The sequence below is a fragment of the Larus michahellis genome, chromosome 3 (assembly GCF_964199755.1).
Source record: "Larus michahellis chromosome 3, bLarMic1.1, whole genome shotgun sequence".
Lineage (NCBI taxonomy): Eukaryota > Metazoa > Chordata > Aves > Charadriiformes > Laridae > Larus > Larus michahellis.
The window spans coordinates 30,403,696-30,644,485 of NC_133898.1; the positions used below are offsets into that span (position 1 = coordinate 30,403,696).

A 240,790-nucleotide genomic window follows, 5' to 3' on the forward strand; every position below is an offset into this window, starting at 1 on the left:
GCTTCCTTTTGTGCCAGTCTAAGGGAAAACTTCCACATCATTAACAGCAATGAGCATTTATTTTGCTAAAGTTCTACTTCAGTATCAATTTTAAGGATGTCCATCATAAAAAATGGGCCAGTTGCTTATTAAATAGTCCAGACACTGCTGCCTGTATATTTTGCTTCTCCTCCTCCCTACCTTAGATTTTTGATGCCTAATTCATCAGTAACAGACTACAAGTTGTGTTGAAAGAGTCTACATTTGCCTTTTGTATCTCACATAGAGCTTTCTGTGATCTTACGGCAGATGTCTGTTGCAAGGCTGCCCACTTTTAACTCGCTCAGAGAAAGGTAAACTCTGAGGTTTAGCTATTTCAACCTCAGGAAAAGCTGGAGGTTCACCACATTTATTAAAACTACCAAGTCGTACTTGGCGCAATTTACAGTGCACCATTTTGCACCGGAGCTGTGGCAGCTGCTGACTCCTCCACAACTTCCTTTGCCTTTTGAAACGCACCTCTGAACAAACAACTTCAAGATGTTTGTCTTTGCCCCGGCTTTGCTTTTGCCTGGCAACCACATTTCTGCCTGGCATCAGCTGTAACTTCAAGTCTGTTCCTTTCTTTTGCTAGCGAGAGGCACGACAGAGAGTTCTAGTAACCTTCATCCTAAACTCTTCCCTACGCTCTGCAATTCTGCGCTATTCATACACAAACTCCCACACCCATACAAGCTGCTGGTTTGCGTTCTGTTTTCTAGGAACTGTGAAGTTTCCAGAATAAACATGGTACGGTTTAAGAAAAGTCCCAACAACATAAAGATGAACAAAAAACCTAAGGACAGAGGTAACTATAATTCCTTTCGCTCACGACCAACTGTAAGACAAATTAAAGTGCTTTACTATGATGTGCAATGTTTAGTGATTGTTTTATTAATGCAGAAATACCTGCTTAACTTCATACCCATTCTGATTTAAAGTGCAACAATTAATTCTGATAGTTCTTGTACATCCATATTTTGCAAGTGTGGTTCCTAGAAGACATGTAGTTCAGATTATGCCTTGCATTTGTAAAATCTGTCATTTTTTAGTACCGTTTTCCTTTATTAACTAAAATAAACTGTACAAAAAGCTGTAGAGTTACATTAGCTTTGAACAATGTAGGATACATGTTCTCTGCCAAACTTTACTGTGCAAACATTTTACATTTTTTTTAAAGTGACAAAATTAAGCCAACCTTGAAGTCAGAGTTCATTACTACATTACAAAACAGGAGACTAGATATGGCAAAAGAAATTTCCCACTGAAATCAACACCATTGTATAATTTTATTTCTAATTCTTAAAAAAATATAAATGAATTTAGAAGAGAATCACAGTATAAGGGCCCTAACATATTAGACCATTACAAGGTACATAAAAATAGAAGACACAGATTTCTTTGAAACTTTAATCCTTTGATTAAGCAGCAAGCATATCACTCTCCAGGCAAACACTGCTTAAAACAAACCCTACCCCCCAAAACAGGACGTGCAAACTGTATGCACATATTCTGCAAAGCACACAATAAAGACATTTTGCTATGTACATACTTATTTAGTACTACAAATGCTAGGAGTTCCCTACTGTGTGCTACAGTGTATGTAAATTAAGAAATACTACCTATCTCTGACCCTCCCTCCCTCCCCCTTTCAAATACAGCACCTTTGCCCAGTTATAGAATATTTAAACAAGATTAAACGGAATTACAATGTACTGAACAGTTTTATAGCAGTTGGTGGCGGCCAACTGTACTGCAACACCCAACATTCTGCATACTGAAGTCTATCGACAAGAGACAAGACAAAAATTAGCAAAGGTACAATACACACACCTCGGAGACCCAATGATAAAAGAAAAAAAAAAGAAAAAAGAAAAGAAATCCTGAAGATGTATCTTATCACCGTTAACAATTAAACTGCGATATTTAAGACGTCAAAATGTACCAGATCAGTTTTGTATCGGTTTTGAAGTGTGGAGAGCAGCCAGATTTGTGTGTAGCTGGTGAGGGGACACTTATGACTCCCAGAACACAAGTTTCAGTGACCACGACTTCCTCGGTGCTTGTTTTACAATGCTGCTTTTCTTAGACGAGAGGTCATCTGATGCTCACGTAGTGGCTAAGCCTCTGCTCTGATGCAAAATAAAATTTGTAAGAAGGACCTTTTGTACGAGACCTCAGCGCACCAGCGAAAGCTGTTCGGCAAGAAAAATCTCTCGAGTTTGGTCTGAAAATATTTTTAAGTGAAGGTCAACACCTTAACTGTAGTTCAGGCCACAACTACCAAACTTTAATACTTATTTTACAAATGAAATAGGATCTGACGCTGTAAGAACTTCCCTCGCACAAAAAAAAAAGACCCTAGCCAGCTGCTAAACCGATCGTTAGACCATCTAATTTATCTGTCAAAAAGCCTAGGGAGAGCACATTCCATTTTCAAGTGAAGTCTCATTTTAGTGAAGGGCAAATCTAGTTAATAACACAATGGATTTAAAAGGATTTTCAAAGACCATTTCAGCTATAAGCAAAAATAATTTTCTAAATAGTATGGCAGTCAACATGAATGTTATCACATAGTCAAGAATGCAATATTTTTCAATAGCTTGATTCAATCACACAGTTTCAAACACTGCTACTCAAATTTGCAGCCTGGTTTACTTCAGGGGTAGAGGCATCTACATTTAAAAAAAAAAACAAACCAAAACACCACCGAAAAACCCACACCCACCCCTAGAACACCGCTGGGCATAAATCAAGAATGCAGTGGAAGAAAACCTTTCTATCTATCTCCTAAAATTTGGAAGCAATAATTAATACCCAAGTGCAGATTTTACTTAGTCAATAAAACAAAACAAACAAAAAAACCCCCACAATAGCCTCAACTCCGCTAATCAACTCCGCCAGAAATTGCAGAAATCAGAGATAATCATTAAACAGTAAGACTGGGCTGGCAGCAGGTAACTCTACAGCCACAATATGTTACTACCACCATCAGCCTCTCTACTTCCCTTGTGAATTCTTAGGCAAGATATCAATGATCTAACACATACACGAACTCCAGACAGCCATTCTCAGAGGAATGAAATTCTATTGTACTTAAATTGGAAGAATTAGTGGAGTAACAAATTAGAATTAATGGTTCTCACTACATGGTTTCTCTCCTGTCATCCCCCTGGGTGGTGGAAGTTGCTGCCTGCCTCTCCACCCCAGCCCACAACAGAGATTGCAGCAGGAAACTGGACTCCTGTTCTCAGGTAACTTCTGTGAGTAGAACACGCGTGAGATTTAGTAAGTTTGGTACAACAGCTCACTGAGTCTTCAGAATACTCTTTCAGAGGAGTATTTAATAAGACAGTACCTTTTTAAACAAGAAAAAGTGTTCTGGGAAAAACATGAAGAGAAGAAACACCTACATTTTACAAGTGCATGAAATGCTTCTACTGTTATCTAAACAGGGCCAAAAATTCTGAACCTAAGGCCATTATTTTTTTGCACTAAAAAATAAAAAAAAAATAAAAATTCACACACACAAAAAAACTCAACACTACATTTAAATCTTCTACAATATTATCTATTCCTAGATTTGCCAGACTACTTTCCTGTAGTTAGATGCTTGACTACAAAGAACAGTAATAAAATAAATAGAGTAAAAATCAGTTAAACAAAATCTTGGTGTGTTGAACATTTATTCATTTAAGAAGTTAGCTTCCTTCAACAGTTATTCATATAGAGGAGGGCTGTATTGTAGGCATTGTTCTGCTGTACAAGTCTTCGACATAAAAATATTTTTATACAGGTGGTCATTCACGTGGTTCCGTTTCTAGTTATTAGCTTGCTCCTCTGTAAAACTGGTCTGATACCTGTGAAGGCTCGCTCTTTTCTCCCCTTCATTATTTGGAAAAAAAAAAAAAAAAGTACATCGATTCTATTTTTCAAATGTAGGAGTTAGCATAATTCCGCTTTACTTCTTCAGTGCAGAGTGGACTGAGATTCTGTCTGAATTCCAATAAGCGAGGGTGGCTGCTGGCCGCTAACCGTGGTTAACACTGGCCTTGGGTTTAGACGAGGAGGCATGGAATTAGCTGGGCGGATGAGCGGTGGGGGAGGCTGATTTAGAGTTGGCCTTGGCTGAATAAATCGCGCCTGCTGTTGAAGTGGTGGAGGCTGACGATGGAGAGCAGGAGCAGCAGGAAGCGCCGGACGAAGTAACGGGGGCGGCTGATTTAAAGTTGCCATGGGAGCAGTAGGTGCTGGAGCAGATGCCTGTGCTGGAGGTGAAGGGCCTAAACACTGAGTGGCCGGAGTGCTTTGTGCCTGCACAAAGGACAAAGACAAGACCGCGTGAACAGCCACCCCAGCCAGAACGCCATGCAGTTGGGCTGCCACTGTCCACTACACAGGAAACAGCATTTAAAAAACAAAACCAAAAAACCAAGAAGTTACTGAAAAGAAATCACCAACCAAAACATTATGGACAGCAGAACTAAAAAAATATTTACGAAGCAAGAGTCTTCTTCTAGAACAAGAACTGTATTTTAACAATAAAACGCTATGAAAGGTGCAGTCACTATGAAAGGTGCAGTCCTGCTCCCAGCTGGTTAACGACATTGGCTGAAGTTCTATGCAAGCTCATCATCATTCTTTAGAATGCGGTTTGCCACTCCACACCAGTTAACCTTACATTATATCACTAAATAAAATGCTGTTCCTCAACCCATGCTTACTTATTTCTGGTACACAAAACACACCTCATCTTCTTCATCAGTGCTCTTTCCTGATGGCACATTAGAAGTATTTTTTGTGTCCTCCCCTAAAGCAGAAGCATCACCATTAGAAGCCAGGGTTCCTTGTTCCGCTTCCCATTCCTGCAATACCTCCTCTAAGTTAAACCGACGCCTGTAGTTTACAAAGAAGTTCTTCACTTGGCCAACAGTCTTGTTGCCAATTACATCTGCAATAGCTTGAAAATCTTTACCATATTTTCGGACACCTGGAAGGCAAAGTAAATAACATAGCTGTGAAGAATCAGTCAGACACAGCTACGTGTGATGTATTTATAGAGAGAACCTATGGGACCTGCAAACCAAGGACTCACTAATTAGGAGGTCTTCTCAATTAGGAGAAGGCCTTGATTTCCATTAAAACAAAATATTTTTTAATTGCACAGCTATCAACATACAAATCAAGAACTTTATTAAAAGGTCATTACCTGCTCTTCTTAAAGATCCTGGCTTACTCACCAAGCCTCCCAACCTAAAACCACAGAGATATGGCCTCTGACAAATAAAGTAAAGCCTTCAGTGTGCTTGTAGTAAGGGCAGAAGCCCGAGACAAGTTCAAGACAGGAGAGGGAGGGTGACCGAGCATACGTGTATAGATGTAAACAGGGTATAACACTAGAAATGTCAAGTGACAAACAGCTTCTACAGGTTCCCTCCGTGCCAGCTGCACGCAGATGTTTCTTTGCCCACAACCTGTGCACAGCAGGAGTGGTGGAGGGCAGCAGCTACTGGACCAAACCCAGGGCAGAATAGGGGGGCACGGTTCCATAAATCACAATACACTGCACATTCCTCCACTTGTGCCATGCTCTACTGAGGCTACAAAGAGCAACTGGCAAGCATTCACCTGACAAAGTCTTTTTAAAGCTTTCATTCACCATTTACGCTGGGTAGAACCACCTGGGGTTTTGGGACAACCACCTTGGGGAATGTATGTAAATATAAGCTATTGGTGTCTCTTTACAAGACAGCCCAGCAGAAACCTCCAGGATCAAATCATCCAGCAAGCAGCAGCATGACAGAAGATCTTTGCATCATCCATTTTCGTACTGACATCAGTAGGTCACACATGTTTACAAGCACCTCACAAGTAAATCCTTCACAAGAAAATCCCAACATGTACTTTTTAAAGTTCTAAAACTACATTTGCATATAAACACAAAAAACCCCTTGACTACAACATTCTATAGTGTTTAACCTAAAATTGGAATTATAACCTAAAGTTTATTGATCTTCTCTTGGTTGTATTTAGGGTACGTGTCTAATTCCTCCTCTCTCCTGCTTAAGAAAATAAATCCTCAAACTCTCCAGCATCCTAGAACACAGCTTTTAGCTCCACAAAGTAGGTTTTTAATCAAGTGTCCACAAGTCTGGAGACTAAGAGAAATAAAACAGAGTTTTATTCTAGACTGAGTAAACAGAAGACTTTTTTTTTTTTTTTTTCCTGTTCTCAGCTATGCATGAGTGAATTACAATTTGACTACTTCTGTGAAGCTCCTGATAACTAAACTCATTCGGAACATATTACAGTGCTTAGAGGACAGGCTGTCTCATTACAGGAAAATAAATTTATGCCTGATTTAATGCCTCACTTCAGAAAGTGAAGCAAAGGATTCAAAAAGTGAGAGTTGTTTCAAATCTGAAAGCTATGTTCCTTTTCAACTTAATTGTGAAGAGTATGACCTTCAGCTTGTTCTGCTCTTTTCTACTTTCTTCATTAATAGGCACTTCTGATGTGGTAATGTACACTGACTGCAATTTAAGAGAAAAGTTCAGCTCCGGGATAGTAACAATTTCTGTATCCGAAGCTGATGTTTCAACTGTCAAGGGCCCAGCTACATTATTTAAGATCTTTTCTGGGGCACACAAAAGAATCCAACCATCCTGACTGCAAGAACCTTGGAAAGAAAACAAAGGGACCTATCAGCGCATGTGGGAGGGCACGTATCTAGGCAAAGCAAAGACAGGGATTTGGCTCTGTGCTTCATCAGTCATACAAGGTATCAGCTATACTCCTTAAAAGCCTTGTGTGCCCACAGAGTGCTCCCTCCAGTGTCTTAATAATTCTTTGATCACCCTACCATTACCACCCTTACTAATTTATAAGGATCATTACATGTCCACTGCGACATATCTAACACCCTGTACTATTAATCAAGTGAACAAAGTGCCCAGCAGAACAAAGCACATTTTTGTTTGAAACCTAATTCAGACTTTTAGCGATTTCAGCCTTTTCTGTTACTATGCTGTCCATACTTCTTCCTTCCCCTTAATCTACAAAACAGCTGAGCCTGTTGGCTAACTTCAACTAAAGTTGTCAAAAATAAGGTCTTAAAGCCTATTTCTAAGCAAACAGCTTGAAAACAGTGTATCTTGCATTCACTGAGAGCCCACTTATAAGAAATATCTAAAGAACGTAAGATTTCCTCATTTTAGCTACACCCAGCACTATGCATTTTGGATTCTTTTCAGAATGTTATTTAGTACTGCTCTAGCATCACCACAATGACTTCTACACAATGATGTAGTAAAATCCTTTTAAGCTGCATCAGAGACAGAGGAAGTTCAATACATGTTTATGAAAGTTTTATGCATAAGGTGCTGGCATCTCTGTAAGAGTAGATGCCAACCCATCATCCCTTTCAAATCGGTGCACACTACTTACACATCCTCATACAAATTCTGTGCTAAACACCACACAAATTATTTCTAAAGTGTTTAAACTGTTATTCAATAAGAATACTCTTATTAGGTTGCTGAAAGTGAAGCTCAAAAAAAGATGACGGCATAGCCTCACTTCACACGTATGAACGCCTTTCTCCTGGCTCATTTGATAGTAGCCCCGAGCATGGGAATCCTTCAATCTCTCCCAAACTTTGCCCAGCTGCAGAGCTGCACTTGAACATGTGCATGCTCACTATTACGATGTTTCATCTTGAATCTCTAACTCGGAGAAACTCATAAATCCAAGTTTGATGCCGTCTATGCTGCTTAGTGTTGTGCAACACAGCGAACACTGAGAAACACACAATACACTAGCTTGGGTCCAAAGCAATATAACCAAAAAGGACCACAAGAAGGCAGAAACAGTTAATAGCAACCTCTGGGTTACGAGCGCTGCAGTTTCACTCTGATGGGATTACAGTGCTCCTGGCAACTACCTAACACAGAACAGAGTTAGATCCCGGTTGTCCCAACTGTTTTCCACTGCAACGCTATGAAAGTCATGCACTGCTTTTCAATTCAAATTTGGTTGTTTTGAACAAGTCTTAAAACATTTCTGCAACTGCAATTTTCATACGGCTGACATCTTAGCTTGAAAAGATGATTGTGGTCATACATTTCTACACATAAATAAAGAACACTCCAAGTGACGAACTGTCGCATTACATTCAATAACTACTCAAAAGTTGAACCGTAACCTCATAAATTATACTGCAAAAGATCGGCTCAGAGATCATGAGTCTGAGTACACAACCCCATTGCAGGCAGCCATCCCGCTTTTAAGATTACACGCTGAGCTCTATTTTAAGGTGGGTTTTTTCATTACCTCCTCTTTAGTTACTGCCAATCTCTTGAGATCAGCCCACAAATCACAAGTTTTTTCATGTTTCAAAATCGTATCACTGAAGATTATTTTTATGATTTCCATGGTTGGATTTAACGTCTAAATTCAAGTGAACAAATCATAGAAGTGACACCTACCTGCTGAATGCTTATGATTTCTGTAAAATTATTAAAAGCACATCCCAAAATCTACCAGCACATTTGATGAAATAAATCTACTTTAAATGTACAAACTAAATGCTCAAGTCAACTTCCAAGTTCAAGCCTAACACGCATTATGGTAGCTTTCAGTACAGCTACCATAGCTACTTTCTTCTAAAAACAGAGAAAAGACAGCGTGGCTCCTTCATGCATAAGCTCAAGCAATTATTTTGAAGCAAGAGATCAGGGTCCTTAGCCTGAGGGACAGGAGATTAATACGTACAGCACTCTCATTGCAGGAGGGAGACTCTACTACTGGGCAGTAGGTAAGGGACAGGTAATAATATTTTGTTTCTGGTGTTAAGGTTCTCTCTCACCTCCATTTTATCCAGTGGCATAAGGAAGGGGATGGGAAAGAAACAATACATATAAGAAGCACATGTAAATTCAATTAAAACAGGTTTCTTCCAGGAGGCCTGATTTCTCACCCCACCCTTAAGTATCGGGGCTGACTACCTTTATAAAACACAAAGCATTTCCTAGAGAAGAGACCAGAAGACTAGAACTCCTCTCCAGGGAGTCATCACCAACCCTCATTCTCTTCTGCCCATGCTCCAGTTTTATTATTTACCTTGTCATTCACATAGTGCCATAGCTTAACAAAAGCTAAATGCATTCTTATTGCTTCCCAAACTGATGCTTAGTGAGAGCTCTGATAACTAAACTATGAAAAAACAAGACAGTTTGAACCCTTTCGTGCTAAGGCAGGCACGATGAACCTGGATTTTCTCCATTTCTCCAGCAAGCACTCTACTTACTAGACTATCTATATTAAAAAGACAGGCGTCTCCTTCGGTTGCATTGGGAACAAAATAAAAAAAGTGAGCTCGTTAGCAATACTGAAAGGATGAATTTAGGACAGAAAACGGTTTGGAGACGCAAATCCCAGTCTGAGGCATGTAAGTTAAGAGGCGTGACTTCAGACACACCATGCTCTTCAGTATTTCTACTCACACTTCAAAATAAACCTAACTTTAGGTTCAGTCATCTGGCTAATAACTACTAGGTATGGCGCACCTGACACACTGATCCAAGTGAAGGTTTTATACTAAAATTCAGCCTTTTATTTTAAAGGTGAAGAATACAGGGAAATAAAGCGGGTGTGTATAACTGAGCTGATCATATTATCTTAAAAAAGATGATCCATAGAAGTAAGTCAATATATAGCGTCTTCAAGACAGTGTTAGGCTCTCCAGATACTTCCCTTGCATGTTACTTGACTAGGCAGTGGACATTAAAGCAAGACAAGAGTCAGTTTTCCTTTATATAAATGAAACAATTTCAAATTTGCTGTATTAATGGCCCACTAGGTAACGTTGTTTTTTCTCCAGTACGACTGTTAGTCAAGTATCCAGATTCAGACTGTTAAAAGGCCTCCACTGGGTAGATATCTGCTCTTTTATTTCCTCATGAACAGAGAAAAGTAACTGTAAAACAGTTTTACTTTTACTTTAGAGAAATTCATGGAAGGTGACTTAGAAGATGATTGAAGGGACTTTTTGGTACTACTACAGTTGTTAAACCCGGCTTAACTTTTCTATTCAAGATTTAATATGGGTAACTGAAAGACCAGTGTCATGTTGCTTGAATGAATGCCCTAAAAATTCTCACTATTTTGCTGCCTTCCCAGTGACTTTCTTGTTTGACCAGATAAAGCTTAGCTTTTCGTTAGAGGGAAATACAAACATAAGCCTGAGTATCTCTTCAAATCCTTTGCATCAGATTTCAAGTCGCTACTACTATTAACATACCTTGTACTGCAAGAAGCTGCTCTTCTGTGGTCCAACGGGCATTGATTTTCTGATTAGACTATTAAAATCAGAAAAATGGCACAAAGATTGTTAAAATGTTTCAACAGCTGCAAAATATCTGAGCATCAGAATGTGTTTTACTCACACTACATTTTGTAACATTGGTAGAAATCTCTTGCTTGTAAGCCATAAATTTATAGTTTAAGATTGCCTTTATGAAGAGGAAGTAACATAGCATTTAAAGATTTGAGCTTAGAACTACACCAACAGTTTTTTCTCTATTTTATTGCGGTTCTTAGTACCAGCTACATCGTATCTTATGCACAAGCTCATGATCTTTACGCAGACAGAATTTGAATTTATAGTTACATTTATCTATACTATTAGGACTTGCTGTCTGGAGTGTTTTGCATTCATGTTATGTTTCATATCCAAGCCTTTAAAACAAGCAAAAAAGAGAACTTCAGGAGTAATAAATCATTCACTTCAGATGCCCAAATGTATATATCGTCACGTTTTCACAGAGAACATAGAATTTCCTGCTAGCATTCTACATTATCTACTTTTGTTCAGAAAAAAGACCATATATCAGGGCTCAATTTCAGCTCCCTATTGTCATGAACAGACATAACCGTTCACTTTTTTTATGCTTCTTTGTTCAGTCAGTTGCCATAAAGAAGCCTACCACTAATTTCTTGTAAAGAAGCCAGACTCACCCCTGCATGTAATTCAATGGATCCTGTTTAAGCTGCTGCTGAAATGCAAACACTATGCTGCAGCAAAACATATTTCTGGGGCTTCCCACTAATGTAAATGCAAGGCCACAAGTTCTAATATTTATTCCGATTTACCTCAGGAGGTTTGAATTCTTCAATCCCGCCTTCCATTTTCTGTTTAAGTGCACTGTTTACTTGCTTAGCATTTTGAACCTTGGTCAAAAACAACAAAGTTAATCAGCTCCACAAAGAAAGTTGGTCACTTTACACATATATCTTCACTAGGATTGCCACAAGAGTACCTCCTAAGTTAGAAAGAGAAATATTATGGTTTAAGGCTTCACTATTTTTAACTGTTTTTTTTCTTTTTAATTAAAAAAAAATACAGCACATTTTACTATGGAGAGAAAAATATTTAAGCCAGTCTTTCAAAAGAACAGTTTGTCTGCAGGAATATTAAAAATAGGACATAACGAGCAAGTTTTGATAACGATGCATATATTCTTAAAGAAGAATGCAGAATATTCTAGACACAAAACTTGGTTCTTAGAAATCTAAGTGAGATGTACTGTATACGTTAACTTCTTCTCTTCCAAAAAGCACTTTAAAAAAAAAAAAAGGTTTATGAGATGTTTCCAGTTAGTTCCTTCTGACAGACTGCTTTTTATTGACCTTAGATTATCATTATTTCCTTTAAGGTTGATTCTTGAACTGATTTAAAATATTTAAATAAAATATCTTAGTCTATAAAAAGCAGAGAGCTTCCAAAGTGTACATATACATATCTATTAACCATTTAAACCTGACAGCGATGCACATAAGGTAACATAGGTAAGAAAATAGTTTTGCATACTATGGTGCACAGCTATTACAAGTGTTCTTAAGTATGGACACAAAAGCAGACAACTCAGTGGGAGATTCCAAAGGCTGCATCTCAGAGATCACTGCAAGAAAAAAAGAGAAACACAACCTCAAGGCTGTAACTCACCTACACTTAGGCTAAAGAGTAAAACCCACCTATGCTATTTAGCCCCAGAGTCCTGCTGTGACAGAAAGAAGCATATTTCTCCTGTAAAAGAATACAAGGGAGCAAAAACCCCATGAAACCCTTCATTCACTCCATGATTTTGTAACATGGCAGCTTTTAGCGGTCTATAAGGAGGCAAAAATTCCAGGAGATAAGCCTTGACTTTGTAGCCCCATGGCTCCTAGAAAGCAAGCATGCACATACTGCTGTACCCTTAGAAGCTGAATAGATCCTGTGTTTCAAATTTAAGTGCCAAAAGTTAACTTCTTCATGCAAAGGACGCAGGCAATTGTCCTCTTAAAGGTGAAGGCTACAAATCTTTTCTAAATTTAATAAGAAGTAGAAAGCTCATCAATTCAAACAGAGAAATAACTGGGCCCATGATTTCCCCCCCCACCTATGCTTTCATGGTATGTGGGGAAGGACATCCAGAAGAAAAGCTACAATTTTAAGCATAACAAATGTAACTTCCTCTGCTTCATTGGTCTTATTCTCACTTGTCACAGAAATACTTTCAACAAAGTTAAAAAAAAAAAAAAAAATCAAACGTGACTGGTTTTATCCTGCCCCCAAACCTGTAACATTGTTTTCATGCCATACTCCCCTCCTCCCCCCCACTTTTTTTATTTAAAGAAAGTAATCTTATTTCATGTTATCCACAAGAGCAGATGAACATAAGAAAACAAAACAAAAGAGGAGCTAGTCAGCTAGTGTCCAGCATTTCTGGTGATAACTGTGGAACAAAATTAGGAAGACTCACATTAAAGAAGTTTCAGAATCTTCACAGATAATCTTCAAAATCATTACAATCAGAACAATCTGAGATGAAAACAAAACAAGACCAATAACCCATGGTACCTGTCGCTTCAATGAGATTAGTTCCATATCCAGCTGTCTAAGAATTGTGTTGGCTGCATTGGGACTACAGGAAACAGCTATCACATCTTCCTGGGTCAGGTACATGCCTTTTGGTGGACGGCATTTGGAACGCTGAGAATGGTGGCGATGCTGCAAGCTCTGATACTCTCTTCTACCCAGACCTATTTTGCTGGTCTGAACAGGCTGATCATTACTGCCCTTTAATTTACAAGAAATAAATCATTAAAGAATAACAGTATCTTGTATACAACTTTATTCAAGAATAAAGTATCACATAGCATTGTAACGTCGTATTTATGACAAAAAACCCTAAGCTAACATCCTCCTTTGCATGTAGTATCCAAACTAAGTCCTGCAGATGAGCTGATGGAGCGTACCAGCCATTTCCTGGATAAGCCTGCATTAGTCTTAGAAAGGTCAGTTTTTGAAACTTCTTTTAACATGGCTGAAAATACAATAAACACTACAGAAATCCCAGTCTGAATATTGTGAAAAAGGGCAAAAAATCAAGAACTACTTATGTAGGCAGAAGGTAAAGAATATATATATTACATGTTTAAACCAAGTAATCAGTGAATTTATATATTTATTTCTGGTCAGGTGTGAAGAGTTCAGGTGAAAATCAATGGAGAAGAATGAGATAAAGTCAACTAAAACGGATAAGAAAGCAGTATGACACTTCTCCCTGCCGAAAGCGCTCTATGGAAAGCAACAGCGCTATTTGCTTTGGGAGAGGATTTGAGATTTGGAAGAGACAGGACGGATGTGCTTATGCAGTCATTATAAAAATCCATGTAATTTAGCGAACTGAAGCATTTGTTGTTTGCTTTTTTTGAAGTGGAAAGGGATAGCAAAGAGGAGATTAAGTCTCTGTAACTGCTGTTTTGATATGTTTGGGCACCTAAACATTTCAGCTTTGTCTTCAATGGACATTGCTGGCAGCTAGTCTGCATGTATGTGACTCCCATAGAGCGAGTAGGTTCCCTATAGACCAAGAGTAGAGAAGCAAAAATTACTTTCCCTGCAAGGATTTTCCAGTTCAAAGCAATGCTTAGTACCAGAACAGAGATGGGATTCAGGCTTTTTGCTATTTCAAGCAGCTCCCTACTGCTCCTCCCTGCTGGCATCCATGCAGGTTAAGAGGAGGTGGACATCTGATGACAGTGAAGAGAAAACAATTGCAGCAGCCATTATTCTTATGTTCTGTAGCATTAGTACAGATCAGCAAGCAGCATTTTGCTCTTCTGCCACATCCTCCTCCCAGTTAATGTAACATCTTAATCCAGTCCACAAACTTCATAGAGGCCATCTTAAAAGCACTTAAGATATCTGCCCTTCCTTGGAAAGTCGATATAGAGCCTCACATCTTTGACATCTAAAATTCCTACAGTTAAGTTTACTTCTGGCCTATTTATACCATTTGGTTTTTGGTTCTGCATTGCTCTTTCAGTATGAAATGGCAGTTCCTGTCTGTTCAATCTGGATTTAAAGTGAAAATATTCTCTCAAGCTTTTGTCTTGCCAAGCTAGAATGTTTGGTTTGTTTTAGTTTTCTCTGGTAACAGAAAGTTTCCGTTGCTCTGGATGTTCAAGTAGCCTACTCAGTTTATATTTTCTTCTGAAGTGAAAGTATGCAAATCCTACCAGAAATATTAGTCGACAAAATTATCTTATGTAGATACAAATAGCTCATCAGAAAACGCAAACCTGTTTGTCCTGTTCCTAGAAGTCTATGAACACGCTACTTTCATTCTGGACTGCATGTAGTGATTCAAACAATAACCACGTAAATTGAACAAAATAGCTCTTATTTAGAAGTGGCCTAGGCAGCAACTCAAATCAACAAATTGCAAGAACATTGTTACAACAGCAGAATAAAGTAAAAAAGTTCATTATTAGACCTTGTGCCATTACAAGTTCTAAAAAACATATCCTGGCATGTTAAAAAAATTAAAATCCCATACTCTTTTACAGAAAGGGGTAATTGTAATTGTCCTTTCCCCTCTGCCCCCCTTCCTGAGACAGTTAGGTAAACCGATACATTGAAGGTCACTGCAAAGCTGAGAATGGAATCTAAACCTATCAGTCTCTTACTCAACATCAGTTTTGGTAGAACTGCGAAGTTTTATTAATAATCCTAGATACCACTTCACAGGAATGTTGAGGTTTTGCAGTACCTCTCCTCATATTCTCAAGAAGCATGAACTGTCTCATTTTAGGAAAATCAAAAACGTATTACGTTGATCAAGCAAATAATCAAACATTTACAAACTTAACTGTGTTTTTCTAGTCTTGTTCATAAATAACCTAACGTTTACCAGAAATACCCCCCAAAAAAACCCAAACTTGAACATACTCCAAACACAGCACTTATCTGTAAATCTAACAGTAAGTGCTCATTAGAGGAGACAAAAATGTTTTTTGCTACACTTATTAGTAGAAAGCATCTCAATAAAGCCACATATTAGTTGAAATGCATAACCTCACTGTGGCTTTGAAAGAACCAAAAAGTTATTCTTGGAAAATTGTCATTTAATTTTAAAATGCAAAGAAAACATTTAGAGTCCAATAATTCACAACCAGTAAAACTATAAACATATTAACAAGACAGAGTCAGGAGGAATGTTATTTTATCAGGTAGCGATAGCATACATCACTTGTAAAACTTGAAGATATCTCAGAAGACAGTGAAGATAATGAAAGACGCATTTATGTCCACAGAATGGCAAAAATATATGACAAAATTTTGTTTTGATCAGAAGTTGTCAAGATCTTGATCACCTAAAACCCCTGTGATTTCAGCAGGCTGCAAGCTAAACCCCCTTACTACAAGTCATATTCTTCACAGTAACACATTCACAGAAAACAAACAAACCGACATTCACCATTAATCTATCTGTTACCTCCTTTTTGGCTTCTTTTTTTGGATCATAATCACTATCATTTCCATCCATTGGATGAGCTTCTTCTACATCATCATCACTGTGGACAGATTATAAGAAGTTGGTCATTTTATCTATTTTTGTTTAACGCCAAATATAAATATGTATCAGGGTAAAACAGAATTTTCTACTCTGAAGTATCTTCTCTAAGTATATGGCATCTCAAAGTTATTCATAGTTTTCAAACGCAAGCTGTTAGAAACACATTTCCTTTATTAAATTCTAATAATTATTATGATAAACAAGCAATCCTAAACAGTAGTTTCAAAATTACTTTAAGCAGTGTTGATACTGCTGCCAAAAAATTCGGTGTCACCTTTCTTCAATTCAACTACTTGTGCCAACGTGAACACTTACATGGTCAACTATACCAAGGCTAGAAATCACCTTTCATTTGTCACATTAGTTTTAATAGATCAATTTTCAAACCACTGCATGAGGTGCATGAATAAACCTTTGCTGAAGTCTGCAGGGAACAAAAGGCGGCAATATAAGATGGGAAAACACAGGACTGCTCGTTCATCAACGTGCTCAAGATCTAGCAATTTGGGGGGGTTGGGGAGCAAAATGAAATCTGCTGAATTAAGTCAAAGAGAAAAGGTTGAAAAGATAACAGTTTAGTTGAGTCCAATCCAGTCATTCACACAATATAATTTCTGAATACGTTAATGTAAAAACACCCCCAAAATTTCTGGTTATTACAACCCCCCCTCCCAAAATTCTGTATTAGAAGCAAACTGATTTTCTTCTGTAATTTTTCAGCTATAGGGACACTAAGGAAGCACATGAATTTTAGATTTCAGGAGTTCTTTTCAATAACATAATTTAATGGACTCTTGCTTGTTTTCCATAGATGCAAAATCATACTTTCCAATATAAATATGATTATGTTACTTATACATTCAACATCTAAATCACTTTTTAAAAGTGCAAGTTAATATTCAAGTATACCAAGTGTAATATAATTTTAATTTCATAGTAACTAGGGGAACCGTCATTCCCTTCTATACAAGACAATTTTAAACTATTTTGAGCTCTAATTCTCTCTGACTGATAGTTGTTCTAAGTCTCCTAAAAAAAGAATTTTATATAAGCTTTGTTATAAAACAGTACTTGGACATTCTAATTGCTACAGCTCTTTATTGTGGTTGATCTTTCAGGTTTAGTTCTATTCTAGTTCAAAAAAACCCAAACCAAAAAAAAACCCTAACCAACAAACCACCCAGAAAACCCCCACACCCACAAAAACACTCTCCTCCCCACACAATAATACAGGGTTAGACTTCTCAAATAAAGCATTACTTCTAAACCACATTCCCAGACTTAATTTTTTTTTTAAACACCTTGATTTTACAGTTATTCATTAAAGCACTCAAGTGTGTTATTACAACTCAGACCAACTGGAGCGATATAGCTCTTAAAGCACAGGTACCAAACCCCTTGCTAAAAGCAGAGACATCACCACAGATCCTCAAGCCTAAACACATGCTTCACGTTGAAACAATAGCTGGAAATTACTCTGACATCTCTACCTAGAAAGACTTCAGTCTCTGGTTAGCTACTTAAGAATATAAAACTTACCTGTCACCTTGATTATTTCTATTAGCTAGTTTCCGAGCCTGCCGATCCATCAAACTTGTCCTAGAGCGAGTTTTTTTCCAAGAATAGTAATATTTTACAAGGCTTGCAATAGTCTTGTCTGGAAGCTAGAAGAATTCATTAACGTATTAATACTTTTTAAAATTAAAATTCCACCCAAGATTATTTACAATACTCCACCCAAGCTCTACTTACAACCACCTTTACACAAATATTTTAAATGCATGGATAAGATGGAAAGGAGTGATGTATTTTATATACATTTTTAAAAAGGGGGGAGGAGACGGAAAGGCTTTTTTTATTAGAGTGAAAAAGCTATAGGCCAAGAGACACAATGAAATTAACTTACAACTTATATTCAAGGTTGTTCCTGAAGCTTTTACACAGAAATCAACATGTAATTTTAGCCCAACAGGAGCCTTTGTTCTTTGCGCATCTGAACTGTTTAATGCTTCTGATTAAAATATTACTTTACCATTTGCTGGATCCTGTGAAAGCTCTTTCCATGGAAGCTAAAAGCTTGTTCAAATAGGACTTTATCTTCAACTGTCCACTCATCAGGGAAAGGAGTGAAGTTAGGGAGATCCGCAAGGGACTTCTCAATATTATGTTTATGCCAGAACAACATGCCGAGAGCCTTTGAAAAGAAATAGTCCCTTTTTGGATTTAGTCAACTTTCTAACATGTTGAGACAGGTTAAATAAAAATAGGCAATTTAATCACTTAAAATAAAATTTGACTATCCAAACTCCTCAAAATGTATTTACAATTTTATTGGCTATATACTTTAGGTTACAAAATTCTCTTTGGAGATGATATGAAGAGTCGGCACATCTGTACTTTATTAAAGGTATGAAAGCTAGACAATTTAAGGTTGGCATGGCAGCAGTAATTCTGAAGTAGCAGGAACTAGGCTGACAGACTCAAATTGACCCACTTTCTTCCTTTACAAGCATGTATCACATACACAGTTCCTTACAGGTCTTCACGCCTTTATTACCAGACCACTCAAAAAAGAAAACAAAAATACTTTTCAGCAGTCAGAGGATCATACAAAATGCAAGTCTGAAAGTTCAAAGTGAGAGTGGAATCCACCAATAATGCACAGACACTTTCATGTCATGCGCACCTAATATGGAATGGAAATTCAAATATACTTTCTTACACAATTTCATGTCTTGATATTCTTAAAGAATTTTATGCCGATTAGACTTTCTGCCAAAGAATCAATGACAGATTTGATGCCAAGCCTGTCATGGGAATTGGGAAATGCAATCCACTCAAGTTTCAACCATACAGTGCAGACATGATCACTAGTTGTTCATCAGCTCTCCAAAACCCTGATTTCACATTTTCTAATAAGCTGGACACAGCAAAACTCTTTTCCTGTTAAAATGGCAAGTGAAAAGCACCTCTTGCAAAGATAGTTTCTATTCCACTGTGAACAGTCTACAAATATTTTGTACCCGAAGTTTTGAAAATCAGTTGTTTTTTAAAGACTTATTTTGAGATTCCTCAGTTCCCTCTCTCCCCTAACAAACGCCAAGCCATAATCAAACATCACCAAACTGCAGACATTCTGGACATCGGAACATTGGCAGCCTCTTTTTTGCAAAGCAGTTGACTAGCAAGTCTTTGCTATTATGACCTTCCATCCTCTAAAACGTCATTGTACAACTTGTTTCCACTTGTATACCAAATTTTTTTTTGTAATAGGTAATCTCACTTTTACATAAATTGGTTAATTTATGAAAAAAATTGCAACAGAACTAAGTGCAGACCAGCAAAGTTTTATCCTGTACTTTTTACGGGATGGTGAGTAAAGGTTATTCAAAAAAAAGTGAACTTGTTTGTTACTCTCAAACCTAGAATTTGATTCTGTTTTTCCTGCCTCTGAAAACAAACACACTCACTTAAAGTTGGTTTGCCTATTTTTTTTTAAACATGCATGAAACCTTTCCAGTGCTGTCCCTATTGCAATTAATAGTTCAAAACTGCACCGTATCTGAATTCTAATATTAAACATTAAATTGGTAAGCTGCTTTCCTAAGAAATTCTTTAGCTAAATATACACACACAACTGCATGACATGCCCAGTGTATCAAGAAACATACCAAACCTTTCAAAAGTGCACATTACAAGCTGAGCATGTCATGAAAACAAAGAGCTCAATCTTTTGCAGAGAATCCAGACCACAACTGTATGCGGATCCATTTAACTGCAGTGTTTGCTGCCGTGCCTGAAGAGAAACAGCGTTAATTAATGGTAACCAAGGGGGAAAAAAAAATAAGAGTTGTGTTATACTTTTATATATATATAAAAAAAAATCCTTTAAATGAGCACTCTCGTTTCACAGCACTTACCTGTTCCACATTGTATCCATGTTTTTCCTTTGCTATTGCTATATATTCATCCACTGTAACAAAGCAATGTCACAATTATTCTTCAGTACTTTTAGTTCTGCTACAAGGTGACAAAGATTTAGCCATCTAACGTAGGAAAACAGTCTTCCCATGCTTTAATACACTGCATAGGCCCAAGTCCCCCAAAACGCTAAATATATTCATAGCTTTATTAATAACCACTAAGCCCACTGTCTTTCATGCAACATTTCATTTTATAAACTTTTTACACAAGCTAATTCTCAGTGAAAAAGATGTTTTCCTTCAGATTTTTACTACAACAAAGCCACAGAGGGTCATAATTTTATTTATTTAAATCAGAGACTAGCTGGTCAGTCAAAGGCTGTGTTTTCTTGGCACACGCTCCTAAGAACACAGACACACTGTGGGGGTTGACCAGACCCCTGGCTTAGTTTTAAATTGAACTTATTCTACTGTTCATATTCCCAAACACATTAAATATTAATGTAAAGAGATCCTAGATCCATGATTATGCATGTCCTTGGTATTAATATAGTTTTCACTGACCAACATCAATTTTAACCACGGTATGAAGTCAGTTTTCAATAGAGAATATGAAAATTCAATAATTTGGTCATCAAATTTGCCTATAACATATTTTTTTAAATCATATTTGACCATACTAGAGCGAGCTTTGAGTTGAACAATTTCCATCACTTTGCAATTAAGTTCTGCTGGTTTTGATATTCAATGGGTACTTTTTTTTTTAAAGAAACAAACTCTTCCCATTCACCTTCTACAGTCACAATTAAGTGGCAATTAAGTGTAGTTGAAAGGAAGCAAGATTGAAAAACAGAAATAATTATATCCTCATTATTCAAATGGACCAGAGATGTCCTTGCCATGAACTGCTGCAGCAAAGAGTTAATTGTACTTTAAAGGAATGAAGAAAGTGTTTAATAGTTGTAGTTGTAGAAGAATTTATTTCTAACTGCTGTGCAGTACTAGAAGGTATGCCCCCTCAAACGTAGAGGGACAAAAACCTCTAACTACTGGTAATAACTAGGAACAGGCCTAAGGACCAGGTTCTCATGACTGCAACCTCAAAGTTTGCTCACTTATATTACACACGGGAAATTGTAGCATAGAAGGCAGATGGGAAATTCTAGCATAGAAGGCAGGTTTAAACTAGGTTAAATAGATAATTGATCACATTTAGTCAGATGACTCCTGTATTTCAGGTCACTTTTGAAGGGAGAAAATGCTTAGTTTTTTCCTGATAAGACAGCAATAATAATTTCCTCTCGAACTGGGCCTCAACACATCTTTTCTGAGTATATCCACTGCAACTCCTGCTCCTAGAAATTTACAGCAGCAAGTTCCTCATGTTTAGATGTTCATTTATCAATAACTGAAGGTTTCACAGACACTGATGACGATACAACACAGGCAATGTGATTTGAAACAAAGACTTAACTATAAAATAAGAGAAGGTGATCTTTCCTTTCCCAGGAGTTCTCTAAATAAAGAAATAAAAGAGAAGCTTTCTGTTTAATTTACTAATTTGCAATTTCACTTTGTGTAAAATAAAAAGCAAACAGGTACACCAGAAACAATTATTTAGGTATACTTAAGCATCCAAATTCCTGAGCGGGGAAGGACTTACACTTGGCATCTGGAATATTATGATATGGAGACCATACAAGCATCCCTCCATTATCTTTATCAGTATATTTTGTGGCACCTGTAAGAAAACAAGTAAATCTCAGTATTTATAAATATGATCTAGAAAAAAAACTACTCAGGGGACAATAAGTAAAATATTAAGAAGTCCATCCCAGCTACTAAGGGGAGGGGAAAAAAAAAAAAAAAAAATCATTAGTTCCACATTATTTCCTTAAGACATTGAATGGCTAAATTTGAACACTACTCTTATGAGGTTCAGTCGTAACTGGGTATTAGACAGGATGCTGGTTACCACAACTGGAGCATTAAAGCACATTGCTAAAGTTGGCATGGATGCAAAATTTAGAGGTACTTGTGTTGGAAAAGTCTTCTGGAACGTATGATTGCCTGTTAGTACTCTAACATTTATCTCTATCAAAGGAGTATCAGGACCTACTGTGTGAAGTCAGGATTCCTTAAAACAAAAAAAAAAAAAAAAAAAAAAAAAAAAAAAAAAAGAGATGGGGGTAAATACAGTCACCATCCCTGATCCTTTCAACAAGAAACTACACTAACAACCATGCCAGAAACAATTATGTTCATAGCCATGTAATTTTGATATTCCTAGCCAAGCGAATTGTGTAGCTGTAGAAAGTAATCATGCGTAAAAGTAATATTTTTTTGTTTGGTTGGTTTTGCAAGGGGTTGGGGTTTGTGTTGTGGTTTTTTTGTTTGTGCTTCACCTCTACCTCAATGTACCAAGGGAAGCAGTCCAAGTTAGTTAACCTATCAGGAAGGTTGAGCAATTTTTGCAATATTGATGCAACCTTGTACAAAGCACCAAATCACAGAGTCTCTGATTTTTAAAAACACGCCGTAAAAGAAAAGAAAACTCTCCAATACTGGAAAAGCATTAACTAATAGTTACTTTTCATGACTATTTTACAAATGTACACTAGTACATAAAGCCTCTTATTTGTTTACAACAGTTTATTTTGCTAAGACATTGCTCAACAACTGAAGCATTTACACTTGTGTCAGTATGAATTCCTTGAACAATCAGCCTCAGAGGAACTTTCCTTGCGTCCTTCTTGGAGAAGGACAGGTATTTTTTTTTATTCAGTGAAACAAACAGCTTTCCACACCATTTTAAGCTTCCACACTTTGTTTAGGTTCTACACCTTTTTGAAGGAAACATAACAAATCAATGCTTTGGAAAAAGAGAACAACTCAGTGCTTTCTAATTATGTACTATGTTTTGTTGCTCTTCCCTCTTCAGTTTGGCAGTATATTGTATTTGCTATCATCTTTGCAATCTTTAGATCCATTATGACCGTGAACTTGAAAACCAGTTAATTTGAAAAACTAAAAGAACTTGTCAGAACTCGTGCATCTTCCAAAATGAGATGTGCAAGACAGATAGTCTAAATGCACCCTAAACTCTGTAACAAGTTAAAAATGTACACACATTCATAAAGCACCAGTTTCAAGGCATACGCAGTACTAAACTCTGAAAGGGTTTTGGTATACAAGAACAGATTCCGTAATATAACATTATCCCTTAGAACAAAAAAAGCATGCCATTTTTAGTCATTAGGAATTTCATGTATTTCATGAAGAGTAATGCAAACACGTTACAGGCACAATATTTTTCTTGTCCACTCAGTTTTTAATCACCAGTAAGTGACTGCCACCCTGTGCTCCATTCTAACTAAGAGTGAGGAGGAAACAAGACCACCAGAGAATGCACCAGAATTTCAGGTTGTGAGCAAGAAAAGCCTAAACTTAACATGAGCATACCCTCAGTTTTTTCTTCCAAAAAAATACCAGACACCTGCAGACAAGTGAGTATGACAGACATTATCAGGTATTGAGTATTCAAGTACTAAAGTGAAAGAAAAACTTAGTTTCAGAGTCCTGTCATTTGCGTCTGCAGGAGATCATGTATATGGTGACACTGCCCTACAGAGGTGCCACCCTCCCATGACTAACAAGCATCTCCCACCAGAATACCCCTTTTCGAAGCAGTGCTGTTTCTCCAGCAGGAATCAGGCAACTCTTTCCTTTCAGGTGGCATCTTCACACTGCCAAAGGGAAAGCAAAGACGACAAAGGAAGGATGGGATGCATACAGGTAGGACTGTGCTCGAAGGAAGGCATCCTGTCCTCAACACAGGGTGTCCACAGCTACAGTACAGGGACCCCTCCATCTCCATATGCCTTTATGAGAACTGCTTCTTGTCCTTTGTGCCCCAAGTATTCAACCAAGCAGCAGTCCCCCCTACAAAGGCTGTGTTGTATCTCAAGGGCAACATGATCTTTACCTGCAAGATCCATTCTTATTACGGATAGTGGTTGGAAGTACCAGGCAACAAGTTAACCAAAGCCCGTTAGAAGAGCAGAGTTGTAAGTCAGCGAGGAAGAGAAAGACCATGAGATACACCTCAAATACAAGTGTCTCTGCCCAAACCCCAGGTGCAAGCCACCTAGGAAGACGTTTCGGTACTTCAGCTCCTGTGCTCCTCTGCCAATATCACTTAGAAAATGGGGCTGTCTGAAGACAACCAACAAGCACTCTCCACTGCTTCCAGAACAGAGAATCTGTAGCAGCAAACTGACACTTTCTAAATTCCAGCTTAGCATGAGAAGTTAGGTACACACAGACGGTGCTGCATCGATACACAACTCTAAATACTGAGAATAAAACTGAAGCATACAAGACTTAGTAAGGGCATCATGGGGCAGCACAGCAATTTAAAAATATATTGTTTTCCAGCATTCAAAGTACCATCATCCACTTAAGCCTAAGCTTTGAGAGCAGGAACAGAAACACAGAAACTAACAGGAGGAAGAACTAAATTCCTAAAACAAAGAAATCTTAAAAATAAGTAAATAAGCAAATAAATAAAATTAATATCAGAGAATGTGAGGACAGATGGCATGGAATAAATTCTTCTTGATGGTCTCCTATCCCTGAGAAGGGGGTAAATGGGAAATAAGTATTTCTCCATTAAGCAAGCAAAATTCATACTAAAGCCTTAGAGAAGTCCAAATCTGAGTAGAATAAAACTTCTCCAGCAGTCACCTCATGGGTGGATGATACAACAGAGTGGTGCATCCCCAGTGATAACATTCTCCACTATGCTTTCCACAAGAATGCAAACAGCCCACAACATAACGATACCAGCTTTGTCACATCCTGCCACGTCTATAGGTGGGTCAGAAAGTACAAGCAGGAACAATTTCACCTCAAGAATATAAAGTACTGTAGGAAAACCAGCAGGAGGAGACAAAAATCTGGAGTGCAGGAGATGGTTTATTAACTCAGTAAACTAGGTAAGGAGATAAGGGATTTTTATTTTATTAAAACCATTTTTTTTCAGCAAGAAAAATGTATCTCATTGCAGCAGGATCTAGTAACAATTAAAAATGCTATTTCTGTTACAGCTTTATCTGAAGGCTTGCTTGTAAAAAGGAGATGGTAGGGGAAGGGGTAAGAAAGAGCCTGTTTAAATTAACCTCTAATTGTTGCTTCCAGCAACAATCCGCTTCTTCCAAGAGACAGTGAAAAACAGTTGATTCACTTTTTCTTTAAGCAATTTCTTATTTTATACATGAACTCAGCTTAAAAAAAAAGTTTACCATTGTCACAACTTTAATCATGAATGTTTTCTTCCTCAATGTATTCAGGTAGAGCATTTCTTGCAAATATTTTTAAACACAGGCTAAGTGAGGCCAAAGGCCTGGTATTTATTCTACTTATTTTAGTATTCTTTCTGTGTTTACCAGAGGGCTGACTTTGTATCTTAGACTTCTATCCAGTTTAATCCATCGATTTCCTTCTCTTACCTATTTATTTTAAGGGTGTTAAAAAAAAACAACACTCAAAGTTACTGTAAATAAACACACATTCTAATGTAACTGTAAAACCCTCAAAAAAAGGCATTAAAACAATTCCAAGAAGAAACAGCATTAAAGTTAGTATACTAGAGATAGTGCCTATGTCCATATATGCAAACCTAGAATGGAGTGTATCCATTTGATACAACACATAAACCATCTAAGTGTAGCTATGATACGAGCACAACTTTTTGTCCAGCATTACTTCCATCTCTAAGAAATGATGCCTCAAGAGTCATCAGAAATAAAACAGATGAAAGCATGAGATCTTGCTGAGATCTCCTCAGGTAACCAATCTGCAAATGTGGTATGTACTGTGTTTTTACACTGTATGGACTTTTGTTTTTTTTTAATTTTGTAAGACTTAGGCGTACCAAAAGAAGTTACTATCTTCTTGGCCTAGTAACCAAAATAGACACTGAGAAGAACAATACTGTACATTATGCCTTTTACACAAGACTTATCGAAGGAAGATTTCCATCATTAAGGAAACTGATAAAGTAAAGGAGTATATAGTAATCCCAGTTATTGGGTAAAGGAGCATCAGTTGAATTCCACCCCCAAGAACATTTAGGAGCTTGAAAAAGCCTGGTTATAAGAAAGCATAAAATTAGTTCTGTGGTTACAAATGCAATGATACTATTGCATATATAGTTTACAAAATTGAAACCACAGAACCTCAGCTGTCCTACAAGGGGTGAAGAGTTCTTTTAATTAAAAGAAAAAACAAACACTATGTTGTTTTTCTAATTTAAGTGGCCTGTAGGAAAAACAAGCCCAGGCTGCAGGTTAGAAACCATCATTTTTATTTACATTTATTTTTATGTAGGCAATGTAAAAATAACGGCTGTAAACGGTTAGTTCTATTAACAAAGAGACCTGGACTACGTGCTCCTTCCTAGGGGAAAGGCATTCCCTTATGCCAGGATCATGCATCCATTTAATCCCACCCTCCCCCTTTCTTTCCCCCGGCCTTTTCTTTGGCCTGTGGGGACTTGCGCCCATCAAGAGGGGCTCGCTCCAGCTTTAGGAGGCACTATGTGAGCAGCTCTGGCCCAATCCTCTTCCGGTAGGAAATCATCTGACACCAATGGACGCCTGTTTGGAGAACAGGAAAGTAGATAGGCTTCATCTGACCACTACAGCAAAACTGATAAACGCTCCCACGGCCTCACTGCTCAGGGTTAGTAACGCAAGATACCATTCTAGCCATTAACTTGCTAAAACCCAGTACCAGGCTATGCGAGCGTACCCAGTATTCCTCGGGGCGGGGCTGCGGGGGGGTGTGGGGGGGAGTTGAGGAAGGCGGAGGAGAGCAGCTCAGGCTGCAATAGCGGGGTTAGCGAGGCTACAACCGCGCACAAAACCAGGGGCAGGAGTTTTTCCCACCGAGCGCATCTTCTTCCAGCCAGCGCCTGCAGCCAGGTCTGCCCGCCTTCCGGCTGGGCGCGTTCGCCGCCCGACAACATCCATCACCCCTCGTCAAATATTTTTAAAATCACCTTGTTAATATATTATATGCGTTATAGTGTAAGGAGGCTTGGATAAAAAAAAAAAAAAAAAAAAAGGTGTGTGTGTGTGTGGGAAGCATCCAACCTTTTTCCAGCTTCACCGCCTCCCGCCGGATACACATAATAATAATGATAGGGCTGATAATGAAGTGAAAATTTCCCACCGCGATGTCCCCCCCCCCAACCCGGGCGCACGGAGAGCAGCCGCTGCCCCCGCCGGCACCGGATCGCCAACACAAAGGCTCAAAAGCAGAATAAATACCAGACCCCCCCCGCCACCGCCGGGGGAGCGCCGAGCCGAGCCCACCCCGGCGCCGACCCCATCCCTCCCTCCCTCCCTCCCTGCCGCCCGCCGCGTGAACGGCGGCGGCAAGATGTCAGGTCTTACAAGCCGAAAAGCGATTTACCGGGCTCGAAGTCAGGAATGCGTGCCTGGTATTCCGCTCCGACCCTCATTCCTACATCTGCAACGTAGAGGGGGAGGGAAAAGGAGGGAAGGGGGGGGGGGTTGGGGGGAGGGAGAGAAATTAACGGCTTGGGTGTCCCCGAACGGCCGGGCGCCCTCCCAGGCTACCGCCGTGTGGCGGGCGGGCGGGCTGGCGGACGCGCCGCCCGGGAGCCCCCACCGCCGCCGCCGTGCGGAATAAGCCACCTCCCCCCCCCCCCCAACGCCTTCCCCGCCACCCCGCCCGCTGCCGCGGATTAAGCCCCCGACGACCGCCGGGGAGAAGGGGGGTGGGGGGGCGCGGGGGGGAGTTTATTTCAGCGGAACAATGGGGACGGCGGCGGCTCCCGGGAGACACTCCCCATCGTTAAGCACGGAGGGGCCGCACGGCAGCCGCGGGGCCGCGCAGCGCGCTCCCGCGAACCCCCCCCCCCCCCCCCTCCCCCCCCGCCGATCCTTCCCTCCCTCCTCCTCCTCCTCCTCCTCACACGCGGCGCGGCGCGGCCGGGCCCGCCGCAGTACGGACGCGGCGGCGGCGGAGGAGTAACGGCGGCGGCCGCCCCGGCACCGGCGCGGGGAAAGGGGAGGCGGCTGGGCTCGGCTGGCCGCTCCTCCCGCCGCCGCCACCGCTGCCACCCTCCCCCCCCCGCTGGCGGGGCGGCCCGGGGCCGGCCCCAGGCTCGCACCGTGCTCGTCGCCACTGTCACCGCCGCCGCTCTCCGGCTCCGAGTAGTGCCCGTTGGAGGGGCTGCTGCTCTTAGTGCCGTTGGGGGCTGCCCGGCTCTTGCCCCCCAAGAGCTCCGCTCCCTTCTCCATCATGCCCGGCATGTCAGGGCTCGGGAGGGGGGAGCGGGCGAGAGCGGCGGCAGCGCGGGCTGCCGAGGGGGGGAAGTTAATACGGAGCCGCCATGTTGCCCCCTCCCCGCCCCCCCCTCGGGCCGCCGCGGCGCCGGCACCTCCTCCTCCCCCCTCACACCGCCCCCCCGCCTCCCCCAGCGCCGCGCAGCCACCGGGAATCCCTCCGCGCCGGCCCGACCGGATCTAGCCGAGGGGGCGGGGATAACCGGGCAGAGCCCAGGCAGCGCGATTCCTCCGCCGCGCCGCTATCGGGGACTCGCCGCCGCGCCGCGGGGCTCCCCCGGCGGGGAGAGGGGACTATTTCCCCCGGTGGCGCAGGGATCCCGGCGGGGAGGGGTGGCTCGGTCCGCGGTGAGGGGTGGGAGGTGCCCGGCCGCAGCGAAGGGGCTGCGCGGGAGAGGTGGGGGCGCGGGCTGGGGCCTGGCGGCGGGGCAGCGCCCGGGTGAGGCGGGGACGGCGGAGCGGGACCTGAGGGGGGAGTGGCGCCTGAGGGGGGATCGAGGCCGGAGGGCGGTCACCTTAGGGCCGGGCCGGGCCGGGCCGGGCCGGGCCGGGGCGGGGCCCCGGTTGTGGAAGGCGATGGCGGCTGCTGCCGGCGCGGTGAGCAGGCGAGCGGGCGGTCGGGCGGGCGAGCGAGCAGGGCTGCAGTCGGGGCTGCCCTCCGAGCCGCGGCTTGTGGGGAAACGCTTCAGATCAGGGGTCAAGTCAGGCTGAGGGGACTGAGGGCGCAGGGAAGCCGGTAGCAGAAAACGGGCGGCGTCGCAGGTGGTTCCAGGTGCTGTGGGGGCGTGTGTGAAACGGTGCTGGTTTTTCTTCCTAAACGCGCAAAATTATTTATTTTTATTTATTTATTTCGCGTAAATCCAGTGTGTTACCCAGTGCTCAGGTGTCACCACCCAGTTCATATCAAAATATGTAGGTTTTGAGAGGGAAAAATCTGATGAGATTGGCTCCAGATAGAGGCTGGATTGCAGATCAGGTGATAGTCCTGTTACTTAGTCTGGGGATGTGTTATTCAGGTTTTGTTTCTGCACAAATACATTTAATGTTATTGTGACTATACTTTAAGTATGTCTTAAAGCTGTTTTTAATGATGCAGTGATAACGTGGTGGTCTGTTTGCCTGATGTATGGAAAAAAAAGAAGTATAAATTTAGCTGTTAAATTACCATTGCTAGATATTGTAGTCAAGTCTCGTGTTCCAGCTATGACTGACACAATCCATTACACTTTGTCACATCTCAGCCATTCTTCCCGAACTTTGCCCTGGCAGTTGCCTGCCCCAAGTTGATTTAGGAGTGCTAGCTAGAATGGTACAGTTGCTTTCTTATGGTGAGGTTAAGGAAAGATGACTGCTTGTGTCCCTACTTGTGACTACTAAGTGTCCCTAGTGGTTCACAGTAGGATTGTAATGTGATGTAGTTTACTATGACTGCAGGATGCTGCTCTTTGATACTTGCCTTGAAATCAGCCCAATATGGTCAAATTATATGCTTTTGAAAAACCTCTGATTTACCTGTGCTTCCTAGAATATGGCAGAAGAACATTGTCAAGATCCTTTCTGCTCTGGGAATATTGTGGTCTTTGAAGAACGATTTTCGTGACAGCTTTTGGCAGCTGACCATCAAAAATGGTAAAGAACAAGCTCCGAGTCCTGTATGCTTGCTGTTCTCTCTCCAAGAGTTGGAAAAGAAGACTAGTAAGGCGAAGGTAGAAGAAAAAGGTGGTTGAGTACCTGCAAGTGCCTCAGCAACTGAGGGGAAAAAAGTGTAATGCGATCTCACATTTTAATGTACACAATAGAATTCACGTAAGAGAAAGCACTCACAAAAAACAGAACAACAGGAAGATCTTCAACCAGTGTTTGCAATTTTTAGACACAAAATCAATAAGAAAGCTTGCAGGAAACTGGGCTTTGTTATTTTAGTTCTCCTAAAACTGAGTATTAGAGGCTTTATTTTCTAAAGATGTGAGGCTTGGGCATATGCACAGCATTATGACTGCATATGTCTATCAGTTCTTTTAACTGATAAAGCCACTGAAAATTTTAATGACCTATCACAGCTTTTAGGAATGCTAAGTTGTTACAAGTGTTGTGAAGTTTCTTCCTGAAAGGAATAAAGATTTCTTGTCAGTATGGTTGGGAGGAGAATTGTCTGAAGAGGTTGCCTCTTTTTATTTTTGTTATTTGTGTGGCTACTGTTAAAACTCCCATTTCAGAGGTTACATTAAAAAAAATAGGTTCACTAAGTCAAGCATTTAAATATTACCAAATGCATGTAGTGAGTTTTTTCGCTGTGCAATCTTAAAGTTGGCTTGCCTTGGAATATGTCTTCTTTTGTATGGAAGTCGTCTTCCTCCCCCCCCCAGTACTTCTGTCGCATTCAGTATCTGGGTGCTCATGGATTAGATGTATGCTAAAGTAGACTGTTTGTCAAATTGGTCCTGCATTTGTTATAGAAACTACACATAAGGAATTAGCTTAGACTAGTATTACCATATATATCCTTATTCTCAATTTTTCTTTCTAAACATAAGCCATAGGGGACAGCAACGTAACCAGTGCATTTGGAAGGTATGACTCGGGCCAGTCTAAAGATTCCTTTTATGAGCCTGCCAGTTTTTTGTTCTTGGAGGTTATGCATTTCTTCTTAAAAATTACTTCCCAAAGTCATAGTCTCAGGGGGAAAGGTTGTGTTTGGGCAGGAGGGGAGGGATTGCTGGAGTGCAAAGTGGGTATCAACAGAGAGGAAAGGAATTAAGGAATGGAGAGGTTGCAAACAAGGAAGGTGAAGCAGTTGCTTCTTGCTTTTAACAGAGTTGTTAAAAGGCTTTAGTACAAATAGAAGCTCAAAGGGAAAGAGTTTTCACTATCCATGAATTAAATGAGCTTCAGATCCACATGGCTTCTGAGGTTGCTCCATGCAGATTTGAGGCCTCTTGCACTCATCTTTCTTAGAGCAGGTTCTTGGAACTCATTGCTTAAAATCAGGCTCTTAGACTGTGGACTCCTGTGATTGTGTCATTATTATGACCCTGCAGTGAAAGATAATGGTAGCATTAACTGTTGGGTGGTGAGGTATGGGAAAGCAAAGGCTGTTTATTCAGAACAAAATAATTTCGTAAAACACTAGATGGTTTCATATGCCCATATTACTATAGAATCGTTCAGGTTGGAAAAGACCCTTAGTATCATAAAGTCCAACCATTAACCTAGCGCTGCCAAGTCCACCACTAAACCATGTCCCAAAGCGCCACATCTACATGTCTTTTAAGTACCTCCAGGGATCATGACACAACCACTTCCCTGGGTGTCCTGTTCCAATGCTTGACAGCCCTTTCAGAGAATAAATTTTTCCTAATTTCCAATCTAAACCTCTCCTGGTGCAACTTGAGGCCATGTCCTCTTGTCCTATCACCTGTTACTTGTAAGAAGAGACTGACCCCCACCTTGCTACAGCTTCCTTTCAGATAGTTGTAGAGAGCAGTGATGTCTCCCCTCAGCCTCCTTTTCTCCCGGCAAAACAACCACAGCTCCCTCAGCCACTCCTCATAAGACTTGCCTTCCAGACCCTTCACCAGCTTTGTTGCTCTTCTTTGGATGCGCATCAGCCCCTCAATGTCTTCCTTATATGTTATATCCGTCTCACCTATGAAATTTCTAGCTCATAAAAGTGCTGCAGATCACATGCTTGGCCTTTTTATCTTGCAGTGAAAGTTTTGTTTGTTTGTTGGATTTCTTTGGAAAGAGCATTTTGACAGTTTCCAGGCTTGTGAATGTCACTTTATACCATTTAAAATCTGTCTTTTTAGAAAAAGGTTGGATTAATTTGTGTTGCTTCTTCAGAAAAATTATGAATGTATAATGTGTGTTGTGTGAAACACACAGAAAATGTGATGACCGTGAACCCCTTTGGCAATATCTAGCCTGGAAACTTGTGCTTTAATGTGAAGATTTATAATTTCCTTTGGTATGAATGTTTCATAAAGAAAAGTATGCTCTTTGTCTTCATAAACACATTAAGAAAAGCATGCCTGGAATCAAGGTAATTTCAAATAAATTACACTGGTTGGAGTCTGTTCACTCCCCTGCCAGAAAATATATAGGTGTCATCTGTCAAGTACTGTGTTTCTTTTACATTAAACACAACTTGGCCTGCTGGGTGGTAAGTGGGAGCCTTAGAGTGGACAGGGTGAGATTTATTAGTTCTTTCAGACTGATGGTGGTTGCTCTGTTCCATTCAATGTTTTCGAATTTTCCAAAGCCTCCGTGTTTTAGTGGAACCAATGGAAGATAAGAGAAGCCATGGGTTTTCCACAGCTCTGGAAAGTCAGGCCATCAGTCTCTGGGCACTTACTAGTATTTCTGAATTCTAGTATTAATGTTTTCTTAAGGTAGAAATCAGTAAAAATTTGTTCTATTAACTGGTCAGTGAAATGCAACAATAAAACACTCGCTAACAGACTTGCTGCCGTTAGTATTCCTCAACTGAGATTTGAGATTTTTTTCTTTGTTTGCTTTATTTTTGCAGTGCTGACTTCCAGTTGTAAGCTTCAAGAGTTGTCTGCTGTCCAAAACAGAATGGAATTCTTTTGCAATTTAGTTAGCACTACATAGACTGTATAAAGACAGCCAGTAACTTATTATTGGGAAATGGAGAAAATCATGTTGCAGTTCCTTTGAGAATTCTAAGGACTTCAGCAGTTGTAAATGCTTTTCTGTTGTTGTTTCACCTCCCACCAGCTGATCAAATCATGCTCTTCCGAAACCTTTGCCAAAATTGGAGACTTAGGCTGTTTTGTACGGTGTTGGCGGTTGATACGTTGAATGAAGCTGGGAATGTTAGGACTTGTCACTCTGTTAAAAATAGTATTTTGAAATGGTTTCTTGCACTGTAGGAAGGCTTATCCAAGAACTAGCGTAACGGGTTACTCCTAACATCCATCTTGTTCAGTACTTTGATCCTGACAGTTACGAACAGCGAAGTCTATGGAGCAACTCATTTTGGGGCAGATGCCGTAATCTCCATTCTCTCTTGGCAAGAAGCCTATTCTTGGTCTTCTAAAGATTTGTTGAAACTCTGAAGTGTAAAGCTTGGTATCTTTTGAAAAAAAAAAAAAAAGAAGTTTTTATTCCTCTAGATGTGTTAGGAAAATACCTGTTCCACCTTCATGTATTTGTAGATTCTTGTTTCAGTGACTTTCTATAGCAGTGAGTTTCACTGACAATGTATGGTGATTTTTTTTTTTCTTTTAAGCAAAAAATTAAGATTTTTTGAATATCCTCTTTTTCTTGACAGGAGGGACAAGCATTCCTGATCAGCCCTTTCAGTCTCATTATTTAATTTCTCTACATTTAACCTGAATATCTGGTAAGCTGTACCATTTGCAGAAAGTAAAGAGGGTTCTGTGTCCAGTTGATAATTATGACACACTGTGGGAAAAGCCTGAGTTTAGCTGGCTTAACCTTATGTTACGTAGGCAACTTGGGACAACAGGTCATTTCAGAAAGTCAGTTTACAGACATCATGTAACTGCTTATGTTTTTCCATACCCACTTCAAAGTAAATTTTGGTAACAGCTGGCAGTATGTCTTTGAATTAGAACGCTGGCATTCAGTATTGTTGGTGAAGAATCTCAGTCTGTGTATCAATAGTTCATATACATGGCTGAAATGGTGGCATCTCTTTTCAAATAATTTGGGTTTAGGGCCAGTTGTTTCCCACAGGAAAAAAAAAAGCATTATAATTGTATTGGTAAGTTAGTGTGCTTTTATTTTCTCCTGTCTTACTTCTGTGTATAGTTACCTAAATTACTTTTCATAGGACTGTTCAGTGGAAAGCAGATCTCACCTGATACTTAAAGCTGTTGGACTCATGTAAGAAACATAACTTCTCCTGCATGGCATTTGGATTTTTTTTGTGTGTGTGTTTTTGTTTTTTTTTTTTAAATGTAAAGCAAAACAACTGCTTTGATTTCACGTACTTAGTGAAATGTGTGCTAAACTTGTGCTTTATTCTTTCTTGTCAGGGTGTCCATTGCTGTTGTACCTGAAGAGGTGACCATTTGCTGTGAGTTAATGATGTTTATGCTCCCTCCTATTTTTTTCTCCTCCTTTTGCTTCTGCGAAGTAACATTATGAAAGGAACATACTGTGCAAGATTTTCTTGCGGTTAATAATACCAAACCCTCACTTCCCTTGAGACGAATGTCCTTTAACACATACCAGAATAAAACCAAAAATTGTTCTGGTACGTTACTATGTTGTGTGCCTAATCCTGAAAAGAGATAACCTTGCCCCAGACAGCTTACTGTTTAATGAGGATTCAGTCAGTGTGCATAACCAACATGAGGAAAACCAAGGGAGAGTAAGGGAAACATCAGTAATATGTTAATGTGAACAAACCAGGTAAAATTACTATAACCCTGTATTGCCCATCCATTTAAGCCACAGTGTCATTGTAGGAGTAATCTTGAGGGATTTGAAGAACCAAAGGTAGTAGCGTTAAGAACCTCATTTGAGGAAGATGATGTATCTTTGCATGTGAAAAAAATGTATGAAGAGTGGTGTAGGAGCCAGTAGTGGCCGCTTATTTTGCTGTATGTCTTGGGCCTTGCACTGTAATAACTTTTTATGCTACAGCATCCTGGAATTTCCTGCTAAATTTTGTTCTCCATAGCTTGTCATACCTGGCTTCTTGTGGTTTAAGGGCAGCAGAGGTGTAAAGTGGAAAATAACACTGACTGTGTATGACAAAAAGAAGGTTCCTGAGGTATTACAAGAGCTTGTGTTTTTGTTTTCCATCTCATGGTTTCTATAGAAAAGTATATACTGTTTCTTAGAAATCCCTGTGTTATGGAACTCTGCTGGATGTTGAAGGTCAGTGTGGCTGGACTGTGTAGATACCAGAACATTATTGCTATTCAAGTATCATATCTTTTCCTACTGTAACTATTGTTTGGTTGATGTAATAATCCACGGTTCAAGTATGCAGTTTAGGAAGGATCAGCAAGAGGTTCCATTTTGAGAATATCTGTAAGATGGAGTTGCAAGCAATAAAAATATAATTGTTAATTTTTCTGAAATACGTGTGATTTATTTTCCCGTATGGAAATTGTTATTATAATACCATTTCCCTGGCTTTTTCTAGGAGTACAAATGGTTCTCTTAAGTCTGTTCTGTTAAAAAAACCCAACTCAACAACGAACAAATCAATATGGCTATGTCTGGCTCTTCAGGTTGTAGTATATAACGCTTTCAGGAATGGTGAACCTGTCTTTTCTTGTTTTAGGCAGATAAAGCTACATAAATATAAAACTGAAATCCACAATCTTGCATTTGAGGGTATGGATGAATGCATAAAAGGTCAGTCTACACTAAGAAGATTCTCCTTGGGAAGATTCAGCAGTTCACAGTATTTCTGCCAGAGTGTTTGCTAAATCAAGAGGAAAAAGCAAAACTCCTGCTTGTATAACTTTAGGGGGAAAATGCTGGATACCACTAGGACCTTGCTATCGTTGGTTTCCATGATAGATTTTTAGAAAAATACCCACTTCAAGTTCACTCTCAACCAACTCTCTTATGCTGGAGGTGAGGTTTTTACTTGCTCATATATAGTTCACTGTGTTTCATCTGAATTACACCCCTTTTAATGAAGGTGGCTGTTATCCTTGGTTTAAGTGTCTACCTAATTAGAGCTTGAAATACGTTATGATCTGGGAGCCTGTTAGGAGGTCTGTTTGTGTCAGACATCTAGTGTTCTGAAAAACCAAAGAGATGATCCAGGTTTCAGAGTTGCACTCCGAGCCCGCTCCTAGAGCTCCACTCCCTCCTGATACTGCAGAACTGCCAAAGGCATCTTTGGTAGATGACGCTTCTGCTGGTGTTTCATGCATGGCGTTCACTTTCAACAAGCGTGTGTCCCTGCCCAACCACTCATTCCCTAACTTCACCTTCCTTTGTGCCATACACTGTATTTTGGTTAGGTAGCTGGAGATAGGCTTGGGTATTATGGCGCGTCTTTTTTAAAGAATGTCCTGATATTTCACTGTACTGCATGACTTTACACAGAAGCTTTCATGTCAATTAACTGGTAGCAGTTTTTGCTTCACAATAATCAATGGAAGCACAAAAAGGAATCCTCTTCTATTTGTTTAAACACTTTGAATTTCATAGACCATCTATGTTAATGACTGAACATCTGTAAAATGTGAGCTCCTTATGAACGTTGTAACTGGCAGTGCCTGAGCTGAATATATTGTAACAAAATTAACCAAAATTAAAAAAGGCATAAAAACCCCACAGCAGGTATCCAAGTGTCACTAGGACTAGATATGAGACCAGTGCTGATGAAGGCCATGGAAAAAATGCTATTAAGGTAAGATCAAACTTAGAAAATTAGGATTTTTTTTTTCTCAGTGCAACTGCAGAAGATAATGGTAAGAGATTAGTTAGAATGAGAAAATTGGTAATCACTATATTAACATTTTAAATTTTAAAAAATATCAATACTAAGCTAGTTATAAAGTGGTTGGTGTTTTTTCTTTTTTTTTCCTTTTTCTTTCTTTCTTTCCAGATCTGTTCTGCTGAGTTGTTTGGCTACTTCTGTGTATCCCTCCAACTGGCAAAGAATGCAACAAAGTTCTGTCCGCAGAGAAAGCAAATACTGCAAGTAATCCAGCCTGTTGACAGGAAGATCAGTAAGTGGGAAATACATGATGAAATGTTAGGCTTAGTAAAGTAAAAGCTTTGAAATGAAGTGAGAAGAGTTTTGCTTTTTTTTTTTTCCTTCCCTGTTGTAGGGTGCTTTTTTTTTTTTTTGGAGGAGGGTGTGTTTTCTGTCTGTTGGCAAACCTTCTGAAATCGAAATCATACAAGCAGCAGATATGGTCAGTGAAGCTGTGAGGTAAGAAATCAACCTTATAAAATGCATAACTTCAACACAGGAATTCAGAGCACGGGTAAGGCAAAAGCTGTGAAATACAAGCCCTGTGTAAGAAACTTACTCACTGTGTTGAGTATAGTTTTATACTGTGTAACTTTTGAAGTGTGTTTCTTGGAGAGGCTGCTGTAAAAGAGGTGCTAGTGGCATCTTCACCACTGCCAGCCTTACAGGTAGGTTGCTTCTGTCCGGAGAACAAGCAGTGACGTCTTTAAGATTGTTCTGCTTTTAAATTAAACTAGAGAGTTTAGGCTATACATTGTATTTTGTGGAATCTGACTCCATATTATTTAGGATTTCTTCTTCGTATTGTTACATTTTTGGAAACTGCTGTACAGTAGAATCCAAAGTTTGTTCAGGAAGCTAATCACATAGTTTAGATCAAGGGCAGTGGCTAAAAGCGGATGTTTTAGGGACAAAGTAGGAAAAAAAAGAGATGGAAGACCAACTAGCTAGCGCAAGCACATTCCTAACTAGGAGTTATTTTTCTGAATCTGCGCCTAAACCAACTAGGTTTTGTTCTTTGTACATCATATTATGAAAATGTAGGATTAAAAGTGGCTTTTTTATATTGTTAAATCAGTGACTACTGGACCACAGTTGAGAGATAAAAATGTGGTCAGTAACTTAACAGTAATACAGGTTGCAGTGCTCCTTGCTGCTTATCAAAAAACTGTCACCCAGAACTATGGATTCCTAGGCTTGTTGTGGACAGGGCATGGAAATAAAAATATTTATTAAAATTACTTAGTGGGGTCTCCTGCATTCTGGTAGAATTCAAGCAAGCTGCACCCAAGTTGCTTCCTTTTGCCTTGTTTTGTATTGACACAGATACAGGAGAAACAAAGCCAACTGAAGTACACAATAAAAATGTTAACAAAAAAATTACCAGACCCAGAACCAAAGAAACTGTGGTTAATTTCTTTTCCTCCTTTGGTTAATAACACTTCAGTGGGTCGCTGCCTCTGCTGTGAGACCGGGAGAGATCATGGGCAGGACAGGGTTGAGTAGAGACACCTGCAGTGAGGAGAATGATGATAGCAGCTGATGACCTAGTCAGGGTCTGTGGGGATTTTTTTTGTGTTGAATTGTGGTTTTGTTGCTTTGTTTTTCTAAATCTGGAAGGACAGCATGTCCATCTCCATTTATTTCAACAGGAGGTGGCATGCTGTCCAAATGGGGAAATTTTTTTCTCTGCCCTTTGGGGCTGTTCTAAGAAGGAACAGTTCTTCCCTGCTAGCCCACACTCCAAATGTTAGATGTATAAATAAAAGACTGGCTGTGTACTCTCTCATCAGTTTTATTTTGAGATTTTTTTTTTCCCATTCAAAATGCAGGATTTTTGGCTTATTTTTCCATCTTTGTTATCATAGAATCATAGAGTTGGAAGGCACCTCTGGAGATCATCTAGTCCAACCCCCCTGCCAGAGCAGGGTCACCTAGAGCAGGTTGCACAGGAACGCGTCCAGGCGGGTTTTGAATGTCTCCAGAGACGGAAACTCCCCCACCCCTCTGGGCAGCCTGTTCCAGTGCTCTGCCACCCTCAAAGTAATGAAGTTCCTCCTCATGTTCAGGTGGAACTTCCTATGCTCAAGTTTGTGCCCATTACCTCTTGTCCTGTACCCATTGTTACCCATAAAAAGTCTGGAGGAAATTCCGTAATTACAAAACTGGAAAAGTGTCCATATTAATTTTTTGACAAATTTGTTATGGCTGTTTGGGAATACAAAAATTTCTCAATTCTTAGGTCTACAGTCAGCTGTGCAACCGGATATTTCTTTGAGTTAAAAGTTTCGTTTAACTTTAGGCTGCAGAAATAATGGAATGTTTAGGAACCTCAGGCCGAACTTTGCCCGTGTCTGGAGCATTTTGGTTAAAATGAGTTGTAGTAATAAATTGAACAGTTTCAGTAAGATGCACAGATGTTTTCCAAATTCTTTCCTTTTGATAGACATGCATGTACTTGTTAATCTATGGACTTGCCTTAGTTCTAAGGTCTAACTTTTGTTTCTCATTGCTTTTTCCATAAGACAACAAATAGTGTTAATCACAAGCAAGTATTCATGTATGTGTACTTAGCCTGCAAGCTTTTGGGGGTAAGAACCTGTAGACTAAGAACTGCTTTATTGATTTAAATGTAAAAAAAAAATAAATAAAATCATCATTGTTTTTTCCATCATAGTTTGAATTTCTTTTTTGTTTAGCGTCTGTATGGCAGAGTAACTTGTGCATTATCTTCTTTAATTTGTTATCCTATAAATGAATGTATTTTATTTTGGCAGTTTAGCAAAAACCATATGTTAGTATACAAATGGAACTCACTTTAAAGATTGCATGTTCTTTTTATTTTCAGGGTTGGTGGTAGTTTGTTATAACTTTGTGGTGTTATTAACTCTGTTTTTTGACAGTTTACTTTTTCAACAAAGAACAAAAGGCAGTGTGAAAACCAGGGTAGAAATCCATAAGGCCTTGAAGAACAACAGTGCTTTTCACTAGGAATTAATTACATTTTGAGCATACGAGGCTTCCCTAACTACTGTGTTTCTTTACCGATGTCATGCTGTGAAGGTGAAATGACGAGTCCCGAAGAACGGAGTCTAACAGCAAAAGTCTTGTGCAGCTTTGGAAGAACTGGGTTTGTTCAGACTGAAAGGCAGCGAGAGCAGACAGAGGGGCGTTACAGCAACCCTTTTGCAAGTTTTCAAACGCACAAAGGGTTGGTGGTTTTTCTGCCCACAGAAGAAAGGGTTTTTACTACCTTTAAAGACCAGATGACTTAGCAGTATTTTAGGAAGAGCTTTCTTATGAGATTTGTTAGATGTTGGAGCAGATTACCCAGAGACACTGTATGGCTGACTAAGGGGATGTTTTTAAAGGAAATTACAGTAATATCTCTCAGGAGTGAACCTTGTGACAAGATGAAAGAAATGAGCTCTGTCCTGCTCCAACACTTTTATTTCACGGATGCCATGGGGTTTAGTGACGTTCCCACAAATTAGTGCCTGGAACTAATGTTTTTATTGATGATAGAGTTTTCAACATGTTTATGTGTATCAACATGGGAAGTTATGGTCATGTTAGTAAATGGGTTGGCATAAATACAGGCTGCTGCCAAAAAGGGAGGTGTCTCAGCTGCCTTTCCTCATTCACTGCCAGGGCTGGGTTTCTTTTCAGGCTGGTTTTCAATTCAAGTGGGGTGACAAATACGCACAGCTCAGATGAAGGCAAATCTGTCCTTTTTTGCAGCAGCAGCTGCTGCTCAAAGTGACTGTGAAACAGTAGCTTAAGGCTCTGCAGCCAAGGGACGGTCGCTTACTGGGGTGCTCCCACAAGTCCTGACCGAGGGCCTTTTCCAGGAAAAAAAAACAGGCTGAAAGAGCAGCATAACAAAATACAGCCAAATGTCTTCTGTAGCAAACTATGACCTTTATATTAGCCTTAAGTGGAAGTGTTGGATATTAAGTTCTGTCCACTAGGCTTTAGCAGTCAAGCAAATGAAGCAATTCCACTTTTCAACTTTCCCAAAAAAATGATAGCTGGAGAGATGTATCTGTCTGTCATCTAATAATGAAGTCAGACAGTGTTTGTGTGCTGCTTCAAGTGGGGCTTTGCTTCCAGCTTTGTATACTTTGCAAAATTTACCAGTAATGGCAAGAAAATGAGTATATAATTTAAAATAATCACAGTGAAACATTAACACTTCTGCAGCAGTGGTGAAAAACTTGTATCACCAGTTGGAATCATATTTTGCAGTGGGGAGAAAGTCTAAAGGAGAAATCTTCTGTTTGCTATAACATTTTATTCATTTGCAGTGTTACAAGGTAGATGTAAACCCTAACCTAGCTAAAATAGTATTTTTGACGTGGAACTTAAAAGATAAAGCGTGATGCTCTGAAATGAGAGCTGGTTAATTGGAGACTGGATCACACAATGCAACACAAAGTGCAGCCAGCCCATGCTTCATTGGAGTTCCAGTAAAAATACGGCCTTTCTTTCTTACTCTGTGTCCTCTTGTTCCCACTTCTATGTACTTGCTGATTCCATTTAAAATCTTTATTTTCTTTAAAGGCCTTAAAGTTTCTGCAGTGTCTGCCAGCTGCCAGATGTCTCCAAGTTGTAGATATTCCTGCAGAGCCCGGCAGAAGCTAAGGCAGCCTGCACTTCCCTAGGCCTCTGGCACGGTGGCGTAGAGGAATAACGGAACAGTCTTCCAGATCCTAGTTTTTCAAAACCTCACTCTTGGTTGTTAGCAGTTGTATAAATGCAGTGTCAAAGGTTAACAGTTACAATTTTTCTGGGGAAATTGCCAGAGAGTTTAAGATCTCTTCAGGTCTGGTCTGTGCTGCTGAAGCTAGCAGGAGCTAAATAACCTGAGGTCTTCGTATGTGAAGTTGTTGGGGATAGATTTGGATGCGTAAAGATGCAAATAAATGCTTCCATGGGATTTTTTTTTCCAAATCCAACAACATTTCAGGGAGAATCGGTAGCCTTTTTGCAGCTTCAGGCGTTTGATTTTTCTCTCCTAACCTGTCTCTCTTTGGCAGCAAACCCAGGGCTGGCCCGTGTCGAGTTCGTGATGGGTTTAAAAGCGGCTTCCATGGCACAGCTAATTCCTGTGCCTGGCTGTGCTGCGGCCCTGGTGTGACCTGGGCGAGGGTTATCTGGGCAGTGCCAGAATTCCGTGGGAGCAGCGCTAATGCTTAAAAAGCTGGAGTGACGTTGACTGTCATCTTTGCCACGCTGTATTTGCTGACAGTGTGGGACATAGCTTTCCCCCCCCGACGTGTGATCATGCGGAAACATAGTCGTGTCTTGAATATGCCCTGAGATGCGGAGCCTGAAGGTGCTGCGCTTAACGAGGCGTTACAGCAAGTAAATGCCAACGCCAGCAAGAAAATCTGCCTTTTAAATTTCAAAGATCTGAGTATTTTCCATTTACTGATAGATTGGTGAGGGGGAAAGAACAAAGTCGTTTAATCCCCGACTGAAAACCCCTGGTAAATTAAATATTTCAAAGAGTGTGAGGCTTGTCAAAGGTTATATTTAAACTCTTTATCTCGGCGCTTACCCTGAGCTGTTCATCAGTTAGACCACATAATAATTACGAAGTAGCAACTCACCCCAGCGAACCGAGAGACGCGGGCCGGGGCCGGTAGTGCCGGGCGAGCCCCCGCAGCCGCCCGGGGGGTCGCTGAGCGCCAAGCCTCCGGTGCCCGGCGGCGTCGTCCCGCCCGGGGCGGGAGGCAGCGGCCCCTCCCGGCAGGCGGAGGTACCTCCGAGTTTGTGAGCGGTTTGAAAGCGCTCCGAGTTTCTGAGCCCCGTGGTGAGGCGGCCCGGGCAGATCCCTCTCAGGCTCGGCGGCTGTTGGGCCGCCGGTCCCTCACTCGCCCCCCTCCGCCCTCCCGCCACAGCGTTTTCCGCTGAGGCGCTACCCGCGAGCAGTGCCGGTGGCGGCTCGCCGCCCTGAGCTCCCGGAGCGGGCTCCGTTGCCCCTCCGCGGGCGCCCGTGGCCGGCCTCCCCTCAGCGAGCGCCGGGCCGCGTCGCGTCCAGACGATGGCGCTGCAGCACCGGCCTTGCGGCGGCGGCGGCGCGGGGCGGCGGCGGCCGGCAGGGGGCGGCGCGGGGCGGCCCGGCGGCGGTGGTGCGCGGGAGGCGGCGGGAGGGCTGATGCCGCACAGCCGTGCCGGTCCCGGCGGAGGTATGGGGCGGGCGGGGAGCGTCGCGGCAGAGCCCTGAGCGAAGCCTCCGCGTCCGCGCTGCCGCGAAAAGGCGACTATGGCCGGGGGAAGGCGAGGGCTGGTGGCGCCTCAGAACACGTTTTTGGAGAACATCGTGCGAAGGTCTAACGGTAAGGGGGGGGAACCGGGGAGGCGCCGCCGCCCGCGCCCCGGGGCTGAGGGCGAGCCCTCACCGGGGCGAAGCAGCCCTCCGCTTCCTCGGCGGGGGCAGCCCCGGGCGTTGGGCCCCCGCCGCTCCCGGGTGGCTCCGCCGGAGCGGCGCATCCAGGTGTCGGGGCCGAAGCCGGTGCCGCCGGTCGGCTGCGCCGCCCAAGTCCTGCCGGAGAGCCGCCGGCCCGGGCGGCGGGGCGGCCGGCTCCCGGCGGGGCTCCGGCTGCAGGTGCGCCGGCACGGCCGGGCGCCCGGGGAGAGCCGGGCTGTGCCCGGTGCGGGGCGGGATCCGCGCCCCGGGGGCAGCAACGGGGCCTGAGCCGGCGGGCACCGGGGGGGTTGAGAGGGAGTCGGGTCACCGGTGGGGTCCCGCCGTCGGCGGGGGCTGCGTGCCGCCGGGGGCACGGCGGCTCCGGTCGGGGAGGCGGTGCGGGGATTCAAGATGGTCTCTGGGAAGGGAAAAAGCCCGGTGGCGGGGGATCGGCGACGGCTGCGGGTCCGAGTGGAAAGGGAAGATTTGCCACAAGTGAGGAGAGAGTTTGCCATTTTGAGGGCTGAGGGTAGACAATTTTTTTTTAATTTTTTTTTTTTTCCCTAGTGCACTGTAAGCAGGTCTTTCTCTTGGAAAACTGTGGGGTGGAAAATGCCTCGAATTTCACAATTGCATGCAAATATGCATTAATGTTATCCAGATTCTTTCACTTAGGGACTTACCAAAAGCTGTTCCCTCAGTAAGTGTGCGGCCGTGCAAACGTTTATGTATTTGTTTAAACCTGGGCATGTGCATTTTTTTTTTAAAGCTATGAGCCTAAGTTCTGCCATTTTTAGTGCTTCCATTGACTTCAATGGGGTTACTTAAGGGATTAAGAACTTCTACTGTGATTGAGAATGTGCAGGATCAAGCTCCTTTTGAAGACAAGATGTGTTAATTAAAAATATAGTCAGTTTGTTCTGATAAGGCAATGATAATTAACCCTCTTGATAAGCAGATAAAAACTCAAAATATCCAAAAAATGATTTTTTTTTTCAATTAGGCACTATTATTGGAGAAATAGCCTTTGTTAAGACCATATTTTCACATAAAATCGTGAGGCTCTTTTTATAGGTTGTTTCTCTCTGCAAGTTTCCTATAGAAGGGAAGGGGTTGGAAGCTGCATTCCTGAAAAAATACTCGCCATTCTTACAGTGAATCTTGCCCTCTTTTTTTAAAAATGAAATGTTACATATCATCACACTCAGGCTGCTTCTCTAATCTTCCAACACTAGTTATCTAAGGCTTTTCTCAAAACTGCCTTGAGTTTGTAGATTATTTTCTTCATTAAAAAACAGTTTTCTCTTTTGACTTTCAGTGCCAAAACCTTGATGCAGTAAATCAGTTGAGGTTTGGAGATGGGGGGGAGTCATGCCGCAGAAGCTATGCTCTGTTTCTTCCTCTTTTCTCCCATTATTAAGAAGGTGTCATGACAGAGTGTGGTGCTAGACAGCACAGGTAGGATGACAGCACTCCATTTCCAAATGCTTGGCAAGTCCTGAGGGCTGTAATCAATACAAGTTTTTAGATTAAGCCTGGTAGGAAGTGATGCACAGTTCAGCCATGTTAGGAGAAGCTTAGAGAAGTGACTCAGGTTAGGAAGACCATTTCTTCTGTAACATGCCTTCTAGTTTTTGCTGGACACAGTCCAGCTTTGCTGTAAATGTGATGCCGTCACATACAAATGGCGTATGAATCAGTGCTAATGTGGGACCATCAGCCTTTTCTAACCTCCGTCTTGTTCAGGAGACAAGGATAGTCTCCTCGCTCTCCTTGTCTGGCAGGGCTGTGCTGGCAGCATGGAAACAAGCCAGTTCCTTGTTGCCTGTCTCTTCTTGGCCTGCCTACTTGGCCTTTGAGATGATTTGGGATGCCCACAGGATGAGTGCTTAAATGGGCCCATAAAGCTTGAGGTTTGGCTCCCCCTTCTTGGTTTCATTTGACTGGGTAGTAACGTGACCCGCAAGGAAACTAAGCCATTTGGGATTTGCCAAATAACATTGGGCTTGTTGTCAAACTGTATTTGCTGGCACATGCAAGCAAGTTAAGTAGCGCCAACAGATATTGAGTTGATACAGATATAGGAATTTTCCTAATTTGGCGAGGATTCCCTTTGAAAGGAGAGGAATTTGGTCATAGAACAGAAACAGATACTGAAAAGTGCTTCACTTAAAGGTACTTGTATGTGATGTGCATCCACAGTCACAGGTGCACTGAGGAAAACACATTCTTGATACGTGTTATGTTTTGGGGCAGGGGGTGTTAATTCAGTGAAAGAGGCTGTATGGTAATAACAAAGTAATTGACATGCAACCACTTTTGGAACCATTGCTCTAAGGACAGCACTAATTATACGAATTTTTTTACCAACTGCTTAAGAAGTAGTTCTTTGAACAGCCTTTCATATTAGATGTGGGTCTGGTAAGCTGATGAGCCTTCAATGGCTAAAAGTAATAGCAGTGTGTGTAGGCATGCAAGTTCAGGGGTTTTCCTTTAGGGTTAGTATTTTGCTTATGTTTATATCACAGCGAGACTCACCTCAAACTCCATTGGTCTGAACTGTCTCCTTGAGAGTTATTAGGAACAAGAGCTGCTTCTTAGGTTCTGAGACAGGTTCTCACGCACTAAATGCCAGCCAAAAGAGCTGTGCTAGGGTTAGAAGCTGCAGAGTATTTCCTTTCCATACATTGGAGTAAAGAAGGATTTGATAATTTCTCAGCCCATCCTGGGATGGGATGGCCTTATGGTAGCGCACACAGGAAAGAATCCACTGAGACCTGTCGACCTCATCTGGTCCTCTGTGATTTCTTCTCACAATAAGACCTTTTGGATGAAGTGTGAACTGAAGGCTCTTCTTTGAAATGAGGGACACTGTAATCCTGCTTGTCTTGTATTTAATGTTTAAAAGCTGTGTTTCTATATTAGCTATGTAGAGCTAGAAAAATAAATGTTGTATATAGTGCTCAGTTGACAAAAAATTGTTTGGAGCATTGAAATATTTAAAGACCAGAACACCCAATGGGACAGAAAATGAGCCCCTGCTGTAAAACAGTGCAGTATGTAAAGAATCACTAGCCCCTGATGGTTACTGCTAATGTGATATTAATGTTTTTCCTGGGTAATGTAATACATCTACAGTATACAAGCACTATAACAGCAACAGTTATAATCTTGGTTCATGGCCAGGGCACCCAATTCAAATGGTGCAGTATGTTCTAGAGAATACTGATTCTTTGTGATATTCTAATGCTTTATTGATAACTGGAGGCAAAAATACTTTTCAATTTATGTAAATGCCAGATAAATTCTGCAGTCCTTCCTTGGTCAAAATTCTCACAGAGGTACTTGATAATTGTGCGTGTGTAAGGATGGCAAACACAAGTCCTGCATTTACATGGCTATGGAATTTCAGTGGAAGTCACAGATGCTTTTCTGATTTATTGACAAGACAAGGAGGTTGGAAGAAGAGGAGATTAGAGGGCATAAGGCTTGTCTGAATTTAGTCTTGCTTTCACAAAGTCCTGTGGGAACACCCTAAGGAGACATCAGGTATGGAAGCAAACCTGCACCCTTTGATGGAGAATGCAGCGAGTTCCCTGTAGGGGGAAAGAAAAAGCACCTTCAGACACAAGTCCTGAGAATAACAGACGTTTCCATGATTTATGGCATTACTTCCATTGGAGACTATAAGGTCCCAGTACAATAAATATTCTGCAACCTGGGCACGCTAACCTTATGCCGTTGCCTGAGACCTAGGAGAGAAATTAACTTTATAATAAACAGCTCTGAAACTGAAAAACCTGGTTTTGTGCTCAGCCAGAGAGAAATGCAAAGGAAACTAAGAGAGAATGAAGAACCAAACCCAGTTTTATTTTCATAATTTTGCACTTGAATAAAATGTTCATTTGAATGACATGTTCGCACACAGTGGTTGCAGACAGTGCTGTGTCTGCTGCAACCTGGCCCTGCCTGCCTTCCTGTCAAAACCTAAAGCAGCGAGCAACATGGTATGGAGATGCAGACCTGGCTGCTGCTAATACAGTTTGGGTCCAGAAGCAGTACAGGCATCCTTCCGCAAAGGTAGGGTTTACTATCTTACGTGTTGTGGGTCTAATGACTTTCAGCCTGCTGAGCTGTGACGTTGGTAGGGAACACATACATGAACACAAGCTCTGCATCAATCCTCCGTATGCGATATGCCACGGGCAGTGAGGTCCTGGTCATCACCAGCATACCTCATACTAGTCCAAAATCAGTAAATTGCATCAGTCATCAACAACGTATTTTCATGCTGAGAACAGGACTGCTTTTGTTGAAATTAGCAAGCACACTTTTGGGGTGGAGTAAACTTTTATATTTCCTTTTGATAGAGTATGTTTGGTTTCCTGATGGTTCATAAAGTTCCATAATTTTCAATGAATCTTCAAGCACCACCGGGTGAAATTTGTTATTTGCAGACAATGAGCACAGAAACCTTGTCCTGCTGGTAAATTACATCCTAGTGTGATCTAGTGAGGTTCTATTGAATAGGGAAATGCATTTTAGTGACTGTTTTAGACATGGAAGTATTGAAAAGGACAAAGTTCATTGTGTACAGGGAAGAGCAACGTTGAGGTATTCCTTATGAAGTGCAATGTCTGGGTTAAGCTATCCTAGTTCTTAAAGTTCCCACATGGGCTGACTTGGAAGGCTGTAGCAGATACGCAGGAGGTTTTCTGCTCCGTGCTGCCAACTTAGTCTCATCCACCTTCCAGGCTTCAGTGGGTTAATCTCAGTATAAAAAACCTCGATGTAATGGAGTAGAGGGTTCTGGCCTGGACAATGCTTCTCTTCCCTTGTACGGAAGGCTCTTTGCCAGAGTCACGCCTTGCAAAAAGTGCATGGAAAACTGCTGGCTCAATAATAAGAAGGTGCTATATGTATAGAGTGCCTTTAGCTGAAGATCTTGTTTCCCTTGCCATTACTATGGCTTGCGCTGTGCATCCAGTGGTTGAACTTGAGTCTGTACACTTTACACTGCAAGACCCAATTTATTCAAGATTTCCTGTAAAATCACATTTGGCTGAGTAAAATCCAAGAGCGTAGGTCTGTCTGTTGGCACCGATTAGAACAAGACATTTAGCCATGAAAGCAGCAGGCCTTCAAAAACCACAAGGGGACAACTTGTCGGTTCCGTGTTAAGGATGTTTTCTTAAACTGAGAGTGAAACAAAGGAACAGAGTTTGTTTCTCCTCGCCTTCCTTGTTTTCGAAGTTAACAACTGTGGAGATGCTTTTATTTTCATCCAGGTTTTTCATACAATTGGTCAGTAGATCAAAATGTCTATTTGGTATTGACTTTTTTTTTTCTTCAGTATCACCTGTGTTGAGTATAAAATGGTTTTTTGCTGGCTTTTACTAGGCCGGAAGGTTCTAGTTTTGTGTGTGCATCTTTATGCATTTAGAAATGTATGACCCGATTTCCTTAAAATTACTTTTATAGATAGTAAGAAAAAAAATGTACAACACGGAGATGATAGATAATGTGTTTTAAAATTAATGTTCTGAAAGCTCAAGAAGTTCTCCTGTGATAATTCAACATATCAATCCATTTCTGCATTAAATCCTAGAACAAGATCATAAAACAAATCTTAATGAAACCCATTCATTGGAGAATTTGTTAATGCATTTTTGTAACTCATATAGCTAAAAGTGAGCAGGGAGTTAGGTCTTGTCAAATGCTTTTAAGGCTTTTGATGGCTGTGGCTATAATCAGTAAATCAAACGGCTTCTTTAAAATGATGGAAGGCCCATATAATTGATGCACCTAAAACATGTTTTTTTCTGGATTACTTTTAAGATCAGATGAGAGGTAAAAAAACCTCCCGATCAATTAAATTGTGACGTCTCACTGCTAAACAGTATTTTGGTCCTTTATTAAGAATGGTGCAATGTATGACTCTTACAACTGATGAACTTTCTAATTTCTGAAAATGATCTCATGCTAATGTCAAATTTGTCTAAATATCTTTTTGTCTATTTTTTTTTTAATTTCTTGGTATGGACAGCACTTCAGGGATAGGCAAAGAATGATGCTATGCATAAAATACGTATGACAGCTTCTGTGCACTTTCCATTTCAGCTGTTCTTGTTCCATTATTCTTCACTAATTCATTTTATTTTTAAAAAATATAGATAATTATGAATATTTTACAGCTACTAGTGTTGAAGGGCTGTATTCTTTTCAATTTAAACATTTCTCATGGTAGAGGCCTACTGTGAAATATTTGCTACAACAATGCAAAATAACAAATGTTGAGATGGAACCACTAGTTTTTATCTATACTGCTGGCTGAAATTAGCATTCATTTTCTGTAATGATTCAAAGTGAGTCACTTGAAGTTGTTGTTTTAGTTAGTGTCTCTTTGTTATTTGTGGTAAGTATGATGAAATACATTTTTTAATAATCTTTTCAGCCTGTACTTGCACTGTACTCTGGAGTACGCATGACAGTGTAAGTCATATTTGAATAAAGCATGAAATGCCTGCATTTAGTGGATTGTGTTCATGCTGTAGCAGCCAAGGAGCTTTTAAATACATTTTTGTTGCTGTAAAATAAATAGTTATATGAAACTTTTATAAAACATGTAAGCTCAAATAAACCTATCAATAGGGTTTTATAATACATTGTTGTGTATTAGAGTGAGGCTACAGCTTAAAATAATTTTGTCATGAGATTAAGGATGTACAATTTTGAGACCACTATATTATTATTCTATAGAGAGATCAAGTTGTTCAATGGGATATTTAAACATTGACACACTCCCACTCTAGGAATGAATACAAGGAGATACTGAGTGGATGTGTGTATCCATGTAACACCATTGACTTCTGCAGGAGAATGTGGGTGGAAGAGCAGAATTTTGTCCTATTACTTTTATTCTACTATGTGAATAGTCTTTGAGCAGCTCCGTACTTGTTTTGAATACAGTTAAAGCACTTCTGTTAAGATGAAAATTTGGTTGGTTCCTGTGTCTTTCCTCCCTGAAGTGTGAGCCTTGAATCCCATATATGCAAAGAAAGGATTGAATAGATGCTTGAAATTCAGTTTGACTTATTTGTACTGATTTAGGGCTGTATTTTGATCTCGGAAGTTACATTTGAACAATGTAACTAATCAGTGTGACTAAATGCTGCTGGTTTACTTTTGTCAAAGCTAAGACTAAACATGAGCAGAAATTAATACAAGCCTATCCTTTGCAAATGGTTAAAGCAAAAGCACAATACGAGCTGTGTGACTGTAGCAATTTTGACAGCCTACTTATAAACAATGTTCTATTTCCATGCGTTGTGTTCCTTACCAAAAATGAAACCATCTCTTTTTTCCCCATATCCAAATGATGCTACTTGTGATGCAAAGTCATAAGTTTGTAAATACCAGAATTGTTTAGAAACTCATCTATCCCTTGTACTTAAGCTCTATGGTACAGTCTTTAATCATACAGCAGTTGCATTTTTGCCAACTGCACATTTCTATGCTGCATTATACCCAGCTAACGGCACAGTAGCGAAGGAGGCTGTATCCCTCACCCCTATCCCCAGTGACTATGGGTAGCATAAGAGACCTGTTTACTGAGCAGTTCTTAGTTCTGCTGTAACAGTGGTGTGTGCTTTGTAATGATAGAGGTCTAGGTTTCCTGCACTGAAGATCCATGGGAAGAGTTTGAGTCATGGTAAAAAAAGACATGCTGGTCTCCATAACCAGGGTTATGTCCTCACCCAACACGATGAAGGCTGTGGTCTGGAATGAGGAGCCCAATTTCTGTTCTATAGGGGGCTGATGGAAGACTTAGCGAGTTTAGTGAGGAGCAGGTATTCCCACCACAGTGAGCCTGATTCTCCTTTTGCTTATAGGGGAATAAATTAGGAGCAAATCTTCTGAGTTTTATATTTGTATGATGACTGTGGGAAAAGATATTAACATGTTTAAATGACGTTTGTGCATAGTGCCAACCTGAGCACACTTGTGGGGGGCTTTGACAGATCTGCATACAGATTTGAAAGTGCAGGCTCTGTTGTTACCACGGTTTGCGCTACAACACACTGAACAGAGGTTTCCTCTTGGTTGCCTCTGTGTGCCTCCTCTGTGCAGGCGGCGATGTGGGAACGTGTCTGGCAGCGTTCTGGGAATATGTCTGGCTGCTGGTGTCTGACCTTCTGACAGCGCCTTCCTAAAGGGAAAGGCAAAACTGGTGTGCTGGCATCTGGAAAGAGGTGGGGGGCTCAGCTAGGCAAGATCCACCTTACAGGAGAGGCTGGGATGCTATGGGTACGAATGTGCAGCAGTGCAGGGGAATGGTAGGGAGGAGGCATTTTGGTAGCCCGCTCCATGCTCTTTGCAAAGGAGATGACTTCTCCTTAGGCAGCTCATCCTGACCAGCTACGTGTCTGTGAGGTGCTTGTTGTTCTCAGGCATTTCAGAGGCTTGAGCAACAAGATTTAGTAGATACAGTAGCTTCAGTGAAGGTGGGTGTTCTAGAGACATGCTGTCGCTGTTGTTAAAGCGTTGCTGTTATTTGGAAAAACATTTTCTGATTCTTCTGTGATGATGTATTTTGTGAGTGGAGGAAAGCACTGGTTTCAGTGGTTAAGCAAGTCTGGTCTTACGTTTTGGAAGGAGTTAAATTGTTTTTCTTGTTGCTTTAAAGCTGCTGTGACTAGTTTAAAGTGATAATCCAAAACGGGTCTGACATTTGAGTGTGTAAAGGCTGACGTGTGGATATACTGCAGTGAACAGAACTGACTTGTGGAAAATGCAGGCTAGAAAGTATGAAGTGGGGCACTTCCCAAAGTAAGCAGTGCTGCAGACTCTCATCATGGAAGTCTGCACTACTCATGCAAGTAATTTTGCTGCCTTTGAGATGCTGAAGTTCTTTCTTGCATTTCTGCAGCATGAGCTGCTCTGTGCTGCGCTTTACATATTTCTGTGCCTCTCAACCATCTGGCTCAGACTGTGCCAAATGCAGCACAAGCCAGAACCTCAGGTCTTCTTTTATATGAGCCCGCCCTCTCCAGTTCCTAGCTCAATTCTTCTTGGAGCTGATAAAGGTGGGCCAGTGATGCTTACAGCTTCTCCTTGGGCCAGGCAATACCACTAACCCAATTGACATTTTGATAGAAATCGATTTCCTGGTGAGGGAGTCCTTTGAGTCCTTTCAAAGAGGTGCTGCAAGTCATTAAATAGTTTGAGTACTGCAGCTGTGACACATACATTTTACCCCAAGTCTTTGAAGAGAATTTAGCAGTGGATTTATTCATGGTCTTCCTCTGACCAACTCCTCTCCCAGCTTTGTTGACCCACTTGTGAGTCCCCAGGAGGCTTTGCCCTGCGATGCTCAAAGAGTTCACTAGAGCATCCCTCGTGCTTGTTGTGCAACAAAGCCACAGCTGTTTCCTGGCCTCTGGGACCCTGTGTCCCTATGGATGGAGAGGCAGTATTTGCCTCAGTGGATGTTATTTAATATTTTCTTATGCTAGGAACAATTGTTTAACAGATTATGAGCTGTCTCTGAGCAGCACATTGTCAGGGATGTCAATGCAATTGAATGTAAATGATAGCAATGAGAACAGCACTTCTACCTCCGGGTTATCTGTCAGAATAAACTATGCAGGGGAGTTATAAGTGGGAGTCCTTATTTTATGCTGTGTCTTGCTAGTGTTCGCACAGGCAAAACACTGTTGTCGGAGACACTCCTGGAGAAATGCAGGCACAGAACCACTCTTGTGTCATTGTTTTGTCTTCAAAGAGATCTGGGAAGAGGAGTGAGTAACTGGAAAGAAATTTTTATTTGTCTCTGAGACTCTTTCTTTGAGGATGCTGGGGCTCTCACTCTGTGGGCTGTTAGGCTACAGTGAGTTTCATAAAAAAAAAAAAAAGGTGGGTACAGGAAGTTTGGAAACCACCAATGCCGTTTGTCTCTCCCTTTGCAACAAAATCATGAACAAAGGAATTGATCATTCTGAGCCTGTTAGCCCCCCAAAGAAAGCTGTCAGAGTGCGGTGGGTTGGAAACCTCTTTCCTGGCCTAGCAGTTTGGATTGTGCTACCACTACAGCTTCTCTCGGCTGCCTGGCTGCTGTGCTCACAGGGGCCAACATTCTCTGCAGGCTTTCAGCTACATGGAGAGTTCCCAAGCACTGGCCCCTGCAGGGCATTTTTTGGGATCTAGGGATCACCCCAGGTCAAGGGTTAAACAATGTGGCAATAGAGCTGGAGGAGCAAGCCCAAAAATGAGTCAGGGTTGTGGCGTTGGCTCCGGAGAATGGGTCCAACTTCAGTATTTACTTCCTGTGTGTTTGTAAGCTGCGTAAAGCCTGGATCAAAGAAGGGTGAAGATGCAGAAGTGGCAACTAGGTGGAAGTGAGACATGCTTATAAAACAGTGGGATCATCAAAATCCCTGACTTGCTCTTTGAATTGATAGATGCCAAAGTTATTGCCTTTAAAGCTTTGTAGGTGTGTAAAGATCTCTCAGGTTGGTTGTAACTCACAACTAAACCCAACCAGGACTCCCCAATGAAGCATTCTACCTCCGCATCCCGGAGTGGCTCACCCAGTGTAGACTAACAGGATTGCCTAATAGGGATGCATAAAATACAACAAGTAAGTCACACTGACTTAAAAACTCACATGGTGAGGATGTTAGCATCTGTTCTTTTTGGTAGCTTGATAATTAGAACAATCATTCAGGAGTTGAAATCAAGGCTGAGCTTTCATCGCCCTTGGGTAGCCCCACGTCTCATAGGAGAACACCTAAACTGCTAGGCTGTCAGCGGGGAGGGAAATATTTGCATGTTCTCTAAGCATTCTTTGGAAACTGCCAGTCAAAAAAAAATCAGGCTTTGTTGGGCCAAAAGGTAAGCAAGTGGGAATGTCATTCTTTAGCGCCTGCAATAATGGCAAATAATCCTGGCTATTATCTTTGAGAATTGGTTTTATGTTAAGATACTAGTTATCGTAAGTAATGTAGGAAAGGGGGGAAAAAAAGCCCTTAAAATATCCCCCTTTTTTCATTGTTTTCTATAGTTTAACTTGAATCATAGAATAGTTAGAGTTGGAAGGGACCTTAAAGATCATCTATTTCTATTTGGGCAGGTTTCTATTTGTTGTGCTGATGTTTTTTGGTTCTCTCCCACCCACACTACGCATGGAGCTTCCATCTCCCAAGCCTTTGAGAGCTGGGCATCTAAGGGCTAGCAGTTTTGCCTTTTGGTGCTTAAATCCCCTTGTGGACTTAGTGATCTGTTTTTACCTGTAAAAGGGGGATAAGAGCACTGTTGTACCTTACAGAAGCATCGCAAGGCTAGATAAAAGTAGGATTACCACAGTAATGGTCATCAGAAAAGTGCCCTATATAGCTTTTAATTAAAAAAAGAGATTATTTATCCAAAGACAGTGTTGAGGTTTAAGCGTGAAAGGAAGGCCACTGCTTAAGTTAATAAAAGCTCTTCAAGGAGTTCTTGAGGAAATGGAGAGAAGAGGAGATGGTGAGAAGGAATGCATGCATGAAATAAAACCATTCAGATTAGGGCAGGACCTGGCCTAACACTTGTATTTGCATATTTTTTTGTCATTTTTTTGTACTTCCTGACGAAAATTTAAAAATATCCTAACACAGTGCAATGCAGTGTTTATAACAGACACTCAAAAGCACTTGCTTTAGCAATGAGAAATGACTTGGCTTACTTATTCATAGGAAAGGGTAAAAGACGTGTATTGTTTTTGGAACAAAGTGCTTCAACCAAGCAAAACCCATGGTATTTAAAAAAGACTGTGAGAAACAAAGCAGTTAAAGTGTCCTGAAGTTATACTACTGGCGTATTTCATTCTAAAGAGTGTGTAAAGATACACTTAATCATGCTCATGGGATTGGCCAATGGATTTAGATAGCTGCAGGAATGTTTTATTTAAACCCACTTGAAGTTTGCAACAGGACAAAAGATTTTGAAAGGGAAAGTTAAAATAAATAAAACTCTTTGCAATTAATAGGTAAAATGTCGTGTTTGTGTCTCTTGGTTGCAGGAAGTATTAATGACAGCTATGTATTGTTGAGCAGTTGGGCTTAGATCCTGCAAACTAGACAGCATAGGCTCCCTTAAAGGCTCTTCTTAAAGGCGGATGCCTCTTAATCTCATGTGGCTGCTCTGCCTGTCTTTCCAAAGTCAGGGGGTCTTTGCAGCTGTGAAAGGAGGCACCATCTCCTGCCTGCCAGTGCCCAAGCACCAGCAACTGCTGTCTGTCTTGGCACAGGTGTAGTTAGTTGACTGCACAAGAGCCAAAGCAGCAGAGAAAAGCAAGAGCTGGGCCCAGCATTGAGGATGGTCATAATTTGAATGAGATATCAATCATAAAAAAAAAAAAAAAAGTAGCACACACAGATCCAGTGAGAATGGAGGTGCGAATCTTGCTCAGTTTTTTTCGTACTGTTTGAAACTCCTTCTGGTTTGTACAGCAAACAAAAAGCTCTTTCTACTGGTGTAAGCACTAACCTTAGTTGTCTGGTGTCTAGTTTGGAGCACTGTGCCGTACACGTCACATAAGAAGTATTTGAGCTTGCGTGGCTGGCAGGGAAGGCTGTATTGAGAGGAGCCACTGTGTCTACATTCGGAAAGGAGAAATATTGCTCATGTGCTGTTTTGGCTGTGTGTAAGAAGCTTCACGTTCAGACTGAGTGTCATGGTGGATCAGTGCACGTGGCACAGAGGGAAACAGTTTGGTGAATCTGTTCTCAGTCAAAGGATGAATTTTACCTACTTAACTGTCATGTGTTTCGCTTGCATAAAACCATCCTCTTAAGCTTTGCATGAGTAATTAATATTTTTTAAAATAAGAATTTACTTAAAATTAAAACTGGAAATAATCCTTTGACTGCAGGAAGAATAATATCTGGGGAAAAACTGCAGGGACTGAAGCAATCAGGATTGGGTCCTGAAATGAGTCTTTTCTCTAATGTAACCGTAGCCTTGTGTAACGTCTAACTGATGTGCTCTTTCTAACAGATACTAATTTTGTCTTGGGTAATGCCCAGATAGTGGATTGGCCCATTGTCTACAGCAACGATGGATTTTGCAAGCTATCAGGATATCACAGAGCAGAAGTTATGCAAAAAAGCAGCACCTGCAGGTATTTGAGAGCAGATTTATTTTCTGTTAAATAGCTTGTAGTGTTGTGCTTGTTGCTTGAGGAGAAAAGTAATCTGTTTATTCCAGTTTTGTCTTTTATCTCCTGGGGCCGCATCTGTCAAATACACTTTCCAGGTGAAACCAAATCAAAGAAGGGCTATTTCTAAATAGGTCCTTTTCACACTGTAAACAAATGGCTTTGTGTCTTTGTCTAGTATCTGACTTGAATTTCTCATTTTATTTGTAGTTTTATGTATGGAGAGCTGACAGACAAAGATACAATTGACAAGGTCCGGCAAACATTTGAGAACTATGAGATGAACTCCTTTGAAATCTTGATGTACAAGAAGAACAGTAAGTAGTTGATTGGTTTATTTGCTAACATAGGTGTGTAAAGTTGTTTTAAATTATAGTGTAAGCTGCAAGTCGTTTGCCTGAGGGACTGTGCTTTATCTAGGGATAAATAAGCACCATACAAGGAAGAAATGAGAATATTAGGGATGAAAGTCACTCAAGGAGGCAGATGAAGCTCTCTAATTTGTTCTGACGTTTAGAGCAATTTGTATGTGATGCTTTAAGACAACAGTCAAGATTCCATCAACAATGATAATACACAAGCTGGATTTGTGCAAATGGTTTCCATTCAGAGAACCTACTTTTTCAATTTTTAAAAATTTGATATAGCAAAGCCAGTAGTTAGATGTTGTTTCGGAATAAAAAGAACCCATCTTTTGGTTTAGAAGCTGAACTACTTCTGACATTTTCAGATGAAACTGTCTTTTGTTTTGGACAAAAATTCCTTAATTGGGATATGATTTTTTTTCCCTAGGAATTTCAGTCTGTCTGTAACTGCATATGTCAGGAAATGAACTACTTGCCCAAAATGTGTTGGCCCATCTAGTGTGGACTATGTCATGGCACAGTTATTGTCATCTACTTAACGTCACCTGGAGTGTAAATACACTGAGGTCTTCAGCCTGGCCAAACGTTAAGCTGAAAGTCTGCATTCTGTAACTTATTTTGCCCTTAACAATTTTGCCTTCTAATCATGAAACTGGTAGTGTCTGTGTACAGGGGAGGGAACCTTGCAGAAGCATCCCGCAAGCAGCTCCTTCCCATCAGAGCTGTGATGATCCATTTGATCATTAGTGGACATGGGGGGCTTTAACCGCAAGATAGAACATAAACTGCTATGACTTAATTTTTGACAGTTAACCTCATTGCTACTTTGTTTCTTGTTAGAAAGACCAGTTTTCTGGGGAAAGGTTATCCAATCTATCTGTACATGTGAACCATTGGTATTTCTGTTGAAATGACCAGGTAGTACTAATGGAGGTTGGTGAGAGAACCACAAAAGCTAAAAGATAATGCTTATGTATGCTAGTGCTGATCTGTGGATGTGTGGAGCTGTTTGTTTTCTATCAGAATTAATCTGTTCTTCTAAGAAGTGGTAGTGCCAAAGTACATGGAATTGTTTTTTGTCATTTTTTAGAGAGGAACTTTAGAAATTTTTGCTTCATCTCTCTTCTAGTCTTCCTTCTCTTTTTAGCCTGTTCAAAGCATCATGACCTTTCACACGATGACATTAGTCAGGGCTCTTCTGGAGCACAGCTTTGCAGGTCCAACTCATTTGAAGAGCTATATGCGCTATCTGAATGGCCTTGCTTTGTGCTTCTTTCCTTCTAGTTTTATCTGCCTTCAGTGTTTACCTATTTCTTAAAGCTGATTTCTGTTCCTAGCTCAGTTAGTGGCCGTAGGGACATAACGCAGCTCACATCTATGCATCCGAAGCCAAGTAAATAAGCTGCAGTCATGGGATCTTGGAGGGTCTGGAATTCTCTCTTAGTTAACAGTGATTTGGCACCAAGAGGCTATGCAGCTACTCTTCTGTCATTGCTGCAGCATATGGCCTGTAGTAGAGCCTGGGGCCTCTCTGTCTTTTATGCAGATTTAAAGCAAGGTAACCGCGGAGTGAGAGATGTTTCCTGCCCTGCTGTGCACTTCCCTGAGGAGAGGCGGCCTAGAACAAAGTCCAGCTGTGCAGAGGCTGTGTTGCGCGACATGCCAAAAAGCAGAGGGTCGCAGGCATGGGAAAAAGGAAAGCATAGATCTTGCTTTTAAGTTTAACAAAACGCAGTGCTCTTATGTTTGTTAGATTCATAGCTTTAGAGGTACATTAACTACTGTTGCAGAGACTGACTAATAACGCTGGAGAGTTGTAACTGAAAAATACTGAAAAGGGGACATCCTGGAGCTTTTTTCTCAGAATCAGCCACATGGTAGAAGAACACTGTCTTGTTTACCAGTCATGTAGCACCCAGATTGCTAAGTGGTCTTGCCTTTGTGGTCACCTTACCTCTGCCTGCAACTGTGGCAGTTGCCTGCTTGGGCAATGGAAGTGATTAGTTTCAGCCTACTCTCAGTTTGAAGGTATTGGAAAAGACCCTGAATTTTGTTAGACATCTTTTTTCCTGCTCTTTATTTCCTTTTTTTGTCTCTCTAGTCTTCCCTTATTCTATTTTTCTTCTTCAAGTTAGCCAGTAAATTAGACAGGAAATAGATTTTTGTTGTTCTTTACCTGCCCACACCCTCCCTATAAACTGAGAGTCATAATAAATAGCTAGTTTTTCTTCCATTTTTATGTTGTTGAATAATTGGTACATTTTCCACAGCCTACGCATTTCATGTACTTCTAGCTGTTTTAACAATACAATCTCTCTCCTTTTGGGGGGAAAAAAGGAAAACAAAGGAGAAGTTTCAAGTTAACTTTGATGTTGCTAGTGCCGGCCAATCTTCATGTTGTATCTTCATGAGCAGCAGTCATCTCTCTCTCTCTCTCCATCTGGGTAACAATTATGTCCTGGTCTTACACTAGACGTGTCAACGATAGGTTGAGACATTTAATAATGCTACTAGAAGTGATAGGCTTTTTTTTTTTGACACTGCCCTCTCCATGGGGGTGACCCAGTGCTAGTATTTACTTGTTTGTCTGATAAGAATATCCCATCTAGATGTTGGTAGGTACAGTATATCTAGCAACTTCACTGCAATTCACAGTATCAACACTAGAAACAACATAGGCTGTAGTATTCAGAATAATGATACAATTTTCTGCCTGCATCATGTTTGCATTTATGGATACTGTCTCTACCCTGGCCTCCCCTTTCTCTGTCCAGGTTTCCCCCCCATCCAAAAGTGACTGTCCTCCCTCTTTTCAGACATTGAAGTTAAGATGAGAAAGAGATGTGACGGTTGCTTGGGCTAGGCCCTTGATTGCTTAGCAGATATGTGACGATCATTGTTATTCTCTGGAAGAACTGCTTCCTAGAAATGCAGAGCTCCTTCAGGATAATTGGAAGCAATTGGAGCAAGCAGGTGCGCAGCCACCAGATTTTTGTCATTGTGGTTCTGATGCCATCCTGTTGCATTCAGTGGAGATTTGCGGTCATACCTGGAAGGAGACAAATGAAAGCTTTCTTTAATCTGGACTGTAAAATGACAACAGACAGGTTGACAGTAATTTCATGTGAGAGCTTCAGTTCCATTGTTTGATTAGATGTGAGTGTTCAGTGATGCTGGATGTATTGTTTATTTTTATATGGGAAAATCAAAACATTGCTAAGTCTCACTGAAATTGGTGGAGTTATGTTAACTTACACCAAGGAAGGATACGGCCTAATATATTAGAAAATATTTTGTATCTAGTCCTAGTCATATCTTAGCTTATCTGAACTGATGCAGCTTAAACATCTAGCTTCTTATGAGACTTTGACAGCCATTTGTTAGGTTTTTACACTTTATGGTCTGCCTCATAAATTAAAATGGCTGAGTAAGTTAAACCTGGACTTGCATTGCCTGGTTTTCCATCTACAACATAGTCTGGGTTACAAGCAGTGCAAAAGCAGGCTTCTTCTAGATGCACTTGCTTCCATTGTTGCTGAAGTAAATTGTTGTAAGAATGTAAGTTTACTTGTTTCTGCCTGTCTCTGAAGAGGTGGTGTCCCGTTTGAAATCTAACCCCCTTTTCTATGCAGTACTTGATACGCTTCAGTGGAAGAATATCTGAAGTTGTCTAGACTCTTCAAAACTAAAAAGTGTGAAGAGTTACAAAGAGTCTTCAAGTGTCCCCTGTCTGAGCAAAGACATTCCCATTGCTCCCAGTGCTGCAGAGTGATAAGACACCTTTTTTATTATTATTTTTTATTTTCACAGAGGTTTTCTACAGGTGAGGCCAGTGGAATAGCAGCAGCCAAAGGGCTGGCTGTAGGTGATTACTTTGCACACTGCAAAGTGGTTTGGATAAGCGGCAGCTCTGCTCTGAGTGCCTATATTGTGGTGAGAGTGCCAGAGGCTGGACTTCACTTTCATTTTGTCCTGGGGTTCACTTCCCTGGTTTTCTGGGTGCTTGAATGTTTAACAAATTTAATACCGTGAATATTTGTGTGTGTATTTTTGTTTTGTTTTTTGGATAATTTTTTTAACACACACACACCATTTCCCACAGTGTATTAGAAGGCTTTTAGATGTCAAAGAATTGCAAATAAGCCCAAAATAGTGATTTGATAGATTCTGTTTGCACTTATCTTTGGTACCTGTGCTTTCTACAGAGGTTAAAAAGCAGACAAGCAACCCCATCCTAATTTATAGAGAGCAAAATTCACTTCAGGGTGGTAGACCTGTGATTGCCCACCACCAGGGAGAGTTTTTCATAACTGTTATTGGTTAAAACCATTTATATTTGTGTGTGCTGTGCCTCTGGTGTCTCCAGATGGAAACCTTTGCTAAACCAAATCATTGCATAGGACCAGAAGCAGGAAAGAATGAGGGTGTTGGAGTGAAGTGGCATGTATCATCCTGAGCCTCCTATTGAAATATAGCTCCATATTTGTCAAGCAGCATGCAAACCTGCATCTCCTCTTCTGCGAAATCCATCTGCATGAGTTGAGTTACCTTTAGCAAGGTGAAATCTAAGTATTTTGGATTCATAAAACTGATAATTCCCATTGATCTTGTCAATTTCAAATGTGTTGACAAGCAAGACCTGCTGTTATTTCCTCAAACATATACAGAACAATAAGACTTTCCAGCAGTAATCCTTAAACATTTTATCTGGGGTAAATGGAAAGAAGATAACAAGACTTCCCCGTGTCTTCACCTTCCTTATACTTACTTTCTGTTATTCAGAGAACTCAGAATCGGCTAAACCATATCAACACTGCTGCAGTACAAGTGTGAGTGCTGAACCTTTTTCCTACTGTGTTCAGTGTCATAGGATAGCCCCTGTGCTTAGCGATTCCACCTTTGGTGACTGAAATTGATTTTTCCTTATCTTAGCGTGTAAAGATCTGTCCTTTAGAAGCATTAGCTGCCAGAGCATAGCAGCACCAGATGTGGAAAGCATGAAGGTAACAGCTTTTAAAGTGCTGGAAATGTATTTTAAGGTCTATTAGTATTGGCACAGAGTGGTGAGCTACATACTGACTTGGTTTGTTCTCATTCAGTGCACACTCTCTGCTAGAAGGTAGAGTCTATAGGAAGCCTTTTGCTCTTTGTCTTACATGGTCAAATGTCAGAGGATCCTCTGTGGTCCCAGTTAAAATCTGTGTGGATATAGTGGCTTGCCTAACTCTTTTGGATCGCACCTCCTCAAATGGTTTGCTAATGTGATATTGGACAAACTATTCAGTTTTTGTGGGATAGAGACAAACAATCTCATGCTGAGTACCTGGGCATAAGGGAAACTGCAGAAGGGGTCACTGTAATGGTCAGCTGCGCTGTTTATATAACTGAAGTCCTGCTGTCCGCACCGCTGCATGTAGGAGTTGTTGGAGACACAGCACATGCGTCTATCCTTTTCATTTCCATACTGCTTGACTGTTTACCTTCAGGGCAATACCTGTCTGATGACCGTTTGACTGAAACATTATCAAGTAATGCAGAGGTTGTGCTGCGTTGAGGAAACTTGCCCCATTCAGTACGGGCACTGAAGACATCAGCTAAATTGTCAAAACTTGTTTTTTTTTCATTATATTTATAAACTAATTTTGTTTTACTTTGTGGAAAGAAAAATCGCTTATTGTAGTTTTATTTAAGCAATGTGCTTTCTGTAATCTTGAAAAACAGATGGTAAATTGACCTCTTTGATTAAATGGTTCAAGATATGGAGAAAGAGCACATTTAGACAGTGATTTTGATATTCATTGTAGCCTATTTTTGTTTGACAGGAGGGAAGACTGAAGGAGAGGTCATCAGTATGCTTAGGGGGAGAAGCCAAATAGACCTTTAACGACTCATTTGCTTTGATACTATGAGAGTGTCTGAAGGACCTCAACCAAAGTTAAATAGCATGTTAAATGCTGGTGTTCCAGCTCAGCAAGGGGCTGAACGTATCACTGTTGAAACACACAGGACTGGAAAAGAGGAGAGGGAAGAAACAGTAGTATTTGTGTTACAGATGGGAAATTATAAGGTGTGCAGACATTTACTATGTGTTAGTCTGAAGAAGACTTGGGACCTGAATTACAGCTCTTAAAATTACCTTGCCTTTAAGGCAACACTCTAAGTACTGTGCTCAGGCCAGTGAAAACTATTGAGAGCTGCATCTTTTAATTCTGGAATTACTACGTAACTTTGGTTCTGTGAGACGGGCCGGTCCTATGGTTACTGTCAGAACTTCAGTGTAGACTTTAATTTCTTCCCAGTTGTTCGCACTACTTCTCCACCAGCTTTGAAGTGACATTCTCTTTTCTAGCGGGATCGGTCCTTCGCCATTAGACAAACTCTGGATTCTTTCACTGTTGATTGCAAATCTAACAGAAGCCAACGTGGCTCACGAGTGTTTACTTCTTTGTTTGTGCATTGGCATCATTGAACTTGACAAGTGAGAGAGTTTGCCAGGACTGAACAAAAAATGTAAATGAAGTAGATGTATTGTTGGAAACACTGGTAAACAGTTTCTGCCTGTCTGTACGTCAATGCAGACTGGGCGCATATGATGAAGTTACTCTTGTTTTGCTATGAGAGCTCTGAAACATGCTGTAGTTTCACTCCCTGAATAACCCATAGGCTGAACCTGAAAATCATATTTTTAATTAAAATGGCCTTCTTTGTGCCTCTTGCCAGTCGTGGTCATCTGGCTGAGCAGGGACATTGGCTTTGACATCAAGTGTATGAGGGCTGCCTGTAGGAGGTTGAAATTCTAGTTTCCGACCTGATTTATAAGTGGTTTATGCTTTAAGCTTTCCTGTTTAATAGTTAAATAAACTGTTTAATGTTTAAAAAGTAAAATTCTTCTGATAATTAAACCAGTATGCAGGAAAAAAGCTGAGCACAGCCACATCTTGTCTGAGCCTTTCAGTGTGTTCCCACAGTTCATATCCCAGTTCTGCTATGAAAGAGTTCCTGGTTGCAGAGCGCTGTGGAGAGCCCGTGTCACCCAGCGCTGTGAGCACTTGCCTCATGATTGTATTTTTATATCCACCTGTCTCCTATTCACACAAGAGACTGACAAGATGGTGGGGAACACGCTGCAGGGAAAAAATACTGAATAGTGCTGGGGAGACAGATACACGGCCTGGCAGAATTTTCCATCTACTTATTTCTGCTGTTGCTGTGTTACTGTGTAAATCCCAAACTGGAAGATGATTTATGCAGACCATGTGTGCCACGTTGATTTTATATTCTGCCCTGGAATACACCCTGTTCGTGGTACTCTGACACTCCGGAGATCTTAAGGGTACCCAAATAATGGCAGTCATCAAAAACACCTACTTTTAGCTGTCAAGGATATCTGGCTCTTTCTCGTTGCCTGTGGGGCACATCACTAAGACCTGCACTTGGTTCTAGGTAGAACAGTGTTTTGTTTTCCTTTTTACTATAAATAATGCAGTGCAGGAGTGGAAGTCAAGGGAGTAAGAACCCTGCTGATATAAGCTCCGTGCCCTGCAGCAGCCTTCTACAGGTTATCGGGAAAAGTCTTTCCTCTTGCTCCATTCAGAACATCTTAGAAAAATCTTGCAGCAACGTATCATACTGTAATCGTAAAGAGAAGATGACGGCATGCATCTGGCAAATAGCCAGTATAAGAGGGTGAATTGCATACTTTTGGTTTGTTTCTGCGTACAGCGTCTTCAAAAGTGGGGTAATAAGTGTTTATAGCTGTGAGAGGCAGAGATGAAGTTGAGTGTGTAATTCAGCCTCAATGCTATGAAGGTTAATATTACGAGCAGCCCGTAGCAAAATGGCTGTAGCTTGAGGTAGCAAAACAATACAAAGTGGTTTTGGGCAGGGGAAAAGATCCCTAATGAAAAAGGCAAGTGCATGTAGATGGAGATCCTGCCTGATTAAAAAGTTGCAGTGTTAGTGAAGGGTGTTGAAGTGGGTAAAATAAAAAACAATTAGTCACCAAGGAGTCTGTGTAAAAGCTAGATACAGATTTGATCAGCCTCAGAATAGTTCACATGTGAAGATGGGAAAAAAAAAAGTAGGCAAGAAGAAATGGAGATAGGCAATTTTAGGAGCTCCTGAGAAAGGGTAAAGGGTGTTACTGTCTTGAAAATTGCTGTTGGCTGCTTTGTGGCAGTGTCTTCTAAGCTCATTAGCAAGTTAGTGATGATTTTACTGGCACAGTTACTTTGCTGAATCTTTTCTTGCATTTAGTGTTTTCGTTTACTAATACTTTATTGGAAGGGGTTGTTCAGGAATGCTAATTCTTTTAAAAAAATAAGAGATGTATACATATAGAGAGAGACCCCTGAATACTTTCTGCCATGCAGGCATGCTCCAGAAATGACCATCAGTGATTCCATCTGGATTTCTTTGCTTTCTGAGCAGAGGCCTCCATGCATCATATACCCTGCTGTTTATAGAGGTGGCTGTACATATGGCATGGAATCTCAGCCAGGGTTTGAAACTGCCTGTGCTATGCAGGCACAGTGGGAGCCTTAGGAATTGAACTTCATTTATGGAAGTTGTCCATGGGTCTTGGAGATGCCCTGGCTTTCTGTGGCCTGAAAAGATTGCTAAGCACAGAGGCTGGGAAACAGCCAGGTGAAGCACTGGTAGCAACAACCTCTGTTTTATTAACATAGATGGAAAAAAAGCTGCCTTTGCTTGCTTTGCTGAGCAGTACCTTGTGAACTACCTGAGGTTTCCCTGTGACAGTCAGGAAGCACAAGTGTCCCTAGTTAGAACTAACTATTGCATGATATATATCATGTAGTACTCATGTTAAAATATTGAGCAATTCAGGTGAGATCTTTAGCCTAGAGGGGAGTCCTGTGATTGAGAAAGAAAAGGAACACTCTTCTAAGATCACCCTTTCTAAAACAGGTGTGACAAAAATTACACCTGGTGCTATTTACTCTGGCTTTCCCAGATGGTCAAAATCCTGCTGATTTTTACATCTTATATTGGCCCCTGGTATGTAGACCCTTCTCTCTAAGCATAGCTCACAAGGGACACTCAAGAAATGTTGCTCACAAGAAGCAAGCCTGAATCCTTTCTTTGGCTTTTACGTATTATGCCCACAAAAGCAACAGTGAGTTTTTTCGTCATCGTTGATGGTGTAGGGACAGTCTGAAAACTCATGTACAAGCTCCCTGCAGGCCCAGGCCTGGTGACCCTGGAGTCTCCTGATTGCCTTGTACCTCACAGTTGGAGAAGGAGTCGTCTTTTTACGACCAAAGTTAAGATGGCAGACTGAAAAATGGTGCCTTCAAGGAGGCAGTGTTATGACATATAGGAGCCAACTGCTTTGTTCTGAGCCCTCCAAGTGGCTTATACTCAAATGTCACTAACATTGGTGTGGTGACTCCTGAGAAATGAGAGTGGTAGACACCATCTTGTTACATGGAACTTCATTGCTATCACTAGGGTCTTTTCAGCAGCCTCAGCAGAACTGCCAAAAATATAGAAAGGCAGGGCTGACTGACAGTTTTGCTCCTCAAGGTGATCTGTGTGGATAGATGTCAGGGAAAATTGACAGCAGCATCTGAAGGGTCATTATCTGGGATCATCATTTTCTGTGATGTGCAGGCTCTGAACTCTCAAGCAGTTTTAATTAGTAGCTTATCTACTGCAGTAATTAGAAGAGTACCATTCTGTGCAGTACAACTTATTCCTATCCACAGCCCATGGCCTGGTCCTGTTGGCTTGTTCTTTCCTGAATTCAGTGGAGTCTTGCTTCATGCTAGAGTGCTTGTGAGCAGGCTCAGGGCAAGGCAAGCTGAAGGCAGCTTGTAAAGGATTTCCCTTGCATGGGAGGATTTGCAGGCTAGACCAGAGCTCCCAGAGCCTGGCTCTTGAAGCCGGGCAAAGACTGATGTAGTTGTTGGGGCTGGATGATGCTGCCTGTTTGCAGAGAAGGATAAGGGCAGCCAAACTGGTCACGCTCTTGAGTTGAGAGTCTGTATTATGGTCACAGTCTAGGCACAGTTGGCCTGTTCTCAAGTCCTGCACAGAACCAGCAAGACTTTGTTGTGTGCACACTTTGCACGTACGTGGGGCTCTTCTTTCAGGAGATCACAAAGAACTTCAGAAGTTCAAATATTCACTTTGTAGATGAAGCCCAGAAATAGTGAGTGATTCCTGAAGATTAAAAAGCTAATCAGAGGCAGAGCAGAGAACTTAACACTCTTGTCAGCTGCTTTGTCATTTTTCCTAATGGGTGTTTGCAAAAAAAACAACATTAAAGTAACATTTACAGATAGCTGATTTTGAAGTGTAAACATCTAAACTAGCACGTTAACTGTTCTGCTTACCATTGACCAACTTTTTGATATGTTTGTTTCCAGGAACACCTGTCTGGTTCTTTGTGAAAATTGCTCCAATTCGAAATGAGCAGGACAAAGTGGTTTTATTTCTTTGCACTTTCAATGACATAACGGCTTTCAAGCAGCCCATTGAGGATGATTCATGTAAAGGTTTGTCTTTTTCACAATTATGTATTTATGCTGCTTCTGTTTGTTTGCCCTGGTCTTGAAAGAGCTGAAGTCCTTTAAATACCAAATCTAGAGAATTAGATGTTAAAATAAGCTGTAGCTATGCCACTGCAAACTGCATTTGTTGCTGGTTTCTTAAGCGAATTGGCTCTGGCCTGCACTGGAAAGGGTCATTGCTAATGAAATCCCCGAGTGTTTCAGCAAGCAGAGTTTACTTAGCAAACAGGCGCTGCTTTTCCTTTTAAATTCGTTATTAATCCACGCTCCAGCATAGCCTTCAAGTAGTCACAGTGTTGCTAAACAATCTCTTTGATGTCAGAGGGAACTGAAGGGTCTTGGGCCCTGTAGAAGTTGTGCATGACACTCTATGCAAAAACTGAGGAATTAACCCTGTCTGAGTCTAGGAAAGATATCAATAATTTTATTCTGCCTGGCTTCATGTTACTTACCAGTATTATGGGATTCTTTATATTAAAGTTCTGGACTAGTTTCCTTTAACATATGTGAAGAGATTCCCATCATCTTAAGTTGAATCAGGTTTAAGCTGTCCTGGTGAGTGAAGTAGCATTGCTGTGTTTGGCTGTTAACCCTTTGCTGAGTTACACCCTGGAAACCTGGAAGCAAACTCAGTTGTGACAGCAGCACAAACTTGCACTCAGGTTCAGATCCTGTCAGAAGCAGACCTTTTGTACCCATATGGAGAATTACAGAGACTTGCGTCCTCTGGGGTAAAAAAAGACGTAAGTTCTCCTGTTGTTTGCATTTTTGTAGTATTTAATAATATTTGTAGTATTAAATTAAACAGGAAACCTACTGTGAAGGTGAACTGATTTACATTTTTTCTCAAAATGTTATTCTTTAAAAATGTAGTTTCTCAAAGTGGAAACACCTGTTACCATGAAAAAGGAAGAAAAACCTTGAGAAACTTACCCTCTTCCAGGCTACGTGGGTTATTTTTTTTTCTCTTTTTAATGCTATTTGTTTGGTTCTTCATTGCTTTAATAAAACTAAAAAATGTATCTTGTCGGAAAGGTTGGGTCTACAATATCTTTTTCCCTGCCTAGTGGTCTTCACTGTATCCTGATGAGGACTGACAGCAAAGATAAATCAGCATGATGCAGTAAAGCTGGCTTTCATTTATTCGCTGGGAGTGAAGGCCCTTGCTTCATTTAGTCAGTTGATAAGTAGGACTTTCAGAAAAGGTAGCTCTGCCTTTTCTCTTTGCTTTCACACGAGAGCTTTAATGTGATAGTGATATGCACTCTTGTGAAAAGAGTTTGTCCTTCACTTTCAACATAAGGAAACGCTGTAACTTGTTCGAGAGAAGTATGTTCAAGGAAAAGAACGTTCTTCCCCCCCCCCGCCCCCGTTTTTTTTAAAATCTCCTTTGAATCTTGAAATCATGCTGTTCTTACAGTGATCATGGTAATTCTTAGCAGTTCCATATCTAAAGCAATATAAGCACTAAGCCTACATATAAGTGCACCAAGTTGCAGAGGAGTTAAGATGATAAGCAAAATTTCTTCATCCGGCCCATGGAAACTGGCTAAGTGACTACCAACAGTTGCAGACAGAGCAGAAGAACTGGGTGTATTATTTAAAGGCCACTGATTCACAACTCCATACTCCTTCCCCTTATGCTATGACTTTATAGTCATAGAAGAGTTCATGCACTAAATGAGTGCAGCAGTTTCATGCTGGTAAAGAGTTCTCTGTTGCTGTGTACACAAAACAAACATGATATAAATGAAACGGCACATTCTGTTCTAATCCTTAATTTATCCCCTACACCTGCATTTCTTCCATAAGTTAATTGCTATAGGCTAGCTTTGGAATTTTGTTGCATGCATCTCAGGAAGGGATATTGTATCAGTTGCTTGATGGCTAGATGAGCAATTTCTTGGAAAAGAAGAGCTGATTTGTCAAACAATTAAAGAATTTTACATACATGACCATGTCTTTAATATTAGATCTTATTGTGGAATTGTATGGTGTGAGGGGGAGGACAAAGGCAGGTACGATGTGTCAGAGAATTGTCTGCAGAGGGCTCTAGGATTCGTGGAGGGGAAAAACATTTTTGGAAGATCTAAAAAAGGTAAAATTGTGTTATCTTCTTAGAATCATTGCTTTTACAGACCTGAGCTTTGAAGAGGGCATATTCTTTCACTGTGTACAACACTACGTAGGAATCCTGTAGCATGCTTTTGAAGGATAGCAATTTTCATAGGAATGTTTCTCATACTGTAAAACCAAATGAAATCCTAATCTGAAAACCTAAAACTGTGAACTTAGAGATTTATGTTTAATTGAAAGAACTAAAAACTGATTGTTAAATCAATTATTTTTCCTTCTTTCACCTTCAACCAGTCTTTATCAACTAGGTTTCTTTTACTGTGTTTATATGTGAAATCAGTTTCCTGTGCGTATGACCACTTAATATGTAATAGGCTGCCTGGAAATGCAGATATTTTATTAACATATGTGCTATTTGTATAGTTGCAGACTGGCATAGCATAAAGTATTTGACTTTTTCCAAAACAATGCCCATATATCTACGTAAAGAAAATATCACATAGTACAAGAACATGGTCAATTTAAAGAGCAACTAATCTGTCAGGCTAAACCTGCTTAGTTGTGGTATATCTTAGTTTTCTATCACCTGCTGGCAATTCCAAGCATGATTGTTCGCTGCAAAAGATGTATTGACTCCTTGAGTGAAAAGTGTTGAGCTCTAATGACAGGTGTTTGACTTGTACACAAAAATGAATAGGCATCTTGTATCCGAAGGTGACTCAGAGAAACAGAAGGTCCCAGTATCATTTTTCATTCTTAGTGATTTTTTTCAATTATAATATCAGACATGGGAATAGATGAAACAAAAAAAAATAATTTCTAAAATAATGTAAAAAACCAGACTTCTAATTGTAGTCTCATTGTTATTTGATTCAGATAATTTACTTGATGTTTATGACTGCTATAGAAGTTAAGTAAATTTGCTTTTAAATGCAGCAGCTTTAAAAATAGTGCATTCTAAATAAAACAACTTAAAAATAGTGTGTCAGCGATCATGATGATATAATATTTTTAGACAGCCGCCTTCCACTCTTCCCCGTATGCTTGCCCCTTTTAAAAATCAGGAAAAAATAGGTTTACTAGAATAGAAGTAGGCAAAACCAAGCTATAGCATAGCTAAATTTGGCTTGTGAAGTGATAGGTCACCTTCTTAGCTGAATTTTAGAGTATATGCTATATTTAGAATTCATGCATTTTGTCTGTATGTGTCTTTTTTGGTTGAGATCTAACACACCATGTATGTGAATAGTGTATGAAGTGGAATGTATCACTTTATGAAAACAATAACTTGTGCAGACAAATAGGATCTGTGCAGGTTCTCCAAGTAGCTACTAAGAAGTTTGCCTGAACAGGTTTTGCGTGTGTGAATACAATGTGAACATATTCAGATGCATCTATGCTGCTTTATAAAAGTTTGGAAATTATGCTTTGGATTCTAATTTTTGCTTTTGATATTTTGTTTTTATACAAAAAGGTGATCAAATTTTTCAGGTGATCATCACTGAATCATATGGGAGAATGATTGTTAGCCTCCTAGCTATTGTAACCTCCTGTGCTTCGTAGCAATCATCAGTTATCTCCTCTGCAGAAGAAGCTTTATTTCATTTTGCAGCTAAGCCGTCCTTTGCATCACAATCAGGACTGCACAAAAAAATAATATTTTGATTGCCTCCTTCATCTTAATTCAGGGAAAACTCCAAGTGTTTCCTTTTTTCCTTGTCGTTTCTGTGGGGTTTTTTGTTGCTGTCTAATTTTTTGTTCTGTTTTTAAAGATGTATTTATATGAACAGAGCCAGTGTTTGAAATATTTTGATTAAGTTACACTCTACTTTCATCTAGATGAAATGTTTTCTTAAAAAGGGAAATAAATGAAAGGGAAGTGGTGAGTGTATTAAAAAACTTTGGTATGCTTTCCCAGTCCAGATGGAAAAATAAGACAGTTTTAGTCATGAAGTTTCAAAGGGAAGGAGCATTAAGACCGCAGAGAGGCAAATGGATGTAAGCAGGGATCTTTGATATACAAGAAAACAAAGGTGGATTGAGTGGCAGCAAGAACTGCTTGAATCTCGATTTACTCGCATTTGCGCAGTTCTGTCTGAACAATAGACCCGTGACCAAATGAGCTTATTCTCTAGAAGGCAACAGCTCCTTGTTCTAACACTAGGGATTGTGTAAGTCATGGATCGGCAACTTAATAACAAGGGTTCTGTAATTGCCACACTTACTAATGTCTGAATTTATGAATCATCATTATCAAATTGAGTGGTAGGAAACAAATAGCTACCTACAAATAAATAATGAATGTTGTTGTGGATTGAGTATCAACAGATCATGCTCACCTCAAAATACAGAAAATTGGTTTATTCAACTTAAGAGCATCATTAAACGGAGCTTCATCCCTTAAAGAAGAGAAGTCTCTATGAGTTAAATGTCATATCACAAAGATGTATTTCAATGCCACATTTCCCCATGAAACAAAGCTCAGGGGATGGCTTTTGCCTCTGTTATAGGCATCTTGTCTTCTTGGGTGTTTCCAGAAGCACCTGAAACTTTCCTAGAATCTGCTTTTTGCAATGAAATGGTGGAAAACTGAAAAAGCCTCATGGAATGCAGGACAGCTGAAATCAGTGCTGTTAATCTCAAAGGCTCTTCATCCTTTTGAAGCTGGAGATGTTTTAGTGCCATCTCATTGCTTTTGCATGACGTTTTCTGCAGAACTGGAAAAAGAGACCAAACAATGATAAAAATGGGTCAGAATTGAAGACAGAGGCACAGACAAGCACAACCATGGGGCTGGCATCCAGCTTTATGTTTTGTTCCTGAATTCCCAGCTGTCTGCTATGTAAGTTCTTGTCTGTTTGAGGAACGTATATGCCTATGTGAGAATCACCTAGGGTCATTAGATTTCAATTGAATTTATTTTTTTTCTATTTCAAGAGGAAAAAAAAAAAAAGGATGCAGGGATATACCAACTGCTTGTGTTGAAAGAGAATTTATAATCCATATCATCTGGCCCCCTATCCTAGTAGAACTAACATCAGTATATTCCTACACCATTCTGAAATCTAGCTTCTTGTCTTGGAAAGCTCCATCTTCTTCCTGTAATCATCTCCATGACCCTTAGAATTTAATGTTTATGTTCTCTCCTGTGGCTTAAGTCCATTATTTTATCTGTCTTCACTGGATAAATATCTGGCTTGCTCTAGGCTATGTCTGTCTTTAGGCTTCTGGAGGAAAAATTGCAATAAATTCAACAGGTACTGCTGCCTTTTCAAGCAGTACTGGATAAGTTATCATTCAATAGGATTAGAACCGGCATTCTCTCTCATTTTCATTTTCTTTTTCCTGTGCCACAATCTGCAGGTCCATTATCATTATACTTCAAAGTTCCCACATTTTTATCTTCCTTTCACACACACACACAAGGCAATACAAGGAGGAGAGCGTTCTGTCCTAGAGATGAGTTGTGTGCCTGGGGCATTTGCACAGTGATCCAATGCCTAGTTTTAGGCATTTCATCACACAATGGCATGTGTAACTCCAAGCTGAGCTCCCATGTGTTGTATCCAATGTATGGAGAAAGTTAGGGTATATACTCCCAGCCTGCCCTTTGCAGATCGGCACTGATTCAAAAAAGCCAAGCTAAAAAGCCCTGCCTCTTGACACAGTCTCTTACCTATACAGTTATATTGGTTTTAGATCAGAGTTTGGAGTATGTCCTAATAGATCTCATGGCCATGGGATCAGTTCATTCTGGTACCATTTATGCACCCAGAAATGAGATTTGCAACATGTAGGGCAGGGGACGTGCTTATAAGGGATGCTGAGGACAGAGGAATGGGTTAAGCTGTACCTTTCAAAAGAAGATGACTTTTGGGGAGGGGGTGAGGCACTCAAAGGTGCTCAGCATTCATAGCCACAAACCATGTCACAGAGATGTCTGGCAGTGCTTTTGTGCAAGAAAGCTCAGGCGAGATGCTTCCTTTTCCTCCTCTCTCTGTTTATGTCTGAATAGCCCAGTTCTTAGAAAACTCGATGACAGGAAGAAAATACACACTGAACTTTTGTCCTCAGGTTTTGAACCATATTTTGAGTCTTCCAGGAAAATGCCCTACCTGTTTTGAATTAGTAAAAGGGGCTGCCTGTATTAGCTGCCGTTAAAAACAATACGCGTCTGGTAAGGGAGGCAGGTTCCGAGTTCCCATGGGAAGCTCCAACTCTGTCGTTGTCGCCAGGGCTGCCGTTTGCAAACAAACCCCGTCGGCCTGCCGCCGGGGCGGCGCGGCCTTCGCTTCAGCACCATGGCCAGCACCCAGGGCGCTGCACCGCTCTCCCGGGGCTGGGAAACGGGGAGAGCGCTTACATCCTCCTGGAATATATCCCCCCTCCGGCCTCCTCCGTCGGGATTTACATCGCTGGAAATATACCGATGCTCGTATACATATACCTTCTCCCACGTTCTTGTAAAACAGGAAGAAAACGTAGTAGTGCTGGCATATAAGTTTGTGAAAGCAACGTTTTGGTTTGCTGTAGTTGTGTTGGTGTTACAAAGGCCAGTCTGATTTATATCAGCTGCAGATTAGCTATTATGAATGGTTTCTCCCACCTGATCCATTCTTTTAACCTCTACTGGCTTTACTGTGAAGGTAGTAAGGCCTTCAAGCCTCAGCCTATCAATAGTAGTTGTATTTCTTCACGTACAGTACAGAAAATACTCTTTATAAATGTATTTAAAAAAAAATAAACCACAAAACAATCCACCAAAACCCACCACCTTCCATGGAAATCTATTGTGAGAAATCAAGTGCTTTGGGCAGGTTTATAACCGATACAAACTGACCTCACTTGGGGTTCTGTCATGCTGATTTATTTCTCTCATAAATAGTCCTTTAGTATAGTAGCTAATCTTACATGGGTTTATCAGGAATGATCTGTCTTCCTGGATGGATATCATTCAATCTGTGTGTTGCTGAATACTGCCTGAAAGTATTGTCTAATTCTACTCAACTTGGCTATTAACTTAATAGTGACAGACTTGCTTTAAAATGTGCTTTAAGGCATAAGAAAATCTTCCATTTTATTCTTGATGTTGGAGAGATATGATGAATTTGGTTCTCCCCTTTAATAAATGTATTTGTTTGCATATTCTTAAAAGGAAAAATGCTAAACTCTCTTTTCAGGTCTGCCCTGTGAAATCTTGTTCAGTATTGGATCCATGTGATTTGTTTATTTTTTGTGCTCACCTTTCGAATTACCAAATATGTTCCTGCAAAATCCACCAAAGTAAGATGTTAGGCAAGGATATATTCAAAGTACTGAGCAGTATTTTAACCACCCATGTTCCTGTACTTGTCGTGGACCACTTGCAGGCTAAACTGGTCTTAAAAAATAGTCATGCTAATAGTAACGTTTCTTTTGGTGGTGAAGCCACAATGTGGAAGGAACTTTTTCCAGAACCAGGTTCTCATTAAGAGTTGAATCCGCCAAGCACTGAGCGTCCTCAGTTGGAGTAGGAGGAGAGACTGCTCAATGATTCCCAGGTGGTGCTAGGATTTTTCAAGACTGGGACTAAATGCACTGATACTTTCCTTTCAGGGTACCAAAAATAACCAGATTTATACTCTGCCTGACTTTCTGTTATGGCAAAGTACTGCTCATAAAGGTTACAGTTATAACTAGCTCTTGTGACTGTCATTCAAGGCCTTCTATTTTGAGAGGTATTTGAAATGACTGTAAAAAGTATTCTGAATTAAAATTCAGCATATGACTCCTCTGCCAGAAGCTGCTAAATGTTTTATTAGAGTTCAAGAAAATATATTTGTATATTTCTTCCTTTTGTTTAGAGAGGATAAAATTAATGATTTTGTTTTGCTTTGTCTGCTCTGCTTTTTATTATCTTATGTATGTTTCTTTGTATGTGCCAGAGCTATGCTTAATAAATCTGAGGCCAGATTCACTTCTGCTACAGGCAACTGTAATTTTTGTTGTGTGTGATTCTAGTTTTATATCTTGATTAGTCTGGAGTGTCTTCTGCTGTGTTGTGACATCCACATCTGGCCATTGGATTTAATAGAAGATTATTGTAAAGTGGACATTTATCCTTACAAAAGATGCAGTTCATGTAACAGCACTCTTGTAGAGCCACTGAATACAAAGTCACTGCAGTCATGGGTTTTATTACTTTACCACCCTAACACCTATTTTGTGACTTGCTTTTATCTGGTACTTGGTTAAATTATATTCCCTTGTTGTCAGTATTAAAGCAGATTGCTCTGGTTTAACTTTTTTTTTTAGTTATGGGAGGCTTTATGTGGTACACTTGCAGCTTTTTTTGGTAATGTGTATAATCTTGCATGTTTTTTCAAGGTTGGGGAAAGTTTGCTCGCTTGACCCGTGCCCTCACAAGCAGCCGAGGCGTGCTGCAGCAGCTTGCTCCGAGTGTGCAGAAAGGAGAGAATGTTCACAAGCATTCACGACTTGCTGAGGTAACGTTTTCTTTCCCTGAGAAACCGTAAAGAAATGTTTTTAGCCTTTGTGAGTGCGTTGTCTCTGCATGAGGAAAGAACTATCTGTCCCCCTTGCCCTGGGAATCTGAAGCCTGGTGGCAGGCATGGGACCTCAGAATATGGCACATGTGCTGTGAAATGTGTCCCATGACAATGGAATAGAAATAGGTGTCAAAAAACTTCAAGTAACCTAATTGCAGTGTTGTGTTCCATATCTCAGCGAAGTCTTTTGATGGCATTATTATTAAAGTAATACTTTCTTGCTTAGTTTCCATTCTGTTGAGGATCTCAGTGTTAGTAGGATCTCAGACTATTCACTTATGTAAAACTGAGATGAGAAAGGGTAGTAGAGAAGGAAATTCTGGAGAGTCCTTGATACAGTTGTTCTCTGCGTTCATTTATGTCTAGTTCGTTTTCCGTGGGATCCCAATCCTGTTTTACAAACTGGTTAAAACATATGGTTGAATTACTGGTTTTATGGACAAAACAGCTGTAAGATGCCACAAACAACACTGCAGATGGATTAGAAAAATAAAACTTTGTGATTTAGGTAGACCCTCCATGTTTTGAGAAAAGCTCCAGGTGGAGAAGGCTCCTTGAAGTATTTAGGGTTTTGGGCTTTCTCCACGAGGGGGAGAGACTGTCCCAGGTTTCCTGTAGCTGCCTCCTGTGCCAGCAGCAGGGTCTCTCTGGTGTAAAAACAGCTTAGGGGAAGTCTTGATATGGTGTTAATGACAGCATGGCCAATATAAGATAGCACTCCTGTATCACCTATTGCTATGAATGCCATGGCAGCAACTGTGACTCTTGTCATTAATTCTTAATCTTCCCGTGTAGCCGGAGGTGTATGCTATTGATGGGCTCCATGAGGTCTCCATATAGTCAGTACTCTGTTAATTTTGCCCTGTATGTGTCTTAGTTTCTATGCAAAACAAACAACTCCTGCCCAGACCTGTACTATTACTACATGTCATGATGAAATTCCTACGGACAGTTTACCTATTCAGTATTTAATACAGATGCACGCAAGAATGGAAAGCTGATTGCTGTTGTAAGTGCAGAAATAACATAGATCATACTAGCACAGGGGGAGGGACAGACGTTCACATGGACACTACACTGTAGAAATACCATGTGATTATCACACGTCCACCCTGACGTCACTTTAGTGTCCTGGAATTTGGAATAGCCTCCCTCCTAATCCTCAAGGCTTAGCATCAGATAATCCTTCCTTCTCTTTAGATGTCTACCCTTGAATTTTAGTTCATGCTAAAATGTAGGCAGTAGAATGTAAGGCAGAGGGTCTGAGGTTATTCTGTTTGGCTCTGTGAACCTCAGTCTGGACCTAAGTGACTATACGTTACTGAAACTTCTTGCAAGCTGATGTGCCCAACAAGTCTTTGCAAGTATTCTAACTGGCTCAGCTACTTGATTCATTACAAATAATAAAGGGCAAGTGTACAGTTTACATGTCTGAAATGAGTGTTTTTAATTGCAGACTGAATATTGCAGTCATTATTTTAAAAAGAACATTAGCCCCAACTGTGATGTTAGATACCTTGTTGTGTATCTGCCGTAATTCCACTTAAGTCAATAGAACCACACTAGAGAAAAGCAGAGTGCAGATAATCATACAGACACTCTTCTTCCTTCAAAGACACATGGGGTGCCAGGCTTCTTATTCTGGAAAGATCTCTCAATATTATTGAACATGGGATCTCTAACTGTTCCCTGTTGTATTTTCAAATTCTTTTTTTCTTCATCTCTGCAGTAGCCCATTTGAAATCTTAAGTTCAAATTAAAATTCATCCTTTTTCTTTTCCCACTCACTATAGTATTTCACTTCAGTCTTGTTTGCTTGAGAAGGCTCTTTGTTTATTGGGATTATTTGCGTTGCTCTTAGTTCTTTATCACATATTTTTTAATATCTGAGTCAGTTGTGTCCTAGAACCTGAGTGGGGCAAGGTGTTGTACAAACACAAAACAGGAGCCTGCCACAAAAGCTTACAACTTCTTTAATTGTTTATGAAATATTAGTTTAAGAAAGGTGTCAGTGACAAACTACTTTGCTTTATCCACAGGCCGTGGATAATACAAGCAATGTCTGCCAAGCCTCAGTCTCCAACTTTTGCCAGTATACGTAGATTTGTTTAGCCTGATTTCTCTATTACCAGTCATATGAAAACTGCTTAAATTAATTATGCAATGAATGCAAGAGTATTAGGTAACTCTGAGAGTACATTTTGCTATAAGAGTATAAAGTAATTGATATATTTCTGTGGCTTTATCACAAAAGAGCTGATTGTAGGAATCATTCTTCCTGTTCACTGCATAGTACGTATGTCCTCTGCACCTAAGGTGTTAGCTGATGTATCCTGTGTATTTACCAGGCAGTTCTGGGTAAACAAGATTGTGTCATAATTTAAAAAATGTGATAGTTATGAGAAATAAAAGCAGAAAAATTATAACGGTGCTTAGCAGCACTGCTTAATAATGGAACTTCTGGCATTTTTTTTTTAAAACCTTGTTTACCAGGGACTTATAACTGCCATTAAAATCTACTTCAAGTTGAGGCTTAGCACCTAGCCCTTGGCTTGGGAGCAATTTGTGTGGGTTCCTGTGAAAACAAAAGCAAGGGAGAGTGAGACAAAGCAAATATGTGTGGTTGAAAACACAAAAGGGAGAGGTTAAGCTGAAAATGAGTGATTGTTTGTGTGGGTTTTTTTCCCTCAGTCATGCAGTCTTAAAAATAAATAAATCATTGTAACCACTTGTTGATGCACTTTTATGACTCCTGACTAGTGATACATTCACTATTTTTTAACAAATCTAGGATGATTTTTTAAAATTTTGTTATGTTAAAAAAAAATGAATACAGCCTTGTGAAACCCATGATGAAATTTGTAATTTCTGCTCTTGAAATAATATTCTCCATCTTTAGAGAGCTATTAAAACATCATGCATCATTACCACAAATAATAAACACAGATAATACAACTGTAGTGGCTGATGAATCGTAAGTAATTGGAATAATACTTTCATTAATAACTTTCTGAAACAAATATTTCTTTTACTATGGTAGAACTGCAAAATAGAGAAAAATCTTCCAAACCCAAAAGGGCTCTTTCCTTCATTTAGAAAACGATAGTAATGAAATATTTGTTCAGTGCACATGGGTGGGAGCTCAGTGTTTTGGTTTATATAGTTTGTGTACATTTTCTTCGTGATTATTTTTATATTCATCTTTTGGGTGTGTTTTCTTCTCCAGGAGAAGTACCTTTACAAGCAATTTGAATCTAGTTAGTTCATGTGGGTGGGTAACCACACCTGACTGCTTCAGCAAATACTGTGTTTCCGGTGTGTGCTATGCTCCCCAGGGGCTAGAGTACAGCAAGAGCACCTTGGAATAGGGCAGAGGGTACTTCTCTTTGCGTCTACCTGGCTTTGCTACATAGTGCACAGAGCACGGGGTTTATAGCTCCCAATCTGTGTCTGGAAGGATGGTGAAGAAATAGGCTGTGTCTGGCCCTTGGTGTGAAAAGTGGCAAAAAGAGCTCTTCTAACTTCCAGTGCAGAAACCTGACAAAGCCTAGAGCTTTAGCACTAAGCCACGTGGACCTCTTTCCATTATTTCTGTACAGCACTGAGCTCTATTGTTGTACTTAATGCTAACAGCACATGCTTGTTCTCTGAGATGATTAAGTGTTGTTACAAGGAGTTTTCTCTTCCTTCAATGAAAAGAAGAATTTGGTGGCTTTGAATGCTCTTGGCTGGTAGTCCTGGAGGCTGCAAGATCTTTGCCAATCTGTAAAGCACGTGGCCTTTCCCAGGGAGAGGTAGCGTGAGCTGGGACAATGCCCTTCTTCCATCTCAAGCTGTGACATGACAGTTCATCTTTCTAGCAATGACAGCAAGACGTTGGAGTGGTTTTACAAGGTGCGCGTTAACGATGTAGTGAGAGGGAGCCAGGGCTAGAACTTGTTACCACCCAAACAAAAGACTGAAGACACCCCAGGCTTGCTGCGGGTGACTTTCTCCACCTTGCAAGTGATTGGTATCCCTATGTCATTCCTTGATGCCCATCTCCTGCCCTTCCTTTTGATTCACACTTACGCTGCTGGTGCACATTTTTCTGCTGGAGACCAGCTAAAGTCACGACTCCTAGTCATTTTAAATAGCCATTGGTAGAGCTTAACCAGAGACTCCAAGGTGGCAGTGGAAGTTCAAAAGGCTTATTAGTAAAGTCCATAGCCATTCAGATAGTTTAGAATACATTTACTTTCTAAATAAAAAGGGAAGGAGACATCAATCCTTTTATCTTCCTGTGATGTAGCCCTTTGGATCTCAGCTAAGGGAGAGTGCTCTGTACTTGGTGATGACATTTTAAAACGCTGAAGCAGCAAAGTAGTTTATTTTCTTAACAAGTTGAAACTAGCAGTCTGTTTTTCTCTGCTTTCAGTTCAGTTTTACATCCCTGCAGTTCCACTAGCTTTACTGTAATTTTTTTTGATTTACAGCAAAATAACGGACACCGTAATTTAGCCCTTTCTTTATTGCCAAACAGAGATTGTTCTTACCTTTGTTCCTATTATTCAGGTATATGGGAATACGTTATTACATTTTCGATTAACTTTAGTTTGGATGATGCAAAACTTCCATGAGTTCTTGGAGTACAAAGAGACCAGCGGTGGCCAAAATGGAGTCTCCTTCTCTGGAGATGCGTTTCTGTCCAGCCTGCTCTAGGTGAACCCGCTTTGGCAGAGGGGTTGGACTAGATGTTCTCCAGAGGTCCCTTCCAACCCCTACAATTCTATAATTCTTAGATTATACAATTCTTAGTCTAGAATTTATGTATATGTAATCAATCTGACAAGAGCTAGCTGGTTTTTTTTTCAGTGTTTCATGGTTGAGGCTCCTGTGCTGATTAGGACGGTTACCAAAAATGTTTGACTTTTTCATATAATATCAGAGGCTAAAAAAATAAGCTCTAGGAGACATGTGATTGCAAAAGAATCAATTATGTCTTCACCCTGCATTTAAGGGGTGATACAATCTCCCCACGCTAGTAAGATCTCAACATTACAACTGAAATCCAGTTAACTAAGTGAAAAATGTTACTACATGATAGAAATTGTTTGGTTTTGCTGATCACTTATTCCAGTGAGTGGGTATTGCAGAGGAGTCTCCTTGTCCAGTGAAGCATATTTCAGGCTTGGGATCTTATGTTAGAGCTCCTACTCATGCAGATCCTCATAAAAGCCAGTAGTAGCTCAGTGCTGTCCAACTGATTCAGGTACGGCTGCGATGTTCAAAAGGGAGGGCAGGACGTATTTGCAATATTGGTCTTGGGGTAGAGCTTTTGTCAAGAAAAGACATCCTAACATTTGTCGCTGGGACTGCAAAAAACCCCTAGAAGGGAACGCTGCTCTGAGTACACATACTAACTCAGTACACAACCTACGCCTCTTCCAGTCACTACCAGTGCTACTTCCAGCTCCTCTCACCAAAAGGCGACTTTTCAAAAAAATTTTTTTTTTTGTAGTATGGAGAACCCGTGTGAATGAGTGTCAGGAGTGGCAGAGTACTTAATACTGCAGTGGACATGTCTGAGTCCTAGTTTGGTCTGCAGGGGTTCTACTTAGAGGAAAATGTTCCTATTCCCTCTTTGCTGTCATTCTAGAAACTCAATGAAACAAAAATAGCAAGTCCTCTTATTTTTTTTCAACTGTTGACGCCTCTGTGGTAACGCGCAAGTTTCTCTGAGCAGGTCATGCCGGAGAACATACTGGGCTCAAAGTCAGCAGGCTTGCAACTCCCATTGTCATTTACACACGTGCGAGGGCCTGTGATCTGACAGTGCCTCACCCCTGTTGTGCACAAGAGTAAGTGATTATGTGAGGTTCAAAGCAGCACGGAACTTGATCTGAGGCTGGTTTGTCCAAGTAGGGCTCTTGTAGCTGATTGTTTTCTTTTGTCCCCTTTGGCTTAATCTGTTGGAAAAAAGCCCACCAGTTCACAAAAAAAGAATAATAAAAAGCACTCAGAAAAGCTTGCAGATGAAAATGCGTGTCTAAATAATTGACGTTAAAAAAGCTGAGATAAAGAGCATGAAAGGAAGGCATCTGCCCATTATAGCAATGTTTTCTGATCTTTTCCCTGAGAAGGTGGCCATTTAATTTCCTTCTCAGCTCCCTATTGCTCTGAACTCTGTGTAAATAAATCTGAAAAAGGAACCATGCTCCTAAATAGTTCTCCCAGGTTCTATGAGTTTGGCATTAGCAAACACTTCTCACTCAAGGAAACCTTCACCTTCCTTTCAGGTTTCACCTGTAACTCGTTCAGGGAAAATTTCATTTTAAAATTTAACTTATCTTTATCTGGAGACAGTTTCTTCATGTTGGTTTCACCCTTGTGTATATCAATAGGTGTAAACAAACACATTCTTGTTGATAGGTTTGTAAAAGAAACTTTAGTTCCCAAGAATTAAATACATGATCATACTCTTTTTGCACTCGTTTGCAGAACTGGAGAGATAGTAGACTTAAAATGGGCAGCATTAATTGAGATTGCAGTTATGTAAAACACTTGGAGCACGTACTCAGCCTGAGGTCCAGGGTTTAAAACACATGCTGACAGATCATCTTTTGCTGTAGCGCTTTTTAGGATTCAGACCTAACTGTATTGTAACTCAACTGTACACCATCAGATAGTGAAGGCACTGATCTTCTCTCAATGAAAAGTTGAAGTTCAAAATGAGTTTATTGAGGCTAATGATAGGCTTTGTTCCTGCACAGCCCAGAGAAGGGGAACAAAGGCCCGTGCATTCATGTTAGGCTGTAGTATAAGACTATTTCAGATTCAGTATAGTGAAGAATTAAATAGACAATGTTGAAAAACAGTGTGGTCCAGTGGGCCCAGTGTTGGACTGGAAGTCAGAAGCTGCAGTATTGTTCGTGGTTTTGCCATTGATTTCTATTTGCAACTGCCTTTCTGCCCATCATTTATCTGTCTTATCTATTTAGATGGCTGAAGGAGCTGTCTATTCTCTAAATGTCTTGGAGACCCAGCACATTAGGCTTAGTGTCAAAAATTAATTAATGGCATTAAAAGAAACAGCTGTTCTTAGGTTGATGCTGATTTGTGTAACAGAATACTTATCCTGACTTGCTTACCATTTGGTGGTGATAAGAGGAGTTAATGGACATGTATTTTTATCAACTGTTGAACTGAGCTTGAGAATCTACAATGTGAATAATAACGTTAAAAAATTAAGCACTTTTTCTTTTTCTCCTGAAATCTCTGTGACTACAGGTATTGCAGCTGGGCTCTGAAATCCTCCCGCAGTACAAACAAGAGGCACCAAAGACTCCGCCGCATATAATTTTGCATTATTGTGTTTTCAAGACTACCTGGGACTGGATCATCTTAATTTTAACCTTCTACACTGCTATCTTGGTCCCTTACAATGTCTCCTTTAAAACCAAACAGAACAATGTGGCATGGCTAGTAGTCGACAGCATCGTAGATGTCATTTTTTTGGTAGACATTGTGCTTAATTTCCATACCACCTTTGTGGGGCCAGCCGGAGAGGTGATCTCTGACCCAAAGCTGATTCGCATGAATTACTTGAAGACCTGGTTTGTGATCGATCTGCTCTCATGCTTGCCGTATGATGTCATCAATGCATTTGAGAACGTTGATGAGGTCAGTATACTAGTTCCACTTCCACCCATTAATTATTACTTAATGGCTGGGGGCAGGTGGTGGAGCGAAGAAAGAAGTGTATGCTTTTAGATATATTGAATTGGTGTACGTGTGTCTCTAGTAGCTGCGCTCAGTGCAGAAGTTGTTTGCTGATGAGTCCTAACCAGAAGCATCCATCTTTAACTGCACGGGGAGAGGCTGGGGTTTTGGTGTCAGAAATCCATGTTTATTTTCCTTCATTCTACATCTTCAGAGTTCAGGAGGCCAGGAGGAAGCAGACAGCAGAACCTCTGTACAGCACTGAGAAAAACTGCTTCATCTGACTTACCATGAATAGCTTGAACTGGTGGGTCAGGATAGTTTCTTGGGGCAGGGTTCTCTTGCTTTCACTGGTGACCGAACCGGGTATGTCTGCTAATTGCAATTCTTCACAGAAACAATTGGGAAGTGCGATACACTTTTCTCAGCTGCTTCTAATGGCAAAGAGGCAGGCAGTGACTCACTAAATATTCTTAGACCACCAGAAAGTACTGTGCTGGTATCTGGTGATCCATGCAGCATTGTTTGGCAACAGTTATTTCAAAGGTAGGTGAAGCAATTGAAGACGCTGTTTTGATGCTTGTTTGGTAATTCCATAATTAGAAGAAAAGATAGGGAGAAATCTGGAAATCTAGACCCTTTCTTAATTCTTGCTCATTTCTTTGGGAACGGGTCACAAGCCAGCAAAAGAACTAACATTCAGACACTTAAAACCACAATACTACCCTGTTTTAACTGCTTGTTCTCCTACCGGATCAGGCTGCCAAGAAAATATTCCTAAACTAAATATATTAAGGTTCCATGCCTAAATAGTTCAGAGAAGTAATGAATTGTTAATAAAATCTTAAAGAGGATTCCATCAGTCCACTTTCTAATTACATGTTATAAAATCCATACCATGAACTAATCATGTGTCTGTATTTATCTGTGACACATACTAAACCTGTAACATACATATGCATCTCATCAGTGCTTGGTATTTAATTTTTAGCCTGTAAAATTTAATTTTGTGAGTCCTTTTAAAATATGCCCATGTTATAAAGGACAACCTAGCTATTAAAAGAAAATTATGCCAAGTGAAACATCTGGGTAAAAACATAAAACCGCATTACTTTTGTAAAAATACACTACACAGATTTTTTAGCAGATTTAAAGTATTTTTCTCAATGACTGGAGGATAAGTAGTCAAAATATTGAATGTAGTTGAAAAAACATGATGTTATTTGATATTTAATTCCCTAGAGAGGTTTTCATTTTATATAAAGCTACAGACTGAAATAACACAAATGAGATTGAGCAAGAAAGCCTTGTGAGACCTGTCCTTAAATATTTGTTTGTCATAAAAAAGACACAGGCTGCAGAGTACTCTGCAGGGCTTTCACGTATTACTTTGCCATGGCCCTGATAAAGCAATGGAAGGAGTGGCCCTATGGTAGTTTCTGACATTTTGACTGAAAGAGTGTAAAAAAAAAAAAAAAAAAAAAAAAAAAAAAAAAAAAAAGGAAGGAAGCTTTTCTCACCTGCTGCACAGATAGTAGCAACCTGCTGATGATTTTGCTGGAGGAACATTTCATAACTGTAGACTGGTGATGTGACCTACAGAACATCCCCGAGGAAAATGTCTATACCAGTGGCTGTGACAGCCCTTAAGCTGAGCACAGGCTCTTTCAGACTCATGGTACCAATTCTGCAGAGAAATTCTTGTTGTGTGAGTTTGAATTTCTCCAGGTTCGCCGTCTCAGTGTTGGCTTGTAACAATGAGAAGCTGATTGGTACTTCAGTTTTCCTATGGCTCTTCAGCAGTCTCCTTAATCAGTATAACAGTGTTAGTCTTAGTTATTCTAGCTATCGTGCCCAAGGAAAAATCATTTTTCTTAGTGCTGTCCTTTCAAGAGGGTTCGTCTCTATTTCCCCTAGTGGGTTCTGACATTAGCTGGTATAAATCATTGTGGGGTCATTAGAGCAGAGTTTCCACTGGTGTAAATTGCTGTACTTCTATTAAGGGCTCATGGACTGGTTTACAGGACCTAAGGGGCTTTGCCAGCAATGCCAGCGGAATAACGTAGTGCACATCAGGTGGGGATTTAGGACAGTATATGCTGATCACTGTTTCATGAACTGCCTGTAGAGAGAAAGATAGCCTTTTATTAAAGAAGAGGAAAAAAAAAAAAAAGGCCACATTCAAGGAGTCCTGAAAGTAGAAAGGCTTTGCCTTATGTCTTCTTCTCTGTTGTACAGAGCATTCCCTAGTGGGTCAACTCCCTTTCTTTCGAACTTGCTGGTTTAAATTTTACCTGTCTCTTACCCTGGATTACACACCATATTACTTCGCAGTTGGATTAAGTCAGCTGCGAGGCTGTACTGCTGAAGGTGTAAGTAGCCAAACTGGATTGTTATCTGTGTGTCACTTTGATTTTGCTCCCTTGGAGCCATCAGACTGGAGTTGGCAGGTGTCCATGGCCACTGTGGGAATTTTTTTTTTTTTAGTCCTAATGTGAATACTCTTAAAAAAAATTACCAGAGATTAAATGATACCCAGTGTCAACAGTGGTGATAAAATGAGATGAAGAATATGAATTGCTAGTTTCCTGTTTTGGTCTTTTCCATATATGATTTTAAACAGGAGGAAATAGAATCCTGGATTTGCTTCAGTCGTTATAGTGAAGGGTGACTGGGGCAGGTGGAAGCTCACTTTTTTCTCTGCCCGCTGTCATCCTCTGTTAAAAGAAACATCACTGAAGACACTGAGGATGTCATGGAGGAACTAACTTGACAAGTCAATTTGTTTTTAAGAATGCTGTAATTACTGTGATGGAGACAATGAATGGACTTGCAGGGGATATGGGACCTGGAGCTGAAGAAGTAAAAAGCTGGGTATATAGGGTGTTGAGGCTCTTTTGGTTCTGCGTAATTTTGACACTGTCCCATCACTTAGCTCTTGATAAATTAATAGTGAAACTATTTTTGTCATCTTTAAAGCAATCCACCAATATAAGATTAATTATAGCACATGAAACTAGAGTTGATCAATACTTTTGACAAGCGGATACTAATTTTAAAAAATTTTGATATTGAATTTTTTTCTATTTTGAAGTAAAATTTTCTTTTGCAATTTACTTCATTATTCCATTGTAAGATATAATGGAAAATATCTTCTTGAAACAAAATTGAGTGTGACTTCTGCGTTTTTCAGGCAATTTCAAAATTCTTTGGGTTTGTTGCAGTTTGGAACATCAGTATATTTTCAATTCAAATTTTTTAATATAATTGAAATTCCAGATTCCTCTCTGCACTGTTGAGAATATTTTTGTCCACAAAAATACTTTGAATTCATTAACTATTAATTAATACAACTATTAATAACTACAATTAATACAAGAGGCACTTAAGTATGAATAGCCACATTCTACAGATGGAAGAGGAAAGAAAAAACATTAATGTCTTTGTTCAAGGCCATAGAATTAAATATGGGAATGTATGAAGCTTCTGATCTCAAGTGCTGTGCTCAAAGAGACAGTACAGTATCTCATATTCAGACATGAACAGAATTCAACAAATGAAGCAATGAGTAGCTGTAGAGAAATTTCCGCTGTTACTCAAATGAAAGAGAAGTTATAAATGTTTCTCGTGGCTTTTCTATGTGGGAATATATATATATATGAAATACTTTCTTGACCTACCATAGAACTTCAAGAAAAGAAAATATTCCACTGATTGATGAATCAACTTAATGTTAGCCTTAGACTTTCTACTGTTAAGACAATACATCATGCTGTAGTACAGTTTAAGTAAGAAAAGAAAATATTGCTCTAAAATTTACACAGCCCTTAAAACACGCGGTATTAGTCTGTTTTGAATTTGAATGATCACAATAACGTTTGTCAGTAATCCTTTACAGTAATTAGTATTATTCCTCACTTAAGAAAATACCACCTGCTTTGGGGAATAATGTTATCTTTTTGTATTTAGACGTCAATCAGTACATTTAATAAACAACAGGCTTAAAGAAAATTCCACAATTTTTGCCAAGAACACTGCAATTTAAGACTTTGAATTCCAAAGGCAAGTTGAAGCATATTTTTGCAGTGTCAGCTTAAGCAATTTTATACTGTGGTTTTCAGCCATAATACCATAAGATATAATTTATATTGGAAAAAATTTGACTTATTACATGTGACACTGTTGTTGTGAAATCTCATGGTAGGAGTGGAATCCAGTCATGTCACCACCATATAAATCTCTGAAATAGGGAGTTTGTAGTAGTAATTGCTATCTGTATTTGAATGGAACACTATGATCAATTGTTGGCTGATGCCAAATTGGGAACCATTTATCACTCTTATTAGTTGAGGTAGAAGAGAAATAAATGCATAGTAAAAGATCACCAGGAAAGATGTATTCAATATAAATGATCTAATGTTCACTTAAGTGGATGAATAAGAGAGAAGCTAGCATGTAGGCAACAAAGATACATAGCTTCGAAAGCACGAAATTTATGATGATAAAAAAGTCACAGAAAAAAACGCATTACAGAAGTAATAGAAGTAAATTAAGCTATTTAGTGCTAAGTGAGCATGGTGTAGCTGGAAAGTAAACAGTGAGTTGTGAGAGAGGAAAAAATGAATGTGTTGCTGGTCAGATTGTTGGCAACTCTCTGAGGCAGTACTTTTGCAATAGATTAATTTAAACCTTATTAGTGGAATAATCTCTCATGCTAATACAAATTAGCTATCTAGGAATTACTGAAGTAGCTACACTGAAAAGCATGCAACTTCCCTAGACTTGTTTACCATTTCCTTGCAATAAGGGGCAAGGGAATAAATTATCATATTTATAGTTTTGTGGAATAAACAAGGGTCCATAAAGAAAGAATTTGGGTTAGATGAATTTTGCAAACTGGAAAATATGATTTTAAAACTCTTTTAAACTGTAAACAGCTCTATAATATGAAATCTGTTTGAAATAGTGTGTAGTTCACCTCTGTTATTTGGATCTATCCAATTAGGCAACACTGCGTTTGGCGTGTGAGTCTATTGATAAATCTGGTAATAAATGAATATTTTTCTGTGGCTAATGATAATTAAAGTAGTCATAACCTACTTTCTATGTAATGCTTATAACAAAGCAGCTAAATATGACAGAGTATGATCCAGGCATAGAGGAAATATCAGCAAATTGTGGTTCTTGGATGTGATGAGAGTAGATGAGAAAGGATTAGTGAGACCCCCTGGACTCGGTGACTCCTTACTGGTGCTCCTGGGGAAGAATCAAACAGTTGGATTACTGTATGCAGGTGGGGCAGTGGAAAGCTGGAGCATGCGCCTTGGGTTGGGGGCCATGGTGGTGGTAGAGGTTTACTTGGGTGTCCCCTTGTGAGAGACCCCTGAGAAGTATGGCAAAGCCCAAGGGAGGTGTGTGCTATGGGCTGTAACCTGCCAGAGGTATTTTGAGCAAGGCTAGGGCGGTTCTTGGTAGCGTTGGTGGCTCCTAGGTGGTGTTGGGAGCTTCAGAAGGAGCTTGGGGGCCTTGACCTGTGTAAGAAGTGGAGTGCAAAAGAAAGGAAAGGTGGTCATGGAAGAGGAGGGCTGCTCATCTGTCTTTTGTAGTTGCCTCTGTACTGCAGCATGGCCCGAAGGGGATGTGCCAGGCAGGAATTACTCCTTAACTGGCAGGTAGGTGGAAGGAGTGTTTGGGGAAATGCAAATGGGGTAAAGCAGATTCTTCAGTAAGTCTTCAGTAAAGTAGACTGCCAAGATGTAAACCAGGGAGGCAAAGAAGCACTTATTGTTCGCAGTGTCTTGAGGATTTGGTTCAGGGTGTCTCTCTTTGTTGCCTAAGCTTTTTTTCTCCCCTCTCATTTTATGAATCAAATGTGAGTTTCTCTGACTTCTCTCCTTAAAAACCCAACCCCTGTGCTACTAATGAAACGCCTCTTTTATGCTCCCCTCTCAAGGAGCAGACTGCCTTTTCCCCTAAGCCCTCTGTTTTCCGAATTGTGTTGGTTCTCTATATAGGCGCTGCAGAGCTCTTCTGCCATTTTTAACCCAATTTAACCCATTTAGGGTTAAATTCTCTCCTCTGCTCCAAGCCTGCTTAAGGTGTGTAGTTAATTTAAGTTCTGCTTGCTTCCCTGGTCTCCCCCAGGTTTGTACACCTGGGTGGCTCAGAGACATCTATGCTGTCTGCTGATGGATAGACCCTCCCAAAAGAGAATACCAGAGAAGGATGTGCTGCTGTGTCCCTGCCCAACACCTGCTCCGTAGGTTCTGCTGTGGCTGTTAAGATGACAATTAGCTTCTCTTCTGCACTACTAATGTTCAGATTAGCCTTTTTGCTAAGTCACAGATAAGTAAGGGTGTTACTGGGTTTCAGGACTACTTCTTCATAGCTTTGAAAAGCATGACATGATTTATTGTACTGTTAAAGATTGAATAGTAGCCTACATAAGCTATTCAATCTGTATAAGGCTAAAAGAATTAAAACACTGAATTACATTTTCAGTGATAATGTATGGTGATAGCCTTTGTCCAAGAAGGAGAGCTAATTGAATACATTAGATTCTGAATTATTTCAAAAAGCTGCTGTTAGAGTGATGCTTACGCTGCATATAAAGGGAAGCATGTTTCAGAGACGGGGATCAGTTACTCTGTCTTTTCCCCCCGTTCAGCGTACTTGTATCGATCTGAGGCAGAAAAGTCAGATGAGACGGCAAAGGGTATTTATTTGAGTAGCTAAATGGTTGTTTTATAGTCTATTTCATATTAGGGATTGGATTAGAACTGGAAAGATGGAGTGGTATTAGATGCTAGTAACACTAAATCTTATTTGGGTGTTTTGCCTCTTCAAGATAAGTAAAAAGCTTCTGGAACTGACGGCTTCTTTGAATCAGAAGCATTGGGGAGGAGATTGCTGTCTGCCAGGGGTAAATTTTTTATTTGATAGTGTGGAAAGTTGGATTTCTTTAGGTTACTTATGTGTTACCTTTATCCTTGTTCTTCCTCTCAAAGTGGAAAAAAAAAAAGAGTTTGTTTCCTGGATTTGTTGATTTTCTGAGTGTTCATGTATTTGTGTAAGGCAAGCACGGACATAGTTTTATAAATGAAAAATCAGCTTTTTCCATCTCTCCTCACACCCCATGCTCTTATACATGAATTATTGTTGTTTCTCCCTCAATTCTAACCAAGCTTGCAGATGTCTGACTAAAATAAGCTTTGTGAGTCTAGAGATCTGCTTTCTCCAGTGCTGAAAACCACAGCAGTAACCAGAGGGTTGAGATATTGATTTTGACCTGTGTGCATAATGTTGTCTCATCTGTTGGCTGCTAAGTATGGCAATCTGTAGGAAAGGTCATGTTCTCAGACCTAATTAAGAAAATCAGAAGAGGCAAATAACAGAAATGAGAAGCCCTAATAATGACCTGACAAGGCTGCCATGTTACTGCAGATAGGCAGAGCCAGGCTGAGGCACGGCTGACTTCAGAATCAAATGTCAAGAAAGAAGGCGGTGCTTTCTGTGACTCTTGCCTTGCATATGGTAGTGATAAATTCAGCTCATTGCCTCCCTTTTTTTGATAAATAATTAATTTATTTATTTTTTCTCTGTTTGTTCTAATTCTTTTAATGGCTAGCTTTTAGTCTCCTGCATCTCCCTTTAATTGAGATGAAGCCAGAACTTCAGCAGTTACATGTGAGAAGAAAGTGCTGGAAAACTTAGAACAGATTTGTGTCAATACTGAATATTTCTCTTTTTTAAAATAGATAGTAGGTAGGAAGTAAATTGTGCTTCCTTTGAGCCTAGAAAAAAATCTTAATGCTTGAGTTAAGTGCATTTTATTTCTGTATATGTGGAAAGTAAATAATGGCCTAAAAAGTGAATGCTGTCATGCAGATTGAATCTATTACTAAAGTGGTAGTGCTACTGTGCTACTATAGCTGTAGGAGGTGGGATGAAAGTTGCATTTTAGTTTTTTTCTGAAGTTATTCATCCTACGTCTTGTTTGGGAGGGAAAATGAATTGTTTCTTACTTTTTTTTTTTTTGTAGTTAATTTTTATTGCTTTTCTTGAAACAATTTGTATTTTGTTTTTTTTTCTAGGTGAAATTTTATTATTCAATGACTTGAGTTGAATGTAATTTTGCTTGGCAAACGAACAGCAGCAATTGGTTTTTATTTGTACAGCGTCTAGCACTTTAGTGTCCACTGTTACTGTTCTTGGGGACAATAATGACACAAGTAATCAATAATTACTCTGCTACAGCCCCCAGGCTTTCAAAACACTTCACCAAGTACTTCATCACAGCATCTCTTCTCTACCTCTTCTTGTGGATACGAAAGTAATGGTACAAATCTTATGTTGCTCGATGAAAAGCTAGAGCCAAACCACGGATATCCTGGATCCTGTGTTTGGAGAGAAGTTTGCTTACACGGCTGAGATATCAGTGTGAGACAAACGGGTGCCCTGTCAGTAGATCACATCTTGCAGAAAACAAGGGGATATAAAAGAAAATCTGTGTGAATCTGCACAGTATCTAATGAGTAGGTCTAATTAATGACAAATTATACATGGAAATGTAGTTTTGACAGTAATTCATGCATAAACTTCCAAGGCATTCTCTTTGAATGTAAAAAGTGGATCCTGCTTTCCTCCAGGCCTGAGGCCGCTATGGTTTTTTTTGTTGTGTTTGAGGTGCAGTTACACTCGGCAAAGATTGCATAGGAGGAGAGGAAGGGGGAGTGGTTGAATTTATTACTCTAAGGGCTTTTGACATTCAGGTTTGCTTAATCAGCAAATACAGAGTTATTTCTTCTGTCTCGCAGTGCTTTGAGCTTGCCCCTTGGTTCGGAGGGGAGTCACTACAGATTCTTCCATTTTCATGCATCAGCCGTCACTGGCAACAAAAGTAAAACTGCCAGCATATTAAATATTTCTCAACAACAATATGAAGGTATCAACACTAGAATCTTCATTTCGTGTAATTCAGTTCAAACAATTTGAAATGTAAGTGTGAAATTCAGCATTTTCTGCCATATTTGAGTAAGTGTTGCATATTTAAGTAAATGCTGCACACAAGTTGTCTCTGGAACAAAGTATAGTAAAAATGTACTGTTTTTCTACCTTGGATGTATAAGAGTTTTCTTAGCTTCTGCATACCCCCAGGGGAAGGGATCTGTTGGGTAGAGCACTAATAGGTGGAACTGTGTCTGTGTAAATCAGGCCCAGGTGGGACTTTGTGGGTTATTACTTAGTCTTGTCCTTTCCCTGCCTGCCACACAGAAGGTCCTTATGGTCTTCCTTTCGAGGAGAGCATCTGGGGGTGCCTGTTTGGGATCTGCAGCACAATTGCTAGCTCTTCATGAACTGAGCTTCATCTATGTCCTTTGGGCAGAAGGAGCTCTGGGTGTCTCTTAATTTGCCTTTGAAAGGTTGTAGGAGAAGCAGAGCTGAGAGGGTGGGACAGGCATCAGGAATAAATTGAGTTCAGGCTCTTTTGCGTGACATCTTGGAGCCATCTGTATGATATAAGCATAAAAATAATCTGCACTGATAAGAGCATTAAAATGGACAGTAATCTAAAAGTGCAGTTCTATTTTGGAAAGTGGTAATCAAAAAACATCGATTTTGAATCCAGCAGATCTATTCCTGTGAGTATTAAAATATTACTCACTAAATTTAGTGACAAAAAGTACTGTTTTAAAGTATTGGAGAATGATCTGATTTTTTTCTACTGTATCATCTGTGAAACAGTCTATTAAGTTTAAATTGTTTATACCCATTTGAAATTCTATCGCTTAGAAATTTTTGAGAGTTATATGAATAATTATTTCCCTGGGCATTTCTTCCTCTTGATATTGATCCATTTAGAATAGACAAATCCTTGCCTCTGAGAAAACCAAATAGAAAATACTGTTAATGCTGAGATAAAAGTAAATGATTATTTTTTTTTTAGCTTTTCCTGAACTTTTAGAATCTTCTTGGCAACGCAGTCAGGTGAAATATCGTGACTAATTTGAATATTAAATTTTAACGCAACAAAATCAAGTATTTATTTTCTGTAAATAAGCAAGTTCTTTTTGTACAAAAAACCTAACTCTATCTATCTCTGGTCAGAATTTGGTAGTATCACTTTTACCCAATGATGCAGTTCTATCACATTTTGAATGCTTTAAAATTTTTTTGTGTGTGAATTTCACAAGGGAAATTAGGATAAGAGTACTCTGAAAGCAAAGTAGTTTGCCTTAAATGTTTTAAACCTAATTTCAAGTATTTTATTTTGTATTCCCATTTTTCATATCCAACTTCTTAAACTCCCCTTCTGTGATTTTTTTTTTTTGTCCTCAAGTATTTCTAATAATTGACTTTTTTTTTTTTAAACTAAGAATTAACCAAATTCCAAACTTTCAAGTTCTTCTTGAATCATTATTATTATTTTTGCCTTTGGTAGGACTCTGACTGACAAAAAGCATATTTATTTTTTTAAAAATACCAGCGGTGAGTCTTAATTTTAAGAACAAGTTTTGCACCACTATTTTTGAGCAAGACTAAAACTGATATTCAGAATGTTGGGATGGAAAATTTTTCTGCCCTTGCCTGAGACTTGTAAGCACTGAGTGATTAAAAACCTTGGCTTTGAGAATAAAGCTAAATACAGATCATTACTGGAGACTTCTCCAAATGTAAAACATTATTGTTTTCCTGTTAAAGTTTGTAAAGAGGAAAGGGAGAAATGGGCCTTGGTCCTGAGGAAAACGGCCAGAAGACTGTGTTGTAATGTCAGAATGCAGGTATTTAGAAAGTCGAGATTATACGTGCTTGTTGTCATTCTGTGGCTTGTGTATCCAGTTCTGAAATACGGTTATCATGTTATAGTTTTTTGTGTTTTCCCCTTTGCTCTTCCTCTCCATACCGAGTGTTCAGAAGTACCTTCTTTCCCTGCCCTGGCAGTGAAGGCCTTATGCCTTTTGTGTCCTATTCTCTGAACTGGCATCAAGGCTTTGCTCCATTGTTTACAAAACAAAGCTGGGTATGGAATGAATGGGAAATGGAAATTAACTTTTACTTTGTGAAGGAATTTTTGCATTAGTGACTTGAAAAGTTTGACATAGAAAATAATGAAAGATCACTTGGTCTTTTCTAGATTTCTGTAAATACCTCTAATTTAAAGGAAGGCTGCTTTTTTTTCTCTTTTTGTTCTTCCTTTTTCCTCCCTTCCCCTGGTTGTGTTATATCTTGTCCAAATACTTAATAGAAATTGATAGTGTGTTCCCAGGTAACAAATTACATCTGTCTCTGAAAATGAGTCAATGTAATCATGACAAATTCATGAAATAAAAAGGAAATACATTGCTGCAGTCCTGGGGAACATGAGTCAATATGCTTTATGTAATTATTTAATAAAACATCTCTTCTAGTGCATTGAACCAGCCTAAGATACAGAAGCAGTTGTATTTATGCAGGAATAAACAAACTTCCAGTAAAAGCTGGTGACCAGAAGTATGCAATTAGGCATTTCCAGAAATACTCATTAAACCAGTCTGCTTAAATTTTAATAAGACTTCTATGTAAAGAGGGAGTAGAAAAGACGGAGTAGAAAAATAAGAAAAGATTTTTATGAAAAGCTACTCAGATCTTCTAGTGCCCCAAATGGCTTTGAATTTTTTTTATTTAACTTCTTGTGCATGGAATTGCAAATCTGTCCAAAAGTTAACAATACAAAATCCTACATGCTAGCTTAATTCTGTTCTATGGGAGCCATATTGGTATCAGCACAGAAATGCTACATTGATAGCAAAGCTGTCATAAAAAGAATATGATGTGGGGATTAGACAGATATTTGAAGTAGTTAAGCTTTTGCAGTCCACGTGAGAAATGTCAGAGCACTGATTATCGGTACATGAATTCTTATATGAAAGTAAAGTCATAGGAAATGCACTGCTACACTGAAAAATTACAAATCACCAGGTACTTGCAGTATTTTTTGGCCTTCCTTATTTATCTTCCTGGTGTGTCTGAGCTAAATAATGCAAACTGTCTTGTATCTGAGACATGAGAGGACACATGTTGCCCAGGATCATAAGGAAGTCGGGAATAGCCATAAGATGTTCATGACTCCAGAGGCTGGAGTGAATTCAATAGGTGTCTGGTTATGTTCCTCTCAACATCAGATTTGTACAGTTTAATGGTCAGTGACTTTCACTTTTATTTTCAGTCAGCCTTAAGTAGCATCAGGATGTTCAGGGATGGTTTACGTGCACAACTGGACGTGCAATAAATAGCGTTTCACTTGAAGCCTTTACAAACATGTTTGTAGACCTATTCAAGTAATCTGAAAGGGGAGGTCAGAGAGCAACTCACAAAATGTTAGTGGATGAAGACAAGAGTGCGTATATCCATCCTTGAGTCATTAACCTTTTCATGTTTCACAATCTCTCTTTTCAAGTGTTATCTGATGACCGTCTATTTGTGATGGATCACATCGTGTCTTTGGAAACTGCAGTTATGAATATTGTTGCTTTAATATTAAATTCTCATGGTTGCTGTGCTTTATCCTTCTAGGGCATCAGTAGCCTCTTCAGTTCACTTAAAGTGGTCAGGCTACTTCGGCTGGGTCGTGTAGCTCGGAAGTTGGACCACTACATTGAATATGGAGCAGCAGTCTTGGTTCTGCTGGTGTGCGTGTTTGGGCTTGCAGCACACTGGCTGGCCTGCATCTGGTACAGCATAGGAGACTATGAAGTTATCGATGAGGATACAAACACGATCCGGACTGAGAGCTGGCTCTATCAGCTGGGGATGTCAATAGGAACACCTTACCGCTTTAACACATCAGGCTTTGGAAAATGGGAAGGCGGCCCAAGCAAAGATTCGGTCTACATATCCTCGTTGTATTTTACCATGACCAGCCTCACTAGTGTTGGATTTGGGAACATCGCTCCGACTACAGATGGGGAGAAGATCTTTGCTGTTGCTATGATGATGATTGGCTGTAAGTATTAGAGATTCTCTCCCTCACACACACAATGCCAAATAGCTGTGTGTCATGAATACTGATATCATAAGAACATCTGGAATTGTATCAAATATTATGCAGCTTAAAATATTTTTGGTGGCAATATAGTTTTATACACTTTCTTACTGGTTAGTTTTAAAATCACAAGTGGGAGTATTGCTGTGACTAGCAAAAATTTAGTCATTTTGGAAGCAATATTCCGTCAGTATCCTTTCAATATTCTTTTGTAAGTAAACTGTAAAATGTGTAAAGCCTGAAGTATTAAAAATTAATGCACCAGAGTAGGCACAGACAACCTTTGTGCCTCCATTTGGTATGTGGCAAAATCTTTGTGTCTGAGAGTTGTATATATTGGACAAGTGGGTTGGTGGGTGGAAGGAGGTCCAAGAGCATCTTGAAAGGGAGAGAGAACAGTAGCTCTCAAGAGGCCACAGAATCCACTGTGTGCTGAGCACACAGTCAAATCCTAAAGCAACTGGGATGATACTGGCCTTGGGCACCTGTAGCTCACATTTCTTTGTTGCAAGGGGTTCATATTGCCAAGCTGTCCAGTTTTTGGCCATGTTGTGTCACTTCAATGCAGGAACTGCATTCAAAGTACCTTGAGAGCTACTTGGAGTTAAGAACCATGTAATGGTAACCCTTAAACTAGGTCATGTTTTTCTAGAAAAGGCTGAAATTTGAACCAAAATAAGGAAAGAAAATTCTGCTTTGTACATGGAAGTGCATATCATATGGAGAAAGAGAGAAGCTTCTGTACGGTAATATTACATCTAGAGGAGAAAACAGTCAATCCTTGCTAAGCAGAAAATTAAAACCAAATATATAATGAAACTCAATTAGCAGCACAGTGACTGTTATGATAGAAACGTGAAGCTTTGATTCTGATGTGTCATTTTACAGTGACACTGAAATCATGTACTGAGATTATGTGTGCAGTGTTAAGCAGGCTGAAGGTTAGTGAGAAGAAGTATAAAGACAAGTGTTCTTGATCTCGTAGGGATTGGGATATTTTAGCTATAAAAATTGTTAATTTTGTTCTTCTAGCTTTTTCCACTGCTAAGAGTCCCATCATCCTAATAAAACATCCATGTAGCATAAGGGAAGTGTATCTAAAACTTGGAGACAATGACGCGGTTTCCTCATGAGACGATGTAGCAGTTTAGTACAAAACAGGCTTCCAAGCACAAAACAGGCTTCCAAACATATTTCATTCTGAAGTTGCCTGTTCAAATAGGAAATATCCTGACCTTTGGCTTATTGTTCATTGGGTTATGCTCATGATACTACCTAGACAAGAACAGCTAGTATTATTTAGTACTATGAATAGTGAATTAACGTAACCTTCATAAAATCCAGAATGTACATGGTGATACTTTGGAATTCTACCTGCTCCAAACCCTGCATACGAAAATGTGGTGGAAAGAAACTGAATTTATGCAAGATTAATGTTGATAGATGTCTGCTCTGAATTCTAAAATGAACTTTAATTTCAGCAAGTTGTAAAATATAGTGTTCTGGCAATTTTAAAATCTCACAAATGCAGTCACATTTGAGGGAAACAATTTTGTTTATATTTGGACTTCTAGAACGTTAAGTTTCTAACCCTGTAACTGTCTGTGTATCTGAGCAGCTTTATCCTGTGAACAACTACTTAGAAAAGAGGACTATTTGCAATAGGTGTTTGCTGGAATGGCCACTAAGTAATGCAGTCTTTGAGTTTACCTCTGATCTTTGTAGGGTCTTGATTGCTTTTAACGTGCTGAAGTTTTGAGCTGTGGTCGTTCCTCAGGATGGGAGGAACAAAACTGGTTTGTTTACTTTGCAGCTATTTAGAGCTTAATTGTTGACAGACGTTCTTCCACCATAAAATTTTATGTTCAAATAATACTATTTAGCCTGTAGAATTAAGCTCTCAAACATTGATCTGAATTTGAACTAGCGCTATTTTATAAGAATTTTGTCTTATCTGTTGGGTACATAGCAAATGTATGGGGGATAGCTGTGGGGAGGGAAAAGAAGTTTCCTGGCTAAAGCTTTTGTACATCACTCAGAAAAATTCATATTTGTCCCTGGCCAAGTAACATATTTGTTGTGAGCAGAGCTACTCACTTATATCACAGTTGGTGGCTACATGTTCCCGTTATGGTCCTCATTTTGCAGATGTCAGGTCACATAGATCTGCGCATAAAATGGATAGGGGCTGTGGTTGTCCAAAGCATCAGAAATAACCAATTTCAAATCAGTTCTGCTAACGTGTTACTGCCCACTAATAAAAGGAAAGGGTATATGATTTCTCATTTATACTTTGCCATTAACACTGCATTTATTTTAGCACCTATCTAGTGTATGCATTGTCAAAAGCTACTGCTATCTTTCAGTAGCACAGGGAATGCCTTTTTTTTTTTTCCCCATGAAGGATGCAGAGAGAGCCTAATTGTTTGACTATCTAAAGCTCCAATTGAAGATAGGTGGAATTTGCTGAGTCCAACCTCAAACATGTCGCTCCATTAACTTCTTCCCTGCTAGGGGGAACTATGTGAATTTGTCTTGGTTTTGAATTGGCTAGGTATAGTCTGGGCGAAAATACATACCTATATATTTAAATAGTCCAATGAAATAAGTGAAGTAATTTTACAACCTTTTCTGTATGAAATGGAAAAAATACTGTCACTTTTTCTTTGAGTATGTTATCGTTTTTGTTTAGATGAGTAAGAGAATATGTTAACAAGATTGGTTTTGAGATTCCAAAATGACATTGTAGTGTCATTAAAAAAAAAAGAAAAAAAAGAGCATTTAGGAACAAATATATAAGAGCCAGCATTAATATTTCAAAGTGATTCCAGAAAAATTTTACTTTAAATAGACTGGAAATTTTTAATAGGAGGGTGATTTTTATCCCCTCGGGCCAATTAACCTCCTGTGAATAAATAGTAAAACTTCCATTAGCCTGATGGGGACAGATTTAGATGAGCAGAAAGCAAATTATAATATTTCCTTCTCTTTGTGCATTTTATCCTCTGTTCTTTTTGCACAGCAATAAACGCTGTGTCGAAAAAAACTAGTGGCTTGTTAAACAATACTGTGGCCAGCTAAAACCATGGTCGCAATTTTATTAGCAAGATCACCTTTGAAATTTTGGGCCTTCTCTTTATTTGTAAAAGAAACTGAATTTTCTTGAAAATGGAGATGGTGGCCAACATGTGTGAAAATGGCTGTGACCCCCACCTTCCTTGCATGGGCTGTACGTGTAGCTGCCCTACAGAAAGTCAGGGTGCAGGTCCCACTCCAGCGCACGGTGAGCTCTTGCCTCCCACTGGTGGCTGACCGAGGAACTACAGCAATGTGCTGCTTGCTCGTTCCTGGGTCCAGCTTAGAGTCATCGGTCGCCCTGCCTTTGCGCCCTGCCTCTGAGTTTTGGTGTCAATGGTCTTGACTTCAGTTTGCTCCATGAGCTAGGCAGCCATGGGTTGGTAGGGGCACTCAAGGGCTGCTTCCATGGAGTGTGGATGTTGGCATCAAGTGGAGGGAAAGGAAGAATTTACTTTTGGAAGTGGGAACTCTTCCTACTCAGTGAACCTAAAAATAAACGTATATATATATATATGCATACCTACATAAAGACATAGCATATGTGTATACATACACAGAGAGAGAACGCGTGTATATTACGATGTGTGAAAGAAGCAAAGGAGAGTGTGTTTTTTTTCTTCATGTTTGATAGTCCAGAATTATTTTTAGTAGAATGGATTTGATTTTGAAAAGCTCTTGTATCTCTGAGGAAGGCTGGACACGGTGTGCGCTGCCCTGAAGAGCATTAGCAGGCGGTGCACAGTTTTGCAGGCTTTCTGGTCCTTGTTTCTAGCAAACTTAGGTTTTGGTTTCGTTTTGGTTTACTTGGCTGAGTATCTTGAATAATTTCCGGGGACGAAAGTTGTGAATAGCAGCAATACTTTTCTTTGGTCTTGGAGTGTTGTCTATTGAGCTTCTCTGGTTCAGGAGATGAGTTACTGGTAAACAAGTGATTTTAAGATGTGCTTTGCTGTCTTCTCCACTGGCAAACTGATTGAAAGGCCTGTGGTACAGTTAACACAGGACTATCGTGATATCCAAAGAGGATGTTTGTGTCAGAAATGCTCAGAATATTACACGTATTTGAAAGCGTAAGCAGCTTATAACTAATGTCCTTCCATGTGTGTTTAGTATGCTTATGCAGAGAGTGATGGAATTAATACTCTTGTAATTATGTTCTATCTTCCATAAGACAAAACTTGGTTTCCTCTGCTGCTCAGGCACTGATATGTTCCCTTCTGCTCACTGCTTACTTCTTCTGTAAAACTGATCCTGTGGCAGAAATACATGTGTATTACATTAACTCTTTGTAGACCCATTGACCACTAGTAATAGTACTTTGCTATAATGTCAGATAGCTGTTTAAAAAAATAGGTAAGACCACTTCCATTTTCCTTTTTATTCAGTCTTTCATTATGGTAAATAATAAATCCAGGTAACTCTTAATTAAAAATTTAGAGACACTTTAGTGAAGCTAACCTGGGCCAGTGGGAATTTTGGCTGAGTTGAGTGCAAATGTTGGCCTAGTAAAAAAGTTTAAGGTGTATGAACTTGTAGAAGGAAGGGCTGGCAAGTTATACTAGCAGTGCATAGACCCTGGGAAGGGATGACTGAGGTGAATCAGCTGCGTGTGGGTATGGAGCCTGTGGGGCCGGCTGGGTTGGTTGATTTTACACTTGGGGCAAAGTACAAGAGAGTATGGCTTGGTCTCACCAGCCCTGGCTTCTGCTTCGGAGCCACCTTCTGCAGTGAGGTGTTGTGCTCTCAAGTGCAATGTATGCATGCGCTGTCTTACTGACCTCGGTGTGGCTGCAGTTTGCAGGGAGAAAGTGATTTACAGTCGGTTCTTTTGACATGGGTAGGTGCAACCCCTAATTAGAGTTGTGAGGGACTGCAGCATACTCATCATGTACCCCTGGGGATGTACGGTCCATTGGTCAGCTCCACCAAAGGGGGATGTGGGCGGGTGAAAATGCTCTTGATTCTTGACCTCAAGTAATGCACATCTGTTTGGGAAGAACAAATTATTTTAAAATAGAGATGAAGTATCCAGTGGCTGCTCTTAAGGATTTCCGTTCTATGGAGGCTTGATGCTTCTGATAAGATAAGCAATTCATATTAGTATGTAGCTGTTTTTCCTGAACATGTGGTAAATTATAGTTTTGTAAAGCAAACTGTCTTCACATCTGTCAATGAACTGACCTGCATGGTTTTGTCTTTATTTATTGAGTGTATGTGTATATATAGGGAGAAGTATGAGTGGTACTACTGGAAGTAAAAGCAATTAACTCCTCGGCTTCATTTTAAAATGAATCAAAACATATTTGCTTATCCCTTTTCACAGATGGCCACTAAATTGCTAATTAATAGGGAATACGTCTACAGACAGATCTTCCAGAGAGGCTGACGTTACATAAAACCAGGTTTAAAACCACTGTCTGGGTCTGTGGAAAGACATATATTTTCCATTTTTAATACTTGGGGTGAAAAAAAAGCTATTTCAATTTTTAGTTTCTTCCCTGTGGAGACATATGCCTCGAAATAACAGTTCTCGTATATTTTGTTCAGTGAAGCTGTCAGGTTGGGTTGCATATTGCGTATTTTTCCTAAGCAATAGCAGAAACCCGAGGACTTTCATTTGCAGTTTTCCTATCTGGGCACTGTGTCAGCAATCCCCTTGCTCTGCAGGTGGAGTAGGGATGAACAGTTCTAAAAAACGCTTTGCATTTTTCACTTTTAACACACCATAATACTGATGGATGCTTGCCTATCTGGATTTTGAGCAACTGAGCAAAATCTATCATTTCGAGAGCTTTTTGTTAGTGTTCTCGGTTTCACTGAAAGATCCCAAGCTTTTGGTGCTTGTTCACGCTAAATTCTCCTCGTTAGGTAGGAACTTCCTGGAACTGCAGGGCTTGACTCATCCAAAGTATGAAGTTCACTGAGGAAAAGGCACATGTTTGAATGCTAAACTAAATCATAAATTCTCCTGTGAACATTATAATTAGACCAGATAGTGAGAGGGATCATGGAAAAAGAACAAAAGTAGGAGTTAAAAGGTCAGACTCGAGGACACGTATACTCACGTACTGTAATAAATTTTCAGCCACTGAGTTCACGAATCAAAACAGACCAGAGACCGAAAACACTCATCTTCATTGATCTTGTGCAACACCAGCATCATGCAGTCCTGCAGCACTTCACCTGTTGTCTCTGATTAAGGTAGACACAGATCCCAGGAGTGGGGAGTATCTGTCTCAGCTTTGTTCAGCTTTGTCTGTGAATAGCTTCTTTCTCATTAGACGTAAAACCAGGAATGAGGATAACATTAAGTAAATTTGAAAACATAATTAGGTAGTTTTATTTACAGCGCTCTTGCTGAAAGGAAAAGAAATCTGCCCTAGTAATGGGAACATCTCTCTGAACTATAAGAAATTCTTGATGGCTGGTATTGTGACACATGGGTCAGTGTTGCTCCTTCACAGCCCTGCAGAGGAGTAGAGTGCTTCAGTGACCCCCAGCTGGGTAGGAAGTGTTCAGAGGCTCTTATGAACAAGGATAGCCAGGAACTGATTAAAACTAGACTGTTGTTATCAAAATACGTGAACAAAATACAGATGCATTGCAGCATCCTGTTTGATGATGTTCCTGAGGCATGATTTTTCCCCTCATAATGCAGTTCATTGGTTGTTAGAGCAAATGGATGGGGCCACGCTGTGTGGGTACTTACCAAATAAGTACCTATTGTAAGAGAAGCATGTGTATCCCTAGTACCCCTTTAAGGGGATGGGATGGGGGGCAGGGGTATGTTGAAATTGGTTTTCCTGGAGGTTGGTGGCCTGAAACCGAGGGCCAGCCAAGTGCCGGCTAGGTTTGCTGAGGAGATCGTTCAGGGGCTGAGCTCAAAGGCCTATGCGACTTCAAACCCAAAGCAACTTTTTCTGTATTCGTGGTTATTGCAAATGTGATGTTTTGATTTGTGGACATGCTGGGATAGGAAAAAGAAACCTTGCCTTGCAAAAGTGGTCTCTTGGATACCTGCTCTTTTTCAGTAACCCTGCCAAGATGATAAAAATCTCTTAGATGCCACAGACTTCACCTTCTTGCTAGCCACTGAGGCTGCGGTTGGCGTGCTTTCCGTATGGCTGATAGTTTTGCATTGCTTTTCGTTCTCATCTGTCTTAGCCACCAGCAACACTACTCAAGCTAGTAATTCCTAATTTAAAGGCCTGGATATTTTTTTTTTTCTTTTTAATAAGCAGGAACAGTCGTTTGAGATCTGTTCCCTTTAGTGCTTTATTACTTGTTGTTTGAGGGTAGTCATGATATTTGAAGAGCTGGTGTGTTACTGCTGTAATTGTTAAGCAACTGTTTGAGATTTCTGAATGTTGTTTTGCTTGGATGCTTTCTCCATTTGAACGAACCACCAGAAGTGTCATGGGTATGTTTCTCAGCTACACCAAGTTTCAACAAAGACAAAAGGCCAGCAGAAAATCTGGATAGAGTTTCTCTGAAGGTTAGAAGGAAGGTTTATATATTAAGGCAGGATTATCTCTAATGGTGAGATATCACTGGTTACCTCTAAATGTGAGAATACTCCATTTTTTCTTGTTAAGATAAAGAATGAGTAAAACAGTACGATAATCAACCCAAAGCAGAAGCAAAAAATCTCCCCAAAAACTCAGACAAAAAAAAACCCCCAACCCCCAGAAAAACCTCTCCCAAAACCCCAAAGTCATTGTGATAGGAAAAAAAAAAATGGGTAGACAACATTGTTTCAGGCTTTTTGACTGTATAAACAAGTCAGACAGTTGAGTCCCTTTCAGTGAAGCGCATTGATATCTCTCATCAGTAAGCATGGGACTGCACCAGGTCATGGTGGCATTTTCAGACCCATCGATGAGCCAAAGTGTCTGGCCGGAACAGAGTTACGTCATTGATATTCGGTACAGACAGGGCGTGCTGGAGAGATGCGGTCAGTGCTGACAGACCTCGCAACACAGCAAGCTCCAAACTCTTGAGCTGTAGCTCTTAAGAGTTGCCTCCTCTTCGGATAAGGATGTCTGAGGCCTGCAGGTTTTTCTAAGGGTTGCTTCTATTGAAAGATAAAACACTGGTGTCAGAGCCAGCAAAAGGGCAGGCTTTAGGTGACAGGTATGTAAATAGCGAACTACAAAAATCATTGTCTGCAGGCTAAGACGGACTGGAAGGTTTTTTCACGTTCACAACGCCAGTGTTAATGCTGTAATAAGTCTGTCTGAGCTAACAACCGTGGCTACATGAGGAGTGCCCCATTCGTATGGGGTTAGTCGTCTCCTCGCCACAAGACACTTCAAAGCAATATCTATAGAAGAAATAAAATGTTTTTTGTGAGTATATTAATGTGGTAGTACTTTGTTTCCTGGCCTGCTTTGGGAAAACATAAACTGACTCTCTGTGACATGTTATTTCTTACTATGCAAAAGCGAGAAAGCAATATTCTTTTTCTTGTTATTTAAAGTGTATATGACCAGATTAGAGCTAGATGAAATTATTGCTATTAAATTTCCCGCAAAATGCAATTTGCAAATGGCAAGGGTAAATTGCCCACGTACTTTTGGTTGTGAGGGTAAAAAGGAGATAAACATTCCAGAGCTATATCACATATATATGCCTGATGAATCGCCCCGTGATGTGTCATCTTGCCTTAATGACTTTAAAAATTTCAGGCTGTACTTCAGCCTAATGGATGTAGGGAATGGCCCTACCTCAGAACACACTAGAACTTAATTGCTAGAACAGTGCCAGGAAATTTTATTCCAAATCACTGTCAGTATCATGCAAATCCAATCAGGGTAATTTTTGAAGTGAGATTTTTGTGAAAATTTTTAATTCTCAAGGTTCTCACAGTCTGTTGTCTCCTGCAGAGCTTAACCTTGCTCTCCAAGACACTGCACAACTTTTGAAAGGACTGTAAATGCAAATGGAGAAAAAACAGTTCTGTTTGACAGGAGAGAAGATGAAAGCTGTAAAGTGCTAATGGTTCGGTTTTCTTGGGCATGTGGGAGAGAGCTCACGCTACAATAATGTTTTAGGTAATCGCCTTTTTTCTCTTTGTTGCACAATGCTTCTAAATTTTTACCTTGAATTATTTAATAGTAATGAGGAGGATAAGGAAAATAAATAGGTATCCCAGCTGTGGGTGTGTCTCTCTTACTTGAAAAACAGTGAAACGCGCTAGCTCTTTCAAACTTTCATCAGCATGTGCAGCCAACGTCTTTTGAATTCTAAAGGAACATCATTAACTTAAGTTAATGTTTGAGAAGCAAGTGCCTGATGCATCCAGAACATGAACTGAAAGGACAGAGGAGCGTAAAAGGAAAAAGGAATATTTCGGGCAGGTGAATCAGGAGATAATATACAAGAGTTTTGTTCCCTATGAAAAAAACCTTCAGAATCTGCAAGAGACATTGTGTTTTGATATGCAGTAAAGCAATCTTAGGGTTCAGTTTATAATTTTATTCTTAAATTACTGAGGTGCACAAGTATAATCTAACAGAGCACGATTTGATTTGTTGGAATTTTATTCTGGATTCCCACCTGTAAAATTGCCTAAATACCTATAGTGCCCCAAAAGTGTGACAGATTTTTCTTTCTCTTTGCAGTCCTGGGAGGCCTTTCCCTTAGCAGCAACTTTATGTGAAGGATAGAAATTTTGGACAAGGATTTGGTTTTACATGAGAAACATCTGTATTTCAAAGTCCAATTCTGTCCAAGAAAAATCCAGCTAGATAGGCATGGGAAAATAGCACATCCACTCATGTGACACATTGTGCCATGTATCATCTAATATGTGGAATATGACAGAAGATCTGAAGCATCTTCTAAGCACCTTTCACTTCTGCATCAGCTTCAAGAAGGATGTAGTTATTTTACTGTCTCATTGCTACTGGACTCAGGCAGACCTGCTGTAGGTTACAAAATGTTGTGGTAGAAACAGCTTACCTAGCTGTAATACGTAAGTGGTTTGTGGGTCATGAGATGTCCCTAACCACTAAGATGAGCTATCTCATGACATCTTGAGAATGAATAAGGATTAATTGTGCTTGCTAGATCAGTGAGTTTCAATGCATTTGGATGTTTTTATATTTTACAGAAAGATTTGTCAGCTTATAAAAATGGTAAGCAATGGTCTAGAGGATATCGATGCTGCTGTGGATCGTATGTGGTTTATTTCTTGGAGCTGAGAGCTCCGAAATAGTCTAGATCTGAACTTGACTTACTGTCCAAAGACATATTGTATCATAAGCTGCAGCAGCCTGATGGAAGAAATTCTGATCCCCTGAGAAAATATGGAATATATGTGAAAATGTCAGTATCTTTTATCCACAGTACAGCAACTCTTGCTGCAACTGGTGTGAAAAATGTGGAAGGAGACAAGTAACTTATTAATAGGCCCTCTTGCCTGGAAGGAAAGTAGAAAACTTATTCTTCTAACCAAAGGGTTTTGACAGCCAGTGGGGTCTGAAATCCTAAATGCCTTATGGTAAAGAATGAAGTAGTTGAGGTATTAAAGCCTGCCTCTTCTTACTCACATCAACACAAATTGGGAATGCTTTTTTTTACTCCTCCTTTGAAATGAATCCAGCAACCGTACCAGGTGGCATGGAAGTAAATTCTTCTGGTCAGATAATAGGCAAACCTTGCCCTTCCCCTGCAAAAATGGGTTGCTTAATAGATGCAGGTGAGTGGGATGATTCATGGTCATGGTTCGGTAGTTCTTCAGCATTAGTGGAAAGGTCCTGAGGGATTTTCACTACAAAATAAGAGGGAGCTGGAGACTGGTAACATCCTCCAAGTGCTCAGAGGCCAAACTGAAGGAGAGAAAATTGGAAAATCGGACTTAAGATAAAGAATTAATTTCCATCTTTGAAATGGAAAATGGAACTTGAATGAAAACATAGAAAATAATGCCAGGGTTTTTGGATCATCCTGGTCCGCAAGGACCTTAAACAGTCTCAGAGCTTCTGGGCAGTTCATTAAATGAATTATGAAAACTGTAAGCTTCTTTATTATAGTTGTATCACTTACTGACAGTTTGTACTTTTAGTACAATTTTTGTAAAATAGAAAGTAGCACACTTGGTCCAGTCTTGAACTAACCCTAATTTAATCTTCCTTTTTCAAAATCTGTCACACCTTTCATACACGGACGGCAAATGAGTGGAATTCTACCTCCTAATGGTCAGGTCTACTTGGCACTTTGTGTGTGTGGCCCTGGACGGAGTGTGTCCTTTTGCATCAAACACACAGGTTTGGCAGTGATTTTGTGTTGTTGTGTTAGAAATAACACAGTTATCTACTGAGAATAGTTCACAGAAATGCACCTTAGATCTGATGTGGCCACTCATCTATTTCCAATTCTCTTTCCTGTAATGGACCGCTAGTTCCTTCCTCCTACTTTTCTCTCACTTCCCTGCATAAACCTTCATTTCTGGGCCTGTAACTGCTCTGAGGTTTGCCATCCCACACTAGCAGCTTCATCCTGGTTTTGTTTTCTGGTTTTTTTTTTTTTCCCCCACAGAAATAAGAAACAAGGAGCTAGAAAAGATACTCAGCTTGCCTTGTTCTGCCCCTTTGCTTTTAGAGAGGGAAGTTATTATAAGCTGTAATTCTTTGAACTTCTTATTCCTTAAACATTTGTTTGACTTTAATCTTCTCATTCAGTTTGGTGCATTTAAATGCAGAGGGAGAGGAAAGGAAGGTGATTTTCTGTATTGCAAATAGGCTTTGATTTCCTGATTCACTTTTAATCGCCTTTTGTTTTGAATATTTTTGATTCTACTTATTCTTTCCATATAAATGCCTTTCTTCACATGACTGGGAAAACTATAAAATCAGTTTTATCAGGAATTAAGTATGCCAAAACTAAAATTTCCAGGAACTGGCTTTCTCGCACTCCGTGCAAATAAGTTGACTGCAGGTTAATAGTGAAGTAACAGCAACAGAATGTGGGAGAGGAAAACGGACATTTTTCTGGAAGGGAGCCTTATTCCACATAAAGTTAGCAACCTCCTGTGAAAATCATAGAGGAATTACCAAGTAAGCAAATTACTTTGAGCAAACCACTGCATCACGTAGGTGCCACACTAACTGTGGGCAGCTAAAAGGAGAAGACCTAGCTACGTGCCACCTTTGGCTTATTATGCTATTCTGACCTGCTCGTGCAGAGAAAATGTCTAATGCTGCTTTGAACCTTCATGTGTATAATAAGCTCAAGTGACAGAAAGCTGTGTGAGAAGCTGTCTGAAAGAGGCATTGGGATCCAGTGGCTAGTGCCCTGTAGTGTGACACAGGGGAGCTGAGTCCCATACCCAGATGAGGTGTTAACCTGTGGTGTTACCTTCCGTAACTTATTTTCTCTTCTTTGTCCTTCTTATGCATTTAGACTTTGTGCAGAGAGGCAGGGAGGGACTCCTGCCTCTCAAAAGACCATCGGTCTTAACTAGAGCTTGAAGTTCTGCTAAAATGCAAATAGGTATTATTACAGATACCCACTACAATGGCATCTGTGTTGGTTTACCCACTAATCATGACCCATAAGTTCTCAACTGGCACCTGAATGATCCTCAGGCAGAGCTCCATGCATCCAGCTGTTCTCAAATAAAGGGCAAGTCCCCTTCCTTGCTCTCTCAGCCTGCCCTTCCTGAAGAGCCTGTATCCATACATTGCAGGGCTTCAGTTGTGTGAACCATCCTGCCATATCTCCATGATCCCAGTGAGGTCATTGCCCTGTAACTGCATATAGTCTTCTATCTCTGCCTGTTTTTCCGCCATGCTGCCTGCAGTGGCAGAGGTGTTTCTGAGAGGTACCTGAGCGTGCTGAGTCCCCAGTACAGGCTGAGAATGGCACTGCAATATGCTCTCTGACCATGACGGGAGCTTTCTGGAAAAAAAAAAAAACAAAACAACAGAAAAAGGGGAGAGGCATGTGGGTCAGATTTTTTTTTTCCTTGCTGGTATAAGAGAAGACAGCCCACTCCTTGTGAAAACTACAATAGACAAATGAATCAAAGCTTCTCCACTTGTGTTTAGAAGTATGGGAACAGCAGTACCTGCGAGGCAGAGATCTGTATGACACTGCCAAGCATCTCCTGGGGTATGACTTGAAGCTGCCAAGTGGATGGATGCTTCTGTTTTCCAGTGATGGCATCAGAAGGTTGTCCTTTCAGGGCAGTACAGATGACCATCTGCTTTTTGGGCTCCTGCTGGTCTCTTAGTAAATGCACTGACAGGCGTGAGATGGAAGAATGTAGCTACAGAGTTTCCCTTGCTTCTTTTGCTTTCATGCTGGGGTGTGTGTGGGTGGACAACAGGGTGAGCAGGCATTGAAAGAGAGAAATAGAAACTAAAGTTGAAACTAGGGTTTCTGATTTTTCCTTTTCAAACTCTTAAACTTCTTTTTTTTTGGCTGCTTACCAAAATAAACATAATCTTACCCAGTGCATGTTTAAGATGGTTGTTTCCTCATTCTAGTTACAGACCTGTAGTCCAACAGATGAGCAATATTTCTCTTCTTCGGTCCTTGCAGCTGAAAGAGCATGATTTGAAGCACGATGCTTTGAAGCAGACAGAGACTTAAAAAGGGAATTTGAGATATTTATTTATATGAGGAAGAGCGCATGCTGGGGCATGAGGTAAGAGTGGACAGTTGACTGTACTGATTTTATCAGATTTGATTATTGTACCGTACAAAGTGTATGAGATTCTGATCAAGATTATGCCAATATAAAAGATATCTCCCTTTATGAGGGTGTAGTTCGGATCCAGAGTGAAGTTCTCTTTTATTCATATGTAGCCTTCAATAATACGGAAGACTGGAGGGAAGGCTAGTGTTTTATGGGACCATTGTGTTGTATCGCTCAGTAGCCAGACAGAATAAAATGCTCTAAGTTATTACCAGTTTGGGTAGAAATGGAAAATATGAGGCAGCAGGCAACTATAGTAGAAATCAGTACACGGAGTACTGGTATGATTGCAAGGGTCCACAGTGGAGTGAAACGGGCAATTCAGTGGCCAGTGAAATACTGGAGCAGATAAGACATTCAGAAAAGCAGGGAAGATAAGAGAGCCTGAGGGCAACCACACTTCTCAAGCTGTTCCCCTTCAGTTGGGAAGGAGAGCAGTCTGCTATGAAGATTGTCTTATTCCATTGGGGGAGTAGCTGTGGTAGAATTGGTCAGGAACGGAAGTAACTTTCTAGCCTTGCACACTCTGCACAAACATGCATAAATCAGTGTTGATGACGTAAGTACTGTCCTCGTAGTAGCATTTTCCTTTCTACAGCTGTTCTGTAAGCCACATCATGGCTGTGATCGCTCTTCAGCAGAGATTTAATTTGAGATAGTATCAGAAGCGCAGAGTAGTGGGGAAGGAATCTGGGAAAGCATTTGGCTGTTTCCTGTAAGCTTTTGGTGTTGTGTACTGCCAGATACCCTATACAATATGCAAGCATAGTGTACTGACTGGGTAGGGCTTGAGAGGGGCTGGGGCAGGCCCAGGTTTTAAGGTAATATTGCAGATAAGTGAAGAGTTCAATTAGTCTTGTGTAAATGGGCAGTGAAAGAAGCTGCTTCCCAGAAGGCGGCAGTATGGGTGGAGAAAAAGAAAGAACTTGTATCCGAGGCTGCTGTTTGTGTGTGTGTGTGTGCTGCTAGCATTGCTTTCCTCCTTTAATTGCTGTCTCTAACCTTATACTGCCAGACAGTACTCTATCCATTTAAGAGGAAACTATCTGGTTCTGTACCATTTTCTAGGCAGCGATGCAAAAAATGGTTGATACACAGTAATGTTTGCCTGAGGCCGCATAGCCAAATTCCCCACTGCTTGCTAACTGGAAGGTTTTGTCCTTCAATAGCTACACAGTCGTATTTCTGTTTTAACAGCTTTGGAGGAGCTTGCCATCAGTTGCTGGTTGTCTAGTGGACCGATTGCATTCCTGTGAAGCAGGGATACTTTCCCAAATGACCTGCTATTTGAACAGGACAAACTCAAATACCAAAAGGAAGCGTACAGAGGGTGGAAGGAAGGACAGGTAGCCTGGGACGAATGCAGAGAAATTGTCTGAGAGGTCAGGGATCTGGCCAGGGACATCAAGGGCAACAAGAAAAGCTTCTGCAGGTAAGTCAGTGATAAAAGGAAGACTAGGGAAAATGTGGGCCCTCTCCATAAGGAAGTGGGAGACCTGGTCACCCGGGATATGGAGAAGGCTGAGGTACTCAATGGCTTTCTTGCCTCATTCTTCACCAGCAAGTGCTCTAGCCACACCCCCCAAGTCACAGAAGGCAAAGCAGGGACTAGGAGAACGAGGTACTGCCCACTGTAGGAGAAGACTAGGTTCGAGACCATCTAAGGAACCTGAAGGTGGACAAATCCATGGGACCTGATGAGGTCATCCATGGGTCCTAAGGGAGCTGGTGTATGAGGTTGCTAAGCTCTCATTATATTTGAGAAGTCATGGGAGCCCGGTGAAGTTCCCATTGACTGGAAAAGGGGAAACATAACCCCATTTTTAAAAAAGGAATAAAGGGAGTCCCTGGGAGCTACAGGCCAGTCAGTCTTACCTCTGTGCCTGGCAATATCATGAAGCAGGTCCTTCTGGAAACTATGCGAAGGGACATGGAAAATAATGACATGATTGGTGACAGCCAACATGGCTTCACTAAAGGCAAATCGTGCCTGAGAAATTTGGTGGCCTTCTATGACAGGGTTATAGATTTGGTAGATAAGGGAAGAGCAACTGATGTCATCTACCTGTACTTCTGGAAAGCATTTGACACTGTCCCGCATGGCATCCTCATCTCTAAATTGGAGAGACATGGATTTGACAGATGGACCACCAGGTGGATAAGAAATTGGCTGGATGGTTGCCCTCAGAGTTGCGGTCAATGGCTCAGTGTCCAAGTGGAGACCAGTGATGCATGGTGTTCCTCAGGGGTCAGTACTGGGACTGGTGCTGTTTAACATCTTTGTTGGTGACATGGACAGTGAGATTGAGTGCACCCTCAGCAAGTTTACCAACGACATCAAGCTGTGTGTCATGGTCGACACGCTGGAGGGAAGGGATGCCATCCGGAGGGACCTGGACAGGCTTGAGAGTTGGGCCCGTGCAAACCTCATGAAGTTCAACAAGGCCAAGTGCAAGATCCTGGACCTGGGCTGGGGCAATCCCAAGGACAAATATAGGTTGGGCAGAGAATGGATTGAGAACGGCCCTGAGGAGAAGGACTTGGGAGTGTTGGTTGATGAGAAGCTCAACGTCAGCCAGCAATGTGCGCTGGCAGCCCAGAATGCCAACCACATCCTGGGCTGCATCCAAAGAAGCATGGCCAGCAGGTCGAGGGAGGTGATTCTGCCCCTCTGCACTGCTCTGGTGAGACCCCACCTGGAGTACTGCGTTCAGCTCTGAAGCTCCCGACATAAGGGACATGGACCTGTTGGAGTGGGTCCAGAGGAGGACCACAAAGATGATCAGAGGGCTGGAGCACCTCTTCTATGAAGACAGGCTGAGAGCGCTGGGGTTGTTCAGCCTGGAGAAGAGAAGGCTCTGGGGAGACCTTACAGCAGCCTTCCAGTACCTAAAGGGACCCTACAGGAAAGATGGGGAGGGATTCTTTATGAGAGAGTGTAGCGATAGGATGAGGGGTAACAGTTCTAAACTGAAAGAGAGGAGATTTAGATAAGATATTAGGAAGAAATTCTTGACTGTGAGGGTGGTGAGACACTGGAACAGGTTGCCCAGAGAAGTTCTGGATGCCAAGCATTCAAGGCCAAGCTGGATGGGGCTTTGAGCATCCTGGTCTAGCGGGAGGTGTCCCTGCACATGGCAGGGGGGTTAGAACTAGATGATCTTTAAGGTCCCTTCCAACCCAAACCATTCCATGATTCTATTAAATGCCCATTAATTGCAGGTCATTTAAAATGCTACGGGATTGCTTACTTCTCACAGTTCATCGGGCTGTAGATTCATCTAAAGTGCAAAAAGAGCACTTGCTGTAATTATAGCTGAAAAACAGCCAGTTTCCTCCAGAGCCTCTGCTGAGCCACATCTAGGGTGGGTAGGGAAAACAAGATGCTCTTCTGTGCCCCAGTTCTCAACGATCAGGTCCTCTAGGAGAGAGAGGGCAGCATATAAATGTGCCAACTGGAGGAAATAATCAACACACAACCCACAAAACCCGTTTACCCTAAGGATCAGATTTTACTTTCACATTGTTTTCTCCTCCACTGTCTCCAGCGGTGCTGTTCCTGAAGTGTTCTGGGAGGAGTTTCAAAGGCTCTGGCCCCACAAGAGCTGCCAGTGTTTTGAGAGCTTTTGCAGTAAAGGAAGGCAAAACATCTTTCATTGAAGGGTTGGATTTCTTCTGAGGTTGACTCAGAATCTCTGCTTGTAAATGTACATTCTCTGCCTCATATAACATTATTGGGGCAGATTTTCAACTTATGTCACTTTTGGATGTTCAAGGAATTTCCTGTTGACAGAATTGAAAGCTGTTTCATGTGCTGTCACATCATTTTTCTGTTACCCTTGGCAAATTATTTTGACCAATATTTTCACGGGTGCCTGATAATTTGTGTTTTAGTTCTGATTTTCTCTATTTGGTATACGGCAAATGTGACTTTGTTGCTAAACCTCTGAAGCAAAATAGAGCTATGCGTACTTAGTACCTATAAAAAACAATGAACCTGGCCTTAAGAATTATAACTACGTATACTGCTGTCCCACTGGAAAACTCTGACCTTGGATGACAGGAGGTAAGACAGGCGTAAGAGTATATGATTTTTCAAGTTAATGATGTATGTACCCAGATGTCAATGGCACCTATGCAGGATGTTTAGTAGAGAAAATCTAAATAGGACTGTAACAGTTAAAATGCGAATGAAAGACGTTAATAGAGAAGTCTAGTAGCATAGGCTAATTCTGCCAGCTTAACCCTCCTAGTTTTTTGTGGAAAGAACTGCACATTCAATGCTGGTATTAATTTTTCTGGTCCTGTCAGGAAGGAGCTGCAACTTGCAGATATGCAGTTTCTCTAGTGAGAGAGATGACTGCACCTTCCCAGTATCAGCTGATAAGCTTAGCGCTGATGTCTGTGCAACAACAAAACCATACTGTGCTTCTGTATTCCTTGCGTGATCTCTATGCTGTTTCTGTGTTTTATCATTGTGTAGTGAATACACTGGGTATGCTGTAATTCAGACTGCGGACTTTAAAAATTACAATCAGACAAGTAAACAGAGCATAACAACTATGATCATCAATTCAAACAGCTTGATTGGACCAGTGTCTTCCCATTAGAAAGGGAAAAAAAACCCAACCCTGAAACAATGAGCTTTTTTACTGATGGCTTTGTGCCTTCGGCAGACTGATGATGTGTTTTATGTTGTTGCTTGTGTTGTGAGTCCTCCCTACCGTTCCTGATTTTACTGCTATTATCTGTCTGCTGCCATCATGATAGTATTAGAAACAGAATGTAGCGACATCTATAATTAGGGTTGTCTACACACTTTCTTTCCATTTTCCATTTGACTCATGTTCCTAACTTTCTAAATCTTTCAATTTCCAAGTTGAGATAATCAAGGTCAGCCGTTTCTGAGAGCAAGGGTGGTGTTTGTCCATTTAACAAAGCAAGAATTTGATCTTCAGATATATAAGAACAGCAGGGCTGGAAATTGAAATTTGGCAGCAAGAGAATACTCATAGAGGTGATTTCTTAGAAAAACCCTAAGCTTTTTTTCAAGAAAGTTACCAACAATGTAAGGACCTTTAATAGTGACCCATGGGAAAATGCTGATCTTGAAAGACACAAGATTATGCAATTACTGAGCAAGCCATATACATAGTTTAACTTCAGTGGAAGTGCTGAACAAACATGAAAATTCTATGTGTTGCCTTCACTGGATGAATCACAAGAGAATGAATCATGCAGAAGTGACAGGGAGATACCTGACTTCAGTGTGACTCAGGAGAAGATGGGCATGTTTACCTGCTGAAAGCCACTGCCCTGAGGACAAACTAAGACATATAGGCACCCTTTGTGCTGTTTTGTTTGCTGACATCCTTAAAAGCATCCTCCTTAGTGTCTTTTTTTGGGGAGTGATTTCCCTTCGGCTGCGTTCCTCCCTAACCCACTGCGAGACCAGAGAGTGCTGTGTGCGTTTCATTTCAGGCACTGTTTTTTAGATATGTGGGACTGGCAATTTGTGAGTTAATTGGTGATGTCTGCGTGCTGCAATTAACCTAATTATGGCTTTGGTTACATTAATTAAACTCTTGTCCTGGACAGCAGCTGTTTAATCATTTGCCCTCAAGCTCCCCCTCAGCTGGGGTCATTCTGAAACCTGCTGTTTTGGGTTGGTAGAGTTGAGGAGTGAGCGTGTTGGTACCAACAGTGCCCTGACTTTTTTCCCCTTAATCTTAAACTTTCTCTTATTGAAACCCTATTGTAAAACTTTAAATGTTATTGATCAACTTCTATACTGCTGTTTTTTTGGAAGCTCTTGAAAGTGTGACTCTTCTCCAGTGTGGTGGGAGAGCGCCTTTTGCACCAGCTGACATTGATTTACCTGTTGGTGCATATGTGCACTTTGTGTTATGCTTATGGATGCTGTGCTGGATGCACAGACCCTGAGAGAAAAACTAAGTTTTGCTTTGCTGCTGTAGCAATTCTTTTTTTCAGTATAATTAGCTGTTTTGAATCACAGCTTGTTTTTGGGAGCGCTGTTGACTTGTAAAGGGGGCAGGATTTGGGAGCTGAGCCACAATGAACCTCCATAGTTAGCTCTGGCAGAACCAGCAGTGGCATAACGTGATAGGAAAGTGAAGGTACTGGTTTTGGGCTTTATGAGATATTCCCATCTTTGTATAGCCATTTTGAAATGAGCAGTGTATTTTTGGTATTTCTACTGTTTAGAAAGTCTGCAGAGGTCTGGTGCAACTCAGTAAGGGTGTGGATTTTCAGCAGAAAGCACTTCTAAAATCTATTTCAAGGTAGAAAAGAAATGTAGCATCTTTGACTTCTTGGAAGTAGATAATGTCAGAGACTCACTGATTAAATCTTGCACTCTTCAGTTGTGGTTGCTTCTCCTTTGTCCTCTGCATGGAGATATTGCAGTGGTTGTTAATTCTCACTGCAGAAGAGTCAATGTAGTGGTTCAGTGTTTGTCAGCTGAAGGGTGCCTGGCTCATGCTCTTCTTGGAGAAAAGAGAAGGAAGGGAGAGGAGGACTTGGTCAGTGAAGAAACTCCTTTCCTTCCCAACTCGTCGTGTTGTCTAGCTGTTTTTCTGTTGAAAGCTCTAGCCTCTGGACTGGCTTTTTAGACCAGATAACAGCAATTCAAGCACAGTGCAAATGTTGGGCTGTTGAATGGGAGGGTGGTGATAGACTGTATCATTTAATGACATGGTGGTTTGTGTTAGTTCTTGAGCTGAGTAGCCTTCATCAGGAGCACTTTGGCAGTACCTTAGAGGGATAAGGAGGTGTGGACATGGGGAGATGGTACTAGTTTTAGAAATTAGATGTGTTGCACATAAAGGCAATACAAAAGGTTTGTGCCTAGAAGCTGAATGTCAGAGATGGTAGCTAGGTTCAGCTCAGACGAGCACCTGTAATCCAACCACACTTGTTTTCCCTCACAGTAATTCATTGAACATCCGGCTGGGAAGGCTGGGTCAGATTGTGGCTTTCATGAAAGGAAGGAGAAATGTAGGTCTTCTGTATGGACTACATTATCTGCCAGAAAGCAATGAAGAAGTGGTTACTTAGCACAAAAAGACTGTAACTGTAGCGGAGTGAGTCCTGTGGCAACATGGATGATGCTACACCTTTTTCAGAATACCTCAGATCTTTTAAATTTGAGCGCTTAACGTATGCCTAGGACTGGTTTGTCCACAGCCTTGTAGCAATTGTAATAATTCATATGCCTATAAAAGTTTCCATGCTGATTTTGTTAGCATGTTTTCATCCAGTCTGTGCAGAACAGTGTAAGTGACTGTAAATGAAGTGAAAAAGGAAAGTGGGTAATTCCATGGAAATGTGTATTATATGGAAACGTAGACTTCGCTGACGCTGCACCACTAGCTTAGCGTTTAACGGTCAGGGAGTTAGTAGAAAGAACTAGTGCAGGAGCTGTGTTGTCTTGATGGTGTATTATTGGAATTGGTGATACACAAAAAAAAAAGGAGAAATTTAGTTTGCGTGTGTGTAAAACAAATATTTTTACTTGCTGATCACTTCACATTTCCCCTATTTTGGGGTTCTGGTCTTTTGGGGCACTCATTCGGCTTGTTTCAGCTGAGGGTGCTCTGCAGCTTGAAATACCAAGCCTCAGGTTAGAAAGATTGCTTTTCAGAACTGAGAAGCATTTTAAATTGATGGCACTTTTACAGTGAATACCTTTCCAGAAGACTGAACAGCAGCAAGCCTACAGAAGCCAATTCCTTTATACATTGCCTTATCCCTTGTGATTGCTGTGACGATTAAATAACTTCAGAGTAGAAAAAGTTTGAATGGCATTTGCCTTGAGCATTCTTGTGCAGTGCTTTTTTAATGAGCTCTGCACACTTCCAGCTTGCAACTTCTGGTATTTAAAGCTTTCTCTGTGCTTTCACTTTTATTTTAATGTTGATGAAGTGTGGGTTTTTTAAAAAGACTTTTATTAGCAGTTATTCTTTTTGTGTGGAGTATGAAACCACGGATTAAGGCAAGCAAAGGTTTTATATTCATTGCAACTTAATTCTGTTGTAACTTAAGTCTAGCTGGAAGTATGAGTCTGTCAGGCAGTACAAGGGTAGTATAATACAGGAAGGAAAAAACCCTGACAATGAACACTCAAACATTCCAAAGTATTTTTTCATACGCTTCAGAAAATATTTATAAATGTTCATGAAACTGCTGTGACAACACATTCCCACTATCACAGTGCTGTTGGAAACACTAAAGGACGTTGCTTCTCTTCTAAGGCTGAGAAAGAGGAGACTGTATGCAAGTACCAGCAGAGGGAGTCAGGACTGGGCATTAACTGCTGGAGATTTTCAGATCGTAGGGGTCTTCATCTGGAAGGGGAAATATATTCTTGATGTGTGGGGCGAAGTATAAAAAGCCTTCCTTTAAGAATCTTCCGCCTTCTGTGTGATACACACATATGTTTTCTCCCTCCTGCACTTGGATTAGGAAAATGATAACACATTCCAGTAAAAAATGGTTTACTGAGCAATTTCCCTCTTTCCTGTGCCCTTCTCAGAACTTACTAATATGAAGCATGGAATGGGTAGCGTTTAGAGCTGTTTGGGATTTCACATGTCTACCTTGTCAGTGGTAGAAAAATAATGTCAAATAGGAAAGGCTTCTAGCAAGATAGATCCACACAGCTGGAGAGGGAAAATGGTTCAAGATGTTGGCAGCATGCTCAGAAGAACCAGCATCTCCTCTCCTAACTGCAGAGCAGTGATCTCTGGATGGATGGATGGATGCTGTCCCTGATGGCACAGTGATGAGGAGAATGTGGGCAAGTGAAAATGCTATTAAGAGACTTGTGGCTGTGCAGAAGCTCTTGAAGTTCTTTTCTGCCAGTCTGCAGAGTAGCACAAAGGACTTTAACCCTCCCTTTCACACCCTGCTTGTGACAACCTCTTTACTTAGGCTTTGTATGAAGGATACTGTTAGGACCCAACATTTTTGTTCTCTTTAGTTCCCTCTGCAATAACCTCTCTGGATTTGTTGTCCAGTCCCCTTGGCTTGTTCTAAAGTGTTCATTCTTTCGTCTTTCTGACTTATTGCCTAAGCTTTCAGCATTGAAAAAAATGGAGAAAAGTAAATGAAAATCATAGGGTATTTGCTTTAAGATATAAAAAAATGAGCAATTTATTTTCATTAGCCTCTAGCAAAGACAACATTCTCACCATACTATTTGTTATTACAGGCACTGTATTTCTCTGGTCTGACTTGCACAGTCTAAAGTGTCTTGCATTGCAGTCATAATGCTGACACACTCTTCAAACAAAGCTTTTGGGGATGCTTGTTAGCCACAGCTCAGCCTACTACCGCTGCATTTCACTTATTGATCTTAGTGAATGACGTCCTAACTCAAACAGTTTCTTCATTAAGCAGGCTTTTGGTACGATTTCTTTTTCATGGAGAAATGGAGATTCACCCAGAGACAGTGTTTCTGTTTTCTCCTGGGAGCTGGTTACCAAATGTTCAGAGAGAATTGGTGCTTGTTAGCCTCTAGAAGCTGCAGAAGGTTCTGGACACAGAAAATGGATGTTATGGCCTGCAGAGAAAATAAGCTGATAGGCAAAGGGCAAAGCAAAAAGGTGAAAAAAACCCGCCAAACCTACTGCTTATCTCTTCAGTGCTGAGAAATACTGCAAGTACAGTGTGGGCCAGTGGGGGCTAGTGCATAGGGGAGAGGATGTGAGCTGGCAGGTTTGAGCTGAGTTCCCAGCTCTGTCACGCACTCTCCCGTGTGACCTTATGCAAACTGCTCCATGTCTTTGCTTTGCTTGCCTTGCCTCTCTAACTCTTCACTTCTTACTAATACAGACTGTCTTTTACTATGCTCTGTATATATCGTACCACTGTGTAGTTAGTCCTTCCCTCTAAAGTGCTGCTGAAGTGTCTTTTTGACTTCAGGGATATTAGGATCCGTAAAGGCAAGCCTGTCCAGAAAACCAGACATTTACGTTTTCTCTGTATTTTTTACCAGTTCAGCTATCATCTGATGCTTTGTGTTCCCCAATGCTAACCTCACCTAAGTTCCTTCTCTGCTTTTCCATCCCCCCTCTTACTTATTTAGGCTTGCATCCCTGTACTTCCCCTTCCTCCCCTCCTCCAACCCGTGAAGACTCCTTGTTCTCTTGACCATCTAATTTAGCTTTCATTCCCTCCTAGTCATTAGGCTTCTCTATTGAGGCCAAGAAGGTCTGGCAGCCTCTTTGATGGGTCTGCTAAGCTGTTGATTTAAATTTTGCAGGCTCTGTGATGCAGAGAGACTGCTAAATCACTGCTCCCGTGACAGGTTTCTGAAGGCTGGAAGAAGACAGAGTATTGAATAGAAAATTGGAAGAGGTGAGAGAAAACAGGAGGGCAGAACTTCTGGAAGGAAGCATGAAGAGTAATATTGGGCCAGGTAGATGACAAGAATTTGACAGGGGGAAGTGGTTTAAAGAAGAGTGTGTGTGCATGTGGGGTAGATGGAGAAAGGCAGGATAGATGGTTATTCATCAGAAGGACATTTGTCAGAGGGAGCTGAGACCATGGTGGCTGGATCCTGAATGCTCAACATCAGGAGTGATATTTAGGGACAGCTTCAAGAGACGCTTCTCCAGAAAATCTACCTGTGTGGTTTGCAGGTAGACTCTCTTATTTTAAAAAAACCTCAAAACCAACAACCAACAAAGCAACAAACCAAAAATCTAAAAAAAACCCCAACACTGAGGCTGTGTACCATTCAAAGCATGTCAAGTGAGCTTGACAGGAAAATGTTTTAATAGCCCGGTACTCATGTGCTGATTGATTACAGCAACAGATCAAAGATAAGTATTCTGTCAAGAATCATTAATTTCTGTCAGCCAGTAGTAGCTATATAATATAAAAAATTTGAGCTGTTGAAAAGCATTCTATCCTTACCTTGTTCCTAAGACCAGTAAATGAATATTCATGGTAACACACGCAGCTTACAAACGGTTCTTCACTTCACATAGCTTTTTAAAAGATAAGCATGCAGGTTATTACCGCAATTTGTTAAGTGCTAAAATGAGTTCCTGCATTTTTACTTCTTTATAATTTGATAACTTCAATGCCTTTAAGTGACATGGAATATATTTACCACAATTGTTTGCCTAACTCCTACTGTTAGTCTCCAATTACAGTATGAGCTGTAAGATCGTCTTGTTGTCTCTATCAGTGGGAAGATCTGATAGATGCTACTTAGGTGATACTGTATGTGACAGAGAATTACAGAAGGCACGATCTTCAGTCTTTGAACAAGGGAAAGACCTGTGATAACTGCAGAATCTCCTCTTCTGGAAGTCTTCTGGTGTTGTGAAAGTTAACCTTGATCCACAAGAATTATCAGGGAAAGCTTCCTTAATGAATGCTGTGGGACTGCTGCAGGATTAGGCTAGATCCAGTGTTGTGTCAGCAGAGAGAAGGGCTCTGAACTGCCTGGACTTTTCGTTTTGGAATCTAAATATCAGGATTTAAATTCAGGAGGAGCCATAGTTCTCATATTATGTGCTCTGTATCACAGTGATGAACAGTTTACTCTGAGGTTTGACTCCTGATGGTGTGTTAGGGCTAACTTAAACTGAGATTACGGCTACTTCTACCAATTATTACAGCCACCTTATATTCCTGTGGTTCCTAAGACTTTGTTTATACACACATGTGAAATCACTTAAACCAATTTTAGAAATTACCTTTTTCCTAGGATCTTTTGGGAGTGCTAGAATAGTAGGTGTTCTCCACTTGCTGGGGCTGGCCAAGTAAAGCTTCCTGGAGCGTGACTGCCAGAAAATACATTACTCTGGGGAGAGGTAAGAGCAGAGAGGTCTGTGTTTATGGCCAGATACACCTGCCTCTTCCATTCTAATCAATTACTTCATGGTTAAAAGGCTCCAAGGGTATGAAAATGTTTGGTTCATATCCCTGCTATATTTATGGAGACTGGAACACGTTTAACCATAAAAACTTTTTTTCTCCTTTCTCTCAAAATACCCAGTTGCCTAAAAGGTGAACGAACTCTATAGGAAAATGGGAGAGCTGAGTGTAGGTCTCTGCTCCTGCACTGACGTTTGAAACGCAGGCCTGTTGTATCTCAGATGTACATTGGTTGCAGGGAGTATAGTTGCAGTCTTCCCTAAGCAAGGAAAAGCTTTGTGTGCCTAACTACTGGATGAGGTTTGTAGCTGCAAATTATGGACAGGTATTTCATTACCTTTGAGAGTCCTCTGTACTTTCTGCTGGCCAACTTCAGCTTATTAGCATCTGCAAATGCCGTTCTTGTGTGCCTCACTGGTTCCGGCACTGCACAAGCAGTATAGTTCTCTAAAAAGGTCCCAATGGGATACTACTACATCATTACTTCTGACGGTGTAAGTTTCTATAAGCGCAAATGTATTTACATTTTGTGCTGGCTTGCTAGCAAACTCACCAAACCACAAAACACAACTACCGGACATTTTTTTGATCTCAGATGATTTCTATGTAATGTTTACTTTAAAAAGAAATTGGGCAGTATCTCTTATGCAATAATATCTACCCCTGAATATAACGATGTATCTTTTTTTAGAACTTAGGTGCAGAGTTCCCAGCTGTATGCATGCTTATCTTTACTGCTGCTTTTTGTGCTGCTGGGTCAGCCTGGAAGACAAAGCATCTTCAAGATTGGAGCCATAGGAACATTAATGATTACCCATTTCTGAAAGTTAGGCTATTACTCTCTTCACTACTCCAGAGAAAAGTATTCTTCTCACATGCAGTCATCCATGCTTTCTCATTAAAAACCTAAACAGTTGCTTCAGGTATTTTTGATAAGCCATATGTGTCTTCACTAACCTGTCACTTCCCTCGTCAGTAAAGCAGGCCCCTAGAGAAGCAACTGTCTATGAGCTTTTCCCATTTCCCATTCCTGTATGTACTGTATGCACCTATTGATTTTGGTCTGCAAGCACATCTGTGACTAGTGTGTGGGAGGAGCATGACTCAGACCTTGTCGTTCCAGTGACAATTATTCTTTAACTGTCTCAAATTAGTCTTCATCTGTGAATGTCACCTTTATCTCAGACCTCATTGACTTATTCAACATCATTAAAAACTTCAGTATTCTTATTTGTGTTATAAACACCATCAAATATTTGTAACTATTTAATGACATCAGAAGAGGAAATCTTTTGGACCAGTTTGTCTTTAGGTTTGTTTGGAAAGTGTTTGAAAACCTGGTATGGAATACAGTCACATAACTTGTTTGTACTTCTTGTGCCCAGAGGTAAAAGATGTGTACGTGCAAGATGGGAATGGCAGGTCATGCAGTGTCAGCTGAAGAGCATCTTGCGTTCTTTCTTTGGTTATTGAAGTAACACCACTCCGGGAACCTGGTTACCAAGGTTATTGTGTCAGAAGCTTCAGAGCCTGAGCTGCAGGGAAGCAAAACAGTCAGGTACAGCACGGTCCTGTACAGGTACAGCTTTAGGGGCTTGATTTCACAGCAAAGTTGATCTGAACTGAGAATTAATTGTTGTCCTTAACTCAGATATCCATTCATCCTGTCAGGGGCAGCGGTGCTCTTAACTCTAGCTGTCTGCTCTGTCAACTGGGCTTGACAGCTCCTCGGTGATTAACACAATCTCTCTGTGCAGCCAATGTATAGGTCACAGGTTGTTTTGCAGTGTGACCGCTTGGAGCAAAGTCAGCTCGAAGGGGGATAATGAGCGTAAGCCAAGTAAGAAGACCCATGGTTCATCTCAATTACACACTTTCTGTTGTTTTGAGGGTTTGTTTAACTAGCTTTTGGTTTGGGGACAATGCAGTTAATCTGGAGAAGTTACTTCTCTCTGTAATCTATGAGACAAGGGATGTGCAATTTTTACATCAGCTGGCTGGGTGAGGCCAGCACTCTACCACCCACCTCTGGTTCACTTCACAATGAAACCATAGTACCTTCATCCCACTCTGCTTTTATAGTGGGATAATTTATAGACATTAGAATTTTACCTATTCTTTTGTTCTCAGGGAATACAGTCTAAAAAAAGACTGTGGTGTACTTGCTACATAGACAGCAAAAGCTTTCAGTGGATGAAAGTTAGTGGTCGACAAGAGCAGTTTTGTCTCAGTATTTCTCCTAAGTCGTTCCTTTATTCACAGGCATACATGCTCACACCTGTGGAGTAGTGTTTAAAGCCTATATTTAAGTGCATAGATGAGTTGAGGTTTTAAGCCTGATGAGAAGTGAGATCATTGCAGCCTTGGGAGGCCTTGGGTTCTCCCTCCTTGTAGTCTTACTGGTGGATTCAGATCTGAAAGTAATCAGCAAGAAATGCAGCCAGCTACCAACTTCCCACATGGGCGCTCTGGTGGGAGTAGAGGGAATCTACTTGAATCCATTTATCATTGGAAACAAAGGATTACTCTAAATGTCTCACTTGAATGTAAGATACCTTAATTAAATGGGGTCTGGAGCAACGATCAAAAGGAATCGCACTGGAGAATGCTGCTTGGGCAGTTGTCAGCAAGTGACTTTAGCTACCAAACTCTTGTGTTGCGTCAGTGATGGGGGAAAGTGCAGCCGGGAATTCAGTATGTGTAAGTGCTAGATGATCACTTTGGTGTGCAAAATTCAGACCCAGTTCTGAACTCTCCAAGGCCACAGGGTAGGTTATTGCAAAATCAGTCTCAGGGATTGCCAACAGGAATGGGCCTGAGCCAGCAGTAAAAAGCCCAGTAGAATGTGCAGCGTTGTAGGGAAAGGGCCAGAAAGTTTGGATAAAAGACGATCTTCTTGAGCCTCTCCGGAGTTCCCTCCTGCAAGGCTTAGTGGAAGACATCATACAAATCATAGAGGAAATAGGGTAAATGGAGGAACCATAAAAACTACATATGTAAGCAGTTTCACATGAAAAGAGAACAGCTTTTCTTTTTTATTCACTCCCTTCTTTAATCTTTTCCTAACTGTTTTTTTTTTCATGTGTAGCTCTACTTCAGTAATGGATTTAAAAAAAAGAGAGAGTTTGCTTCTAATTAGGGGTTAACCATTTCAGATAAGTTCAAGGTAGATAAAAAACAGCTTTCAAAGGAGAAGCCTTCATATTGGTGCAAGTCAGTAAAAACCTAGAAGCAGTATCTGGAGATTTAATTTTAACCAAGTAATTGAAAATGGCCATGCATTACCCTGTATAAATTGCAGAAGAAAAATGATGCCTTTAAATGGCTCAGTCGTCATTTAAGTGGTGATCTGTTCATTAGTGCTGGGAAATGAAATGGAAATCCATTTCAATTTTCTAGACAATTTAAATTTTATTGTCCATAAAATTCTACAAAACAGTAAAATAGTGTCCTTTCTTGCAAATTGCAGAGGATTTAATCAGATTTTGCCATTTTAATAATTCTCGTTATGGTAAAACCTGCTAGTGAATACGTTCAGCTGAAGCCATCCCTTGTTGATAAAAGTGTCCCACTGGTGAATCTGGCCTCGTATGTTTGGAATACAGATGGTTTTTGCAGCTGTAATCTGTTTGTACAGTTAGTTTCCTCTTGATAATCAAATTGGCTTAGTCTAGAGCAAGGCTTAGCATTCACTGAAGTACACATGCTTAAAACATAGACCATCATCAAGATCCTGCTCCACTTTTAAAACCTTTTATGACCCTCCTGAAGATGTTCTGATAAATATCTTGTTCTTTACAGGAATTGTAGTTGTTTTAACTGGTTGTGAAAATCAGTACATTTCCTGGCCATTCCGTTTTACCTTATCAGAGATGAACCTATCTTGTGGGGGATAAACCACGGAGAGGTAACTAGAAAGTGCCATTTCTGTGGAATTATCTTTTTTTCTCTAGTCTTACCTTTGAGTAATCACGCTGACTTCCCCTTGCAAGTCTTCTTGCCTGTTGGTCTTAGCATCCCATGTTGTTGTATTTTGACTGAAATAAAATTTGATTCTGCAAGGAGCTTTCTGCTCATCGATTAAACTGTAACGGTTCTCTGAAAGTCGTTTTTGTATCAAGGGCTAAGGCCTTAATTTCAATTAATTTCTATGCATTACTGTGTTTGCAGTTAGTCGTGTCTGTCTTACAGGTTTAAGAATTTACCTGTAAGTTGAGGCAGAACATATATCTGCGTATCTAGTTTATGATGTACCTTTGGATGTAAAATGGTATTACCCCATTGGGACTAGCCAGTCAGCGGAAGTACATGGTCTTGCAGAAATATTGATGCCTTCAGATAATTTACGTGAGAAGATTCAGGTGAACTCATTGGTCTGCAAGTGCTGTTCGCTTATAGAATAAGAACATTCAGGCCTGTTTTCCTGAAGGTGAGAGAAGCTCATGATTAGGGATTTCAAAGTCTAGCAACTTGCAGTCTCTCTGTATCCAGCATGCTCTTCTCTTCAATTCCATTCAGTGTCATGCTTGTGTCATCTTCTGTTGGCTACCCTTTACAGCACAAATGTAATGTACGACCAGACTCTTACTCCTTCATTTTGCAACTAACAACACATCCAAGTCCTCACAGGCAAATTCTGGCTTCTTGTGCATCTGATTACTTTAGTAATCTGCTTTTCTGCAAGCATATTGGCTGCAGTGGAGTCTGTGGCTGTCATTATATCCCCCTCTAGATGACTGCTAGCGCCTTTCAGTGTAAATATAATACTAAACTGTAGCTGTCAAAACAAATGAATTATGAGTTTTGGGAATCAGGATTCTTGCCATTTCACTTGTTTGGACACTTCTTAATTTGCCAAAATCCAGACTTTGCAGTGTTAATTAGTGGGATTGTGTTAATTTAGTCAGGTGCTGCTGTACAGAGGTAGGAGCCTTGTCCCTGGAGGTAATAGCCACCCTTCCTTTGTATGGATTGCCAGGGGGCCCTTCATCCTCTCTTTTCATAATCAGGCTCTTGGATCCAAGATGCAGCCTTTCATAGAGTGCAAACTGGTGTTGGCCCTTCACTGTGAGTTTAGAGAGAGCTATTTGTGCTGGAGAGCTTTCTTGCAGGGCTGATGCTGAAGTTTGTTTTATTGGCTTCTATTCACTTTGGCTCTGATTGCTCCTCTGATCAGTCTTGGTCTGTGCACTTTCCCATGCTGTTTACCTCTGCCCAAACACGCTGGAGGCAAAAGCAAGACCTGTTAGAGATTTGTGCTGCCCACGATGCCCAGGCTTGTGAAATTCTTGTGAGCCAAAACACCTGCGATTGCTGCTACCAGCTGTGTGGGTGCTACCAGATCAAATCAAAATAAAAAACCTTCAGTTTTAAAGCATCCTGAGGGATGCTGGAGTTCAGCATCTTTGGAAGGCTGGTGTTTTACAGACATTTACCTCTCTTCTTCCATAGTATGTCTTAAATGGGCAAAATGTAAGTGGTTTCACGCCCCTGAGATAACAGGAGGTTATTCGCCTGTGGATCTGTGCTGCTACTGTAGCAGTCTGCTTTTATTTTGTAGTTAGGAAAGGGTGTGAGGAGAGAAGCAGTGGGAGCTGCCTGCGATATTTGTTCCATAGCTGTTCTTAACTCTTCCCTTTCTGCCCTTGCACGCTGCAGACAGCCTATTTTAAGGTGCACAGATGTTTCTACTACTCTAGTCCTTGGTAGTTGCTTAAGTGGCTTCTTAGAGCAGCTGTTCCCTTGTTTATGTCTCTGATTTCATTGCAGTTCTTGTTTTTTTGGTGATGGGAAGAGGAAAAGAAATAATGTCTCTGATGCTCTGTTGTTTAGCCCTTATCAACTGTGTCCTCACTGGTGGCTTATCCTTCTGCGGGGGAGGCATTTCCATTGTAGCTGGAGCCCAGTGTGGTTCTTCTATGTCCCATCTGTCGTCAGCAGGGTGATTTCAGGAAATGTGATAAGTGTGAGAAGATTTGCAGTAGCATTTGACTAAGAGTTTAATAAAATTTGCCTGTGGTCTCTCATCTTTCATCTTAGAAGTCAAGTGGTTCTGCCACAAAGTTTGATGCGCATGTCCCTCATGGCCTATTCAGGCTTTCCGCTTTGCTCTTTGCCATTGAATTGATTTTCAGACTTTCTCAATTGATAGTAGTGTGCCAGTTCTTTGATCTTTGCTGTTGCTGCTGCCTTGCTTTTGCTTGTGGGGTACCTAAGCTGAGGTGCAAATTACAAGCTGGTGGACCGAAAGAGGAGGGTGGTGGTGGAGTGTATCGGTTCAGCCTGGGAGAATAGAGAAGCTGTGGGAAGAGCAGGATTTAACAATCACTGGAACAGCATGGGGGAAGAGCTCCTCTGGGAATTTACTTTCACTTCAAAAAATATCTTCCCCAAGTGTGAAATTCTGGAATTGATGTACATGTTAAGAAGACAGTAGCAATTGTAATTTGTTTTATACCATGAGAAAATATTATGTAAAGATATTGTGAAAATTCATAAAGTGCATAATATTAATCGCCCTATTAGATTATGGCTAAATTCTTTACATTTATTCTTTACTAGCTAAATTAAATGATATCTCTATACATTGGATTAATAAAAAAGAAAAGGTAGGAAAAAAAGATTACAAATAGGAAACTAAAATATACAAAGCCTCCTAAGAAGTAGCAAATGAAGCAGCTCTGCATCTGTCCTGATAGAAAAGGGGGCAACCTATTTAAATTCTGTACTATTCTAGAAGGTTATATAGATACTCGATAAGTAAATCTTACTTTAGATGCTTTGGTTTCAAGTTGCAAGTAACAATTCTATCAAAACTAGTGTTGTAAACAGTTCATTGATAGATACCTGTTCAGTTTGGTATTTGCTTGCAGACTGTAATTAACAGTTCAGCATTTTTTCTTTTAACTGCATGCTCTCTACTTATAAGTAGGCATAATTACCACTAATCAAGACCCCTAATCTCAAGCAATTATAAGATCTTACATTGTTCTAATTGCACATTTAAAAACAATGTAGTTTTCTCATATAATTATGTTATAATCCATACAATTTTTAATTTCTGCTTTTCTTTTTATCTGATCAATGTTAATTTTGTGTGACCTCACAACGTGTAATCTGAAAAATGCCTTCGAGGCATGCAATTTTTGTGGTTAATTTAGAGTTATGTTTCGTATTCAGTGAGAAGTGGTACAGTGCAACAGGTTTTCAAGGCTGTGCTTTCTCCCAGCCATCTATGAACTCAATAGTTTGTTGTAAACAAGGAACTTGTTAGTGAAACAAAAGTGCAGTTACACATTTAAATCATCTATTATTTGTAAATACAGGTGCTTGCTCTTTGAATAGTATTTAGGATAGCACAAGCTACTGCTTAAGTATGTAAAAGGGGTTTGTTTTGTTTTTTTAATTGTTAAGTGGAACTTTTATGCAGACAGATAGACAGACTTTCTGGATCAGCTTTCCAGAAAGTGAAAATGAAGGCAGTTCAGTTTTAGGAAGTAGTGCAAGTTTTGGGGGCAAGATGTAAGAGGTTGTTCGCTAGTTGATGTTGGTTTCACTTGTTGCTGTATAGTTCTTATGCACACATTTTGTATGCAAGGGCTTTGGATGAGTGCATTTTGAACAAATCATCATCAATCTGATGATTCATCTCAGGAACCGCATGCAGCACTTACATCTGTAATTGGGGTAATTGCAAACCTCTCATTCTTACAGATAGAAATTCTTTCTCTTATAATTCTAAAATCAGATCCCAGATCTTTTACTGTGGTAGCTGAGACCTACACTGACTTGTTTTTATTTCTCTATTCTTATTTGTCATTAAAAGTAGCAGATGATTTGCTGACCTTTCCAACCTGTGTCTGACCTTCATGATTCACTTGTGCGGGTAATTGGCTATTGAAATTACTATGCTTTTATCTTTGACGTTATTTAAACATTGGTTTAAATGGGGTAACACAGACTGCATTGTAAATAGGTAGCCAGATTGTTCGGGACAATGTGTTTTTCTTTATCTATTGTCAGAAAAGAATATTAATGTCGGGGGTGGGGGGTGGCTATCTTTTCTGAGGGATCATGACATTCATGGAGAGGAGGTGTTTGCTGTCTGCTTGACGTTCTGTAGCTTTGTGTGCAGGCTTAGACCAGGCTATTGCTTGCTCTGCAGAAAAAAAATTCTCCATGGTTGCTACAGGCACGGTTCCTCAAAAACCACTGCACAGCCTCCATCCAGCTGATGCATCGGAGGAAGCTGTTGGGGTCAGATTAATTTGTGACTTTTCTGCATGGTGCACTTGTGGCCTTGCTCGAGTCACATCCATCCCATACAAGGATGTTTCTCCCTCCCACCCTTTTACATGCCGTAAAATACTTTTCCCTAATTCCTCTGATCCCCTGCACATCGGACTGCTAAGGAGTTGATAGATTCTATAGAGTCTGTAGGGCCACACTACAAACTCTGGCCAAGGGCTCAGGGACCTTTGGATGTTGGCGTCTGACTTGCACCGATGCTGTTACAAGGCAGTGGTCTAATGTCAGTGTTCAGTCAGTCTTGAAACAAGGATTTGGAGATTTCGCTCTGCCATAAATTGCCCAACTTTCTTCCTGTAGTAGAGTGTGTGTTTCTGAAATCTTTCTGGAGCTGCAGTGTACTGCAGTGGGTTCATTTCATTATTCCTTTGAAAAGACAGAAAGGCACGCAGCTATCTATTTCTATGCAGAAGAGGTCAATGTTTAATATGCTAATGTATCTACCCAATATTCGGCTGCAAAAATCCTTGGCTTTAATGTGTCTTTAATAGTAATAAAGTGGTTAGCTAATGATAAATTAAGGTTTGTAAGTTTGGTGATTTTTTTAAAAATAAAAAATTAATGTAGCAGGAATCATTTTTCTTGCCAAGACAATTTTCATACTAGAGCATAGTAGCTGAAATTTGCAGTGGAAATTGCTCTAGGACTGCTCGCCTCATAATAATCAAAATGGAGAACTGTTTCTTTCTGTTTTTTCTTTAGGCTTCATGTAGCTGGACGGTAATGGGACAGAGCGGGGACTCCATTTTACCTTTGCTAGCATAGAGGTATACGTCCCAAGATAGTGAACCAGCAGGTCTCACTCTTCACCAGAGAGCAAGAGATAGTTGTATGCGCACAAGTATGGTTGCCCAGAAATCTACAGATTAGAATTTGCTTGTGACCCTCTTCCTTATCTGTCACCTATTTTCAGCTGGCTGGCAGAATAACGACGTTTGTGGATGCCTTGCGCTGCTGCAGTGTCCTGTCAGTGGGACTTGGCAGTTTTGGAGGCCTTGGGTTCGGTTTCTCTTAGGGAACCTGGTAAGAGTCCATGTAAGTAAGGCCTAAGGTAGCAATATCGTAGGGTTGTGTCTGCACCTGCATAACAGAGAGCAAACAGATGTAGTTAGGGGAAGGTAATGCTGGTCAAATACAAAATACTCATGGATTAAGGAGTATTTGTAGGAAATCTGTTTTTTAAAGCATTTCTTTCGTACACATTGCATCGGACTGCCCGGTATGCTTTAGCTCAGGCACAAGTTAAGGTTAACAGAGAAATAATCTATACATTTCTGGTCACTGTATCGCTATTCATACTCTCCACTTTTTTTAAAACCAAATTTGCATATTTCTAATATACATTTTTATACTCATCTGTACAGAGGGGTAGTTGGAAAAGGGGAGAGTTGGTCTCTACAGGAACTCATAAAAAGAAAAGAAGTCATACAGTGTCAAGAAGGAATTCTGTAGAGAATCAGCTGTGTAAAGGCCTTTAGCAAGTCTAAATTTAAATCACATCTCTCTTGATGATCAGGGAAAAGACAGACCTGTAAGTTTCTCTTGCACATTATCAAAGGGTTTTTGTTGGTCATAGAACCCTAAACCATCTTAGTTGGCTTAAGGATGTCTGCCTGTAACACTGACCTGAATAAATAGCTGCATTCTTAAAGGAATGCATGGGATGAGGAATTTTTTTTTTTATTTATTTTTTTAAAGAGGGGGTGAGGAGGAAAGAAAGAGCAAAAAGGGGTATTTCGACAAGGCAAAACATTATCATATTTTTTTATAAATTTGGCTTCTCAATTATTTATTTATATCTCTAGTGGAAGAGATACTGACAATTTGGTGCCAGTTTTGGAGGACAGGAAATGATAAAGAGGAAGAACTTCCTTAGCAAGCCAGAGCACTTACTGGTGGTTATCAGCTCAAGCCAGCCTTTCACTTATCACTGACCTGATTCACAACATAGGAAAGTTCTCCTTAATGCTTCCTGTCCTTCCCATTCATTCTGGGCTGCATTGGCTGGAAGAGCCTCCACCCCAGCCTCTGCAAGCCATCAAAACATGACCATCGAGATTTGCACCAGCCTGCTGTTCTGTCTTGGGCTTCAGCAGGCGGATCTTCTCAAGTCCTGTGTGTTTTCATCTGCTTCTCTGCACACCTGGAAACACTGACTTTTTTTTCTTTCTCATGTTTATTCTTAAACCCATCTTGATGAACCAGCTGGCTTCTTAAATATGCTGAATGAAGTCAAAAGGGCTGTGCAGCATTTGGTCTGCATTCGAGGGCTCTAGCTCTTGCCTCAGGCCTTGCTGCTGTTCTGCCTGAAGAATATAAAACATAATATGAGTTTTTATGTATTATTAAACTTACATAGATAAATCACTGACCCATGGTAGCTGTTTATTACATATTCCATCTTCTGCTTTGATGCATTGTTGTTGTCACACTGAGGTGGGTAATGATGACTCGGCTTACTACTGTAGTAATGCACTTAAAGCTTGGAAATCTGTCACTGATGGCATTTCAACACAGGCGCTGTAAACCAGAGACGAAATTTTAACGTATTTGTCTTAAAATTCTTGTGTCTTCTATTGTGGTTTTGTAAGGGTTTGGATACTACTGAATTGTTCGATAGACAAATAGTCATGTTTCAGGAACTCTGTGTTGCAGGACTCACCATCACAAAGGTAGGTGGTGGTGCTTAATTTGTAGTACTGAAGGTGACCTATAAAATGCTTGTGCTCATCAGGCCTTCCTAACCAAGCACTGCTATTGCGTGCATTTCTATGGGCCTGGCATGTCCAGTCTTAAAGCACAGTGGAGCACAGGCTGATCATCACAACTTATTATGTATTATGTCTATTGTTTTTCTTCTTTTTTACAGCCCTTCTGTATGCAACCATTTTTGGTAATGTGACAACCATATTTCAGCAAATGTATGCTAATACAAACAGATATCATGAAATGCTGAACAGTGTCCGGGACTTTCTAAAGCTCTACCAGGTCCCTAAAGGACTGAGCGAACGTGTGATGGATTACATCGTTTCCACCTGGTCAATGTCCAGAGGAATAGATACTGAAAAGGTAAGTAAATTAAACTGCAAGGAAACAAGTCACATCCTGAAAGTATTTGATTAAAATAAACAGGAGGTACTTTCTTAGTAAAGAAGACAAATATTCTCTAAATAGTTCCAAGTAGTAGCTTCCCTTAATTTTAAACTTTCAAATACAGTATTTCACCTATTCTGTCATACTGACATATGTTAGTAGTAAAAGTATGTATGTGTTGCCGGTGACATGTCATGAAATAGTATAAAAATGAGGAAGGAAAGAGCTTGGTTTTCAGTAAACAAAGAAAATAACTAAATAAAAAATTCTAAGTTCTAACACAACCTCAGAATTTCTTCAAATGAGATTGTTTGCAGTATTTCTGTTGTGTGAGGTTGTTTGCAGCTCTGTGGGCCTGAATACAAAGTAAAACTTGTTTTGTCTTCGTAGAATTTGAACGTAATATTCTGTGTGCAGGTTAAAGATATTAATGATAGCTGTAAGTCATTACCTTAGTAATAATGTATTGTTTGAAATCTACCTTATGTGAGGCAAATGTTATCATCCTAATTCATTGAATTTACAAGTAAATTCCCATTGTGTCTTTTAAAATAATAAATGGCCTTTCACCAGAACAAATGTACAAAAGCAACTTGTTGCTTTCATATTAGTTGCCAGCTTTTATGGAGATAGATACTGCTTTTCTTCTGCTTGTAAAGAGATGTGGTTTGGGGGGTGGTTCATTCAGGAAATCATACCAGTGCTCTGGTCACCAGCCTCTGGTTGGCGGCTTAATTTAGAATTCTAAACTGTAGATTAAACAGTTAAAAAGCAAACAATCTCATTTTTTGTCTAGCCGTTAAAGCATCATTATGAAAGAGTAGAACAGATGTGGCCTTGTACTGGGCTGTCTGGAGACCAGTGGGTACACAGAGTACTGTTTGCTTTCCTAAATGGTCTTCAGCATATCTGCCATTTAGATCCCAGACCATGATTCTGGGAAGCACTGCCTGGCATACTAGCTTTCAGAAAGAAATAGTATTTTAGTACAGAATAGTGCTGATTACAAGCTGCTCTGCCTATTTTCTCACAAAATATCTTTGCACGGGGCTATGAGTTTGAGCTAGGTACGTTTGGGGAAGGTGGAGAGGCAACATCTGAGGATATATAGTGTAATGAATGCTGGTGCTTTCATTCACCCCCCAGTACAAGCTCCTTTCATCATTTTAACAAAGCAACAAGAAAAAATTGCTATGTAAAACATGTTTGTTTTAGCTTATCTTCAAAGTTCATTCTTGGCTTCCTCTGATAAGGAGAGAAATGCTTTAAGGATGTCTTTGGAGACAGCAGGATAACCACACCAAGCACAACTCACTGTAGCCTTTGAGAATTATCTTAATAAACAGTGAAAAAACCTCTCAAATTATCAGGACATCAAAGAGCTTAATATGGTGTTGATTTCAATAACTGGTGTGTTCATAGCTGAACTGCCAGTAGCGATGACTGTAAAACCAAGAAATCAACTTTCATCTGCATAGCAAAAGCTCGCAGATACGAGACCGACGAATGGCTGTGCCAATCCATAAACTCTCAGGTCTGAGCTCCGTTGGTTTGATGCCTGTGTATAACTTCTAGGATGTCATGCAATGAATAAAACATGTATTGCTCCTGTGACAGAACAGCGGTAGTTGTGCTGCTGTGTAATGCAGTGCAGCTTTCTGCAGATGAGGCAGATATTTAAGGATGAACTTAACGCCAAATCAATCTTCTCACTATTTTGTAGGCCACAAATTTGTCAATTCAGTGTTAACTGCAGGCATGCCAAGGAGTGAATAATCAGCTAAAAGCAAAGTCTGTAAGTCTAGAAAATGCCAGTGTAACAAACTTTAACCAAGAGCTGCTGAAAGATTCTAAAATTAATCCATGAAGATATGTTTCTTACCGCCCATACAAATGAAAGTCTTCTGCCATTTGTCTGTAACTCTCAAATGTCTTTAATCCTTTTAATTTTTGTGAAGTCTGGAGACAACTTCTCTAAATGGAGAATGGAAAATGAGTTAGCTTCCTCTCAGACTGGGAAAAAAAGACGTTTTTGGATAAGAGCCTCATTTTAAATATTCTCTTGTATATTCAGGTTTTCTTACTACTATTTCTACTACAACAGCCCTTTTTGTGCGTGGTGTTCAAGTAACGGTGAAGTGTGTGTGTAATTCCAATATTGAACTTTGGCAAGCATCTGCAAATGCTGAATGTTTTTGTTGCCAGAGTAAATGAGATAATTGCAAAGACAGCTATGGCTGCTGCCTGCGTTCCATGTTAAATGCTGGTCTTGCTGCCCCAACACGTTCCTGTGAGCCTGCAAAACTGAGAACTAGTGAGTTTGGCTGCTGCTCCCTGTGGGGCAGCTGAGAGATCATCCATGAGTGCCCTACACTTAAGCACCATAGAAATATATCTCTTTCAGAAGTAATATCTGTAATAGCAGGTCTGCTTAGAGCTGATGTTGGTGGTAGAGTCATTTGCCTTAAGAGTAGCAAGTGTAATATCTGGAACCAGCGCCTTGCACAGAGTTATGGGCTTGGTTCTCTGCTCAGATTTTGTACAGAGCCCCATTGCAAGGCGTAGGCGTAACCATAGTGCTTCCTATGTTACCTTCACGTTTTCCAGGAGCGTTCGCTTTCAGCCATCTCTTTCCATCCAGGAAAATGTGTGGGAGTGACTCTGAAGCTCACCCAGAGTGCTCCTAAATTGGATGGAATAGTTATTACTGAGAAGAAAAAAAATGAGACTTGGTGTTTTTTCTCAAGTAATATGTCCTGAGATGTACTTCATCACAGGCTATTCTCCAAGGATTTTGTCATCCCAAAATACATTCAAGTTACTTACTTCCAGTGTTTTTGCCAGGAACTTTTAATCTGTACATGCAGTAGTAATTCTGTATTTTTTCCACGCGGCTGTCTGTATTATATTAAGAACCTTCAGAAATGGCCCTGCCTGGTACCTGCTGTGCTAGGGATCAGTTTGTGTACCCACAGGAGCACACATCGTGAATTGCTGTGAGGAACACTGCATTTGGAGAATAAAAAGTTGCCCAACACAGTATCGTACCTTAAAGTCCTTTCCTTGTGTGAACAAAAAACCTGTTACTGCCACTGAGAGGTGAATGTGCATACGTGCAAATCTCAATGTTATGAGTTAATGAAACTTTTAATAACGTTTTCCTTTGCTAAAGGGATATGAGATTACACTTCATATAATATTCTGTCACATGGAATATGTAATTTCTGCAGGCTTTTCATGAAATCTGCCTATCAAAAGGATGCCTAACTCTAGAAACCTACCCTCTAGAAACAATCCTTCAGGAAGCTTTTCTCCACCAGTTTCTGTTCTGCTGTGCTCTCAGTTTTACTGTCTTAAAAACCTGATGCCTTATTCTGGTAATTCAATATCCAGCAGAGCATGTTGCTGAGATGAAAACATTATTTTCCTTCAGGTATTGTAAAGTAGACTAAGTTAGTATTGTGGCTTATGTGTATAAGTAATATAAAAATAAATGTATGAACTGAGATTAGGAATTTTAGAAGGAGGAGGAAAGTAGTTCTTCAACTCTGTGTAGTTAACTAGGTGTAATAGGCACATATAAGCCATGCACAGGAATCGATTGCCTAACTTCCTTCTCAGGTTTTGCAGATATGCCCTAAGGACATGAGAGCAGATATCTGCGTGCATCTGAACCGCAAAGTTTTCAAGGAGCACCCAGCCTTCAGGCTGGCGAGCGACGGGTGCCTTCGAGCGCTTGCCATGGAGTTTCAGACAGTGCACTGTGCCCCGGGAGATCTGATCTACCATGCCGGCGAGAGTGTTGACAGCCTTTGCTTTGTGGTTTCGGGGTCTTTGGAAGTAATCCAGGATGATGAAGTTGTTGCTATATTGGGTGAGTTTCACAGCTAATAATATACATTGTGCTCAATACAGATGCATTTTTATAACCTTTTCTACTCAAGCACTTAACTCATTCTTTAAAAAGCTTCAGTCAAGTTAGTAGGTTTGCCACAGCCTGATGAGGTATATTTTAATGAACTTGTGGGCTGTATGGTCTTAGATGTTTATTGTCTGGAAAAATCAAAAGAGAGAGGAAAAAAACCCCACCTTGCTTAATGTCATGCAGGAGCATTGTGTAGAGTCATTGACTTGTCCTTCCTCTTCCACATAGGTAAATAGGAAGGGCAGTCAGCTCATCTCCAGATTGCTACTGTATTTCTTCTGGTCAATGGAATCTGTACTTGACCATTGTGATTCTGGTCATTCTTGGGGTTCTCCCTGTTTCTCCACATCTCTTTTTATTAGAAATTCCACTGAGGACTTCAGAAAACTTATTTTTAAAGTACTTGGCATCCCTGATAATAATCCACTTTTGCTGAAAATTTTCCAATTAGCTTTATTTAAGATCTCATGTTGAAATACCCTTTATCTCTTTTAAAGTCAAGTAATACAAAAATTTAGAGCTGATTTGTGTTAACTTGGAGTGACAGCTTTAGGTTGGAGGCATTAAAAAGAAGCTGATAGTGGTGTGAACAACATTCTGAGGCAAAGCTAGGAGAAGAAAGTGTGATAATCCAATAGACGTAGATGAATCATGGGGTGGCTGGAGCATTGAGGAGGTGATACTTATCGTTTGATTCTGTCAGACCTTTTTGTGATAAGGTAAATTCTCACGGTGGCTTAATCCAGTACCTGTCACTCATAGAAGCCTGGAAAAAGAGAAGAAAACAGCTTGGTAATCTTACTCTTTCTGAACTCATACACCCAACTCTCCTAAGAGGAATGTCTACTGGAAAATGAGGGGGCTAATAAATATGCTGAGTTCAGTTTTTCTCTACTTCTGCAGAGGATTATATATATAGCATATGGTGAATTTAGTGTCCTGAGGAATCAAGTTCATAGTATTTTGTGCCACACAAGAAACTAAAAAGATGAAAAGCAGGGGGGTAACTGATTCTCTTTTGTTCTAGAATCACCTGTGCTGTGCAGTGCTAGATGATGCTAGCAACCTCTGTTTTTCTAAGTTGCACGTCAAGAATGTACTACCTTTAGCAGTGTTGAACTCTCATGAATTAACATGGAAAATACAGAACAAACTAAAGCCTCTCAGTTTGTGTCACCTTTGATACCATAACGCGTCCTCCTCTGTCCATCACAAGAAGAAAATCTCAAAGCATCTTGCTGCTGCATTTAGTCAGTATAGGTAAAAAGCACTGAAATAGAATTTTTTAAAATGTGCTTTAAAGATGCCAATTTTCTCCTCATCTTTACCAGTAACTTCTGTGTTTTATCATAATACTGGCTTTAGAAAACACTCTAGCCCTAGATTCCATGAGAAGTCAGCGTTAAGTCAACCTGAAGCCCTAATCCCTGCTCCTGCAGAGTGGTAGTTACAGATAAATGAGCCTGATCCTTTGGTATCTGAACGAATAGAAATATTATGTTATTACTGTTCTCCTGGGACAGTGGGACAGTAATTATTGATTCCCTCCAAACTTTTTTTTCTTTTTTTCTTTTTTTTTTTTGAATTTGGAGTCAGTTCTCTGGCTCTCACTAAAGCTGATGAGCTCTGTCATTTTCTTTGTGAATATTGTAATCAGAGAGGAGAGTAAAAATGAAGTGGGATCTGTTTGTGATTCTGTGAGATTTCATTTTGGATAAACGTGTATCAATTTTTTTGTTTCAGTTACTGGACTAAGGAATCCCTTTCCTTCCATGTGTCTGTGTACCTTCCTCCCCCAGGCTATGAAACTTTCTGTCAAAGGTTTCTCTTTCCTGATAAGAAATTATGTGGTTAACTAAGTTTTTCAGTATTCTAAATCATTTGGGCTTTCTTCTCCTTCAGCATTGTATAGTGTAGCCACCACGTTACTGAAGGCTGCTGCAGGAGATGGGTCAAAATTTCTGCCCTAACTTTTTTGTACTCTCAGATTTCTTATCTGTAGAGTAGCAATGATTTTTTTTTTTTTTAAATTTCATGTTCAGCTAAATATGTCAAGTTCTTGATAAAGTACACCAGATAAAATGAGGCGCTACAAGGGGAAAAAAAAATAATGTCTACATTGTACAAGAAATGTGATTGTTGCTGATCATTCAGCTAGAACAGCCTATGCTGTAAGTTTTGTTTACCAGTGGCAACTAAGCATAGCTATGAACATCAGGCATGTAACAGCATACCATGAGAGGTATTTTAAGTAGGTAGGTAGGGTAATTTAAGTTAACAGGTATGTTGGAGAGACTGTGATCTTCTCTCAAACATTCTTGAAATAAAAACAAAAAATAAGTGTATAAATTATTCAGGGTGAATTATTTGCTCAGCTTTAGCTGTCACTTAATAAAGCAGCCTTTGCAATTTGCAATGTAGCGTGTATCTTCTTTACAATGGAGAAATAAATTGCATCTCTAAATTAGTCTGTGTGACTGCTGTACAGCATTACATAAACCAAAGGCAAACTATGCTTAACCCTTAAAGGATCCGATTCATATGAAAAATTTTGAAGTTCTGAAATCATTTAGCCTTGCAGACTAGCATATAAAAGTGTATTGTGTAGCCCTGGAATTTGGAGTGTATTGTGTGCACTTGCATAATATCCTTCCACATCAGTTCTGTGTAATACCCAAGAGACAGGCATATTCTCAGTTCAGGCTCCCGTTCTTATACTAAAGCACTGACTTCGATTTACTTGTATTAATACGAGTAACGAGTTGGAAGAAATTGCATACAGGTCAGCAGTGAAAAAATGTACATTTTTTGTGTCCCCTAAGATTGCCTTCCCCTTTAGTTTGACTTAGAGACAAACAAAAAAAATGAGTAAATTTAAAAAAAATAATAATTCTTTGCAATGTTTACTGTAAAAATTTAAAGACATTGATAAATTTTGTATGACGTTTGATTTGTTGGGGTGAAAGACGTGTTTTTGAATTCTATCCAAAATTTCTGCTGAAATAAAGAAATTACTGATGTTCATGCAACACAGTCTTTGGATTTGCTATGTTAAAGTAACAAAAAGAAAAAAGTAGAAAATTACCCTTAAACCAGGTGATTTACTTATTTGTGATTCATTCCCATACAAATGGGTCAGAAAAGGAAGGCATAGCAAGAAAAGCCACTGTATTACTATGATTTTCTATGTTAATGTGTAAGTATCTGAGTGGGATTATTTAGAAGTGAAGACTAGCTAGTGGGAAGCCGCTTGGATGAAATGCAATTCTGTTTTCTGTAGTTCACTGCTCTCCCATTTACACGGTTGTTCTTGCGTAGGGTGAAGTGCTGACGTAGACTCAGCACTTGGTGGGAGATAGAGACAAATCACAGAGTCCCTGCCCTGAAGAGAACTGAGGCGAAGCACGGGTCGGGCAGGGCTTCCATTAAGAGACTGTTTTCAACTTGGCTTTGCTTTTAACTTTTCTAAGCCTTCCCATTTGGGCTGATGCTGCTTCATCCATCTGAGACTGACGTATTTCTTTGAGCTACTCTTGCTTAAAAACTTACCCATTTATCCAAATGTGGTTAGAGAAAATGGGTTGTTTTGTCACTGTTAAAAACAATCAGCCATTTACGTGCACTTCATTTGGCAGCTCTAGTTTCTCTGCTTTGGAGCAGACCTTTCAGGCTGAGCCACTGGCCATCTGAAAACCTGACCTTACTGCGGGTCTTTGAAAAGTTAACATTTACTCATGCTCAGGAGAGATTTGCTACATTTTAATTTAACGAATATCTTCTTAAAAGATTCCTCCTGAATTAAATGTGTTCCAGGCAGGGACCATAAGGTCTGGCTGCAGCTTTCTTTGAAATACGAAGGGAAAAAGGGATTATAGCACAAGCATGAAATAAGCCTACGTAGCTAGTGGTTGTTTCTTAATTTAGGGAAGCCTGAAGACCTAAACTGTCTTTCACTGCACTTTTTACAGGCTTTTTTACACTATGAAGGTATACATTTCCTTAGTGCAGCATGAGAATGTAGATTGGTTGGAACTGCAGTAATCACAAGCTAATGTTAGAAGTCCAGATGAGCAGATGACATGCCGTTGCTGGGGCTGACGGGGTGCTTCCCTGGTCCTCCAGCCTTTTAGTCTGGACCTTTTTAATCTCTCCTCACCATTGCTGGAGGAAGTGCTACTTCTTGTGTTATGTCTGCAACTGCATGTGTGCATAGATAATTTAATGAAAAGTATAGAAAATAATGGCATAGTAGCAAAATTAACTTTTCATAAGCTTTTTCTGGAAATACACATAAGGACTGGATAGGAGGCCTTGTTGGAAAAGGATTTATGTTGTGTTAATATGTATGTACAAATGACTGAGAAAAACATTTTTTTTTATCTTACTAGAAAATAATCAATTCTGTTACATATGACTGACATAATTGTACTCCAAGATTGAACAGAAATCCCCCTTCTCTAGGAAATCTGAAAGAAGCAAGTAACTCCTGGTCTCAGGTTGATTCCAACCCTTTCTGCTTGAAATTGGGGTAATCTTTAAAATTTAGGAAAACATTCCAGTAAAAGGCTAGAGAGAGGAAGGAGAAGACCCTTGAAATTAGGGTAAAGGCTTTTTTTTCTAGATAGCGGTGGGGAAAGCAGTGTCTTGTCCTTAATTTTTCAGATTGTTGCAAAATTTGTCAATTAATGGCTCCCTGAGGGCCTGACTGAGCAGCAGATCTTCACTTGTGTGAATTGTTCAGAGTTGCTGAAGTTGATAATCCCTGCAAGGGGGCCCTTTGTGTATGGATGGTAAGATTGGAGGTTTGTCCTGCAGATTTGAGTAGAGAATGGGAGCCTTTAAGCCTTTTTTTAGCAATTAAAAAACAAAACCTTGAAAACCACTGTGATTGCCAGAGCTGAGCAATGGCTGAGAAAAATAACATTTACTAGAGGGTTTAGTTAAAAAGAAGAAACAACCCCCCCCCCCAAAAACAATTTATCCCAAGAGTAAAGCAGTTTATCCCCAGTGTTACCTCCCAGCTGTTCTGAATTTATTATGTTCTTGCTATCGTTATTTGAGCTAAAAACTTTCAAAAGAATAAACTTTTTTTATTGACTGTTGCTTTAGCAAAGAGTATTAATCATAGAATATCCTGACTTGGAAGGGACCCACGAGAATTGTCCAAGTCCAGCTCCTGACTCCACAAAGGGCAGGTAAAGTGAATGAGATAGGAAGGGAAATCAAGGCAGTAATTTATTGTGAGTAAGGCAAATCATTGCCCTCCACAAGGACAGTTTGCTGTAGCTATTCCTTTTGCTGCTATCAAAGCTGAAGGGAAATAGCAAAATGTAGATATTACATAAGTATGAAATTGTGCAGTAACAGAACGTCAAGAATGGGAATTTATAGTCTAGACCTGGCTGCCTTCACCATCAGGGGAAAGTGGGATATATCGGGTTTTTATTCTTTTTTTTTTTTTTTGGAGAGGGGGAAACATGCAAAGGAGGCACATAGATTTGAGTTCACATGTGAGTTGAGGAAGTGAAAATTGCATGTCCCTGAAATACAGGTCTCTTATCATTATTTACAAAGCTATAACATTGACAAGATTGGAGACTGTGGTTTTAACATGATATTGTAAGAGAGCTTGGTGTGCCATGTTTTGTTTCAGCAGGATATTAAATGCTCTATTTGCTTTGTGCGGAGAAATTCCTGCTGATTTAATTTGATCTAATTACAATCTTAAAGGAACATTATAAGAATAATTGTTTGTTTTCTTTACAATTGCTTTAGCTTACTCATTTAGCCATAAGCATTTCATTCGGATGTAGACATAAGAGGTTTCATTCACGTGTTGGTGGGACAGATTTGCATCCAGATAGGACAGTGCAACCTGGGAGGGCAACTGCACCAAAGGGATGGTTTATTTTAGAGGAGGAAAAATAGCAGTGCAGAAATATTGTCTGTCTTAGACCTTCTCAGTGGAAAAACGTTGCATCTTCCACACAATTGTGCGAAGATTGCTTCTCAGCAGACTTGAAGATGTCAAATAAGTTAACTGTGCTGAGCCCAGGCTGCTATCTTTAGACTGTCCCCAGTACCTGAGCTAACTCAGGTCTCCCTAAATTAAAATGCTTTGTGTACAACTCCATTTTCAGAATTTAATTGTGTGTTTTGGGGCCTGTTGTGATTTAATGCCAAGCCTTTGAAAAAGTCCCATACTTCTCTACTTTGTTTTTCACCCGACTTCTAAATTTAGGTACGCCTCCCTGTGTTGAAAATGCCAAGCTGCTGTGCTCTTAGGCTTAAGAAGTGGTTGCAGGATTATGGATGGCATTAGAGTTTTCTTATTATTTTCAAACACAGTACGTAACGTCACAGCATTGTTTGTGCTGTTGAATAAGAGCGTAACATGACCAGTGGTGCTTCGAAAAAGCAATGATTGAAATTAAAATCCAGCTTTATCTTCAGTAGTTCTGTTGTGCTTTTTCTATTTATAGTTTAAAGCTTTTTTTTTTTCCAGGTTGACATATATAGGCAGATCAGACAAGTTGCATGTTTCTATGAAGTGATTCAGTGAACATCAACCAAAGGAATTATTTTAAAACCCTGATTTCCTCAACATGTGTTCAAGCACACTGTTAGCACACTACTAGTGACGATCAGGCTAAACTTCTTAGCAGACATTGACATAAAGAAGTTTACGTTAATACAAAATTTTAATTTCATGGTGATGTAGGAGCTGCACTAAAACTTTTATTGAGAAATACAGGTTTATTTCAAATGGTGTTTTTGGACAGGGAGTATTCTGTATTCCATGCTCCAGACATCTCGAGAATGTAGTGTGAGTTGACATCAGGAGTTGCCTATTTTGAGACTTCAGCCAGACATGTTCTATGTCTAACTCCTGGTAGAGCATTAAAAGTAGGAATCACCAGAGCCCCTGTCCTCTGATACCTGTAGATGGTCTAAGACTATGCAGAGTATTGGAGAAACAGATTTTTAAAACACTTGATGAATGACTTGCTGGAATAACTGGGAAAGAGGGGAAATGCCTGTGAATAGAGGCCTCAGTCATCAGCTTCTCGGCACTTCCAGTTAGTTGATATTTTTTTTCTTACAGTTTCATGTTTTATTGTTGCAAATTTATGCAGCTTTGCATAATGTGTTCTTGAGTAGTCAGACACCACCACATGTGGAAGAAGTCCCCTTTGGAAGATGGTAACGGCTGGCAGGTTGCTGGCAACAGTGATCCGTGATGCACTGGCAGCTGAAATTGAGATGTGGTAGAGATGAGTCTCTCTGTTCCGGCATGTTCTTTGATAGCTCAGGCTGTGTTAGGAAGACTTGCCCATCACATTTGTCTGCACGTTTGTCCAAACAAACAGAGATGGGAAGAGGTAGAAATTATAACTTAACAAAGAAATTGAAGCTTTTATAAAGGCCCTGATTTCTGGCGGGTGAGCCACTGAATTAATTTTCATTTTTGCTTTGGGTAGGGTTTTGTTTCTGTCTCAGAACTTTGGAGGAAGAATGATATTAATTTTTTTTTCACTGAAAAGCTACATTGAAAGAAAAAATCCAAAAAATAAATCTTCATGGACCACTTACTTTTCTTCGTTTTCTCCAAGTTTCAAATTAAAACTTTTTTCAGAGGTATGTTTCTGAAACATTATTAAATTTATCCTCAAGAAGATGCTAGAAATATTAAATAAAATGCAGTATTCTATAGCTATGAACTTTGTGAGGTTTTCAAAATATTTACTGTATATACTTTAGAAGGCAAAATCTACTATTTTAAACTCTTTGAATGCTTTTGTCTGAAATGAAAAAAAAATAATCAAATTTTAGGGCTTTAATGTAAGCTTCAAGCAATAGCTGTAACATAAAGCTGGTTTCTAAGTCACCAGGGAGTAAGTCTGAGGATATTGCAGCTTGAGCCTCTCATATAGGTTTTTTGATCAGAGAACTAGCACTGTCCATACAATGACAATACAGACTGAGCTGTATTTTTCCTCTTACTTAACCAACACAAATAAATTCAAATACATTTGTGACTCTAGTTATTTGAGGGGGCAACTTCCATGTCTTCTGAGTTTGTAAAAACTGGCCACATATTTATAACTTTTTTTTTTACAGTAACCATTAAAAAGCAAATAAGGATAAATGATTCAGATTCTGGCGAAGCCTCCTAGATTTTTGTGAATAAGCCTGGTAGGGCCCAGTTGACGTTTTAAAACTACTCTTCTCATCACAGTAAGTCAAGTAGTGAAATATAATCCACATTCTATTCAGAGAGACAAATAAACACATTAATTATAATAATAATAGAAATCTTAGCTGTAACTAATTCGTGTTGTTGCTACTCATCCTGTGCTCTAAAATAAATGTTTTTATTTTGTCTGTACAGTAATGTGCTTCAACAGAGAAAATTGGTGCAGTTCTATAGTAAGCTGTCTGCAAAATGTTGCCAAGCTCTGTTTTAAAACATGAACGGATACACTCTGCTTCTTTTTCTGCACCAGGCAAATCACTGAAAGTGCAATTTCAGTTTATTGTCACTGTAACACTTCTTTTGGCTTCTGCGACATTGATACTCTGGCTTTTTTTCCTTAATGTCTTCTTTTAGAGGAAAAGAGTGATTAAAATCTCTGGTTAATGAAAAATAGTGTGCTCTCTGCAGTGCAGCTGGTCATTCGCTTCTCATTACATGTTTCAGTTTGCACTTTAAAAAATCTGAAGAAAATCCAAAGCAGCAAATCACTTCCATGCATCATCTCCTGCCAGCCGTACTGTGTTGGAGGACCAAACTACAGGCTACTCAGTGGCTGTCAAGTTGTGCAATTTATCTGCAGGACGGATGCTGAATGCTCTAGTTTGATGCAAAATGGTAGCTCTGTTTTTTCTGGCTGGCAGATATTCGTTGCCTTAAAACAATGCAACAAGAGGAAAAATTATTTTTTGCTCTGGTGCCTCTACTTTCCTCGAATCTGTCTTCTCTCTGTATAATGGGAAAATTTAAATTGCACGCGTTACTCGGATAAGAAGGAGATAAGGGAAGAGAGGGGAGGGAAAGATTTTCTGTCGAAGCCAAATAGACATGTGGCGATCACAGAGGGGGTTTGACCCCCTCATATCGCTGGCTTTGAACCTGAACATGATCGCTGGCTGTTCTGCTAGGAACATCAAGGCAATACACTGTCCTTACTGGAATTATGCATGAATACAATTGGGAGGACCCTGTGGTATGGACTTCAGATTCTCTGGTTCTGTTCAAGTCTGTCCAGGAGGGGGGAAAAAAAAGAAAAAAAAAATCAGGCCAAGTTTTTTGTTTGTTTTTAAATTTCAGCAGCATTTTAACTGAGCAGTCACTAAAATAGACACCAACACACAGAGAATCTGTGTTTGCCTTTTCAGCAGCTGGTGTCTCCCACTGCTTGGAGGTGGAGAACAAATCCCGAGGGCGCAGGCTGGTGTGGGTGCTTTGGATGGAGAGCTGTGCTGGGAAAGTCATTGCGCAAGTGCAGCAGCCGCTGTGGATCAGCATCACAGATAACGGCATTTGCTAGCACCTGATTTCCAAGATAAGCTTCGAGCTGCTTTGCTGCTGAGGTACCATCAAGCAGTGTTTGGTCATTCTGTCTTGTCTTTGGGGCTGCTGAGACTATGTCAGATCACAATTCTTCTATAGTTCAAACATGCAGACGAAAGCAGATCTGGAAGGGACCTGAGCTAGATTCTGGTGTTGGCTGCTATGACAACTATTGATTTGAGAATTATTCTAACATGAATATTTTGTCTGATGTACTGAAAGTCCATGGATTTGTGTGAATCCCATCAAAGTCCATACTGACTTGGAAGACCTTCAGCACATGAATCTGTGGCCTCATCTTCCCACCCAGCTGCTATCACACCAAAATGCACCACAACTCCCAGACACGCAGAACCCAAAGGTTAACCCTAAGTAGGTTATGAGTCAAAATATTCCACATAGAGTCATATTTTTTCTGAGTAAGGTGGAATATCTTCTGGCTGAGAGTTCTTCAATACTCCCTGTTTATAAGAGTGAAAAATCTAAGGACTGTTCTGCTAGGAACATCAAAGCAAATACAGATGTAGTGTGTGAGCGTGGGTTTTCTTCTCAAAGAGAATCAGCAAAACACTTGACTAAGTTGCAATGATCAGATCTTCATTACTGGTCCTGCTTTCAGGAGACAGAGTGGATGTGGCTTGACCTTTTGTCTGACTCAGTCTGAATTTGCAGTGGTAACAGAGAAATCCTCTTTTCGCTTTTAAGATGAATAGAAAATTTGATATGGAGAAAAGATTGGGGAAGAATAAATATGGAAACAGAAGATGCTGATTTTATAAAATAATTCTTCAGTGTTTAAATATCTCAGTGTTTGGGGACTTGTTATTAAAATTAAAACAAAGAAGCAAACATAAAAGGGAAAAAACTATTCGGCTTTTTAGTGCATACTGAGCTGACAGTGGAAAAGGTCCTCAGCCCACAAATCCAGCAGGGAATATAAATGATTGATGGTAAAAGCTTAGATCATCCAATTTTAAGTGTGATTGACAGATAGCGTTCCTGGCAAATGTCTGGAATTCAGCAAGCTGGGAATGAGAAATGCAAAGTACTGACAAATAAATGGCCATCTGCATTTCTCTGACTTTTTAATCTTTCTTCAGAGTTTAGGTGAAATACATAAAGCCTGGGGTTATATGTAAAAAGAGGCTTTTGACTCAGATTTCTCTAATGCAGCCATTAGACTTTGCCAACCACCTTTTGACACGCTTAGGAGTCTCACCTTACACTCCTGGCTTTCCAATTACAGGTGTTTGTGATACAACAGCCACTTAATCTTCCCTTTTATTTTTTTTCTTCCTTTTTCCTGAGTTGGTTGATCTTACTTTATGGAGAGCGTATAAATGAAGGGAGATGGTATGTGGTTCCTTATCGTGTATAAGAGGACAATTGTTCTAATCCAGTGCAGATACTCCTGGGTGGAATTTTAATTCCTGCTTACTATAAAGACTTCCTGCTCCTCCTTTTTTCCCTTGTTTTTCCATAATGTCAAATACAAGGTTTTTTTTAGAATCTGACAATCTAGAGGGATACTTTTGGTATGCATCATTTAGAAAATGCACTTGACAGAAGCAAAGCAGCATGATGCTTGCACGTGTGCCTTGCTTTGGAAATCGAACTGTAATGCAGGATTGATTTTTGACTAGATCACTGGCTGTTAACCTGATTAAATTCAAGGAAATTGTTAATGATAGAAAACAGTACAACTTCTTGTTTTAGCCTGGTTTGTTTCTTAAAAATTGAGGCTTCTATGATCTGACTCAGCTTGTGATTCATGTGTTGCTTTTCTTTGTTTGGTTTGGCTCCGTGGGCACCCAGCAGATGTGGCTCCTTCGTGTGCTGCTCCTGCCATGAACGCGAAGCGGCTCCCTGGGGTGGCAGGAAACTGCAGGAGGGGGACATTTTCAGGAGTTACAAATAGCAAGGGGAAATCAGGGTTGCTGCCACAGGTGAAGGACAAAGTTGTGTCTTTCTGTGTTATGTTAAAAGCAGAATTAAATTTTTAAGAGTAAGACGTAACTAGCTTCTGCTGCATGTCATTTCATATGTGGGCAAAGCAGGACCATAGTGTTTGCACTTGCATTGTACTAATTATTCTTCATGCTATTGTGGGGCAGTAAAATAATTACTGTCATTTCAAGGCTCAAAAACTTTTCTGGACATGTTAAGAAATAGGCTTAGAAATGAGCTAGAATTCTTCTCCCTTGTGCTTGGACTACCAGCTTTAACTGTTGCTCATCAGTGATGGCACATTTCAATACTTGATAGATTCCAGAGCGTTAATTAAAACAGTTGTTTAGCTAATTGCCTGGAAGATTGCGAGTAAAAGCATATTTATTCCAAAGGCAAACAATCCATTTTTACCCAGTGAAGCATATCAGTTTTTATGGTGCATAAAAATTTTTTCACTTCAATTCTGAATATATTGTGTGTTTGTCTGTCTAAAAGCCTTGTAGATGATGATCTATTTTAAGTGCGTAGAAGCTTTTTTCTTAGGCCGTTTTTAATGTAGCTACTGAAAAAGCGTGTGTTTAAATAATTGAAAATGGGAAAAGTCATTGCCATTAAAATGAAAAGTTGCTTACTGCACGGGGCTATTGGACTACCACCATGCTTACTGATACACAGCCTTTGTAATATTTCTGGACGTTGGCACTGTCCTATGTAAAGAGACTAGAGGTAGAAGAAAGGGTATCATTATGGTGCCTTTGCCTGACTTTGTTGGGAAAAATGTCCTCATGGAACAGCTGGTTTCAGTGTGTACATGTATTTAGAATGGAAATACAGTCTGTGTTCCTCCAAAGTGTTCAGAGACAAAGCTGGTCCTGGCAGGTGGACTCTGTGGAAGACTGGGAGCACATCAGTGTGAACCACAGCTTATTGCACTACCACGTAGCTTACCATCAGGCTGATAGCTTCTCCTCAAAGAGAAAATGCTTATCACCTAATGGAAGAGATTATGTAATGGTGGAAGTACAGCTCAAGGGCTGTGATGGGAGTTCTGGGTTTAATTTGGAAGTTTTCTTGACCTCGTCATTTGTGGTAGTTCTCTCGACTTTCATACAGACTTTCATACATGACTATTTATTTAGGGAATGAAATCTAAAAGGGACCAGGTGAAGTCAATAAACTAGTATATATTTTGATGCTTTGGCTTTAAGAATTGCTACGGGCAAAGTATTACTTGTAAGACAAAGGAACATTTGGTCCATCCCTATCACAACTTGATAAACATTGTGAATGTATTTCTTTTTTGTTTGGCCTAAAAGTGATTTGTAGTGGTGATATTTCACCACAGCAGAGGTTTAGGAAAAAAATACCATTCAAAACAAGAACAGCATAGTTATTAATTATCAAGATAAGAACTGAATATTATTATCTTGTTTGCATTATATGTTGCAAAACAGAAAAAAAAAAAAAGACAATTACTCTGTAAAGGAGCTTGCAACTTCCTTCTAAACGTTCCCTTTTGTGCCCAGCCTGAGCTGGGGTGTGACCAGTGAAATCCTGATGGGGGGCTGCTCCTCAGGCAGATTTTGGTGTACTTGCCTTGCGTTATAGTGCCCAGACTGGTGCAGATTCCCTCGTTTCAGTATTCCTCAGTAAGGATTTCACTGGCTGCCCCGAGCTCACGGAGACAGGCACCTGGGAAGGCTGTAAGGAAATGGCAATGTTTTGTTTCTTCCGGTGTGTAACAGCTAAATATTCTTGCCTTGTCAGTGTTATCTTGGTGATAACTAAGCTGTACTCTTCATGGTTTGGACTACATTGTTACCTTAAACCTCCGCTGTATTATATGGGGCACACATTCACAACTACTGAAAGATTTTATTGAGACCCTCACCAGCTGAAAAGCGTTAGAGCCACCAGAATTGTGAGATCCGCTCTTTTATACTGTTGTAAAACCAGACTCTTCTGGTGATGATCCTAGCGAACTAGTGCAAACTTACTTTAATACTGATGTATAGTAGTGTTTTGTTATAGCCTGTAACTGTGCTGACGTATTATACAAGATGGTTTTATTGACACAGTAGTGGGTAATTGTTAGCCAGATTAAGAAAACTTAACAACGTTGATGTAAGAAACAAATCCTTCCCTTAAAAGAAGAAAGGGAAAAGGCATTTCCTTTTAATTAATTTCTTTGAAAGGGATCAGAAGTGAACGTGAACCAAGAATGAAGTGCTTTTCTTGGTTTTTAGAGGAAAACCTTTACTGATATTTAAAGGGGATTTCTCACATGAAACACTCTTTGATTGTGATTTATTCTTATGAAATTTTGCTGGACTGTTGCAATTAACAAAAAGATAGTGGAAAAGGTTATCAATGAAATATTTCAAAGATTTTTTTTTTCCCCAGACAGAGTTTTTTTCTGACCGCACAAAATAGACTGCATAAGTGAGATGTATGTTCTTTTATATTTTCGGCAGAAATAGTACCCTTATTGAAAACAATGCTGCTGCTTTTCTCTAGGCAAAGGAGACGTTTTTGGTGATGTGTTCTGGAAGGAGTCTACCCTCGCCCAGTCCTGTGCTAACGTAAGGGCTTTGACTTACTGTGATCTCCATGTGATTAAGAGAGATGCCTTGCAGAAAGTGCTGGAGTTCTATACAGCCTTTTCACACTCCTTCTCCAGAAATCTCATTTTGACCTACAACTTGAGAAAAAGGGTAAGTAGCTTTGATTTTAACATACACCGTATAAATGATCACTGTTAAGGACTGTCTGTATGACAAAAAACAGAATTGCTTGAATTCTGTCATTCTTCGTAGCTTCTCCTATAAGAAGGATGTTCAGAGCTTGCCCAAGAGACACTGCTAGCATGTAGAGTCAAAAGGCCATAAGTGTTTATTTCAGTGGTAGTTTTATAGGGAGCTGAACTGTGTATATGTGAGAGTATTTCACATTTCTATGAAGTGGACAGATTTCAGCATATTTGAGAACTGTCATGCACTTGTGATAAACAGAGTTTGCTACTTCCTGGAACTTTACTTTGTAAAGCAGCTAAAAAGATGCTAGGGGTGTTGGCTGCAGTTACAAGGAAAGTAGAAGGAAAGGTATGGAATCTAATATATAGAACTAAAGTCAACAACAGTAATCACAATGGAAAAGTAATATGAATATGACTCATTCTGCCAAGAGTTGTTTCTTTTAGTATCAATCACATTTTGGAATTACTTTGCCTATCTATAATGTTTCCATTTTCTTACCCTTGATTTTTTTTGCTCTTTTCATTTCTTCCCCTTTGCCAGTTCAAGTTATTTTGTCAAATGCAAATCATCGTAACCTAATATCCCATTTTAAATTCTCCGTGTAATCTTCAGCGAACCGCCACTGTAGAAATTTATTAAAACTGTAGTAGATATAATTCAGTTGATATAATTTTACGATGCGATGTAGAAGACAGTAATATTACATTGAAAATAAATACATTGGAACACCTATACTTGCTTTAAAATATTATGATATAAAGATATTTGAGATTAGCTAAAGAAATATGTTTGCTAGGAGGGGGTTTTTGTTCCTAAAACCAGTTCTCCATGGTAACTTTCAGGTGCCGAGTAAGTCCTAGATAATTACACTGAAAAAATAGAAACCTTTTCATCTTTGAAGTCTGTTTTGTAAAATCAGACTTTAAGACTAGTGTATTGATTTTTTAAAAAAAAATTTTATTGTATCTAGAGTTGGCATACTGAAACTAAAATAGTATGATGTTTTCTTTCTGCATATGTTATCGGTATCAAAGAATACCACCGTTCTTCTTTGCCCAATACTGAAAAGCTATCCACACTTTGGTCATATAAATTGAAGCTCCGGTAGAAAATTGATGTAATTAAAAACTAAGAAGGAAATTTATACTTGAGGATTTCCTCCTAGGACAATTTTTTCAAATGACATTGAGTTCCTGCAGGACAAGGAGAAGATACACAGCTGCAAGAAGATTAAGAGAGATGTCCTGTTAAACACTAAGTATAAAAACCAGCTACTTACCTGGTGTTAATTAATGTAAGAAATAAATGAAAGAATTTGTTATTGAGATCACCTAAAGCATCGGTATCACTGACTGCCGTATTTTAAAATAACACTGTGGGTAGTGTGGTAAAATGGTCTAAAAATATGTAACTATTTTTTTTTAATGTTAGTAGAAATAACAAACTTTGAGGCATAGAAGGACCAACTCTCTTAAAGCTCACAGTAACGCTAGCAGAGTCCAATAATTTTGGATCTGCTCTGAGCCAAAAGTCCCAATTTTAGCATCAAATGCCTCCTTCAGAAGTGATTATCCTTTCCTCTGTGTTCATCGGTGTAGCTTTTCCCAGTCCAGGTTACAAAACACTTTTTAATCACACTATCGTATTTCCTGGGTGTCAATTTTCTACACAAAATGTTCCTACTGAGAGGTACGTTTTATGGTAGCAATTTCCATCCAGTTATTCAAACAATTGGATTTTAATTGAGTTACAGTCAGCAGAAAAGTGGCGTTGATTGATAATGGAAGTGAGAGGTTGATGGATCTAGGTTAGCAGACTGTAATTTTATTTATTTTATTGAAAGAAGGCTGATTGCAATCAGAATGCAAATGTTAAATAATGTAAATAATATATGCTTTTGGAAATGCATAGAAGGTACAATACTTTAGAGATTGGAGATAATGCACATTAAAAAGCAACTTTTTAGAGTTTGGAATTTAATCTGGTTTAAATGTCTGCAGATCTTTTATAGAAATAGCTCCCCAGCCTGTCACTTCTAACACTTCTTGGTCTATTTCTGCAAATGGAATTTTGTAGAATTCAGATGAACTGGTACCTTCTGTGAGTTACGTTTGTGATGTATTGCATATCCTTCGGAATATAAATACCAGACTTACACTTTTCATTTCAATAAACAGTTTCATCTCTGGCTCCAAAAGTACTCAACTAGTTGAAGTTGTAGACACTGTGTATTCATCCCAAATATATTCAAGCAGATTCCAAATACATGAAAAAGCAGCTTTGGGGATTTTTTTTGCCTGAAGGATCTCATGGGTATATTTTTAGACTTGGTTATTCCTCTGAGGTGTCCCCATCTCCAGAGTGCATGTGCCTTCACTCCGCCACGGTACTGAGTCTCACTGCATAGTGCAAGGTGCTTTCTAGACAAGTTTCGCTCAGCTTAAGTGAGCTTTAGCATTGGTCCACTCTTTCACCATGTTCACCTATTCCTTGGCAGCTGGGTCTCCTCCAGTGACTCCTTCCCTCGTGGAGATGGGATTCCCTGTCCCAGACCCTTCGGTGCCAGTGAGCAGTGCTGACCTTATGGATACCCCCAACACTACTGGGGTCTGAACCCACTTGCTAACGACTGTGACAGAAATAAGTGGACACACAGGAGCATTTTAAGATACTAAAACCAATTGGTCTTGATCTTAGCTAATCCTAGAGCTGGATTTAGGCAAAGTAAAAAGCATCTTCCCTCTATTCTTTGTGCCGCTTTTCCTACTGGGCTTGAATGTGCTTTGAGCTGAGCCGGGAGGGCAGGATGCTTCTGTCTGTGTCCCCTTTATGCCCTCCCTAGAACAGGGCTGCAGTTATGAAATGTTACCCCCCCGACATCTGAGGACTTTGTGGCCAAGGGACGCTTCCAGTGCTCTGCCCCTGGCATGCCATGTCTGTCCATGTCTGTGCTGTGAAAGCAGTTTCCTTTCACTCACTTTCTCGACAAACACCGGTCGAGAAATACCGTCTTTCCTCAAACTGTCAGTTTACTGTCAGGTGACTCCCCGAGCGGTTTCCTCAAGCGACTAAAATCCCTCCTGAAATTATTAGCTGTCTAGGTACCTCTGGCTGGAGCTCAGACTTAGAAAACATTTTATTTTTCCTAAAGGGGAAGAGAAAGGAGACCTTTCATTAACTCTTTCTGCTACTAGCCATTGAACATTTCATCTAACTGGAAGTAGGGGGGCATCAGCTGCTGCATCTCTCTCTGCAACATCTGAAGAAACTGGATCTGCAGTCTGTGGCTGCAGCTGGCTGTATGGCAGGCTCAAGGGCTTTGCAGCTGAAAGGAAGCTGGCGGAGGATTTTTCGGAGCACTTCCTGCTGCAATAATCTTGTGAAGTTAAAGCAGGTTAACTTGATGTTTCTCTCCATTTTTGGAATCTCATATAGGAACCACAGTGTAGACACTGGCGGTATGTGGTATGGTCGAGTGACAAACTCCCCCTTGCGGAGGGTGTGCTAGACGAACGAGAAATATTGCAGGTTCGGAGGGCAGCAGGATTCACAGGCTGGATGGAGGTCTGTTTTTCCCCCACAAATATTTAAACATTCTGAGTTTCCAGCCTGGGCTTTGTAGCTCCAGGACAGTAGAAGCGTAAGAAGAGAGAAGCTTGTGTGATAGCTACTTTTGCTTGTGACGAGCTGCAAGTTTGCTGGCACCTTCATTAGGAACGTGAAAGGCCCTTGGCAGCACTTGCAAGCATTCTGGTTTTGGCAGTTGCTTCTTTCCATGCATATGAGCTTTGTGACCAATATTAACTTACATTGGGTTGTACCACAGTGTATTCGCTCAGTTCATTCTGCTGCAGCCATAAATGATATTACAGCTCAAATGATCGCACATGCTACATAAAAGAGAGAATTCTTATACATAATTTATTAAGCTGAGATTTCTCTAGTAAGCCATTTTAGCCTGGATAGAGATTAAATGACTAATTCTGAATGCTTTGGAGTATCATGATAGAAGTCGCAAGTAGCTTTTCCAGAAACCGAAATTCATGTCTTGGAATAAAAGAAGGAATTGCAGTAGGATGTAGATGTTTTATTTAGGATTTTTTAAGACTGAGAGAAATGGCAAAGAACACTCTGCATTTTTACAAAGCAAGCGTGATTTAGTGATTTAAAGCCAAAGCTCCTAGTCAGAACATATTTTTTGAGAGAGCAGTGATTGCAATAGAGTAGTCTGTCTCCCTGCCTGAGTAAGATTGCTTGCTTTTGTACATGTAGTTGTTTGCTTATTCTATGCCATTCCAACAGTGCCAGTGGACAGGACTCCCACCACCTTTTTCTAAAAGCAATTTTAAAATATAGTTGTGCTTTCCTCTTCAGCATTAGCTTCACCTTTCTTCTTTTTATACTGTAAGCTCTAACCAGAGAGAGAGAACCTCTCTCAGATCAAACATTTCAGCTAGGAGTGCTTCGAGCCTTGATTTCAAGTCTCCCGGGAGTTAGCAGCAGGTTGTTTTCAGAGAGGCAATCCATGGCCTTGTATTCTGCCTTTCCACATGACAAGTTTTCCAATTCCTTTTCGTGGTATAGGTTCAAAATGGTATCCCAGAATTCTTTTTGATATGGAAGGCTGAATTGCTGGAAGTTTTTAGCACAGTTTTCTTAAAATGAGAAGAGTGAAAGGTTTTTAATTTTAGAGTATTGCCCTATTTGATGATGGATTTCAGAATGGTCAAACTGATAGCGTGCTGCTTTCTTCTGTGTTTGTACTCACCAAAACAATCCCACAAGTCCTGTGGGAAGGGGATTTTGATGTTTGGCTGGCATGCATCTTACAGCACCAAAGACCCACCACATTGGACATGACTGCAGTGTCTGGATGGGTCTGTGGCTTAGGCATATTTGTTATGTTATGCCAGTTATGGCATATTAGCTGGCCAGGAGGCAAAGTTGTCATTTTCCAAAAAACCTTCCAAATGTAAATAAACACTTAAGTACTCAACTCTGTTCTTTCCCATGCTGCCTTTTAAAAGCAGTTGAATGTTTGAGAATGCCTTTTAAAAGCAGGTAGTTGAATGTTCTTATATTCTCTCTTTCTTTGTGCCAGTCTAAGCAAAATGTATTTTATTCTGTTTCCTCATTGTTAGATTCCATATTGCATTTTTGCATCTTCTCTCTGGCCTTGGACAACCTAATTAACTTTTATCTGTATCTAACAGTTAACTGTTTCTTTAGCTCACAGACTTTTGTGCAAGTCCTTTTACACCCTGGACTGAAAGTGCTCTGAGGCATGTTGCATGTTGTTAGGTTTGCATGTCTGCTATGGATAATTTAAGTGATGTGACTGTCATTGAATTGAAACCCCATGCTCTGAGGAGGATGTGCCCTTGGATTTCTTCCTTCCCCTCTCCTGCAGCTTGTTGGACCCCTTCAGGTAAAGCCTTAATACCCAGACTTGGAGAGGATTTGACCAACTGCAAGCATTTAATATCCATATTTCTACAAGTGATTGTAAGCGTTCAGCTGAGAGTAACTCCATTACCTTTCACAGACATCATCTTAAAGTTTAGTTTGCAAAACTTTTAAACTCTGAAGTTATTTCTGTTCTATTTCAGCTTATATGGCCCTGATCCTTAGGGTCCTATGCTTATACAGAGGAAGATCTGGCTACAGACGAGTAGTTTACATAGTGGGGACAGGAGCCATGGTGACAGAGGATGCAGAGAAGGCAGAGTTACTAAACGCCTTATTTGCTTCAGTCTTTACTACTTGGCCCAGCCCTCAGGAGTCCCAGACTTTGGAGAAAGTAAGAGGGAAAGAGGAATAGTTCCCCTTGGTTGAGGAGGATCAAGTCAGAGATCAGTTAGGTCAATTAGATATCCACAAGTCCATGGGTCCTGATGGGATGCACCTGAGAGTGCTGAGGGAGCTGGCAGAAGTCATTGCTGGGCCACTCTCCATCATCTTTGAAAGGTCCTGGAGAACAGGCGAGGTGCCTGAGGACTGGAGGAAAGCCAGTGTCACTCCAGTCTTCAGAAAGGGCAAGAAGGAGGGCCCAGGGAACTACAGGCGTGTCAGCCTCACCTCCATCTCTGGAAAGATGATGGAATAGCTTGTTCTGGGCATCATCTCAAAGCATGTGGAGGAAAAGAAAACTATCAGAAGTACTCAATATGGATTCACCTAGGGGAAATCATGTCTGACTAGTCTGATAGCCTTCTATGATGGCATGACTGTCTGGATAGATGAGGGGAGGGCAGTGGATGTTGTCTACCTTGATTTCAGCAAGGCATTCCACACGGTCTCCCACAGCATCCTCATAGGGAAGCTTAGGAAGTGTGGGTGAAATGAACGGACAGTGGGGTGGCTTGAAAACTGGTTGAAAGATAGAGCTCAAAGGGTCACGATTAGGGGCACAGAGTCTAGTTGGAGGTCAGTGACAAGTGGTGTTCCCCAGGGGTCAGTACTGGGTCCAGTCCTCTTCAATATATTCATCAATGACCTGGATGAGGGGATAGAGCGCACCCTCAGCAAGTTTGCTGATGACACAAAGCTGGGGGGGACGGCTGACACAGCAGAAGGCTGTGCCGCCATCCAGCGAGACCTGGACAGGCTGGAGAGTTGGGCAAAGAGGAACCTTATGAAATTCAATAAGGGCAAGTGTAGGGTGCTGCACCTGGGGAGGAATAACCCCATGCACCAGTACAGGTTGGGGGCTGACCTGCTGGAGAGCAGCTCAGCTGGAAGAGACCTGGGTGTCCTGGTGGACAACAGGATGACCATGAGACAGCAGTGTGTCCTTGTGGCCAAGAAGGCCAATGGCATCCTGGGGTGCATCAAGGAGAGTGTGGCCAGCAGGTCGAGGGAGGTCATCCTCCCCCTCTACTCTGCCCTGGTGAGGCCACATCTGGAGTACCGTGTCCAGTTCTGGGCTCCCCGGTTCAAGAAGGACAGGGAACTGCTGGAGAGGGTGCAGCAAAGGGCTACCAAGATGATTAGGGGACTGGAACACCTCTCTTATGAAGGAAGGCTGCGGGATTTGGGTCTCTTCAGTCTGGAAAAAAGACGACTGAGGGGGGATCTTATCAACACTTATAAATACTTAAAGGGTGGGTGTCAGGAGGATGTGGCCAGGCTCTTTTCAGTGATGCTTGGCAATAGGGCAAGAGATAATGGGCACAAACTTGAGCATAGGAAGTTCCACCTGAACATGAGGAGGAACTTCTTTACTTTGAGGGTGGCAGAGCACTGGCACAGGCTGCCCAGAGAGGTGGGGGAGTCTCCAACTCTGGAGACATTCAGAACTAGTCTGTGATGTATATGTACAACAGAAGACATGATTAACTAAGAAGTGGGTCAAGAGAATCACAGAATTGTAGGGGTTGGAAGGGACCTTCAGAGATCATCTTGTCCAAGCCCCCTGCCAAAGCAGGTTCACCTGGAGCAGGCTGGACAGGAAGACATCCAGGCGGGTTTGGAAAGGAGACTCCACAACTTCTCTGGGCAGCCTGTTCCAGTGCTCTGCCACCCTCAAAGGACAAGGAGATTACTTACCAATTACAGTTACAGGCAAAATAAACTTGACTTAAGGAAATTAATTTAATTTATTACCAATTAATCAGAGTAGGATAATGACAAATAAGAAGGGCTGTAGGGGAACAACCTGCATCACCATGGTCTTCACTATGTTTGTCATCGTGGGCTGCGGGGGAATCTCTGCTCCAGCACTTAAAGCACTTCTTACCACTCCTTCACTGACCTTGGTGCCTGCAGAGTTGTTTCTCTCACATATTCTCACCTCTCTCTCTCTCTGCTGCTGTTGTGCAGTGTTTTTTACACTTTCTTAAATATGTGATCACAGAGGCGCTACTGACATTGCCGATTGGCTCAGCTTTGGCCAGCAGCGGGTCCATGTTGGAGCTGACTAGAGCCAGCTCTGTACAATCTGGGGACAGCATCTGTGCCTTCTCACAGAAGCCACCCCTGCACAGCCAGCCCCTCTGCTACCAAATCCTTGCCACTTAAACCCAATACAGACAACAAAACTGTTCTGTTGCTTGCATTTCAGTACATTTTCATGTAAATTTCATGTACGTTTACATTTTCATGTAAATTTTAGCTGTAACTTAGGTTGATCTATGCGGGTAAGTAGCAAAATGCTTCTTTAAAATGCTCTTAAATGACTAATCCCTTCTAAACTGATTTAATGAATTCATCATGTGTTTGAGATGCCTTCTCCTACCATGGATAATGAGCAATTTTTCAAACATTTAGATGCTGTAGTATAAGGTTTGTACAATTGTTATAAAGAAACAACTTAGTATACCATACAAAACAAGATGTGTATTTCCCCAAAGGAGTATGAAGTTGTTTAAATTCTGATATGCCATTCACTAGTAAATCCCATTAAAAGTAACCTAGTGATCAATAGGTATTAATAACCATCAATAAAAGAAATTGGTGGAAGAGCTGGTAAGGGTGAATTTTGAATTACAATTCAACTTAAAACGGAAGAATATGATTCTTTTACAAAGCTGATACTAAAATCCTAACTGCCTTGTAGTATCTTCAGTAAGGGAACATTTCCTGTTCTGTGCTATTGTAGATTTATAGGCTTTTCCACGTTGGTCACTAAATACTTAACGATCATTTGCTTTCTGATCACTGAATTAGAAATTAAATTTGTACAAACTGAATTTTCAAAAAGCAGAATTTTAACTATTTCCCAATGTGTTTTCTAAGTATGGAAAAGTCAATGTTGTATCAATGAAAGGCATGTCAATTATATGTCAGGACTTGGAAAAAGGATGTGTGTGGAATAATTACTAAATTGGCCAAGAATACAAAAATACAGCATTGTTCACACATTAAGGAAAGTCATAAAATCGAGAGGCTTCTGAGGTAGAATACAGCCGCAGCTGGCACACAAAGAACCCAACATCTGTGATTCCCTGTACAAGGTTGTTTGCGAAACTACACGAGGGATGGAACGGAATGCGCTTGTTCTGTGGCCTTCCCTTGTGACGAATAGCAGATATGGGGACGAGATGGTACTACGGAACTGATAAGCGGCCTACACGCTACCCAAGCCAACATTTCGTCAAATGTTGATGAAATGCTGTCCTTTTGTGTGAACTTTGCTCACCACAATGTACCAAAACACACCTCTATCCCGGAGGCTATCCTCCCCCGAGGTGTGAACACTCCTCCTTGAATACATTAATCATAATAAAAGTACGTATGACTAAAGTCACTCAAACTCCACTTTGAAGATAAAAAAATAATATAAAAATAGCCCAAGAGAGAGGGGATGTCAGGGAAGACACCATCGCGAAGAATTCCACCACTGATTTCCGGGATCAGTCGACGGGCTGAGCCTCTCTTTCCCCCCATAGGGACGCCTTTGGGTAAGACTTCGATTACACCGGGCGCTTTCTCGGGGACTTAGAAATTTCTCTAGAGAATCTCTACCCTACATTTATAGCCAGGCTGTATCGTTTATAACTTTGTCGCGTGTTTGTATACTTAACAATATCTTTATTTGCACGTGCTTTGCAGACAGTGTATTTTTCACCGGCAATCCAAAAGAACCTGTATATCTGTTCTTCAAATAAACTGCACTGTTTAAGTAGCTAGTCGTTTAGCTTTCTCACTGAACGTGACCAAAACTTGAGAGAGGCCGTGCTAGTTCAGGAGCACGACTAGACTGAAGGTGCAGCCCACTATTAGTGTATCCAAATCGTAATAGTTTAACACATATTAAACGCGATTGGACTGATAGTGCTGAATTGGGCATCACTCAGAATTTAAACCCAGCCGCACCTAGCCTCCCACCTCGGTGAGGAGTGTTAGAACGCAAGGGGGTTTATCTTCTGCCAAAACCGCTTGGCCCCGTTTCACGCAACAATGTGGTACAGGGAACAAGTTCTGGTCATCCTGAAATTGAGGTTAAGCACTTCATTCATTAATCCAGAAACAGGATTTGATATTTTGTTTGTTTTATCGCACTTCGAGTAGACCCGCTTGAATTGGTTTTGAAAGGGTTTTTTTTCCTCAGTGACCCATAAAATACTGAGCCTTAAATGTAAAAGAAAAAAATTCTGACCTTTTCAAAATCTGTAGAGCGTTCATCAATGCTTCCCATATATGGTAAAGCTATTCCGAGTAGGTGAAAAGTACAGTTAACAAGGTTGATGGTGAATTAAAATAAAATTTGTTTTCAGAATATTTTAATCCTTAAAAAAAAAAAAAGGCACATTTGGCTTTTGTGAAGCTATTTTCAGGTGAGTAATTGAAAGTTAACATTTAAAAAAGGGTTTTCTCTCATGCACAACCACCTACACTGGCTTGTTTATCCCAACAGAAGAAAATGGATTACTTTGATTTTTACCCTCCTCCACCTACATAGACTAAAACATAAAAATAATTTCAATACAGATAAAGGTTATTCAGTGTGTATAAGGATTCCCCAGAATAGCTCCCCGAAGCCTTTTCAAAATAGAAAATGAATTTCCTAGGAACTGGGGAAGTTCTAAATGTTGGCCCACCACCAGGGACAGAAGACAATAATCCAGAAGACAGTGTAATTGCTCTTATGCAGCCTGGAAATCAGGTCTTCATTGTGAAAACAGTGAAATGCTCACTAGCATTTTTACAGTAGGGAAGGATCAGTCCTTAGTTTAAACTCACGCTTTTCTTACTATTGTGTTGACTTAGATAAATAGAAGTGTAATACGGATGCACAAGGGAGGCTGAACAGCAGCCTGTCTGTGTAGTGTGTTATTCTCGTTTTCAATATGTGCATGGCACGCTACCAGTTAAGTGTACTGAGGTGCCTTAGTCCACTTTTCGACCATGCTGGTAAAGAGGAAGGGGACATTCTATGGGAATTCAAAGTGTTCCTACCCTTTCTCCAAAGCTAGAAGTCTGTCTTCTACTGGCTACCATGACTGAGTGGCTAGAGTTTCAAAATCTCTCTGTATTTCTAATTTAAAAAGTAAAATATATTTTTTGTTGGTGCCTGTCATTCCTGTCTGTGTACACGTGTATGTATATACATGTATAATGACTGGCATATTCGTGAATCCCTCAAGTAATTAAAGTATCGTGCACTTTTTCTAATACACAAATACTGTTGCCCAGACTTTTTTGCCTGTATGCACCGTGTTCTATCATGTACTATAACTGCACTAATTTATGTCAATGGCTTGGTAACCTCTGTGCCCTGGTGACTGTATTTTCTGATATACCCTGGTGCTTCATACACTGTGGAGCATTACTGACCAAGCAAAAGGCAGAGCAGTGACCTAATACCCTCCTGTATTATTTTTTTACAAAAAATAATTTTCTTCTGCTGCCTGTGGTCTGTGAAGCAGCTAACTCTAGGAAGAACTCCTATTAAAAGGGTGTGATTTCCTGGCATAACAGCTTTCTTCTGGTCTTCTCTAAGGTCACTAAAAGCCAAACTCATAGGACCACAAATCCAAACACTCAACCCGTCCAAGGCACTCCCTGAAGGAGAGAGAATGTAGATAGCTGTATAATACGAAAGCTGAGTTACAGTGGCAAACCTACATCCTTGAGCAATCAAACTGTATAATCTAAGTGATCAGATTGGTCCTTTCTTCAGCTCTCCAATGCAAGCTGACATAACTGCCCCCTATAAAAAAAAAAGAACAATATTCTGGAGGTTACTGCTAATGTTGTATAGAGACTTTGTGATCCCTGCTCCAGACCAAACCCTACCGACAGGTCCTCTGTTTTCTTGCTTAAATGTTGAGACCTTTGTTGTAACTGTGAGCTCTTGGACAGCAAGACAAAGGAGATTCTTTTCCTCTTTGGGTACCTGAGCCATGCCTCCACAGCTCCTCCAAGCAGTCTATTTGATATGCACCATGATGGGCATAAAAAAGTACTCAAAGCATGACAAACGCTGTTAAGATTGTGTGTGAAACAAAGCAGTTTCACAGCTTGATTTATGAACAATGGGAGGTGCCTACCGTATTTGTGTCAAACTATCCTACATGCTTAGTCAACTCACGTTTTTCCCGTTTCCATCCTTGAGAATCAGCCTTCTAGTTGCCTTTGGACAAGTATCTTCCTGGGGGGATACAGCCAGGAGTGTGCCACATTCCTTAGTCTCAAGCCTGCTGCAGGAGAGTCACGCAGGTAATGTGGTGTCTGATGTCAACCTGCTTTACAGGCTGCTGCCCATTCCAATGTGACATTGAAGTGTTTGACTGCGGAGCGTGAAGTGGAGTAACTGCTAGGTGTGGCCTTGTGAAAGTTTTTGAATCTGAAGTCCAGTAAGCTTTACCATCATGGGAATGAACCAATTGCAAACAAAACTTGATAGGGCACATTGCCAATCACCTGCTATGGCCGTAGCTGCCGACTATTGCCACAGCTGAAGTCAAGTGGTAAAGGAGGGCATTGGGTTGGGCTGTGGCTCGGTATAAGAACTTACTGAAATACCTTGAGAGCAGGATCATGAGTAAGTCCCTCTTTATTTGGTATTATTTTTTGCAGCAGGCAACTGGGTTTTTCCTCAAGCTGTGTATGATTCCTTCCTCAAAAGGAAGTGCATTATCATGTCAAACACCTGTTTGGATTCAGATTTTTCAAACAGAAACGTGATACCTGACACTGATGTAAAACATTAAAGCGCTATGCAAATGAATGTACTAAGTGTTTTTAGAGTAATTTTTCTCAATTAGCAAACTGCAGAGGGGACTTGCACTCAGCTCTGCTTAAAAACACTGTCAGTACTCTCCGTCTTGTTATCACTTTTTTTTTTGGTTCCCATTCTTTTTCTACCTGTTACATTCTAAAATGCGATGTGAACTTCAGTATCTTGTGTAAGGGCACTTATGTATATACTGAGTTCAGTAATATCTCCCCCAACCGAAGCAGGAGCATACAGTGGTAGGCTACTCTGAGTATACTCAGTGTCCCAAAATGCTGTCCGTATAGGACCTGGAGTGGGAATAGTGCTATCCACAAACAACTGTGCAGCTGGACGTGAAGTGATCTTAATTAACCACAGGTCCAAATCCATTGTCTCTGTCTGCGGCTGTGAGACCGCATAATGTTTTCAGCAGATTTTTATCGGGAGCTAAGTCTGCTAAATCCATTTTTAATTAGTACAGCATTATGAATGTGAAAACCTTACACCCAATTAAAGTAATATTTGAGACTTGAATACTATGTGCTTTTGTTACCATATACTTAGGTGGATGGTTACAATAAACTTCTTTTGCCACCATCTTCTGGGGTCTTTTCCAAGTACAGAAAGGAAAACGCTCAACACCTGCCTTGTTCCAAAGTCTTTGTGACTTTGTCAAACCAGATCTACATCAGGTCCCCAGGAACCATGCAGCCAGCCCAACCTGGCCTTTTCTTGCAATTCATCTAAAGGTACTACGCCTTCGTCTTAAAATTTCAGAGGATGTACTTCCACCATCCTGATACGCACCACACTTGGTCATTTCTCCCACATGCTCTGTAATAAATATACCACACAAAAAAATTACTTCGTGATTCATTTACACAGCTGACATCAGAGAATCCAAGAAAATTTCTGCCAAAATAATTTTCTAACACATTGGATGATTTACTGTGTAAACAGCCATAAGCATTGTCTTGGTGTGAAACTGCAGAATTATGTTCCCCTTTTGCAAATTTTTTTTCCTTTATTCTTAAAAAAAACCCAAACCCAAAGCCCAAACAAAAACCCCACAAAAATCTCAGGACATTATTCTTTAAAAAGAGCTAATAGTGTACCCAGGTTGACTAGAATAGATAAATCTGTGTCTCCAGTCTTCAAGGTTGATGCCTGCTTTTTTTGTACAAAATTTGAATAAGTCAGTCATGTAAACTGTACATGCACTGTTGCAGAAGTGAGCTATTACAGTCTTCCTCTAAGTAAGGGGGTGAGCAATTTTAAAATTGTTTTCCAAGGTTTGATTGTTACTTAACAGTAACAGGAAAGATGTTGTTTATGGCCAGTTATTATCTTGATTAACAAAAACAAAATTGCTGTTGATTTCCATCGCATACATGATGAGATAGTTCAGGCTAGAGATGAAATGTGAGGATGCTGTAGCCTTTGCTCATGTTAAGATACTAAGCAATACCAGAGGAAGAAAACGGAGTTAGCTGTAACAAATGGATATTGGCTTTGCAATTAGAACTTCGGTATAGTCTTGAAACATATTATTAGTCTTTGATTTTCCTTGCCTGCATTTTTCAAATTGTTCGAGCAGCAAGTCTTGTAGGGGGAAAAGTTGTATCAGGTAGTCCGGTGGCTTGCGTGCTTTCAGTGATCATCTTGTACCCTTTCCGAAAGAGGGGATTCGCATTGACTCCAATGACAAATTCATTGGAGTAAGCGGAAGAAGTAATAATGAAAAGCTTTTATTTGGGATGTCATTTGGGAACAGTTCTATCCTTTAACATAAAAGCATTATGATGTTCTTTGTCGGTTATATTCAAAACTGTAATTTGCTTTTGACAATCAAGACAGTTCATAAGTGACCTTCATCGTTCATACCCAAACCATCCTTTAACACAGATGCAGCCATGAAGGGAGTTTGAAAAACTTGTGGCTTCTGGTTTGTAATATATTGCAGAAATTTATGGCAGTTTCTCTAAATTTGTTATTGCTCTGTTATTTTTTATGATACTAGCATATTTGTTAGTGATATGAAGGCACAACTTCGAAAATACTGAGGGGGTGTTTCTTATTGTGCTCTCTGAAAATCTGTCATTAAATATTGCATATTGCTTGGTTCACCACATTTTCCTATCAGTAAGATTTTCCAAACCCCATCATTGTCACCACAGAGCAGTTCAGAAAGACGTATTTTGTAGAATTATAAGGCCCCTACCAGATTACCTATAAAATTATTGTAATTTTGTTGCATGTTGGAATATCCTTACTGAACATTTTGAGGCATATAAATGGAGCCTTTTGTCCAAAGATCTCATATGGAGTTTTATTTCTTTATTTTTTTATAAGATATTGGATAATTTCTTGTCCTTATGTGAAGGGAAGCTCAAATGTAGAGGATTAAGTGACTTGGTGGATTGTACAGTGTCTCAGTGATGCTGAGGACCAGAACCAGGATTTTCTAGCCGTATGCTATACAGCTATACACCGTGTAGAAGGTCTGCAGCACGTAGCGTAACATGTTGAATTATGCCATGTGTAGTGGAAGAGTAGAGTCGAATTTTGTGCTGGAGTCTTGTAAAAGGCCTTTGTGTCTGCTCTCGGTCTGAAAGACAAGCCATCCTATAAATAATAAGTATTTAATAGTACGTACTAAGTGTGCTAAAGGAAGCAACTGAGTGAGCAAAAACAAGGACAAGGTTGCCAAAAGAGACTGGAAAAATGGTACTTGGAACACAAGCTTTTCCCTCTTCCCCTGCTGAATACTGCCTGTACAAAGAGAGCCTCTCAGTAGATAAGCGAGTTAAACAGAGAAAGAGGCAGGAGAGAAAAGGAGTGGAGCATCTGGTATCTCTCCATGGCGATGGGTGGAAAAAAATGGATGAATGGAGCAGCTGGTGGTGTATGATCCACAAGGCTATAGGACAGTAGTAGGTGATTGGGAACAGTCAGCTCATTCTCTTTCAGCATTTTCCTAAACCAGGTGGACACAATAAAAGCAATAAAGGGCAACCTCAAATTGTCTTATTCACCAGTTTTTCCCCTAGCTGGCCACCAAGGAAACCCTTCTGATTGCACCATTTGACAGCCTGTCTGCCACCCCTTCCTGCCAACAGAAGTTGCAATACAGCAACATCTGCCCTCTCATGATCCCTGAGGAATATTATTAAAGCAGCCAACAGAAGGAGACGAAGAAGTCAGGAGCACCTTCCACTGACATTACTGCACTTGAGGTGCCTTCACAGCTATCTGGATGACCTAATATCCAAGGTTGCTCTGGTACCCAAGTCTAACCCTACCAATACAGTGCCTTCTAGAAGGTCTGATGTGAGACCATGGTGGTGCAGGCTGCATCATGTCTTACTACTACCACAAAGTGTCCTAGAACCAGGGGTACTCCACATGCTTCTTCAGAAACTGTGTGGCATGGATATGGAACTCACTTGTCCCACTGGGCAGGTTGTGCTGCTGGGCCTGTTCCATGGTGATCATCAAAAGCAATCATAATTGGTATTTCCACATGGTAACCCAAATGGTGCACCATGGATCTTGCTGCTCCTGCTCCTCCCATGTGAACATGAGTGACAAAGCTGCTTTAAGTACCAGGAGAGATATATAACACTTGCATCCTGCAGCCCTCCCACCTTAGAGAAACAACATGTGATCAAGCTGGAGGCTGCTGCTCCACAGTTGCTGGATGAATGCCGAATACGGGTTTGTCAGACTTCCCAGACTCCCGTAGCAACCGTGTGTGTGCTTGGGATGTGCCGAGCCAGTCTCAGCACACCACGCTGCCTACCCCTGCCTGAGCAGGTTGTCTCTGGGTCACATTTTCCCTTGAGATTTACTCTGCACGTATGTTTTGCTCTGTTCTGCCAACCAGCAGGTGAGCTCCACACCTTCTGAGCAGCCTTTGAAGGTGACCTGGGCCAGCTGTGTCTGTTCAGACAGATGGTACATCTCATGCTCCATGAGCCCTGTCATATTGCTGAGTTGTGAGAGCACCTTCTCAGGAGACAGTACTGGAGCCAAGACCCTGAGGGGAGGACAAGGGGCGTTCTGCCCCCTGTGAGCAAACAGGTCTGCTGGGACAAGCACCTAGACATCAGTGGTGGTTGGCTTTTTAGCCTGATGGGCCTAGGGAGACAGATGAGGAAAGCTGATCTCTCTCTCTGAGATCTGGATCTCTTCTGGTTCTGATATCTTTCTCCATTCCCCTCACCTTGCCTGAAGAGATGCTGGCAGGTAGCAGAGCAGGACCCCTTCCGTAGGACTGTGTTGTGTTATGGGACTGTGCACGGTGTGGACAAACTGTGTGTGTATTAAAGACTAAAGTGGCCTAGCTGCAAGGGATGGTGGTATCTATGGCAGTAGGTGCCCTCTCATGGATGCACTGAAGACCAGCTAGATCCTCTTGGAGACACCAGGCTGGCAGCAGCAGAGAAGGCAACATTCATACTCCAGCCTGAGGCCATCTTCCATATGCAGTACTCAGGAGTGTTCTGAAAGGGCAGTGTGACACTGAATATTGTTAATTTTACTGTAGGAGTGTCAACGTTAATTGATATGGAAGAAAATAAGCTTTTTAAAAAGGATTACTGTTCTTCTGTTCAAAGGCACAAACTGTTCAAAGGATAAACTGGTACTTTGAAATCCAGCATAGTTCAGTGCAGGGTATTTTGTCGTTCATGGAGATGTACAGCAAACAAATAGGAAGAGTTCTCAAGGTTGGGAGCCTCCTAAAATGGATCTGACATCAGTGGAGAAGGCTTCTATTGAAGAACTTCCTGATCCTTCTTTAACCAGAGGTTTGTAGTCCCTTTAGTTTTGTACATGCTGAAGCAATTCTGTATGGTCAGTAAGGCAAGAGTGAGCAGATAGGACTGGGGTGGGAAGAAGTGTTTTAATACAACAATAATAAGCTTAAAAAATTGCTTTTGTAATGGGTGTAGTATAAAGGTAGCTAATGTTAGTCGTTATTTGGCTGTTGCTGGATCAGTGGCACTTTTGTTCCCATGTGCTTATCTTAGGCCATCCTAATTATCATTGCATTAGAAAGCTTCCCGTGCTATTTTTTCTTTAGAGTATAAACATTGTAACTTGGACTTAATGCAGGAAGAGTGAACAAGAAAATATTTCAGAAAGACTTTCTTAAATAGCATAATATTAATTGGTAAAGATTGTTTTGCAATACAAATATTCTTTGTTTACTATTAAAAAGCTTCAATTGCCTTTAGACATCCTAAGTGATTTAGAGAAGCAGACAAATGATTTAATTTTGATTTTGTTTTATACTCCAATGAAGCAAACAACAGATTTGGAACAAGCTGCTTGCTAGACCTTGGAAATTAAACTGCTCTTTTTATTGGGCACTGGTAAAGCGTCTCTGCCTTTCCTGATGGCAGACAAGCCTGAAATACATTGACTCATGCTTGTTAGGGTTCCATCAAGCTCCTTTTATTTCCTTGATTATGATTCTAGTGCTGCCGCCCAGGCAGGAGCTCCCGCTTTGATTTCCCTTGAAACCTGTGCTTTCCAGAGAACATCTTCCCCCTACAACCTGGAGTGAGTTACATTGTGAGAGCCTGAGTTACAGGCTATGACTTGTCTCCAGAAAGCTATTTAAAACAGAACACTGAAGCTTTTCCTTACCTCCTTTAAGGGGGCATCTGCGTGTGTACAGCATTAGGCAAGATTGGAGCCAGGGGCTCTGGAAGACAACAATAGTCTAATTTTAACTTATAAATCTAGCTGTTTTGATAAGGCCATTGTTGAAATCAATGTTTTGATGACTGAACGTGATACTTCGAAGCACTCTTGTTCATGTCATTCTTGGTCCTTAGTAAGTTTTCTCAGATCTCGAAGCTGGTAGTCAGCAGCTTTTCACAGAAGCGTGGGAGCTTCAGGTGAGTGAACCACTAACCCAAGTACCTTGAGTAATTGTGAGTGCTTCTCATCGGGCTTGCTTAACACACTCTAAGATAAGACGTTTAAAGGCAGCCTTCTTGCTTTCGTGACACTTTTTCAGGCTCTAAAAGTGATATTAATAACCTGTTTTCACCTAATTAGTTTCAGTTCTTGTACCACTACAATAGCAATAGTATATTTACTTTTTTTTTTTTCCTTTAACTTTAGTTCTCTTCAGGTTTAGGCAGGCTCTCATTCTGCCTTTGTCGCCATGTTATCCCAGTGTATTCTGGTGAGGCATAAAGCAAAAGCACTAACATCTGAACATCTGCCATATGTAGTTTATTCTTTCTCACCTCCTTTCCTTGGAGAAGTAAATGTATGTTCAGTATACCGTTTTGTTTGGGTAGGGTTTCTTAGTTTGTCTGTATAAAGAAGGTGGAGTCTACACACCAAGAACAGTAAATGGTAATAGCTTCTTAAAAGCAAGGTGAAGCAGAGACCCATCTAATATTATATATAATTACATTTTGTTGATGAGATGCATCTTGCGGGCAGTATGGCTATTTTCCTTAGGAGTGAAGGGCTGAAAGGTTGTTCACTGGAATTGCTTCTGTCTTTTAAAAGGCAAACTATGTTTCCTCTCTTAAGTGTTTTAAGAGTGTTACGACTATGTAAAGATCAGTAGACAACACAGTGGCAATCCAATGAATTTTCTTGTTTTGTTCTAAGAAAAACATTCAATAAAAGAATGTTCCGGTCTTGATGTTTCACAGGACATATTATTTGATATTTCTCTTGATTTTATGAAATTTGAGTGAAATCCCAGACTGCTATATCTAATTTATATTCTTCATATTAATACTGCTTAAAAGAAAAAAAAAAAAGGTGCATTTTCTGGCATGAGATTAATTGTTGGATGGTATCTTCGGTTATTGGTGAGAAAAGAAAACTGTTACTTATTCCAAAGTTGCACAGTTTTTGAAGATCCAATTGTCTCGGTTGCTGTATGTTGGTAATGAACTGAGCACTGCCAAAATCTGTGGGGCTTTTTAACTGATGTGCTTATAACTTCCCTTTTTTGCTCTGACTCACATCTTGGATGTTAAATTGTGTAACCTGCCAGCCAGTTGCCTGCTATGAAAAGTGTTGTAGCTTCAGGGATTATTATTAAGAATGTCTAATAATTTTCATATTTCAGTGATCTATTTTCGGATCATTATGCAACCCACTACTCAGTGGGACTAGGCAGAAACGGATAGAGCTCAATGGGATGCTGATAAATACAAACCATTTGGTGTGCTCAGCCAAGCAGTGGGGGTCCTCTGGGCACAGGTTTAAAGCTGTCTTGCTTTGCAGCAAGTTGCCATGGTCTCCCCCAAAATACAAAGCCATTTCCTCCCACTTAAATCTCTGGGCAGTGGGGACAGGAGAGCTTTCAGCCACTGCTGTATAGCTATTGGCAGGACTCTCCTGCTATCAGGTAGACAAGCCCCTAAACATAAAACACATGTATTTATGTTTGTGCGTGTAGTAGAGAAGGATTTAAGTGCAATTCAAAACAGTGTCAATACATGCTGGAAACTGCATAGTAAATCACCATATGTTCCAGAGGAAATGCCAAGCAAAGTCACGATCGCTTTATACGTGCACAGCTGACTGGCAAGCATAAAGGCAGACTCATGATGGGGGATGCCATCATATGCTTTTCTTCTTCTTTGCTATATTGGAGCATGATTAGAGCCCATCTGCTTCCCTTAGTGCTGGGGAAGGGTAGGAAAACATTCAGCCCAAAGTTTTGCTGCAGAAGCATACACACCAGGAAAAAGGAAGCTAAACCCAAGGAGCTCTCTCAGATGTGTTTGTTTTCCATTTCTTTTGAAGTACAGGATTTTTAAAATTGCATTGAAATTCTCTTCCTTCTGCAACTCATACTGCTCTGGCTTTATGTTCGTATTGTGACAGCCTGACATTTGCTAGCTGTAGTTCATGGGCCAGGCACGTCTGGGAACAAACCTCAGCCCTGCGTGCGGGTTAGGCTGGCTAATACAATTGGGGAGGGGGCAGTAAGCATCTCTGTTCCTTTTACCTGTGCCAGCACGGAGCATTTAATGCCTCACTGAAGCCCTAAGTGCAGGTGTAAGAGTGGTGGTATTTGCTGACATGTTTGGCAATCTGTTTGGTTTGCATTTTTTCCAAGCTCTTTAAGGATACTTGAAATATCTGATATAAAGTCATAGAAAAGACTAATGACTTATTATTATTGTTTTTTCTTAATTAAACCCGATTTATTTTAACTACCGTAATTTAGCTTTCTTCAAACTAGATACCTATGTGGACTGAAATTGCTGTACAACGATAACGTTGAGTGCTGTGACACCTACTGGTCGAGCTGAGCTGAACAAGGAAAAGCCCGTGGGTACTGGCTTTTTCCTCTTCCTAATGATAATTCCAGGTGATGACTTTGGCTCTTGGATAAACACAGCAGGGATGGTGTCTCTTGGAACGACTGACACATCTTTCAATAAATTTCTCGGTACTTGGTGCATTAAAAAATTCAGATAATCACTTTTCTTTTTGCTTTTAACTTCTGTCCTTTGCATTCCTAGTAGCTCTTTAATCTTCACCCTCTTTGTTTCATCTGTCTTATCTTTATTCAAGTTTCTTTTTTATCACCCCTTAATAGTATTGGGAACTGCAAGGAAATCACTTTGAAGTCTTCTCTGAATTGCCTTCCTTCCGTAGAACAGTTCTTCTGCATTATCTGTGATCATTTCTTCAGTGCTGGAGACCTATTATCATTCTTATTGCCCTGTTAGGCATTCCACCTTTCCGGGAAAGCCATTCATGCAACTCCTTCCATGAGATCTCATACCTAAGAAGGTTTTGTGAGTATTGAGAAAAATGGAGCTTTTCTGTATATATAGAAATAAAGATGTTAGTAATTCACAATAAAAAACCGGCTTTGCATCTCCATTGAACAATGAAGAATGGATAACATTTCATAACTACAGGAAAATTTTCTGTATGCTTTTTCAGAGGGATAGTTTTTCTGCACTCAAGCAGTGCTGCAATCATCTAAAAATGCATACTCCTGTGTGTGATTCTGGAACATACCATTAGTCCAAATAGTTACACAGAGGGCTTCTCAGGTTGTTCTTCCTTTGGGAGACTTCCTTTGAAAGACAATTTGTAGTCTAGAAGCTTGAGTAGCTTCAAGTAACTTAAAATTGCATGAGGTGACTTGACCTGATCCCATCATCCTCAGTGGCTGAGAAGGAGGAATTCCTGCTGTCTCCTCTTCTCTGTTTCTGGCTGCATACTCCTGTCACTTATTTTGTGTCCAGCAACTCTGACACTATTTAGACCCCATCTGCAGGCCCATTCACTTCACTGACCTCACAAAAAGAGAGAGGATGGGTCATGGGGATTCCAGTCTGATGAGCACCATTGGGTATCAAGACAAGGGGCGACTGGGAAGCAAGGGTGAGAAAGGAGCTGGCGTGGAAAGCAGGTTAGTGAAGTCTTACCCTTTTTGGCAGCAACAAGCTGATAGATACAATTGTTGCATGTAATTTTCTCTATGAAAAAATAGGTTTGTCATCTCTTGCTGCGTTTTTCCCCTCCCTGGTCTGTCAGATCTGTGGAATCTTGCAGTGAGCTGTGGAACATGCTGCCATTCCTCCGTCCCTTTTGTTTTCTCTGATTCTGGGCAGGTTCTTCCATTACGTTTTCAGTGTAGGGTCTGCTCCCTGCCTAGGGCATCTGGCAACATGACCAACATGCCTTCTTTCTCTCCTCCTTGGGGGAGAGTTGGATATTCTCACTTTTTGCTGTGTATTTACCGTAATTTTTTTTTCAGATGTGACATTATTAAAGGCCAGGGAAAAAACTATCAACTTTAGACCAAAGGTTGTAGGGTTCGTGAGGGTACTGTTTCTATTGGTATTTTGGACCCTTGAAGGACCTTCGTGTCCTGCCCAAGTAGGCTTTGCCTTTACAGTACCAAGTGATTCCATACCAATGGTCAGCAAATTTTACAAGGATCTTCCCCTAGAACTTAAATGGTTTTAACATACCCCTGGAAGTTATTGAGCTGAGGAGAAAATGGGAAACTGAGCAAGATTTTACATTCCCTCAGCATTCAGTGAAAAGTTGAGGTTGTATATGGTATTATCACAAAAGATTATGGTACTGAGGATTCACATTGGTGGTCTACAGTAATTAGAAATTGTGCATTGTATCTATAGTCTAATTATGGATGAACTGAGATGAGTAAATAAGCTCAGCATTGGAGAGGAAGGGATAGAATCTCTGTGAGTCAGCTGAGTTGGTCAAAGTGCGGCTCATGATACAGGCTACTCCTGAGCAGATGAATTGACTTCGCTATTCCAACCAGAAGAAGCTTATTTTGTCCTTCAACTTAAAGAGATCTGGCTCACAACACAAAATATGCCACTGTTGGCTATTTACTTGTCTGACACTATTCTGACTCCAGAATTCCTTTTTAAAAGTTGGTTTGGGGCAGCGATGTTACTGCAAGGTGCTGAAAAGTTCCTGCTTACCTGTGCCCTCACTGAGCGTTGAGGGCAGTGGCTGTGATGATGATATTTCATTATTTCAATTCAGCAACAGTGAAATGTCCTTAGCAAATTGAGACCCTCAGGCATGCCTATTGCTGCCTGCAAGGAGCAGTCAGAATGTCAAAGGTATTTTGTCTGAAGTAAAACGGGTTAAGGCAGAGGATGCGTGATTCCTTTTGTAGTGACAGGAATTAGTCTCTCTCAATCTGAAGGGTTGGAAGTTACAAAAGAGTTCAGTACCCTGTGGGATTTCCAAAGCCTGTCAGGGTCCAGTCACCCATAAAAGTCGCTTAAACTTATTAATAATTTTACTCTACATCTTTCTTATTTTTGATCTCTTGACATTAAGTGACTTGCCCAAGTTCACACAGGAAATCTGTGACAGACTCGGGAGCTAAATCCAGATGGCCAGATTCCTAGTCCAGTTCCTTAGGCAATTTCTGGGGTGGCTTCTCTGTAAGCTAGATCCTGAAAAACAGCCTGTCAGTCAAGTGGCACTTCCAGCAAGCTGTAATGCCTCTTAGACTAGAAACCTACAAAGTAAACCTGCATTTTGTAGCCATTTTTGCACAGTATTAATGTGTCTTTTAGTGACATCACTAAAAACTGTCATTTGACATCTTGAATTATAGAAATCTCTGAGTCATTTTAATCGCAATCCTATGCTTAGCTAGAGAACCTTATGCAGAGACGACTGACCTTGAGTTTATATGCGTCCCCAGTGCCTAATTTGTGGTGATGTCATTTATCTGATGGTAAAGTTTCAGAGAGTGAGGGACTGCAATTTAATTTCACTGTTGCCTCGTGCTGTTGTGGCAGTTTGACTTTGGCCTCGAGATGTAGCAGGGCACTGTGTCCTTTAGACGTTTCTCTATGAGCTGTCTGGAACTAGAGTCTGCTGCCAGGTTCGGGTACAGCTCAGACAGTGAGGCAGAGCTCTGTCACCCTAAAGGAGGTCCAGGCAACACAGTTCTGCTGCCTCCAGTGCAGCCACTATATTAAAATACTTTTTATTTCTTTTGAATTTTTGCTGTGAGATTGAGAATGAATTACCTAGAGGAGGGGTGTCCAATCTGTGAACCTCCAAGGGCAGTTTGGTTGGTGCCATACCCAGCTGTGATACTCTGTTTCCCAAGGGCCTCTTGGGAAGACCCATAGTGAGCTTCCATTCACCATCTCTCTTTGGGATGTGAAAGTACCTACAGCCTCATCTATGATGACAGGCTCAGATACAGCACACAGGAATGTGCTAGCATCCCTCGTACCTTGGTGACTCTTCTCTCAGTTCACTGGTTCACTCAATTACAGACTGGTTAGGGGTGGAAGGGACCTCTGGAGCTCATCTTTTCAACCTCCCCATGCTCAAGCAGGGTCAGGTAGAGCAGGTTGCTCAGGACCTTTTCATTAATCCTTAGTGACAATGACAGCCAGGAGCCCACAGCAAGTTCCCAAGTCATGTCCAAGAAGGGGGCAATTGGGAACAGAGCGCACAGGAGTCCCTTGCTGGCTGCAGCCCACTGCAGCTTCCCACTTTCCTGGCACACTCTCAGGACCCTATGGCACGTGTAGCCCTCCCTGCCCTGTGAACGAGTTTTGAGACCCAGGGAGCTGACGAGATGGGGCTGCTCAGCAGACATGCCTCCTGCCCACTGTGTGAGGAGGTAGGCAGCTTTTCCTTCTCACACCAAGTCTCCTTCATGGCATTGTCTCTGCAGAGCTACAATGAAGAGTTTGTCAGCATGCCTGCTAAATGTTTGCAATCAGTAAATGGTAGTTGTTAGGCTTACATGCGCCCCATGTACTCAACGTCACAGACACCAAAAATAGAAATGTGATTTTCTTTCTAACCTTGTGCGTCAGCCTGAATAGTAAGAGATTCTGCGCTTTTGTGTTGCGTTCTTCTTTTGCATTACTGTAAAGATATCTGATTGCATACTAAGTATTGCTTATTATATCAAAAATCACAATGGGATGCTCCTGCAGTTTTTTATTGTTATATTGAGCCTCTTTTTTGTATTGCAAATAACAATCACTTGTTTAAATTTTGTGCCTGTTGCAGCATCTCTGCTTCCCTCTCAGTTCTTTGTATGATGGCAGTGCATTGCCTATAAGCATTGAAGTAAGGAAGGATTTTGAGAAAGTCTGGGAGATTGCACGTAGCTTTCCAGGTCATATATTTTCTTAATAAGAATTAATAGATCTATGGACTGTTAAAAAAATCATATCTCTTTCTGGCTTCCGTTCCTGTGCAGAAGCAGCAGGTCTGGAGAAAACTCCAGAGAGCTTGCAGGGACATATGCTGCCTGCTTCCAGCTCTTGTCTAGGGTTTGTATCATCATATTAGAATTTCAAGATTACCGAACAACATGATAGGAGCCATTTTACACGTCAAGATAAAGTCTGTTAAGTCTAAATCCCTGACTTTGGGTTCCTTTCTCTTTCTTTCCTTACTGACACTCTTTGGATTTTTTAATTTACGCCGTGGCTGAAACAGAAATCTGTGGGTTTTGTTAGTTACTTTTTTAAAAAGCTTTTATCAAGTTCTTAGGAATTATGTGCTCTTCCTTATTAAGTCCAAAGCATACTATCAGTCTACTGAATTTCTGTTGTAATAGTTAAGCAAAGTAAATTGCGCCTGAATACCGGTAAGTGCAAATAATTATTCGTCCTAAAACATTTAAAGATATACAAACTCGGACCTGATGAAAACCCGACTTAAAATGGTGTAATTCAAAGTTGGTAGCAGAGGCAGCTCCAGGGTTATTCTATATTCATTTCTGCCTGCGAGCATTAGCATGCGTGGCTTTGGTGCAGTTGTGCTCCAGAGCTGTGCTCCATGCAATCACTCAGTTTGTCCTGATAAATGAGAGTGCTTGGGCTTGCAGTTTTACCAGCACATCTTTTGAGAATATATTTGAATGCTGTGGTTTCTAAACCACCTTCGTTTGAGGGGAATGCAGTTTTGCAAAGACAGTGAAATTACTCGGTGAAGATAATAGTGAGATCTCTGCTTTTCTATCAGTTATATAAAGCAGAAAACCAAATGAGCGTGGTCTGGGATGGTGACTGTGGAATCCACAGTTATGTGGCTCTAGATGGTAACTTATGAAGAATATTTTCTCAGGCTCCTTAGGAGCATAGGTGCAAGCAAAAAGCGATTTCTCTTCTCAGAGCTCCATCTAACCGTGTGTCTGCTGTTGGACAGTGTCCAGCGGTACCGTCTAGGGGACAGCACAAGTGCAGGACGAAAATGTCACTGTACTTTTTGGAATAATCTCCTGGCACCCAACTAATTAGGGGAAAGGATCAGAAGCAGTTTGGTGGTATGTCTTAACCCTCTGTGTGGTTTTCTTCTGTGACTTTGTCTTGCTACCTTTTGAATCTCCTTAAAGCTAAAATTAAAAAATGCATAAGGCCCATTCATGACAAGGAGATCTGAAGGTTAGTAGCCGGCTGGATGAGAAGAGCTGCCTTTCTTCTTTTGAGCCTGCTGATGTCATTTGATACCCCTTAATTCTTTTATCAGAAGAGAAGGTGAGCAACTGTTCCCTGCCCTCTGCCGTGACGCTAATGATTTTATAGCTCCCTGTAGACCCCTTCGTGCTTTCCTGATTCTGCTCCTTCCCTCTCTTCTCTTCCTCTCCCCCACCCCCAAGGTGGATGTGAGACTACTTGTCATTCACAGCTTCATGCTGAATTTGACTAATAAAGCATGATGAGAAAAAATGATGATGTAAAATTGTTTTCATGTTTTCAAAGTCAGGTGTTTCATTTCATAATGGTTTAATTTGGAACCACAAAACAATGTAAGTAGAAGAAAACCCTTGGGAATAAAATGAAGTGTTTTGCTTGACTCAAAGTAGATCTTTTGAGGATGTTTTCAGGAGCTTGCTTTCATGATACAACAGCATATTTTGAGTTTGTACAGTGCGAGGAAAATAACAGGGTTTTTTCCTCTTTTTTTTTTTTTTTGAGAATTGAATGTTGTCTCCTAGTCGTTGCTGTGCCTAGCAGCACTCCCAGCCCTCAGACCCGTTCCCGCTGCACAGGAGGCGCCAGGTCAGACTGGCAGCGCTGGCTGTGGGACACCATCTTCTAGCTGAAAACCAGGACGCACAGGGTCTATGTGAAAACAGGTTTCACTACAAAGTTCTCCCTGCAGCATTTATGCAGATCTTGGTACAAAAGCTTTTGGCTTTGCTGCTTCTGGTTTGGATTCATACCTTTTCTGACTGATTTAACAGCCAACTAAGGGCTCAGGCTAATCTTCAGTTTAATTCTTAATGTTACAGTCTGACTGCTTATTAGAAAGTTAAAGCACAAGGAGCCCCCAGCTTAAATCTTGTATTTTTTTTCTTTTTTTTTTTTTTTTTTCAATTTGGAATACTACAATGTGACTCAAAACTACAGACCAATATGGACACAACGCAATTTATTCTTCTTGGGTACAAACTGTCAGCTTCAGAAACCACAAGTACGTCATCAGGCCCTTTGCTTAGCTTTAATCTCTTTCTTAGCTAACCTGCAGAATCATCAAAACTCTCTGTGGCTCTGCGGTATTAATTAACTCTGGGAGATGAGTTTTCTTGATAAATCTGAAATCTTGTGCAGTTGAACACATTATTTGGCTCCTACCTGCTATGGCAGTTGTGTCCATAGAGATTACCTGAACACTCATGGCCAGATATCTCTGATGTTGGGGTGACCAAATCTTTGATTGTCTTGTTGGGAGATATTTCGCACCTGGTTATCAGAGAATCTGGGACGTTTCTGCAGCTCCCACCATGCCTGTCTTGGATCAGAGGTCTCAAATGGACTTGGTGAAAACAGAGATCACTTTGGAAATGTTGACTGACCTTCCTCTGCCTCAGTTGACAACCAGGTGAAATAGGAAAGTGATGCCGTCTGTTCCACAGCAAAGTAACTGTTCTGATGCTTAATTATGTTTTAGATAGTAATAACAAACTTAATGAGGGTAGTGAGAATTTTTTAGTTAGTGGCTCTCAACAGATTTATGCACTGAGAACTTCCTGGAGACTGAACATTTGAGAAAATGATATGGGGACTGATAATGAGTGATTTGTTAAGCTGTCGTTGCTCGGTTTTCTTTGTAATGGAGAAAAGTGTGAGAAACCTGAGTGAGAGGAAAATAAAATAGATACGTGTGGGAACATGGTTGTGCTCTGTAGGTACATCAGTGCACCTCTCAAGCCAACTGGCATCTAGATGATTAGCACAAACCCTGGAAGAAGCAGAATGAATACAAGTTACATTTTATCCTTTTACTGTTTCTTCAGTGATGTGGCAAGCCAGAACCCCCCGGTTTAAAAAAATAAAACGTGCTCAGCAAACTCTAGGCAGTTAGTGTCATAAAAATGGTGAGGAAAATGTGGAAATAGTGCTAGGTGAGGGATACAGAGATGAAAATTATATGGTTTTTTAGATGTAACTTGTGTATGGGCTGAACTTAGCTATTGCTTTTGGGTGCTAGCATCTTTTTAAAAGAAAGATGTAGGAAGACAAACTGAAGGAAGCTCAACAGAAATCCAGAATATGAATTGGATGGAATGTGGCATATGATTAAATGCCTTTAAACATTTTCTTTAAAAAAATAAAGTCTTTCATTCCAATATACATTAAAATACAAATAGTGAACAAGAGTCAAGAATGAAAAAAATAAACAGCAGAAAATGAGCAAAAGAAGCTGCAGCTTTTCTTTTTTTTTTACCGTGGAGAAGTGGCGTGGAGCAGCACAATGTTTGGTGTACCACAAAGTGAAACTGAAGAGATTAAAATAAATCTTTGAAGCGAGGGGAATATTTTACAAAGTAAAACTGAAGAGATTAAGATGAATCTTTGAAGCGAGGGGATTATTTTATAAACTGACAATATGCAGCAAGGTAAATTGGTTAGATGGGTAAGTGGCTACAAGCCCGGCTAACGCCACATTATATTTTGTGTCCCCTTTCAAAAAGCAAGGGAGTTAGAGTTGTGTTCTTGTAACCCAAGAGGGAAAAAAAGGTGCAAGGACATAAATGTGCATGTTCATGACAGGCTGTTCCTGTGCCTGCGTGTTTAGGGAGTTCAGCTTAGACGCCACCTGCATTTTAGAGGCTCTGTCCCAGCCTGATGTCCCCTGGCCTCGTTCATGTGCACTTTTCGGGGAGGAAAAGGGATGGAAGGGGTCTGCCTGGTGTGGTGGTGCAGTGGAAGGGCTTGATGTGTGTTCGGATGTCAGTGTGCTGGGAAGCGGAGTGTGGGGGTCTCGCAGGGTCGTCTCCATCTCCTGCTCTCCTCCCCACAGGCAGCAGCAGGGTTTCTGTCTCTGAGCCCGAGTGGACTGGGTTGAGCTGGGGGGGTGAAGAGACATAGATGGTGCTGCTGGGCTGAGCCGGGCTCTGCCTCCTTTACTTCTGCAGAGTAATACCTTGCTCTGTTAAAAAGAATGGAAATGTTTGCAGAGTTAAGGTACCACTTACTAGTCATAAAAGAGCCTGAGTCCAGTCTTATATTAATATTTATTTAACACCACAATGTTAAGTGAATAGTGCTGGAGAGGAGGGAAGCTATTTATTTTTCACACAGGAGAGGCATTTTGAAAAACAAGAGATGGTCGTGCAGAGCTGCTCAGAGGAGTGAGCGGCATGAAAGCTGGACGTGTGTGTAAGAAATTTTGGAAGTGTGTACTGCTTTCAGCTCACTGGGTGGAAATTAAAAACAAATAATCTGTGTGTCAGCGGGATAGCAGAGAATAATTTTGGAGCCTGCTGTTGTTTTCAGATTTATGTTTTTATTAATTTACTTCTTGATTTTAAACCCAAAACATAGTTGGTGCAACTGTAGGCCTAATAATACTTTACAGTAGTGCTTGGGATCTTTATAAATGGGCAAAAAGACAAAGGGATATTGTAATCTGGTTTTGGATTATGCTGCCTGACTGACTTTCAGCCATTGTTTTCCTAACTCTCAATAGGAGGATGAAGTGTCTGGGTGGGATGCGTGAGTAGGTATGTCAAAGCTTTATATTTCAGAAGAATTTCCTTGCTTTATATTTCGGAAGAATTTCTTGTAGTCATTCTTCCCCTCTGAAATATTAGGATTTCTTTTCTTTTAAAATATTGGAATTGCTTTTCCAGTTAAAAAACTTTTTCACTATTGACTTGAAACCTTCTTAACCAGTATATTTTCATGACATAGTTGCGACTGTGTGACAGGTTTTGCCCATGAAGCAAAGGTATGGAATCGGATCTGTTTGCTGTAGCTGAGGAAGGCTGACAGACTTCCTGAAAAGTACCTTTCAACCAAACCCTTTCTACTTTTTTCATCATGAGGCGGTTTGCAGAGAATCCACAGGCTGTAGGGACAGCAGAGAGGGTGGGCTGTTGCTTGCAATAATTCAGAGTGTTCAGTGAAAGCAATGGGATCAAACTAAGCAAGCAACATTTGATGCACACATTAAATTTTGAAGTGCTGCTGCCTTGGAAAAGTCATCTTTCATGTGGTTGTGATTCAGCCCAGAGATGAGTTCCAGGGAGAAATGAGAAATAGAAATGCACATATTGGCTGGTAATTGTGTGAATAGCAATGAGTGGGTAGTTCAAAGCCAGCAGATTTCAACTATTGGGTTTCTCCCAGTTTGCTTATTCACAAATAGCAATAGTGGCAAGGGACAAGCACTTTTGCTTGTTACTTTGCGGGGTCTGAATTATTTCCTAGATGGACAGATGTTAGTCTACAACATGCTAGATGATAAGATTTTCTCTGTGCCATATTTCAGCGCAGGTTCAACAAGAAAAAAAAATTCTCTTGTTTTATTATTTATGCAAATTATTTCCTGTAGCAAGAAGAATTTTGAGCATTATCTAGGTCATTACTGTAGAATTAATTAGTTCCTTAAAAAGTACCACAAAAGAAATGTAAATCATAGTGCCTGTCTATTCTGGGCAGACCACTGAAGCATATACTATTAAAAAAAACCCCAAACCCAAAAAACACAAACCTTTTCTTGGCTTAGAAATGGAATAGATGGTTGGGCATTTCTTTCCCTTTTCTATTTTTAACAACGTGATGGCAGCCAGTGTAACTCATTTTGTATATATTAAGGCTGAAGCTGGAATATCACAGCTCTATACAATTCATAATTGTATTTGCAGAAAATTAAAATTATATCAAAGTTGTGGACTTCTGTTTCCATGGCATGGTGATAAAATATGCGAGATGATCAATGTAGATAAAACATTTGTTTCCTTGCTGCTTTTAAGCGTTTTCTTATCTATGGTGAATACATTTACCTGTTTCAAGTTAGCACTCTCATTTGCTTTTGACCAAATTATGGTCAGTAGTGATCATGCTTAGCGGCCATTTGACTCTGCTTACTGCATGTGTAGGAACTACACGCACTTTTGGCAGTTCATCCATCGTGGTAACAATGGAAAAGTGTATACTGCCCCCGGATCATGCCTCCTGTGTGCTTCTTACTGGCAGGACCTAAGTTGACCACCTCTCCTCCTTACAGTGGATCTACACTCCTCCTTGATGGACGAGGTGGCTCAGACACTATTGTAGTGACCTTCATTTATGATTCCACATCATTTTACTTAGGGCAACATTATGCAGAACTTAAGTGTACGTTCTACCTCCTTCAACGCAAACCTTTCATTTATTACTTACTTTTTAAAATTGGAAACAAATTTTACTTTAAGGTAACCATTCATTAAACTGGGAGGTTAATCAGCACTTTGAGAATCTGTGAGATGATGAACAGTGTGCTATTAAGCAGAGGGCTCTTCTGGGAAGTTAGTACTTTATCAGCAGATATCAGAAATCAGGCTTGGTCTGAGCTGTGAGAGTAGTTGCATATAGCCTAGCATTTAATGCTATAGCATATAATGCTATAGTCTAGCATTTTCTTCATAGATTCAATACTGCAAATGACCAAAAAGGTTACTTATCTCCTTGGAAGTTTTCAAAGGAAAATAAATATTTCTAGCTGAAAACATCCTTATGAGAATTACTTTGCAACAGAAAACAAATATCCAAACAGAAGTGCTGAAAAAAGAAAGAATTTGGAAGAAGATAAAAAAAATAATTGTCCTTTCCCCAGTTTCAGTTGTTTTTCAGTCAGTAAAATTAGGGAGTTTGGAACTCCCTAGCCAGTTTGTAAAAGTAGCTCTTAAAAATAAATCTTAATACTAAAATTAGCACTTAGAAGTGCATGGCAGTGCTACGTATATTAGTTATTCTTCCTTTTGTCCTAAAAGCCCAGCAACCCAGACTCCAGCTGTAAATCTTATGAGGGTCAGAGCAGAAATTTTAAAGGAAATTACTAATGGAGAACATCTTCTGAAACTACAAAAAATTATTTGACATTACAGGTGTGGGTTTTTTTCTCCAACATATTTGTTATTATGCCTTCTAAGTGAAAAAATTTTATTTCCCTACTTCCCCAAATTAATTCTGGGCTAAGTACATTTTTAAACAATATTTTTGAATATGTCTGACATATTTAATTTGTCCAATTCTGCAAAGTATATGGCCTGTAACATGACACAAAATTCAAATGATCATAAAATATTCATGATGGGCAAATTTATTTTCCGTGTTTCTCTTGGTTGTGTCTGAGTTGTGCTATTGAGAGTTTCAGAAACAAAAGTATCAGATTAGAGTTCTGCTTGTATTTCTTTGTGCTGGGAAGCTAAGCATGCTGCTGATAGGTATCCACTTCTTTGAGGTGATTTTTATGAGTCTGTCATAGAGAAACATATTCTTTGGTACAGAGGAATAAGTTTAACAGCCAAGATCAGGTCTTTGAGAATATGAAAATACTTGTCTGAAATAAATCTGGAAACTGATGCGGAGAACAAGGGGCTCAAATGTAAATATTTTGGTATAACCTAATGATGCCATTTTGCAGCACCTTCCTCCCAGCATGGGCCATTTGAAGTCTTGTAGACATACCTATAGAAAGGCAAACTCCTGCTTATTTTCCCTCCAGTTTTGAGCGTTTGGCTTACAGGTTTTCTTTCTCTGATCCCAAAGCAAAAAATACTTCATGTTGCTAAATGTGAACAACCATTTTGCTGTGGGGTACTAATATCCTTCTAGAAATATGTTACTTATTCCAGTGTTTGCAAATCAACATTTCCAGACAAAATAAAGCACAGAGTGATTTCATAGTTAGGTACCTAAAGGGGGCTTATGGGAAAGATGGGGAGAGACTCTTTATCAGGGAGTGTAATGATAGGACATGGGGTAATGGTTTCAAACTGAAGGAGGGTAGGTTTAGATTGGATATTATGAAGAAATTCTTTACTGTGAGGGTGGTGAGGCACTGGAACAGGTTGCCCAGGGAAGCTGTAGATGCCCCATCCTTAGAAGTGTTCAAGGCCAGGCTGGATGGGGCTTTGAGCAGCCTGGTCTAGTGGGAGGTGTCCCTGCCCATGGCAGGGGTTTGGAACTAGATGATCTTTAAGGTCCCTTCTAACCTGAACCATTCTATGATTCTATAATTAAATTGCATATTTATTGCTGTTCTTACCAATTTTTCTAACAACTTGCTTAAGATTTTTCGGCCAATTTATATCTTCTCTGATTTCCCATCAGAACATTTCAGTGAAGAACAGAAAGATTCATATAGAAAAAGAAAGCAGAGTTATTAAATCATAAAGAATGAAATAAAAACAATCTGATAACAAGTTGCTTTTTTTTCTCTCATTTCTTTCAGAATAACTGCTCACAGCAGGGATAATTTTCAACCTTTTTTTTTTTTTAAATATAAACACAATATCATAGCGCAAACATTAAACTGGAATTAAGGATGATGGTTGGGTATTTATTATGCAGAGAATGCCTAGTAGTTTAATGGTAGGCTCTGACATCTAAAATTACCAGAATTTGTACCTCGTCAGCTCTGAAAAAGAAAAGCCACTTGCTGTGTTTATTAATTGATTTATTACTTCTAAAAGCATCTAATAATGCAAAAGAAAAATGGTTATTTATGAAATGAAGTCTGTAATGAATTCATTACATTTGGTTGCAGTCAGCGGCATTAGAATCAGTTGTTTTGTCGACAATACTGAAAAAAGTTGTCCAGAATGAACAGTGACCTGGACCATCTTTCGCTGTTGTTGAGGTAGAGCTTTGGTGAGCTGCTGAACATGGGGAAGGAGGGAGCTGAAGTGAACGAGCTGCTTCAAGCATTTTTGGTGAATCCTCTGAGTAAAATAGTTTTTGCGATGGAAAATGGTGAGGTCCCAAGCCACACAGTGCTGGGTGGAGTATGGTCTTGTTAACAGCTTCCCGTACAACCAGAAGGGATAAGGAAGCTCCTTGTAAGACTTTGGCTGATAAGTGCTTTAGTATTTCCCTCACAGTGTCAATCCAGTACTTTCTTTATTCAAGAAGTTCTAGACTTCAGATCCTGGGGATGGTGACCACCCAACGTTACTCATGGTTTCCTGGTCCAGTTGCCCCTCCTTCTCTCAGAATAACAGTGACTCCAGCACAGCCTCCTCCCTCCTCCATCCCCAGCCCCTTTTTCCTTCTTGCACATCTGTCTTCTAAATGACATTCTCCATGGTGGCCTCTACATATATTAGAGATATACTGATTAGTCTTGAGGAACGTGGACGAGCAACTTGCCTGAGTAATTCCTCTGGGACTGTAGTCATTAATGTTAGTAGAAATGGCTTCAATTTGTTTCTTTTTCAAATATACCTCATTGTGGTATTTAAAATTGAATTGACTTCATTTTTCTACAGTGAAGCCCATGATTTTGCTTATATCATCGTAATTCTCTTTGATATTACTCTAAAAGCCTCAGTGCTGAGAATCTCCTGAAATAGGGAAAAGTAAAATTAAAAAATTGCAATATAAGTGTTTTAATTTTTGGCATTAGCTTTAAATTTTTAGTTGTTAGAAAAGATAAAACAGACTTGGAATTACGAAAAAGTCTGATCCTAGCTGACATCTGCCAAATAAACTATGAGGCAGCCAGAGACTGGCGGCAGCAGCACACCAGCGACATGGGATAAAGCTCTTCCTCTTTTACTGCTCTTCCTTCCTCCATTTGTTTTTGTCATCTGCCACTATTTAGCCTCCACGTTATGCTGAGTTGTGATTGCTGCATGAAATCTAATCCTAATGCAGGACTGCATTTTGCTCTGAATGGTCTTTACATCCAAGGTGTACTTCCCTTTTCTAAACCCACTTGAGGCTGGCTTAGTTGCTTGAATGAAGGGTAATGAATCTGCAGACATAATCCCCAAGCTGTTCCCTTTTTTCCCTTTTGTTGCTTTGAATTTTTCAGATTCTGAAGCTGTGATAGTTCTCAGTGGTTTTCCCATTTTCTGATGGACTTCTACCATTTTACTCTGTTAAACAAGCATGTATTCTTTTTTACTTCTCAATTTCCAGCACTGTTTCTGTGCACAGACTCCAGATGATGAATGGCTGGTATGTGACTGTTTTTCTACTTTTACTACAGTGTTAGGAAAATGAGAGATATTAATGAAAGAGTTGGAGAAAAAGAAGTGCACTTGCTCATTGTTCAGCAGCATGTGTCTCTTCTGCCTCACTAGAAGTTGAAGGTGGCGTCAGAGCTGCCTTCACGAGAGAGGAGAGTTAGAGCAGATGGTATAAAATAAAGGGTTCAGGATGGGCCAGAAATCTCTCTTCACATGATGGTGAAGAATTTTTTTACCGCACATTCGAACTAACACTTCTGAGTGCTAGCCAACCTACCATTGTAGACCAACAGCTAGTTCTTTCTTTCTGCATATTGAAAGTATTTTCATTTGCAGGCACCGTTTGGTTCTGAGAACTAGGCCATTAAAAAAAAACGGCTTTAAGATCCACAATAAAATAGCAAGAGTCACAATGCTTGCCAGCTCCTGTAATTTCATGAAAAGACTCCATTTGGTTCTTTTCTCTCCCTGATGGCACAATTCCTGGAGACAAGTATCTATGCGAGAAACCCAACTCGTACGTTTAGGAATCCCACAATTATAAATCTTCGGAAATGCGTATGATACAAAACCTAAAAGGCAGGGTATTTTTTGGTTTTTAATCTTGTGAATTCCAAAGTTATTCCCATGGCCTTTTAATGATGATAAGCAATAATATTGTTGATAACATGGTCTTCTCCCTGTTTTGAAGAAAAGAGGAAAAAAGCAGCGAGGTTATTTTATACACTTCTTAGCATAACTTTCCAAGGTTTCTTATTGATCCTGTGTTTTATATATAACCAACTTCTTTTAAATCAACAAATTTTATTTTTATTTAAATAAGGCGGTAATTTTAAAAGCACTAAAATAATATTTAAACTTTGATATTTGTTTGCTATAGCATTTCTTTATAAAATAGCTGCTTCAATATGAAAGAAGGGAATAGAAAAAGAATCTAGTCACAAGGCATAGGACTTTAATTAAAGATTTTGGATACGAGAAGGTTTTCACAGAAATGTGTTTTATTATTCTGTTGTAAAGATGTAGGCATACACTCATATAGAAAAACTACATTTTACTTCACACAGAAGTATAACATATATATATTTATGCATGTGCAGTTAACTTTTGTAGGCATCTCATTAAAGCACTGAATAGGAATTGTACTAGGCTTACTGATATATTAATATTCAATAAAATGCTCTAAACCATTTTTTGAATTCCACCTACTGTATTTATTTGAATAACAAGCAAACATACTGTGACAAGATGTTTTTAGGAATATGGTCCTTATTTTATAACTAATAAGTATGAATAGTGCAAAAAAAAAAAATTTACCTGCAGAAACTGTGGAGGATTCCCAACAATTTCCAAGTAATAGGAAACAGGGTACTCCTTCTTAACAGATACGGAGCAACTTCACTGCCGTCTGGAAGCTTGCCCTTGCTGCCAAAATTGGCTTTTTGAAAACATTTTCCTGGCCACAATGAAAGTTTCACAGGCTGATTGAAGGTCAATATGGCATCCATCAGTAGTCTTTGTTTTCATGTGCTGGTCTTTTAGGACATACTGTTCTTCCAACCCTTTTAGAGTTGGTGGTCAAATAGTTTTCTGCCAATATGTTTTCTTTAATTTGAAAGCAGAGAATGGCATAGCATTGCTTTTGATATAAAATATTATAGTGGTGAACTCCAAGAGGAAACAAAATGAGACTTGAGGACGATTATGTACTAAAGAAAGAGTAAGGCTTATGCCAAATAGATCTACATTGATCATGGATAAATTTAGATGGAATTCAAAATAAGGTTTCTAATTATTGAAAGGATGAGATACAGAAACTGGCTTTTAAAGAGGAAAAATTGTCAAATTAGGTCCAAGACAGAAGTTGTTAAGCTAGTGGAGCGGATGCAGTTGTCTGTGACAGCGCAAGACTGGACTTGGAGGAGCTGTCATTGCCCTCCAAGCCAATGTTCCCCTGCCCTGCTGCCAAGAGTTATTTGATTGCTCTGTTTATGCCATGCTATCGGAGGAATCTCGTGGGTTCTTAGGACTGTGCCTCTGTGAGGGTGTTTATGCTTGAGGTGCAAAGTCTGACACCTGCTGAGTTAGTTGCCTGTCTCTCAGTATTTCCAAACCAGAGGTGCTGGCAGAGCCAAAAGGGACCAAAAAGTACATTTGGCATTTTCCTTCTTCACATCTCCTTCCTTTACCCTCTCAAATCTTGCTGTTATTACACAGACATGTCCGTGTGTACAAATGTTCACACACAGTAAGGGAAGAGTCTTTGACTTGAGGTGTCTATAAGCCCTCCACTTTCATCACTTATTCCAGCATGGCTTCTTTCGGTGCCATGTCTAAATGCTTGGGTTTTTTCAGTCTTGAGACATTAAGTCAAGTAACTTTTGCAGCAAATGTCCTTCCTGTGTTTTTGCATCCGTCACCCCTGAATTATTGCATAAACGCATCTACTAACTGCCTTTTTCTGCTCTTAGTTATAATTGCTTCCTCAAATAAGCAATTTGAGCTGAGGCGGCTGCATCTTTTTCTGTGCAATTATGCGATAGTGGGGTGTCTGCGGGTGACTGAAATCAACCCCTGTGCTAAATCTGCCGCTGGCCAAAGGACTGTCTGGCCTGGGCAATGAAAATAGGTTGAAAAGGTAACGCTGATTTGTATCTACCTCTGTTGTGATTCCTTGCCACAAGATGATTAAGCTAAGGGATTTGTGTTTGTTTTAATTTAAGACAAAAGAGGCGAAATCTTTCTCTTACAGAGTAGAAAGATAAATTAATATGTTTTTAGTCCGTGCTATTTTGCTGTCAGATGGTATATTCTGTAGCCTGGGCTAGATTCTCATTTGATTGTAACTTAATACATTCTTAAAGCAGCATTTTAAAATGCAAAAATAATGTATGTTGTATTTAAATGGTGGTCTTAATGGATTTTAAACTGTAAAAATAACAGCTTAGTAAGAATTAGCTTCACTGATAAGGTTGCAGAATTGCAATACGGGAAGTTTTTCTAACTCCTCTTGGAGAACAGAGTTAGCCTCGTGACAGAGTTGTGTTGATAGCTAATTTTAAACACGGCTTTATTGCAGTGGGTTTCAAACATGTCTCAGAGAAAACAACTACCCCAGCTCAGGTTTTAGGAAAGCTAAAGGCTAAATGATTCTCTGTCACTTAGCCATGACTGAAAAAGTCTATGTGAAAGGAATCTCTGATTTATACTGTGGCTGCCACAACAGTAACAATGTCTTTATCTTGGTGCTTTTGCCCTGCTAACAAGCAATCTTAGCACAACATTCATTAAAAATGGCAGCTTTTGTGTGCTAACTCTGAATGTATGCTGTAATGCTTTGGCAACGCAGAAATATTCCTGATGAAGAAATGATAAAAAGATGTTTTGTGATTTAACTCTCCATTGATTGCAAAATGAATTGATTTTTATTTAGCATATTTAAAGCATGACCCAGTAAAGAAAGGTGATGTTGCTCCTAATCCATTTTTAACAGTGGTTTTGTTAGTGTTCCCCAAAGCATTGCTATCACGTTATATAGATAGAAAAGCACAGAAGTATGTCTATATGAACTGTTCACTACAGGGAACACGTCTCCCTATTCCCTCCTGCATCTCTGACCCCATATCAGCTCTTCATTTTCCTTCATTTTACAGAATCCGTGCTCTGCTGTGGAAGCAAAACATTGCATTCACTTACTAGTGCTGGGAATAGACAGGCATTTAGTGCAACAAAGTTGATGTTTAGAATAGCATTCAGGACCAAGAAAAGGCGACTGTGAACAACTAGATGTCAGAGGGAAACTGAAATATTCCTTAATCACAAATGTCATCTCTCCTTCCATTTTTCCCTATGGTGGGCCACTATCCAGGAACCTCAGTTGAGGACCATGCACCAGCAGCCCCAGGTGTGCAATCCCTGCTTCTTGGGCTCGCTGACAGCATTTGCCAGGGTGAGCGTGAAAGATGAACTGAATTAGGGAGAGGCCAAGAGTTTTTCAGAGGGATTTTGGAAGATCTGTGCTGCCTTGTGTTTGAAATGTTCCTCTGAGGGAAGCAGAGAAGTGTGTTCCTGTTCAAAGTTGGCACAGGGAATGTGCCAACTGCACAGCCCAGTGCAGAAGGGCCCATGGCTGACATGAAGGGAAAGGATGGGTGAGCAGAGGAGAAGCTTTATGAACTGTTGGTGAAGAATATAAAGGTGGAGGTAGCTCCTGTGCTTAGCTAACGACAGGAGGAATCTCCTCCGCATTTACACGTGCACTGGAGTACTCTTGTGGCTGAGCGTGCCTTTACATTTAAATCACATAGGGTTACTTTTGTGTTCTGCACAACCTTCTGGCCTACCGCCGTTAAACCTTCCTGAAAATGTCTAAAAGCTGCAGCACAGACTGATGATAATACAGATCTCAGTGTGGAGCTGTTATGAGAGGGCAAGGCCCAATATTTGTAGGGTGTGTTTAGCCAAATTGGACTTTTAGAACAGAAAAGGTACCTCTATAGAATTATTTGGGAAATCTATTTTAAGGTTTTTATTGATTCTCTGTGTAGTCATTAGGAAAGGTCCAACTTTGTCCCCTGACAGCATTGTAAGTCTGATGTAATTCCTGTAGGAGGAAAAAGAGCAGGGAAGAATGCTTGGTTTGTGTCATGTAAATAGAGAAGTGATGGTGTGGGTAGTAAGTAGGTATAAGTTTTGAATGGCTCTAATGGATAGGAGGATGAGTAGGGAATTTTACACAGAAGAGCAGAAGTCATGATCTTGGCTTAAAATAATGAAAAATGTAATCCCAGCAACCTTAAAGAGTAAGATCTTTCTGGCTCTATATTGGACAGAGAAGCAGATAAGGTAAATCCTTAAATCTACAATAACTGAAATATTTCTGTTACCAGATTCCAGGTGTTCCATTCAGGATCAAAGTAATAATTTATAAACTGTAGTACAAATAGGTATAAAGAATAAAATTCCAGTCCAAATGAACTATCATCAGTCTAAGCAACTTTAAATATTGAGAACTCCAACAAATTCAGTGAACGATAGAAAATGACAGCCTCATCAAGAGTTCATTTGCTAGAAGTATGCTTTGGTTCAGCTAATCAAAAATGTTTTCTATTACTGTGTAGGACTGTCAGCAGTCAAACAAAATAAATGGCTCGATCCTGGATGCATTGGAAATAAATGTGTTTGGATCTCAGTGCAGTTGTATCAGCTGTTTGAAGATTATGAAAGATAAAAGGATAAATTTGATGGTGGTGACTTCACTAAAGAATAACATTAAGGTAGCTGCAGGCACGCAGCAGTTAAGATGTTGCAGTACAAAAATTAGCCTTTATAGTATATGCCTGCAGGAAAAATAGTTAAAAAGCAAATAAACATTATAAAAGAACTAAGAGAAAAGCTTTTTCTCATAGTAATTGAGAGAAATGTGTTATGAACTGTTGAATCTGCAATGTAATTTAAATATATTATTTCCGTCTCAAATTAGAGTCTAGGAGCTGCTGGCAAATTATCCTTATTGAAGATTATGACGTTGTTGCTGGTCTATGCTTTCACATTTATACATCAAAAGCTTTATTTCTAGAGGAGAGGTAGTCACAGGGACATCCGTAATTTTTTAAAACTTGCTTCTAGAAGGAAGGATACTGTCCGCTGACTTGGTGTACGTGAGGTCAAATCTCCTCCTTAGAGCTGCCCTCCCACCCTCACATAGTTCAGAACTGACTGATCTGGGATTAGGCAGTAGGCACAAGATCAGTCACAAGATCAGCAACAGCTTTTGCCTTTTTGTGTGTGTGATCAGCACCCCTGACCAGCCCTGCTCCTCTTTGGGTGTCTGTTCCACCGTGCAACAGGACTTATGGCAGGATGATGCCATTTGTTCCAACCTTTTGATGAAACCTGAACAGCACTCACAGGGTACGCAAAGTTTTTCCCTTTGGCATGGCTCCTGAGAGATCACAGCCTCCTCGTCTTTCAAAGGACTAGCACAACAATACCAGCAGCCCCCTTTTCAAGTGAAGTGTACATCACAAAACCAGAAGCATTAGTTGGTTGTCATCTTAACAAACATAGAGACACTTGATGATTTTAATGGATGTAGTTTGTTTATACACAGCTTGAGCAGACAGAAATATTACATACCACTCTTCCAAGTCAGATTTAAGTTACATTGGGAGGGCACTAAAGGAAAAAGCACTGTTGTCGTGTGAATTATAGCATAAATTATAAAATACTAAAAGAATGACTGCTCCTTTACTATGTCTTTCACTCATAGCATAGGTAGAGAACAAGCTGTTGAGTGGAGGGTCCTAATGCCACAGATTTCTATGTGTTGTTACAAGGGAATTGTCTAGTCAAACTGGGCAATTATCTCTTTCAAAGACTTCTTTGTAAATGGAAATCAATATGGTTGTTAATGATAATAGGCTTCCAACAGTAGTATGAATGTACCTGGTAATTTCTAGGCAATTGAGTGATAAAAACAAGTTCCATTATACTTGATTGCATTTATTTTTTTGTCCTCTTCATAAAAGTAGCTCTAGGAAACTTGTGAATCTTGGATTAGTCAGCCAGTCTGGTTTCAACCCTCAGGTTAAGACCAAGGTAGAAAGCTGCTAGTTCATTGTGTGTATAATCTGCTTCTGCCTTTTTCTTTTTGAATATTGGCAGAATCTATTATTCAGACTCTGAAGATGTGTATCACTAATTTCTGGAACTTTGCACCTAGTTTAGTTTGTCACCAGGAGCAAAACAAAACTTCTGTGGGAGATCCTCAGAGGTGATCATGGTGGAAAATAGCTGTTTCCAATTAAATGCTGTGACAGTACTATGAGGTTCCTACGAGCCTGAATTTCACTTCAAAGAACAAAGGGACTGAACAAAGATCTTTAATTGCAATTTCTGTGTATATACATTTATATACATTTATTTATTTATAACTCCTTGCAATAAATGCTGTAACAAAGTATTTACATGCTCCTTTTTGATACCCTGATCAGTCTCAACATTGTTTACAAAATACTGACAGTAAAGGTGTCTCTCTAAAATGGATTTTGACACTGTTGTCTTCCATTCATTGGAGCATAGCACCAGTAAATTGGTACGAATTTTTACAGACAATGGCATTTAAAATAATCCTTGACTCAGCCAACAGCTATGATTTGTTGTCAGTCAGTTGGAGGTGCCAAAGCACCAGAAGCAAAGAATTGCTTTGGAAAAGGTTTGTATGGGTGATGTGCCTGCTTTTTGCCTCTGTGGATGGTGTCGACTCCAGTAAATTCCGGGAAAGAATTTACAGAAGAATGATGAGGCCCAGGTAGAAAAATTACCATCAGTGAGATGGGGTTTCATTTACATCACTGCAAATTGGTAGATAGATCATTGGCAATGCTGTTGCTTATCAGCAGTGTCCTGCATTACCATAGGCTGTCCACTTTGTCTCTTCCCCTGTACATTGGTTAATGTTTGTTCCTTCTGACCACCCGTGTAGGGGGAGAGGATGAAATTTCTTTAACTCGGTGTGTCTTGTAGCACTGAGATACTGTTTTCTCACTGTGAGGAAAAAAATATGAAAGTGAGGCTATAATTTTCCTGTTCTTACACAAAAGATATCGGTGTTTTTCCCTATGGCACTGGGGTCATACTGAATGTTCACTGGTAGTGCTACAGGCAGCCTCACCACTGACTCAGTTGATTGTGATATTCAGAGCATTAAAGAAAAAGACCCAGCAAATGGAGTTTTCACCGTAACAGTCTCGTGTGATTATTGCTGTAGACATCTTGCAGTGATTTAATCTGTTTACTAGAGACAGAAACGTATAGCCATTGCAAACTGTCTATAATAATTAGTTCTTGATAACAAAGTTATGCCTGGATGATTGCAATGCAGGCTCCTGAGAGCATTTTTATGGAAAAATATTAACTGTGCTGAGTTAGATGAAACTGAACTAATCCCGTTGTTATCTATTCTATTTATATTTCATAAGCAAGAGCTGTCAGCTTGACCAATGCAATAGAAGTGACGTATATACAGTTACTTATGAAATTATTTGAATGAAATCTCAATGGCAGGTAATGACCCTGTGCTGAGGTGTGTGTCAGTGGGTGTTTCCTCTAGACCTTTCAGACGGAGGCACCCCAATTTCCCCACCCAGGCTACTTCTTGCCTTCCTTGAGGTCTGCACTAAAGGTGGCTAAAGGGATAGCCACAGTTTCTCATGCAAATGGATCTTGCCTACTGTGGAAGGTTATCTACTGTGGCATTTTTCCACTAACACCCTTTGTCCTGACGTTTTGCCCTTCTGATACAAGCTCGCGGTGAGCAGCTTTGCCATCCTAGTGCGATGTTTCTGAAAATGCCTCCTGTGAGAAGCAGAAAGTGGTTTTCATCAGAATTTTCCATTCATTTTTTGAAGGGAAATAAATTGATCCTCAGTTGTTAAGACCATCTCTGTAGCATATATTTGAGAAGCCAGGACATGCAGAAAGACGCTGGTGGTCCTTTCTGTGGTACAAAAGCAGTGTCTAAAGCCTTTTCATACTCTAAATCCCTGCCACTGAACTGAGGGAAATAGCTGCTGCTCCTTGCATGTGCTATGAGAAGGTTGAAAAGCTTCTCGCCCATGTCTGCAGAACAGTTTGCTAGAAACCAGGAACATGTTTCAGGTTTTTTGAGGGGACACACTGAAGGAAGTGTGTTGCCTAGTGGTTAGATGCTGCATGCTTATGCAGGTGGCTTGCTCATTTCTGAGTGAGACTTGCCTCTGATTTTCTACAGACAGCGGTGGTGATTGGCATTGTCTAAATCAAACATTGATATTGCCTTCATTGGAAATGGAGTGAGGCTTTCCTGCTTTCTGAAGAGGTAGGAGGAGATGTTCAGCTGATATCCAACGTGATGAACTGCACATATGTTTTAATGCTGTTTGGGACAGCGATGGTAACTGTTTGCTAACAAGTTTCCTAACTTGAAGTTCACTGAGCCTTTTCCGTGAAAAGGTGCCATCCGGAGAAAAGTGGATGTATGTCATAGACCTATCCTTGCACACACACAGCTCTCAAAAGGACCCGCAAATACAGCAACACTTGGCCCAGGGCTTTACAGATCAGATTGAGCTGAGCTCCTCTTTTCTGCTTGCCCTTTTCCTGCTGTCGCTTTGATATTTTCCTAAATGGTTCCCCAATCCAGTAGCAGTTTCTGTTGTAGCAGTGGTAGCCAACTGCTCAGTGGTTTCTCACCAAGAAGGGTACGTAGGCTATTTAGGGCTTTGCCTGACAACCATGTGGGAGGTGGGTGTTCCCTAATTCAGGAGAGTAGTACACCTTCCAGGAGAGGAGTTGACTCTTGTCCAAGAAAGCTGCTGTGGGACCAGAAGGAGAAATAAGGGACGAGGACCCATCTCCTCCAGCAGTGGCTGATAGAAGAGGCAGGTGGTACAGGGCAGGTGGGGGTGGAAGGAGCAGGGAGAGTTCTGGGGGCCGCTGAGCTCTCACAGTGCTGCAGATGCTCAGCTTCGGTCTCTGCTCCTCCTTTTGCTGCAGCTCTGCTCCTCTTGGACCTGGTGCCAGGGGAGGCGATTTGCATGTCTGACATCTTTCAGCCAGTTTTAAAGCAAAGCCAGACATAGCTTTTGGGGAGGGAAGGGGAGCTTAAAAAAAGTTTCATTTGCCCTTCTCTCAAACTGCCCCTTTCTGACTGATTATTTTTCTTTAATAATTTCTTTAATATGGAAAGTGTAAGTGCAAGTGTATCATCAGACACTTGTTGCTTACATGTGGTTTAGCTGCATGCCACTTTTAGTCTTAACAGAGAAAACAGAGATCAGACACTGCCTTTGGGAGAGTGTGTACCTCCAACCCAGCTGTGTGCCCGGGGAGTGCCATGTAAGCACATTCACTATTTTCTTATAAATGAGGGGTTTAAGACCAAGATAGATTTAAGCAAAATTATAAATAGTGGTTGCAATGACTACTTCCATCTATTTTTTCCATTTTTATTTAGAAAATACATTAATAATACTGTTCTTCATCATAAAGAAGCAGTGGATTCCCAACACTGTAATGTTTCAGCGAAGTTCAACTGATCTGGTATCTTCTGTTTCACAAGTCGCTGCAGAAATATTAACTGGGCAGCCTAGCTAGACATTTTAGGCCAAGGGAACTCTCTCTGCAGTGTCTTGCCATGTGCCTGTTATGAGCTAGGTTTGAAAAAAGAACGTGAGTCCCAGACTTCAAATGGACTATCCGCTCAGCTAAGCAGCTAACTGCTCTAGATTTTACATTCATTGGTGTCATTGCTCATTCCTTGGTTGCAGATGCAGCTGATTAGAGGTGGCAGAGGATTTACCTTTGTCTTCTGAAGTACCTTAAGATGTCAGAAAATTAGATTTCCTTTGAAATTGAAGCGGTGAATGTGCCCGTTACATCCTTCCATTGCTGTGTGTTTTGCACAAAGTAGACTTTTCTATCTTATATATTGCTATGATAATTTATCTCTGTGTAACTCTGTTTTTGGTAGAGTAAGAGATATCTGTATCTGGGGCCAGTTACTTGTTATTTAAAGTTGCAATTGCAGTTCTGCCCCTCCTGAGAGTCACACTTGTTTGTTCTGACCTGAAGCCACAGTTGTCTTTGTGGAATGATGACAAGAAGCTGCAATAGAAGTCCTCAAGGCAAATTTTGTCCTGTGCTGCGGGATCTCGGAGAACATACTGTTTGCTCTGGCACCACTTCTCTATTGTGTGGGAGGGGCAATATCTTGGCAGCTGGGTCACTGGATAAGTGAGATATTTGGCTGTCTAAGGCAAAACCAATTGCCATGTGGGCTATCCTGAACATGGGAGGCTTTCCTGTTCCCCAAATAATGTGTTAAGGGTACATACACACAAAGCTCTTGATACAGGACAGATTTACAGGTTTGGTCCCTTTATGCGCCTGTGCCCCTGAAAGGAAGCTTGGCCAGGACTGCAAGAGTGGACATTCGATGCAGGGAACCATGAGGAGAAAGCCTCCTGGAAATCCTCACGCCTGCACGTAGTTTGTGAACCAGTCTGTGGCCGTTGTCACTGCTGCCATCCACTGAACTGTTCTCAGCAGTCAGCCCTTTTTAGCTGCTTGCTGGGCATTACAATCACCTTTTCTTTGGCCAGTCACCTCTGGTGTGTGGCAGCAGCCAAGGAGACAGGGCAGGCTGTTGTCACGGTGCTTTGTGCCCAGCATCCCTTGCTGTGCCTTCCCTGGGCAGCCATGCTCTCCCTGGCTCTGCCGTGGTACCTTGGCAGGGCTCCTTTGGTACCACCACACGCCCGTCCCCGCGCCATGACTCATACGACACAAAACTCCTGTTGATTGAATTACCTAATGGTCTTTATAACAAATGGTGCAAAGCTGAGGTACTACAGGGCGCTTGACTCACTTAAGGTATTTTGCTTGCTGGTGTGTGTGTGCGTAACATATGCGAGGATTCAAGGCTTAGTTCTGATCCTACTAAAGTAACATAAGGCCTAATCCTGTTCCTACCATGGCAGATTTATCAGAGCATGACTGTTAATGCTGTAAAGCTGACTGAGAGACAGCTACGTGCTGCGGACAGACAGCAGCCGAGAGTTCACTCCTACAGCTACCGCGGGAGCAGCAAAATAGCGATGAGTAATAAGAGCGAATGGGGAATTTACAGCAATTTAACAGCAAACAAAATGAATGTAAATTGATAATGTGCTCCCTGCATTAATATTAATTATTTCTCTCACCGAAATAAAATGAAAAAAAACATTGTAAGCACTGATTTTAGAATTTTAAGACTGTATTATTAAGGCACTTATATAATGCATTTGGGACCTGCTTTTCTGTTTTACATTAGAAATAAGAATTTTGGCACAAGATAAACAAGTGAAAAGGAAGACTAATACTCAGAAAACGAAAGTAATGACAATTTCTCCTTGTATTCTTTTTCCTTTCCCCCTTCCCAGTTGAGATGCAGCTCTGCCACTGTATGTTCCGCAGTTCTTATTCTCTGAGAATGTGATTGATTGCAGTAGGTCTCTTGCTAGAATTCAGTCCTGTAGAAAGAGTGATTTAACTTGGGGAGTGTGGGCTTCGGTCACCGTTCGTAATCTTTCTATAAATTGCAGTGTATAGCTGTGCTGCTCCTCACGGCACCTTAGAAAGCATTTGCCATCCAAAAAGAAATTATCACTTCCCCACTTTGTTCTGAGAAAATTGTGATTTGCAGCCTCCAGGAGAAGCATTGCATGTTACCTGTCCTGACTGGTGGGGTTTTTCCCCCCATGCTGGGTGGCTGGTTCACCAGGGTGGGAGGTGAGGGCTGGCTCCCTTGTGTTTTGCCCCTCATCGGATAGGAGGTAGCTTGCTTCTGCACACACGTCCTCAAAGACGTGCGGAAGCGATTCAAGGCTCTCTCTGTGTGGTAGCCATATAATACAGGACAGAACGCCTCCCTTTACGCCAAGGATTTTTCTGTTTACATGCCTGTATAGCACATAGCGTGCTTTGGGCTGACGATTAAACAATCAGCAACGATAGTGACATATGCTGATAATAATACTGCAGATCCATCCCCATCAGCTGGGCTGCATCTTAGGTGCGTCGTAAGCCTGTGCCTCCCACCAAAGTGGATGATGTGGCTGTAGTTTGAGGTGTAGGTACAGACACAGACAGTCGTCTGTCAGTGCTGAGCAGTCATTCTCTGCAGCTGCTCCCAATGTCTTCTGAGGAAAAGATAGTAGCCCAGGTAGGAAAAAATCCCAAAGGATCAATTTGGCCTATAGAGTTGCCAGCTGGACCATACAGATCCAGGCTAAGGTCTTCTAAGCATGCTGAAGTAATTTTCAATTTTCCATTGCAGAGGAGGAAAAAAAGATGGAAAATCAATATAATATCTGTTTTCCATAGGAGACAATGGACAGATTGTATGCTTTAAGGTCAAACATATGTTTCTTCTTGAAGTGTTTTTTTAATCCATAAAAACAGTGGGAAAATATATAAAGAGGAAAAATGGTTCAAACAGATTAAGGGTATATTTTTGCTTTATTGCAAATATTTTAAAATGCCATCTAGAAAGAAAAACATTTAGCTTTGATTTAGCTAATAAAGTCCAGTCATTTTCAAGGCTGTCTCTTTCCTTCTTCTTTTTATACAGTAGCAGGGTGAACTTTCTAAGTCACAAGTAAGGAAAGAAGAAAGATGATGATTTAATTCTTGTTGATAATTGTCGGAAGATGGGATTCTAAAGTGGCTGGCATTTTGGTGTTTAATATCAGGTCTACTTCAACAACTTGAAAAGCTATATGCTAAAATACTTGGAATAGTTGTGAAACCAAAAATTTTGAGAGTACTCTTTAAAATCTCTCTACTAAGAGAAACAGAGAAAGCAAACTGTTGCATTATATGAAAATGGCAATGTATGGATAGGGGTATCAGAGCTGTCACCAGAATGTATTCACTGATTTTTGGCATGTTTAAGTTGCAGGTGCAGCAATGTGTGGGCTTAGAGCATGCAAGCATGAAGGCAGTGTTATCCTGATTCCTGATAAATATCTGCATTTGCACTAGCATGATAGAAAGCATGTCTTTCTCTCCTGAGCCTTTAGAGCAAAGCTCGTTGTGGAAAACAGCAGCTGTTATGTTGTGCTTGTACAAAGTCTAGTGTGAAAGAGCCCACATGCAAGTCAGTGGCTTCTCTCTGGTTTCTGAGCCCAGAGTAGCCTGGGCACTCAGCCTTTGAGTCAGGAGCTGGGGTAGCTAAACTTCTTTGCAACATACCTTCACTGGGAATTCGTGCAGAAAATCCCAGGGACCTGCCGGTGGCCTGTGATGTAGGCTAAGGGGATAATGCATCCTTCATCAGGGCTGTGGTAAAGGCAGCACAGTTTAATATACTCTGATCTGTAAGGTTTATGAAGACTTCATTCAAAGAGCACTTTTGTGTGCCCTCTGCGTTTTCAACATCAGGTAAGAAGCTTTACAACCCTGAATTATTTATAGGTTGGTAATACAGTATATCTGACCTTTTTATAGGGTAGCATTGTGCAGAAGTGAATGAAGTATTTTAGCACAAGGGTCATGCACACGAGGCACAATGTTGTTGTTTCAATTGTGATGCCCCCCATCTTTGCTCTCTCCTAGTCATTTTTTTGCAATGGCATTTCTTGTGTCTTAGGAGTGCACTGAGGGCAAATCATGCGAAAACATCTCTTAGATTTTGAAGGAGAGATTTCTGTTTCAGCTGTGATTGATCAAATGCAGTGTTATAAAACCAGTTTAAAAGTTGTACCCATTCTCCTCGTCTCATAAGGATGAGCAATAAGGCCTGTATTTCTCAGTTTATTGAGCCTGAGCAATATCGTTTACCTGCTGTAATGCAAAAGCACTGAATTGAAGAAAATTGGCATTGTACTCCCATGAGTCACCAGAACAGTAGCGGAATAAGATTTTATCTACGGCATAGGAAATACGATGTGTATCTCTAAAAAGTGTTTTAATATGATCTTTTGGATTCTGAACCCACAAGCATATGATAAATCCACATGCCTCTTTTGAGTGCTGTGTTTTAGTTTCACATCTGATTTGCACAGGCTCTAGTTTGTAACAAACCCCAACAAAACCAAATCAAAACAAAAACCACATTGAAACAAAACCCCCAATGTAGGGGGTTTTTTAAAAACTCCCAGAAAACTCTTATATGGGGTAGCTCATGCAGGTAGAAGTTCTGCTATTTATCATTGGCATTAATGTATTAAAATCTTTCTCCTTTGGTCAGTAATTGCTATTTTTTGTGTATCTGCTGGCTTTAGAATGTGCCATATAATTGCTGCTTAGTCCCGCTTCAGGTTAAGCAATTTCTTCATTGCATCTTCCCCCACAAATGTGAAAAACACATGGTCTGGAAATTTGCCTTCTCTTCTTTATGAGAGACACACGGAGCAATACACAGAGATTGCTGACAGCCCACTAAAAGCCACATTTTGAACAGCTGCATCTACGCTTTGGAGCAGCTCAACCCAGAAGAGCCCCTTTCTAGACTGGGAAGAGGGACTGGATAACCAGAACAGCAAGCGTGCGCATCTCCTTGCCTTCCTCTCAACCTCGGATAGGATTTGAAAGGCAGGACAAAATGGTAATGCATCACGTGGGTTTCGACTACCCTAGAGTAACTCCTCTGCAAAATGCAGGCTTGGGCTACACACTTGCTTTTAACCTTAGTGCATTAAATTAGTGGTGGATTTGCACCGCAGGTCTGAAAGCAGATTGGTTCTTTCAAGCATCCCTCAGGTGAGGAAAGCAGAGATAAATCTAATAGGCAATAGTATTACTCATTTGTGCACTGCTATTCAGTAGGACTTTTTTCCTTATCTAGGATGGTAAAATAGAGACGCTAAAGATTCAGACTGAGGAAAACGTGAATGTGAAAAGCCTATACTCTGTCATTGCCTTTAACCTGGTAGCGCAGTAAGGAAGGGATGTGGGTCAGTGAATAAAGGCAGAATAATGACTGCACGTAGGCAACTTTCAAACATCGCTGTAAGATGCTGTTAGATACTTGAAATTTTTAATCTTTCTTTAATTTGTCACAAAGCCTTTTTTCCTTTAAAAGCTTATGCTATAAAAGTATGTAGCACCACAACAGAAGTGCTGGTGGCTCGTAGGGAACTTACACCCGTAAGTGCTGTGGCTCAAGTGTCCTAAGAGCTCCAGTATGGCTCTAACTACAGCCGCTGGCAGCACTTGGCCTCCCAATTTCAGCTTGCTATGGAAGTTACTTCAACTAAAGCTTTTAAGATGTTTTGTAACATTTATGTGTGTGAGCACAAAAGGCATTGTGAATCTTCTTTAGGGAAATTGGTTAAGAGAAGTGTGATGATGCCAAGCTCTGAAGTGAGATAAGGGTTGAACGTCTTCCAAAATTACTCAGATATTTTTTTCATTTGCTGGATTTTTGCATAGTTTTATTCTTACTACTGATACCAGGGGTTTCAGCGATTGGGTAACTGCTTTTCTCTTTAGGCAGTTCCAGTAACTTCAGTGAAGCTATGCTGAACTTGAAACTATGAAAGATGTGATCGGAAGGAGTTTTGTGTGCTCCTAAACTGGGCTATTTTAAGGGCAGGAATGACCCATGGTGAAATTTAACAGACCTATTGCCCTATCTGTGTTATGGCACCCTCCCAAGCCTTGTACCACCTGTAGCAGCATTGTGTCCTTCATGGAGTTTTGCCTCGGGAATGGTTTTCTTAACTCGAGTGTCTGCAAGTGGCCATGCAAGACGGCAGCCTGTAGCTTATGTCCATCTCACTGTCACCGGAGGAAACCTTGCTTTACTGGCACTAGGCTTAGAAGGCACCTTTTCAGCATCCTTATCCTTTCCTGCAAAATAAAAGTGCAGACAAGGCAAAATTATCTCCTCTAAGATTTTCATTGTAAAGTGTGATTGAACCAATGGAGTGTAAGTTTTGTTTTGGATGAAATAATTGAAAAGGTGTAGATAACTGATTCAAGCGTAGCTGGAAATCCAAAACAAAGCAATGACATTTCTGAGGGACTAAATAGACTTCTGAAAATATAATTCTAGTGCACCAGACAAACAATGAAGTGGCCTTCTTCATGTGCTGAGAATTAGGTATCTTGGAGGGATTAAATAGACTTCTGAAAATATAATTCTAGTGCACCAGACAAGCAATGAAGTTGCCTTCTTGATGTGCTGAGGATTAGGTATCTTGCTTCAGCCATTTGTTGGACATTTAATTTCACTCTGGGTTAAGGAGCTTGGCTTCTGCTCCATACCCACCTTACAATTTTCTTTTAGAAGCATCACAATCATGTTGTGGCACTTCACAGAGAAGTTCCAACTATGTTTTCCTAAAATTAAGAATAGGAGAAAATGAATGCAACTGATGGTGAAACAAGTCTGGAGACTGAGGAAACCTGCAATGTTTTGGATTCTGTGTGACTGGTCTCAGAAGTCTGGCCTTTTTCTACTGTCTGAGATGAGCTACCTAGTTATTCCACGTGGATACACAATGGAACAAACTTTTAACTGTGAGGTTTTTCTCAAAAGTTATCTGTCCAGGATATGCTTCCATCATACTGTTGTCAGCAGTAGAAGCAGCTCCGCACTGGAGCTCAGTGGTGTCTTGCTACCCTGTTTTTAATGAAATCCCCATCCCGTCTCCATTGTGCAGAGTTACAGCAGGTATCTGTTGGAAAGCCGACAGTTCCTTCTTTTCAGGGTAAGGGTGGCTTTGCACAGTGTGGGCATTGCAGACCATTCTTTGCTTGGTGTCAGTTGTATTAAAATAGAATACAATGACCTCTTTTCAGTGTAGGAAGCACTTCCTCGTCCTGGTTGCATGAAATCTTTGCATACAGTGTAAATATATTGTAGCCTATAAATACGATGTACATATTTCCATACACATGCTGTACAAGAACAACATAGCATCACTCATCTCACTATGACTGCAGGGCTTTTGCAAAACACCCATTAATTCTGTCTGATCGTTCCGCATTGTATAGATTGAAAAAAGTATAGTGCTCCTCAAGTTGCTTGCTTCTGAATGCTTCTATGTTTCAGAGGTGCTTCCAGCTCTTTTAAATCAAACGGAAGATGGATCCTGTCCTATTGCTGACTCATGATGCTTAGGTTTCTGTTCCATTGCATGGATTTTTTTAACATTCTTCAATATGAATGTATCAAATTGATAAACCAGACATTTCAGAAGATAAACTTTCTAGAGTCATAGGTATTCTCTCTCTCAGTTTTCCTTAGACTCAAGAAAAATTTCTCCTGCCCTAGCATACAAAGGTCTTTGGAGAGGTTTTTTAAATTTGTTTAATTTGTTTAAATTGTTAACAATTGTTAACAATTTGTTAAATTGTTATTATTATTATTGTTTTTTTTCACAGCACTGTTTCTCATTACAAAAAAATTCAATACACATATGGTTTTCTTTCTTTTGGATTTTTTTGTTAGATTTCTTGAAAATAGATTTTTCACTCTCGGGAAATCCTTTGCTTCTGACTGATGTTTCTTCCTTGTATCTATCACTTCCTTAAAGAGCTGCCTAGAAAAAATGACAGCAGTTATCTTACAGGAAAATAGATCACAGTATAGTTTGATGGGTTCTCCCTAAATTCTTACTTATATATATATATACATAAAGGAGCATGGGTTGGGGTGTATGTGTAAGTGTTGCATTGCAATATGCTTTAATAATTTCCAAAATCCTACTTAGTTTCTGGCATTCCTGAGAGATGCACTTGCACTGACACTAGTTGATGACATTTCCCTCCTTGTCTGACTACTTGAAAGTGTGCAACTTCCTGTGCATCTGACAAAGTCATCTTTCAGGCTCCACAAAATCCATACAGCTGTTTTACAGACTGTATCAAGCCTTTTTTGTACGCATGGAAGTCAACCTGTTTTGATCCTTATTGATTTAAATTAAAGGATGAACTACATGCATTGATATTAAAGAAACAACCTGGCTTGATTATAAAGCACGAGTCTGTACTAGGAGCAGTTGTACAATCTTTCTTCTGCGGATAAATGGGTCGTAATGTCACAGGGCATTGCAAAGGGGAATTCATTAATCTTTGGAAAACATAAAGCCGCTGCAACAAGAAAAGCCCATGAGGAAATTGCTCTGTTGGCTGTGCAGGGTTTGGATGCTGCGTATGCTAGTGGTTGATAGACCAGGTCATGCAAAATGCTGTGAAAAATAGCACCTGATGAACTCGGCACTGCTCGCAACGCAGGAGCCCTGGGTTAGAGGGCAGAGCTTTCACAAATACTGACCATGGCGTAACGGGAGGGGTGTCTGAGGCAACTGGGGCTGGGGGTTTCATAACACTCCAGCCCTGCCTGAGCCTTGTGCCAGTGCAGTGAGTTTTCTGAGCGTGCGTGTGCGTGTGAGGGAGGGCTGGCCACCCGTGGAGGGTTTCACAGAGGCTGAGAAGCGATGCTCCAGGGCAGCGCCGGTGCTGGTCACTCCGTGTAGCCACTGAGCTACAGTGGGGAGGTTAAGGGTGTTCTGCTCCGTTGAGAATCCAGCTGTTGAAGCTTGTTTGGGCTTTTAAATCAAGCTGGGTATGATTTTGAAATTGCTGAAATCCCTCAGCACTCAGAAGCTGAAGTATCATCCTCAGGCGATGGAAAGATATGCTAATAACAGACTTCATGTGTGCAGTATTTGCTACCTGAGAAACTTCATCTGGCAATATGAGCTTCTTTACAGTAATGCAAAATCAAGGGACCTGCACGCCATTGTCACAGTGAAATCAATTTGCATTTACCTGAAGTGAATTTTTTTTACCTGTACATATGTCTAATAGAGCATGGTCAAATTAACACGCTTGGATAAACTAACTCCTCTGATTTCCATTACGGGGGTAGCAGTTGGAATCACCGCTTTACTGCAATGTCTTCCTTTTTGCCTGAAAGCAACTGATCACAGTGAAATAAAAGTAGGGACCACTTATTCGTATTGCATTACACAAGTCAAAACCATTTATTTACAGCACTGGTAATTAAATGCACTGTATATAACTGTTCTGCAGCCATATATGACCCCTTGGCATATTTATTCTTACAACAAATGTCCTATATTTCTGGGAAAATTAGGATTGCTTTTCTCTCTATTGCAGGCACCTAGTATAAAGGCTAGGCTGATTATTCACTCTCTTCACTCTCCATCCAGGCAGCAAAAGCAATAATATTTCCCTTGGCACAGAAGCTGTTATGAAGTTAAATCTACTTAAGATTCCCAGGTAAAAGGTGGTATTGAAGTGGACAGGTACTATTTAACAGACTAAAGCTTATGCCACAGCCTAGATAGGTAGTAAAAAAAAAAAAAAAAAGAAAAAACTGAAGTTGACTGTTGTTGTTTATAAACTTTGGATCAAATCCTAAAGTACTTATTTTTACTGGGATTTTTTTACTGATTGTGCACAGCAAGACCAATGTTTTGACAGTGCTTATTAGTTTTCCAGTTGAAATGAAGGACTTCACATATACCTCCTGTCTTCCTCCTCAATGTCATTACACCAGCGGGAACTTTAGAATGCTTTTGTCTTGGAGTCTCCCGTGAGGAGGAGAGTGGCTGCTGGAGCTCCTGGAGCATACGAAAATATCTTTAATGACCTAAAGAATATAGCTGGAGCTTTTTATTCTAATCTTAAAAAGATCTTTTTAGATAGGGGGGAAAGGCCTAAAAAGTTAAATGAGACGTGCTATAACTGTCCTGCGGAGGGGTTTAAGTATGGTGATTCATGTTAATACTAGCTGTAAAAACCACAATCCAACATTCACCCCAGTTGAATTATTTGTGGGGTTTTTTTCTTCTCCTTCGGACTGTTACTTTTTGTGTTGATTCTGGGTCTATTTCCTATATATGACAGAGTGCAGGGGATATTTCGATTGCTAGGTATTTACAGAATTGATAGAAAGTGGCCAGGAAATGAAACAATATGGTCAATGCCTGCTTCTTCAGCTGAGGCCAGGATTTGATTTTCTGAGCCTTCTGCTCGTGACAGATACTTCCTGCGTGTTATGAAGCAGAATTTGTTATCTGTTAAACACTTTGAACTTTGTCTCTATTCTACTTGCTCGGTTGTGTCATGCTAATACAAACTGGAAATGTTTTCGACAAAATCACGATGCTTTAAAGCTATGTCCAGCAATGTGTTAGAGGCCATAGTGACATCTACTTGCTGCTTAAAACTGCCAGTGCTAAGAGGGTGCCATCAGCTATAGTTAGGCACAAAATTTAGGCCTCAATCTGGCAGTGAAGTGTGGGAAGAGAGAAGACATACATCTGAGTCCAGACCCTAGCTCAGCTTTGACAAAGTAAAGGAGAAAGTAGAACTGTCACTCTCTCCTGTTCAGGCATTTAGGTTTCCTTTTATAAACATTTGAGTTTAAAAGACCCAATTGAGGCAATGGCCTCATCAGAGCTGATGAATTTTCCCATTGCATCTTCCACTGCCCAGGAGTGCTTGACCTTCCCAGCAGCAAGCTCAGCTCAGTCCTGACTCCCGACCTTTGGTGAAGCCAGATTAGCAAGCAATGAAAATGGCTAAACTGCTGCCATCAGACACAGGGAGCCTGAAGTATCCTAGTCCTGCTTCCCTGATATGCAAAACACATCTCATTGCAGTGTATCATGCATTTGCAAATTTGTTGCATGGTTTGCTCCTGCAATGAAAGTGAGGACATAGGCCAGTCAATATTCCCTCTGGGTATTTGGTCTGTGAACTGTTGCTGTGTTTGGAGTCATTTTGGTAAGACAGAAACATTCTCGGTTTAGCTTCTGTGTGTGTGGCTATCTACAAATCCAGCAAGGCATAGCAGGATCATCATATTCCTACATCAGCCTATTGACATTATGCAGCACTATGCAGCATTTAGGTCCTGCAGGACCTCTGCAGTGGCTGGTATTACTGGGTGCATAGAAAGCTTCTGATCAGTTAATCCCAAACCTACAAGAGGAAGAGGGACTTTTGTGCAGTGTATTTATCTGAGACTTAGGACTCAGAGAAGACTCCACTTCTCCGCTCTGCAAAAAAGATATCCCTGGTGGCCTTTAACAACTAATTTATTTTCTTCTGTCTTCTGTTCCCTGTCTATAAAATAGATATGGCAACATCACGCCGGACTACAGCTAGAAGAATTAATGGTGTGTGTGTATAGAAAGAATAACGTGGTCTGTTTGGAGTTTTGATTTCATCTGTTTGGCAGGTGTCACCACAATCATCAAAATGTTTTCATGCAGTGCAGGAGGCTGGTTTGTGTCTCCTGAGGTACCCAGAAGGGAAAGGGAGCAGCCTGGCCATCAGACTCCCATTTCGTTGGGGTTGAGCTAGAGGCTGCAGAGCAGGCGGGTCACATCTGTGATGTGTGATTGGTGAGTGAATTGCTGCATGGAGCTGGCAGGAGAGGAGCTGTGCTGTTTCCTCGCCCTGCTGCCCGTTAGGGGCTGTAAGCACAGTTAAAGTTCTGGACGCGGCAGTGACGGGGTAGCGCTCAGTCTCTGACAGCGTGAAACACAGAAACAACTACAAAGCCAACAGCAACAACAAATTCTGGAGCACCTTAGCAAAGAGTAGCGTGCTTCCTCGTCGTTCGCTTTGTTGTAGCTTTGTCCTTGAATAGGTTTGGAATGTGAAGAAGCCTCTCTGAGAACACGAACAGCGTGTTGTATTGAAGCACGTAAACGCCTTGGAAATTCTCGGGCAATGGAGAGTGGCTCACTGCACCCATGCCGGGGGTCATTTGGCATGATGTGGTTTTGATAACCAATACATGAATAAGGGCCAAATGTTTTCAGAGCATGGGGGCTTCGCCTGACCCGGTGTAGCTGGATGTGGTGCAGAGATGAGCCAAACTTCTCCCTGCCCTCAAGGTATGGGCTAAAAGTATTCCCACATTTAACTAAGTCGTCTTGTCTGCCTGATGACTGCTTCTTCGAAGCTTTGCTGAGGTAGATGTATCCAGTGAACAACAGATTCAAGAAGATAATCAAATGCAACACGCTATGCCAAACATTTATTAAGACATAAAAACTTCTGCCTTCTCTCTCACGAATCCTGTTCTCTTGGATGAGGCAAAGATGAGGTTTGTGTGCTGATTAATTAGAATATCCCCTGTGAAGTAACTTGACTCAGCTCTCAGGGAGTCACTGCAGCATCCTGCACCTCTGTTAAATCCTTCTGGGTCTGCACGCTACAGCAGCAGCAGGCAGCCAGCCGTTCACAGCCAGCTCTACACCCCTTAATGGGGCTCTTCCATGGGAGAAGCTCTCAGAACAACGTTAAAAGGATCTTCTTTTAATCCCCACTGCACCTGAACAAGGTTGGAAGGTCGTATGCAGGTGATATAAGTGTAAAAAAAAAAAAAGCAAAGAAGGGAAAATCAGATGATGCTGTTGTAACTCGTATTGTCAGCAAGCTCAGTTCCAGACAGCCTGTGCTGAGGGCAGCTGCCTTGCAGAACAGGGGATGATACATAACCATATTTAAGATAAATGCTGAAAAATTGCATGACTTGAGTAACAGCTTTTCAACTTAGAGTATTCCAAGGATGATGATTTTGAAGTGCAGCAGTTTGAATTTTAGCTGTTTTAACCCAAACTAATGTTCTAGAAATAATCCTCTTTATTAATAAACCAGATGCTTTATTTCCTAATACAATCATGTATGAAATGGCAAATGCTAAGTAAAAAGAATACAAAAGACAAAATCTGGTTAAAATGTTGGATCTGGCAAACTTTCCTGTTAGAGAAATGTCCAGTAGAGGCTGAGCTGGGCTTTTCCCCACTGGATGAGAAAGATGGTTTAGGGGGGGAAAAGTGAATTTGGAAACACAATTGAGAAGATTCCTGGGTAGCACTTCTTCAAAGGGTGTTTCCACTTAGTCCAACATCACAAGCGAAACCTACTTTATACTTTGGAGCTGCTTGTGGAAGTTATTGCGTCTGTCTATGTGGGAATGCCTTTTAGCAGCTGAGCTCACGTTGTGCCGTGGTCTGCAGTCAAGCTGGGCACATCAGCCTGCAGACCTCCCACCGCCCTGCGCATCGTGCCCGGGCCGGCAGCAGGTGTTAGTGACACATCTCCCACTCCCCGCAACGCCCGTGTTCAGCCTGCGTGGTACACTTCTGACACAGCTCCCCAAAGACCTTCTAAGAGTTGAGAGGTCAAACATGTATGATTATTTGTGGGTTTTTTCTCAGAAAGCTCCTTTTAGAAGCCTAGTCTGGCACAGTGTTAGAGATGAAGGGACTTCAGGTGAAACTGGGGATACTGAGCATTTCCCACTGTCTGTCCATGACAGAGGGGCCTCACGGGTCCAGCTTTGTGTGGTGGGAAAAGATTTTCTTTCCCCCCTCTACTAGTGAGCTTTAGGGATTGGAGAGAGGAGGGGGCAGTTTGCAAGTGTTTTAATTCTTCACCTCTTCTGATGCAAGACCCGGCTTCGAAAGAGCAAAGGCAGGCAGTTTATTTGCTGTTCTCATTCACCTTTTGGAGGCAGTGACAGCACTTGAGCATACCACCTCAACCCTGTGCTGCCCTGTGCTGAGGATGTCCCGCCTGCCCTGTGTGCTGCCGTGCCACCCTCTGCTTGCGGGACTGGTGGGCCTGATGGCTCTGCTCTGAGCATGGGGATAGCTGCCCAGGCAAAGTGTGTGGCGAGGCAGCTCGTTTACCCACCACTGAGCCAGCGGACAGCTTTTCCACGTAAAGAAAGCATGAGGCGCATCAAGAGATGCTCCAGTATTGGCATCCTGCTGGGAGACTCTTGTCCTGAGGGCTGGCATCAGATCCAAGTTACAAGCGAGCAGGTTTTGGAGTTCAGGGCGATTAAACGATCTCTGCCGGCATTGCCACAAAATCCTTGACGGCGTTTTCTAGAGCCTTCTGTCACCGAAGAAGAAAAGCTGGGCCCTGGCAGTTGCCTGGTGCTTGCATCCATTTCAGCCAAACAGGCATTTTGGGCTGGATGCCCCTGTAGCACAATGAGAATAATGGAAATTACAGCTGATTTACTAAGCAGCGATGCCTCTGAGCCAAATGGTTTCCATCTGAATATGAAGCGAATTTGTCAGTGCGCTGGTGTTATGGATGCACGATCTCTTTGCCCTTTCTGTGCCTCTGTAGTCAAATGTTTCCTAGGAAGTCCAATATTAGATAAAAATCGGGAAGGAAGGGGTAGAAGTCACAACTTTAGAAAATAAGTTTCTCTAGACTTTACTTAGCATGTAATAGTAGCTCAAAGTGTTGGGAAATGGAAAAATTAGAAGAATGCAAACCTGCTTTGTGCAGACTAGCCCAGGTGTGTGCCCATGCCGTAGGCTTGCTTCAGCAGGGGTAATGTGGAGTCCACATGCCAGGAGTTGTAGGAGCTGTGTTGTTTCATCTCGAGATAAAATGTTTGCTCCTGTAGCCTTTTGAAAAACCTGCTTGAAATCTGAAAGCACTGTAGCTTCTTTTTGTGATTCCAGTGCCAAAACCTCTACAGCGAGGCCCCTGTGCCGTCAGTAGCACAGAGCCAGATAAAGCCCTTTTAAGGACTTAATTTTGCAGCCCAATATAAACCCATACCGTGGGCAGATTGGTGATAAAGATGCATGTTGGGAGAGTTCAGGGGCATTTGAGAGGACAGCGGGGGTGGGGGAGCAGATGCATCCTTGATGAGCCTCTGAGTCCTCTGAAATCTGTTAGTCCTTCCAGCCCCCAGATAGCCCGCGATTAGAAAGACACAGCGATGGCTCGGGTCCACCTGCTCTTGAGCTGTGATGTCAGTACAACTTCTTGTAGAGAAGTGGGTGCCCAGAAGTTAGGTGGCAAATCCCACTTGACGGGTGAGACATAATAACCCTGAGAAACAGGGGTTTTATGGCATAAGAGAGATGGTCCTAAAAGCAGTTCGTTTGATTAGGATGTCATTATGCAAAAAAAAATAAGAGCACTTTTTCTTTATGTGGAACGCTGACACTATTGCCAAAATACAGCTTTCGGTTGCTGGTGCTGGTTGTATAACGAAGGCTGCTTTGTGTTTCTGAGGATTGTAACCTCTCAATTGAAAGCATCGTCAGGAAGAGGTTCTTCAATGTTGTTTGCTGTATGTGCAAACACTTTTTATTTTCTCTGAGCTCTCTGTTAAATTGTTCGGCTGTGTCACTGTCAGATATGCACACCTAGAGATAACAGGTTGATCTGACCATTGCTTACTCAGAGTGGTAAAGTGGGCCACACCTGCTGCTGTCTTTGCTTGCATTTAGATCCGTGTCTAAAATTATATTAGATAATAATGTCTTTTTTTTTTCTAATTAGAATTTTCCATTACATTACTCTTTCCAGTGTACTGAAATACACTCTTCAAGGAGTCTGGTATTATTTCTACATGTACTTAGCTGCTGAAGTGCCTGCCGCACTCTTCAATTGCTAAGGAAATAGTTTCCTTTTCTCGATATACATTTTTCATGTCTCAGCTTATGCCTGTGGTATAAGATCATCCATCTTCTCACCTGAACATATTTAAGTGAGTTTTGGGACTAGTAATTCTTGCAGACTAGATGTCTTACAAAAGCATAAGAAAGAGCAGAAAGGAGAAGAGAGCTCTCACAGAAGCGGGAAGAGAATGATTTTTGGTTTTGTTTCCTTAATTCTGAACAATTCAACAAATTTGTACACTGTAGTCAAGTACAATCATTGTCATAACAGAAAAAATTTACAGCACCTATTGAAGCATCCACTCTTAGGTTACGCCTTGCATTGGGAACTGTTCCCAACTGGGTTTCAAGTGCAGGTTGCGTACCCCAAGTTGTACAAGGTAGGTGGCAAACCTTTATTTCCTCTCCCTGTGCACAACAACACAATGTGATGGTGACAAAGCAGAATGTCACAGCACCTGCCAATGGTCTACGGCAGCGTGAAACCCACTGAGCTTCCAGCAGCTTCTCCGACTCTCCATGTTTGCATTTCTTCCAGTTTTCAGGAAAGTGAGAGTACAGCATGCTGCTCACAGCCTTTATTTCTGATCAGGATGATGTGGGTTCTTCTACATTCCTACACTTAGGATAAGAACCCATTTGTGTGAAATACCAGACTAGAAAATGTGTAGCATAAAACATAGTATGACAGCCTCCTTGAAAATGCCTTTCTCTTGTTTTAAAAATAAGAAAATTATGCTACGTAAATATAAACCATAAATGCACGTGGAGAACTAAAGAGCCTGTGGCGCAGTATAAGGGGGAGTTAAACTGGGATTACAAGGCTTCACTGCACTCCTCAGCCGAGATGTGGCTTTGGTGGTGTCTTCTCTTGGATACTGGTACAGCTCTGAAACTCAAAATAAGCCACATTTCAGTGACGCTTGGAGGTTAAGAGTTAACATGCCAGTGTTACCAGTGGAAGAGAGGCAGCTTGCTCAAGGGCAAGCACTGCGTCATGTCTCTTTCTTTCCTCATCTCAGAACAGTGGATCAAGGAGAAAACTGTTTCACAGTGCTTCTTTGGAGGAAGCAAGGAGATGTCACCCCACGTATTTAAGTTTAGCCCAATGTGACATTAGAACATGGAAGAGGTAGAGATGGCAAAGCACGATAGTTAAACGATCAATATTTTATTGATCACTTAAAAGCGCATAACCACGTCGATGTACAGTCTGTGCTCTGCCTCACTGAACAGCTGAACTCTTCAAACCCGCCTCTCAAATGAAAATTAAATGTTTTGCATTGCCTCAGTAAAGTGGAAAAACAGAGGAAGAGGAGAAAGCTTAAATGAAAAGCTGACTGTAAGATGAAATGAAAGATTTTAGTTTGGGGAAATGAAGGGTTAGAGTTGCAAAGCAGGAGGAGGTGGCTATTAGATAAAACTGGGTTATTAGATAAAACTGGGATAACTTTCAGGCTCAGGAAGTTCATTTTCCCCACTGATTTGAGAAAATGAAGAGAATGGTGAAACTGCTGTCTAAGGGTGGTTCTGGGATTTGACTAAACAGAACTCTCTCCAGTTGAGGTTTTCCATTTTGAACCAGCGGTGAGGGCGTTTGCTAGAGCAGGAGCCACATCCTGGTGGGGGCCTGTGTCACCAGGCTGTAGCACCGTTTCTGTCACCTGCCTGAGGGGAGCTGGGGGACCTCAGTTCCAGTCCCTGCTTTTAACAGCAGGAGGACTTCCTTCAGCCCTTCCTGCTGGACTCATTTCACTCGTTTGGAAATATTTAGTGAAGAAGACAGAGGCTGGCTCTGTAGCCTTGAAGACAGGATGCCCTGTGGTGTGTCTGAAGTGAAACGGCAGGGGAGGCAGAGCAGCTCTCCCCAGAGTAACCTCAGCCGTTCTGGCCCGTGTCTTGCTTGCAGCAAGCGGACATCTCTTGTCACAGCCGCCCCCTCACAGTGCAAAGCTCTGGGGAGGGAGGGAAGGGGAGGGCGAGCTTCTCTCGTTGCATCTCTGTGCACCTCGGAGTTTGAGTTTCTGTGCTGGCTGGGCAGCCCTGCCACATCATGCGGTGACTGGAGCATGCTCCTGAACGGGGAGTTCAAATCCTTTTGGCAGAGGGGAAAAGGAAATTTGCTTTCCGCTGTCTGTGAATGCTCTCAGCTACTCAGGAAAGGGAGACACCACCATGACTGCATAGTCCAAGAGTCAGACGCAAGCACATCTTTTCTAAACAAAACCTTTTCACAAAAGTAGTTGCAAGTGCAGTCTGAATTTATGATGACTGAAATAAACCATTGTGAATACGTATCTGCCCATATCTGTGTGCAAGCAGGAGAGGTGTGATACAAATGAAGGCTGGGCTAAAGGCTGCTTTTAGGCTCACATTTGACGGTGCCGGGGAGTCTTGAGTTTGCAGTTCCTACTGCTCCTGGTAATAGTGGTCGGCATATTCAGATTTAACTTTGTAATGTTTGAATGACATACACATGGTTATAAATATTTTGAAAATCAGTGTATTGGTTTATGTCTCAGGAAACAATATGCTTCTGCCAAATTATCCTGGTTTTCCTCTCCTAGGGCTTCAGCTTTCTTCAGGAGAAATTTGGGAATGTTTAAGTTAAGTGCATTTGAAATCACGACTCTTTTGACAAATTGTATTCAGGATCTCTTATCTGGAACTTGTAAGGGTGAACCTTTACCAGTCATAACAGAAAGGGACATCTTGCACAAGTAACGTTTCAAACTGTTCATGAATTTTTCTGTGTCTGACATCAGTCATTGTGATATGTGCTGGGCCTCTGGTGTCTTCCCATGAAACAGGCCATTTACCTCGCTGAATAATGGCTTTTTGCTCTGCGTGTGTGTATAAACCAGAAGTCTAATACAACCCTAAGCATTGCTGTTATGTAAATAATAGTAATGGCATTGGTCATATTCAGAGGATTGAGGAATTGCTGTAAAACACTTGGAGATGTGTGAATGAAGTACACTGATAGGATAGAAAGCATCTACCTCTGTCAGTATTTGAATCTATATTTGCCATGGGACCTAAGTGTCTGCTTTTACAGAATAAAAATACCTCCAACAAAATCAAGAAGTACAGCTTTAAAGGATTTTCTGTGAAGTTATTTGGAAGGATCTGTCAATTCTTGGCTATTTTAATTAGTTGACCTGTTCACTTACCAGATGGGGGACAGCTATCAGTTTTGACACTCGACAAGGAAGACAGGGCCATCACTTATCACCAGCTGGAACCGGACCGCGGCAAACTGGCAGAGACCTACTCCCAGCACCTGCTAGCTAAGGGGAGCTCCTCGTAATCAGAAGATCTGAGACAACTCACTACAGTCAACTGTTTTCTTCCCTTCAGATTTAAAGCTCCTGGCTGTTAGTTAGGGCTGAAGAGATTTGACAGCTGCTTTAGGAAACAGCGAGCAATGTACTTTTTATTGCTGATTCTCATTCAGTTATTAGCAGTTTATTTCCTTCTCGCGTACCGTTATCCAAGCAGTGCTCTTGAACAGGGAAAGGAGAGACCAGTTGAGTGGCACTGGGCTTTTGGATGTGCACGGCTGTGCTGCCATCCTAGGTTACCTAGTTGGGTAGAAGATCTATTCTCTTTTTATGCAGAACTGCAGGTGAGTTTGTTTTCCTTCACTATTATAACTGAACTTTAAGCCTATTAACTCAGACAGAGACACGTAAGGAAGAGTTCATCCTATCTTAGGCAATTTATGCAAGGAGCTTCAGCTGAGCTTAATGTAATTCTCAGTTTATAATTTCAAGAGCTGCACAAGCCTTGCACATCAGGGACACTGAGCATTGTGTTTGTGTGGATTGGTTTGTGAGTGGGCATTCAAAGGTAGCTGAGCGACTCATAAGCTCTTGGGACTGATGGTGCCTGATTGATTTGAGTACGTTTAGAAATACATTTGATACTCCCTTGGAAAGTAAAATACCTGTCAATCGCTATAAGCCTAATGACAGAAAGTAGATAAATGAAAGCTGGGGGAAAAAAAAATTGCGTGAAAGATAGACACTGGCTAAGAGGAAATTATCTTAATGCCAAGCTAGTGTCTGAAATGTAATCACTGAAAACAAACTATACAATTTAACTATTATCTCAGCACATCATTGTTTTCCTCAGCTCTACAACCTCTGCATCCATTTCAGATCTCAAGTGAAATTGTCTCTAAATTAGAGGGGGGAGCGGGGGGGGAAATCCCAAATCCTTGCCTCGGACAAATTGCCTGATTTCTTTCAGGAAACACTTGGGTAAATGGCAGGAAGCCGCAGGGAGCTCTGACTCTTGAGAAGGCACGCCGTACAGATCATATGACGTTTTGTATAGTTGTAATTTAGGTGACAGAGAGGTACGTTCCTGCTGTGCCTTGGGCTCTCTTTAAAGCAATTTTTGAGGCAGCGTTGTCTGCCCAGGAATGACGGCAGTATGTTCATCTGGAGTAAAAGATGAGTCTACATGAGCTGTTTGTGTGGTGTGTCTGATACACAGATACAAAAGCACGCCATGTGCTAAAAATGCCAAAAAAAAGGCACAAAAAGAATCCTAAACAAATATGAAAATATTATTTCATAGGTGTTGGTGCTAGAAGCTGCTGACATTTGGCAGGCAGGAAGGAGAAACATTTTTTTCTCCTCATTCAGTACAAACAAGAAGCTCCTACAGAGCATTTCGTGTTTGGACGGACATAGTAGTTCTCAAGTGGTATAACATGCCCCCACTCAGATCTGGCAGAACTTCCCCAAAGCCCTTGCCTACACGTTAGGTATTTGCTTGTAACAGCTATTTTTTCTCTCAGAAATAATGAACCTCTACTAGATCTTTAGCAATATATATTTCAGTGTTTTTTCATATTATTATTTTATTCTTTTTATAAGTTAGTGAAGGAGGTTGCTAAACGAGCTGTACTGTGCTGTAATTGTGAACGTCTAACCAAACTATTTACCAGTGTCAATGGTTTTAATTTTGTGGTTGTCTAAGTTTACTAATGGTAATGTTTTAGAGCCTATAAACTTGCTAGTGAGCCTGTTGTAGATCAGGCAGGTTTTCTCTATTATTTCCACTAATTGCTCTGGATATATAATTCTGTCTTATTTTCAGTAGTATTTTTGTAAAATCCTTTTCTCTCAACGCTAGCATAGCCTGTAAACATGAATTAGAATGAGGAGTTTGACATAAAGAAGTAGAGTCTTGAGTGGTGCAGAACTTCTAAATAAATAATAGTGACATGATTAAACACTAATATTCAAGTCAGTATTTTTAGAATTTGTAATTAGGCTACAAAATATGCTGTCACCGAGAAGAGCTTCAGTACTGTTGAAACCGATGGTGCTCATGACAGTAACAGCCCAGATGTTGTTCTGTATAGACTAAAAACCCTGTTACCTCTATTCATCTGGATAGTGTGGATGCTAATTAAATTATGAAGTCACGTTTCTTCCAAATACTTGTATATTAATGATCCAGTAGTGCACAGCAGTCTGATTTTTTGAAAGTAAGCAGGTACTGCTCTGTCTGAAGGGCTGGGTTGACTCCCCACGGGACAAAGACTTCTCGGAGATGGAAGAGGGCTGTGCCTATCCGCACGTTGGTTCTTGGGCTGCGTGTGCCCAGGTATATACCTGAGGTTTCCCGATACCAGCACTCCTGATAGCAGTACTCCTTTACAGCCCCACTGCCGGGACCTTCCAAATCTTAGTTTGCTTTGAGTTTTCAGATTATTGCTCAAAACAAAACGTTTGGGAGTGCTCTGGAGGGATGTGACATCAACTGAAAAGAAACCTGTTACTCTTCAGAGGCAGAAATCAAATTTTGCTGTTGTAGCCCATAAATCTAGAGAGAACTTACTGACATCTGCGGCATTATTGCAGACTTGTGCTTTTTTGTGTGGCCCTAATTCCCATGCACAAATCATTTGCTGAAAGCCGGGGTCAAAGCCAAACAACATGGGACTACAAACTGGATAATTTGCATCAGCCTTTTAACAGGAATGTGGACTTTGAGGTTTGTGCCTTGAAACTTGAACTGCATAATGGCATCTGCACTCTCACCTGTCACAAACGTGACCCCTGTCCTTATGCACCTTCTCGCACATCTACACCTCTACATCCCAGAGGTGCAGCTAAGACCAGCATTTAACCCAGGAATTCTCTAACTCCAGGTAATAGAAACTCATATCATGGAAGTGAAACTCATTGTAGATTTTGGTGGGAAGCTTGATGAGCCTGAAATGTTGATCTCATATTTTGTAAGAAGGCAAGACCAGAAATTCCATCCTTTCTGCCATCCCATGTAATTGCAAAAGACGTAGTCTCCTTTCTCCACCATTTTCCCTGACACCTGTTAATTCACTGCTGTAGGGTATATACTGTAGACTATGTTGATCACATGCAGCTTTGGTTTCTTTAACATCAATGTCAAAAGCATTTTTATTGCCGAGCCTTCTGTCTCTTTCCTTTTTTTTTCTCTTGCTTTCTTTAAAAAAAAAAAAAGAAAGAAAGAAAGATTGGATCCAATTTTCATTGGACCAACATCAGCCTGAAGATATTTTCATCAGTTCTTGGCAGATGCTAGATGGACTGCGTACTAATAAATGCCTTTTTGTGATTGTTTTCCCCACACCTAAGTCCATTTTCTGTGAGCACCGTATGAAGTAATTTTAAGCTTTTAATTGTTTATGATATCTGGCACTTCCAGACTCTGTGGATGTTTCTGTATCTGTGAAAGAGAATTATTAAGCACCAGAGAAAAATGCTGCCAAGCTACTTGCCGTTAATGCTGAGGAAGACCTGCCAAATCTTGCAGTATTTGTGCATGCTATAGAGGTGGAAAGAAGGGAAGCTTGCGGAGCTAATAATAGCAGCATCTTTGTGGCTAGGAGCCACATAATTGTAACTCCATGATGACAGTCTGATTCAAAATATGATGAAATCCATATTTCTATCTATTCCTGTGGGTCTTGGATCAGTTCTTACAAATCAAAGTTGAAAAGAAATTGGGATGTTTTTGCATAAGACCAAAAGATCCTTTCCACTTCAGATGCAGGATAAGGTTTTCAATATATTCATAATGTGTTCTAAATGAAGCATCCCCTGATCTTTAGGACTGTCTCATGCAGTGTCGGCACGGTGGTTGCATTTACAATCAGATAACAACAAGACCAGAATACAGTTGCTAATACAGAGTTACTTCTGCCTTGCCCTTCTGTCGGTTACCTTCCTGGGAGTGTGCAGAGTGTTAAAGAATGTGACATCAAGAAGAGTGTGGCCAGCAGGTCGAGGGAGGTCATCCTCCCCCTCTACTCTGCACTGGTGAGGCCGCACCTGGAGTACTGTATCAAGTTCTGGGCTCCCCGGTTCAAGAAGGACAGGGAACTGCTGGAGAGGGTGCAGCAAAGGGCTACCAAGATGATTAGGGGACTGGAACACCTCTCTTATGAAGAAAGGCTGCGGGATTTGGGTCTCTTCAGTCTGGAAAAAAGACGACTGAGGGGGGATCTTATCAACACTTAAAAATACTTAAAGGGTGGGTGTCAGGAGGATGGGGCCAGGCTCTTTTCAGTGGTGCCCGGGGACAGGACAAGAGGTAATGGGCACAAACTTGAGCATAGGAAGTTCCACCTAAACACGAGGAGGAACTTCTTTACTTTGAGGGTGGCAGAGCACTGGAACAGGCTGCCCAGAGAGGTGGGGGAGTCTCCGTCTCTGGAGACATTAAAAACCCGCCTGGACGCGTTCCTGTGCAACCTGCTCTGGGTGACCCTGCTCTGGCAGGGGGGTTGGACTAGATGATCTCCAGAGGACCCTTCCAACCCTATGATTCTATGACTTGGTACAGTTCTGCAGGCAGCATTGTTCTAGTGCGTTTTGTGGGCAACCAGCAGTTCAGAGATGGTGAAACCTCTCAGTGGGTTGTTCATTACAAGGGTAACTAGAGACAGTGGACTTCTTAATTCCCCATGTGCACCAGGCGGTCTTCCCTGTTGTACCAAAGCAACATGCCGTTTTTACTTGTTTCATTGGAACCCAGGCAAGCTCCAAAGCGATGTCAAGGCTACGTAGTACTACATGCTAATGGCTCGTTGGTCCTGCCTCTCCCTATATGCAAGTGAAGGGTGCAATGAGAGTAAACCTTTGTCTGAAATAGGTGAACAGCCCGCTCAGATACTTAAGGCTCAGGTCTTCAAGCCTTTATTTTCTTCTGATGTTTTTCCCTCTGGGACTTCTTCTATCACCTGCATTGGGAATGTTTCCTCAGTAGTGAGTGAGACAGCAGTTCCAGATTTGGCCTATGTAATTATTTAGGATTGCGTAGGGATCCCTAAGGAGACAATAAGAACAAAACTTTCCTATGTGGCAGTTACTACAAATGTGTTTGCAGCTTCCAACTATTTTTAACTCCTGAGCAGGATGCCAGTTTTGCCTGTTTAGTAGCCCTCAATGGCTTTCTCTACCAAGTATTTGCCTGGTCTGTTGAATCCATGCGGACACTTTTTGCATTCAGAACATCCTTTATTAACATCTTTCACATGTCTAATACATTCAGATGAAGAACCATGAACTTGTCTTTGGTTTGTTTGCGACTCCTCCTGCTGTCGTTTGATGCTGTAGTTTTCATATTGGGTAAGACACTGTAAAATCAATCCCTGCCTACCCCTGTTCATGCCATGTCTGATTTTATACACGCCTGTCATATTCTTCACGCCCCCATCCCTGTCTTTGTGTAAAGGAAGTAGGCACTTAAATTACTGCGTCTATATTTGCATCTGGTCAGATGAGATAGCGCAGTTGTTGAGCATTTCAGCCTTTTATCTTGTTGCAAGGCAGTCTTCAGTTTTAATGGCCAACTTAGCATAGGTTCTCTGAAATGTCTTCAGGAAACAAAGTGAGTACCCCTGTGCCCATTGCCTTCTTGTTACTGCTCAGGAAAAACAATGCGGAGAAGAAACATCAGCTCAGTGCAAGTAGTGAGATGGGAATAGTAGTGGGCCACCAGAGGGAAACACCTGGAAGACTCCTTGTAGGATTAGTTGTTTTACTTGACTTCTTAAAAGGAAACTTGCATTGAACTAAATCAACTACACATTCTAGCTCTGGGCAAGAGTGATAATTTAAGCAGTGAGCACCCCCTATTAAAGATGCTGGAAGGAAGGAAATAATTCAAACATCTCCAAAGAGTTAAAATTGGAAAGCTTAGAGTTAAATTGAAAATTCTAAAGGTGTGAACTTTTCCTGTTTCGTATCAGTAAAACTATTGTCTAAATCTTTCACAGTAGTAACTAACTAGATGTAATATTTCTGCAGAGATTTTTAGACATAAGACTCTAGAACCAGTTTCTAAATGTGAATTTTTAAGTGTCTGAGGGAGCAAGGAACAGAAATGTCACTGATGTCAGGCAAACTCAGTCTTGAAGCAAAAATTGCAGGAATCCTTTATCGAGATGTGATGATGGATTCTTTATTGCCGTCAAACTGGATATTTTTCTAAAAGATGCAATCTAGTTGTAACAAGATTCCCTTCAGGGATTGCTCCTTCAGAGCAATTCTGTGGCCTGCCTGATGCTGGAGATCACATTGCAGTCTGTTCTTCTGGTCTGATCATAAAGAAATTAGGGAGGTCATATTCATGAAAAATGTCCATGTTGCGTTACTTAAATGATACTTGGTTTTCAGTGCTGAGCACAAAAAAATCCAAGGAACAGTTGCTGGGCACTCCACATTTGACAACAAAATAACATACTTCAAGTATTCATTTATGTCCACCTAATTGTTTAATACTTTGGGGAGAAAACTTGACCTTAATCTCTAAAGCCATTGATTCTACAAGTACAGATTGAAAATCCTTTGACGATTAAAAAGAGGCAGAGTCTTTCCCCAAAACCTGCTAGAGACTGTGGCACCTTCACAACTAGTTAATACTGAGGAAAGGGAAATGTCCTGGTTGTAACCCTGTTGTTCTTCCTTGTACATGGCTCATGCACAGGCAGGAATGTGGCCACCGGGAGCGTGCTGTCATAGGTGAGTGGGACACGTGGGTGCAGGAGTGCACCAGCTCGTGTCAGCGAATTTCTCCACTTCTCTGAGCGCGTGGTCCAAAAATAAAATTGTTATTGAGTCATCATAACTGCATGTCTCAGTTAAATGTTTATATGATCACAATAATCTGTGCCTAACAGAGCTATTTTTCAAGATTTTGGCAAATCTAGGCTGATACCCCCACAACACTCACATTTCTGGCAGCTTGGGAGGCTTTCCTGTGGAGCTACAAGATTCAGCGCCTTTTTAATAAAAATGGAATTATGAAACAAGATGAGATTGGATGTGTGAAGTATGCGCTTTTAGGCCTAGTGTTTAAATTTCTTGTCATTTCATCTCAGCTCAGGTTCTTTGTCCATATTTTGGTTGTCACATACTGTTAAAATGCTCCCACTAGATTTTTTCTGTGTGCTTAGGTCTTAAAGCGGGCGATGTTACGGAGAACGCCATAGCTTGCAAAGTGGAGGTCCCCTGGGTTTGCATGGCACATAACACACGGGCTAGGAGATTTTGAGGGTACAAAGCACTATCCCTTCCCAGACAAAAACGAATGCTTGTAGAGAGAGATAAAGAGGAACTGCTCTAAGAACTGTCTTAGGATCTTTGCCGTAATATTTTGAGTTTTAACTTTGATTAAGATTCATATTTGTAGCCCTATCAAACTCCACATGAAAATTGCTGTGTAGGTCTACACTTCTCTTCCTTACAACAAATGAAACCTATTTTCTTTTCTTTTGCACTCTTATTGCTTGTGGGAGCAGGTGTACATACATCAACATAACAACCACATTTTCTGAATACCTTGGATGCTGCTGAAGCTGTTTAACCACTTAAAAATTGCTTTTTCCTCAATGATTGTAAGGAAACAGTCCATTTAAAGCAGTTATTTCTATTTTTATTGATAAAGACTTGCATTTAATCTTAAAAAAGACAGGGAAAAAATCTAAAATGCAGCTATGTAAAGTCTTTTCAATTACTGATGAGCTTCGCATAGTTATAACACTTTTGCTTAATGCAAAAATACAGAGAGCTGTCTTGAGAAAATATGGCACTGGGGAGCTTGCAAAAAAGGAGTCCAGTGGCAGCTTTGCCTGGGCTTCCCAAAGACAGGTTGCTCTCTGACAGGTATTTATCCAGTGTCTTGGGAGTTAGTTAACAGAAGCCAACCCAGGAGTTGGAGGCTGTGTCCCCTGGCAAATATGCGTAGGTGCGATTTGCAGCGCATGAGTGCAGCTTGTCACATAAATGTATACGTGTAAAAGATGTCACGCAGGATAGGAGACCTGAGGATTGCATTTCTGCATTCACGCAGGTGACGCCTGCTGCGGTGTACTTGCCTTGTAGCTGGTGTAAGGCCTCGCGTGGAAAACGGAAATTAGGGGTCTCATTAGCGTGGTAGCGGTTACCCATGGCAAAGGCAGTATTTATGTAATTGCTCCCTACACATATGCTCCTGTGTATGTCGCAGTCTGATCTCCTGAAGGTAAAGGAGTGAAGGTATGTTCAGGGCCCTGAGGCCAGCCACCACACAGCGAGAAAGCTGATGGCAGCTCCTCTACAGCTGAATACGTTTAGCATCAACAGGTGCAATGGAAGGCGGTGGGGAGATAACCGCTACCAATAACTTGTCTCTCGGTGTTCACCTTTTTGCAGTTGCTGGTGAATTTGCTTCTCTCGTACTCCAGCATGGAGACCACGCTACCAGCTGCATGAGATGCAATGGCTAGTACAAGTCTCGGTTGGGCTAGGCTGTTAATAAGTTATTGCTTGAGACTTGCTCCACTGCCCTCTCATCCGTATGGTGCTGTAGCAGGGGCAGCTTCTGTCAAATAACTTACCCGTTTACGTTACAAAAGCTAGTCATTAAATAGTGAGAGGTACTCCAGTGCCTACCAGACAAGCTGCTCTGCGGGCTGCGTGGAGCAGGCGTTGGACTAGGCAGGGACTCTACGAAGCATCCTGGCCTCCAGCTCTTTCAAACACCCAGGTGCCTTCCGTGGTGACCCCTGTGAGGGTGACCACTGCACCACCCAGTCACATTCCTCTTCTGAGCATTTAAGGAAAACACGCAGTCCAGAACCACAGGTCAGACGGAGACTGCTCACGTACATGCTCAAGTGCAAAGTGACATGAGCCCCGTTAACTGCGTGACCGTCTGGCACAGCGTCATGCAGGACGTGGATGTCTGCAGCAGCGCCAAACACACAAGCTCCAGGAGAGGAGGGGGCTCAGAGACACAGAATTTTGCAGCAACAAGTTGACCTGGCTTATAGTTGCCTTGGCTTGCTGGGGCTTTGTGCCACCAGAGCCAGCCTCAGCCAGCTGCTGGAGTGACCCCTGAGACCCTGCCTGGCATCGCTAGCTCCAGCAGGGCAGCTGCCCCAATGCTGGTCCAAGACTCTTCCTTCAATTAGAGCGGAGGGCTGCCAGTGTGGGGGAAGCCATTAGCCTGGAGCACCTTATTGATTCTCCCTTCCCAGTAAGTGCTATTCTTTCGCTTCTAAGGATTACGCGGCTTTGTCCGCTTTCTACTGAGCTCACTGCAGACTGAGCTTCCTGGGGAAAAAAATACTGTCAAGTACGGTGTTTTCTTATTCTTATCTCATATTTCATAGAAAAAAATCATAGAATCATAGAGTTGGAAGGGTCCTCTGGAGATCATCTAGTCCAACCCCCCTGCCAGAGCAGGGTCACCTAGAGCAGGTTGCACAGGAACGCGTCCAGGCGGGTTTTGAATGTCTTCAGAGACGGAGACTTCCCCACCTCTCTGGGCAGCCTGTTCCAGTGCTCTGCCACCCTCAAAGTAAAGAAGTTCCTCCTCGTGTTTAGGTGGAACTTCCTATGCTCAAGTTTGTGCCCGTTACCTCTTGTCCTGTCCCCGGGCACCACTGAAAAGAGCCTGGCCCCATCCTCCTGACACCCACCCTTTAAGTATTTTTAAGTGTTGATAAGATCCCCCCTCAGTCGTCTTTTTTCCAGACTGAAGAGACCCAAATCCCGCAGCCTTCCTTCATAAGAGAGGTGTTCCAGTCCCCTAATCATCTTGGTAGCCCTTTGCTGCACCCTCTCCAGCAGTTCCCTGTCCTTCTTGAACCGGGGAGCCCAGAACTGGACACAGTGCTCCAGATGTGGCCTCACCAGGACAGAGTAGAGGGGGAGGATGACCTCCCGCGACCTGCTGGCCACACTCTTCTTGATGCACCCCAGGATGCCACTGGCCTTTTTGGCCACGAGGACACATTGCTGCCTCATGGTCATCCTGTTGTCCACCAGGACTCCTGGGTCTCTTTCCACTGAGCTGCTCTCCAGCAGGTCAGCCCCCAACCTGTACTGGTGCATGGGGTTATTCCTCCCCAGGTGCAGCACCCTACACTTGCCCGTATTGAATTTCATAAGGTTTCTCTCTGCCCAGCTCTCCAGCCTGTCCAGGTCTCTCTGGATGGCGGCACAGCCTTCTGGTGTGTCAGCCACCCCCCCAGCTTTGTGTCATCAGCAAACTTGCTGAGGGTGCGCTCTATCCCCTCATCCAGGTCATTGATGAATATATTTAGTTTTCTAATTGCAGCTTGGAAATAAAATATCCTTTCTGTTAATTTTATTCTTTTGTATTTGGGAAAGGCTGCCAAGTCTGACAACTTTTTCTTTCCAAGACGCGGTGTTAAGATGTTTTTTCCCCTGCTTCACAATGACAAAACTGTCAAGAAGCATTGGAGTCAGGAGAAACATGCATTTTGTGTGTGCCAGTGAAGCAGTGCTTATTATGTTTAGTTTAATTTAAATCTGCCTGCAACAGAGGGATGGATTTATTTACACATTTCCTAATAATGATTCAAATCTGAAAGTTATTTCTGTATTGGAGTGTAAGGTCTTGGAGTGGATTTTCCCAAAAGCAGCTAAAGAGATTAGGTATCAATGTTCAGTAGAAGCTGGGGGCTACAGCTTTTATACTCCGTATTGAAAACTTCAGCTTAGGGGACCTCCCATTTTCAAACCAGGCTACTTACTGGTTCTCCTTTAATACCTGACTGGAGTTTGTTGCTTGGAAAATGCCATCACCAATATGAAATGCATGGAGTTTTTGAAGAGGATGTGTTGCCATCAAGTCCAGGGGAGAAACATTGCCTTGCTGTGCTTTGGGGTTGTGTGGGGGCACTGCGAGGCTCTCATCAGTACCGTGAGACCCTTGGGCTGCTCTCAGAGTTCCCTTAGCTTACAGGCTCATGAATTAACTAGGAGAATAGGCTGAAAATTAATGTTTCTTTGTGTAAAAGTGCCCACTTTTCCATACGAATAAAGATATAAATCAAGACATGAAGCTCTTCAAGCTGCTGTAGTAATCAAGCCAGGAACAGCCTCCCCATGCCTCACAGAGCCCATTCCCCACTGTCCTTGTACCCTTCACCGTGGGACCACCTTGAGCTTTGCCTTGTCCCTGATCTGCAAGTTGCTTCTAGAAGAGGGTGGGGGGGGGAAGGGAGGGCAAGAAGCACTTTGCAAACTCCTCTTGGAGCGTCCAGAGTGGTCTCTGCTGTACTGTACTGCATTAGTGGCCAAGGTGCACTAAAATAATATCCCCTCTTTTGCGTGGCATGTAGTGACTGAGCTCTGGGGTGAGACTGACGTAAGACACGGGAATGGCTATTCGTAATATTAGAAACTTGCTACTAAACCACAGAGTCAGGAAAACAAATATAAGAAGTTGCTTTTAACACAAAGTAGAACAAGTAACTTTCTGGGATCATTATATTTACAATTGCGCTGCCTTGCTGACCTCTCGGAACTGGAGAAATCTTTTCCTTCTTTTTTCTTTCTTTCTGGTGTTATAAGACAGATGGTGTGTGCTGTTCAATAATGAAATAAGCCATGTTCCACACAAGAAAAGACACTTGAAAATGTTGCTATAAATGTGCAGAGGTTGTACATTTGACAGTTAAAATAGATTCTTTCAAATAATTCTTTCTCTACAACTTTTCCCCCTTAAAAAATGTGCAGCTAATCACAGAGTGAAATCTCTTTTCCCCTGTAGATTGTGTTCCGGAAAATCAGCGATGTCAAACGTGAAGAAGAGGAGAGAATGAAAAGGAAGAACGAAGCACCTCTGATCTTACCCCCGGACCACCCAGTCCGCCGGCTGTTCCAGAGGTTCAGGCAGCAGAAGGAAGCGCGGCTCGCAGCAGAGAGGGGCAGAGATCCGGATGACCTGGACGTGGAGAAGGGCAACGTTTTAGGGGAGCACTCCTCCGCCCGCTCGGTGGTGAAAGCCAGCGTTGTGACTGTACGGGAGAGTCCAGCGACCCCTGTGTCCTACCAGTCAGCTTCAACGTCTGGGGCCTCTGACCAGGCGAAGCTGCAGGCCCCGACATCAGACTACACGGGATGTAAAGTGTCGGGGGACTACCCCCGACGAAAAGGCTGGGCCAAATTCAAAGACGCCTGCGGGAAAGGTGAAGACTGGAACAAGGTCTCTAAAGCAGAGTCCATGGAGACTTTACCAGAGAGAACTAAAGCTTCGGGAGAAGCTACCCTGAAGAAGACGGACTCTTGTGACAGTGGCATTACAAAAAGTGACTTGCGCTTGGATAACGTTGGGGAGACAAGAAGCCCGCAGGACCGCAGCCCGGTCCTCACCGAGGTCAAGCATTCCTTTTATCCCATCCCAGAACAGACACTTCAGGCCACCATGCTAGAAGTGAAACACGAGTTGAAAGAGGACATCAAGGCTTTAAACACAAAAATGACCAATATAGAAAAACAGCTCGCGGAGATACTTAGGATATTAACCTCAAGAAGAAGCTCCCAGTCGCCACAGGAATTGTTTGAAATATCAAGGCCCCAGTCTCCAGAATCAGAAAAAGACATGTTTGGAGCTAGCTGAGGTGTTTCTTTTTAAAAACAAACAAACCAACCAACAAACAAACAGCCCCCCTAACATTTTAAATTTAATCTTTCCTGAAAACGAGTGAGGGACCAGTTCACTAAGCATGTTCCCTGTGTCTAAAAAGGTACGGTAACAGGAATTGCAACCGCATGTCAAGATGGCAGCTGACTCTGAAGCCTTTTTGACAGCAAGGGTACAGTTTCTAAAGTTTTTCTTTTCTCCATTGGTGCCCATTCCCCCTCGCTCCCCCTCTCTCCCTCGGGATGTTGGAATAAGAGTTCTGACAGCAGCAGCCACCCCCATGAGCCCCAGGTGACCTCTGAGGTTTTTGGAGCATGCCTTACGTCGTTAGCTCGGGTTTTGCCTACATGAATAAGCTCTTGCCAGGGTGCTTATGTTTTCAGCGTTTGGTGGGTTGTTTTGGGTTTTTTTTGCTGCTGCTGTCACTGTCTCAGTCACCTGTACAACATGTTAAACGTCACAGTATATTTTCATATATCTGTAATAATGCAAAGAGAAGTAGGAGACGTGGATTTCATTTTACTCAGTAGTGAAGTTATTTTTGGGTAGTTAAGGAACGGCTATAAAGATGAAAAAAATGGTACTTTTTAATTGCAAACTGACATATTGCTAAAGCAATTACATTTAACAACATCCTCACCAATAGCCACAGTATTTCAGGTCTGTTAACAAATGAGATCTTCCACATTCTCACTCACTGAGTCAAGGACACTGATTTTCAAAAACAATGTGTGTCTCAGATGTCTTTGAATGTTGTTACCTTCGCTTTTAACTCCAGCCACTGGAGGACAGAAGGTTGGGTGGGCAGTGTACTTGAGCACAGCTCACAGCACAACGTACTGTGAACATCACTAACCAGGCCCTGCAGATTTGCTTCCCCATGAAAATATACTGTGGCGTTTATGTCTTGGTTTTGCTATGAATCCGGTCTTTTAATTCTTGTTAAACTATTATTCAGAAGTTTCTGTTTTGATAATGTTAATCGTAGCCAAAGGCTTTCACGAAACTTCTAAAGATTTTAGATTGTGGCATTTTTCTCTACATCCAGATGTATCATTCCTGATCTAATCTAGCTACTAAGCAAATGGATAGTAGAGGTAGAAATACAGTGCTTACTGTATACAAGTGCTATTGTAGCAAGGAAACAAAAAGATCTGCTTCTTAAAGAAGGAGATGTTTCCAAAACTTATATTTTCATAACTTTTTTTGGAGGAAGATTGAAGCACTTTACCAAAACTACTGTTGATTATTCATTAGGTAGGGTAGCATAGCTGGTATCATGGCTTGGGTTATCACCTTGGGATATAGGTGTATATTCACAGTATATTCTCTCCACCAATCTGGTATGTTCACTATTTAACAGTAGGTTAGAGCTCAGAAGCATTGTGAAACACTTTTTTGGGTTTTCATTTTTAATAGCAATAGGCCTTAACACAGCGTGGAAGTAGTTAAGTCTCATTCTTTTTCCATGGTACTAAGTCATTTACAAAACCCCACAATTTTGGGGGGAAGATTTTTGTTCACGTTAAGTAAGGAAGAGGCACGCAAAATGACCCGTTTGAAAGGATTTCTGGTGGCCTGATGCTTGCACGGTGCATTGCAGAACTGTGTCAGACGTCCCTGGGGAAGTGTGAGGTCCACTGATGAACCGGCACAGTGGTGAGGCCGCGCTGCGCAAAGCTACTAGCTCAGGTCTTGAAGTCACTGTATTCATATCTGTTCCTGCAGTAACTGCCCTGCTCCCACAGATGCTGGTTATTCCAAGTGCAGCACCGCAGTTTCCAGGTCCAGAAGCAGCTGGTTTAGGATTGGCTTCCAAGGGTCTTACACTTTGGTTTGGTATGGAGGTGCCCACAGATTGTGAATCCTTACCCAAGGACTGAAATATCCCCGAGAAACAGCTATCGGGACCAAATCTGTAGGTTACCTTTTCCCTTCACCCAAGAAAAGGCAGTAGGGAGGTGACCTTGCCGAGGTGCCATTTTCTTAATTTATTTCTGGTTCCATGTTTAGGTTTTTCCAGTGGTAACTGGTGCCTTTTACAGTTATGTGCTGCAGACAGGCAGTACTGAGGAAGGCTCTCTTTGACCAAAGTCACCCTGTGTATTTGGTGCATTAATCACTGTAAGTGGCAACAGTTACCTGTAATAGCTACGGCATGATTGCCCTGCCCTAAGAAATCCATACATCAATGGTTTCAGCGAGAAACGATTAAATGATTTTTCTTTCTAGTCTCCTCAGTCAGTAAATTCACTGGATAGTGAAATTATGGCTAAGTAAATCACAGGTGTACAAGGATTTATAATTCATGCCCAAAAGTTGCAGCAAGGTTTTAGAGACTGGAGTCGGAGACAGTTTCCTAATCCAGGCAAATTGCTCATCAGCGTTGTGTTCTTTTTGAAAGGCGGAAGGTCTTGCTGAACTTAGCAAGCACTTTGCGAAAGTGTCACTCGTCATACCTGCAGGTGGAAATGTGGAAATTAGCTTATGCCAGGTGGGTGAGAGAGGAAATGTTTGTAACCTCCAAAGAATGTGCCTGATATCTCCAGCACTGCAGTGCAGAGGTAGAATTGAACGTGCAATTGCAGGTTACCTGGCTCTTTGTTGCTGATACTGAGTTGTTGTTGCTCAGTGGTATTTTTATGTGCCCTCAGGGATGTGTTAAAGGTTATTCTGATCTTGCTGATTGCCCGGGTCTGCAGTCGTGGCAGGGTCAGCCCTAGAAGCCCCATAATTAGCCACACCTGTGAATAAAGGAACCCAAGTGCCCATTTGCTGGGGGCACTTCTGGTGCTGCCTGAAGTCCAGTAGGATGCTGTCCTCCTCCACAGCCTGAGTGACAATGGTTGGGTGCAGCACGGGGGCCGTTTTTAAGGCTTTTATGAGGCTCTTATAAAGGGCTATAAAGCCATTTATAATCCATTTGTAAGGCCTTCAAAGACTGTAATATATTTTGCAATTACGCCTAAAATTTAATGTCTTTGAAGATTATGGCCAAATTTGATTTTGTTATGGTCATGAAACTCCAGAGAAACTCCGCTCCTTCTGACGACACCTTCAGGGTGTCTGCTCCAGGTCAGCACTGAGAGCGGTCAATGTCATTCAGATTTGCACAGCTGTAATTGAGATCAGACCCATTTTGTTATGATTTTATGAACTGGCAGGCACTGAAACTAGTTGTAGGAGACTGCATCATCCCTCAGTAACGCGTATATGTTGTAAAAGAATAATAATAAAAAAAAAAATATCTAGGATGAGCTTTGGTCTTTGGATTCCCTGGGCTTCCGAGTGGTTAAAACGAGCAAAACCTTGCTCGCTCTGGGACATCGCTCCTCTGAACCTCTGACTAATTTGGAGCTGTGCTGTAGTGCCTAGGTTCTGCAGATGCAGCCCGTCTCCTCTAGAGAGTGGTTGAAAGCACCTGTGTTACAAATCTGTCTTTCTCCGTCGAGCCTTACACTTAGATGCCTACGGCGGGAAGGGGGGCGTACCCACCGTAATTACTTGTTCTTTCATTTTATTTGTCAGCTTTTCCTTTTCCTTGTGTTTCTCTTTGCACGTTGGTTAAGCCATTTCACTTAAATTATTTTCCAGCTTAGAAATGAATGATCTCTGAACATGAGACTCTGCCCCTTAACAAGCAAATGCTTGTACATGCTATAAGAGAAAAGAAAAAACAAAAAGCCTCTGTTTTAACTGTGTTCTGGCATAGTGCTTCTGCCATTTAATAACCAGCTAAATAACCTGCATTCATCTACAAGAGATGGTGTGTTCCATTTTTACTCTATGATGGAATTAGATTTCAGTCAAAAGAAGGTAGTTGAGAGAAAGAGCCTGGGTTATGATTTGGTAAAATGGGACCATCTAAAAGCTCATGCTTAAACTGTTAGAAAGAATACCGATACGCAGCACAGGATTAAAAAAGCGAAACCCAAATTTCACCCCTGCCGCCTTCAGATACATTTACTTCTGTCTGGTATTACATGTATACTTTTAAAAACACCGTTCTTGCTTTAAATCTCTTTCACAGTGCTGCCCTGAATCCCAGCGAACACCCTGTTTAGCAGCTTCGAAGGTGATGTTCTGCTTCTACAGTACTTCACTTTATTGAACCGAACAAGATATTTACTGTGAATATCTGGTGATATATTTTCAATCACTTTTAACCAGTCTGTGAAAGAATTTAATACATGATTTGTCTTTACTATATAAACAACAATGTGTATTACACTTGTGCAGATGCGTGTACATACACACATATATATGATATCTATGTGTAGATAAGTCTATGGATTGCGTTTCTGTTCAGTAAAAGCACATCCCTCATTTAATGATTCCAGTTCAAGAAGGGAGCTTAAATCTTCCCAGCAGACATCCACCCAGTGTCCTACTGAGTATCCTGTTTGTTAACTGTTGAACTTTTAAGGCCATGACTTTTGGTTTCTCTGGTTGGCCTCTATTTTATACTGTTAAGTCTGGTGAATATCGTGACTGAGAGAAGATCTGGCAGGGAACAGAAATACACGTGAAATTGGAATCATGCTGTATCATAGTTGGTGGGAATAAGGCTTGTAAGCCACTATTTGTTGCACACAGTAACTCTGAAGCTAAGCTGCCCTGGTAGCGGTTTCTCCTGCAAGAGAGATGGGGGAATAAATTGATTTCTTTTTCCTGGCACCGGGGGCTGTCTCAAAGGTGCTGAGCCTATCCTTCTGCTCGTGGGCAGCGTAACACGGGGTTGCTGCACCTCTGCTTTCTTGTCCTGGTGTTAGGTGGTGAAAAGCATCTTCTACCGAATTCTTCATTTCCATGTCGTCTCCTGTGGGTGTATTGGCAATAACAAAGTCTGTGTTTCGGCTGCACTTCTGATTCATTAAGACAAACCTTTTAGAGCGAGTCCTGTGCAGGGGAAGCTCCAGAAATTTGAGGTGAGGCACAGTAGGTTACTGTATCCTCCAATCTGACATAGTTTTGACCACATTGTTGTGGCGAGCATTTGATTCAATTAAATAAAAATAAAGCTTTTTTGCAATAAGATACATCCAACATTTAGCCTTAAGACCCTTTCGTAAGTGATATAATTCAAACTGTGATTCCATTCTCCTTCCTTCTTAATGTTCTGTAGTATTTACAGTGTTGCCTAAAGATGAAGCACTTTTTGATTAGCTTTCTAAATCTAATGGAAATCACTTGCTGGTAATCACATCTCTTTCTCCACTTATTGCCTTCTTATTAGAATAATGAATTACTCCAATAGCCGTCTCCCCTCACAAAACAAAGAGACATAACTATTGTCTAAACACTTTTGTGTATCAGGGAGCCAACCCGTCATGTTGCAGAAGTGTTGGTTTCAAAGATTTTTTTTTACAGTTCAACAAAGCTAATGTGAATTTACCTGCGACTGTAATTTGTTTCAAGCTGATCGTTGAGTGTTGTGTAAACATATTTGATGTGTAATCCCGGAACATCTCCGTAACTGGATCTAAATGCCTAATGTTAACAAAACAGTTTGGGGTTTTCACTAACTGTTCGGAAAGGCTCATGGGTTTTTTTCTTCTTCCCACTGAATCTGTGACCACTAACATAGAAAAAGAATCATTTTAGCTGTAGATGAAAGAAGTTCAATAATCTTGTATCAGGATGAACTGCTCTATAAAGTTATACCAAGTTTTCTAATGAATGTGTTATATTATTGTACCTACACACAATCAATATTTGTACATCTGTTGGAGACCTGTCTGCGTTTCAATATTTAGCCACCACTGCATGGACATTTTATTGATATGCAGTTAATGCAGTTGCTTTGGCGCTTTTCAGTGTATTTCACTTGGTTTTATCCTTTCAGAAATCCACCAAATACTCTTGGTTCTTTTTCTTTGCATTTGTCACTTTGTTCAATGAAGCATGACCAGAAAAAGAGAACGAGCAGATACTATTTTTGTGGTCAGCAAAGCAGCTGCCAGTAGATAGACAGTGAGTGTATGTATGTACGTATGTATACGCACTGTCTGGGAATGTTTCAGTTACAAATGCAGGCACCTACATTAATGATATCCCTATTCAACATTTTTAAACAAGCACAAATAATATTTGTAAAAAAAAAAAGTTTAATTTTATTTATTATAGTAATAAACTATTTTATACATTATGGTTGCTTTGGTGTGCTTTTCCATGTGTTGAGTATGTGATTCTAAGAACAACAAGGGGGTTTTAAGTTACTCTGTAGAACTTCTGGCTAGCCATTTTGTTGCTGTTTGTATCTCAAGTGTTATCGGTAGAGAAGTTTGATATTACTGTCTTGGTCATAAACCATTCAGGTTGTTTCCTCAGATTTCCATATGCTGTGTATCAGTACAGTCAGGATTTACACTTCCAGCGTCACTGTAAACTGAACTCAGGTGTTCTGTAAAGTGAATATCCTGCACCCCAGGCAGCGTCCTGCACTGGGGACTCCAGTCTGGGCCAGGTGTGTGCTGAGCAGGAGTGGGGTCAGCAGAGGACCGGCTGTGACCTGTAGGAAATGATCATTTGATATCCTGAGGGTACACGTGTCTGTACTCGCTCTGTATTTTAGACTGTGTTCACTATTGCAATATCTGAGAACTATTACAAAACCTCCGGAAACCAGAGTACTATAGGTCAAACAGGCTTCTGCTGTCCTGTCGTCTGCCGCAGAAGAAGGTGACCTTACCACGGACTTACACGAAGACAAAAACAACAGGAATGACGCCCTGAGGAGCGTGTCACCTGCCAGTGGCACCACTGCAACAGGCAGCGATGAATATTATTTTGTTGGCTACCTCGGCAAAGAAATTGTTAACCAGAAGAGGAGATCCTTTCAGGTCATACGTGATGGGATCACGCGCAGCAGCCGTTCCTGTGGGCCAGCAGCCGTTCCTGTGGGCCAGCAGCCGTTCCTGCGGGCCAGCAGCCGCTCCCGACGTGTATACAAAGTTTTAGTCTTCAGGATGTCAGCCTCTAGACCCTGTGAGCTTCACACCCATTTTTGTGGTTCATTCTCCATCCTCTCGTTTGAGGGTCTGGTGAACGCGGCTGTCACCTGCATTAAGTCACTTCATGGGATTGTGAATCTCATCTTCAAAAGAACAGCAATAAAACGTAAGTTTTCAGACTGCAGAGCTGAGGCTCGACCGTGCTGAGAGCAGCCAAGGAGCACAATGAGGAGATATTTTTAACATCATTTCTGCATCCGCTGTAGTATGTGGTGTGACAGGATCTCCAGTCGCTAGTATTGTTTCACTGGCCAGTATGAAAATCCAGCTTTCTTTTGCCTCATGTTATATACAGTGTTCCTGGACTTATTAGAAAAGGGAAGATTACCATAGTTAAGGCATGTACTTTTTTTTTTTTTCTTGAGGTCTCTAGAGGTGGTTGTTCTCATTTTCTGAACTCTCCATTTTTTTCTTGGCTTTTCCTGCATTCTTAGCAGCCTCCTGGCTTGTGCTGCAAGCCTAATTAGTGCAAAGAGGGATAGCATTGCCCGCACAACGTTCCCAGTCCCGGCTTCCCTCCCCTCATCAGCCCCACAACATTTCAAACCGTAGCCTATTAACTACAGCACTTTTGGGCCCAGATTCGTGTGACAAATTGCAAAAGTTCCCGTTCCACATGCTGTCCCCTCAGCTTGGCTGAGCAGCGGCAGTGAGGGCACCCCCCGGCCCCAGCTGCGCCAGCCCCTGCTCATCATTCCCTGCACCTGGGAGCATGTTCGGGGCAGGGACAAAAGGTTTCTCAACAACAGGGTGAGCGCTGCGGTTTCTGGCTTCTCTCAGCAATAACTGCAGGCGTTGCTGCTGCTGTCCTGTTACGAGTTAGTGTGCAAAGGACGGCACCTCCGAGATGCCTGAAGGTGGGTAGCCCATGGGGGTTGGAGCATGTGTAACGAGGAACAGCCTCCATGGGGCTGTAAAGGAGCTTCTTGCTGCTCGTACTGGCTGGCAGAGGGTCTGGACCCCATGGAGCCTCCCTCACCTCTACGCTGCCGCCTGTGTGGCAGCTGCTGGAGACCCTTCACGGGGACCTGGCCAGGTCTGCAGCCCCGGCAACAACTCCTGGGGCAGTCTGCGACGTGTCGGCTCGTGGGGAGGTGAGTGTTGCCTACGCGGCTTTGAATTTTGCATTTGATAATGGGGGTTCTTTAATTGCCCTGTGGTGCATTTTAGTATCTTGAAGTCAGACGGACTCGGGCTCTGATGTTTTTTTTGCATTGGAGCAAATTCAACCAGCATAACCCTGTGAGAACCTGTGGGACGGGGTTGCAGGGAATCCATCCCCTCTTACACAGGTGTGCAATAGCAGTGGCTTTTATGTGCCCCCCCCCACCTCCAATCACTAAAGGAACACCAAAACTGTTTCTGGGGGGTGCGTGCCAGCAATGTGCCTGCCTGGTGTGGGCAGACGCTCGGGACAGCCCATCACTGGGGAGCAGTGATCCCAGCGGCCATCGCAATGGGGCGGGGGGGGAGGTGATGAGCCTGGTGTCCGTCTGTCCGTCCCCTCACTTAGCAAGAGACGGACGGCTGCAACGCTCCAACGCCTGAGAAAGATCTTGGCTGATGGGCCACCTCCCGTGCTTGCCTTGTGCCCCACCGCAGTAGCGGGGTTAGTAGGGCTGCAGATCCAACTGGAAAATGCCGAGAAGGATGGGGTGTTGCCACGGTATTTATTACCATAGCCAGTGGTGTGAGGGGTTTCATTGCAACAGGCATACAGCGCATAAAGAATATCAGCAAATAGAAATATTTTTTACCTAGAAGATATTGCATTTTTGCTCCTTTCATTCTCATTGACCACAGCCTCAGTGTTGGCACGTGGAAGCTAGGGGGAATGACCTCTCCTGTTCTTGAGAGACAGAATGAGGAAAAACCTGCGAGAGATCCAAAGGCCGCATTAGAGTAACTGAACTCCTGACGTGTCTGTCAGAAGCAGGTATGAAGATGCTTGTGCACAGCCACGTCTGCAAAATACATGTGCTCAAGCCTGATCTTTTGGTGTTTTTTTCCCTTTTCCTCTTCCTTTTCCATTCCTGTTCCCCTTTACTCATCAAGTTCAAGCCCTCAGGTAGCACAGCTCTGTTCAGATTTCAGCTGTCCCGTGGCACAGGTGTAGGTTTAAAACGAGCTGAACCTGTGAAGTTAACAACACTCCTGGAGGCAGGAGTGCGTGAGCAACCTCCAGGGCTTTGCTTTTGAGACATCTTTAGCTATCCTACAGTGTTCCTTTATTTTTGTTGGGATTTTTTTAAGCTTTGCTCACTTGTAGAGTTTTCCTGGAACGTGTTTCTGCTCATGCGGATGAGGAATGAGGCGAAGGTATGGCTTTGCTGTTAATGTCTGCCCGGGGGGACGCGTAGCCCCTGTGAATGTCACTGCAGTTCGTATGTGCAAATCCGAGCGGGACGTGCTTTACTAGGGTTGTTTGCTCCACATCCCTGTTCTCCTAGCGGAAACACACAACTCTGGGAGAAAGAAACTGTGCTGGAATGTCTATTACGTGTGTGGATCTTCCATAACAGGAGGTCTATGGCCTCTTCTTCAGCAGGGGTTACCGCCGGGGGAAACAAGGGCAGAACTAAGCCTGGGAGCTACTGCGGGCGCAGCAGTAGGACCAAGGCAGCTGAACGAGAAATGGTTCCCTGCAAGCAGCGGCTTACAGCGAAGGGAAACGCAGATCACTTTCAAACCTCTCCGGCAATCTTTTTTGGCGAGTTTTACGGTTAAGCGGAAGGTATTTTAGAAGAACTAATGATAACAGGAAAATTTATTGGACATCCTCAGCTGTGGCGCGAGGGTAGGAAAGAGAGCAAAGATAATCCACGTGTAGCCCCAAGTCAAAATAAAGTATTTGTTTTGGTTTTCCGTTAGAGTGATAACACTGCACATGCAGCCGTATTGAACCCGGCTATTGGAAGCGTGGAGGCAGAAATATAAACTAAAACAGTTCAGCTGAAAGCAAAATTGAAAAAAAGCAGCCTTTAGGAAAGTGTGCTGAAACTGTGCATGAAATTACCGTTCTGGCAACAATTGTAAATAGCTCTCTAAAACGGGGGTGGGCATGTCTCACTTGTGAGCGGCAAATAAAGCAGCTGTAGTCAGGCGTGCTGAGAAGCTGCAGGCTGGTAGCTCTGACCTCAGTGGTAGACCAGGCGTCAGGAGAAGGGTCTAAGGTTGTGGAAGAAGCGTATAATGTAGCCAAAGGACAGCCTTGGATACCTGTCCTGGCGGATTGAATCTTTTGTCCTGGAAAATCGGCTATGGAGGAAACCTAGCTGTGTCTCAGGAAAGCTTCTGAGGAAAGCCAAGGAGAACAGCGTGAGAGGGTAAGTGCAGCCTGCAAATCCACCGGGGGGCAGGCAGCAGGGAGGGAGCAGGAGGAGCTAAATGAAAGCACCATACCGGCACAAGAGCAAATGGGACTGTCTGCCCAGGAAGCTCCTTAGGCTGGGGGTTATCAAGGCTGAAGCCCTCTGAGTTACCGGCTGCCTGGCAGCTGCTGTGGTTTCCTCAATGGAGTGTGGCTGTCTTCTGGAAAGTGCTGTGAGATACTCCGCCCTGCCTGAGTTGTCTCTACCAGTCTTGCAGGGTACCCTTATGTTACTGCCAGCAGCTTTAAAGTTTTAAAGGTTTAGCTTGGAAACCTTATTATTATGAAAAATGTCATTTTTCTTAAAACGGAAGTTTCCTCAACCAGGATTAAGTGGTTCATAGCCTCCAGGTACTCCAAAAGCAGTACGCTATTGTATTTTTGAACAATGGGCGTGCTTTTTCAACCCTTGTCAGTGCTCATACTAAACCTGCAGTTGGTTTTGGTGCCGGTGGTTATTGGCATAACCGTTCAAAGCAAGAGACTGAAGAACCCTTTGTAGGTCTCATGTTTTTAACAAGCGATGTTTGGCAGGACTAGACCAGATTGAGGAACTCGGAGAATAAGTAACCTGAGCAAAATTCGCTACAGTCTGGGCAGAAAGCACACAGGGCTTGCTTGGTCACACATCCCTGGGGACCTTCTGGGATATTGCTGAGATATCACTGTCTGGAGTCCTGGGGGCTCAAAACCTGCCTGGGGCTTGAAGGGGTTAAAAACACTTAAGTGTCCCCAAACCCTTACATTTGTTGCCAGGCTGGGAGGGGGTGCAGTCAGAGGCTCCTGTGCTGAAGGGCCCTTGAGTCACCAAGTCCTGTAGAAGGTTTTCTCCACGGTTCTTTCTCCTCTGTGTGTTGGTGTTTCATGGCGTGATTCACGATGGGGCTGTGGCAACTGGCTGGTAAAGCGGAGCCCAGGGCGGGCTAGGCGCCGATGCTGCTGCGTGGTGCTTTAGTGTGGGGCCCACGCTAAGGCCATATGTGGGGCGGGTACTAAAGGGGAGTTATTTGCCTCCCCACGCTACAGCTTTGCAGACACTGGAGGCCCTGGCAGGCAGCA

The 240,790-nt window shown here is 41.0% G+C and overlaps 2 protein-coding genes and 1 long non-coding RNA gene across 14 annotated transcripts; 2 read left to right on the plus strand and 1 right to left on the minus strand.

Moving 5' to 3' along the window:
- Positions 1–2,282: 2,282 nt before the first annotated feature.
- Positions 2,283–28,311, minus strand: RCOR3 (REST corepressor 3). 5 transcript variants are annotated; one of them, XM_074579506.1, is made up of 12 exons: positions 28,050–28,311; positions 27,326–27,382; positions 21,510–21,587; positions 19,844–19,896; positions 17,956–18,117; positions 17,463–17,587; positions 15,843–15,921; positions 12,920–13,138; positions 11,170–11,247; positions 10,319–10,376; positions 4,767–5,008; positions 3,343–4,332 (listed from the first exon to the last, which is right to left on the minus strand). In XM_074579506.1, exons 1-12 carry the CDS (start codon positions 28,189–28,191, stop codon positions 3,988–3,990), a joined length of 1,638 nt encoding a protein of 545 aa, XP_074435607.1. In that variant the 5' UTR covers positions 28,192–28,311; the 3' UTR covers positions 3,343–3,987. The 5 variants fall into 5 exon arrangements, with proteins under 5 accessions (XP_074435610.1, XP_074435607.1, XP_074435606.1 ...); XM_074579505.1 differs by having other exon boundaries at positions 15,825–15,921; XM_074579509.1 differs by lacking the exon at positions 4,767–5,008 and having other exon boundaries at positions 2,283–4,332.
- A 107-nt stretch (positions 28,312–28,418) lies between these two features.
- Positions 28,419–40,283, plus strand: LOC141740594 (uncharacterized). Of its 6 annotated transcripts, none has more exons than XR_012586080.1 (9): positions 28,419–28,572; positions 29,750–29,989; positions 33,521–33,592; positions 34,046–34,098; positions 34,251–34,291; positions 35,513–35,811; positions 36,797–36,920; positions 37,023–37,126; positions 39,571–40,275. It is a non-coding gene; the product is annotated as an uncharacterized LOC141740594 (long non-coding RNA). The 6 variants fall into 6 exon arrangements; XR_012586079.1 differs by having other exon boundaries at positions 28,429–28,572; positions 29,750–29,853; positions 39,571–40,283; XR_012586082.1 differs by lacking the exon at positions 39,571–40,275 and adding an exon at positions 38,536–39,338 and having other exon boundaries at positions 28,433–28,572; positions 29,750–29,853.
- Positions 40,284–42,800: 2,517 nt separating this feature from the next.
- On the plus strand, positions 42,801–235,496 carry KCNH1 (potassium voltage-gated channel subfamily H member 1). 3 transcript variants are annotated; one of them, XR_012586085.1, is made up of 12 exons: positions 42,801–43,011; positions 56,118–56,241; positions 56,488–56,594; positions 67,034–67,162; positions 75,620–75,738; positions 83,071–83,463; positions 96,055–96,484; positions 133,396–133,595; positions 137,241–137,493; positions 151,586–151,782; positions 228,476–229,520; positions 233,379–235,496. XR_012586085.1 is itself a non-coding variant. In XM_074579511.1 (11 exons), exons 1-11 carry the CDS (start codon positions 42,939–42,941, stop codon positions 229,322–229,324), a joined length of 2,874 nt encoding a protein of 957 aa, XP_074435612.1. In that variant the 5' UTR covers positions 42,801–42,938; the 3' UTR covers positions 229,325–235,496. The 3 variants fall into 3 exon arrangements, 2 of the variants coding, with proteins under 2 accessions (XP_074435612.1, XP_074435613.1); XM_074579511.1 differs by having other exon boundaries at positions 228,476–235,496; XM_074579512.1 differs by lacking the exons at positions 151,586–151,782; positions 228,476–229,520; positions 233,379–235,496 and adding an exon at positions 146,944–147,138.
- The last annotated feature ends 5,294 nt before the right edge of the window (positions 235,497–240,790 follow it).

Bases quoted from the DNA above. Each gene is read 5' to 3' on its own strand.
- RCOR3 (XM_074579505.1), bottom strand. From the start codon at position 28,191: ATGCCGGGCATGATGGAGAAGGGAGCGGAGCTCTTGGGGGGCAAGAGC. The intron at 27,383-28,049 runs GTGCGAGCCTGG...TCTACGTTGCAG, and splicing joins TGACAGTGGCGACGAGCACG to ATGTAGGAATGAGGGTCGGA. The intron at 4,333-4,766 runs GTGTGTTTTGTG...TCCTTTGTGCAG, and splicing joins GCACTGATGAAGAAGATGAG to GCACAAAGCACTCCGGCCAC.
- KCNH1 (XM_074579511.1), top strand. From the start codon at position 42,939: ATGGCCGGGGGAAGGCGAGGGCTGGTGGCGCCTCAGAACACGTTTTTG. The intron at 75,739-83,070 runs GTAACGTTTTCT...CTGTGACTACAG, and splicing joins AGCATTCACGACTTGCTGAG to GTATTGCAGCTGGGCTCTGA. The intron at 151,783-228,475 runs GTAAGTAGCTTT...TTTCCCCTGTAG, and splicing joins CCTACAACTTGAGAAAAAGG to ATTGTGTTCCGGAAAATCAG.